We start from the raw sequence: 288,358 nt of genomic DNA, 5'->3' as shown, positions 1-288,358 counted from the left end.
CTTCCCTGAAGCCCCTTCCCCTTGCCCTCTCTCTGCTTCCTGGCTGCCATATCCTGAGCTGCTTTGTTCCACCATACCCTTCTACCATGATGCTCTGTCTCATCTCCCACCCAGAGCAGTGGAGCCCCCTGAAATCATGAGCCAGATAAACTTTCCAACTTCTAGGTTGTTCTTGTCAGGCATTTTGGTCACAGTGATGCAAATCTGACTTACACGGCTTGGATCTTTCCAAGTCAATTAAATGAGGATTAAATGAGGAAACATATGCAAACACAGCTAACACTGTTCCTGGCACAGAATTGGTTCCTAATAAATTGTTTCCCTTCTCTTTTCCAACAAGTATGGGACTTGATTCTCCTAAAGGAGTGGGTCAGGGGCTTCTTTCATGAGTCCTTCTTGTGACAGGGACAAATGTTTGGGACAACAGCAGCAGATGGCCTTGGCACCTATACCAGAGACTGCTCTCCTAGGCTTGTGGGTAAGCAATGACAAGGACATGTGGACATGATGGGAAGACAGCACCACAGAGGTAAGTTATAAATTTCTGGTCTCCTGCAACAACAGGCCATTTAAGTGTGTGTGTGTGTGTGTGTGTGTGTGTGTGTGTGTGTGTGTTGGTGTTGCTCACTGTTTTTTACTGTTGATGACCCCGGGCTTGCTCCTCAGTGTCTTCTGGCATTTTGTGTCAGAGTACTGTATCAGCATCAGAGGACCCAGGGTCAAGAAGCAGTAGTGTGTCTACCACCAGGTACTGGTGCAATGAGTTGCAGGTTGATGTGGTCTCCCAGCCCTGGGGACTTAGCTTTCCTGCAATGAAGTCACTTGGCAATGACTGTCTCTAGTGGAAGGAGACTTGCATCTCTTAAAGCAGAACCTGGGGAGATGACATTTGTTCCAATTCATGTTCTCTTTTCTTTCTACCTTATATTGAAATCATGCAAGATTTCATAAAATATTTCTCTTCACATCTTCCATTAAAATTCAGCTGTAATGTCAATAAGATACAGACAGTACCCAGAACTCCCTGAAAGAAGTATCCTGACAAAGCATTTGAAAATTTCCAGAGAAAGAGAGATTGCAAACGAGATTGCATCTTACTCTTATGTACACATTATCGCATAACCCTCTCAGGGCGTAGGTATTACCATTTTGTAGATGAGAAAACTATGGACTATATTGTTTAGAAAATGTCTCTAGGTCACTGTGTTACTTTCTTGGGGCCACCCTAACAAATTCCTACAAACATGGTGGCTTAAAATAACAGAAAAGTATCCTCTCACAGTTCTGGAAACCAAAAGGCTGAAATCAGGTCTCTGAAAAGATACATCCAAATCCTGACATCAGTTTTGTCTCAGCAGAATCATTCATTCATTCAACAAATATTTTCCTAGTGTCCTGTATGTGTTAGCAGGGTTGTTTGCTTCTGGAGACTCTCCTTGCCTGCATCTCCCCTAGTCTCTGGTGACTCCAGCAGTCCTTGGTGTTCCTTGGTGCTCCTTGGTGCATAGACACATCATTCCATCCTCTGTCTCCATCTTCACATGACCTTCAAATTATGTGTCTCTGTGTGTCATGTCTTCCTCTCCTTTCTCTTACAAAGGCAGTATTTACTGGATTTAGGTCCCATTCTAAGTTTAGGATAATCTCATCTCTAGAACCTTAACTTAATCACATCAGCCAAGACCCTATTGCCAAATTAGGTCACATTCACAGATACCTGGGATTAGGACTTGGACTTGTCATTTGGGGGCCATTCAGGACTCTGCAGTCACTAAGAAATAGGGAAGCCGTGGACTGGGGATATAGCTCAGTTGGTAGGGTGCTTGCCCCGCATGCATAAGGCCCTGGGTTCAATCCCCAGCACCACCAAAAAAAAAAAGAAAAGAAAAGAAAGGAATGGCGAAGCCAAAACTCAAACCCAATTCCATCTGGAAAATCCACACTGCTGCCTGGTGACCCCAAGGGAACCAGCACAAACCACACTGGACCAGTAGCTGATGTCAGGACCAACTCCTCTTCACTTCCTGAGAGAAAAGTTCTATTTCCAAGTTCTCTTACTTTATCTGAATTCACATGGAATGTAAGTCCTTCTGAGAGTTACTCGGGAAGTATGCGGTTTGCGGTTCTAATGCTAAGTATGATGTATTTGCACCATCCCCCTTCCCGTGAGGAGCTGGAGCTGTCCTGAGAGCATGCTGCAACGGAGCTGCTAGGAAGAGAACCCAGTCGGGCGCCGCATTTATAAAGGTGCTGCCAATGTCTGGGGTGGAGCTCTAGACCTGTCTATAATGTCTGAATATTATCTAATATAAGAATGCTCTTCTGGATACTGTGCAGTAAGAATCTCAGCAAGTTCCAACTCTGCATGTCTCAAAGAAAGTTTGCCCATGCTCAGATCCTGGGAGATAACCATAAAGCCCTTGGACCATCCTGCATAACAAGAGTGTTTTTGTTCACCTGAGACCCGCCCCAGGCCACACTTGATACTTAATGCTAACAATGTGACTTGCTATCTGATTCAACTTGATCCTTGAGCCATCTGATTCAACTTGATCTCTGGAAGGGTTAGAGTAGAGTGAACCATGTTGGGAGTCTGCCAAGCCCAAGTGACAACCTCCCCCAACCCCGAATACCAACTCTGGACACCAAGGCTCAAGTGAGCCTCTCCGTTGGCAATGCTTTGCATGTGTTACCCCATGATGTTGCTGGGAGCAGTGAATATTGTCCGTATGTCTCCTCCAGGAGAGAACAACTAGAGGTCCATGCCTGAGTCTCCCCTGGATTCCATCCTACACCCCCTTTTCTTTCATTGATGCTAATCTGTATTCATTCACTGTAATAGACCATAGCCATCGTCATGACAGCTTTGCTGAATTCTGTGATTCCTTATAGTAAACTGTTGAACCTGAGGGTCATCATGGTTCCTAAACACAAGAACAACTGTCTAATAAAAGTCCAAAGTTTATAACTGTGGTATATATATACTATGGAATATTACTCAGCCATAAAGAATGATAAAATTATGACATTTGCAGGCAAATGGATGAAATTGGAGAATATCATGCTAAGTGAGATAAGCCAATCTCAAAAAGCCAAAGGACGAATGATATCGCTAATAAGTGGAGGTTGACACATAATGGGGGGGAGGGAAGGGTTAGAGTTAGGGTTAGGGAGGGGGGCAAGTATGGAGGAAGGAACTACTGTATAGAGGGTAAAGAGGGGTGGGAGGGGTGGGGGGAAGGGAAAAAATAACAGAATGAATCAAACAACATAGCTCTATGTAAATTTATGATTACACAAATGGTATGCCTTTACGCCATGTACAAACAGAGAAACAACATGTATCCCATTTGTTTACAATAAAAAAAAAAAAAAGTCCAAAGTTTATTCTAACAATGCATGTTTTCTTCAATATTCAATTCTTGCAAAGTCTTGTTGAATCATAAAATTCATTACAATGAGCACTGTGCCTTTCTTTATTCATCTCCACATCTCCCTCCTCCTTACAGTTCATTTACAGAGCTTCATATGTACTTGGTGTTCAATGAAGATCAAATGGAAAAGAAATCCAAATTCTGAGACTGAAGTAAAACCAGAGCTGTCTTGCACGGTTCCCACAGGCCTTGGTGAGCCTCCCTCTAAATACTCCTCTGAACAGCCTTCTACCCTGGGGGTACATCAACCACACAATGCACACCACCTGAGGCTGAGTGATGTGCACCTCATCTGATGAATTTGGATGACAAAATCTTCCAAGGTCACTCTTCTTGAAGCCTCTGTGCTCAGCACTGCAGCATGGCCAAAGCTGGAGTATCCGAACTGACCTTGAGGGAATACACATTCCCTCTTCTCCATCAGTATGAAGTCCTGACTTTGCAATGGATAGCCTTTGTGTTACAGTTTCTGCAATTTAGGACACATGTAGTGCTGTTATGTTGTATTATAAATGGATGATCTCCCTGAATTGAGAAGTTTAATGAAACCCAAGGCTAAGCAGTTTCTTAAGTTGTGGCCTTGAAACGATACCATGATCCCACAAGAAAAACTACAACGTCCTCAACAGGTTAGTCATTTATGATTAGAATTTTAATAGACTCTTCTGGGTTTTTTGAAAGGCTTAGTGTTAAAAGAAATAAAGCTGGTGGTTGAGTTGTGGAAAATAGTAGGGCATCTCCAAATGGCTGGAAATCGTATATTTCTCAAGGGTCTTTCTTTTGTTTGCTTTGACATAGAACTAAACCTTTTCAGCAAACAATGGCAAGCAGTCACCTAACAGACCAATCAGCCAATAGGCAGAAAACAGCTTATAAACCCTGAACATGGGGTAGAGACTGTACTCTGCCATCCAGAAATAGTTGAATATGTTACACTGCTTGCTTTAGTTCAGTTAGTCTGTTCATTCATCTGTTTGTCTTTTTCTCGTGTCAATATCTTCACTGGCAAAGTTGGGATATCTAAACTGAACAAAATGAGTGAGTTGATTTTCAACAGAGTACTAAGACAATTAAATTGGGAAAGAATAATCTTCAACGGTGGTTCTGGGACAACTGGATATCCACAGGCGAGAATGAAATTGGATCCTTATTTCACATCATCACAAATAAAAATTAACTCGAAGGAGCAAAGGCCTAAACGTAAGACTTAAAACTATAAAACTCTTAAAGGAAAACATAGGAGTTTATCTTCATGGCTTGGATTAAGCAGCCATATGTTAAATATGACACTGTAAACGAAAGCAAGCAACAAAAGAAAAAAATCAATTTTAAAAAAAGGTATCATGAAAATTTTTAAATTTTGTGCATTAAAGGATACTAATCAAGAGAGTGAAAAAAATAAATCTCAGATGGGGGAAAATATTTGAAAATATGATAAGGGTCTCATATCTTAAAAATTCAAGAATAAAAAGACAAATAAGCCTATCTTTAAATGGGCAAAGTATCACATTTTTCCAAAGATATACAAACAGTCAATAAACACATCAAAAGATGCTCAACATCATTAGCCTCAGGGAAATGCAAACCAAACCATGTTCAGATATATCAAACCCACTTGGATGGCTAGAATCAAAACTCAGAGAGTAAGGGCTGGCAAGTGTGTGGAGAAATTGGAACCCCCACAAACCACTGATGGGAATGGAACTATACATATGCAGCCACTTTGGAGGAAAAACCTGGCCGTTCTTAAAGTGGTTAAATATAAAAATTACCATATGATCCAGGAATTTATTTCTAGATATATACCCAGGAGAAATAAAAGCACATGTCCACACAAAAATTTGTACGCAAGTGCTCATGACAGCATCATTGATAATGGCCAAACAGTGGAAACAACTCAAATGTCCCTTCTATGTATGGATAAATAAAATGTGATTTATCTGCCCAACAAAATATTATTTGGCAGAAAAAAAATATGAAGTCTAATGCTACATAACATGAATGAACCTTGAGGACATTATGCCAAGTGAAAGAAGTCATCACAGGGACTGGAGAAGTGGCTCAGTGGTAGAATGATTGCCTGGTATGTGTGAGGCCCTGGGTTCGATCCTCAGCACTGTAAATAAATAAAATATCAAAGATCCATTGACAACTAAAAATTATTTTTAAAAAAAAGTCAGCACAAAAGACTACATACTATAGGCTTCATTTATATGAAGTGCCCATAATAGACAAATCTATAGGTGAGAACATAAATTAGTGGCTGCCTTGGACGAGGGGAAAGACAGGTTAGATGTATATGGTGGCCACTGGGTTTGGGCTTCTTCCTAGGCTAATAAAAATGTTCTAATGTAAATGGTCATGTAACAATGTAACAATGGCCATGAAATTTGACTTTTTAAATAAATGAATGAAATGCTATGTATGGTTATATCTCAAGAATATTTTTTAAAAAAAGATGAGCAGGTTTCCGATTTTTTTTTTTTTTTTTTTTTCCCTTAAGAGACTAGGTCTCACTATGTTGCCTGGGCTGGTCCTAAATTCTTGAACTGAAGTGATCTTCCTGCCTGAGCTGTTGTTGTTAAGTACAAAAATTCAACAGATTTTCCTCCTCCTCTCCTTTGTCCAGGAGAAAAGAACCAGCATTAGTTGGACACTGTTATGATTTGTATATGAGATATCCCTCCAAAAGCTCATGTGGCAACACAAAAATATTCAGAGGTGAAATTACTAGGTTATGAGAGCCGTAATCTGATCAGTGGATTAATCTATTTGGTGGATTAATTTTTTTTTTTTTTTTTTTTTTTTTTTTTTTTTTTTTTTTTTTGCGGTACTGGGGATCAAACCCAGGGCCTTGTGCTTGCAAGGCAATCACTCTACCAACTGAGCTATCTCCCCAGCCCTGGATTAATAATTTGAATAGATTCCTGGGTGGTAACTAGGTAGGTATGGTGTGTCTGGAAGAAGTAAATCACCGGGGGAATGACCTTGGAGATTATATTTTCTCCCTGTGTAAGGAGCAAAATTAAATGTGTGACATTCTGTGTGCTGTGTAACTTGCAAAAAACAACTTGTTTACTCTGTGCTGTGTAACTTGCAAAAAACAACTTGCTTGTGCTGTAATGAGGTAATGATGTGGTGTTGCCCCAAGATAGGATTGACATTGCCCCCAAGTTGGAGACATGTGCAACTGACCCCGAGTAAGATAACTAACTTCTCCCAGACCAAGACTGGCTGGCAGGGTCTGATAAAAAGGATTTAAAAGGACTCATGTTGAGCCTAGCTCCAGTGCCCGTTTTACACCAATGACACCAGTGCTGCGCCAAGCCTGAAGGGGACTCACTGACTTGCTCGTTGCTTGCTGGAACTTCGTCATCCTGACGGTAACTGAAATGTTCCTGTGGAAGTGACCATGGAGCTGCTTTGTCTTCCATGACAGCGGAGCTGCCCGTGTGCATCCTGTCTGAGACGTCTCCACCCGGCCTGCCTGCAATGACCTCACCTCCTTCCTTCACCTTCCAACTGTCCTCGCCGATCAGGACTCCAGCAGGAGGGAGTTCCCAGCGATATCTCCTGAGCTGTCTTCCTGACTGCCCTCTGGGAGTTACTGCCCTTCGACTCAAGACACGTCACATAGGAGCGGACCTTAGGAACGGGTCTCAGTAAGGAGTGAGTCTTGTTTATTTGGGGTTTATAATAATTTAGTAAGTTACGTGTGATATTGTTGTGACTAAAGTTAGAAAACTATAATAATTGTGTGATCAGCATCAAATAAAAGCCAATTGATTTTGGACCAAATTTACTCTCATCAACTCCTCCTTGCCACTCGTGACACCCTGGTTCCTGCACATGTCCGTCTTTCTCTCTCTCTCTCTCTCTCTCTCTCTCTCTCTCTCTCTCTCTCTCTCTCTCTCTCTCTCTTTTTCCTCTCTCTTCTTCCTGGCTACCATGAGCTGAGCAGCTTTCCTCCACCACACCCTTCTGCCATGATGTTCTGCCTCACCTCTGGCCCAGAGCAATAGAGTCACCTGACCATGAGCTGATGAGAACCTTTGAAACATTGAGCCCAAAACAACCTTTTCCCAGGTTGTTCTTGTCAAGTATTTTGGTCACAGTGATGCAAAACTGATGAAGATATTTTATTGACACAGGAAATTCTCATGCTAACACTACTAAGATCACAACCAATAAAAGAGAGGCCTGGTCCCCATAAGGAAGGACATCTTTCTCCCAGACCTACAGCATTTTACCAGAGTGAACATGCACTAGGGACAAGGAAATAATCAGATTTTTCAGGGATTACTTGTCAACTGGCATGAAATGACACTAATTTTCAGAAGATCCAAAACATCACTGTGACCCAAGTAGGGGATTATAGAAATACGGTGATAAAATGTTTTATTTTTTGTGTCAATTTGGTTAGGCTACGGGGGGACCAGATTAAACATTGTTCTGGGGTGTGCCTGTGTGGCTATTCCCAGATGAGACTCGCATTTCCATCTGTGACCTCAAAGAAGATGTGCTTTCCCATGTGGGTGGGCATCCTTCAATCTGCTGAAGGCCTGTGTAGAACCAAAAGTAGAGGAAGGAGGCATTGGCCCCTTTTTTCTTCCCACAGCTTAGCTGGGCCATCTCATCTCTCTCACACACTAGGACTGAGATTTCTACCACACCCACCCTGGTCCTTAGGCCTCCATACTTGGACTGAATTACAGCACCAGCTTTCCTGGCCTCTAACTTTCAGACAGCAGATCATGGGATGTCTCAGGCTCCGTAATCACATTGGCCAATTTCTCATAATCTCTTTATCTCCTAATGGTTCTGTTTCTGGAAAACCCTGAGTAACATAGGAGATCAATGGAGTTTGAGCTGAGGTCCATCTCAACAGGTCCAGTGGGTTCCCATTTACAGAAGGCATGACTGATAGAGACATACTCAGCCGCCGGCAGAATCCCCTGACTGCTGGGATTCTGGGCTCAAATCCAAGTCTGACCCCAGAACCTGTGTGATTTCCATTATGCTGAATGTCTTGAGGGTAGATCCAAGGACCAGCAGCTCTGGAATCTATTCCTACTTTCTATGTAACAAAGCTATGCCTCTGTTTCCCGGCACAGAACAGATTAGAAGCAGCCAGTTAGAGGGAGATAAAAATTAGACTGCTAACAAACATGAGAAATAAACACTGAAGGCCACAGTGGAGTGAAATCTATAGAAAGGAGCCAGGAGGGAACTCAAGAGCAAAGCAGCCTGCTGAGATCAGCAAAGAAGCCCATTCCCCTGGTTCTCAAGGGTCTCCATCAGCCCTTCTCAAACTTGAATGGGACTCAGACTCTCCTAGAAGGCTTGATAAAGCACAAATTTCCAGGCCTCACCTCAAAGTTTCAGACTCCGAAATTGCATTTTGGACAAGTTTCAGGGGATGCTGATGCTGCTGGTGATGGTCCAGGGGTCACACTTTGAAAAACACTGGTGTTTATTATAGCCCAGGGAATTGGCAGGTGTTCCCAAAAGTGATTCAGCTCTTAAAGAAAAGATTGGATTATTCTGGGCTCCTATATTATAAGGCAGAGATGTACAAAGTGCTGAAAGTAATTTTAGTAAAAATTAGTTAACATAAAATTGGTTTTGGCATTTAAAGAGGCAAGTTGGGGAAATTGGAAAAATCCATTCATGAGGAACACTGCTCACATGTCACCTGGGGGGGCGGGAGGACTTCCCAGAGTCCCTTACCCAGTGTCCCCCAACAACATCTATTCCTTATCCCCTCACCTGGCTGCATTTCATTTCCTAACACCACAATTGGGTACTATATATTTATGTGCTTATTTGTTTATTGTCTTTCTTCCTACAGAAAGTAATTTTGATGAGGACATGGCTTATTTTCTTTTGTTCACCACAAAATTCCAAGAGAACAGGGTCTGGCCTTTAGTAGAGTCTTAATAAATAATTATTAAAGGAATAAGCAAAATATTTTACTTGCTGCAATTCTAGCAGAGGCCAGAGTACACAGAGAGTACCAACTGTCAGAAGGTCACGCTTCACAGGATCCCCACCCGAGTGCCTCCCTTTGAGGAAACGGAAATTAAAGGAAGCAGTTAATGAGAGCAGTGAAAACGCTGTTTATGAGGAGACTGTTTTCCTTCTCCCCACCCGGATGCTGTGATCCAGGTGCTAAGAGGCAATTCCAGCCTCAAGAAGGCAGCAGAAAAGCCCCACAGAGCACGGCACTCTCTGCTGCCCCAGGTTCAGTTCTGCCTGGGGTCCTCTGGCTGAGCTCAGGATTCTCCTCTGCCAGGGCCTTACACTATTCCATGAGCTCTGCATTGCTGGCAGAGGAGGCAGGCACTCCAAGACGCCCTCCCTGCACAGGGGCTTGCTTCTGCGGCTGGGAAAATATAGAAAAAGCACAATCACACGTCCTTCCTCGTCTCCCCTTCTCTGCCAAACTGCGTATTGTTTTTTTTCCTCACAGTCAAGCTCCCATGAGTCCCACCACATACCTTCCTGATGTGGAAATATTAAACCAGACAGCCACTTCCTCTAGTCCATTTTCCGACAGCAGCAGAGATTGTTAAGTCCACTCAAGTTAGTAGCAGACCCAGTACCAGAATTCAACTTGGTCCATCAATAGAGCTCGCCGCCATGTCCCCTTATCAGCTGTGTGCAAGTTCCTGAGGGAAATGGCTGCCACGTTCCTCTTATGGACATGGTATCTGACTTACAATAGGTCTCAAGAATATTTGAAGAATAAATATATGAATGGCTCACTTTTAACTGCTCTGCAAATGTATGATTGTGGATGATATAACAAATATCTCTGTTGAGCTTGAAAAAGAGAGGGACTTAATAGAGAAGTTATAGGATAATTCAGCTGGTATAGCTTAGGAAAATTATCTTCAGCACTTTCCAGGGTCTAGTTGAGTTGTTTGGGTCTGGAAACCCAATCTTCATAGTACGCTCGGAGTTGAGTGTTGGGAACTACCACGAACTAACCAATCTCACGAGAGATGATAACACAATTAATTAATCTACAATGTGCCAGCAGGACTGGGAATTCCAATTGGCAAATTAATCATTTTCTCCCAATGGAAAAGTCTAATTACGAAGTCACCTCTATTAGCTGTGCATCTCTAGAGGGCTAATCTTAGCACTTATTACTGTCACTCCAATCCCTGGCATGGTGTATAATCCCTCAAAAGGTTGCTGTTTTCATAGAAGATAGGTTCCATGAGGGCAGGTATCTTTGCCTGTCTTGCTCACTGCTGTATCCCAGGCCCCTAAGAGAGTTTGCTGAATGGATGCGTACATGGAGCATTCTTCAATCAGCATAATGTTGGGGAAAAGTAATTTTCCTATAACTCTTAAGAGAATGCACCTATGTGATTACACAATCGGTGTGACTCTACATCATGTACAACCAGAAGAATGAGAAGTTGTACTCCATTTATGTTTGATGCGTCAGAATGCATTCTACTGTCATGTATAACTAACTAGAACAAATAGAGAGACAGAGAGAGAGAGAGAAACACAGCTTCCAAGCAGATATACTTAGGGCACCCCCCACGGGCATCTTCTTCACCAGTTGTACTGAAGACACAGGCAACTTTTGCTCCATGGCCTCTACTTTACTCTGCAGATCTGCCCTGTGCTTGACACATTCTTTCTTCAGACAAGGTACAAGCCAGTTGTGACTGTCTCATGATGTTCACCTTTTAAATCACTGTTCTTAGTGACTCCATGTTAGCACCCTGGTCACCTTGCTTAAAGGGAGGTAAGCCAAAACCTTCTCAACTGTCCATTTGTGTTTCTTAAAGTCCTGTTGGCACATGTCCATTCATTCTCATGTCCTCCACAAAGTCAACTGAGTTTCCACATTCGAGGATCCCAATGGTCTAACCATGGTCAATAGCAAGGAAGGTTGTGGAAGGAGCAGGTAACCAGGACGTAGCAAACCATGCATTCTGCTTCCAAACACAGGGACCTCCTGAGCAACTCTAACCATGAAAGGTCCAATTCCAATGATGATGCCAATAACTCGAGAGACAGAGTGACAGGGGAAGAAAGACCTTTATTGACAACAAGCTGGCAAGGTGTAAGATGGAGAACTCTTGTCCCAAAAAAAGGTGGGGGATGTAGCACAATGTAGAGCACTTGCCTGCATGCATGAGGCTCTGAGTTTGATACCCAGAACTGGAATAAAAGAAAAAAGCCATCTTTCCTTAGGGTCACAGGTACAAGACTTACATAAAGACTATGGGGAAGGTTTTTGTTTTGAACATAGGAGTGCTTAACCACTGAGCTTAGGGTCTTGCTAAATTGCTGAGGCTGGCCTTGAATTTGCAATTGTCCTACCTCAGCCTCCTGAGCCTGAGAAACTATCTTTATAGTCTCAGACGTGGGCTAGGTGCTGGGGTAGTCATAAGTTCTACAGTAGTCTACTTTTCTGGTGCACATGTTGCTATTATCTGAAAGTCAACCCAATTTTCTGGGTTCCATGACTCAAAAGCAAAGTTATTAGTGGGTAATGGGTTGGGGTTATAGCTCAGTATAGCACTTGCCTAGCAGGTGCAAGGCCCTGGGTTCAAGTCGAAGCACTAAAAAAAATTACCAATTAGAAAGTTCCATTTTTTTTTTCAGGAATAGCTAACCTTGAAGTTGGTCATTAAGATACAGAATAAGGAAGGGGAGGGAAAAAAAACAAGTTTGACTGGAGAACAACTTTGTAAGAGGTATTATCTACAGCAAAGCTAGTAGGGGACTAATAACATATTGCTCAGCTAAGTGACTTCCAAATCAGTGCTTTTTAAAGTGAACTAAAAGCAAGTAAAGCTAGAGGGTTTGTTCAGGTTTTCCCTCAGTTACACAATCAGACCTCAGCTCTACCTATTCACCACTATGGGGTCTAATGAACATGTGCATAGTGTCTTACAGCTTACCAATAGCGACCCACTTGATCTGATGCTCATATAAGCACCTGCCATAGGTATAGCAGGAATAATAGAACCATTATGTCAAGGGGGACATGTTGGCACTAAGTGCCCTAAGCTGGCACTGATAATAAAGTACAGAGCTGGGGTTTGAGCTGACCTCACAGGACTCCAATCCAGAAATGATTCCATTAGTCCCTCTGTCAAGGTCAGCTTGAAGTGAGATTGGGACTGAACCCAAGAGTGTGTTCAGGCCCCTTGGGTTAAGATCAGTAACAAGGTGGGAACAAAACCTCTAGGGTGCCCCAATACTAGACCTTACCAATACGGCTCCTTCAAATCCTCTTCTGCCAACCCTCACCAAAAGTGATAACTGAGGAATTAAAAAGGTATAAACCACCAGAAAAAGCAAGGATAAACAAGTAATGTCAACACCATTTTAGCAGATGATAAAATTTTGTAGATTCAGGACCGTTTTATGTACAAAACTTGGAAGATAAAGCTAATCTATGACAGAAAGGAACACCGTAAGACAAGAAGATGGGGTAACTGGGAGGAGGGCAAGAAAAGTAGAAGATCTAATCAGGAGGTAGAAGTGGATTTAGAAAGGGATAATTGGGGGCTGGGGAGATAGCTCAGTTGGTAGAGTGCTTGCCTTCCACGCACAAGGCCCTGGGTTCGATCCCCAGCACCACAAAAAAAAAAAGAAATGAAAGAAAGGGATAATTGGGAGGAATATAGGGAAGGATGCTTTAAAGAGAGAGTACAAGAAATTTGAAAAGAATCCACCAAATGTCCAATACAATGAGTAAAAAAGACCTCATACCACAAATTACAGGATGCAGTTTAGGATGATAGAACATCCTAAAAGCTTCCCCAGAGGAAAACATAATCATATATACAACTAAAAATAAAATGACTTGGGACTTCTCAATGACACTGCAAAGCTAGAACACACTGGAAACATGCTTTAAAACAGGAATAGAATAAGGAAGCCAATCTATGGATTAGATGTGTAAAATCAAGACATTTTCAGAAACATAATGACTTGGAAAAAATTATTTCTCATGCACATTTTCTCAGGAAGCTATTAGAGTGTGAAATTTGTTGAAAGTATAAATATGAGAAAAGGGAGAAAATGAATCCAGAAAGAAAGGGCAAGAAGACAGATCAGGAAAAGAAGCCCAAGGAGAATGTTAGGGAGGAGTCCCAGGAGGCCAACGGTGGAGGCCATCCTCCAGCAGGAAGAATGTCCCAACAGAGGCTCAGAGGAATGAAGGGAACAGACTGGTTCTGATGGCTTTGATTGCATTTCACAGATCATGTGGATTGTTTAGAAAGAATTAAGGAGTGATTAAAAAAAAAAAAAAAAGAAAGCTAAATAAATATTGAAAGCAAGGCAAATATTAACTTCTGGACAACTGAAATTCTGTATAAGGAAGAGAACACAATTGTTAGTACTTGGTTCAGCAGTGAACATTTCTGAAATAAGCAAAAATCTGAATAAACACTCTAGTGGTTTTTATTATCAATTTTAGAGGTCAAGTAACTAAGTAGTATATTCCATCAGCTTTGCTACAGATAACATATCTGGTGTATGAGTCAGGATGGCAATCATTGACTGTCATTTTTAGAAACTTGGAGGTTGCTGAAATAGGCTAAAACCACTGGCCTTTCACTTGGGCCTGCCCAAGTGTCTGATGGGTGACCTTTTGATGAAAGAACTGAAAACTCCACCCTCGGAGCGTGTTAACACTTACATCTCCTGAGCACGCGTGCTGCGAAGAGCCACTGCAATGTCAGACCACCAATGACTTCACTTTTCCTTACCTTCAATCACCTTTTCCTATGCCTCAGACCACTCTATTTCTTTATCCCAGAAATACCACTAAATAAATGAGCAATGGAATTGAAATTAGAAACCACTTCATTTTGGAGTGTCTTCTTTTGTTTTTTTTTATAGTTTTATAAGATCAAGATGACAGATGTTTGCTTAGAGAGCTCCTACTGTGTAACAAATACTGTATTAGAACTGTGATTCTAAGTTCTCTTCCACCTCTAAATTAGAAAAATTTAAGCCTTAAACAAAACATTTTAGAATTGTCCTAAAGAGAATGATTATGTTAAGTGTTTGAACTTACTATGAGATTATTGTAAAATTCTCATGTCATATAAAATACAATAAAATTAGAAACTATTAAAAAAAAAAAAAAAGAAATACCCCTAAATGCTAACCTTTGTGGGGCCGAGGAGGGGTGCAAATTTGACACTTGGGGTTTCTGCTTCCCCACGTTTAACCACCTCATGAATAAACTCTGTCTTTTGCACAACTCTCGACTTCAATGATTGGGATACTACTTCGTGTGCAAAATGTGCCTGGTTCAGTAATATTCCCATAGCGCTAATACAAAATCTCTAAACACAGACTTAATTTTTTTAATTATAATGTAATTTTCCTGATAGCCACGTGAGGACAGCGAAATAAAGTGGGGGAGGTTAAAACAGATAAATCTTCATCTGCCATAAGAGGACAACAATAGTTACTGTCTAAAACTAACAAGTCAAGAAGTAGGAGTAGGTAGATATTCCTTAGAAATGCAGTGTTCATTATTTTTGGAAAAGTTAAATGAAAGAAAAAAAAAATAGGAGTTGGGAAAGTTGCAAGTGGTTGCCCTCAGGGATAAGAAATCAGGACACAGAAAAGCAAATCAAGGAACCACCATTATTCATGTAGGGGTGTGAAAAACAATTTCTCCTCTAACTTTTCTCAGTGTAACAGTGGCCACTCCTTTGGGAGTTGTCCTTGGTAGAGTTACTTATGCTTCTCCTCCCTTTGCCCAGCATTCTAAATTCTAAAGAAAAGCAGCACCTAATGATTAAGATGTTTACTGCTAAATCATCTTTCTTTAGATTTTCAGAACCCAGAACATCGGTTGAACTTCAGATAAATATCAGAATATGTAACACCTCTCCTTATTCTCCAATTCTGTGCATCAGCCAACACAAGGCATGTGAATTGCTGTGCTATTTAACTGGCAGAAAAGTAATACATGTGTAACTAGTCTCAGGAGGTCAAGGTTGATTGCAATATTCTAACCAGAGAGGAAAACAAGGAGTCACCACCCTTGATAATAAAGATACCGCTCACCATATAAACTTCCTGCCCATTTTCCCTCCGTTTCAAAATCTTCTGCACCCCTGAGTTCCTCACTGTGTCTTCTCAGGATCCTTTCTTTTCTAGATGCCAGTCCTTGAATGAAACCAATCTCCTCCCCACAAGTCTCAGCTCCCAAATATTGACCTTCCAGTGATGAGCAGTCCAACCTGGGTCTGGTAAGATGAGTTCTTACTTGGGACAGAAACCTGAGCCAAAAAAAAAAAAAAACAAGAGAAAACACAAACAGAAGTTCATTAACAAGCATACCTTATACATGTGCAGTTGGGAGATAGGCAAGGAATTAGTAATTCCAAAAGTAGACCAGGTGGGTCACTGTGGTACACACTTGTAATCCCAGTGACTCAGGAGGCTGAGGCAGGAGGATTAAAAATTTGAGGCCAGCCTCAGTAACTTAGTGAGGCCCTAAGCAACGTAGTAAGACCCTGGGGATGTGATTCACTGGTAATGTGCCCCTGGGTTCAATCCCCAGTATGAAAAGAAAAAAAAAAAAAGAGTATATCCTTAAGAGGAGGCTTTGACCTCAAGCTTAAGTATCACCATTTGTTGAATCAAAGAAAGAAAGGCGTGGGGAAAACCGATTATGGGGAGGTGACCAGGAAAAGCACCTTCACCAAGGGTAAGTTTTGTTACACCGATCCAGGTCCAGGCCTTCTCCAGTGATGTTAGTTTCCAGCAATTTAGAATAATCCTTCTCTTCTTGGTAAAGACAGAAAGACACCTTTGTACATGACTTCCTTTATAGATGTATATTTCCCTTAAAAAAGAGTAACTTGTACTTTTTGTTTTCAGAGCATCTCCTATCTCTATAGTTTCCCAACACAATCCTTATGCTAAAGAGGCATTTTGTGGGGGTAGCATGCTTCTGATCGCCTACTGTCATGTGGTGGCATGTCCTGAACCCCATAATTTATCTTAAGTCTTTTAGTACTATCTGACTTAAAAACGCATTACATATGTGTGTGTGTGTATACATGTGTACATCTACACATCCTTTGATAAAAGTTAACAATGCACACAGAAGGTTAGGGGTCACGATGCATTTTAGGGAAATTTTTAGAGTCGAATAAGTGGGTGATCCTTTTTCCTGCCCATCATAAAACGTGACAGTCAACGCCCCTATAATAAAAGTTAGGTTAACAAAAGAAAAGCATAACAAATGCTTTTGATCATGGTTTTACATAACATGAGACCTCTCAGAAGGAAGACCCAAAGACATGGGAAGTCTCTAGTTCTGTGCTTAGGTTTCATGAAGCAGAGACAGCTGTGCAGAAATGTGATTAGCCCAAAGGGGTGTGAGCTAACGGAAATATACTGAGTAAGAAAGCCCAGTAAGGCCTATCCAGATTCTTCTGGGTCTCTCAGGTGTAACATTTCTTCTTCTCAGGTATGGGCAGAACCCCATCGGAATAAGGGTCTTAATTTCATTATGGTTAGCTCCTAAACAGAAAGGCAGGGGAAGATTAGAGTAATAATTCTAGTTTTTAGGGTTGACTTTGGGGAAGAATAATTCTGGTTTCTATGTCTTGCCTTGGTAGAGAAGAGAGAGAAAGGAAGGAGAGGGTCAGAGAGAAATTTTGTTTCTCAACCTACTTATGAGGTCTTTATTTTACAATATCATTTCCCGAATCTCTACAGGAATTCAGGAGGAAGCTTCAGTTCTTTTTTAAAAAATGTCCTGAGCCAGGCATCATGGCGCACGCCTATAATCCTGTAATGCTTCTCTGAGGCAGGAGGAATGCAGGTTGGAGGCCAACCTGGGCAACTTAGCCAGATTCTATCTCAATAAAGGCCCTAATGTGATCACCCTCACCCTCACCTGCAGCTTGGCTCATCCCACTCACCACACCTGTCTTCCTCAGGCTGTACCTGTTCAGCTACCTGAGCAAACAGGGGCAAGCAACCACCCAGGCTGCCAACTTCACTCTTCAAAGTACATTCCAGAACCTACTGGGCCACATGATGACTTTCATGGATTCAAAAACACTTTGGTCTCCATGGCCCCTTCCTTGATAAAAATCAATCAGCCAATCAAAAAATATATATGACAACTGGGTTGGTATAAAGATTGATATGATATGGACTGGATTCCTCATTACGTATTCATTAATGTTGTAGGTTTTTTTTTTTTTCCTTCTGATTTTAAAAGAAATTGAAACACACTTATAGGACCACTAAGGGTCTCATGGGCCCCAGACCCTGTGCCATCTACACCTACCAGGGAAATTGACCCTGAGAACCTGAGGCAGAAAGGACAAGCAAGTGAAGCCCTCTGACACCCTCTACAGGCCCTGGTAGGAAAGTGTTCCAAGGCAAGAAATGATTAAACACAGATGGGATCAAGGCCTCTTTACAGTAGCAGCTGGGGTCAGTTAAGCAGTTGATGTGTGCAGCACTAAACAAGGAAACTCTTCTATCTCACTGAGCTCCCACAGGCTGTGGAAACTTAGGGGTTTCCTGTGTGGCCAGTATCATGTCCACTGACACTCAATAGCTCCAGAGGTAAGGTTTTGTGCCCCTGTTCCCCAACCTGTCAGTGGCAGACCAGAATGTATGACTTCCAAGCTTGGTTCTCCCCTCTGCCCCGATCCCCACCTGCCCCATCAATTTGGTCAGGCCTACAGCCACTTTGGGGTCGGCAGGGGCTGCACCTGCTTTGGTGACCCTCTGAATCCTTCCTTTCGCACCACACTCTGCCTTGTGTGGAAAATACACATCAGTGACCAATAGGTGAGAAGTCAGAATCTGATGTCCTTTGAAAAATTCGTAAATACATATTCTTTTTATCTACAAAGATCAGAGTGTCTGTGAGCCCCCGCCCTTTCTGTTTTAATTCCCTCAAGCTGCTGTAGTAAAATATCTTAAACTTTGTGGCCTATAAGCAGAAATTTCTTGCTCACAACTCTGGTAGTGAAAAGTCTCAGATCAAGGTGGCAGCAGACTCCATGTCTGCTGTGGGCTCACTTCCTCCTTCGTAGATGGTGCCTTCTTACTGGGTCACATGAGAGAGGGGCGAATGAGCAGTCTGTGGCCTCCTTTTACTATAAGTGTCCTAATTCCTGTTGTGAAGGATCTACCTTCGTTACCTAGTCACCTCCCAAAGGCTCCACCTCCAAATACTTATCACCTTGAGGGTTGGGATTTCAATAATGAATTTTAGGGGACACAAACATTGAGTTCATTGTAGCTTCAAATCCAAAAATTCCTGATAGGCATCCCTGTGGGATGTGCCTATCATTGTGCCTCAATGGCAGAGGCCAAGTCTCCACCTCAGGTGTTCCCATTTTGCAGGTGTTTGCTGTGAGGGTGGCATTCCCACAGCGGGGTCTTCCACCCCCACCCCCACCCCCAGAGTGTAAATTCAAAGGAAGCAATACCTGGTGGGGATTCCAGCTCCATCTCAGGAGTGGAGGAAGTTAATGATTTACATTTATGTAGACTCCCAGCTGTAAGTTAATTAATCAAAACATTAAGCTACCCTGACAAATCCTTCAGGGAAAGCCAGAAAGCTAAACCCTGGTGCACCTGTTTGAAATAATGATTTCCACGGAGGTAAAGCTCACTACAGGCCCTCTGAACCTCAGAACCTATTACCTGCAGTAAAGTTCTCTGCAGGAAAACTCCCTTTATTCCAATAAGATGATTTTCCTTTTCACTTTTTCAACCTGCCTACCCACCTTTATATCCCTTCCCCAAGCAAAAACGCTCCTTAAATAAAAGGAAGGTGGTCCTCATGAAAAACGAGAGATGCTTCCTAAACTGAATGAGAAAACTAAAACAATTCCCAAAGGATGGGCTGAAGGCCCACTCCACCAGCAGGCCGGGAAGTGCCTGCCCCCAGACAGTGGACAAGCTCTAAGTGGCCACTGTGACAGAAACCACACCTTTGGATTCCTCATGACACATGGTGGGAGACTATGAGGAAATCACCTGAGTGAAGGAAAAGCAGGCCTGAGGCAGAAATTGGATGAAAGAATCAAGAAATATTATATGCAATAATTAGTGTTGGGTCCTAAGTTGTCCACCAAGTACAATAGCTACCTCAGGGGGATAGGAAGGAGAGAGAGGGAGAGGGGTACAGACATTCTTCACTTTATAGCTTCTGGAGATATTTTGTTAAAGAGCATGGATTGAAATTACCACACATACACCAAAAAAAAAAAAAAAGATTATAAAAAGATTATTATTTCACTTGCCGCACAAAAGACACTGAATTATAACCATGGGAAATCCCCAAGGGGAATGATAAGGGCAGAGAAGTCAGACACGAGGACTTATTCCCCTCACTGGGCTTTCTGAGGCTTGGATTCTTGAAATGAAAAAACAGAGGACAGTTTGAATACTTACCTGCTGTGGCCACCCCTAGGAAGATTAAAAGAGATGACTTCTGATGGTCAAACACCCTAAATTTATACCACGATGGAAGTTTAAATGCTAGACTCCCCCCAAAAGAATGTTGCCAAGAAAATTACCATCAGGTTGTATCCTAGACAGCATGAGGACCACCAGCCATGAGGAGCTGCCCCAGATCTTGCCTGGGGACCTCAAAGCCAGGCGACCAGCGTGAAGTTCTCAAACACGAGGATATGTCACATAAACAGGTGTGAACACACACTCATAGGTAAAGACCAGCGTGAAAACAACATTCACCTGATGCCATCACCCAAAGTCTGAAATGAGGCCACACAGAAATTGTCCCCAAAAAGATGTTGCAAGGCACCGAAGGGGACAGCCAGACATGGGTCAGGGGAAAGGGGGCTGGCATTTGTCCCAAAGCAACATCCTGCTGAAGGATGGTCCTCTCTGATTTTCAGGAGCTAAGAACAGCCACTCAACTCTAGTTTGGGCTTTTCTTTCTTGACACATCTCTCACCTGCCCCACTCTGGTCCCCACACACAGACTAATAGACACCACAAACACCCACCACCTCGCTAAGATGGGGGTCAGGGAGAGGGCAAGGAAGAGAAATCTGCTGCGGACAACAAACATTTTTATCTCATCGTTTCGAAGCTGGAAGTCCAAGATCAGCGTGCCAGCAGGGTTGGATTCTCAGCGAGGACTCTCCTCCAGGTTTGTACCCAGTCACTTTCTTGTGAGCGCACATGGCAGAGAGGAAGCAAGACCTCTCCTATCTCTTCTTAGAAGGGCACTATTCCTTTTTTGAAGCCAGAATTGGGGACAGGCAGTTAGTGTAGAAATAGGGGATCAGGTCAAATCGAGGAAATGGAGGCCATGAAAGCCATCTGCCTCGTGAAGTTGGAGACTGCCCCTGGGAGAATGGAATGTCAAGGATCTCCAGAGCCCATTGATTATCAAATTTACCTGCGCTTATCAAGGACTGCAGGCAAGGAGCTGCTAATTAATGCCCCCTGGGCCCTTGCCTGGCTGAATCACTTTGGCCCTCCCCCTGCCCATTCACTCCTCACTTTATGCATCTCACCTGCAAAACCAGGCCTAGTCACCTAGGCAGGAAGGGGAGATAAGGGGGGAGAGAACTGGAGAACAAGAGACCTTAACCTATAAAAGATGTAGGGTGCGCTCACTTCTTGGGACTCTAGAACATCAGCCATGGCCCCCTTCTTCCTGCCAAGAGAAGTCTGCATTGTTACTACTTTTAAATAAAACCTGCTTAATATGCTTGCCTTGGCGTGCTTCTCTAGTGTTCAGACTTCAACATTAGAGGGAGCAGAACTCGTCACCGGTAAACGGCGGTATCATCTTGAGAGCTCTACCTGGAGACCTGATACCTCCACAGGCTCCATCCCCAGGTACCATCGCCTTCAGGATTAGGGTTTCAATATAGGAGTTGGGGGAGACACAAATATGCAGCCCACAACAGAACACTTCCCAGCTGAACTTAGAACTCTGCAGGAAACAGAAATTCGCTGTGGGGAAATAATTTATGCTATTCCTGGTGGAAATTATAATACTTACCATGGTCACTACAGAAAGATTAAATGGGGGAGAGTCAGCTTTTTTTTTCCCTACTGACTTGAAGCCCAGTGGGCAAAAGCCCACTGGCACCTTCCGGCTGACCAAAGTCATCAAGAAAGGACAAGGGGCAAATGAGATGAGGCCAGGGTGGGGGTTATGTAGATACAGCTGGAAAGGAAGGGGCTTTCCAATTAGAGGCAGGGGAGGAAATCATGAGGGGTGGTCTGGAGAGGCAAAGAGGCCATGCTGCCAAACTTGGTGGCCTGGCACAGTGGGAGAGGTCCCTGCACAGTCAGTTTCTGTGCCCCTGCACCTCCTGACCAACTCCACTCTTCAGGAAGTAAGAGGGACATAGGGACAATTTGGGGACACAAGGCTCAGGCCTGACCTTGGGGATTTCAGAAGTAGGAGTGGGTTGTCCAGGCTTGATCCTGCCAGAGGTCTCCTCTCCCGTGTCTGAGTCATGGGTCAGTTTGTAGGGTGGTTTGTATAACCTATGTCCTAGTCTTACAAGTTTCTAAACTGTTTCTCTGCCTAGCCTGCTTCCAGTATCTCCTGGATGATTCTGCCTCCTCATCCTTTATATTTAGGTCCCAATGTTTACCAATTTTCACTTCCTAAGTTGGTTTCTTGTGATTGTTTTTAAACTTTGTGTGTGACCAAGTTATTAGCACCTTATTGCATTAAAAAAAGTCAAAAATATGCTTACCTGCCTCACCCCGAATATGCTTATCTCTAACAGTACAAACACTCCCCTGTGATCAGACCTTCCTGTTGTGTCTCCCACACAGTTGAGCAGGAATACATTTATCTTTGGCAATTTCCCATCCTGGCGGCTCTATTTCCTCAGCATAATGAGTTTCCTGTTGCTTCCCTGAGCGTGGCACCATCTCGTCTTGGACCAAAAAGCCCACAATCCATCAGGAGGTTCTGACACAGACTCTGCTATAGACAGAGGCTGGACATTGGTCCAACTCCAAGAAGGGACCATAACTTTTTGGGGGGAGGAAGTATAAAGGAAGGAAATGGTTGCACAGCAAAGACAGAAGCCCCCAAAAGTGAGGGCTGAAGCCTCCAGGTGGTGCTGCAGTGCCCACACCCTGACCCAGTCCCCCTCCCAGACCACCATGTTAACTTGAAAACATTAAATAAGGTGCGTCCTCCAAAGAGATCACCTAAAACTTGAGGATCATCTTTAATTCATGAAAGTGATAGAGTAGGGAGAGGGTGACTATCCTGTTATTAGATTCAGAACTTGTGGGATTCCATAACCCCCAGAGCCAAAAGAATTTGGGAACAGTTGTTTTTCCTTCCCATGTGGTAACTGAAATAAAAGAGTGTTCTTTCTTTACTGAAGAAAGTGAGGCAAATGGCCACAAAGGAGGAAATGAAGAGGTAAAGACAGAAAGGCAAAAGCCGTAAGCACCACAATGAGAACAAACTTCAGGACCAGGACTGATGAAAAGCGCATCTGCTGTGTGTCACTGATAACTTTTTGCAGAGGAAGAGCACCTGTTCTTTTCAGAAGGGGAAGGTAGTTTCGGCTCCGTAGCAGTATTTCCTGAGAGAGGTATAAACGGAAGTCACGAGCACACCAGTGGGCACGAAAATCTGAACGTTTGAATCACTGTACAGAGCTGCCAGGTAAAACACAGGATGCACCACTAAACTTCAGTTTCAGATAATAGCAATGTTTTTAGCATAAGACCTGAGTATTGTTTAATTTTAATTATTCATTGTTTATCTGAAATTCAAATTTAACTGGACATCCTGAATTTTTATTTGTGGAATCTGCCAGTCCTGCGATTAAAGGAAAATTGGAAAACAAAAATTCACATAGAGTTGGGCGTCAGGACGGTGTTTAGAACCCAAGAGAAAGGTTGGTGGGAGGTCATCCAATGAACACCACAGAGAATTTTTATTGAGGATATTGGAACAGCACGCAGTGAGTGCCAGCGTCTTGCTCCTGTGAAAGGCTGGCTTTGTCCCCTAGGACGATGGAGGCTGCCCTCACTAACCCCAATTGACAGCCAGTGTGGAAATCCTTCTTGGGCAGAACTGGTTTCCATGGGAACACCTGGCTGCCACATACTCAGAGGCATTTTCCAGGCCCAGATGTGCAGAGGCTGTAGTAGGTGCCCAATGAAGACAGGCCAGTTGTATGAGACATTGGGTAGATGACTTTAGCACCTCTAGAACAGGGGATTCTTTTATTAACATGACTCACCAATCCAAAACGTTCCTACGTGAACTCATTGGCCCATGTTGAAGTGTTTAAGTATAAAAGGGACAGCTCTTCAGCCTGCCAATCAGCCAGTGAACAGAAGAGCTGGGACAAGAAGTTGACACGCTGCACCGTACACCTTGGCACATGTTTTCATTTGAGAATTTTCTTTCCCACTTGATAGCTAACACTTGCATTTTTAAAAGGTAGACTGCACATGTCACCTGGAGGCACATAGCCCCGTGTTTTCTCGATTCTTTGGTTTTGTTTTGTTTTGTTTTTTGGTGGGGGGAGTGAGCTACTCAACCACTGAGTTGAGCCCAAAATAGGGCTTAACCAGCCCTATTTTGTATTTTATTTAGAGACTGAGTTGCTTAGTGCCTCGCAGTTGCTGAGGCTGACTTTGAGCTCAAAATCCTCCCTTCTCAGCCTCCTGAGTCGCTGGGATTACAGAGCATGCGTCACCACACCTGACTGGTTTGACTGAGTTGATTTGCTTTGGAAAAACAACATCCTGCAGAATCATTCCAACTACTCTCTATTTGTTTGCAGATTTATGAATATCCGAATGATGTTGGTCCTGTCATCTTAGGTGTGATTTAGGTTGAACTTTTTTATCCCTCATCCTATTTTTTCATTTATCCTGTCCCCATCAAGTGATGAGACTTGACCCATCATTTACATATTTAGTTAGGAATTGTATGCTCTGGGAGTAATCATGAAGTTTGATTTCTGGTTATGTTAAACAAATTCTGTGTCTTTGGTAAAAATCTGGTGATGTTCCCAAAGACATTTGGGTACTTGATATGTTTTTTTAAATTGCAGGAATTAACAACTGGGTCTCTAGATAGGTATCTCCAACAATAGGAGAAGAGGCACAAACCCAGACTGGGCTTCCTGTTTTTCCTACGATGCACAATACCCCAAGGCCTTCACTGAACTTGGGCCCCCTGACCTGGAAGCACCAGGGAGTGCTTTCGAAATACCACACCAAGGTGCTCATCGCCCGTGACAAATTCCTTGAAATACTCAATGTCCCCTTACCCTCATGCCTGCCTTCTGCTGTAGCTCTGGAAGAAGTCATAGGTTTCAGAACTCACTCTGTTGCTCTTTGGATGTTTGGTGAGAAGTGCATGCTTGCATCTGTGGAAACAGGATAGCTATTAATTTGGAAAGTACAATCTATTAACTTGCATGGCAGCAGTATGGAATCAACTGGGACCTAAAACGTTTCTGGGAACCTGTCTGCTGCCAGATACTGAGCGAGGCAGCTGGGATATATAAAGATGAATTCAGCTCTCTCCTCCAAAGGTCATGAGACATACTGCATAGGTGATCATAACACAGGGCAAAATACAAGACGTGACCTTAAAAAGTACAGAAAGTTGTCGGAATTGAGAGGAAGGAGAGAGTAAGCAGGACACAGTAGTTCAACCTGGAAAGCATTCGCATTTTGACAAAGATGAGAGTCAAGGTGAGCCAGAGAGGGTGCGAGGGAAAGGATGTTCTATTCCCATGAGGTAGGACATCGGGCGGAAGCTGAGTCTGGAGAGGTGGGCTGGGTCAGGGCCTGCAGGACCCAGGGCTTCTTAGTTTGCTTTCAAGGTGCTCCTGCGGTAGACATTCAGTCATCTTCACATTCTCCCTCTTACCCTGATGTCGTTATCTACATTCTCCCTGGGCACTTTGTCCAGCTGCCCACCAGAAAGGAAACCTTTTGACCTGTCAGTAGGAGCAGATTGCTGCTAGAAGGTGGCTTTCACCTTTTACTAGATATCTTCTGGGACCAAAGATTATCTTCAAGGCCTCAGCAGAGATAGAGAAAGTTATTTTCCAGAGACCTCATCTTTAAAAAACTATGGCAGAGGCATGTCACAGTCATGCCCTCTAGGTAACCCTGAGAGAAAGTTGTTAAAGACAAAGCAGGAGTAAAGAGATAAGGGGAACTATCCAAAATACAAACAGCCTCTGCACTCTGGCCAGCCAAGAGCATGGCTCTTAGGTGACTGTGTCCCTTGGGTGTAGTCTAGGGAGATTGTTCTCCATATCCCCACCTTCTGTAGGTTCCCCTTCCTAACACTAACCACCTAAGAATGTTCCCAGGGTTCTCAGTGGGCTGTTCCCATCTCATTTGTACCTTCCCACCATCTCCCATCCCCCTCTCTACAAAACAGACATACACTTCCACTGTCCCAAAACTCACACCACGCATTGTCCCGGCGTGTAAAAACTTGCATCAAACACTGGCCCAGTAAGAAAACTCAGATTCAAGAGAGGAAAGTCGCCTCCCCCACAAAAAAAGTGAAGCCAGGAGAGTTTTCTCTGATGACTATTAACCTGCCTTGAAATTAGAACTCAAGAACACAGTGACAGTCACCAAAACAGTCAAGTAAACTTACTTTTCTTTGAAAACCATTTGAATTTGACTGGTGTGACATCAAAGTTGACTCTACTACCAGTTGACATGAGTTCAATCTGAAATCTTTGTCTTTCAGGGCACTGGAAATTTCTAGGATGTGCCTTAATGCAGGCACTGGGCCTTCCCTGTACAGTGCTCACAGCCAGGTGGATGTTGTACACAAGTTCACCGTCTGTCATCTTGATGTAACCAACAGCCATGACCAAACAGAGCACTTCTTCATCTGGAATTTGATGGTGGGCTTCACCTCATCCACTTTGGCCTGGATGTTTTGGATCTGGTCAGCCTTATTTCAACCTGAGCCCAGGATTCATGGGATCTGCATGATCAGAGACTCTGAGGCCAGAAAGACGTTGTACTTTTTAAAAATATTTTTTAGCTATAGATGAACACAAAACTTTTATTTTATTTGTCTATTTATTTATTTACTTTTATGCGGTACTAAGAATTGAACCCAGTGCCTCACACATGTGAGGCAAGTGCTCTGCCACTGAGCCACAACCCCAGCCCTGGCATCATACTTCTTGACCAGTGTCTTGTTATTGTCCATGTGGGGGTGTCCATGGCCTAGCTTCATCACATGCTGCTGGGCTCCAGAACACACATGGAGAACATGGGGCGGGAAGTGGACTTCAGCCATCTGGTGACCCAGAAGTGTTTGTCCTTCTGAGGGTCATAGTTCCTCAGGTTGGTCTGCAGCTCCGCCATTTCCAAAATCTTCTGGTACTTGTGCTGGTTCCTGAGCAGGACTGTCACACCACCTCCTGCAGGGTGCCCACAAAGACTCTGTTGCTCACGATGCCTCCTACTACAGCCAGAAAAGCACCGCAGTTCTTCAAAGCACAAGAAATCGGTGGAAAAGAAAATCCTTAACAACCTTTAAACTGATGATACAAATTTAGCTGTCAAGTTAAAAACATACAAGAGGGCACATGACTATTCACAATTATTTTAGGGATTATGGGCAAAGCATGAAGAACATTCTCTAAAAACTAACCAGCATTGGGAAGTTCGTCCAAACAGTTGGAGGTGAGATTCTAGTTCTGTACTGCAGAGGGCAGCATTGCTAAAATGTTATCGGACTGCAAAAAGGAATTTTTTTTTTTTTTTTTTTTTTAAGTTCATTCTAGGCTAACTTTCCTCTCCTGTCTTCAGGTCATTTTGGTTAGAATAAAAATGAACTTCAGCAATTGTGGCCTTGAAGAGAGAGTTGCTCTTTGACTGGAACAAAAACACTTTGCAGAAGGCACACTTGTCCCAAGCAGAAACTTATTTTTCACTTCTTTTTTTTTTAATTCCAATTTTTTCTTTCTAGATTCTAACAGTGCTCAGCACCAAATGAGTGCTCAAAAAATTGTTCAAGGGATGAAAAGCCGTGCTATTTCCAGCTCCAGAAAAGCTTTTGGTGACAAGTCTGCAAGACACCAAGACAGGACAGGCACTGAGCCATTGTCAGAAGTGGCGGGCACTGCCTGGGGCGGTGGTCACACCTCTGATCCCGAGGACTCTGGAGGCAGCGGCAGTGGGTTGCCAACTCAAGGCCAGCCTAGGCAACTTAGTGAGACCCTGTCCCAAAGTAAAAGAGCTGGGCATGTAGGTCAGTGGTAGAGCACTTACCTAGCAGGCTTGAGGCCCTGGATTTGAATTGAAAAGGACTTTGGCATTGACAGAGAGGAAACGCCCAACTCTGATTACCGCTGTTTACAAGGCTCATTGGGTCCAGGAAATTTTCTGATGCCATTTCATTAAGAAAATCATGTGGTTTCCTTATAGTTAGTTAATTATTGCCAGACCTTGAATAAATGGCTAAAAGTTTATATTTCAAGCACAGATATAAAGCACGTAGACAAATACTCCCTGGTTCACATTGAGCAGTGACAGGAACTGAAAGCCACTCTCAAAGCTGAGACGGGGCAGGGAGATCAGGTGAAAGGAAAAGAGCTGAGTTCTGAGTTGTCTTTGAGGCTCTCAGTTCTTCTTTTCCAATACTGCGCCCCTCCCTGCGGTGTCCCCCTCCCCCCCACCCCTGGCTAAGAGTCTGCACACTTCTCTTTCTGGCTACACAAGTCGTATTCAAGCGTGTTTTGACTTGTGGGTATTAGTTGCCTCCACCAGGGCATCAGAGTAGTTATTTAATTTGAACTGAAATATTAGGCTGTGCTTCCTGCAAAGGAATTCGAGCATGAACAGGTGTGGCAGGCAGCTTTGCCAGAGGGCAGGCTCTGCAGCTGTTGCTCAGCCCCGGGGCAGGCCTCCTCTCAGTTTCCCCACGTGGGGTGACCAAAGGCCCCACTGCTAATAAGCTCCCTTAGGACCCAATCTAGATCTGCTGATCTCGAACCAACTCTGCAACCCTGAATCCCTGCTCTGACCCCTGTGGCTCCCTGGGTGTTTACTGAGAAAGAGAGGGTCAAAAACAGAGAGAGGAAGGAAGGAAGGAAATAAGGATATTGAATCCATCCCATTGGTATCATTCTTATAAATAAAAATCACCAGTAAATATAATATCCATGGTTATAGTTAATGTATTCTTTCCATTTGTGTCTTAGAGGATGGGAAGGAAGAAGGAAAGGGGAGAGAAGACCCAAGGTAGAATGGCTTTGACATTTTTGACAGATGCCTCTCTTTCCTGCTAGGCAAATGGAGAACATGCTTTCTGGAAGAAAAAAAAAAAAATGAGCCAGTTGGAATCAAACTCCTCCCTGAAGAACAAGCAGCTTCTTCCTTGGGAGGGAGGCATGCCATCCCTGCCAGGTGTGGTGAGCGCCCAGCTGCAGAATTCAGAGGTGTCACCTGCCTCATTCTGAAAAGCCCCAGCAGGGCGGGCATATGATCCAGAGATCCCTGCTCTCTGGATTCTCAAACCCTGAGAATGGGATGGCTGGCCAGAATGACAGGGAAGAGCTTCCTGCTTTCCTGCCTACTCCTGGGGCTCCGGCAGGCATGTTTCCTGACCAGGTGTTCTCATCCACACCTGTGGATCTTAGGAAACAAAGAGTGACCTCAATGGATGTGGACTTGATTTCCTTCCACCACCAGCGAGATGGGAAATCTACACTAGGGCCACATGTTCAAGCAAGCAGTGCAGGTCAGGCCCTTCCTCATTTCATGGCTAGGTAGCAATGTGACAGCCCCCAAATCAGTCTGTGGTCTAGTCATTCTACTAGGTCTCTTCCCTGCCCTCACCAAACTCTGTAAAGGGAAGTGTCTTGTGCAGCAAGGAGTTACCTCTGCCCCAGAGAAGGGGCGGAACCCAAGAAGAGGCGAGGTTACGCTCCCTATTCTATAAACCCTTTCTTCCTTGTGAACTGGTTTACTCTCTGCCCCTAAGCAGGCCATATTCATTTATTCATTCTTTGTCGGCACTTTTGTAAGCACAAGAAGTACAATTTCCCTTCCCTCCCAGAGTTTCTAGCCCAGCAGGAAATGTGGAAATTAAATACATAATTGCAGTGAAGATGCTCAAAGAAGTCACAGAACAGGCGCACCTAATATTGATCAGGCTCTTCCCACTAGTTCCATAATTGAATATGACACTACTTTCAAATTAATAAGAACCTGTTACTGCTTCAGCCATGTTGTGAGGAGACATGAGACTCCTGGGTCAGAGACAAAGAGCTCTAGATCTTAGAGCCACCAAGCAGCATGAGCATCATGTTTAATTGCTCCCCTTGTTTCCAAGTCCCACGGGGGTAACATGGGGCCATTTGAAAGCTGTCAGGCAGGGACGGAAGCACAACAGAGGAACGACTTGGCGAGTCCGTCCCTTTTATAACAGGAGCAAGGACGCCTGATCTTTCTTTGGGAGACCCTCATCCCTCAGGGTCATTCACAGCAAATATAACCCTGAGAAAGTAAGGAACGGGGGCGTCAGGGCCTCGTAAGCTTAGACTCTGCAAGCAAAAAGTTCCACAGCCTCTCCCAATAGTTCTTCTCCCTCGATTCAAACACTGACTACCAACGCAAGCCAGTCTCCTCTGCTGAGAGCCTTCTCGGAGCTGCAGCTGTCTCCTCCATCCCTGATTCCTGTTCTTCCTCACTTTCCATCTTGATACTTAATCATGTGCTTTTTTCTGTTATCATCTCTTGCATTTCCACAGCATTTACCACAAATAATAAAGAATACTTCCGAGGGAAAGAAAGCCCTCTGTAGTACCTGCAGAGAGGTTTGTAAAAGTAAATCAGCAGGGACCTTTCACTTCTAGTAAGCACTCTGATGTGACCTTAAGTAAAAGGCTTAATTTCCTCCTTGTGGGATTCCTCTCCTGGAAATTGAGGATAATGATATTTGCCTCCCTTGCCTGCAGGATTAATTAACGGTTGTGTTGGACTTTAGTCTACAGATGAAAGGCTTTCATGGAAGATCGTGCATCATCGTCATCGTCATCATCTCCATCATTACCTCGTGCCCAGAGGGTAAAAGTTATGGGATTTCCACCCAAAGTTCACAAGAGACTTGGACTTTCTAACCTTTTCAACCTCTTCTCTGCTTTTTAAAGGAACTAATCCACTTTCCCCACTGACCTGTCAGGAACTGAGCTAGCTATAAGTTTTCAAGACCCATGTTTCATACACCCTAACTTGACTATGTTGTGAACCTGAATGTTTCAATCATACTTCAAATCCAAAACCCCATCGCCTCTTAAAAGTCACACCTGGTCCCACATCTTAATACCTCACAATGGAAATCAAATTTCAACATGTAGCCTCTTTAGTGGAGACAAAATCATAGTATCCTGGTGCTTAGAGTTAGTGTTCCTCATCTCATAGCAAGAACAGTAAAACAAAATGATAAAATGGTGACTTACTAAGCAGTCTTAGTCCTAGGACTAGTTGGTATTTTGGTTCTTCTGGAAAACCACTAAAAAGAATGGTTTGCTAGGTCTTTTCACTTCCCATGGATGCAGGTACCTCTCATCCTAAATTAGCAGTGAAGTGTGAAAGCAGGCAGGAGCCAGAAGAGCTAGCCTAACTCAGCTAATCCTGTGAGTCTAGCCCCAGCCTGTCTTTGAGTGAATGATGACAAGTTGCATCAGGGAACTGGAGTTTTGAGTTTGGGTTCTTGGTGACTCATGTGCTTAGTCAGGCAATATTGTTAATAGCTAACATATCTACCATTCATTGCTGGAAGGAATGCAAAAAAGGGTGTGGTGCAGTCACTTTGAAAGACAGTGGTAGTCTTTAAAACCAGCGGTTTCTTTAAAAACTAAACATAAGTAGCGTCCTACAGTGATGCAGCCACATCAATGTTCAGAGCAGCTCAATTCACAATAGCTAGATTGTGGAACCAACCGAGATGCCTTCAATTGATAATGGATAAAGAAACTGTGGTGTGTATACACAATGGAATATTACTCAGCCATAAAGAAGAATAAAATTATGGCATTTCTAGGTAAATGGATGGAGTTGGAGAATATCATGCTAAGTGAAATAAGCCAATCCAAAAAACCAAAGGTCAAATGTTTTCTCTGATAAGTGGTCGACTATATATGTGGAGGGGGGATGGCGGGGTGGCGGGGAGAGAAGAATAAAGGAACTTTGGATGATAGAGAGGAAAATGGGGCAGGAGGGGTTGGGGAAGGAAAGATAGTAGGCTGAGACAGTATTAGCCTATGCATATGTATGATTACATGAATGGTGTGAATCTACATCTTGTACAACCATAGAAATGAAAAGTTGTACCCCATTTGTGTACAATGAATCAAAATACAGTCTGTAAAAATTTTAAAAAATTAAAAAGAAAATACTAAACATAGTCTTACTACAGGATTCAGAAATCAAACTACTAGGTATTTACCCAAATGAGTTGAAAATTTATATCTACACAAAACCTGCATGTAAATGTTTATGTCAACTTTATTCATAATCATTATCTAAGCAGCTAAGATAGCCCTCAATAGGTGAAAGCATAAATAAACTGTGGTACATCAAGACAATTGAACATCATTTAGTGATAAAAAGAATGAGCTACCAAGCCATGAAAAGACACGGAGGGAACTTACATGCGTACTACTAAGTGAAAGAAGCCAATCTGCAAAGGCTGCACACTGTATTATTCCAAATACAGTGTTCTGGAAAAGGCAAAACTTTTGAAAGATTGAAAAATTTTGTGGTTGCCAAGGGCTTGTTGGAAGGAAGTGATAAGCCAAACAAAAGGGATTTTTAAGGCAAGGAAACTACTCTGTATTTTACTATAATGATAAGGACATGTTATTAGGTATTTGACAAAACCCATAGACCCACAGGCACAAAGAGTGAGTCCTAAAGGAAGCTATGGACTTTAATAATAGCAAATAGTTATTTGTTCACCAAATTGTTACATTTACCATATCAATGAGAGCTGTTACTCATAGGGGAAACTGAGGCAGGGGTGAACAGGAAAAGAAAACACAGAGAAACTCTTTGTATTACCTGCTCAATTTTTCTATAACAAACAAACAAAAAAAAAATTTAAAAATAAAGCCTATTCCCAAATAATCAACATGTCAGTTTAGGATCTGATTTCCTTAACATGACTCCTAATGTGCAAGAAGTAAAATCAGCTTTCAATAAATGGGATAGATTCAAACTAAAAAGTTTCTTCTCAGCAAAGGAAACAATAACATGAGGAAACAGCCTACAGAATGGGAGAAAAAAACTCTACTACACACACTCAGGGCACTAATCTCCAGGATACATAGAGAAATCAAAAAAACTTAACACACACACACAAAAAAAAACTCTAACCAATAAATGAGCTAAGGAAGTGAATAGACACTTCACAGAAGAAGAAATACAACTGACCAACAAACATAGGAAAACACGAATGACATCTCCAGTGATGAGACGATTGCAAATCAAAACTGCTCTAAAATTTCACCTCACTCCAGTCAGAATTATCAAGAATACAAGCAATAATAAGTGTTGGCGAGGATGTGGGGAAAAGGCTCGCTCATACATTGCTGGTGGGACTGCAGATTGGTGCAACCACTTTGGAAAGCAGTGTGGAGATTCCTCAAAAACTTGAAATGGAACCACAATGGACCCAGCTATCCCACTCCTTAGTCTATACCCAAAGGACCTTAAATCAGCTTACTACAGTGACACAGCCACATCAATGTTTATAGCAGCTCAATTCATAATAGCTAGATGTCCTTCAACAGATGAATGGATAAAGAAAATGTGATATATTACTCAGCTTTAAAGAATGAAATTTTGGCATTTTCAGGTAATTGAATGGAGCTGGAGAATATCATGCTAAGCGAAATAAGCCAAACCAAAAAAACCAAAGGCCAAATGTTTTCTCTGATAAGCAGATTCTGATCCATAATGGGGGAATGGGGCGGAGAAGAATGGAGAAATTTTGGATTGCACAGAAAGGAGTGAGGGGAGAGGAGGAGGTGTGAGGGTGGGAAGGAAGTTGGAATGAGACAGATGTTATTACCCTGTATACATGTATGATCACATTACTGGTGTGACTCAGCACCATGTTCAGCCAGGGGAATGAGAAGTTGTGTTCCATTTGTGTACAATGTGTCAAAATGCATTCTAGTGTCATGTAGAACTCACTAGAACAATTTTTTAAATGAAGTCTATTAATATTTTAAAAACTAATGAAAATAAATATGAAAGAAAAGATAAGCAAGAGGATCAATTCAGGAAGTCTAATTTTAACCCATTACTGTAAGAATGCATGTGTCACAAAAGCACAGATTGGGTTTCTTTAGTTCATTGATGTCCCAAAGGCCTAGAACTGTTCTTGGTATAAAATAAAGATCCTTACAGTATTTGTTGAGGCTTGGGTTGTAGCTCATCGGTAAAGAATGTATGCTTAGCATGTGGAGGCCCTGGGTTCCATCCCCAGCAAATTCACAAAAAGTATATGTATATATACCTACAACCATCTGCCCTTATCTATTTTTGAGAACTAAATCTTGAGAGGATGTTTCAAAGGGTCTCTTCGGACTCCAAACATTGCAAACCTTGTTTCTTTCATATTCTTTCACATATATGTATATATATGTCTATATCTCCATCATTTTCAGGTATATACGCCTGACAGGGAAAGAATTCATATTCTAACCAGGATTATTTATTATTTTCTCCTCCTTCTTCTTCTTCTTCATGTGCTGGGAATTGAACCCTGGGCCTCGTGCATGCTAAGCACATGCTCCACCTCTGAGTTATACCCAGCCCTGCAGGAGGCTTTTTTGAAACCTGAATCTGATAAGAATATTCCACATATTGTCTTCTGGCTCCTTTTACTTCCAGTGACAATGGCTCAACTCCTGTCTATGTCATAAAATGATCTCTGTTCCCTGCAACTTCCTGTCATTGAAAACAGGTCATGACTCAGGAGTCAGCATAGCTGGGCACCAGGCGTACTCCTAGAAATTGCTTAACTCCACGTGGAAGAGCCTGCAGTATGAATAAATGTATACCACTAAACCTTCATTAAATACATCTCCAATTCAACTCCCCCCCAAAAATCCTACGGACACATGCAGTGCCACCAACAAATGGGGACGAATAATAGAGGAGAAATAACAACCAGGAGGAACAGAACAGGATCTGAACTGATGGAGGTTGCAATATAAATTAGTTTTTAAAAACAAGAACATAAGAACCTATGTCTAGAGCTTAGCAGGGTCTATGCAGGTGAAGGTCCCTGCCACTTAAACTTCATTTCGTATGACTGGCAGCCAAATAAGAAACAGACCAGTGTGCAGCCCTTCCCCCACAATGGGAAACTGTTACTTCCCTCTGAACTGAGAGCTCAGGGAGGTTGGGAAGTACAAATGGGTAGGCTGGCACCTGCTAACCAGAACTGACCTTACTGATGTGGCTTGAGGGGAGTGAGTATAGGCAAGGAAGGAGCGTTTCCATCTGTATCACTCTGGAGAGATCTTCTTGCCAGCTGGTAAGGGACGAGAAGGAGGTAGGTGTTGTGTGTGTGCGCGCGTGCATTGGGGGAAAGCAGAAAAGAAAGGAAAACCTAGTTCTTCTGATCCCCAATAATTAAACACGGAAGAAGCTCTCTCTCCTCTGGCTTTGGCTGTTGGTTCACATCACGGGGATAATCAATCAATTTATTATGACCACATCTTCTGAGCACAGCCATCTCCCCCCATTTGCAGTATGCAGGCATCCTGTGACTTATAACCGTGGCTGGATTGCCACAAATTGTACTTTAGATCTCCTTCTCCAATTATCAGAGAAATAAAAATTTAACATTACTGGCAGGCCAAGCAAAATATAGAGCAATTGGGCAATTTAAGGCAGAAGGATAACAATGTATCCCAAAGCCAAATGAACTATTGTGGAAAATCTGTACAATGCTGGCTCATGAAGGAAGAAACATCTTCAGGCGCCTACTTTGTGCTAGTCATATAATGTTCTTCAATTCTCACAGTAATTCTGGGTGGGGGGCATTTTAATTCATATTTTGCAGTTGAAGACACAGACCATAGATGGCATAGAAGCACAGCCAGGGAAAGCAGAGGGACCCTGAACAAGATACCACAGCTAGCAACTGTTTCTCGCCCCCAAGCTGTGTGTTTTCCTGATCACAGGTTGAAAACTGAAAACTGCCCACAATGTCAAGTTCCCCATGGGTTCAACTTCCAGACATGAGCACTGAACCCTAATGTAAAGAAAAGAAAGGCTTTTCTTCAGTACCTAGTGCAATGCTTTGTGGAACTCCTCGGTGCTTGCTGAGTGATCCATACAACTCATCAACATATTATTTTCCGGAAGAATTGCCACTACCTTCGCAGGCCAACCCTAGAGCTGAAACAGAAAACTTATTTGAGAAATACTTTAAAACTCCATTTTGCAAACTACACATTAGGGGCGGAGGAAGTTAATACTGTTGAGTCTTGGGGAAGAAAATCTCATGTTTGAGCCACTGTAAATAAGTAGAGGTATAGTTTTCACTCTTAGACCCCTAGGAAATACTCAGGCAAACATTTGGTTTCCTCTCTGAGTTCTTGTATCTGAAAGCTGATATTTCTCACTTGCGTGCCTTGGAGTTGTTTCAAAATGAAACCAGAGCATTCCTAGCCTGCAGGCATCTCTGGTAGCCTCAGACAGCTGCAATTCTGCAAATGCAGTGAAGTAGGTTAAGGAGAATCTCTCAACACCTCCCACTCAAATACAGGTGTGAGCGTATTTTTTAAAATAAGGACCAAGAAAACCATAACCACAGTCATGGAGTGAAGGGTCCCCCCGGTCTTAACTTTGCTGTCTTCTAAGAAGGGGCTGAGGAGAGGTGGAGTGGGGGCCCTGAATCCTTTGGTTCTGTCAAAATTTCAGAGCTCTTTCTCAAAGAATAAGTGTGTTCTTTCTTTTTTTCAAAAACAAACAAACAACCTAAAACCCACAGCAGGGAATGGAGACTTGGATTTTCTCCCACAATTGCATATAGATATTGTGGTCCCTGTAGCAGAAAGAATATCCTTGACCTGTGTGTGCTGTTTAGCCATGCCTGCAGAATTGGGGTGACTTCTCAATGTCAAAAATAACCATCACATTTGGGTGACAGCTCTCTCACAGGAAGCACGAAGAATTAGGGTAGTGTCCTTAACTCTTGTCTTTTCCCTGTGAGACACTGAATTCGCTCTCCACGGAGCTCTGTGCATTGACCGTCTACGTCTCTCCCTTCCTTGGCACCTCCTCATCCTCTTCCCTCCAGGCTCTCCTGATTACAGGACTGCTCAGACCCCAGGGCAGGCTCAGGAACTGCACAGCCCTGCTGCCCCAGGCATCTCCTGGGAGCTGGTTCGAGTTGCCAGGTCCCAGATCCCAGCCAGCCCTACTGACTCGGAGCCCAGGTTCCGCTGAGACGCTGTCTTCATGAAACACTGGTCTACACTATACTCCCCGGGCACAGTTTGAGCTGTTACCAACCTGTGTGAGACCTGGGGCAGGTCAGAACACTTCTCTGGGCCTCTGTTTTCTCACATGTGAAATAAGGCAGTGAAGCCATTTCCAGGTGGCCATGTGGTAAAAAGAGCCAGCCCTGGGATCAGGTCACTGACTGCGCTCTGGGTGCAGTGACTCCACCTCCCCAAACCCTGTCCACTCATCTGCAAACTAGCAGCAACTCGGTGGTACCCACCCATCTGACAAGGCCGTCGCAGATGTGAGCTAAGACATCTGTATTTGTTTCCTATGGCTGCAGTAACCAATTACATAAAATTTAGTGACTTAAAACAACCCCATTTTTAAAAACGTGACAGTTCTAGAGGTCAGAAACCTGATTTTACTGGGCTAAAATCAAGGTGTTATCAGGGACAGAAGGCTCTAGAAGAGAATCTGTCTTTTCTTCTTTTTTGCAGGGGAGCAGTTACCCAACTTTTTGAAACTTTCCACTTTCTTTGACTCTTGACCCTCTTCCATCTCAAAATCAGCAAAGGTCCGTCACATCCTCAATCACATCACTCAACCTCTGCTTCTGTCATCATAACTCTGACTCTGACTCTTCTGCCTCCCACTTCTAAAGATCCTTGTGCTTACATTGGGCCTATCTGGATAATTTCCCCCCTGTCTTTTCTGTTTTGTGTTCCTATAACAGAATACCTGGTGTTGTGCACTTTGTAAAGAACAAAGGTTTATTTCAGCTCATATTTCTTGACACCATGAGTCCAGGATCCAGCAGCTGTGAGAGTTGTGTGCTGGGTCATAACATGGCAGAAGAGTGGAAGGGCAAGTGAGTGCCTGTGGAAGAAAGAAAATATGATGAATGGCCTTGATTTATAACAACTGGCTCTCACAGTAACAAATCCAGTTCCACGAAAAGGAGAAGTCCCACGAGAAGGCTGGTAATCCCTCTTAACCACCAAATCACCTCTCCAAGGCCCCACCTCCCACGCACCACCACAATGGCCGCCAAATTTCATCATGAGTTACAGAGGGGACAAGCCCATAGCACCCCTCTCTCCTAGTCAGCTGATCAACAACCTTAATCCCCCATGGTCACGTAACCCAACATATTCATACGTTCCGAGATTGGGACATAGACAGCTTTGGAGGGCCATTGTTCTGCCCACAATACCACATAAAGGGGTTGTTACTGTGCCTGGCAAAGAGCATCATCCAATAAATGTCAGATGTTTTTATTGTAGCCTGTGATTCTGAAGACAACCTGCTCCACGGCACAAGAGCAGAGCACTGGGCTAATTGTGTTTTTGATACAGTGAACAAGACCTTGTCAATGGAAGCTTCCTCTTGTTCTGGCTTGTCCTACCCTCTAAAATTTCAGCTCCACACTTCCATGAATAGAGAACTACCCCCCCCCCCCCACTCCATGATCAGAGAGCTCCTTGGCATACCAGCTGCCAGTCCATGGCTCAAGCTGGAGGAACCATTATCTATAAAAACCTGGCTGTTGCTAAGTTACAGTCTCTCTGTGTAGTTACAGAATCCACTGAACCCATTAATCTGGTCGAGCCTACAGACCACCTGCTCTACCTCCTGCATTTGCTCACTGATTCAGGGAATACAGAAACCCCTCCATGTGCTGGAAGATATACTGAGATGGAGTGGTCTTTTTGCCTATCAGCAGATCCCTGCTCCTTACAAAGCTGCTGTGGGGGGAAGCTGGGTGTAGTGGAGCCCACCTGTAATCCCAGCTGCTCAGGAGGCTGAGGCAGGAGGATTGAGAGTTCAAAGCCAGCCTCAGCAAAAGTGAGATGCTAAGCAACTCAGTGAGACCCTGTCTCTAAATAAAATGCAGAATAGATCTGGGGATGTGGTTCAGAGGTGTTCAATCCCTGGTAACCCCCTCCAAAAGCAAAAAATGATTCGGGGGAAAGCCATCAGCCCTGGGTTCCCCAAGCCTTGCTTCAGCAGGGCAGCTTCAATTTTTCTATTTTATACCTTGAGGAGGTTTTGTGCAAGACTTCATTTAAAAGTTGGTTTGAAAGCTGTAGGTACTCGCAGGAGCCCAACTGTCTCCAACTGTCTGAGGGCCATTGGTTTAGGACACCAGTCTTCTCCAGCTGATTCTCCAAGTTTGGCCTCCAGGGTTGCTGACACATGGCTTCCCACTCCAGGATCCTCTGCCCCTAAACCTGGAAACATCTCCTGCCCCCTCATTTTCCCCACATGGGCAGCCTGGATGGATGCCATCAGCTGCTGTCCCTCCACAACCCTTTATAAGTCTCTGCTGCCACTATTTGTCTTTCTGACTCCAGAACCTCCTCTTTTGCTACACTTGTGCTATTTCCAAAAGCATATTTGGCCTCTCCTACCATATTTCTATCTCCTGTTAGTTAAATCTCAGCTAGTCTATTGCAGTCTCCAAGCCACTGAGATATTTCCCACCTTGTCCAGGAAGCACTTCAACATGCCCCCTGTTAACCTAGGGGAGACCTCTTTCCCATCCCAGTCACCCTCTCTTCCCTTACCAAGGGGCAGGGAGTCCAATATCCCACAGTCTCACACAGCTCTGCTGAGGCATCTGAAATCGCTTAAACCAAGCTGTCTCATCACTTACTTTCAACTTCTAATGACACCTTATATTTATAGATCTTTAGAGTTCACAAAGCTCTTTGACATTATCGCGTTTAATTTGAGCCTCCAACGCCCTTATGAGGTAAGCATGGCAGTGACTCTTATTCTTGTTTTGCAAAGAAGAAGCGGGGCTCAGAGAGAGCCAGGGGCTTGCCCAAGGCCAGCAGCACTAAAGTAGCAAAACTGGCCCCAAAACCCAGATTTCCTCAAGTCAGGCACTGCGCTGGGTGGTCTGCTTCACCTTCAAGGATTACAAAGTTCTGGAACCTGTTTCAGTTTTGTTTCACAGATGGATTTGGCAAAGGAACAAGGCAGCACAGTTAATCCTGGCTGCAGCTGCTGGAAAATCTGCCACTCCCTTCTCAGTGTTAGTTACATGTTCAATTTTGAGCCTTAAACAAAGTTGGTGGGAGGGAAACAAAGAAAGCTTCCATCTGCATTTCATTTTGGTTTGCCTTTTGACTTCAAAGAAAGCAAAAGAGGAGGAAATTCAAGTTTTTGTCCTTGTTGTGGTCGCTCATAATTAAGCAATGCCACTTGAAAATCAAGATTACTTTGTTATGAAAAATAATTTTCTTTTGATCAAATAGGGCAGCCATTTGGAGCCATTGATGATACAAAGTTCAGCAAAATTCTACACTGCACACCGTTGACCTGCAAGAGGCTAGAAGGAGGCTGGGGACGTAGGTAAGTAATAGGTGTGTGCTTAGCATGCATGAGACTCTGGGTTCAATCCCCAGCAGAAATAAATAAATAAATAAATAAATAAATAAATAAATAAATAAATAAATAAATAAATAAATAAATAAATAAATAAATTGTCTCCTAATTATCTGGTAGCCAAATACAAAGTCTCGGTGATACCGCCGTTTACCGGTGACGAGTTCTGCTCCCTCTAATGTTGAAGTCTGAACACTAGAGAAGCACGCCAAGGCAAGCATATTAAGCAGGTTTTATTTAAAAGTAGTAATAATACAGACTTCTCCTGGCAGGGAGAAGGGGGCCATGGCTGATGTTCTAAAGTCCTAAGAAGTGAGCGCACCCTACATCTTTTACAGGTTAAATTCTCTTTTGTTCTCCAGTTCTCTCCCCCCTTATCTCCCCTTCCTGCCTAGGTGACTAGGCCTGGTTTTACAGGTGAGATGCATAAAGTGAGGAGCGAATGGACAGGGGGAGGGCCAAAGTGATTCAGCCAGGCAAGGGCCCAGGGGGCATTAATTAGCAGCTCCTTGCCTGCAGTCCTTGATAAGGGCAGGTAAATTTGGTGGACTCTGGAGATCCTTGACATTCCTTTCTCCCAGGGGCAGTCACCAACTTCCAGAGGCAGATGGCTTTCATGGCCTCCATTTCCTCTATTTGACCTGATCCCCTATTTCTACATTAACTGCCTGTCCCCAGTTCTGGCTTCATCAAGATCCATCAAAACCTTAGATACATGAAAGAAATCCTAGGTTTTGGAAAGTCTTTTGTTTTATTAAAGTACTAAAAGAAATAACAAGATTACTACTTCAGACGGAAAAAGGAATGGAACCTTCCCTGACGCTGCATAGTAAAAGAGATCACCATATAAGTTCAGCCTTCAGACCAGCTTTTCCTTACCGAGCTGCTCTGGGAGCAGAGGAAGAAGTAAACGGTTCCACAGTTGAATGTACAACAGGAAACACTCCGGAGCCAGTATCACTGAGTTGAGTTAAGTAATGTAAAATCCCTTTCCATTAAAGGAAGAACCCTATGGTTTTAGATTTGGAACAGAGGACATCATGTGGTCAACCATGACTTAAATAAATATATATTCTAGTTTTTTCTACTAAAGGGGCCTAGAAACTATGAATCTCAGCAAAAATGAACACACTGATACCAGATTTTGGTTTCTAAATACCATTGCACTGGGGTCCTTGGAGAACATGATTTATCTCAGGGTTGAGAGAAGAAAGTGCCAGGGAAATCTGTTCTATGTTGTTGTATTTGTGGAGGAAAGTATCTTTCTTCTTAGGAGGTACTGCTGGATTTAGGGTTGAAGTACCACAATGTCTGTACTTCACTTTCAAATGGTTAAAAAAAAAAAAATCCAATTTATTTCCATTGGTTGAAGTGGATGAGTTTTTCTCTCTGTTCCTCTTCCTACCCAGATGACTTGTTTATTATTCAAGCCTCTCTGGGTTTTCAGTGCCATAAACCCAACTCAGAGGCTTAAGCAAGAAGGGACAGAGTATCATCTGAAGTCTACATAAATGAAAATCTGTACCTCATTTGGGAAACATGTACACATGTGCACACACACACACACACACACACACACACACACACTCATGCTTTCACTAATGTACACATACATACACTTCCCTCCCTGCTCTGGCTGATGAAGTTGCTTGTGTACAGACTAATCGTTGGAACTACTATTTGTTATCTAGTCTGTTCCTTTGCTAACCTAAGAAGAGCTACGGTCAGTGTGTGGGTATGAGAAAGAGCTTGGAATCTTCTTCCAGGATGAACTAGTGATGCAGTAGTTCTTATACCCTCCCTAAGACAGGTGACATCCTTCAAAGATTCCCCTACTTGGGGACAGTTTGGTGGTCGCTGGTTATGCACATTGGATCAGCTACCTTAAATCATGACCTAATAGCTCCCTCCATCTTGGGGAGTTCCTTGAGCCCAGGACTGAGGATAGGAGGTCTGACCTATCTTTGATCAATCTTCAAACTCTCTAGGAACAGAGTTGGCCCTTGCCTACAGAAACACTGCATAAGTCATGAGGCTATACCCAGTTATCCTTATAATACCCATCAGGTTTCCTAACATCAGCACCGATGACATTTTGAGCTGGATAGCTCTTTGCTGGTGGAGTTGGGCTGTGCATTGTAAGACGTGTAGGCACATTCCTGACCACTGCCCAGTGGGTACCAATTGCAGTGGTTTGGATGTGTTAAAAGCTTGGCCCCCAGCCTGACACTACTGGGAGATGGTGGAGCCTTTAGGAGGTAGGACCTAGTAGAAGGTTTTAGGTCACTGGGGCATGCTCTCAAAGTGGATCATGGGACTCTGGTCTCTTCTTCCTCTTTCATTTTTGCTCCCATGCTTGAAATGAAAGGGGCTTCCTCTTCACATGCAGATTCCAGCATGAACTATTACCTCTCTACAGGCCCAAAGTAATGGGAGTAACTGACCGTGGACTGAATCCTCCAAAACTATGAACCAAATTAAAACCTTCCTTTTGCAATATTGATTCTCTCAGGTATTTCGTTATAGTAATGGAAAGCTGACTAACACACCAATAGAACTTCCCAAATTCCAACAATCACAAAGGTCTCCAGACATTGCCAAGTGTCTCCTGACGGATAAACTCTTCCTTAGGTGAGGTGTACTGATGTACATAAATAATAGGATACAAGTTGGGTAACCATCTTGGGTTACAACTGGCTAAAATTGTTGCAATTGTCTTATCATTTCATACTTAGCAATTACCTACATGATCAAAATGTAGGTATCAATTACATTTTAAAAAAACCTAGAAAATGTTCAGTGGCTTATAGCAATTTGAGCTATGACTGTCCTGCACCTTTAAAACTATGTTCCTACTTCCTCTAGTCAAGTATATCATGACTTTTTAGTTTCCCTTTTCCTCTCACAGTACCCTCTTCTAAGATAAATTGCATTGCACAATTTGTTTTCATTTTCTTTTGTCTAAATAAGGTGCCGGGGTAAAGTTACTGATAAATGCAAGTTGCAGAGTCAGTATTTATAAAACCTCTCCAAGTGCCTCTTATCGCTGTCATAATAGAACAGGTCAGCAGCCCAAGGAGGAAGTAAAACAAGACAAGGGAAGACGATCTTTCCAAAAGGGATAAACATCCTCCTTCATTTGCCCGTGGCCTCTCATTATCATCACTTTTTTCTTTGCTGCAATAGCATGAATAGTTTTTCATGAGTCATTATTGCCAATTACCCCAGAGAAAAGACAGCATTTATTTATCAATTTTTATTTGTACATAAAAAAGTAAGGACATGGAGTGTCTTCCTGCCTTTGTCGCTGCAACTTCATTTTCAATCTCCTTCCAAGACCCTGGTTGGCAACTGCATATCATATCTTCCCTTGGGCACTTTTATCAGCAAGTTGTCTAAAATGCTACCAGAATTGATTGCTCTCTTTTACTGGTGAGTCACACAGCATAGTAAGAGCATATCAAGACCATTGCAAGCTGGGGCAACTTGGTAGTTGATGAAACAAAGATGAGGAGTTTTTTTCTTCTATTTTTCTTTTCAATTAAATGGAGGCTCATGTGATTTAACATTAAGATTCCTTTGGACACAGTCCCTTAGAGTTCAAACACTTATATTTAAATGCAATGAATTACTCTTACACAATTAAAGCAATTCAGATTTGGTACAAAGCAACCAGAATAATCACTGGACACTGGACACTTCATAGAATAGGTAGGGGAAAGATTGCTTTCTTTCTGTCCTCTACAGAATTTCAGATTGTTAGAGCATGCAGGGACTTTAGGGTTACCTAGGCCAGTCCCTTTACTTTATAGATAAGGAAACCGGGAGCTAAGGAGGTCTGGTGACTCACCTAAGGTTAGCAGTTAACTGGGGACAAAAAAAAAAAAAGTTCCATCAATTTATATTATTAGACCATCAGTTATATTATTTTTGGACACTTGGACAATAAAAACATATTTGTTAATTAAATTGCGTCTTTATTATAGTTGTAGTGCTAGATATCATATAAGTCTCTTAGAGGTTTGCAGCACAGAAACCTGGACAAGGAGCATATGGCTGTAGCCCTGAAATACAGATTTCTGTCAACATTTAGCTATTGGGTTCATTTAAGTTCCATAAGGCACTCAGAAGAAAGCAAGTTCAACATTTTCTGATTTCAGTGAGAACGGATTGTATTTGAGACCTTTTGACCAGCAAAGGAGAGAGTTAAGCACTGCTGGGAATAAAATGTTCTCTGCCCATTGTTCTCGGTGGCAGCAATCCTGAGTAGAGATATCACTGAAAAAGAAATCTAAAGGGAAGAATTCAAGGCAAAGAAGTCTTGTGATTGAAGAGGCCCATCATTCTAGATAGAGCTGGAAGGTGACATTTCCTAACATCTCAGTTACTTTGGAGAATAGACATGGGACCCTCACCCTGCGTCCTCCATTCCCCAGTTTCAAGTCACCTTCTGTGGTATTTTAGCCTTGCCCACCTCGCCCCGTCTTACCCACCACCAAGTTCTCTCTCCCGCTAGGTAAGGAATCATTTGGAAAGATTTCCCCCCTGTATTTTGTCCCAAGCTTGGGCATATTATTTAGTTGGTCTGGAGAAAATGTTCTAAATTTGGGTCACCTGGAATCTTCCAGGCTACCAAATGCAATACCACACTTCTTGTGAATAGAAGCCCTGTGGATCTCACCAACTCTTCCAACTCCTCTCCCTCTCTCTCTCTCTCTCTCTCTCTCTCTCTCTCTCTGTCTCCCTCTCTTCCCTCTCTCCCTCTCCCTCTCCCTCTCCCTCTTCTTAGTGGTCTGAGGTGTCTTCCTCTAAGGACAGTGGTGATTTCCTGCAGATTAGGTACTAAATCTCTCAGTCAGTATAGATTGCTTTTCTGCAGAGATGATATTCAGCAAGAGGATGCTGGTCACATAAACTCTACTCGCGGTGGATTTCCTTTCTGAGTTACTCATCATCACAGACTTGTTTTCAACAGCAGATGTCTGGGTGCTTTTGATCTGTGAGTCCATTTCAATGAATACTCACTAGACACGTCCACCGAGGTCACTGTTCTGACAGCCCCTGTAGAACAACAGCATCCAGATTGTTTAATCTGTCATGCTATTGTAATTTAGATACATTTCCTGCAAATTCCTTAGATTCTTTTGTGTCTCTCAGTCACTTCTTTTTCAAAAATACCAGAGTAATAGATGGTGTAACTGCTGCTTAATTTTTGTGTGTGCACGTCATTCCCCTGCTTAAGAGTTTGTAAATTCACAGATTCTGATGCTTATCTGGTTATAGATCTGTATTGTGTAATAGCAAACCTGAAAGTAGTACAATCAATGTTTGATGGTCAAATGTCAAACTTACCGTGACTTTAAACAATAGCATGACCAAAAATAACTGACTGGGTTGGATTTTCAAAATCTTACAGGGGTGAGTAAATCAGGTAATCAGCATTAATCGTCCAAAAATCGAAGTGCTTGGAGAAGAACAAGTATTATAATGAGTTTGAAGCAAATTATCAAATCAATCCTGGTTGATGCAATAACTGTCCTAGCTTGTGAAGCCACCTACCTCCATTTGAAGATGTCAACATCAAAATTGGAACAGCACTTAGGGGGCGCCCACCGTGCTCCAGGCAGTGGAAAGAAAACCAAAATGAAAGAGCCTCACCCAGAGAGCTTCTAATTACAGGGATGTAACAGGCAGGGCATTTTAAGGGACAAATAAATAGAAATAATGAGATAACATTGAGCAAGAAGAAATTTCAGGATGAGCTCAGGAAAACAAGGCCTATCAGACTTCTCCGTATAATCACTGAGGCCATTATGCTGCATAATGTTGTTGGGACTATTAGCATTAATGATAGTAATCATCATTTATTACGGTGCAGCTTGGAGGACATTTCTGCAGCAGTAGAAAGATAGAACAGATAGACTTGAAAAGAATCGTCCCTTCAGCTCTGTGGTGCCATGCACAATATGAATTCTAAGAACAAAGGCCTTAACCACTTTGTTATCAAAAAAGTGCTGCCTGGCCACATCTAAGGCAGGTGTCTTCCTGGCAGTTCTATTCCTTTAATTAAAGATGATTCTTGATGTGACTAACTCAGCTGAAAAAACACCGGAACCAAGAACATTCTATTGACTGTTTCTTTCCTCTTTCAGCAGTAATCCACAAAATCAATTCATTTTGTCACTGCATGAAAGAAATCAAATAAAGGATGTAAAATAGAACATTAGGAGAAACGTTAATAATGTGTAGATTATTTAATAAAGCATTTTGCTTGAAATTTTACTGAGATAATTGTAGATCCACATGCAGTTCTCAGCAATAAAACAGAGAATTCTTTCTACCAATTTTTCCCATTTGTAGAATTTTTGCAAACAAAATATTGACATTGCTACAATCCACCTATTTTATTCCATAGTTCAACATGTAAATATTTGCACAGATGTAGTTAGTTATGGACAATTTTGTTCCAGTCAACATATGGAACATTCTATCACCAGAAGGACCCCTTGAGTTATCCTTTTATAAAAACACCCATTTCTCCCTTCCCCTGCATCTTTAATCCCTGCAACCACTGATCTCTCTGCACTTCTGAAATTTTATCATTTAAAAAAGTTACACATATGGAAACGTATAATATGTAAAATTAGATGGACTTTTTTCCACTCAGCATAATTCCCTGAAGATGCATCCCAATTGTTGCTTGTATCAATAGTTAATTCCTCGTAATTCCTGAGTAGTCGTGCATGGAATATACCTATCACAAGGTCACCCATTCACCCACCTGTTAAAAGACATCTGGGTTGCTTCCAGGTTTTTGTTGGTGGTGGTTGTTAGACGTTTCATCTTGTGCCATACACGCACTCAATTCTGTTGTTTTAAAGATTCAAGTGTGAAAAGCAAAACTTCAAGGCTTTCAGGTGATAATATATAAGAATATACTTATGACCACAGGGCAGAACTGATTCCTATACCAAAGTCAAGAAGCATAAATCATAAAATAAATACAATTAAATTGAAGTATTTTTCAATTGAAAATCTCTACTGAAAGACAAGTTAGGAATTCAGAGAAGATACTTGCAATGCATGTGTTTATCAATGATTTAATGATCTAACTACATGAAGAACTCCACACGTCAAAAAGAAAAAAAATAACCATTAGAACACTGGCAGTGATAAAAAGTAAATTTAAGGAAATGGAGACAAAAGGACAATTAATAAAAAAGAAAAAGATTTTCAAACTGGAGAAATGCAAATTAAAATAAGGAAATAGCTTCTCATGCCTATGAGATTGGCAGAATTTCTGATAATACCAAGTGTTAGCCGGGATGAAGAAATCCCCATACAATGCTGGCAAGAGTGGAAGTTAATACAAACACTTTGGGGAATCGTTTGGAATTACCTAATAAAATAGAAGTTGTGTATACTAAAGACCCAGAAATTCTGCTGTATTCTGTATAGAGTAAATATAATATAAATATAATGTAAATAAACTATAAACTTTTGCACTTGAATGAAACTTACATGTATTTAAAGAGACACATATTGGATTTTCATGACATCATTACTTGCAATAAGGAAATATTGAAAACAGCTTACAAGCTCATCAATTAGAAAATAAATCAGTGTGATATTTGTTGAACCACATGAAATTGCTGCTATTCGATCATTTTTATATGGCTCAAACTAATAAATTTATTAAACTGAATATCATAGAGAAGCTGAAACAAATGAACTAGGTTAATTTCAAAAGTAAAACTAGGGCTGGGGAGATAGCTCAGTTGGTAGAGTGCTTACCTTACAAGCTCAAGGCCCTAGGTTCGATCCCCCCAATATTGCCAAAAAAAAAAAGGAAAACTAGATTCAATTTCAAAAACATATTCAGTTAAGAATGTCCATGCTGTAATACATGTACTATGATCACAAGCACACTTGGGTAAAAATCAGCCTCCTTGAGACAGAGAATGTATACTAATAACTAGAAGGCTTTTAAAATTTGGAGCCATTTGAAGATACCAGAAGATTTTGTTGAGAACTGTATTAGCTTCCCTAGGAAAGAGAACCAATAGAATGAGTGACTAGATGATAGAGAATAGATAGACAGATAGATAGATAGACAGATATTAGCTTTCTCAATTACAGAGGCTGCCAAGTCCCATGAGCTGCCATCTGCAAGCTGGAGGCCTGGGCAAGTCTTTGGTGGAGGTCTAGTGCAAGCCTAAGGGCCTGAGAATAAGAGGAGTTGATTGTGTAAGTCCCAGTCTGAATCTGAAGACACAAGAGTCAGGAGCACTGATGTCCAAGGGCAAGAGAAGATGGACATTCCACCTCAAGTAGTGATGAGCAAATTTGCCATTCCTTTTTGTTCTTTTCAGATGCTCAACAAATTGGATGGGGCCCTTGGCCTTAGCAAAGGCAGATGGTCTTGGGTTTCTGAACGTGCAAGTGATGGAATCCAGCTGTCTCCTCCTCCTCTTTCAATTCCATCAAGAATCTACTGTACAAAACATTAAAGAACAATGTAAAATTTACAAGATGTTTCACAGAAGAGAAAAAAAGAGGTTGACATAGTATATCCACAGCACACCGCCTGCAGATCCCCAGAGACGTTTCTCATCTCTCTCTGTTCCCTGATTTTACTAGAGGTGGTTTTCTTTCTGATCCTTTCACCTCCTGGCTTCCAGTCCCTTTGGCTCCTTTTATCACGTAGAACAATTTAGCTACCATTGCATTTTCTTGAGGTTCTGACTTTGATTCCAATCACTTTTTTCTTTAAAATTAAAACCAAAATATTGATCTTATTTTAGGTCTCAACTGGCCTCAAGCCTATAATCTTTAAGGCATATCTGTCTGGTAAAATGGAAGGGAGCATTTCATTTACACTCCATGTATGTTCAAAGCAAGTCACCAGCCAACTGCTGCCAGGAGAGCAATAAAATACTTATAAATGAAAAGAAAGAAACCAGAGACAAAGATGCTTAGATTAGCCTTCAGACTGAGCCTTGACCAGTTTACCAATTCGGCTGTATGAAAGGAAGAAATGGAGTAGAGGATCCAAGAAGAGTTACATCTGGGCAACTACATATGAGGTCTTTAACAGTGCAGTGGCTCTGCCCAGGAATAATCATGACCAGTCATTATTCAGGGGTCAGACTGGTATTGCCTCCTTTGGTGAAGGAGAAAAGGAAAGGAAGGGGGTATGGCAGAAGTTATTGATTGTCCCACAGTATCAATTCTTCTCTTTGCAGGAGTAGAAGCCCTCAAACTTAGCTGGGTACTTGCTACCTAGAATAACAACCATATTTCTTACCTGCCCTTGAAGTGTGGCATGGCATATGGCCAAGTTATAGAAAACGGGACATACGCATGTGATGATGTATGCAGTTTCCTGAAAAGTACCCTCAGAGATGGGGAATATGCTTTTTCCTCCACTTTTTCTCCTTCTCCTTGGCCAGACTGTGGAGGTGATGGCCAGAAGCCTCTTGGACCACAAGATGATAGCCACACGTTGCGATGATATAGCAACAATTCAGAGCCTGGGTCTCTGACGATTGCGGAGTTGCCTTCTGTCTTCTTTAAGTCATTGTTTTTACAAGTTCCCTGCACCTCGTGGCTGAGCTCACTTTAGCTGATGCAAGTGGGGATACCACTTGAGGTGAAAATCAAGAAAAACTTGACCTCTAGGCTAAAAGGTTTAGGGCTTTTTGTATAGATCGTCAGAGCAAATAATAATATTTTAGATCTGAAGAGAAATAGTGGAGAAATAAAATTCATTCATTTTGTGGTACTATTGCATTTTCCCTTTAAATCATTGAGAATTAGAGCATAGTTTTTAAATCAAAGAAAGGGAAAAATGAAGTGAAATTGCCCATCTGAATCTTTACTTAATACAAGTCTAGTATTGATATGATATGTGATATGATATGCACAGTAATTCCTGTGAAATGAGTGGAAAATGTTGCAATGAACTTTTTCAATTAATGACATTGAAACTTTTCTACATAAAATTATTTATTTTGTTCACTTTCTTCTCTTTGGTTTAACAACCAGTAATGGGTTACCTGGTAAGAAATAAATTTAAGTAAATGCAATGAATGAGGGTGGGACACAGGACATTTGTAGTTTTGGTTGCCTACATCCTAATCGTAACTCCCAGTACAAGGGAAAGAATTGCTGGAGCCCTCTCCTGTAGCCCCTCCCCCGACCCTGGTTCTGTCAAGGAGCAGACCCAGATCCTAAGCTCTCCAAATAGGGCCTCTTATTCTGGAACACTGAGTCTTGAGCAGGGACAAAAAAGTGGGAATATTAGCTGGAGTTCTTGATAGCTTCTTGTGGAAAGGCTCAGGGGAAAATGTTCTTTTCAATCCTATATATGCAAGTTTGTATTATGAAAGCAAGTCTATGGTTCGTGTGATGGTGAGTTTTATGTGTCAACTTGACTGCGCTGAGATGTACCGAGAATAAAGTGTTGAGAACAGGGTGATATCTGTGCGCTAACTGTCTTAATTACCAGGATGCAGGCAGTTGCAACTGCACCCTCAAAAGCCAATACAGCGCAAACAGGACTGCTGGGCCCACGTGCTTATTGAGGTTGTTAAGAAGTATTTGTCTGAGGAATATGCAGCTGCCTAGAAACCTTATCTATCAAGGACAGGGGAGCCTAACCCCAACTCATCTCCTGCATAGTTCACCCCTTCCCTCCTCCCTTCTTCCTCTAGGACCGTTCAGTTCTGGTGGGACCCAATGAGAATCAAATAGATTGGCAGGACCCAACCAGAGGAGGACTAATGTTTAGCTGTTCAAATGTTAACCAATTAAAAAGAACACTGTAAAACTGTTTGCCTTTCATTATAAAAGCCTGCTGAACAAAGGCTCAGGGCCTCTTAGCATCACTGGTTAAGTGCGCGGAGGACCAGGCTCGAGCTTGCTAATAAATGACTCTTTGTTGCTTGCATTGATCGTGGTCTCTGGTGGTCTTTGTGGGGTCTCAAGCCGCTGGGCATAACAAAAGCACTATTTTTGGATATGTTTGTGTGGGTCTTTCCCTCCTCTAAGTTGTTCTTTAAGGGAAAAACAATGTGGAGTGCTTCATGAATTTGCATGTCATCCTTGCTCAGGGGCCATGCTAATCTTCTCTGTATCGTTCCAATTTTATTACATGTGCTGCCAAAGCGAGCACTCTAAAGTGTTCTTGTCAGATATTTTGGTCACAGAAATGAAAAATTGACTAACTAACACATAGGGTTAATATGTCAAAATATGTTCATATTAAATATTGATTGATTTTATACAAAATTACACCACAAAGTGGTTTCAACATATATCCTAACAAGAATGCCTGTCCCCCACACTGTTACCAAGACTTGATATTACAGATTCATTTAACCTCTGCCCTCCCAGTGGTGTCTATGGGAGGGCTATGCAGTGCAGGTCAGCTTACAGGGAGGATACCCTTTCCCCCACCAAGGCTTATTAAACTGAGAACAAATGCCTTCTTTTGTATACTTAATGATACATGGCTACAATAATCCAATTTGTTACCTTTTAAAATCAGAGAATTTTTAAAGTGGAGAAAGGAATATGCATTTACCCAATATAGAGAATGCATATGTGGTTTTTGAACCAATTTGATCAGTGAGGAGTGTGATTTCATTTCAGAGTTGAAATGAATAGTTGAGAAAAATTATGGGGGTGGGGGGTGCTGACTAAAAGGCCTGAGATATTTTTTAAAAAGTAAAGCTGGGCATGGTGGCACATGCCTATAATCCCAGTGGCTTGGGAGGCTGAGGCAGGATGATCTCAAATTCAAAGCCAGCCTCAGCAACTTAGCAAGGTCCTACCAACTTAGCAAGACTGTGTCTCAAAATGAAAAATAAAAAGGGTTGGGGAGGTGGCTCAGTGGTAAGGTGCACCTGTTTCAATCCCTGGTACTGGGAAAAAAAAAAAAAAAAAAAAAGAAGGAGGAGGAGGAGAAAAGAAAGAAAAGGTAAATAAAAAATAAATAAATTTTTATTTCTCTCACCCCAGTTTTCATGGGGGGAGAGAACAACCTTTGAAGAAAGAAGCTAGTTTAAATTAAAGAGCCTTTGTTCCTAAATTCATTGGCTTTACAAGGTACTGTTGGAGAGACGCTGGATGGTTTAAATCCTCCTACAAATAGCTTGCACGAGCCTGTACCCATGGACCCCCTAAATCTAAGGACAGAGGAAACACTTGGACTGAGTCTTAAACAACTAGTTAAAAGTGCTCTGAAACACAAAAGTTAATATGGCTAAGTTTATGCTTATTCTTTTTCTTTGTCAAAAGCAAATAATTTTTAAAATAAGAGACTATATATTTTGCCTATTAGATTTAAGAAGAAAATTTATGCTTAAAATTAAGACTAGTTATCTATTAAGATAAAATTAATCGTGTAACTCTTTTTTTGTAGCAAAACTAGAAATAGAATGAAAGAATGAAATGTATATATTCTTATGAAATGGTCTTCAAAGTTCCATTGAAATCTACATTCATAGCTAAATGTGGTGAAAAACTGAGATGAAAGGAATAATCTAGATCAAAACTTAATTTTGTAATCATTATCTGACTATATCAGGTCCAGTTTACGTCATATGACTCAGTTCCCCCATTTCTCTAATATACTATAAAAAAATGTGCTGGATTCAGACAAATCTGGATTCGAAATGCAGTTCATCTCAAGCAAGTTGCTTCATCTCTTTAAGCTTAAGTTCCTCATTTACAAAATGAGGACAGTAATAGAATGCTTATCTCATGCAGTTATTGTGAAGATTAAAATAGGTCACAAGTAAGGCTTAGCACAATGCCTGACAAACAATAGGCAGGCTATGAATATTATCATTATGATTAGTTGTGCCTGTGCCTCATATATAGTAGATACTCATAAATGTTAATTCCTTTCTCCTTAAAAGAAGTTTTTGCTGCCATGGTTCCACATATCCAATCATACTGTACACATGTCTTATCACTAATTTGTATTTTAAAGTCAAATCAGCTCAGGGTAAAGGAAATGCAGAGACGAGAGATTGGGGGTACGATGCTAAAAACATCAACCTTGGGTCTAAAAACTAGTTTTGACCTGTGATCACATACTTTGTGAACAGAAGGGAATTGCAAGACTCACTGGGTGTTAGTCTTCCAGAGTTATCACAAAGCACAATTCTCCATTCTATGGTGGGGGGACTCAGTCAAAGGGATCCACAGACCTGTATCCTCTGATGAGGGTTAGAAAGAGAATCCTTGGCATTAGAAACATCAGAATAATCATCTTCCAGTCCTAAGCACTAAAAACACAAAACAACCACCACAAAAAAAAAAGTAATGGGGTTGGAGAGTGGGCTGGGACCAGCAGGCCTTCTGAGGGGATTGTCTCTTGGGGCAGGAATTCCTCTGAACTTTTAGGTAGATGCAGGAAATCTGAGCCATGAACTAGTTCAAGTGACCCTCATTGGAGGAGGAAAGGGGGAAAGAAGATGAGGCCATGGGGACCAGGAAGACTGGTTAAACTGGGACTTGGACTTTGCAAGAAATTATGTAGATGGCAGGTGCTGGGTCATAGGCAGAGATTAGGAGAGGAAAGATATAATCGGAAATGTTGAGCTAGATGAAGAGAAAAGAATTCTAGGCCATGAAAGACCAACTGAAGAGAAGTCCCAAAGAAAACCCTGTCAATCCTGAAGGCAGAGACTGGAATCCCAAGTGGGTTGAGGCGAGGAGTGAGTGAAGAGAGCAGGCACCATGGCCACAAGGGCAGGAAGCATTTCGTCACATCTTCCTGGTTTCTTAATGATAGAAGTCCTGCCTATTTTGTATCCCTGTTGTAAAGCTTCAGCTGATACTTGATTCCTAATTTGCCTAGTCTTACTCTTCATTTCTCCTTGTATATATTGCTCTGGAGTAGGATCAACAGCCATTTGGGTGGTGAGGTTGGTACTGGAGCTCAGTCCATGGACTATACCCCGACTGGGTAATTCCAGGGGACAGGGCTAGGACTGCTAAGTAGATCTTTTCCTACTTTAATTTGGTAAACCTGAAGCTGGATTTACCTCAATGCTACCACGTGGGTAATATTTCAATGTCTAAAGAGAGTTAAAATTCCATTTGTTTCTCATTCACTATGATATATATGAGACCATCAGTTTCAGACTATACTACTGAGCTTTTAGAAACATTATACCAGCCGTGCAAATTGAAACCAGCATTGGTTTCCAAGGTTTCTCTGGTGACTTGGGTCTGAGGCACCAACCCTAGCATAACAGATAGGAATCTCAGAAGGAGAGAGGATCGTATGGACACTGGTACTGAATAATACAGTCTAAACAAAGTGTTTTTCTAAACATGGCTCTTAAACTTTCTCGGTGGCCTGTGTTGTGTGCTTCTACCAGCTGGGATGGCATTCTTAACCCAAAGCGGCTCTGAGACCCTCAGTCTGAATGGCTTGGTGGGGAAACAGTCCCAACCTCTCCTCCAGATTGCAGACATGCTTCAGTACTTTCTCCAGACCCGCAGTGGCTCAGGCTGGGCTGGCAAGGTCAGGTTTGAGTTCCTGCCACTTCCGAGAACACTTAGGAAGGCCTTGTCTTACCTCTGACTAGACTTTAAGATAGTCTGTTCCGTAAAAGACAATTTGGATGAAGAACTAGATGGCAGGAAGGCCCATCCCAGAAGTTGTTAAATGCACCAACATGAAAGCATGAGGAGCACCACCCCACTGAAGACCCCAAGGGAAGAACAGGGAGGGAATATCAGGCTACCATGAGGCCCTGGATTCATGGCCTACAGATTTTGCACTGGGGTCAGGGCCACATCTCTATCTGTATAGGGTGATGATTCCTACTGTCAATCATAGGTGAATGGGTGGATCTATCCAACTAAAACACAAACCTGCAGATGACCTGGTTCAGAGGTTCACTATGTCCGTGCCGGCTGTCAGGTGAGGCTATGCCTCCTGTAGAACTCTGACCCGAGGGTGTACAGAAATCACCCCGTCCTCAGTTTCCCCTGCTCCAGCTGAGTTAAGTTAAATCCTTCTGAAGACTCTACTGATGCTCAGAAAGAACAAGAGAGAAATGACGGCACAGACTAGACAATGTAAGTATTGATTAATCTCTGCCTTCTCCTTTCCTCTCCAATTCAAAATCATTGCAGAAATTCCTCTGGACTCCTGTGACCACTTGTCAATTTGTTTCCCTATGGGCCATCTGTTTCCCTCACAGTATCCTCTTGACCGTATCTGCTCTTTGTTTGAGTTTCTAAGTACCCCCTGGGAACTCCCTTTCCAGGGTTGTCTCCAGCCCTTGGTCCCCGTGTGTCTTGCTGGTCTTATCAATTTTAGATTCCAAGATCTCATAGAGAAAGGTTATCTTCTACATCAAATTAGCCATAGCAACCATCATAATGCAGGGGCAATCAGCACTGATTCTATTTTCCTTTGTCCGCTGTAATGGTCAGCCTAGCCTTGAATCTTCGTGCGATGACCTGGCAGGACCAGCCACGCAAAGGGTCATTAACTACAGAAATAATGGCCCCCTTTCCATTTTTACTCTAGAGACTGCCTTTTTAAAAAAATATATATATTTTTTTTTTTTTTTTGGTTTTAAGAATATTTAGTTTATTGGGAGAATTAAATGAACCAAAGATATCAAATTTCTTAAATGTAGTCCAAAAGAGTGGGGTGTGTTGGGGCTGGAGTTGTGGCTCAGTGGTAAAGTGCTTGCCTATCACGTGTGAGGCACTGGATTTGATTCTCAGCACCACATATGAATAAATGAATAAAAAGTAAAGGCCTATCAACATCTAAAAAAAATATTAAAAAAAGAAAAGAGTGGGGTGTGGTGGCATATACATTCAATCTAGCAACTTGGAAGATGGAGGCAGGAAGAGTCCAAGTTTAAGGTCAGTCTTAGCAACTTAGAAATACCCTTAGTAACTCAGACAGAGCCTATCTCGAAATAAAAAATAAAAGAGTGGGGGATGTAGCTCAGTGGTAGAGAGCCCCTAGGTTCAATTCTCAGTACTTCCCCCAACGTAGGCTAAGGGGAGATAGCTTATCATTTTTACCACTAACTGAAAATGTACCAGTTTTATTTTCTTAGTGAATAGAAAATGTCTCTCTAACAAAACACATGTTTTCTGAAAAGTATTTTCTCCAACAGGATGATTATTTTTAAGTGGGCTAGAGAGTACTGTAAATTATAACAAGAAGTTACACACACACACACACACACACACACACACACACGCACACACACACCACAAAAATGTTCGGATCAGGAAATGCTTCAATGTTTCCGAAAAATGTTTGTGAGGAAGTGTTATTCTAAAATAAAAACATTTCCTGCCTGACAGTCATGCCATGGAGAAAATCATGTGATGCCAATTATGAGGTCTTATAATTTTTATGATGGGATTGTATATTTGGAGGAAAATTCTTTATAAGTGACATGAGATAAGTAGAAATCATCCAGAATCATACCTTTTTTTTTTTTTTTCTCAGAATGATACTTCTTTTTACAAAAGTTTTTTATTCACACAAAAATTTAAATGTTGCAGAAAAATATAGGTGAAAATATAGGTGAAATATATAAATAATATAGTAAATAAAATAAATTAAAAATATAGGTGAAATATAGGTGAAAAGATAGAAATTAGTCAATATCTCACCACACAGAGATGACCACTCTTAGTATTTAAGTAAGTACATTTCTAAACTGGTCTCAGTGTAAACACTTCTGTTCAGTGTAAATCGAACTTGTGTTTAATTACATGTGTAGAGTTTAAAGATTTGTATTATATTAACAACATATCATGTATGTCTTTCCTTGTCAACAAGTCTAGGTGTGCAGTGTTAGTGTTCATAATTGTGCCTATTTGTCACATGTACCTACTGGGATAATCTGAGCTTCCGCAGTGGCTCTCCAAGGAATCCTCTTGTGAGGATAGGAAGAAAGCAGGAGGGAGACGTTGGTGGGTAAGTGGGTGGGGCCTCCTCCTGGAATTTCCTCATACCACATGTCTGTGACCAGAGTCAGTCACATGTCTACCCCAGACACTGCTAAATGAGAACGGCTTGGTGTGACAGGCTCAGACACGCCAGGATTTGTTCTCTGTGACTCATTATTACCTAAACAAAAATCAGGGTTCCATGAACAAGGAAGGGGGAGTGAAATACATGAAGTAAGTTTAAATTCATGCATTCACAATGATATAAACCAACAAACCTAGCTGGTGATGGTTGGAGAATGCTAGTGAATCAACTCAATCAACTCATCATTTTGAAAAGTATAAATTAAGAGAATTAAATGCTTACCCTGCATTTCCAGTATCAACTGAGAAGTCACATCATTCAGGGAGTTTCTCTTTATATAAGTATTCCAGCTGGTAAGTGAGGAAGAAATGATGGGATCAGGATATCACCTTGTCCAATGTCTATAGGATTTTAATGGATCTAGGGATTAATGACCATCAACATCACAGAAAGAAACTCCAAGGTTATATGTCCCTGATGGAAGGACACTATACTGTCAAAGAAGTCATCCTCTACAAAAATGTTTCTATTCGTGTATTATTGCTATACATTATAGTGGGGTTCATTTTACATGTTCATAAATGCATATAATGTGATTTGCTCCATTTTAATCCCTAGTACTTCCCCTTTTCCTCCCTCCTTTCTTCCCCTGATCCCCTTCTTCTACTGTTGGTCTTCCTTATTTTTATTTATTGTTTTTCGAATTGGTGCATTATAGTTATACATAAAAGCAGGATCATTGTGATATGTTCACACGTGGACCAAGCAGGGCTTGGTCATTTTCATTGGTTCCTTCCTTTTCCCATCCCTCCTCCCTCCCCTGCAGTCTCCTTCCTCTATTCCACTGTTCTCTCTTCTATTTTCATGAGAGTCCCCCTACTTTTTTAATTCCTTATTTCTGATTGACTTTTGCATAAGAGAGAAAACATCCTACCCTCGACTTTCTGAGTTTAGCTTATTTCACTTAGTATGATGTTCTCCTGTTCCTCTGTTCACCAGCAAGTGACATAATCTCATTCTTCTTTATGTCTGAGTAAAACTCCATTATGAATATACACCACATTACCACATTTTCTTTATCCATTCATCTGTTAACAGGTACTTAGGCCAGTTCCAGAACCTGCCTATTGTTAATTGAGCTGCGGTGAACATTGGTATGCATGTGTCACTATAGTATGCTGGATTTTTGTTCTTTTGGATAAACAGCAAGGAGTAGGATAGTTGGTTCCATACAGTGGTCCCATTCCTAGTGTTTTAAGGAACCTCCATACTCTTTCCAAAGTGGTTGTACTAATTTGCAGTCCCACCAACAATGCATGAGTGTAACTTTTACCCCACATCTTCACCAGATTTATTAATATTTGCATTCTTGATAATCACCATTCTAAGTGGATTTAGAGAAATCATATTTTGGAAAATCTGAGAATAAATATGCTGAGTTCTGCTGGGCACAGTGGTGAACATTTATAATCCCAAGTACTTGGGAGACTGAGGCAGGAGGATAGCAAGTTTGAGGCCGCCTTGGACTACTGATCAAGACCCTGTTTCAAAACAAAATTTTTAAAAAGCTGTAGATATAGTTCAGTGGTAGAGTACTTGCTTAGTATGCCTGAGGCCCTGAGTTCAATCCCCAATACCACAAGATAAAGAAATAATATGTTGCAAGGGAAAAAAATGGTTGGAGGGGAATAAATGGATTAAAAGAGACTTAAAGGCATATAAACCAATTGTCAAGTGTAGACTTCATTTGAATCTCAATTCGCCAATGTTAAAAAAAAATACGGCACTTATTAGGCATTTGAAAATTTGAACTCTGAAAGAATGTCCTAAAATAAAGGAATTAGTGTTAACTTTTATAGGTAAGATAACAGTACTTTGTTTAGTTTTTTTTTTTAAAGAGCTCTTATCTTTTAGAGACATTCACTGAAATATTCATAGATAAGATGCTTCAAAAGAAAATGGTGGTGGGGAGAATGAAAGTATTAATTAAACAAGTTTGGCCATGAGCTGCTAATTGTTGAAGCTGAATGATGGGTACATGGGGGTTTGTTAATTATTCCATTTTATATATGAATATCTATATATATATGTATGTTAGGGAAAATTACTCATTACAGACATATATTATATATAATATATATTTTAATCTAATATACATATATATAAAAATGGGGACAATTTCCCTACTATACAAATATATGCCTATATATATTCATATGTTAAAAATTACCCTCCAATTTTATATATACGCATATGTACATATATATAAAATTGGGGGGGGGGGTTAGTTTTACTAATTAAAAGAAAAAGGAAAAAGAAAGCATGGCTTTTAGGTAGATTACCAATGGCATTTGCCATACTGTAGTTTACCCAACTAGTTTGCCATAGAATATGTAGGCTATTTTTCCAAGTGAGTGTGAATGATGTTGGTGCTCCCCCTTCACCCCATTCATCAGGAACCTAATACCAATGTGATAATATTAAGAAGTGGAACCTGTGGGGAGCGATTAGGTCACGAGGGCCGCACCCTCACAAAGGGATTAATTTCCTATTAAAAGAGGCTTGCGGGAGTTTCCTTGTCTCTTTCACCATGTGCAGACAATGTTCACTCTCGGCACCATGTGAGACACAGCAGCAAGGGGCCATCTCTGAAGTGGAGAGCAAGTCCTCACCAGACACCAATCTCCTGGTGCCTTTACCTTGTGCTTCCCAGCCTCCAGAAGTGTGATCAGTAAATTTCTGCTGTTACTAATTACCCACTCTAAGGTATTTTGTTATGACAGCCTGAATGGACTAAGCCAGCATGTTTCCCAGTTATAAACAATGTTGCCATGACCATCCTTAAGCATCTTATGATACTAGTAAATTCCTAAAGGTGGGATTGTTAAGTCAATGATCAAATTTAATACATAAAGCAAATTGTCTTCCAGAAATTGTCTCCCTCTACCACACTATGCTTTCGCTTAGATTTTAACTTTTCAAAAAAAAAAAAAAAAAAAATTAAAATCACTGGGATTTTTATTGATAGTACACTAGATTTACAGATTAATTTTAGGAGAAGTGACTCCTTACATTGTTGGGTTCTCCTATCTAAAAATAGAATATGCCTTTTTATTTTGTCTTGTCTCTTAGTAGTTTCATGGTTTTATCACACTATTAAACTCCACTATTATTCTGAAGGTTTTCATTTATTTTCTTCAGTTTTTGAGTATATTTAGGTCATGCCAAAAGTAAGAGCAATTAAAGTGGTGTTTGGCCAAGAGATCCACGAAAACCCAAATCCTGCCCTTGACCTGCTTCTCTCTATGAGATAGATCCCCAGAAGAAGTCCATACACAGAAAAACAAAGCAAGGCAAATGATCCCTATTACTAGCTGAGGGTTTAGTCCAGGCTTTAATGTTGAACAAAATTAGGGAACACCATTATACTACATACGTCTGTGAGACTTAGAACCAAGGCAGGCTATGAAACCTGTCCTATTTATTTCTGCCTTAGAACCCCATCTTCATCCTGGCCCCAGTCCCTGCAATGCTGGGAAAGGCCAATTCAGAACAGATCACTGACTGCGAGAAGCAAGTGTAAATGCAAAGACATTTGCTCTGATGCCTGGGGCAAATGACCTATCACTGGGCTTGTCTTGCCTTTTCAGGAACAAGAAAAAGCCCAAAGTGGAGTTAAAGTGTCAGCTACCTTACAGGAAAGGGCCTCGACTATCTTCTCTCAAGTCTTATAGGAAAGAGACCCAAGAGTTCTTCCCAGGGCCTACCACTGGACAGCTATCACTGCCACTGGACAGTGTGTTGTCATAGCACAGTGACTGCTCCTTCTTCTGGGGCAGACACACATAAAATGCCTCTGAATTTGACCAGTCAGAAAATTGAAAAGGGGCTGCAATGCACACCTCAAAACACTAATCTAACTGCTTAGTGTAATGAAATTTTTGCATCCTTTCCAGTTTTCATTTCTTACATTAAGATCTTATCTAATTGCATAAGCCAGTACTTCCAGAATAGCATTACAGCATTAATAAGGGATAAGTAGGCACCATTGTTTTATTTCTGTAGTTATGGGATATGTTAGAATTTCACCATTAAGCATGAAACTAGTTTTCAGTGTGTGACTGTAGCCCTTTTCTGAAGATTTCTTTGATAAACTGGGAGTAGTTGTGCATGCCTGTAATCTCAGCTACTTGGGAGTGAGGCAAGAAGAACCTAAGTTTAAGGCCAGCTTGGGTTACTTAATAAAACCCTGTCTCAAAATAAAAAGTAAGACTGAGGATGAGTATTAAATTTTATGAAACATTTTCTCACCACAAATCAAAATATTCCTGTTCCTTTGACCTATTATGTATAAATATTAATTTCTTAGCACTATATCATATTAACATCCCTGAAACAAACTGAGACAGGACAGATCAGGACCCTTGTTCAGGGTCTCATCCCACCTTGATTGTTATCCAAGGAGCTAACTTCCCTGACGTCTAAAAGAGCGAGCAGTTTTTCAAAAAGATTGCCTGACCATCCCTAGGAGCATGAGTAGAGATAACTGATAAGGAAAAGCTTCTGTTCAAGGCCCCATATATGTTAATTGCAGCTCATACATTTAAGGTAAAACCTGGGAATGAGGTTTTAGAGCATGTGCAGTAAGCACTAAGGGCAAAGTACAGGAATCTGTCAATCACCTGTTGTTTAGCACAAGCCACTCCTAGCAAAAAAGCCCGCCAAAGGCCAACAAAGAACTCAGAAACATATATAGACCAGAGGCCCTTTGAGTGGGCCAGCAAATGTCTTTTATTCTTTGTCCCTGCTGTTGCTCTCTATAGGGCAGCAGCTTATCGCCAGCTAATAAATTCTTTGATTTCTTTTGTCTTGGTGAATTCTTCTCACCTCCTCTCTTGCTCACCAGTCTTTATCTTAAAGTCCCACCACATAAACTCCATCTTGGTACAATATACTTTTAAATTTTTTGCTAGATTGTATCTCTTGACGTTTTACTTAAGATTTTTTCTTTTCCTTTTTTTTTTTAAATCAACATACAAAAGGCTTTGTCTTTGCCAAGTTATGGTATCAGCCTAATGTTGCTTTTGTAAAATATTTAACATATACTCCAGTGTTCTGTTTTAAAGGTAAAGATTTTGAGGCCTAGAAAATATTAAATGACTGACTCACTTCACATTCTTCCCTATCATTTTGATGATTTCAACTCCTAAATTTTTCTCAAATCCTTTTTCTCCTCTCCCTTTAAGCCCACTCACTGTCACACTAAGTTTAAGGTCTGCTGGTGGGTGTGCTAGTGTCAGTCCAGACTAATGGAATAGTGTCTTAGCCGAGTCTCCCTTGCTCCAGACTCATTTCTACCCATTTGCACAACAGTGGGTGGGTTCAACTGGAGGGCACTGTGTCATCCTCCTGCTTAAAATCTTCTGTGGAATTCAGGGATACATCTTATTACATTGTCAAGGTTTTTCATTATTCGACCCATTTACTGTTATAATTCATTTTATATGGTTAAGTGAAGAAGAGTTCCAGACTGGAATCAGAGATGAATTTGAGTTCTGACCCCACTCTTACTATTTATGTGACTCTAGACAAGATACTTAAATCTCCATTGTCTCATCTTTAAAACAGAGCTAGGTTATGGTGAGGACTTAGAAAACGTACTATAAAGAGACCAAGCAGAGAAAATACTCAAAAATAATTGGTACTTGTGTGTGTGTGGAATTAAACCCAGAGGGGCGCTGTACCACCCAGATACGTACCCATAGCTTACTCTGAGACAGGTTTTCACTATATTGTTAAAGGTCTAAGTTGCAGAAGCTGAGTAGCTAGGATTACAGGTGTGTACCACCTGCCTGGCTGGTACTTTGCTCTTTTAAAAAAATTCTTTTAATTATTTTTAAATTGACAAATCAAAATTATACGTATTTATACAACGTGTTGTATACAAGGGTGCGGGCATAACTGTGGATTAAACCCAAAAGCTTTTGCCACTGAACTACATCCCCAACCTTTTTTTACTTTTGAGACAGGGTCTCGCTCAGTTTCTTGGGGCCTCGCTGAGTTGCTCACACTGACATAGAACTTGCCATCCTGACTCAGCCTCGGGAGTCACTGGGAGTACAGGCAAGTGCCAACATGCCTGGCTACATATTTTGATATATGTATTTATGAGTGACTAAATTAAACTAATATATGCATTACCTTACTTTTATTGTGATAAGAACACTTAAAACCTACTCAGCAATTTTAGTATACAAATACATCGTTATTATAGTACCATATTGTAAATGGATCTCTTGAACACGTTCCTCCTACCTGAAACTTTGTGTTCTTTTATCTCTCTCCCACCTGCCCCCTTGTAGCCCCGGTAACCACCAATCTCCTCCCTGCTTTGATGAATTCAACTTTTTTGATTCCTCATAAGTGAGATAACATGGTATCTGTCCTACTGTGCCTATTTCACTTAATATGTCCTCCAGGACCATCCACATTGTCAAAAGTGACAGAATTTCCTTTTTAAAGGCTGATTGACTTTTGACAAGGCTGCCAAGAACACACAATGAGCTGCAGTCTCTTGATAAGAGGAGTTGAGAACACTGGATCCGCATGCAGAATGAAAACAGGCCCTTTACTCAAACAGGAGTAAAGCTTTACGCATGAAACGACAAATTCCCCCAAATTTTGGGGCTACACCCCCGGAGCAGGTGAGGGTGTCCGCAGGGGGTTCCCCGGGAGCCGCGGAGGTGGACCCAGCGGCGTCCAGTCCCAGGGGTCCGCTCAGGGGAGGGGACTCTGCGAGAGGGGCGGGGGCGGCCGTGGGAAGCCGGGGAGCGGAGGAGGGGCGAGGCGCTGTCGCCGGCCCCCTCCCCTCGGCTGCGCTCCCCTTCCTTCCCCTCCCGGACGGGCACCGGAGCGCATCCCGCCGAGGCCCGGCCGCTTCAGGGGGAGGCGCCAACTCGTCGCGGCACTGGGCCCCCGACCGAGCAGTAACGGCGACCCAGGAGGCGGAGCGGACGCGGCTCCGGCCCGCGCTGAGGTATGGAGGTGCAAGGGTGGAGTAGGAAACCGAGGGGAGGCGCCGGACGGGAAGCGGGCGGCTCTCAGGTACCCCTGCAGCGGGCTACCTCTCCCCGCCCCCGCGGCCCGGCAGCTTCGACCGCTGGGGAGGGGCCCGGGGGCGAGAACTGCGCCCCAGCCAAGGGCCAAGGCGTCGCCGCGCATGCGCAGTCCCGCTGGTGGGGGGGGGCTGGGCGTGAGTCTCCGCGGCTATACCCCCGCCCAGGCCTCGGGCCGAGGCTGCCGTGCGCCTGCGCGAGTCCGCGCGCGAGCGTTCTGCGCGTGGTTCTGGGGCTACATCCCGCCCAAGACGTGGGCCAGTGCAGCACTGCGCACGCGTCAAATCCCGGTCCTGGTTTGCGTTTGGCGTCGCCCCAGCATAATCGCCTGCTCAGAGGCTCCTCAGCTTCTAAGTTTCCGCGTCCCAATGTACTTTGAGCTGATACCTAGGCCTTGGGAGGCTCCTGCCTTAGCGTCCGCCTTCCCTGTGCACTCCGCTCAGCTTAGGCTGCTGATGTTTTAATTTCTGTCGCCTCGACCCTTGGCTCCCGTCCCCCAAGCCTAAGCCTCTGGTATCCCGGCTCGAACTGGACGCTGACTTTCTCATAGTTTATGCTGTGGACATTTGGTCCCGATGTGGAGGGATCGCGCGGAAAGTTTGCTAGGCGAAGCTGTTTGGGACTTGCTGTGGAGGGATAGGGATCTGTCGCTGCACACCTTAAGCCGGAAGATACTGCTCTGCTCAGCCCCGGAAGTTGAGGTTCTCAGACGTTGAAAACTTTCCAAGTGTTCTGCCCTGGCCGAGAAAGAACTTCCTGCCTGAGCTGGAAGGCGAGTTGAGAGTGGACTTTTTGCTTCTGTTCTTTGCAAAATTGCAGAAAATGTTGTAACAGTTTGAGCCCAGGACTGTAACAAAATGCATGTAGCAGAGCCGCTTTGTACCGTGCCTGGCTGTTTATTCTTTCTCAGAGCTGAATAAAAGTGGTTGAGTTCACACACAGTGCTTTGGGACGATGCTCTTTCTACTAGACACCAAAGTGATTATCTTAAATAATGTGTTTTGAGGCTTCTGGCTTTGCACCTTTGTAGTATTGAGTTCCTGCTTGGTTTTACACCTTTCCGGACTTTGGTACTTGGTTAAACAGTTTCGTGACGCCTGGGGCCACTGTGAAGTGTTTTTAACAATGTCATTACTGTGTGCTTCACAATCTTATGTAATGTGCTGGACAGACATTTGGGAGCTAGAATAGAAAAGCCACTTAGGCTCGGAGAATCTGAGTACTCTCAGTGAAATGCAATCCCTTTATTTCCTATGTATTCGGCACATATATGTTATTAAGTAATAGGTAAGGCAACAAGAATGATACATTCTTGAACACCCCACTCCCACCAGATGAGGCCTATTGTTATTGTCACGCCAGGGCTTGTGCATTGCTATTTCCTCCATGCCCAGGGCTCACTTTCCTACTCCACCCAAATCATCCTGGCACCAGACTTGATTCAGTTCTTGAAACAGTCGTGATCACTTCAAAGAGGTGGCTGCCTCATTAGAATTAGCCACTGCTCTGGCTCTCCAACATCTTATCCTGTAGCTCTTAATCACTCTCTGATTTTATATTTCTATGGTTATGCAGTGTGTTCACCATAATTAGAGCACAGAAGGTATTTGTTAACTGTATAAATGAAATTGAAATCTAACTCCAGATTTTGTACTGAAGGTGAGTTCATTCAGCAAACTTTTTCTATCAGTAGCTCTCCTAGATGCTTGGGATTGATCAGTAAACAAAAGCAAAGATCTCTTGCCTCTGGAGCCTGCATTCTAGTGAAAAATGACGAACAACCAACATTTAGTTGTGAGTTCAGAAAATTCTGGATGCAATGAAAAACAAAGAAGAGCAGAGAAATGGAATTGGGAGTGTAGATGTGGGTTGCAGTTTATTTATTCGTGGGTCTTGGAGATTGAACCTAGGACCCTCTACTACAGAGTTATATTCCTTAGGCCTTTTGATTTTGAAACAGCATTTTCCTAAGTTGCCAGTGAACTTCTGATCCTTCTGTCTTATAATAGCTGGGATTGCAGGTGTGGGCTACCACGCCTGGCTGTGGGTTGCAATTTTAAATAGCATGGTGATAGTTAGTCTAAAGGATAATTTGAAGGTGGTGCTCAAGAGGGAGAACTGAGGTTTAAAATTAAATATCTTTCTGGGAGAAAATATTCATTAACATGCTTTAATATGTCTCATGGGGACCTGCAGAATGACCACTGTGACAGATGGTACCATCCTTTATAGGTTAAAAATCATTTTCTCCAAATAGAGTTCAAATTATTCAGAATTCTACAGTTACACTCATCACATCAAATGAAGAGGCTGGATTCTTACATGGAAGAGACACCAGCTACTACAGATGTGCTGAGGAAAATCATACAGTCTGCTCTCCATATCCTTATATTCCACGTCCCATTATTTAACCAACCTCAAATTGAAAATATTTTAAAAATACTGAGTGTATTGAACATGTAGACTTTTTCTCTTGTCATTATTCCCTAAAAATAGAGTATGTCGACTATTTACTTAGCATTTAAATTGTATTAGGTATTGTAAGTAATTTAGAGATGATTTAAAGTATAAGGGAAGATGAACATAGGTTATAGGCAAACAATACACTGTTTTACACAAGGGACCTGAGCATTCAAAGACTTTGTTATTCATAGGGTGGAGGGGTCCTGGATATCCTGTGGTATCCTGTGGATACCAAGAGATGCCTGTGTTTTCTTCACTGTTTGCTTCTTAGTGTCCCTGTGACATTAAGTCTTGCAAATGGCTAGTGAAGCTCTTTTCTAAGAGTGATCATTACTTTATTTGAAACTCTGTGGAGAGGAGCTTAAATCACCTGGTATGATGTCATGTTATGATACTAAGAGGTATCTCTTAGAAATACTTGAATGAACCTAACCAACTTTTTAAAAAAATATATATTTCTTAGTTGTAAATGGACATAATATCTTTATTTATTTAATCTTATGTGGTACTGGGGATCGAACCCAGTGCCTTGCATGTGGGAGGCAAGTGCTCTACCACGGAGCTACAACCCTAGCCCTAAACAACTTTTAATCATAATTAAAGGAGGCTTAGTGAAAGAGGCTGATAGGAATGATTTTAGGAAGTCAAGTGTGGGCCCCTGAAGCCCTTTGCTTAAGTAAAGTAGATTATGAACTCTGTTTAAAAATCGAAAAACTGTTTATCTAGATGTGTAAATGTAGGGAACCCAATGAATTTTCTTAATGCCCTTAGGAAATTGTTATCTTCAATTTCAGTTTTATCAGTAGATAAATGAAATTAAAATGATACTAAGATACTGCTACTTTTGAAGTTTATTTGGAGTTATTATAAACAAAAGCATTGGGACAGAAGTATTGGGGTTGCAGAGTGACATTAATGACTCCTGTTCCAGGCTAAAAATAGAGGTCCACATGGGAGTACCCACTTCAAAGGAACTGAGAGCTTGCCTCCCTGTAAGAGATATTCTTAATGTCCATCAGTGGAAGGCTAATATGATCCTTCTAGCTTTCATGATCTGTAAGGAACATGGGTTTCATTTACATGGTGACCCCATCCTAACTCTTGAAGAACCCCAGGAAATTTAACCTAAAATAGTTTTTTTTCCCAGTATTAATCTGACTTTTGAGTGTGTTTCTAAGTCTTCTGTCTTGTCATTCATCCTAAACTTGTGTCTAGTGTATATACTTTTCCATGGAAGACTTCTTGAGCTAACAAGTATCAGTGGGTGATAATATGTGACTATATCATGATTTGTGATCACTGTAAGATCATGTGTCATACAAAATCTATATTAAACTGAACAAAAGGAATGCCACGTGGGAATAAGCCAAAGTCAAGAGGACCTGCCATGTTGGAGGAATTATATCATGGGGCCAAGATCTTTAACAATTAGGATTCTATTTAGTAGGTATGTTAAGATCTATTTAAAAATTGGATTAGATCTATAAGGAACTAAATTTCAAGTGAATTTAAAAATGACTCTTTAAGTACCAACTCACCCATATAACACTTACAAATATTTGTGTAGTTTATCTTACTTTTTTCATATTTGAAAGTGACATTTGCTGTGTGGCTGAAAAGGCCAATGTTGACAGGTTTAGTAATCTCTTCAAACTAAAAACACTTTTGCTTTGGACCTCTGCCCCAGTACTATTGGTGAGATTTGAAAACCTTTTTAACAAACATACAATTAAAATAGCAACTATGTTTCTGTATTCTCCAAGTCAGGTTGTTGGTTTTCATAAGCATATGGCAATACCATTTCCTTTGAGGTTGTGCTCTAGTTTTCATTGTGCTTTTATATTTTTAGCTTTGTTCATCCTGTTTATAATTTTTCATTTTAATTAGCTGCTGTTGGTATCTATTATTTGTTGATTTCTAGCATCTCATTCTAAAGGAACTAAATAATAACACTGTCTTTTTTTTTTTTTTAAGCAAGTGACAGTGGGGATTACGTTTTATATTTTTTTATCTATTCATATTACCTGTAACTTTGGGATGACACTAAAAAAGCTGTTGTCAGTAGTGACTCAGCAAAGTATATACCTGGGAACTGTCATTATCCCATCGACTTCTACTTGGTCTGCAGCTCATCAACGCACTGATGCTGCAAACTACATGCTGATGTCGTAAAAGATATTTGTTCAGTTCACTTTTCTGTTACTTTGATTAGACAAGCATCATTTAATGTGTTGCCCAAGTGGGAGAATTTGTAAATGATTTTGAATTCTATATTGCAAGGAAACGGTTTTATGTTTCTTAAATGTGGTTTCAGAGTTGACCTCATATTATCAAGTTGAACTTAAAAATAACTAATACTGGGGTTTCTCTACAGAAATTTCTGTTTTTACTTTTTTCCCACTGGGATCACTTCTAAAGTACAGCTGCCAGCGTTTATAAGCTCCTGATTAACCACCAAATATTGGCTCTTAAGACCCACTGTTGGGTACGTCAGTGTGAACTCAGGCACCTAAGAATTGCAAATTCCTTTGCACCACATTATTGTGTTTCCTGTTTTACATATTTGCTTTTCACTCACTGTCTACTACAGGCAATAAACCAATATTTGTTGAATGAACCAGGCAAATGAATGTTATGACCTATAATCAGCTTAATTCATTATTTAGGTCAGAGGCATTACCAAGTACTATGGCATATTGTGTGGTAGACACATGAACTACTACTGATTACTTTGCCAAGAATAATATGTACAGACTGCCTATCTTATGCTTTGTACAGGGAAATGATTATTTGACTTGTTCTCTGTGTTTGGAATGGATACATTTGTCACATTTTCAAAAGACTATCTTGTCTGCTGATCTTCGGCTGTGCAGTTGTTAAGAGTATAGAGAAAAACTTTCTAAATACAGTATGTTCAAATAGGAGTTAATCTGTCCCAATTGGGGGTAATTTGGAAATATATTGTGAACTATTTAAGTTTAGGAAAAGAACTGGAATAAGAAATGCAGTAGATGACCTTACTTGTTATATATTTGGCCTTGAAAAATTAACTCTTTCAAAAACTCAAAACACTGACTCCTGAGTGTGCAGTTAGGATTCTGAAAAGGCAGAGATCAGTGGCTGGAGCTTTTGCCTGGAGAAGGTCCTTATTCTCCCATTTTCTGTATTACAAAGCAGTATCAGTCCATTACAAGTCTGTATCATTAGTTTTTTTTTTTTTTTTACATTTAAATAAGGAAATGTATAAGAAACCATTTGTAATACATAGAACACTTAATATGAATAATTAACTAGATACATAATGAATAATTAACTATATACATGAGTCAAGTCATATATCCCCAAATAAATGGAGAAAACCAATGACCTTACTGTCATCCAGTAAGTAAGTTTATGTGGGATAATCTTATGCTGTGACCCTGTCAATGTGAAGAATTTTCCCAATACAAATGCCAGTCTCTGCCCTGGGTCTACAAGAAACATTGCCTTCCTGTGCAGGAAAGGGGAAAGTTTGTGAGTAGACTTAGAAATAGAAAACATACTTTTGCCACTCTAATACACTGTTGTTAAACATATGTTTCTATTTTAGATTTTCCTTCCATGGCATTAAAAATGCTGTTCTTTATGTTATTATCTTCCTATGGTATTGATTAGATTTTATTTTAGGGATGCCAAAATAATTTACGGTTTATGGATTTTCATTATCAGTACTTTATTGAATTTCTGTGTCCATGTAAAGGAAAAATTAGAATAGTGGTATTCTAAGATTTTGTTTTCTTTAATATTGGGTAATCTTATCCTCCAGTACTTAGATGATTAAGCTTAAAATCTTGAAAACCATCTTGTCAATGGAAAAGCCATAGGATACAAATTCATTGATAGAATTATGTGGGACCATTTATTTTTGGCATTGCCTCCATCAAAATTTTCCTATGGGAGCAGGGTGTGGTGGCGTATGCCTATAATCCCAGCTCCTGAGGAGACTGATGCAGGAGGATCACAAGTTTGAGACCACCTCAGCAATTTAGCGAGACCCTATTTCAAAATAAAAAAAAGGACTGGAGGTATAGCTCAGTGGTAGAATGCCCCTGAGTAGTTCAGTCCCCTGTAACACACACACACACACACACACACACACCCCAAAGGAACAAAATTATCCTATGAAAAAAATTCCATCAAAAGTGCAGCCATTGCAAATTAGTGCAGCCACTCTGGAAAGCAGTGTGGAGATTCCTTAGAAAACTTGGCATGGACCCACCATTTGATCCAGCTATCCCACTCCTCGGCCTATACCCAAAGGACTTAAAATCAGCATACTACAGAGATACAGCCACATCAATGTTCATAGCTGCTCAATTCACAATAGCCAGACTGTGGAACCAACCTAGATGTCCTTCAGTTGATGAATGGATAAAGAAACTGTGGTATATATACACAATGAAATATCACTCAGCTATAAAGAATAATAAAATTATGGCATTTGCAGGCAAATGAATGAAATTGGAGAATATCATGCTAAGTGAGATAAGCCAATCTCAAAAATCCGAAAGAAGAATGATCTCACTGATAAGTGGATGATGACACATAATGGGCGGTGGGAGGGGGGCAAGAATGGAGGAAGGAGGGACTGTATAGAGGGAAAAGAAGGGGTGGGAGGGGTGGGGGGGAAGGAAAAAATAACAATGAATCAAACATCATTACCCTATGTAAGTGTATGAATATGCAAATGATATGCTGTTACTCCATGTACAAACAGAAACAACATGTATCCCATTTGTTTACAATAAAAATAAATTTAAAAAAATGTTATCTGTACTGAAAAAAAAGTGCAGCCATGCATATGTTCACATCCATAATACATTTAAGTGGTATTGTTCTCTGCATGTTTTTATACTTTATCAAATGGTATGCCATATATATCATTCTTTCACTTAGTGGTTTTGGTCAGCATTGGTTTTGGGGATGTATCTGTGTTGATTCTGGAAAATTTATTTTAATTCCTGTGTAATATGCATATGCCACAGTTTGTGAGTTCCACTGATAAACTGTTGGTCAACTCTGCTTGTTATTTCATGTTTGTTTGTTGTTTGTTTGCTATTGCACACAATTGTGTATTTACTCTACAGTTCATCTTGGTGAATTTTTCCAAACTATAGAATGTGATTTATTAGTGATGTTGGAATCATTTTACCATCTCTCTTGCTCTCTCTTTCTTTCTTTCTATTTATTTATTTATTGGCACCAGGGATTGAACTCAGGGGCACTTAACCACTGAGCCACATCCCCTGCTCCCTTGTATATTTCATTTTGAGGGAGGGTCTTGCTACATTGCTCAAGCTTCACCAAGTTGCTGAGGCTGGCTTTGAACTTGAAATTCTCCCACTTCCCAAGTCTCTGGGATTATAGGAATGTGCCATGTCCGCTCTTTTTCTTTTAAATTGAAACAGAATAGGATAAAATAGAATAGTGGGGGGTAGAATAGGAATAGACAAAATGTAAAAGAAGGTATCACCAAGCCTCTCATGTGGAAGGTGTAAGAATTATTTTGTGAAATTTTTGTTCAGTTACATGTATGTGTCAAAAAAGACGGAAAGATGCTGTAGTGATCCAGATGTGAAGTTATTCTCTAAAGTGATTGTACCAATTTATGTTTCTTTGGGCAGTGTATGAGAATGCCTTTTAATCTATATCCTCATCATCGTTAGGTGTTGTCTCTCTTTAAATTTAACAGATCTGATGGATAAGATCAATTTTATCATGGTTGCATTTCCATGATAAATTCAGTGGTGAATTGTAATATCTTATAATGCATTTATTAATTCTGCAAATAGTCTATATCCTTTGCCTGTTTCCTAATTGTGTTATTTTTTCTTATTGATTCGTAGACACTGTTTATATATTTTAGACACTAATCCTTTGCCAGTTGTCAGTTTTATGTGTTGCATGTATCTTTTCCTATAGTGTCATAGTTTTTCTCTTTGCTCAAAATTACTAGTCTTTTCTTTGTGGCTTATGCTTTTATGTCTTATTTAAGAAATTTTCCCCTGCCCTGAAGTCATAAAGATATTTCCTATACTTCTAAAAGCTTGAAAGCTTTTTTTTTTTTTTTTTAATATTCCATGTGGTTTTTCTTTCATTTTTCTATGTGGAAATACTGTAGTTTAATTTTTTTTAATTATGTGTTTTTACATATAGGTTAGTGTCCAAGTTGTTGAAATCCTGTCTCAAATTTATAAAATATAATATCCCAGTGATATATTATAATTTTAATATTTTTATAATTGAACACCTGCTGATTTTTTCATAAGAATTCATCCAATTAAATATAATTTTCCCAAATTAATAATGGATTGTTAAGTTTGCAAAGATAGTATGTTCTTTTCTTTGTTTTTTTTTCTCTAATAGAATTTATGTATTTGTATTTTCAGTCATAGTAACCTTATTTTAGAAGACTGCTTTACAAGGACAGCTTTAGAAGGCAACAGGATTGAAGATGACTGAATATTGGGCTCCAGAAATTTAAGACAATCAGGTACAAATGCATTTGAAGGGAATGTTCCTAGCCAGTTGCTATAAAATAAAACAATTTGGATTGTACATAGGAGAAACTTAAAATATCCGGCAGCACAGTAGGGGGTCTGAGAACAAGAGCTTTGGAACCAGTCCTGGGACTAACACTAGCTGTGATCCCGAGTGGTGGGTGACTGTTGGTCAAGTTATTGAAACATGTTCATCAAATGAGGCAGTGATCATACCTTATACTTACGATTGTTCATTTAGGTATTATACAGATTAAATGAGATACTGTGCCAGGCGCTTAATGCCTGGCACAGGATAACTGTTTATTTGAACCGTTAGTATACCATTGTTATTTAGAATACATGTTTATCTCACCTTGGATGTGGTTTTCTGTGTGTACATTGTGGATTTTTAAAATGTGTGTTGATATACTACTACAATATTGATGATAATAGCCTGGTGAAATCATGCAGATCTCAGGTAAGATAACTATAATTGCCACATATTTTCCAAAAACCGTATCCCTCAAATAGCTCAAATTGGGGAAATTAGTTTTCTTTATTATGTATGTATCACATTGGTATCATGAAAAACAAAAACAAACCAACCACTTTCTACAGAACCAGGGAATTCAACAAGAAATTTTTTTACATTAGCGTATGATAGTAATTAATCTTAAATCATTTCTAAATCTTGAAGGACTTTCTGATCAACAAACATAAAATTATGTTAATCTTATATTTAGTGGTAATTGAGTCTTATGAATGTCATTTCTTGGGAGCTGGTGATCTCCATGTGCCATCCATGCAATTATGTCTTAACCTGATCAGCCAATAAACAGAATGACCTGTTTCCCACCGTTCCTATTAAAGAGTTTATTATACTTGAATCAAAGACACTGAAAAGAGTCATTTATTTTCCTATTTGATAACCTGGTTCCCTGATCTTAGCACGTCAGCATGTTTCCCTTCCACCAGGAACAAGCAGCCTGAAGTTCAGAGAGGCGCAGTCGCCTAACTTCTTTTTCCTTCTCTCCATTATTTCCTTTCCTTTTCCTTCCTCCATTCTTTATTCCTTTTCCCCGTTCTTTCTCCCTCCCTCCCTTCTTCCCTCCTTTCTGTCACTCTGGGATTCTTTTCCTTTATTCTTCTCTTTTATTCCCCTCTCCCCCATTTCATGACACTGAAGATTGGACCCAGGACCTTGGGCATGCTAGGTAAGCACTCTACCACTGAGTCACATCCTCAGTCTTCCTCTCTTCTCTTTTTATTTTTTATTCCAGTAAATTTGAGGCAGACATGGAAAAGGTGTTTTCATTTAGATGAGACAGAAAAGGAAACCTTTAAGGGGCCGGGGTGTGGCCCAGTGGTAAGTGCTTGCCTGTCATACCCAAGGCTCTAGGTTTGATCCGCAGCACTGCAAGAGAAACAAGGAAAGAAAGAGAAGGGTGGAGGAGGAAGGAAAGAAGAAAGAAAGGACGAAAGGCAGGCAGGCAGGCAGGAAGGAAGGAAGGAAGGAAGAGAAGGGAAGGGAAGGGAAGGAAAAGGAAAGGAAAGGGAAGGAAAGACAAACAAACAACCTTGGTAGGCAGATTCCAGGAAGGAAAGAAGAGAGAGAGAGAGAGAGAGAGAGAGAGAGAGAGAGAGAGAGAGAGAGAGAGAGAGAGAGAGAGAGAGAAAGGAGAGAAAAGAAAAGAGAAGGAAGGACAAACAAAACAACCTTGGTAGGCACATTCCAGAACACAAGAGCTATACTCCAAAGATGCTTCCAACATATACATTGTACTCACTCTGAGCCATAATGCTATAGTGGTTACAACCACAAACGAATCATGGTCCCCTCTTAAGGAACTTGCAAATTAAGAGAGAAGATAAATCACATAGGAATAACTATGACATGAGGCAGAATATGAAAGGTGCCATTATGAAGTTTTAAAAGCATTGCTGTGGAAATACAGAGAGGAATGTATCTCTGCCTATTTGGATAATTAGGAAGCACACTGGTATGCGAAGTTCAGTGGCAGTCAGGCTGTGTTTTAGAGAATATTAGGATTTAACAGAGATGCTAAAATGGCATAGATGATGTATAGTATTAAATATGGCAAAATATATTTTCATATTGTTAACTAGATCAAGTTTTATAAATTTACAAGTGAGAAACTTCTAAGTGATCCTGTTTAAAGACAAATGTGTCTTTTTAAATTTGCTTTCTAGATATTAGATTTATATATTACTAATTGCTATGGTTTTGAATTATAGTTATTCTGAATATATTATTATTCCTCATATTCTGAGAGACCTATTTACAGCTGAGGGAAAAAGATTACTAAGATTCTCAAGGGCATGTAAAACATTGATAAAGAACACTATTAAAGAACTGACCTCATTTGGTTTTTGTTTTTATCTTTACTGTAAGGTTCAAATCTACTGTAGCAAATATCAGATAAAACCTTCTACTATTAGTAATTGATGGATCGTATGTAAGTGAATAGGACCCAACCTAATAAATTAGAAAACAAATCAACATTGTTAATTACAGTTTTATTAAATTGCTTTGGGGGGGAATGCTATTTTGCTTATATTCATGTTTAGTGGTGAGATAGTGAACCATGAGCCACAGCACACACATGCTGGTGTCTTTCAGTAGGCTGCTTCTGATGTCACTTCTGCATGATAGCCAGAAGCCATTGTGCAGAGGTTGTGAAGGCATATGTAACAATGTTGCTGTTACATATTTGCTGGCTCTCCTTTCAAACTTTTTTGTTAAAGTCCAGGAAAATAAAGCCATATTCACTCATTCAACCTTTTGTCCATTTCATTCATTTCTCCATTTTTCTTTTTTTTTTTTTTTCCAGTTTAGCAAACTACATATTCTTCAGTGGAGCTGAGAATTGATAAGTCTGCTCTTCACAGTGATTTGGAATTTTCCAATCCCAGAGAAAAGTTGACCAAGGTCTAAAATTTATTTTTTCTAACCTATAAGATGTCAACTCTGAAATGAAAATTTTCTACTCATTTCCTTGTAGACATAAGGACCTACATTTTATCCTGGGATTACTTTTCTAGAATTCAGCAGAACGATTCCCATGAGAGTCCCAGAACAGTTAAAACACCCCGTGGGTTTTATAGCGGTTAACTCCCATGCCTAGAGCTTAATTCCCTTCATCATATTTGAGCTCAGCTTATTATTTTCTCTGTTAATTAAAAATATCTTCTTATTTTTTTAAGAGGAGGTCTTGCTGTTTTGCCCAGGTTGGTCTTAAACACCTGAGCTCAAGCAGTCCTCTCTTCTCAGCCACCCAAATGCTGAAACTACAGGTGTGGAAACTGTCCCCGATTAGAACTAAAGTAATTTTATCCTGCCTCATTTCCTCTGACACATGGATCCTGATTTTACCACATACTTTTTCCTCAGGGACTACCCAGCATTGAGTCCATATGGAAGAAGAACTTCCTCTTTTCTATGGAGAAAGTGGCAAGGTTAGAAAAAATTGTGCCCTTGGAGCATGTGTGTTCCATTGCATGAAACATACTTCATCAAGTTGGTCAGTGATAGGAAGATCAGTCAGATGGCATCTGTCTTTGAGGTGCTCACAGTGTAGTGACTGAGATGTCAACAGATAACCATTGTGGGGGTGTAGAATGCTGAAGGGGCCAACAGAGAACTGATTACTACTTGAAGGATGGAGAAAAGGGCTCCCAGGATCAGGTGACCTTTGACCTGGATGAGGAGCACAGGCTTCCTGTCACAGATGACACTGTCCTGCAAAAGGCTCTGAGACCAACAATGTTTAGTCCTTTCTCAGAGATTTAAAATGATATTAGGGCTGGGGTTGTAGCTCGGTGGTAGAGCACTAGCCTAGCATGTGCGGGGCACTGGGTTCGGTTCTCAGCACCACATATAAAGAAGTAAAAATGAAGGTCCATCAACAACAACTAAAAACACATTTTAAAAAAATTATAAAATATGTAATCCTAGAAGACGAAATGAGAGCCTGGTAATGTCTGTATTTAAGATGGCATCCCTAGAATTCCCCAGTCCAAATTTGGCTCAGGCACCCTCCTGACTTCGCTGCCTGAGGTGATAATTAATTCCAGGCCAGCTTTCTTTTTACTGTTGGGTTCACTTTTTACTGTTGGGTTCCCTCCCCCACCTGTAGCTGGCATCTGTTTGAGGAATGTGAAGTGGTGAGATTTTAATATCAACTCAAGGAAAACATAATGGAGAAAATACATCTGTTGTAAAATTAGGAACCAGGATACATCTTATGAGTCCTTTGAAATGTGTGCTTCCGGTAGAGCCATTTCTGCATCTATATGAGGAATCAAGTGGGTGACAACATGCCCAACTTGTAATTTTGATTCTGTCTGCATAGGCTGTATTTTAAATTGAATCGTGACAACTTTGACAGTGAAGTATCATTAGGGTCAGCCTTAATCCCACATGACTGGTGTCTTCTTAAAACAAAACTTCGGACACAGAGGTACACATAGAGACCAAACAATGTGAACAGATGTAGGGAGAAGACAGCCATCCGGCAGCCAAGAATCCAGGCCTGGAGTGGATCTTCCCTGCACACCTCAGGAGGAATCAAACTAACTGACAACTTGACTTTGAACTTTAGTTTCCAGAACTGTCAGATGGCAAATCTCTGTTGTTTAAGCCACCTGGTTTGCCATCCTTTTTACAGCTGTCCTGACAAACTCTAGTACATACACTTTTGGGGTGTTTGTTCCTAACAATCCCAGACCTCAGTGGACAGTGAGGAAAGCCAGCTTCTCAAACTGAAGTTCAGGTAAAACTTGCCCAGGAACCAGAACATTTGGACCACTTCCCTGTTGTCACCTTCAGCATGATTCTTTTCCAAGGTTTTGTTTTGCTAAGGCTTAGGCAGCAGATGAAATGGCATTGCTCCCTCTCTCCCTCCCTCCCTCCCTCCCTCCCTCTCTCTTTTTTTCTTGCTTTTACAACCAACCTAGTTTCCACAGCTACATTTAAGACACAGCCAATATTTAAAGTACTTGTTAAACACTCAGCTCCCCAAAGTTCAGCCTGGATGATTCCTGTGTCCTTGAGGAAAATTAATAGGTGAGATCTGATGCCATCCGGGCCTCTGGCGCCCGGTTGCCATGAGAGCAGTACTGAAGCCATTGGGCTTGAAGGCAATTCCTGCCGCTGTGAGAGGCCTCTCAGAAACAGACAGGGCTTGTTCCTCCTTAAACTGGCTTTAACCCTCCTCTGCCAAACGGGCAAAGAAATTTTATTTATTTTATTAGTAGTCTCAAAATACACATTTTTTTTTCCTTTTCAGCCAGTACAGGCTACTTTGTCATCTTTGAAGATGTTAGATGTGGGAAAGTGGCCAATTTTTTCGCTTTGTTCTGAGGAAGAACTGCAGTTAATTCGTCAGGCTTGTGTCTTTGGCAGCGCTGGCAATGAAGTTTTATATACTACAGTAAATGATGAGGTAATTCTGAAGAAAAAAATTTACCCACCCATATTTTTAGTAATGGCTTTGTTAAATCGAAGCTCTCAGAGGAACTTAGCAATCAAGGTTAAAAAAAGCATGGAAAGTTGATTTATATTTATAAAGAAGCAGTTTGCTTTCAGAAGCCTGTGCCTATCTGAGCGAAATTTATGGACTCATCAGAAATAGAGCTGTTTGAACCAACAGTTGTTTTTCCCACAGATTTTTGTGCTTGGCACAAACTGCAGTGGCTGTCTGGGGTTAGGTGATGTCCAGAGCACCATTGAACCTCGGAGACTGGATTCTTTAAGTGGCAAAAAGATAGCCTGTCTCAGCTATGGGAGCGGCCCACACATTGTCCTGGCAACAACAGGTAACAGAAATTCAGTGGAGAGTTTTAGCCATTGCTTGATTTGTTGAGAAATACAGGACATATTTTCTGATTGGGTGAGAGTTGCTTACACTGCCCCGTGAACTTGACCATGCACTGGACAACATGAAATATGAGTATATCAGAATATCAGTGTAAGATGACCCAGCAGATAGGATCTGGCATTTACTGGCATGTTAGGTGAGCGAATGAGAATGCATCAGGCCCAGCGAACCCCTTCTGTTTATAGGTGTAACCCTGTAGGAGGTGCTGTACTCGCTGAGGACCTTGGGAAATCTCCTTTTGAGGAGAATCTATGAACTGAGAGACTCCAGCATTCCCTGTAACTCTTCATTCTGTGCTGCTTTTACACTGAATAGTGACTGATAGTTTTAACTGGCATTAGTAATAAAAGAAAATAAACATTCTCATTCTCAGCTCATGGAACCAAACTAATTAGATATTGGAATTAAATGACACTGGAGTTTTCTTTAAGTTTAGTATTCCTTTTATTTGTATTCTTCAAATTGAAAATAAATTTTATGAATATTCATTTATATGAATATTATAAAATATTCATATTAAATATAAATATTCATATAAAATAAAATATTTTATAATATGAATATTATAAAATAAATATTATTTATTTCACACTAAAAAGATATGTTCTAGGAATTTTTGGTTTCCAGTAATAGGTTAGATTACTCAGATTACCTCTTCACTGAAAAACCACTAAATTCTAGATAAGATATTTTTTTAAAAAAACTTTATAAAGCACTGACAAGGCAGAAAGGAACTCTCAGATGAGATTTAAGAGAAATCAACTAAGAGGTTGGAGGAGAACTTGAAGCCATTTTTCTTTCAAGGCCTCTGTTATTCTGCTGACACTGAGCTGTGATTTGGATGTACTCAGAATAAAGGGACCTAAGTTGAGGTCCTGCCTGATAGAAGTATGATACAAGACCTCCCATGCAGGCTGGGACCACAAAAGGTGCCCGCTCAGGAAAGGATTGGTTGCTTCCTGAGGTCTGAACAGAATCACTGACTGAGCAAAACAGGCAGGAAAAAAGAGTAATGAAATAAACCCTCCCCCTGAGAGTGTCTGACTATGGAGTTGTAGTTTCATTCACATTAGATGGATGGTTCAAGAAATCGCAAATGAAATTTATTAGAGGTCCTTGACTGGAAGTGCCTTAGGGCATGGTAGAAGTTAATGCCCACGGTCTCTGGAGGAGGAGCTTCATCTGAGACCTGAAGCAACCACCACCTTAAGGTCAATGGCAGTGAGCAGCTCACCGTCCAAGAGAGCCAGGCACACAGCAAACAAGGCACTGGGATGCTTTACAACTAGTTTAAAGATCTTAATTGGCTTTTCTTTGTGATTCTAGAATCAGGCAATAATTCTTCCCATGAATTAGCATGTGTGTCCTGATGAGCTGAGCAGAAGAGGTTGTTTAATACACAGAAAAGGGCTGAAGAAAGCAGAAACAAAGAACAGACTGATCATTTTAATAAGTATATACCATTATGATTCCATTTATTTAAAATTAAAAACCAGGAAGTCAGGTGTGCTGGCACCTGCCTTGTAATCTCAGCTACTGAGGAGGCCGAGGCAGGAGGATAGCAAGCTGGATATCAGCCTGGGCCACTTAGCAAGGCCCTATCTCAAGGTAAAATTTGAGAAATAGGGACTGGGGATGTAAATCAGTGGGAGAGTGGCCCTGGGTTAAATCCCCAGTAAAATAAATAAATAAGTAAGTAAATAAATAAATAAAGTTAAAAACCAGGAAAAGCTAAATTCTTTAGTGTAAGAGGGGTCTTTGTGGGTAATCATAATTTATATTTTTGACATGAGCAGTCCTACATGGATGTGTGCCTTATAATTATTTATAAAATTATAAAATCTATTTAATGAACTTTCCTGTGTATGTTGCACAATGAATAATGTAATAAAAATTTTTTTGAATGAACTTAGTGATCATTTTATAGCTAAGGAAATTAAGATCTAGGAGAGTTAAGTAGCCTTACAATCTTTTTGACTTTCAATCTAATATTTTGTCTATTTTGTTAAATTTTTTTTTTAGTTTAGATGGACACAATACCTTTATTTTATTTATCATGTGGTGCTGAGGATCAAACCCAATGCCTCGCACATGTGAGGCAAGTGCTCTACCACTGAGCTACAACCCCAGCCCTTGTCTATTATTTTTAGAAGCTTTTTCTCTGCTGATTCTTACAACCTATCTTACAGCTATTATAACTACATGAATTTAAATGTTATCTCATTTCTTTGAGGCAGTTTATGTTTTCCCAGATAGATTCTTTCATAGAATGAATTTGGTAGAATAAGGAAGTTGGTCAGCTCTTTGCAGCTGTTTTTACTTTTCATTTGTAGAAGTCATGCAGTCTATATTTTCATATAATGAAGCAGATGTTTTGAGGGCTGGTAATCCTTCCCTTTTATCTGCAGAAGGAGAAGTCTTCACCTGGGGTCACAATGCTTACAGCCAGCTGGGCAATGGGACAACAAATCATGGCTTAGTGCCCTGTCACATCTCTACGAATCTGTCAAACAAACAAGTCGTTGAAGTTGCCTGCGGGTCTTACCATTCTTTGGTCCTAACATCTGATGGAGAGGTGAGAAGAGTCAGCATAAAAGCTCTTTTTTTTTTTTTTTTTTTTTTTAATATATGGAATATTCTATAGATCCCTTTAGCAGTCTTGGAAATATGATCGTTTGATTAAAATAATTGTCCCCTTCAAATTCAGCCTTCCTTTTGGTAACAATTCATAGTCATGGCATTTATATTATGAAGTTTACCTGTATGTATGAAGGACTTCTGTCACTGCCAAATTTATTTTTTGTGGGGCTGCGGGTTGAACCCAGTGCCTGGCATACACTGGGCAAGCGCTGTAGCACTGAGCAAAGTCCTCAGCCCCACTGCAAAATTTAAAAGGAAGTGTTTTTTTTCCTTCTGTATAGTGAAGGGATTATTTATTTTAAAAAATAAATTCCAAAATGTTGAAAAATGTGGCTGGGGCAGAGTAGATATTTTTGTCTTATGTGACATTTGATTGTAATTATTACTTTTTGGGTAGATAACACCAATTACCTAACTGCATAAAATAATACTTGTGTAAGAATGGCTTTTCTAAGAACTTCTTGGCCTGGGTGTGTGAGAATTGCTGGTTCTGAAGCTCTTCGGGAGAAATGGAGAAGTGCTGTAAGTACCTGTCAGTGTTCTGTTGCGACCATAAATTAACGTGCTTCGTTTGTCCATCTTTTCTTTCGCATAGGTATTTGCCTGGGGTTATAATAACTCTGGCCAGGTAGGATCTGGGTCAACAGCGAATCAGCCGATCCCTCGAAGAGTCACCGGCTGTTTACAGAATAAAGTAGTCATGAACATAGCGTGTGGGCAGATGTGCTCAATGGCGGTAGTGGACAACGGGGAGGTAGGAAGGTTATTTCACATTTTGTTTAAAAAAGCTTTTTTCCATATCAGCATCGCAAGCGTGGCGCGTGTCTCCTCACAGCGTTGGGCTGGCATCTATCTTTGGTAAGCGCCGTGTTTCTCATCTCCTAGGTCTTTGTCTGGGGTTACAATGGCAATGGGCAGCTGGGACTTGGCAGCAGCGGCAACCAGCCAACCCCCTGCAGGGTGGCAGCTCTGCAAGGCATTCGTGTCCAGCGGGTACGTCCATTGTTGCTCTGAGTGTGCGCGGTTTGATCTTTGGTGGCAGAGATACTGGTGTATTAAAAATGCACTTTTCTTAGCAGAATGAAAAGATCAGTTGCTTGAATATCTTCACTGAAGTAAAAATTGAAGCTTTTTTTTCCCTGAATTAAGTTGTACCTGTCAGGAAATTTCTATCTATTTCTAGGGTGCTTGTCATGCACAGCTTTTAGAATATAAGTTACAGCTTTTCATGAAGAATCTTTGGCAGGATGTTTCAGGATCCTCAAAAATGTTCGGACCTCTTGACTTAACCCTGGGGAATTGTCCTAAGGAACCAAAGAAGAAAATCCATAGAATTAGTTAAGATAAAGCAAAAAATAAAAAAAAGAATTAATAGAACAATAAGTTGATTAGAGAGGTTATACCAAGTCTGTATTATGTTTACAAGGAATCCTAAATGATAGGGGAAGATGTATTTGTAATGATGAGTGAAAAGAATCAAGATACAGAACTGCATATGCAATATCATCATTAAAAATAACACATGCATATACCTATGTCTGTATGTCAATAGGGGAGAAAAAGCAACCCTGATCTTGAGAGTACTTTTTCATATTTATACTTTATTTTCTGCATTGAACATATTTCCTCTGATGATCAGAAAAAGGGATCAAAGTATCTCCTTCTTACATTCAGCCCACACCCCTTGGCTTCTGTGAGCATGAAGAAAGTCACCTGAAAACCGAGAACGGTGCTCGGGCCTCTGCAGCTCTGGCCTCCTACAGGGCCTAGGCTGGTATTGGGGGGATCGAGTATTGGTTAGCTTGATGTGTCCCTCATGGGCAGGCTGCCTGTTCCTTCTCTTCGTTTTTGATTCTTAACCTAGTGTGAGAGAGTAGTGAAACATTTCCTTCTGTTTGTGGGTCTGAGAGGAATTTTTTCCCCTTCCAGGTTGCCTGTGGCTACGCACACACATTAGTATTAACGGACGAAGGTCAAGTGTATGCCTGGGGAGCAAATTCTTATGGCCAGTTGGGCACTGGCAATAAAAGTAACCAGTCCTATCCTACCCCTGTCGTTGTGGAAAAGGACAGGTAATGTGTGCTTTTCAAAATAACCCCACTCGTCTGCAGCGATTAGATGGGACTGAGATGTGACTTAGAATTGTGTGCAGTTTGTAGTAGCCTTACAATATTAGTGGAAGAAGCCTTGCTTTTTTTTTTTTTTTTTCTTTTTTTTAAGTTGGCTTATGAATTGTTGGGAAGGTTGACTGTTAAATAGCCTATTTTCACTTTCCTGTATTTCATTTATACCTCCACTAGCTGCTCTGTGCAAACTAAAATGACTAAACCTACAACAGCTGTTCTCTCTCTCTCACAGACACCTCTTCTCCCTGCTTTGTTTTTGTTTTTTTGTTTGTTTTTCATGCTTCAAGGGAAGTTGGTGACATTTGAAGTCTGTCTTCTGTGACTCGGGGCAATGAGGACCCCGAATGGGCTGTGAGGTTACTTCTCAGCTGCTTATAATCTGCCAGCCAAAAAGGATGGGGCGGTTCATCACTTGAACTCCCAAGCTAAAGTTGTGAGGAAGAGCAAAATGGTTTAAAAATCTAGATTTTGTTTTGTGCACTTGTTTACAAGGTTGTGTTAAGTAGTTCATCCAAAAGCAGTTTCCATTATCATCCTGACATTTTTGCAAGCCACTGAATTTCTCAGTTGTGGTTGATCACCACTTTTTTTTTCTCTTCATTTCTTTTCTTTTTTTAAAAAAAATTATTTATGTATTTTTATTTATCTTTGTAGATATACATGACAATAGAGTGTATTCTGACAGTATACATACATGGAGTGCAACTTATTCTAATTAGCATCCCATTTTTTTTTAATAATTTTTTAGTTGTATATGGACACAGTTATTTATTTATTTTTATGTGGTGCTGAGGATCAAACCCAGTGCCTCACACATATAAAGCAGGCGCTCTACCACTGAGCTGCAGCCCTAGCCCTGATCCCATTCTTGTGGTCGAACATGATGTCGAGTTTCACTGCTGCTGTGTTCATATATGAACATAGAAAAGTTATGTCTAAATTCATTCTATTGTCTTTCCTATTCCCATCCCCGCTTCCTTCCTTTTATTCCCCTTTGTCTAATCCAGATAACTTCTGTTGCTGCCCCCTGACCCCCAACTATTGTGTGTTAGCATCTGCAAATTAGAGAGAACATTTGACCTTTTGGTTTTGGGGGAATTGACTTATTTCACTTAGCATGATAGTCTCCAGTTCCATCCATTTGCTGGCAAATGGTGTAGTAATTTCATTCTTCTTTATGGCTGAATAATATTCTATTGTGTATATATACCACATTTTCTTGACACTAGTGTGAAGCAAGAATATACTTCATTATCTTTTTTCTTTTAATCCAGGATTACAGTTATTGTAGAAATTTGTACTGTTGTTTTTTTAATTTCACATAATTTTATTAGACTTGCTTTTAAAATAGATGTATGGATAAATAGATTAGCTAGCACTTATATGCAATTCTCTTATATTTTTCTGTTGAAATACTTAACAAAAGTAACCAAACAGTGGTTTCTCAGCCACCTCACTTTTCATTTGTGTATTGTGAACTCAGTTGCTATTACTTAACCTAATTTGAATAGGTTTTTAAAAACAGTTTTCATCAAAGCAACTGAAGGTAGGAACTGCTTACCACAGTGTTATTTGCTTATCTTGTAAAGGAGACAGGAAGCTCTAAATAACCACAAAAATGCCTCAGGACCACCAGTCCAGTCAATGGGGACATTTAGCATTTAGCCTGAACAATGAAGTTATTCAAGAAAGGTAGCTCAAAACAAAAACAATGTTTTTATATGACTTTTACCACTTTTTCTTTCTTTTGGTACTGGGAATTGAACCCAGGGGCACCCTGTTATGAGCTACATCCTCATCCCTTTTTTATGATTTAAAAAATTTGGAAACAGGGTCTCTTAAGTTGTGGAGGCTGGCCCCAAAATTATGATTCTCTCACCCCAGCCTCCTTAGTAGCTGGGATTATAGGCGTGCCATGCTTGGCTGGCACTTTACCACTTTTTATGGTGTTTCCGCAACCAAAAACTTAACTCACCTACCCCTGGAATCTGCTGTCATCGTCCACCTGTGACTTGCTCACATTGTACTGCTTGTGCAGTGTGATGGCCCATCTGACTGGTTCACGCTGGGACAGACTGTGGGGCATCAAGGTGGAAGAAAGAAAAGGTAGCAGAGAAGCAGGGAATGGAAGTGATGTGAGAGCCAGGTTGCTTATCTGGACCTTGAGAGTTATCTGTTGCCTTTCTTTCTTTTTAAACTGCAATTATTTTTGAATTATAATTGTATAAAAAGGTAGAGCTAGCTCTGCCTTTGTGTATTTGCTGTTGTCTGCATAAACATAGTTTTTGCTTGTAAAAATCACAGATGAATGTTCTAAATCCCTAATTTTCTCAGTTTTCAAGTTTTGCATTTCAGGCTGTGATTTCTGAGCTGCACAGTGTCAGTGAGCCCTTGGTCACATGCAGACAGCAAGGGAGGATCCCAGTCCAGGCTGGATTTGTTCTCCACCTTTCTACCCTTTCCAGTGACTGAACTTCCGGGGCAGGTCATGACTCTTTTCCTAGGAACTCTCCTGACTCTCCTGGGGCCGGGCACAAGGAAGCTTGACTAACTGAGAATAGGAGTGAATTTGGGGTGGGGCCGGGTGGGTCTGTGGCTGTGAGGTGCCTATTCACCAAAGTGAGAAAAGAGTCATCCTTTCCTAGATAGGTCTATTTTTGAAGAAAAATATTAGCATTTGTCAGGACTTGATGCTTATCTAAAGTAATTTTAATCATTAAAATGATTATCTGCTTTCTAACGCAGTCATTCTCAGTCTTCCTCAAGTTTCAGTACATTAGTATTTGATTGATTGGTATCTGTGCCTTTGTTTTCAAAATAACATAAAAGCATATTTTTAATTAAATTGATGTAAAACTAGCTTGAGGTCTTCAGAATTCTGTAATGTCTTGAGGTAATCAGTAAAACTTTGGGCTCTTACAAAACTAAGACTAGAAATCACAGCTCTGGGTCTTTTAACAAGAATTATTGGTCATTATTCTCCATATTATTCTCCCTCACAAATTCCCTTTGCTCCTTCTTGTTTTCTGTTTTGACATTCTTTCTCACTCACTGGCTTTTCATTTCTAGTACTTCACAGCTATTAAGCTATGCAGTTGTTGCAGATTATTCTGTTAAGGTGACATACAACCTGTTTACTAAGAATATGTCGTCGCTTTTTTTTTAAGCTGTGTGTGGTGGTGTGCACCCTGTAATGCTAGCTGCTCAGGAAACTTGAGTCAGGAGGATCACAAATTGGAGGTCACCCTCTGCAACTTCTTGAAACACTGTCTTAAAATAAAATAAAAAGGCCCGAGGGTGTAGCTCAGTGTAGAGCACTTGCCTAGCACGGTTGAGGCCCTGGGCTCCATCCCCAGCACTGGAAAACAAAACAAAACAACAGTCATTTCTTTTCCATATTAAGGTTGGCTCCAAAATAAAACGAGAAGTATGTCAGATACCCTAACAGTAAATCGATCAGTTTGTAGTCGTTATCTTGTTTATAACTCTGGAAAATCTGAGCTTCAGAATTTTCTTCTGGGTATGAAATCATATTCACAAACCAACGACCCAAGGCAAAGGCCAGGTTCCTGGGTGGTTGCTTGGGCCCCGAGCCTCCACCTGAAAGCTCCCTCTAAACCTTCTCCACTCTCCTCCTGCTGTCAGCCCAGCCTTAGCCTCCCCCTCCCCTGAGGGACTCGGCAGGCCAGGCCAGACCTAGCACTGCCTAGCACGGTCCTCTGCCAACCCCCCCAACCCCCGCCTGTCCCAGCTCCTCCTGGGTCACCAGCTGCTATAGTGACCAAGGCCACACCCTTTTGAGGAGGCTCATAGACACTTCAGAAGGGAATGCAGGGACTAAACTATTTCCATTTTCTAGTGTTCCGTAGTTTTTCATGGAAGCATACTGTTGTGTTCCTCTTGGTGTCATTTCTCAGGAAGCATTGTCAGGGAAAAGGATATTTATCTTTCTCTTTGAAATAGAGATTGAACTCAGGGATACTCTACCATTGAGCTATATCATCAGCCCTTTTTATTTTTATTTTGAGACTAGGTTGCCCAGGTTGGCCTCAAACTTGCAATTCTACCTCAGCCTCCTGAGTCACAGGAATTCAGGCCTGCACCACTGTGCATGGCAGGAATCTATTATTTTATCATTTTAAGTGGTTTCCCAAAGTACACAGAAATTATTATTTTTTTTTTAAAGAAAAGCCTTTGCCTAGTAGGTTCTTGCAATAGTGCTCGTGTAGGAGGAGACAAGCACGGTTCATTAACGTTCATGGAAAGGCTCTCGGGCTGGCCCAACCTCCCTGCCCACCCAGAGACTCCCATGAGGTTTTACCATTGGGTTGGTTAAAATGCTCAAGGCCTTCTTTTTTTATCTTTTATTTACTGTTTAGCTATCAATATGTCAAGCCCACCCCTGCCTTTGGTCCGGTGCCTCCCTCAGCAGCACCAGGCAGGGATTTCTCAGACCCATGCTCTGGGGCCATCTTGGTTTCCTCTCCTTCCTCTGCCAGGCCACCCTGATTTCTCCTTGGCAGCCTGGCTTGGATGTCATGGTGCCCCGCCATGGCCTCCCCATACCAACCCTACAGGCTGTTCTCTCTCTCGTTCAGTCTTCCTTGCACACCATTGGCCAGAGTAATCCTCAGAACACCATTTTCCTCACTGCACGCCTTGTCACAAAGCTGATTCCCATTTTCCTGTCACGTTAGACCCAAACTGAACTTCCCCTTGGGTTTAGAGACGCTGGGTTCCCAGCAAACTCTGGGCCCGCTGCCCCCAGTGTCGCCCATCTGTCTCTTAGGGGTGCCCTCCCTCCAGTTTCCCAGTTCTGCCCTCTGCTCCCACGCAGGCTGCAGCATGTCTCCACGGTGCTCAGTCCCTGTGGACAGGCCGCGGGGCCCAGCAGGTGCCGGTTCCCTCCTCACTCCTGCAGCGCTGGGGCACACTTTCCTGTTCTTTGCCAGTTGTCTGTGCCGTGGAGCTGTGATTTCCTCCTTCGCTAAATTGCCAGCTCCAGGGCAGGCCCTGCAGTTCTGCACTAGCTGTTACCAACTTTTAATCATGGAAATAAGCCATTTTTCATGCCCAACTTTGCTGGGGACTTCATTTCCTCCCCACCACAAACCTATGAGATGGTGGCTACCTTGGATCCTGCTCCTTCCACATCTTTTTTTTTTTCTTTACAAAGATGATAAGACTGAGAACAAGAATTTAGTAACTTGCCCTCTTCAGACCAGTTACTTCAGAGCTCATTCCCCCCACCCCAGAGGACTGGTGTTGCTGCTCTCCCGTTGGGGGAGTGAGGGCTGGAGGTGCAGCTGGCTGGACGTGCAGGCGGGTGGAGAGCGTTTGCCTGACATCCAAGAGTGACCCAGGAGGCTTGCCTGTAAAATAGATGGGGGCAGTGGACCTGTTTTCCTTTGATTCGATGAATTTTTCTATTTCCTTCTCCCATTTTCTTTATTTGTTGAAAAGAGTGTGCCTATTGGGAAGCCAAGCCATATGGACCATTCTCCCAGGCCAGCATCTTTTGCAGAGTCCCAGATTAGAGTTGGAGCCAGTTGACTGACCTAACTGTGCAGATGTTAGGGAAGGATTCTTTTTTTGTTTCCTGTTTTGCAGTACTAGGGATTGAACCCAGGGACTTGCTAATACGAGGCAAGCACTCCACCACTGAGCCACATCTGCAAAAATTTTATTTTGCTAAATTGCCCAAGCTGACCTGGGATTTGTAATCTTTATGTCTCAGAATCTCAAGCAACTGGGATTACATGTGTGCACTACTGTTCAGGCTAGAAGAGGATTCTTCTAGGGAGGGTTTACTAATCTTAAGTGATCATCCAATATATATAGTCTCTACCTAAGAGAGGCACTGTCACTTAAAATGCTGAGTAGTAACAGTCTTCAGAAAAAATACAGGTAGCCATTGTTTTGGACTAAGTTCCTGCCTGGGACCCCAACAGCAGACTAAAAATCAAAATGGAGTATTCATGCTAACTTTCTGATTACTGAGCTGAAACGAAACTATTTATCTTTCTGAGAAATCAGAAATTAGAGACATAACAGCCAAATTTCCCAAACAGGCCCATTTCTTGGTAATGGCTCTGCTTAGTCCCTACACAGAAAAGGTAAGCTAAAGTAAGCCAACATTAACCAATCAGTTTTTCGCCCATTTTTCTGCCTCTCTGTCCCAACTTTACAAGGAAAGTAATTTTGAAATGATTGATCTGTTTTCTGCTTTCTTCAGCCTTCCCTGCCTGTAAAACCAGCCTCCTTTGCCCAGCTCATTGGAACACTTCGTGTATTTTGTGGAATGAAGTGTTATCTAATTCTAGAATTGATAATTCTAGAATTTTCTAGAATTCCATGAAGGTTGCTTCAACTAAATTGTTGTAGCCCTGCCCTTTGACAGTAGTAAGAGTATTTAAAAACTGCTTTAATTGTGCTCCCATTTGTATTCTGGACTTTGTGCTTGGCACATTGACCTTACTATGTAATTCTCACAGCAGTCCTGAATGTGATGAAACTGAGGCTCCCAGAGGCTGTGACAGTCCCTGAGTCCCACAGCCTAGTGAGCGCACTGGGGTCCAAACCTTGGTCTATGTGACTCTAAAGCCCTGGCTCCCCACGGTGGTGCTTCATGGCTTCTTTTCCTCTAGTATCTCTGGGTTCTCAAGAGCTGAGAGATGCCCTCAGAAAAATCAGTGTAATTGCTTGACCTTGTGAGGAAGCCAGCTCGACAGCCTCCAGGCTGCAGGATGAGCACCTTCCCTCTTGATCGGAAACATCTGCGTCAGGGAGGCACTGGAGGATTTCTCCACCCTTCCACTGCTAGCACTCGGCCTGCGGGGTCTTTCCCAACCCTCAGCTGCTTTGTATGGTTGTCTTTCTCAGTTAGCCAGTGAAGTGACCTGCAGACAGCATTTAGTAAGACACTGTTGAGAGAGAAAGAAGCCAGCAGTTTGGCCTGCCGGGAACTTGTGACCTAGCTGAACAGTGAATCTGACACATCTGGGCCAGGTGGACAGGAAGTGCTGCAAGAGCCCAGGTGAGAGAGGGGCCTCTCCTCCGGGGCTGTTCGCACTGGGCCTTACAAGAGGGGCGGTGTTTGTAAGGCAGAGACAAAGGCAGAGTTTCTGAACAAGCACTGCAACCAGGACCAGAGAGATCCAGGGGCAGTGAGATATTTGGAACTTACTGAGTGTCGACCAAGGTGACTTGGAAGGCCACACAGGGAGGTGGAAGCCTCAGTGTCCTGTGTCTGGATTTCATCCAGTGGGAAACCCCTGAAGGTCCAAAAATATTCATGAGAACAGTGTCTCAGGAGGATCGTCCCCCTGCCAGCACGATGGATCTGGGGCTGAGGAGAGAGAACGTATAAAGCCAGGGACCAGGGAGACTGTCAGATGGGGGCGGGCGAGGGTGCCTGGCCCACGTGGGACTAATGTGAGACATCACCAAGAAAGAATCCGCCTTGCCTGTTAACTGGCTATTTTGAAGAAAGTGGCAAGTGAAGAAGTCAAAGGTGACCTGAAGTCCCTCTCTGAGATTACTGGGGGCATGGCCTGCAGAGGGCAAAATCCAGACAGAGGCCTCACTTGAGGCAAAAGTTCTTCCTATCTTCTTCGAGTCTTTTTGGTAGATTATTCTTACGGAGAAGGAATGGAATTGTTTCCAGACTAACAGAGCAATATTTTCCATCAGGAAGTGTTCTATGAACTACATCCCCGTCAATCGTGAACTTACACTAGAACTAGAGTCTGTCTCAGGTGAGCCCAGGAAGCTGTTTTCAGGTTCCACATGATACAGCCTAGTGAGCAGAACTACCAAATCTGGGCTAGGGGTGTCATTTAGTAGTTGTGTACCTGCTTAGTAGCCCAAGGCCCTGGGTTTGATCCCTAGCACCTAATTTCCCCCCATCCCCAAAACAAAACTATCAAATTTATGATGTGCTGTAGGAATTGGGAGGATTCTCATCATGCTCCTTCTAGCCCTAAAATAGATGCATTTTGTTATTGTTTTTGTTTTTGTTGCTGGGATTGAACCCATGCTATCACTCCTGCTAAGTACATGCTATACCACTGAGCTACGCCCGCAGCCCAAATAGGGGAAGTTTTAATCAAAATATTTATTATTGAAGATAGTCTATATCTTTATTATCTCTTTCAGTTAGTAATGTTTTAAGAACAAAAAAATATTAAACCTTCTCTTTTTCTTTTTGATATTCACTTGACTTGGCAGTACTTGAATTTCAAAATAAGGCAGTATATATTTTTCCAGACCTACAGGCTAGAAGTGGTTACAAATAGATCCTTGTAAGTGCCACTGAAGAAATGAGGTATTTAAGTCCTGTTTTGTTTCTTTCTCTCCTTGGGCCACACTCTTCTGTCAATTAGGTGTATGATGCCCAAATCAATTAAACCTAGGGGCAGGAGAGACCAGCTCGTTTCTTCTCCTGTTTACTGTTTCTGTGGTGTGTGCTTGTGAACCTAGGATCATAGAGATTGCAGCCTGTCACTCTGCCCACACATCTGCCGCCAAGACCCAGGGAGGGCACGTGTACATGTGGGGCCAGTGCCGGGGCCAGTCAGTGATCCTGCCCCACCTCACCCACTTCTCCTGCACCGACGACGTGTTTGCTTGCTTTGCCACTCCTGCTGTCACCTGGCGCCTCCTCTCAGTGGGTAAGCTGGTCCCTGTCCATGTGGGACACGGCCTGAAAACTAGGAAGAGAGTTCAGGGCTTTTATTTTGACATAAGGACTCCATTAGGTGCAGGATCTTAGTTTATTTCCTTCTAATCAGCTCCTGTGAAAGGAACTAACCTGATTGATTAGTTTTCTTAAAAGTATGAGAAACCAACACCAGTACTGAGTTTCAAGTAATTTTATTTAAACACTTTTTAATTTTGCTGGGAAACTGCATCTTTTATTTTAGCTAATATATTTATACTCAGACACTCTAAAATTTCATTCAAAATTAACAAGGTAGTTGTTTTTAGTTTTTAGTTGTTTGGTCATCTCTAGGAGCAGGTTTGTGTAAGGTTTTTTGTCTTCATGAATTGCGGAGATGCAAATCTGTATTTGGGGGAAGGCATTGCTCAGTTGTCATTTCTTTTGGGGAGCTGATGTTTTCACCAGTGCTATCAGTAAGGCCTCATCTTGGCCTGTGTGCGTGGTTGTCACGTCTGCAGCTGAGTCTTGCAGCATGTGTTATTCTCTTAGAACCCGATGACCACCTCACCGTGGCTGAGTCACTGAAGAGGGAATTTGACAACCCAGATACTGCAGATCTGAAGTTTCTGGTTGATGGAAAATATATTTATGCACATAAAGTCCTTCTCAAAATTAGGTAAGGAATCATTTGTTTTGAGATTTGAGATCAGTCCCTTTCATTTGACAGTTAAGCTAGACATTTCATTGATATCGAAAAAGTGCAAGGTTCTTTTGGCCCTTCTGGGTTTGCACAGTGGGAAATATGTGATCAGGGAAACAAGAAATAACACAGGTTGGGTGCGGCAAGTGCTGGTGTGTGGTTTGGGGAATCAGTCTTGCAGGCATTCCTTAGAGCACCGGGGAAATGCTTTGTCCACTTCGTTAGAGAGCAGCCGGTGAGCTTTGCACATGGTAGATTCCCATCACAAGTTGCCTTCCCTGCCTGGGAACTGCGCTCAGCCGTGGCAATTGCTCTCCTCAATCAGCTATGGGACACTTCACTTTTAAATGCTTCAAAAAAAGAGAGGTCAGCTTTTCCAGATCAACAAGATCTGGAGTGACACCAACATAATGATTTTTAAAATTAAGTGTTTAATTTATGAGCCTGTGTGGCATCCGTTTCAGATGTGCTCTTTGATGAGTTTTGTCATATGTACATGCCTGTGAAACCACTACCCTACATCAAGATACAGAACATTTCTGTCGCCCCTCAGAGATTCCCTCAGGCCCCTGCCTGGGCAGCCAGGGACCACTCAGCCACCATAGATGAGCTAGCATTTTCTGGAAGTTTATACAAATGAAATGGTACAGTATGCATTCTTTTGTGCCTGACTCTTCCCTCTTACTGATTTTGAAATGCATCATGCTGTTGAGTAACATAATTTAAACCCCATTTCAGTGAATCATAGACCCAATGTGGTGTTTCAGTCTCAAGTTCCCCATTAGGAAGGTCAAGCTGTGCTGCATTTCTTCTCTCTGTAGCACAAAAATCTTCATTTTTAAAAAGGGAGTGAGTTAGTTTGCTGTAACAAAGTACTTGTACAAAGGTGGCTTTAACAACAAAATCTTACTCTCTCACAGCCCTGGAGGCTGGAAGTGTAAGGTCAAGGTCGAGGAAGAGGGCTGTGGGGACAATCGGTTCCAACCCTCTCTCCCAGCTTCTAGTGGTTGGCAACTGTCTTTGGCGTTCCTTGGCGTGTGGCAGCTTAACTCAGATCACCATCCGCCATTCTCCCTGTCAGCGTCAGTGTCCACATTCCCCACTCTCGTAGCGACACCAGTTATATTGTATCAGGGCCACACCGATGACCTCATCTTAACTCGATCACCTTTGTAAAGACCCTGTCTCCAAATAAGTTCACATTCTGTCATTCTGGATGTTAGGAGTTCAACATAAGAATGTTTAAGGGACACGATCCAAACCATAATGGAGTGAAGAAACAAATTTACTCAGATTTATAAAAATAAGCCTTACTGATTTCTATAAGTGCTGGTTGGTAGATGTGGTATGGGAATGATGCCGGGAGTCTGGCACCATCTTCACCAGCACTGCCAGAGGCAGTTGCCCGCCCCCGCCATGGCAGTGGGTTTGCATTTGCAGCCTTGTTGAACAGTTGATTGTTTGAAAATGTCAGGCCAGAAAAGAATGGAAGGATCTCAGGCAAGGATGCTGGAGCTCTAACAAAATACCTGAGATAGTTAGCTTATAAAACAAAAGATTTATTTGTTTGGGGCTAGGGATTGAACACAGGGCCTCACACATGCTAAGCATGTGATCTGCTAGTGAACTACACCTTTAACCAAAAAGGTTTATTTTGACTGAGAGTTTTGGGGGTTCCAATCTATGACTGATTGCTTTGGGCCTGTGGTGAGACAGCGTATTCTATCAAAAGTGTATGGAGGAGCAAAGCTGCTTGCATGGGGAGCCAGGAATGAAGGAGGAGGAAGGGACCTGGTTAGGCCCCTCCCCCGCCCAACGACCTGAGGCCTCCCACTAGGTCCCATCTATTAAGGTTTCTACCACCTCCCAATAATAGCAAGCTAGTTCCATACATGCGCCTTTGGGGGACATTCAGCATCCAAACTTACACAGAGGAAAGTGTCTAATTTAACGTAGTCCGGAAGCTGGAATCTGACCTGCTCCTTTCTTCCTTTAGATGTGAACATTTTCGTTCTTCATTGGAAGATAATGATGATGATATTGTAGAAATGAGTGAATTTTCATATCCTGTGTATCGAGCCTTCCTGGAATACCTCTACACAGACAGCATCAGCCTCTCCCCTGAGGAGGCAGTAGGTAATTGCCGAAGAATTTTCCACAAAATTGGCAAAATGTCGAGTAACTTCAAAGTGGTTTCCATAGAACCTAAAAGAAAGGCACTGTGAGGGTGACCACAAGGTTTCTTTTCTGTATGTTCAACCCAAATTTTTGCTTGTTGATGGGTGTGGGGATAGAAACCAGGGCCTTGTGCACGCTCAGCTCACACTCTGCCACCGAGCTGCATCCCTAGTCCCTGAACCCAAACTCTTTCCCCCTGTTACTGATTCACACAGAGCTTGACTAGATAGATAAATGAGGGGTTGATGGAATATCAGCCACTACTGGAGCATCACAGGCAATAGGGTGGAGGGAGGGACAGACACAGGTGCAAAGGACAAATCCTAGTGTCTGTAAAGGAAGGACCCTGGAGGGTCCACTCATTCAGACCATGGACCAGAGGGGATTGAGGCTGGGAAAGTGGGCATTTGCAGATGATCGTGGCTCAGCTAAACACTTATGATTCAGGCTGAGAGGAAGAGAGAGAGTGTGTGTTTGTGTGTGTGTGTGGGGAGGGGGTGAAGGGGAAAGGCAGGCAACAACTTTTGCACAGGGGAGATGTGTTTTGATTTTTAAGAGATTGGTAATTACTCTGGTTTGGTGTGAGATGGTGGTATTATGGGTTGGGGTGTAGCAGTGGAGGTGCTGAAAAGAGGTCAGGTTCTGGATTTCCTTAAAGCTGCAGCTGGCAGAGTTGCTTGATGGATGGGAAGTGAGGTGGGAGGTGAGGGAGGATGACCATGCTGAGGCTTTTGGCTTGAGCAGATGGGTTAAAGGAGGTGGATGAGCTGAGGGAGATGGAGAGCAACAGGTTTTGCTCTTGACTTTGAAAAGCCAGTGGAATTTCAGCTGCTTCATAAACACTGAGTGGCAGTTTCTTTCATAGGCTCACCCTTAACATTGGCAGGACCCAGGCAAGAGTTCAAATGGAGGCCTGTGTGCTATGTGTCTAAAATTTAAAGGGAACATATCAGGCTAACAAACTTCAGATAAAATACGTTCCATCCTCCTACCTTGAAAAATAGAAAAATACATCTTCATTAAGAACTGAAGGGCTAGGTTTGAGTTTTGGTTCTGGCTGGAACATGGTGGCAGGAGCGTTGGATCCCTGGCCTCCAGGTTGCAGCTCTGTTGCATTGTAAGGGGCATATGGGCACTGCAGCCTGCATGTCCAAGCTCCACCCAGCCCCAATCTGGGCCACCCTTTGGGGCCAGGGGTCTGCACATTGGTGGTATGGCTTGTCACGGGGAGGAAGTTCTCACACATGTGTGACTTCAGGACCAATGAGGCAGGGAATTCAGGTTCCCAGGGACCCAAAGTGTGATCTTGAAGTGGGCTGGGGCTCTTGAGCACCCCATGATGTGGGCGTGCCTGGAAAAGGTGCAGAGCCCAGGCTCAGGGCAGTGGCCCAGGACTTGTGTATGTGAGTTAAAGCTCAGGGAGCATTTGGGGCTGTTGATATGAATTTGAAAGTTTTGAGACCTGACCCAAAACAATCTGTTCATGACTCATGACTTTAGTATCTTCCTCTGGCCATGGGCCTTTTCTTCATTTTAACAGTATTTGCTGTGGCATGGGCTTTCCAGTCAGATTCTACCACATGATTAAGAACATATTAGTGAAGAAATATAGATACAAAACAATACATTAAGATTGATTAAGTCCCAGCTCTGTCCTTTAGGTGCTCTGCTAGTACCTTTGAATGAAATGTTAGCTTGAGGTGGATGTGACAGTATTCTAGTAGCAGAAGTCAGCTAACCTTCTGATCAGGTGGTAGCCCAGGACTAACTGACGTGTACCTCTGCCAAGGGGGTCAGATCATGAACTCACAATGCTGGAACCCCCTTTGTGCAAGGGCAGAAGGACTCAGGATATTTTAGCTAAGCTGCATATCCTCAACAGCACTCATTCACCAGTGACAAATTAATTCTGATATTCTTTATGCTAATTAAAAAGTCCTCTAATGAAGATTCAGATAGCAACATCTGAAAACAAATAGGATCTTTCAAATATGAATAGACCATTCCTAATTAGAGGATTTCAGGGTAGATTAAAATTAACTGGCGTGTATATCACTGAGTCTTCACTGGATGATTTGAAAGCAGATGACAAGTCACATAAGAGGAACTATCAGCATCTCTAGAAGTATTTAAAACCGTGGGGTTGGAGCTCACTTGGGGAAATAAATGAATAAGTGTCTGAGGGTTGAACCCTGGGGCATCTACACATTTGGAAGTCAGGAAAAATGGCCCACCAAGGGGACCCAAGAGTCCTAGGAAAAATCAAAACACAAGCGAAGAGTGGTTCAAGGGGCCCACATCATCAGCCACATCAGGTGCCATGTGAATGTTGAGTAAGAGGAAACCGGAGACTAGACCTGGGTTTGGCAGTGTGGAAGCCATTAGTAACAATGACTTCAGTGAGCAGTGGCAGTGGGATTCTTCTTGGGATGGCTTGAGGACAGACTGGGAGTAAGAAAGGAGCAAATACAGACGACTCTGTAGGAGTTCTGCAGGGAGGAGCAGAGAGATGCATGCCTGTGAAAGGTGTTTCTTTTAACTATTGAACCCAGGACCTGGTGCATGCTAAGCACACATCTACCACTGAGCTACACCTAAACCCCTCCTTTATCTTTAAAGCATGTGTGCTGACGGGCATGACCTGCAGAGGAAGATATAGCTAATGGGGTGACCAAGGGGGACCCACTCCTTTTTCTTTGTTTTTCCTAGGAAAATTCCTAAGGCCATTTTCATTTTGCTCCATCTGGCTACTGTGCTCGTTGAGTTCGGCTGCCTTCTCAGGGAGCCCACACCCTCCGAGGCACGTCTGGGTTTGCACAGGGCTTCACTGAGCGTGATGTTCAAAGTCATGTCAAAACCATCTGTGAATGGCTGAGTGAATTTAAATCAGGATGCTTGAAATGTGTTCCCTAATAAGTACGTCTTTCCACCAGGATTGCTAGATTTGGCTACATTTTATAGAGAAAATCGTTTGAAAAAACTCTGCCAACAAACCATCAAGCAAGGGATCTGTGAGGAGAACGCCATTGCTCTGCTCTCGGCTGCTGTGAAATACGACGCTCAGGTGAGAAGAGCACCTGAACTAAACTCCAGGTGGACTAAAATCTTAATGTAAAGAGCAAAAAACTAACAAAGGTACCAGAAAAAAGATAGGTGGCTATATGATGTCAGGGTGAACATCAAAGGAAAGGGTTGATAGACCTGATTTCAAAAGATAAAAATCGGGCTGGGGAGATAGCTCAGTTGGTAGAGTGCTTGCCTTGCAAGCACAAGGCCCTGGGTTCCATCCCCAGCACCGCCAAAAAAAAAAAAAAAAAAAAAAAGCTGTTCACACCAAAAATAGCACAAAGTCTGAAAGTAAATGATGCACTGGGGAAAATATTTGTCACATAAAATGAAACAAGTTTAAAGAAAGAGAAATATAAGCAGTTTGACAGAAAAAAAAATGAACCAAAGAACAAGTGGATCTATGAAAGAATGAAAAACATAAATTAAAAAATATAAGTGAAAACAAAATATAATTTTTCACCTGTCAAAGTGGGGAAGTATATTTTTTATAAATAATAAGGGCTTAGAATAATGAGGATTCTCCTAAAACAGTGACTGTTCAAATTGGTACAGTTATTCTGGGGCCAGTTAGGTATAATACGTATTAAAAGCCTTACAGATGTAATTCTCATACTAAGGAATTCACTTATTGGAATTTATCTCAAGGAAGTAATCATGAATTTGAACAAATAGTTAACTTCAAAAAGGGTCACGCAGCAGCTCATTATTTTGGAAAATTAGAAAAAGTCAATGTGAAGAGTAGAGAATTACTTATAAAATGTTAAAAGTATGCAATTATGCTACTACTGAAGATCTGTCATTCCATGAAAAAGCTGTGGTCCTATCATTATTATTATTTTAAGTATAAACAGCTGAGTAGAAAAAAAGATTGAAATTCATTATCTACCTAAGAAAAAAACTAAAGACTATGGGCTGTGGTTATCATTGGATGGTGGGATTGTGATTTTTATTTTCTTTGCTTGTTTTCATGAACTTTCTACAGTGACCATGTATTGTTATGATAATAAAGAAAGGAAAGAAAACTGATTTTAGGCTAAATCTTTAGGAAACAGGCCATAACTTCTTGGAATCAGTTTCCTTTTGGTATAAGGATATCCTCTCCTTTGGTCAAAAAACAGGGACATTTTAGTAGAAAAAAGGTTATAACTTATTTTTTTGCTTATGTAAACAATAATATACTTACTAAAGAAAATGTAAAAAATACAAAATCTGAGGAAGGAAATGACTCATTAACCAGAGAGGATTAGTTTTCATTGCAACTTTCAAATCAGGAACTTCTGATTTTTTTTTCTAGGTCACATTATGTATATATTTCTAAAAATTCAAAGATGAGATTTTTTTTCTCTGCCTAGATCTAAAAAAATCTTACCCACCTTGCATAGTGTGTGGGGGCCAGGAGAGTGGTCAGTAAGGAGGCTAAATGCTCTAGGAAGTGATGAGGGTGGGTTGGTCTGGGTCACTCACTGTGGGGATGATGAAAAATGGTTGGATTGCAGATGTATCTTAAAGGTAGAGACAATAAAATTTGTTGATGGATTGGTAAAGGAAAAAAAAAAAAAACAAGAAAATTTAAGAATAACTTCAAGGATTTTTGTCCTGAGCAACTTAAAGGATGAAATTATCATGTTGAGATAGGGAAGATGGGGAGCAGTGGCATTTGGGGGAAGGAATTTGGTCTGGAGTATGTTAAGGATGTGATGTCTCAAACCTCCAGATGAACGTGGGTTCGTAAACCTACAGGTGAACGTGTGTAATGAGCAAGTTGCATACCCACTCGAGTTCAGAGAAGTGTATTGCAAGCTGTGAGGTTGTCATGAGACAGGCATGTTTGAGGTTCAGTCACAAGCACTCTGTAGAGTCAAAGAAGATATGGAGACACCAGCCAAGGGCACACAAAGGACAAAGCAGCAGGGTAAGAGACAAACCAGGAGAAGCGTCCTAGGAAAGAGAATCAGGAAGTTGTCCTCAATCATGTCTGATGCTGCTAGTGGGTCAGGTGAACCCTGGAAGCTGACTAGTGGGTTTGGCAGTGAGATCTCCATAGGCGACCTGGACACTTGGTTTCAATTCAGTGAGTTGGGTGAAGCCTGAGTGGAAAATGGAAGCAGAGGAATTGGAGATGGGAATGGAGACACCTTTTTCTGATCATATTAGTTATAAAGAGAAACAGATTGGAGGGGGCATGTCAAGTAGGACATTTTTTTTACTTTTTTTGATGAAATTGAAGCATGTTTGTATAATGATGGGAATGATCCATTCAAAAAAGAATAAGTTAATGGTGCAGTCACTGGAGTGGGGCCCTGAGGAGGTGGGGTGGTGGGATCTAGTGAAAGAGATAGGGGACTGGCCTTCCATCCATCACCAGCTATTCAGCCATGGATGTCTACCAGGGAGGCCAAAATATAGGATGGCAAGAGCTTGCAGATCCTCCTGGAGAGTCATTTCCTCAGAAAAATGGGAAGTTATGTTATTGGGGTTTAACAGGAGAAAGTGTGAGTCATGTAGGAGAATGAATAAACTATGGAAATGTGGGTGAGTTGCCCAACAGAACTAAGGGTGCTGTTTTAAAAGATGAAGCTGTGTAAACTAGCAACATTTAAAATAAACTACATTTTTTACAATAATAATAATAATAATAATAATAATAGGTGGGAATTTATTTTACATGGATAGAATTCCCTTACAACCAGGGCCCCCTATGCCAGTTTCTTAAATTCTTAGAATTTCAGGAACTCTAAGTCCTGTCCTTATAATAATTATGGGAAATTCCCATTCTAGGATGTAAAGAAAGGTGGATCGAAGTGATAACTTCTTAGATCCTTTTGTTCTCTTACTTATTAGCAGTCTTACTGATGCTGTCCAGATCTCTTACGACTCCCAGCTGCCCAGCCACCTACCTCCATGTGTTTATGCTGCAGTGTGTGGGGTTGGGGGTGGGATCTCCCATTCCTCTGTAGAGTTCAGCCAAAGCTTTCAGGGCATTTCTGTCTCGGTTCCCTTTCATGTGCTGTAGGCAAAAAGGTTATTCCTTAAAGTTAATCAAGAGACATGATTTTAAGTGAATATTGGGATATTCAGTACATTTTTTAATTCAGCACATATTAGTAACATGTTATGATATCAAGAGTAGGTGTGAATTTTCCCTGTCTCATCACTGAGAGGTTGCCTAGAGCTGAACAATGTCTTAGTGCTGGTGTGACCAACCCAGCTGTGTTCAGGGATGAAATAATAGTTTTCTTCATGTAGTTTGTTTCTTACTTAAAGGGGAAATGTACTATAGGTATTGACATGGCTATCAATATTGTTAATTTTCTCTTTAATTGCTAATTTTAGTCCATTTTTGTCTTCTTCATTTGCTGTAGTTTTTGTGTGTCTAGAGAAGAAAAGACCATAGTTGCAATATGCATATATAATTACTTGGAAATTATTTTGGGCTTTATTTTTTATAAATTGACTTGAGCAACATTAGAGAAGAAACTTTAAAAATTGATCACCACTAGGTCACACCTTGACTGTGTGCCAGATGGCAGCAGCCCAGGGTATGTCCTAGGCTTCTAAGAGGTCCTAGCAGGCTGGCTTCACTTGTCCCCAGATCAGAGAAGCATCTGGAGGACTGGGGGTACAGCTTAGTGATAGAGCATTTGCCTGCCATATGCAAGGCCCTGGGTTCAATCCCCAGCACTGCAACAATAATAATGAAGCTGTTATTATTTTGGTGCTGCAGATTGAACCCAGGGTCCAGGCACACACTGGGCTACTGCCCTGTTACAATTACTGAAGGTAAGTGTAGTGTGACAAAACCCATCCATCTCATCCTTTTTTTCTTTTTGGTACCAGGGTTTGAACCCAGGGGCGCTTAACCACTGAGCCACATCCCCAGCCCTTTTTTATATTTTATTTAGAGACAGAGTCTTGCTGAGTTGCTTAGGTCCTTGCTAAGTTGCTGAGGCTGGCTTAAGATCCTCCTGCCTCAGCCTCCCAAGTCTCTGGGATTACAGGCATGTGCCACCACACCCAGCTGTCTTCTTGCAAAGGAAAAACTGTAGTGGCCTGTTAAGTATTTAACGGTTTAAGGGAAGCAACTTCCCATCATTACTAGTTTTAATGGCTTCACCCTTTTCTTTTAAAAACTTTGTAGATAGAAATATTTAAAGTGCCCAGGGAACATAAAACGGAAGTGTAGTGCTTTTAACAAATATTGAAGGTGGAATGAGTGATACAATTACTGTCGCTAGAAGGAGTACTGGAGAGTTCATACACTTCCATGTCTGTCTCTGGGAAGAAAAAGCCAGACCGCACCAGTTGTGAAGGAGTTAGGTTTTACTCTTATTTAAAAGTTTACAAGCGTGGATTCATGTTAGTTATATACTTTCTGTAACTGTTGTTTGGGTATTGCTCTATCGTTATCTCCTATTGGCTACCTAGCCCTTTTTTCTTATTTGAGGAATTCTGCCATGTTGCATTGCTTTGGGAAATACGAATTTGTTAAACCTTTGTTATCGTTGTTCCTAGGATTTAGAAGACTTCTGCTTCAGGTTTTGCATAAACCATCTGACTGTAGTAACACAAACTTCAGGCTTTGCAGAAATGGACCATGACCTCCTGAAGAACTTCATCAGCAAAGCCAGCAGAGTTGGAGCCTTTAAAAATTGATCCCATCTGTGGAAAAGAAGTTTTTGAACTTTTCCATTTCCCCCCGCAAAAAAGCCGGTGGTGAATGGCTTCACTTCAGCTAACAGTATTTAGGATGAGCTACTTTTGGCTGAATGCTTGTGTTCTTTTAGAAGGATGTGAGTCAGTCTTCTCCATATGCCTAAATCCAAAGTTTACATTGAATACTCTCATCAGATGCGACTGCACTCAAGGAAGACAATGCAAATGTCTTGTATTTACCATTTCCTATTTTGAAGCCCTTATGTTGGACAGCTTTGATTCATTGGAATTTTGGTGTATGCTCCTCTGACCAAGTATTCCATTATTCAGCAGGCTGATATCACTTCACTAGACAAAGAATGCTGTCACTACTACATTTTCAGCACCCAGCATAGTGCCTTGCATATAATAGGCACTCAATTAATTGATTATAAATCTTAAGGGTGATCTGAGAACAGCTTTATTTGTGGAATACTGGGTAAAGAAGTTATACAGGATAAATTCAAAATAGCTTGTTATTATTGAGGTTCTTAGTCTTCTGGTACATTGTTCTGAGAAATAGTGGCTAATTTAGAGCATTAATTAGAATTCACAAAAGGCCTTAGCAGTTGTCAAAGGCCCAAGGGCTAATTTTAATTTCTGTTTACTGAGTAATTAATTTATCATATGGGACTATTGGATATGAAGAATTACCTTTGAATGATTGTTATTTCTGGGTTCATCTGCCTTACATAAATGCATAAAGTCTTTTGCTTTTCTTTGTGTTAAGGATGATTTGCCTTTGTAAGTAAAAATGATTGAGTTTTTCTAATAGTTGATCATATGTCACTATAAAACAGGTTTCAAACTGACACTGGTATAATTTACTCGCTGAATACATAATAAGTGTGAGAGAAATTTATACTTTTTAGATCAAAACAAGCTACCCAATTGCAAAAGAGAAACTGGATCAGGACATAGTATCAGTTTCTTCTAATATATGTCTCACAGTATGATGTTATGTAAAGAAAACCCTTTTAGAATTGGAAATCTTGTTCTGATGATGAACTATTTGATAATAAAGTGCTTATTTGCAGATAATAGAATAAATGCATTTTTAATTCCTAGGCAGCAGTGAAATTATAAAATATCAACCTCATGTCTCAGAGTCTCAGATATATATAAAAATATGGGATACACACTTGTTTTTCATATGTCTCATAGCAAAGCCTACTTAAAACATAAATGTTACTATTCATATTATTGCTTTTGCTTATTATTGATTAGGTTACTTTTTTAAGACTTTATTTAAGAGGAGCTTTAAGTTCATAGCAAAACTGAGATGAAGGTACAAAGATTTCCTATTTGCCCTCTGCCCTCAGCATGCTGAGCCTCCCCCATCACCAGCGTCCCTTACCAGAGTAGTGTATTTGTTACAGTTGATGAGCTTTCATTGACACATTACCCCACCTTAGGCTGTTGCACATCCTATGGGTTTGGACAAATGTAGCCATCATTGTAGTACCATTCAGAATGGGTTCAGTGTTCTGTAAATCCTGTGCTCCACCTACTCTTCAGGGTCTTCTGAAGCTCCTCTGTGCCCCTTTCTTTCATAAATGCATTTCATGTAAAAATTGGAACACCCAAAGGGGAACAGAGAAATTTATTTAGTAATGATAAAGGGACAGCCCTTTACCAGGCTCCGTAACAGCCATAGTCCTAGGGTACAAGTTATTACTCTGGATTTGTATCCATATTTTCTCTCAAAGCTTTCTTCTATTGTAGGGGTACAATATTATCTCCGTGCTCCTTATCTCTGTGCACAACAGAGTAACTTCTGGGACTTCACAGAATATAGGTTTGAGGATTCTAATTCAGAGTATTTAAAAAGCTCCACAAGTGGTTTTGATGTTCAGCCTGGGATGAGAAAAACAAGTGGTTTAGCACTTAAAACTTGTGACTCCAAACAGTAAGGAAGAGCTAATTTTAGACCACTGAGAGAGATGACAAATGAGTCTTGGGTGTGGTAGAAATATATACTGGAAAAACATGTTTTCTTTCTGGTTTTGGAGGACTTGCCACTGACACTTCCAAAAGATTTCCTTCCTTTATTTCCTTCCGATAGATGAGTGTTTAGAAAGCCTCAGAAAATTCCATTTATTAGTGATAAGTGAGAGACAGGTACATTTTCAGAATGACTGCATCAGAAATGAATCAATCTTTTCTTTTATACAAGTTTAAGTATTTCCAGCCTTAAGTTTTGTTTCATCTCTTACTTCCACAATGAAGTTCAATGTCTTAATGTTTCCAGTATAATTTTACCCTAATGTACAGAGATTAAAATTTTATAGGAATGAATTAGTGTCCTCACTTGCTGAGAGACATTTTTGAAGATGCCATCTAATTTATTTTAAAAAGCAAAGGTTAAGAATATTAAATATATTCTTTGGTTTGCAGCTACTATAAATGAACCATAACATGTAGAATTTTATTTGGAGGCAGAATTCTTAACCAGTGAGAATTTAAAGAAGCAACATAAACTATGTAATCTTGCCTACCTTATTAGCCTCCCCATTATCACAGAAAATAGGTTGTGCAAACCGTGAAGCAAAAGGAAAAATCATATCTTGCTGTTATTTTAAATTCAGTCTTTGCTCAAACATTGAAATATAAGACTTACACAGATTTTTTTTCAGTAACTTCAACTAAAAATCTAACATTTTCTATTTAGGAATTAACTGATATTGGTCTGAACAATACATTTAATCTTTCATATTAAATTATCACAGAGACATGTTGAAATAACTTATCATTGTCACATGTCAATACATGTCAATATAAGTGTAGTCTCAAAACAATGGTCACAAAAGAGTTTATGAGAATAGATGACTCGCCTAGCTTCATATTAAAAGTGCTTGTTTTTATCTCATTTATACATTATATAGTGTTACCATGTGTGTTAGTCAGTATTGTGTTTCTATAATGAAATACTTGAGACAACTTACTTGTAAAGAGAAAAAGGTTTATTTTGGCTCATGGTTCTGGAGTTCCAGCCTAAGATCAGGAGGCTCCATAACTTTGGGGCTCTGGTGAGGGAAGCACATCATGGCAGGAGTACATGGTGGAGCACACTGCTTATATCATGAGCCAGGAAACAAAAGAGACAGAAGGAGTGGGACCCCATAATCTTTTTGGAGGACATGCCCCGAATGACCTTAGAACCTCCCATTATGATCTACCCCTCAAAAATTCTACTACCTCCCAACAGCGCCACCCTGGGAACCAGTCTTTAACACATGGACTTTGTGGTACATTTCACGTACAAACTATAGCACCATAATGTCTCTATTTAAGAAACTTCACTTGTGGTAGACTATTTTCTTTCTTTGGTGATGGTACTGGGGATTGAACCCAGAAGAGCTACACCACAGAGCTATACCACTAGCCCTTTTGATTTTTGAGACAGGAACTCACTAAATTGCTGAGGCTGACCTCAAACTTGTAATCCTCCTGCTTCAACCATCTGAGTAACTGGGATTTTAAAGTGTGCATTACCACACCTGGCATTGTGGTGTGGCAAAGTTGTTCTATAAAATACCTATTTAGTCCAGAGGAAAATTCTACTGAATCTTTACCCTGATATGTACACCATATTGGCCCCAAAATGAGTAACAAAGATATGCATCTAAAAGCAAGTTTCTATGAGATCATTCAGATAATAATAGAAGGCAGGATCTTCCCCTCCACCATTTGTGCCAGAAAACTGTAATAAAAAGTAAGTGAATACATGAATTTGAACTTGTTCCTTTTATTATAATGAACATTTAAATAATTGGGATGCTAAATTAATTTCTGGGAGTGATTAATTTTTCTGTCACTGAGACAAAAACGTTTAGTGTTGTTAAGACTGCTTGATTTTTACTTGATCTAAGACACCATTTCATTTAAGATCATCATACAACATGAGTGAAGCCTCTTGAGATACACCTGCTGCTTGTCCTGCTGTAGGCTCTTTATTTGCCTTTCTTTCTTCAGGAACAAACAAGCTGTTTCAGAAGGAAAGCACTGCATTTTCCACCCTGTTCTGAGAAACCACATAAATTAAAAATAAACCTGTGATGCCAGATGCATATTTTTTGGGGCTAATGATAATAATGACACATATCACATGATATGTAAGATCATGTAGGGCCTCAGTAAGCTCATAATAATAAAACATTAATATTTCTGTGGGGAAAGATGAATATTTCCCATGAGTGAGTTAAAGACTAGAAAGGTATATGGTAATTCAGATAAGATTCTGATGTCATATGATTTCTGGCACCAAACACAGGACCACTTGGGTTTTAGTTTTCTACATTTTTAACAATGAATAAATAAGTAGTGGTCCAGATAAGAGTTAATAGGTGACTCCTGAGTTTTTTGCTTGATAAGTGTTTAGTAAACTGGGAAAAAACTAGGCTAGAAACAAGATATTTTTGTTTGATTTTGATGTAAATTTTGAGAAATTGGAGTGGGGTAGGAATTGAGAGTTTGGTTGGCTATGATAGCTTAAATTTCTGTGAAGTGGTCAGGGCTGGAGAAACAAATTTGGGAATCAACAGTAGAAAGAGTCCACCACACACTGAATGGATGAGATAGTAGGAGAGAGTTTACACACAGAAGGAACATTCCTGTATCTAACACAAAGATCACACCATCAAACCACTAAGACTCTTGACAACTAATTTATTTTAAAATAGACAAACTATTAATTGTAGAAAATAGTAACAGCAATTTTAAATGTACAGTTTTAACCAGTACAAAAAAGCAATAAAGCAACATCTGAAGTCTTAAGAATCTCAATACACGATCTCTGAAATTCCTAAAATTCTGTCACTAATTCTAAATGTAAATTGATGAGCAAAAGACCCAGAATATGGTAAGCCCTTGACATAGATACTAACTGAACTGTATGCTACTCATGCAAAAATTAATGAAGGAATGGGGTAAAGCTTTCTAGTGCCTGTTATCAGGATAACTGTCAAAATAGTCAGTTTGGAAATTTAAACACAAAATTTTGTTTTCTAAGAAATAAAACCAGATTTCTTTTTAAAGAGAACTCTTGAGTTTAGACAAAATGATTTTCCTAAATGCTAGCTGATGCAATCTTAAATACCACCTATTTTAAATTAAACCATCTCTAAATAAGTTAATCACACAAGATAGTTTAAGTACACCTTTAGGTGCTGGGGAAGGGGGAAAGCGCTTCTTTCTAATGCAGCTATTTTAATTTGAAGCTTTTGCATAAAGTCAGAAACATTAATGCCTAACTTACAAGACCTTTGATTACTTGCAATGTTGGCCTAGAAATAATGTGGCTTTTAATGTGCCAGTGTTAGACCATACTGACTTAGAAAAAAACAGAGGATAAATAATTGCCAGTTCAAAAGATACATGGAAGACATGTACCATTCCAGAGAAAACACAAACCTTCCAAATTTAGGAGGGTAGAATAATTGTTGAGATGCAATTAGACAAATCCCTAAGGGAAACACACACACAAAAATAATCGCAAGGCTTCTATAGTTAACAGTCTGCTATGGAATAAAATTAATTCGTATCTTGATTCTTCAGGACCCAGAAACATTAGAAAGTGCACTTGGGATATACTGTATTAGGGTCCTCTGCAGCAAAGCTCTGATTGGACACTTTACTTTTTCAAGTACCAGATAGATACTTAAAAATTCAGTGATCTGAATGGTTTAAAAAAAAAAAAAAAAAAGTACTACCAATAATCTGCATTTTAAACCATGAGTTTGGATGAAAAAAAGAAATTCTTGTAAGTTCTGAGGTATGAAATCTGTGTCAGTAGTATGACAGTATCATGTCTGTACTTTGTTTTTTGCTTGTATGTAAAAGCTAAAATTTGTAAAACAAGCACACAATACATCAGATTCCAGTACTAAAATAAAATCTAATGTGTAAAGATTAGTTAATTTTTTTCCTAGTTTCTAATAATAATCTGTTTTAGCAGAAGAGTTCAGGATAATTTTGAGTGAATGGGCAAGCAGTCGAATTGCATTTGGAAGACAGGACACATTTTCTAAGGGTGTTTATGTTAAATTAAAAAAAATATACATATAAATTAATAAAACCAAGAGCAAACATCACACATATGCTACAAGGGAAGACAAAGTAGTCAGACAGGCATGGGTTGTTAGTACTCCCACTCCAGAGGCAGCCTCAATTCATTCATAAAGCAGAACAATTTTACTTTGGAAATGCAAATGATCTGCTATACCTTTTTAATGGCAGGATTACACAAGATTTCCAATCTTGTATAATAACAACATATATACCATTGAATACAACATTGAAAGTGGCTTAGGAATCACCCACACAAATATTCAACTTATATCTACACATTTTATATCTACAAAAAAGATATTAATGTGGCTGTAAACAGAACTTGGGAGAGTTATACAGTCACATCTGTGAGAGAATGAAGCCAGAGGTGTACACAGTATACAAGTGTCCACCAAGGTCCTGAGATCCTCACTGTTCTTCCTTGTTTGAGGTATCCATGCTATCATTCATTTTCTGTTTTTGCATTCGTGTTCGAGTAGATGCTGAAACAGAGATGAAGACCTGTTAATTGTGTTGATGGTACTGGGTATGTTGGCAAGGGGCTGCCATATATATTATGCTTATGTCAAACTGATGGAGCTCAGAAGCTTGCAGAGGCAGTGGTCTCCAAAGTTTTTAGTCATGTGAGTAAAACTGAATACAACATGTGAGTAAAATTTTTCAAAGCATGTACCAATAAAATTTGTCTGTATGTGTATATAAATTTTAAAATACAGACCTACCCTAAGCAAACATTAAAAAGAATTGAGAACTGGGCTTGGTCGCATATGCCTATAATCACAGATATTCTGGAGACAGAGGCAGGAGAATTCCAAGTGTTCCTGACCAGTCTCAGCAACTAACCAAAAAACTGTCTCAAAAAAAGAAAAAGAAAAAGAAGAGCGAGCGAGCTAGAGATACAACTCCAGATGGTAAAGTATCCTTGGGGTCAAAAATAAAAACTACAAAAAAATTAGATAAAAATAAATAGAATTTATACTATTTTCTTTATATATAAAATTGGTCTTGCACACTCCCAGGTATGCCCCACTTTGTAGAAGGTTGTTAAAATTGTCATTCCTCGGTCATAGGACATATCAGTGAGAACAATACCAATTAAAACATGAGAAGAGGCTTCCAACTGTCTTTGTAAATATGACTTCGAGACATAAAGTATTTAAAAGAATATTTTTGGTTGGTTTTTAAGCCATTTTTTTCAGCGTGTTATATATTACCATTATAACTAAATATAGCAAACATTTAATTTTTTTGGATTTTATATCAACTGGTATATTTCTATTTTAACTTTTAAATAGTTGTGGCTTTTCCTCCCAATATATGAAAATAAACTTTATGCTTAAAACCAAAATCAAACTGTAAAAACATTTGGAAGCATTTTGAAATGTACAGTATGCATTTAAAACAGAGCAAAAGGCTGTAAAACTTGTATATTTTCTTAAAGAAAAGTTCCATAGCTATAGTCAGTACATTTTAGTATTCCCCCACTCAAAAAAAAATTGGCTGGGGGCAGGGCTGATGATTGAACCCAGGGTTTCACACAAGCTAGGCAAGTGCTCTAACACTGAGTGATAGTCCCAGCCCAACATTCCAATTTTATTTCAAACTTGGAAAATGACCTGGTATTCTTTATCAAAATTCTCATTTCCAGTAATATAAAACTTTTGTTTGAAATTGTTTTAAAGCCGACAAGTAATTAAAATTCAACAATACAGAATAAAACAGTGTTCTTTAAATAAGGTGAGGATATGCTAGGTTTGTGAAGTCCTTTCCTGTTCCTCACACATAAAAGGGCTCCCCACTAGTTTTGCTGACCTAGAGTATTTTCTGACCATATATACTACACTGAAGATGTGGTCAGGCGACGTTTCACTTCTTAATCTTCCTGCAGTGAAGATGTTAGGGTGACAATGACCTGCATTCTGCAGTACACATTTAATAAAAAAATGTGCGAGGTAAATAATATACTCTTTTTTAAAGAAATTTCTTTTTTTTTAGTTGTAGGTGGACACAATACTTTTAATTTACTTATTTCTATGTGGTGCTGAGGACTGAACCCAAAGCCTCAACACGCTCAGCAAGTGCTCTGCCACTGAGCCACAATCCCACCCCTAAATAATATATATTCTTTTTTTTTTTTTGTGGTGCTGGGGATTGAACCCAGGGCCTTGTGCATGCCAGGCAAGCACTCTACCAACTGAGCTATCTCCCCAGCCCCAATAATATATACTCTTAAATGAGATATTTTAAATGCATGAACAAGTCTGCTACTTGAAGGAATTATGTATATTCTTTTATGAAGCAAAAAGGATTTTGCAATAAAAAATAATTGTTTCTTTCATTTATGTAAGGTAAAATAAGTACTTACTCATTTCTGCCAGTTTCTGTTGAAATTTGGACTCCCCTGGGAGATGTTTACTGCAAATTTTGAAAAAAGCAAAATATTTCATATGCATATGTATAAATGCAAAACTCAAATTCCTAAAAACTAGTGATTTCAGTGACATTTGACACTATTATTTTAGTGAGTAGCTTTTAATTTCCAAAACTCATTAACTAACCATCTAAAATAAAAATGCCACAAATATATGATCCCATATATTTTTCAGGGGTTCCTATAAAACAGAGAAATTATTGTTTTTCAAAGTAAGTATTTTTAAATCTAATGTTGAAGTCATCAAAATTTTATTTATAAATTCGTTAAAAAGAACAAAATATCTGATATCTTTATTGAATTTCAGCAAATGGTATCTGATTTTTATGGTGCTTTTAACTTTGGGTTACATTCATACCTATTATTCTGACCCATTCTTAACAATTGCCACATAAATTTGGCATGGAAAGGTCTGGTGGGAGTGGAGGGCAGCACTGAGACTCTGGGCTCAGCTCCAGGAAACATTCCAAAACATTCCTACCTGCCATCAGTTTCATCGGATCCTTCAATGTCAAAGCGTAGTTTTTTCAGTGGTTTAGGAGGATTGCTTCCTTCAGCACTTCTTTTGAGCACACGGTCACTGTTACATACCATCTGATTTATTTTCTGGAACTTCTCGGAAGTCTACAAATCACAGAATTCTTTATTGTAAATCACTGAATGTCACCATTTTGAAGTTAGCAACTGTAAATTGTAGTTTGATGTGTGTCAAAAATTAGAAGTAATTTTTTCATTGTAATTTTCTGCCTTATTGGACCAAATAAGAGAGTTCAAAGACTCAAAATCAGAATAAGTATACCAATTCTTGTCCATTAAGTACCCACCCCTTGTAAATCCTCGTACTTTGTTCCCATGAGGTTCCTATTGGTCCTCCAACAAATCTGAATACTAGTCTAAAAGCTCTGACTCTTCATTGTGAGAACTCATCTGCACATGGAGCCAGAGCTCCTTTTCAGACACAGCAAAGTTGGGTCAGCTTTCTGAAACTCTTTTTTGACAAAAAGGTTTTCTAGGGTATTATATAACAAGAGGGAAGATCACAAGAATTTGATAAGCAGTGACATGTCCAGTAAACAATAATTTTTTATTTACTTTATGGGCATTACACTGAGAAGTCATATAGTTTATATATTTTAAGTCACCACTGATATGATGTTCGTTGAAATACTGCTAATTCACAAAGTTTTAAAAATAGTCAAATATCCAGAATACTTTAGAATTTAAGTTCCATGAATATTACTGGAGATAATTTGAGATATCTCTGGAGGGAGAATACTGTCATGGTGAAGCAAAAGCAGCTTTGATAAAAAGTACCCAACTGGGAATACCACCTTATATTATTCAAGACAAATATGTGGAAAAATATATTTCTTAGCTAGCTATTTTAGAAACAAAATGAGGTGAATGTCTCAGAGATGTGTATTAACATGTTTACTTGAACTAAAAAAAAAAAAAAAAAAAAGATAAAGCCAGATTTTCTGATAGAAATTAAGTCTGGTTTGACTAGTAGATTTGACAGTAGGATTAGCTTTGCTGTTTATTTCCAAAAAACAAGTGCAAAAATAGGTTTTGATGGAAAATATACTTAGAACACTCAAGATGATGATGTAAATCTTATACCCCTCTTAGTAAGATTTTTAGTTACCAACTTTAAACCAGGTAACATATACAACATTTTCTCAGTGATTTTAGAGGTATGGTAAGCAAAGAAGTTTGAAGACTGCAATTTTATAGTCATCTAGCCCCAGCCGTAAAGTTTCTATATCTCCCTTGTAAATTCTGTCAACTACAGCCCATCTTAAACTAAATGACATAGCATTGAATATTTGCAACATATATTTAGTACTTGGTCATTTAATATACAAGCTTCTACCTATCTCTAGTTATTTCATTTGGGGAGTATGATCAGCAGCCTCTCAAGTGACTTGTAATGATTCCTACTTCATGGTATTCACATCCTTATGTGATCCTCCTCCCCGAGAGTGTGGGTTAGGTCTAGTATTGTCTTGCTTTTAACCAAAATAATATGGCAAAAGTGATGAGATGTCATTTTCAATATTAGGTTGCAAAAAGACTTCCATCTTGCTCTTAAAGTCCTTGCTCTAGGGCTCTGGGGCATATTTACAGCTGTTATGTGATATGGAGGAGCACTGTGGAAGAACACAAGTGGCAAGGAACTGATGACTTGAGCCAAGAGCCATCAATATCAGCCTACAACTTGAATGAGTTTGCCAGCGGATGCTCCTTCAGTTGAGTCTTGAACTGACTGCATCCCCAGCTGACAGCTAGATAAAATTATTTTGACAAAGTCCCACTATGGCCAGGTGCGGTGGCACATGCCTGTAATCCCAGTGGCTCAGAAGGCTGAGACAAGATTGCGAGTTCAAAGTCAGCCTCAGCAATGGCGAGGCGCTAAGCAACTCAGTGAGACCCTGTCTCTAAATAAAATACAAAATAGGGCTGGGGATGTGGATGTGTGTGGATGTGTTGTGGTTGAGTTCAATCCCTAGTTAAAAAAAAAAAAAAAAAAAAAAAAAGTCCCACTATGTACAGCCCAGATAAATGATTTGCAGAAATGAGACAAATGCTCCTTTAAGTCACTAATCTTTGGGGGATTTGCAGCAATAAATAATATTCCTATAGAATACAAGCTCCGTAGGGGATAGGACGGTGCAACACTGATAACACACTGACTGCTGAATTAGTGTTGTTAATGGAAGCCAACTAGAGTCAAGCAGGTTCTCAGCCTAGAATAACTGTTTCAAAGCTAAACTTTCAGTAGGACCACCATATAAGCCCTGCCAATTTCACTGGGGAAGGGTCTTATATTATCAAATCCTAATGAATATACTAGAGAAAGAATATCCTAGAAGTCTGAGAGGAAGGAGAAGCAGGAGTGAGTTTATGTGTATCTACATGTATAAGGAGATCAGGATTCTGACATCTGGATATGGTGCTTCCATTCTGAAGTATCTCATTTCAAACCATATCATTAACTTCCAAAACTGTTTTGTAACCACTCCTCTGAGACTATATACATACACATGTCGAATCACAAAACAATATTTTGTCTTTATCTTGCTTAGAAGCACAGAGTTCCTTCGAATTTCCTGAGTGACAAGGGAGATAGAATCATCTTTTGTTCTAATGAGGTGATACTTATTGGGTCCTTAGGTAGCTTCAGGATTGGAGTTGGTTAACAGAAAGACCAAGCCTTGATTAGTAGCTTAGAACTTTTAGTCACACCTTTTAACTTCCAGGAGGTGGGAAAGGAGCTGAAGATCGAATTAATCAACTAAGGCTATGCAGTAACCCCTCCCCCCATTGAAATCCTTCAACAGCAGGGTTGGCAGAGCTTTGGAGCTGACAATTGCGTAAGGACAGAAGGTTCTTGTACTCAGGACACTTCTGGACCTTGCTCTACGTACCTATTCATATGGCTGCTCAGTTGTATTCTTTATAATAAACTGGTAACAGTACATAAAGTATTTTTGAGAGTTTTGTGAACAATTCTAGCAAATGATAAAACCTGAAAGTGGGAAGTATGGTAGAAAAGCCCTGGTTTTTAGCCAAGTTGGAGAGAAATATGATGTAACCTGTGGACCTGACACTTGTGACTGGCACTTGAAGTGAGGGTAGTCCTATGGAAATGGGACTGAACTTTGAACCTATGGAGTCTGATGCAAATTTTAGATAATGAGCATCAAAACTGAATTGAGGCCCGGTACAGTGTGGTGGTGCACGCCTGTAATCCCAGTGGCTCGGGAGGCTGAGCCAGGAGGATCAAGAGTTGAAAGCTAGACTCAGCAATTTAACGAGGCCCTACACAACTTTGAGAGACCCTGTTTCTAAATATAATATAAAAAAGAGCTGGGGATGTAGCTCAGTGTTAAGTGCCCCTGGGTTTAATCCCCAGTATAAAACAAAACAAAACTGAATTGAATTGTAGGATGTTCGTTATATCTAGAGAGTGGGGGAATAGGTAGGTGTGAGAAAAAAAAAACACATTTGGTGTCAGAAGTATTATGAGTTAAAATAATTCACATATATATGTACATATGAATGTATCAATATTATATAATCTCAGAGGAATGCTTATAAAACTTTTGAGCCAGGCATGAGGCACACACCTGTATTTCAGCTATTCAGGAGGCTGAGGCAGGAGGATAAACAGGCCTCAGCAACTTAGACCCTGTCTGACAATAAAAAATAAAAAGGGCTTGGGATATAGCTCAGTGGTAGAGAATCCTTGGGTCTGATTCCCAGTCCTGGAAGGAAGGAAGGAAGGAAGGAAGGAAGGAAGGAAGGAAGGAAGGAAGGAAGGAAGGAAGGAAGGAAGGAAGGAAGGAAGGAAGGGTGGGCATAGGGAGCAGGGAAGGAAGAAATACATATGAAGAGAAGGAGGGAACAATTTTGAAGTTTACTTGAAATTTTGAGTATGATTTGAAATAAAAATCTGTGACGAATATCTTATAAATTCTATTTAATATGCTTGGATGAAGTACTTAAATAATATCATTTGTAAATCCAAATTAAATAAATCTTTAATTTCTTTTATAGTTATAAGTTGTAGATAGCAGTACACAATACCCAATGACAAGAACCCAAATAAAGGATGACAGGATGATGCAAGGGTACACTAGAGTACTTGTATCATACTGCCAATTATTTTTTACTTAATATTCTGTGGCATTATATTTTATAGAAAGCAAATACTCACCCCAAATGATTCACCAATTGACACTAAGATTCTGTCAAGTTAAGATGAAATATAAATTAGTAATGAAAATCATACCTGGATTCTGTAGATATGCAGAGATGAACATACACGTATCATTCTAAACTATCAGAAACAAAGGTTTTCTCTACTCTAGAACTGCTAACAAATCATTTGCATCAGAGGCTTATTCTAACAGTGCTTGTCTGAAACTAAGTCAGTCTTTTAAGTTTTGTGTTTTTTTTTTTTTTTTTTAGTGTGGTGCTCAGGATTGAAGTCGGGCCCCACGCAGGTACTCTACTGCTGAGACACATCCCTAGCCCTCTTAGATTTTTTGAAAGTAAGAATTCTAAAACACACTGTTCCATTGCCCACATTTAAAAGGGTAAAAAAAAGTTTTAAGTTTACCCATACTTAGTTCTACATAAAGCAATGGATAAGTTATCAAACTTCTTTCACATTTTCTCATTTAAAATTCAAGTAACATGGGCTGGGTTGTGGCTCAGTGGTAGAACACTTGCCTAGCATGTGTGAGACACTGAGTTCAAGTCTCAGCCTCACATATAAATAAATGAATAAAATAAAGGTTTATCGACATCTAAAAAATAAAAAAATAAATAAAAATATTCAAGGGACATTTGGCAAAACAGCTTTGGTCTATCATAAAAGATTTTAAAATATACACATGGAACTAGTAACTATGTAGATTTTATTGTTTTCCATTTCCTTGATAAGTGGTCATCATTTTATTTGATTAGCCAGAATACCTGATCAGGCTACACAATGTTAAGACACTTTCTTAAGGCCCAATCAATGATTTATCAGTTAGGATTATTTAGAATGCAACTTTTTTGCTAAAAAAAAACAACACAAAATATCAAGGTTGAAAACTACATAAGAATATATTTTCCCGTGGCAGCACGGGACTGTGTGAATTTACCTAAGTAGACATGGTATGGCATCTTCACAGTTTATAATGTAAGCTGAAGATATCAGTACATGGATATCCAACTATCAAGTGAATAAAAGAAAGATACAGGGGCATACAGAAGCACCTGAATCCTATTTCCAATTATTTTTTATTTCATGCTTTCTTTAGAGTTTGAAACTTTTATCACAGGTGTGTATTACTCATGTAATTAAATCCATCACAGTTATTTCCTAAAAGGCCAATATAGCCCCTTCTCCTTGTTTGTTTTTCTTGTGCACTAGGTACAACCATATTGTTTGACAATTTTTGAGATAAGACTACATTAATTATACTAGCTAATCTGCCTCCACTTTATAAAGTCAGTTTCAAATAGCCCACGATAACATATAATTATTAAATTAAAGAACTTCAAAGCCAGAAAGCACTTATGGTTTGATGTGGAAGATAATATAATGATTTGTAGTTGTACAGAAGCTTTCATCTGAGAATTTAAAACAACTTCATACTCATCACTTCCCTGATCCACAGCCCCTTTCTGAAGTAGAGAGAGACCTGCCCAAGGTAATGTAAAGAGGCCACAGGCAGAGTTAGGGATGGACCTCTAAAGACTTAATTGACAGTCATCTATCTCTAATAACTCATCTCCATTTTTATAACAAAGCAAAATGAAAAAGGGCTACAGAGTTACAGGAAATCCTATAAACCATACAATAAAAATTCTTAATCTGAAGTACTCTACTTTGTTTCACAGACTGGCTACTTACTTGCAGAAATACCTAAGTGTTTTGAAATGTACAAACTGGTTATCAGACTTTCACAAAAGAAGACACTCCAGGAAAGTTGATGACAAAGTTTGCAAACCTATCCAAGTACACAGATTTTTCCCTCCAAATTCTTATCATGTCACTTGATATAAAAAAGCAAATTAGAAACTCAAGAGTCTAGCTTATTTTAAGCAAAGAAAGCTTTACATTATGCTTGGGTCAAAATTATTCCTTTATTTCTTACCACTTCCTTAAGAGAAAATACCAACCTTGATCTTGGAGTCATTTTTGTTGGTGTTGGCAGACCTTCTGAAATTTTATATGGACTCTTAAGGGGTGATATATAGATATTTCCCCCAGGAATCCGTAAGGGTGAACTAGAAAACTTGTAAGGGCTTCGAGGAATATGAGGTATTGGTGACAAGGTAGGAGGCTAGAGCAAAAACAAGAAGCAGGTTATTTATTTAATGTTGTAATAGGATCCATTACTTTATAATTAGATTTCCCCAAAGGACACTTTTAACATACCCTTGTGGAAGCATACTGCAAAATATTTGTTTTCAGTCTCTGCATGAAAACTGAGTTATAGAATACTATAATGGAATCATACTCCTCTTCTCTGATCAAAACACGTTTGAATGTCTGAGGAAGAATAATGAAAACACTTGTTAAAAATGAAGTTAAGAATTTTTCTCTTCAGATTTTCTTCCTTAATAGTTTGTAATGCTTTTTAACTAGCAAGATGTATATATTATACAGGAAAAAAAAAAATAATCTGAAAAAGCCTTCTTGGATAAGTGGAATGTCACAGAATGATCCAGAGATGCAACTTGTAGTCAGCACATGGAACAAACAGCTGGCATCCCCAAATACAGAAATGGACAGGCTGGCAGTGTGGAAAGCATTGTGGGAAACAAAGGTCAGAGGTAAGCAAAAGACAATGTTACATCCACTGATATTTAGACTACATTCTCTGGCCTGTACCTTCCTGATCCCCACAATCTAAAGGGTTCAAGAAATGTATATTTTTCCATTGCAAAAAGTAGACATTTAGTAAAAGCACTATTTCTTTTTTGACAGCTAGATTTTACTTAAAATTTAGTTAAATAAAAGCGCAGGATTTTATAGAATGCCTCTGAAATATATAATCAAAATAACTGAGTTTTAAAAATAACTTCATAAAGGAGAATAAAATTATGGCATTTGCAGGTGAATGGATGAAGCTGGAAAATATCATGCTAAGCTGAATAAGCCAATCCCTGAAAGCCAAAGGCCAAATGTTTTCTCTGATATGTGGATGCTGATCCATAATGGGCAGGGGGTGGGGATGAATGGAGAAACTCTGGATTGGGCAAAGGGGAATGAGGGAAGGGAAGCGGGTAGGGGATGGGAAAGTACTTGTATGATTGCATGAATGGCAGGGACTCTACATCAGGTACAACCAGAGAAATAAATAGTTGTGCTCCCTTCATGGACAATGAATTGAAATGCATTCTACTGTCATGTATGACTAATTAGAACAAATAAAAATTAAAATATAGATGTAAAAATAACCTGATCTGCACTACCTCTGAAAACGCCAATGTTAAACTGGAAAAATAACCCACAACTCACCTATCACGAAAGGGTATGAAATGTGTGTCACAGCAAGTATATTTTCCTACTACTACTTCCCTACAGAGGAGATAAACTGGAAACACAAAATGTGTATACATTGAAAAATTTCATTATTTCTTTATAAGACTGACTCTTCCTATAGAGTAATAAAAATAACTTAAAGAACATCTAATGTCCTATTACATCAAATTTATTACAAATATCTTGCTTATTGCACATAGTATTTTTTATTAACTTAAACGATGAATTTAGATGATTTCAAAATCTGCCTTAGCTTTCCAATTCCATTTTAGTTATGGATAATTAACCAATAATATAAAATAAAAAAATTGATTTGTGAATTTATACAATGTCAGAATATATAATCTCATTAATGACTTTAACTATCTGTATTACAGATATGGATTTTTTTAAAAAAACTTACCATGAAAGATTACCTACCTCTTGAACAGCATGAGGAAGTTCCTTGTATGCTGTTACAATGATTTTGAATTTAAGGTCTATATTCTTCACTTTGCATATGCCATACATAGAACACATCATAATCTAATAAATAAATGAAATGTAAAAGTACAATTTAATTACATGATTTTCCTTGAAAAAGCAGTCTGATATCTTCCAGTAGCTTCAAAAGAGGAAATTTAATTTCTTACAGGCTTTTTTTTTTTTTTTTTCATCCTGAGCTCCATTTGAAAATCCATGTTAAGTGTTTAGCCCAAACTGTGTTTAAATAACAAAATGTAAATAGCCAACTCTTAATTATTCAGGACTGATTATCTGGTTTATAAATTACACTAACTTTGGCTCCAGTTCTCAGAAAGAGTATTGAAACTGGAATCAGTTAATTGTATAATTACCACTTAAAAAAAATGAGGTGTGAAAGTTTCAAATCATTGGATAAAATATTTAATACTCTTGGTGTTGGTATGGAGGATATAGTGACTGGAAGGAAACAAAAGAAAGACTTTTAAATTGTTGATCATGTTCTGTTTCTTGATGTGGATGCTGCTTATGTAGATGAGTTTTCAGATGTTTAATTTTCATTATGATGCATCCTTATGAAATACGAATTTTTTTCTGCATGGTATATTACATTTCAAAAAGATATTTTAAATGCAAAAGTAAGATTAGAAAATGATTTTCTGTGACTCTAAAACATCATACTTTCTCAATTTGCATGAGCTTTCTTGTCTAAGTATGTATCACTTCTGTAACATTTTGTTCACATCCACTATTGCCACTATTCAACTATCTCTTGCTCAGCAGTCTACCAAACCTGTACTATTCCTTTCACTTACAATGCCATCAATGTATCTTCTTTGTTCATTCACATTTTTCTTTTCCTTTTTTGATACTTAGCCTCAGCAACTTAGTGAGACCCTGTCTCAAAATAAATAATAAAAAGGGCTAGGGACATGGCTCAGTGGTAGATCACCTTGGATTCAATCCCCAGTACCACGAAAAAACAAAACAAAAAAGCAAAACAAAACCATAACAAAACTGTTCACAAACAAAAAGCCCAAGCCAAAATGGCTTTGCTAGTGAATTCTATCAATATTTAAAGAAAACTGAGATAGCTCAGTTGGTATAGTACTTGCCTCCCAAGCACAAGGCCCTGGGTTCAATCCCCAGCACCACAACAAACAAACAAACAAACAAACAAACAATAACAACTTAATAACAATTCCTCACAAACTTTTCTCTTAAATTAGAAGTGTTCGAAGTGTTCCCAAGTAATTCTATGAGGCTAGTATTTCTCTGATACAAAAACTAGATAATGGCATCATGTGAGCATCATGTGAAAACTATAACTGCATCTTCTGATTATACATGCAAAAGTCCTTAACAAAATAATTGCCCAGACAAACAGAATCCAGGAATATATAAAAAGGATTATATACTGTGACCAAGTGGGATTTATTCCAGAAATGTGAGGTGGGTCTAATATCTGATAACCAATTAATGTAATATACCATGTCAGTATAATAAAGAGAAAAAATACCACATGGTCATTCAATAGATATAGAGAAAGCACTTGACAAAATTCTATACCTTTTCAGGATAAGAGCATTCAAAAAATAGGAAGAGAAGGAAACTTCCTCAACCCATTGAAGGGCATATTAAAAAACACAGAGACACATACCCTTCCAGGGCACACCCCCAGTGACCTTTTCTCTAACCATGACCCACTGCCTACAGTTTCCAATACATCCCAGTAGTTTATTCAACTATCGATGGATTAATCTACTTGTGAGGTCAGAGCACTCATGAGTCAATCACTTTACCAAAGCACTAGAGATTGAACCCAGGGTTGCTGTACATTAGCTATATTCCCACCCCATCTCCCTATTTTTAATTTTGAGACAGGGATTGCTAAATTGCTGAAGCTGGCCAGGAACTTGTGATCCTCTTGTCTCAGCCTCCCAAGTAACTGGGATTACAGGTACGTGCCACCACATCTAGCAACAACATATTTAATGCTTCCTCTAATATCCCCTCTTAAGCCATTTCCTTCAACATTATCCTTTAGGTTCTAGACAGGGAAATTCAATAAGAAAATGAAAGGCATTCAGATTGAAAAGATGTAAAACTATCTCTAAGCACAGATCACATGATCTTATATGCAGAAAATGTTAAGGAATGTACCAGAAAATTATTAAAACAAATAAAGAAGTTTAGCAAGAATACAAAAATCAATGTACAAAAAAATCAATTATATTTCTATATACTTGCAAAGAATGACCCAAGAATGAAATTAAGAAAATAATTTCATTTGTAATATTATCACAAAATAATAGCTGGGTGTGGTAGCGCATGCCTGTAATCCCAGTGACTTGGAAGGCTGAGACAAGGAGGATCACGAGTTCAAAGCAAGTCTCAGAAAAGTGAATTGCTAAGCAACTCAGTGAGACCCTGTCTCTAAATAAAATACAAAATAGGCCTGTGGATGTGGCTCAGTGGTCAAGCGCCTCTGAGTTCAATCCCCAGTACCCAAAATAAATAAATAAATAAAATACTTAGGAATAAATTTAACAAGTACTCTAAAAATTACAAAACACGTTAAAAGAAATATAAAAACGTGCAAATGAATGGAAACATGTACATGGATTAGAAAACATGTCGTTCAAATGATAATGCTTGCCGGGTAAGGTGGTGCACACCTGTAAACCCAGCAGCTTGGGAGGATGAAGAAGGAGGATCATGAGTTCAAGGCAGCCTCAGCAACGCACTAAGCAACTCAGTGAGACCCTGTCTTTAAATAAAATACAAAAAAATAGGACTGGGAATGTGAATCAGTGGCTGAGTACCACTAAGTTCAATCCCCAGTACCTAAAAAGCAAAACAAAACAAAAACAACAATGCTCCCCAAATTGACTTAAATTCAATGCAAACTTCTTTTAAAACCTTTACAGAAACTAACAAGCCAATCCTAAAATTCATATGCAAATACAAGTTTTAGGAGAGCCCAGTCAATTTTGAAAAAGAACAAAGTATACTCATACTTCTTCGTTTCAAAATATTACTACAAAGCTACATTTGGTCAAGGCAGCATAAGCCAGGCATTGTGGCGCAGGCCTGAAATTCCAGAGACTTTGGGAGGCTGAGGCAGGAGGACTGCAGATTCAAAGCCAGCCTTAGCAACTTAGTGAGACCCTGTCTCAAAAACCAAACAAACAAAAAACCTAACTGATGGGGTGTAGTTCAGACATAGAATGCCCCGGGTTCAATCCCTAGTTCCAAAAAAAAAAAAAAAAAAAAAAAAAAAAGTGGAGTCCTGGCTCAAGAATAGCTACACAAATCAACAGAAAGAATACAAAGTCCAGACACAAACACTTGAACAGTTATAACCCATTGATTTTTGGAAGCTGTCAGTGGGGAAAGAACTTTTCAAGAAATGGTGTTGCTTGAGGACAGGGCTGGGGGTATATAGCTCATTAGAGCCCTTGTCTAACATACATGAGGTCCTTCGTTCAATTTCTAGACGGAAGGAAGGGGAAAAGGAAAGGAAAAGAAAGACGAAAGGATGCTGGAATAACTAGTGTTCTATAACAAAAAAATTAAATCGGGGGGCTGGGGTTGTGGTTCAGTGGTAGAGTGCTTGCCTAGCACGTGTGAGGCAATGGGTTCAAGCCTCAGCACCACATAAAAATAAATAAATAAAATGAAGTACTAAAAACGATTCAGTTGGACTTCATACTACCTGTTATCGTTTGGCTCTGGAATGTCCCCCAAAGCTCATATATCAAAGGCTTGGCTACCAATGCTGCAATGTTCAGAGGTGCGGCTTTTGGAAAGTGACTGGATTATGAGAGCTCTGACCTCACCAATGCATGAATCCATCGATTAATGGGGGTGTTGAAACTGTAGGCAATGGGGCATGGCTAGAGGGAGAAAGTCACTGGGGACATGCCCTGAACAGTTACTTCTTGTTCCCAGCCCCCTCCTACTCCTCTCCTCTCCCTCTCCTCCTTCTTTCTTTTTCCTCTTTCCTTCCTAGCTAACATGAGCTAAGAAGCTTTCCTTTTCTGTGCCCTTCTGCCATAATGTTCTGCCTCATTAAGGCCTTTCAAAGCAAGAGCTGGCCCACAATGAATTGAAACCTCTGCAACCATGAGCCAAATAAATCTTTCCTCCTTAAAGTTGTTTTTTGCAGGTACTTTTTACACAGGGACAAAAAGGTAACTAATATACCAACTACAAAAATTGGTTCAAAATAGATTAAGTGTAGGAGCTAAAAGTTTTTAAATTCTTAGAGGAAAATAGGGATAAGTGTTAATTACTTCAGATTTGGCAATAGTTTCTTAGATATAATACCAAAGACCCAGTAATGAAAGAGAAAAATAGAAAATCAGTTCAACTTCATCAAAATGAAAACTTCTGTGCTTCAAAGGACACCAACTCACAGAAAGAGAAAGTAAAATAACAACTCAGAGTGTGAGGAAAATATTTGCAAATCATACATCTCATTAGGGACATGTGTGTAGAAAATATAAAGAATTCTTGCAAGTCACTAAGAATAAGACAAATAATCTAATTTTAAAATGGACAAAGGCTCCCCTAAAAAAGATATACAAATGGCCAATGAAGACATGAAAAAATGCTCAACCACATCAAACCCACTGGGATGGTTATAATAAAAAAGTAAGTTGGTAAAGATGTAGAGAAACTGGAATCTCATACTTGATTGGTAGAATGTAAAATGGCACAGGCACTTGGGAAAACAATTAGCCATTCCTCAAAAGTTATATGTTATGATATGATTTAGCAATTTCACTTTTAGATACATACACAAGAGAAACTAAAGTATATGTCTACATAAAAATTTGTACATGAATATTCAAAGAAACATTAGTTATTACAGTCAAAAGTCATGTCCATCAATTAATGAATGATAAAACATGGTTCAGATTCATATACTAGAACATTATTTGGCAATAAAAAGGAATGAAGACTGATACAAATTATAACACATAAACCTTAAAAGCATGCTAGTAAAAGAAGTCAAACACAAAAGATCACATATTATTATATTATATTATATTATATTATTTCATTTATATGAAATATCCAGAATAGGCAAATCTAGAGGCAGAAAACTAGGTTAGTGTTGTTTAGGACTGAGGAGGTGGGGGTTTGGGACTGGCTTATTCCTGAAAGTTACAGGGTTCCTTTTTGGTGTGATAACAATGCTCTAAAAGCTCTTCTTCCTGGTTGTCATATCCTGAACTGCTTTGTTCAACCACACCCTTCTTCTGTGAGGTTCTGTTTCACCTCAGGCCCAGAGCTATGGAGTCAGCCAACCATAGGCTGAGAACCTCTGAAACTGTAAGCCAAAATACACTTTTCTTCCTCTACATTGTTCTTATTGGGTCTTTTGGTCATAGCAATGAAAAAAATAACTAAAACAGAAACTGGTAGAGAGAAGTGGAGTTAGTGCTGTGACTAATCTGACCATATGAATTAGAAGGATTCTGATTTACAGGGTCTGGTTTACAGGAATTTTGGAAAGTTTAGAGATGCAAGTTGGGAAAGCTTTAGAATGTTGTAAGTGGAGCTTAATGGGTGATTCTGGTGGAATCTCAGAAGACAGAATGCTGATATGACTGTGGACAATAAAGTCTAGGCTCATTAAGTTTAAAAGAAGGAGGAGTCTATTGGAAACTGGACTAGAGGCCATTCATGTTAAATTCTGGCAAAAAACATTGTCTACATTTTGACCACGTTCTGAGGCTTTTTGTGAGACTGAATTCAAAGGTGATGTGTTAATGAATCTGGTAAAGGAAATTTCAAGGCAGCATAGCATTCAGGTTGTGGCATGAATATTGCTGGTGTTATTTATCCAAGTTTACTGTGATAATCAGGAGAAGAAAAGCAGAAAGATTTGAAAAACTTGCAATTTGGCCAGGAAAGTCTGAGTAAAGTGAATTAAGGAAGGTGTGGTTGTTAAAGAGCCACTAAAGAAACGCTCAGTACTCAGAAACAACAGGAAAGATGGCTTGAGGTATCTCAAGAATTGGTAAGACCACACCCATCTCAGGCTCAAGGATATAAAAGAAAAATTTCCTTTGAGACAAAGCGTGCACCCTGCTTACACAGGCAGGCCTGGGAAGTTGTTTCACTGTGTTCAGCCACCCAGGCACTCAGAGGCTGCAGCTGTGGTCCCAGGAGGCTTGGCTCCTGGTCCAGATGGTGGCAGACCTTGCTGTCAACCATGTGGTGCTGATTTTGCAGAAATGAAGGATGCTGGAATTAGGTGGTCATAGGGGTTTCCACAGAGATTTCAAAGGAAAAGTCTAGGAGGTCAAAGTGTAGCAGGGTCAGAATCCCTATAGACTTCCCATGAGAGGAAGATCTGTGAAGATAGGAGAAGGAAGCTGAAACTGCAGAAGAGACTCCTGAGATTGAGAGATGCTAGCAATGTGGGTCAAGCTGAGGAAAACTGGAGTAATTGAGAAGAAACAAGCCAAGAAGAAAGACCATATGAACTGCAACCAGCAAGGCCACAGGGGCAGCAGAGCAACACATGCCTTTTGGAGACAACTTCATGATACCATGTGCCCCCAAAGTTGGACATGGGAGCTGCAGGACTTGTTTGCCTGGCTGGATTTTAGTATTGTTTGGACTCATCACTTCTTTCTATGCCCTATTTCTCCCTTTTGGAATGAAAATGGTATAAAGGATATCTATAACTTGCTTTTGATCTTTACTCTCACAGCTGAGTTTGCCTTGAGTTTCAAATGAGATATTGGACTTGGACTTTTGGTAATGCTGGAACTGTTAAGATTATGGGGACTCTTGGAAATGGACTAAATATATTTTGAATTGTGAGGTGGGCAAGAGATGGCAGGCCCAAGGGCAGGACGTTATGGTTTAAACATGAAGTATCCCCCCAAAACTCATGTGTGAGACAATGTAAGAGTTTTCACAGGTGAAATGATTAGGTTATGAGAGCTTTAACCTGATCAGTGGATCAATTCATAGATATGGATTAACTGGGTGGTACAGTAGGAAGGTAGGTGTGGCTGAAGGAAGTAGGATAATGGGGGTTGTGCCTTTTAGGTTTATATTTTGTCCCTGGTGAGTAGAGCTCTTTTTATTCTTGGTTGTCATGTCCTGAGCTTCTTTTCCTCCACCACACCTTTCTGCTATGATGTTCTATCTCACTTTGGGCCCAGAGCTTTAGAGTCAGCCAACCATGGACTGAGATTCTCTGAAACTGTGGGCTAAAATAAATTTTTCCTCCTCAATGTTGTTCTTGTTGGGTATTTTGGTCACAGCAATGAAAAAAGTTGACTAAAACACCTGAGTCACCATCCCCACAGTCCCTGACAAGCACTTATCTACCTTCTGTCTCTATGTATTTCCTTATTCTGCACATTTCATATAAATACAATTACATGGTAAAAAAAAGTTCTAAAATGAATTGTGATGGTTATATAACTCAGAACATACTAAAACCCACTGAATTGTGTACTTCAAATAGGTGATTTGTATATAAAAATTATATTGATAAGCTGTTATCCCCTTCCAAAATATTGTTCTTTCAACCCATTTTAAGAGATGAAAGCTGGGTATGGTGGCACATGCCTGTAATTCCAGTGGCTCAAGAGACTGAGGCAGGAGGATCGCAAGTTCAAAGCCAGCCTCAGCAACTTAGCGAGACCCTAAGCAACTCAGGGAGACCCTGTCTCTAAAAAAATTATTTAAAAGGGCTGGGGATGTGGCTCAGTGGTTAAGCACCTTGGGTAAGAGAGGTGGGGGGAGGGGAAGGGGGAGGGGAGGGGGAGGGGGGAGAGAGAGAGAGAAGAAAAAGGAGGATACAAGAAATAATTCTCAGTTTATAAACATCATTCATTCAATAGGCAATGAATCATTTGCTTTAGATCAAATGATTTTTAAGTTTCATGATTCTTCTACACTAAAATGAATCTGGCTTACTAAAACACAAAAAGCTGAAAATAAACAGGTTCTTCAGTGATTTTTTTTAATAGATAAGAATGTATCACTAAATAAATAGTTATTGAAATATACTCTTGATCTCTCTAAAGCTCTAATTGGTAAGAATTAGAGCAAAAATATAAATGGTAGCTAGCAAGCAAATATATAAAGTTTACTAAGTTAATCAAACTTCTCATTTGAATCCTATCTTGTTTTTTATTTATTTATTTTAAAGAAATCAGTACATAGTTAAAAAAAGTAGAGAGAAGAAAAAGCCAAGTGCTCAATTTTCTTACTTGATCCAAATGCCTGTCTCTCATGAGTTCATACTCATTTTGCAGTGTATGCTGGAAAAGGGTCCAGATGACGTGTTCTAGTTCTGGATGGTCAGACAGAAGGCTTGCACATAGGGTATTTAGTCGGAGATACGCTAGCCGGTACACTGCAAATGTAAGGGGAATGAACCATGTTTACTGTTCATTTTCTATCACAAGTAGACTTTTTAAAAATCATTAACTTGCTATACCATTATTGTTTTTAAATAGCACTTAACAGTAACCTTATCTTTACCACTATTTTCTTTTTGAAAAAGTAATTCCTAATAATACCACAGTGGAAGGCATAATACTTGGCAGGCATAATACTTGATAAATTAACTATTATATTATGAAACTGATGCAGAGGTAGAATGTAGAGGGGGACAGGCCATAAGATGTGAAATTAGAAAAACCAAATAGGGTTTGCTTCCATTCTGTTGGTAATCACTCATCACAGATGTTGGAAATTCCTACTATCAATATTCAAGAGGGATAATTACTTTTTAAAATATGGAATTGCCAGTGTTTATTAATTTTTCCAATCCTAAAAGAAAAAAATTGAACCACATTTCTCTGCGAAGTACCAACAAAGTATACTCTTTAAAGATGGTAGATATTATCTAAGTAGAGTGCAACTGTGATATTAAGTTTATTCAGAATCTGTTAAAATATTATTGGAAATTCAGATTTAGAGAAAAGAGAGTTGGCAAAACTGAATTTTTTGTCCATTTACTTTAAATACAAAAATCCTTGGTTTAAAATGGGTCTTTAAAGACTTGCATAGGCAAATGAAACTTTTTATAGCTAACAATTTATCCCACGTATTCTAAAACTTAAGCATACATCCTTCTTGCCTAGAGGATTGTTATAACAAAGGCTCTAGGGCTCTATCCTAGAATTTCTAATTAAATAGATATAGGTAGGTCCCCCAAATTCTCATTTCTACAACTTTCCAGGAGGTATGGCTTCTGCTGATTGGGGTCTACCATTTGAAAACCACTACCCTAATCTAGGGGCCAAGGCTTACAATGTTCTTATAAGGCTCAGTGTGTGTGTGTGTGTGTGTGTGTGTGTGTGTGTGTGTGTACACATATATATACATATATATACATTTTTTTTCTTTTTCTTATTTTTTTGGGGGTACCAGAGATTGAACTTAGAGGCACTGACCACGGAGCCCCATCTGAGCCCTACTTCGTATTTTATTTATAGACAGAATCTCACTGAGTTGCTTAGCACCTCACTTTTGCTGAGGCTAGCTTTGAACTCATGATCCTCCTGCCTTAGCCTCCCTCCCTAGCCACTGGGACTACAGGTGTGCACCACTGTGCCAGGTTCAATATAGTTTTCTTATCACAGAGGAATCTGGCATTTTACTCTCCTTCAGAGGGTTCCAAATTGGTATGGACTTACGTTTATATACATGTACAGGTATGCAAAATAAACCTCCCCACCCCACCAAGTATATATTCAATCAGATAATATTATACAAACTGGTTACTGGACTTGTTAATGTCCTGAAAATATCCAGGAAATGTGTTTGCACTGTCAATAACACACAGTATAATCTCAACACTACATATGTACCTGAATAGTAAAAGAGACATTGGGGCAAATATTTCTGAACATTAATTTGAAGGTATAACAACAGCAATGCAGCATTCCTAACACCTAATCTTTTCTGAGTGCTTACTTTGTGATAGGCACTGTTATAAGCATTTTGTATGTAATAATTTATTTAATTATGTTGAAAACCCTCTAAAGTAATTATTATTATTATTATAAGGTAAATTATTATAGTTTCATTTTACAGATGAGGAAACTAAGGCATAAAGATATTAAGTGACTTGCTCAAGGTCAAACCTTGTAAGTATTAGAGCCATGATTTGAACCTAGTCAGACTGGTTTTAGAGTCATGCTCTTGAAAGTAATCTTCTACTAACCTTTTTTGTAGAAGAGTGAAAGGGAAGTAGATTTCAATGGCTTCTGAGTCTGGAAGGCTGAAGTTGCTTGTGTCTCTGAATTTGCAGTAGAATTTACACGTGTACTTGAACCTTTTTTCTTTGGGGATCTTACAGGTGAAAGATACCTAGAGGTATTCAAAAGGAAAAAGTCCTCATTTGAAGTTTGCTAAGAATCATACACATACACACGTTATACACATATACCCAGACACATCTTACGTATTTAATCAGTTATTACCTGTCAATTTCTCCAAGCAAGCTATTTAAATAAAAGTTGGGAACAACAGCTTAATAGGAAAACTATGTTTGTTATAGGTATGTCTCTTTTAATAAGTGGCTTTTCCTGGGAATTACTGACTTATTAGGAAAACAATAACTTATTAGGAAAACAATGTACAATTTTTCATTTTAACAGCTGTAGTGGGATTTAGAACATAAAATAACTTAAGTTTAAAAAACAAGTTAATGGGGCTTGAGGTTGTAGCTCAGTGGTAGAGTGCTTGCCTAGCATGTGTGAAGCACTGGGTTCGATTCTCAGCACCACATATAAATAAAATAAAGGTCCTTTGACAATTAAAAAAAATTTTTTTAAATAAAAAATAAAAAAAACAAGTTACTAATATCAGTGTTGTCATGTGTCTCTGATTCTCTGACTAAAAATTTTTTTACTGAAAACTATGGTTCATATACAATGTTGACAAGTTCTACACCACACACTCTTAAATTATACAGCAGAGAATTCTATGACTTAGTACTTCAAATAACATGATCAAAGTAGATTTATACCTGTTTGCTAAATATGCCAGGAATAAATCAAGGCAGGAATATCAGCAAATATTCTCTCTCAATTTATAGCAATTCTTTTGTTTTATGGTGTCCTCTATTTACCAGAATAATCCAGGTATGTGTTTTGATTTTGTTTTAATAGCTCAGAAATAACTTTGAAGAGGAAGTAGGATTTGTACCCTATTATGGGCATTTCTACTACATGCAGTACCTTAACTAGTGCAGTAGGAAGAGAGACTCACCAGCACAATTTTATAAGTACCAGAGCCTGGTCTCTTATTCCCTTTGGTTTTCCCTTTGGTTTTCTAACTGACAATTAGAGATGACTTAACTTGGGCAAACTTAGTCTCCTTTGAGTTCTGATACAAATATCCAATTACCTAATAATGGGTGTCACTACTTGAATCTCAAGCTTAATAAGGTCAAAGTAGAATCTGGATTTCTTCTTCCCAGTTTTTTATTATCTTAAAAAATAGTCACATATTTTTTAGTATCTTAAATTTAAAAATCTAGAAGTAATTATTTTAATTTCACTGTTTCCCAAGTTCCTCAAACCTGATATAAAACTATTTAAAACCTATTAAATATAGCTCTAAATGTATCCCAGATCTTTCATTTCAACCTTTAATCTTAAATCTAAATCTTAGACTAAGTTACCCACATCCCTCACTTGAACTATTAAAATAGTCTTCAAACTGGTCTCCCCACTTTCTTTCCTGTCCTGACCCCTTTTCTCCCCCAAACCACCTGGTACTTCAAATAGCAACCAGACAGTGGTCCTTTAAAAATATATATTATAGCAAGCTGCATTCCTGCTAAATGGTTCCCCACTGCCCTTATAAAATCCAAATTGCTTACTATGGCCCGTGGGAACCTAAAAGTCTAGACCTGGTCTATGCCTCTCCAACCTCACTGTGCAACATTCTCATATTCACTATATACCCATTCATTCTGGATCTCATTCTAGTCCTCATGCCAGCCAGTTCCATCTGCCCTACAACATGAAGATTTTTGCCTGGTCAGCATCCACTTGTCCTTCAGGTCTCAGGTCAAAATATCACTTCATCAGAGAAAGGAAAATACCCCTAAATATTCCATTGCCCTCTTGTTTTCTCTTTTATATCACTGTATTCATTTCATTTATACCATTTATTATACTCTAAAATTGACTTATGTATTAGTTTACTTATTCATTGCTTCCTTCCTCCTGAACATAAAGCTATATGAAGGAAAAAGACCTAGACCATCTTACTTTTGTCTTTTCAGTGCTTACAATACTTCCTGGCATTTAACAGAACTATTTAAAGAAAAAAATAAAGCTTGACTATAAAACTACTGCCTAGCAAACAAATATATACATGAATGAAGAGTCTCTATATGCTAGGAATAGTCTGGATACAAGTCAGAATGAAAATGACATCTATGGAAAGTGGCTCCTTTACGTTGATTACAACACAGAACAGGACCATAACATGAAGCACATTTCTATGAAAGGCAGTGTAGCTAGAGAAAGTAAGAGCATGGGCTTTGGGGTCAAACTGGTTGAGCTGGATTTCTGTTGACCTTAGGCAAGTTACCTTATTTCTCTAATTCCTATTTTATAGACAAATAAGGCTGACAGCACTATCTACTACCTTATAGGACAGGTATAAAAATTAAATGAAAAACATGAACATGAAGTACTTAGGCAATTGTCCAGCACACACTGAGCCTTCTAAGTACATGTTGGCTATTGCTTTCTGCTCCCATCATCACCTTGCTCTCATCAACTGCTTTGGTCCATATCTCACATTACTCCCTAGACTTACTCCATGCTTCATCCAAAGGGACTGATCTGTGTGCTCTGAAAAATGTTTCCTGCTACCCTGGCTATTATTGGTTCGTGTCATTTCTGACTCTTAGAAAACTATTCTGTCTCCTCTCACTTCTCTAAATTTATGTTGAAATCCTATTCAGTACTTAAAAGCCTATCTAAACTGCCATCTGTGCAATGAAATCTGCTCTCATTATACCATTATTACCACAATTCAGTAGCACTTTGTATTCCTTCATATGACCTTATTTAGGTCATGTATGCTACATTCCTAATTCTTAAAAGCAATAACAATATCTTAAGCAAAAGTCTATTCTATACAACTTCTATATAGTGCCCTCATGCTCAAGATCTATCTGCAACTTCAATGGATAACATAACATGTTCTACTTACATATCTGCTGCAGTGTGATTATTCTGGAAAGGAAGGTTGGGAGAACAAGCAGATTCAAGGTGATCACCTGGTCCTTCTCGGTCCTTGGATTGTTTAATAAGGTCAAATAAAGGCGAGTCCTAATAAAGGTGAAACAAGATGACATTAAAACATTATTATTTAACTCTGCTTTTCTCAGGTATGTATCAAAATCATATTGTTTGACATGTGAAGAACTATGAATTTTAGGTACAACCAACAGTGGCAATTTAGAAGTTACAAGAGGACCATTGTCTCCACCCTTGAAATTCTCAATTACCAATTTTGTACTACACATATATATACAAAAGGAGTAGGAAATTGTATAACCCTCAAATGTTTATACAGGTTGAGTATTCCTTATTGAAATGTTTTGGACTAGAAGTATTATAGATTTTAAATTTTTTTATGATTTTAGAATATTTGCATATATATAATGAGCTACTTAGGGGTGAGACCCAGCTCTAAACACAAAAAGAATTTATGCTTCATATACACCTTATTTACACAGCCTGAAGTTAATTGTATACAATATGTTTAGTTGTTTTATCTGTGACCTATCACATGAAGTGCCATTATACTGGCACTCAAATATTTTTGAATCTTGGGATGGGGATGTAGTGCAGTGAAAGAATGCCTTCTTAGCATGTGCAAATCCTTAGATCTGATCCTCAGCACCAAAAGAATTTTTGAATTTTGAAGAATTTCAGGTTTGGGCTGTTCAAACTGCATTATAAGTTAGGGAAAATTTTTCATCACAGGAAAGACTCAAAGAAGGAAATAATACAGATATGAGCAAAATTTAATAAAACAGAAAACAAAGATAAAATAACATTGACCAATATAACTAGCAATCTGTTCTTTGAAATAATTTAAAAAATTAAACAAACTTCCAACTAGAATGATTCAGAAAAAGAGTAACAATAAAGATAAGTAGGATTAGAAATGACAAGTGGGACACAATCACAGGCAGACTAGATAGATAACAAGACTATTATGAATAAATTTATATCAAATTGAAAGTATGTGGAAAAATCCTACAAAACATAAGTTTACCAAATCCCAACAAAAAAGAAATAAAATAAGCTGAATAGTCCTAAAACTACTGAATCAGTTATTAAAAATTCCCCTACAATGAAAAAGCTGAGTCCTTTGGGTTTCGCCTAGAATTCTACCAAACACTCAGAGGACTGATAATCCCATTTTTACTCAAAATCATATAGAATGAAGTAGAGATATTCTTTGTCTTATTTTATGAAGTTAGCATAACATTGATACTAAAATCCATCAAAGACATTACAAGAAGGTAAATTATATACCATTTTCATTCATGAACAGAGATATAAAAATTCCAAATCAAGAAGTATTAGCAACTCAAATCAGCAGTGTTTAAAAGAAAATTCATTATCACCAAGTTGACTTTATCCATGTTGCAAAATTTGTTCAACATTAGAAAAATCTATAATGCAATGCACCTCACTAAGGTAAAATATATAATCAAAATCAATGAAGAGGCTGGGGCATGATGGCAAATGCCTATAATCCCAGTTACCTGGGAGGCTGAGGCAGGAGAATCTCAAGTTCCAGGCCAGCCTATGCAATTTAACCATACCTTGTCTCAAAACAAAAACAAAAAAAGTTCTGAGGATGTAAATCAGTAGTAGAATGCTCCTGAGTTCAATCTCCAGTGTAGGAAAAAAAAAAAAAATCAATACAAAAATATTCTCATTCAAGACCCTTTTGTAATATTTAAAATAGAAAAGAAAAAAAAAGTAGTAAACTGGGACAGAAGGGAATTTTCTAATTTGATAAATGACATTTACAAACAATAAACCCACAGCCAATGTTATGTGCAGTGGTGAAATATTAAAAGCACTCCCCTTAAAAAAAAAGTCACAAGAAACCTATGTTCCATTTCTACTTAGCATTGAATTTGGGGTCTCAACCAGTTCAATTAGGCAAGGAAGAAAAATAAAAGCTCAAAGGATTGCAAAGGAAGAAACAAGAAAAATACCACTGTTCACAGATATTTGTTAGTATAGAAACCAAGAATAATTTATAGAGACACTATTAGAATAATATTAGCAACATTGCTGTTACGATTTCATAATCAATAGAAATATTGTATTTCTATATAAGCAAAAAAGCTTCAAGGTATGATTTTAAAAATATCATTTACAAAAAAATAAGACCAGCAGTAAAAATCATTAAAAATACTGATTCAAAAACTGTAATTTCTTAGAGGTGACTACTTACAAGTATATAAGAGTAGATTCCATAAAAGAAGGGTTTTTAGTGCTTAATTAAGAAATATTTTTTATAAAAAAAACAGACTTATTTATGTCAAAAATGGAAGTAAAAATATAAAATAGTTTGGAACAAAGTTTTATTAAATATAAAGAACAGTCTAATCAGTAATGTGTTGGAAAAATCAGCTAACAATTTGAAAAAAAAGTTAAATCACTATATCTTTACAAAATATACAAAACCATTTTCATTAAGAAACAAAACTGAAGAACATTAGAAGTAAATACAGAAGATCATCCAAATTTCTTAGACTTGGGCCGAGGACTTTGCGGGTTTGATGAAAACCCATTAGATTACAATAAGAAATATGAACAGATCTGAATAGATGCAAATTGAAAACTTCTATATGTTTAAAACCACAATAAATTATGCTAAACTGAATCTTTAAAAGATAATGCCAGTTAAAGACAATAAACTAAATGTATACATTAACTCTCTCTTCTAAAATCCCACTAAAACGACAGTAAAAGGAATTTATTTTTAAAGATATAAACCTAACGAACAAAGAGAATGGAAGCGGAAATAGGAGGTACAAATATCTCAAACTGGAAAGCAGAGGAACAAGTAGTAATCTACTTGGTAGATGGGAAAAAGTTGGATGGACTCAGCAGTTTTTTACATAAAGCCACTGGACAAACCAAGTGAATATAAGCCTTCCCAAAGGGTTTGGAAATGGTGATACCAGATACTTAAAGCAGTAGGTCAAGTAGAGGGGCAATAACAGAAGAACTGGATGGAAACCCACCGAAGAACAAGTTAGACTTTGAGATATTCTCATCCTTTTCGCTTTTCTTTACTGATGAAAACAAACAAAAACCTAAAAGGTTTATTATTTGGAGGGTGTAAAACATCATTCTCTGGACTGGGAGAATCTAGGGAGGAGATACCATACTAAAAATGATGGAAACCATACTAAAAACATTAAGGAATGTTTATTTGATGAATATTGTATGTTCTATACTGCTTCCTGTCTCTAGATTCTAGAATATCTGCAGACACAATCATATCATATCCTCAGGCATGAAACCAGAAGAGTCAGAGCTGAGTAATATGATGAAACTAAGAGAAAAGACCTAAAGATATTAAATGTGGGTTCTTAAGGAATTGTCTTAGCTAGTTCCACACAATTAAATCCCCAAACCCCATCCAGGTACTCCTTCTGGCTAATTTTTAGTGATTTACTTGTTTTATATATAGCAGTCAAATATCTTAGGAAAGTGTCAAAACAAAACAAACAAAAAGCAACTTGAGAGACACACTTAAAGGGAGAAGAAATTGAAAAAGAGAGAAAAAGTAATGGTAAGTTACTCAAAGGTAATAGGAAATTGGATGCCCAAGCAAGACAATCTTCGACACCGTTTTTCTTACTCATCCTACTCTCAAAGCATGTCAACAAAAATAAAAAGCACAAAGAATTCTTTTTTTTTAAGGTCAATAATAGTAAAAACATAGGCTCTAGAATTAAAAAGATGCAAACTTAAATTCTATTTGCACAGCTTCCTAGTGAAGTTTCTCTCTGAGGCTCAGCTTCGTAATCTGAAAAACGGGAAAACAGCACCCACTTTGTATGATTAAATGACATAACACCTGATGTGCCTTCACTGTACCACTTGGACATTCAACACTTTTCAGAGATTTGATGGGATTATTTTATTTCAGTCATATATAGTCATATATGTACATATTAATGTGTTAAAAATACGCTCTCAACTCTTAACTTTCAAGGGAAAAAATATCTTTTTAAAATTTAAAGTCAGGTGCAGTGCACATCTGTAATTCCAGGATCTCGTGAGGCTAAGGTAGGAGGATCACAAATTTGAGGCCAGCCTGGGCAACTTAATGGACCCTGTCTGAAATTAAAAAATAAAAAGGGCTGGGAATAGCCCATGGGTAGAATGTCCCTGGGTTCAAAACCTAGTACTGCTAATAATAATAATAGTAATAATAATAGTAATAATAATAATAATAATAATAATTTACTTTTTCCTCTCTAGATAGCAAATAGACACTTGATAAATTTTGAATAAAAAGAGATGTGATAATCATACAGTTATTATTATATGTATCACTGCAAAAGTTGGATGGTTTTTAACCCTTTTTCAGTTCCAGTAGATTAATAAAGGTAGGCTACCATTTGTAATAGCAGCTACTACAAAAAGAAATCTCAAAGTGTAGGTGGTTGTAGGCATGGGTATTCTATGGCGGCATCAGAGGATAAGGGGGCATGTATGATTTGGAAAATGAAGGAGAGGAATCTAAAACCTTCATAACATAATTTTTATTATATAGTCATTCTTTCCACTATTCATTAGGGGTACTCTGAAGTGCAATCTAAATAATGGTTTTCATCTGAGTAAAGTGGTACTAACAATCAGCACCTAACAAATTCACTTTAGCTAATGGATGTATTTTTATACTCAGTGTTTCACATTTTCTAGAAACTGATGAACTGAATATATTTAACTGAAACAGTATGGGTGTACATGTATGTTCAGCATGAGTGGCCTACTCCCATTTTCCTCCCAAACAGATTATTTAGGAGATACTGAGAGCTCACAAAGATGTAACAGGACTTAAACATGCTACTAAACAGGCATTTACCATGCCTGGCTGGAGCTGAGGATGGCATGAGTTCCCTAGTTTAATGAGGTTGCCTGACATCAAGACTGTATGACAGTGGCCACAAAGCACACAAAAGAAATCTTGTGTGCCCTGTTTTATCAAAGGCAAAGAAATCAGATTTGTTTTTTGTTTGTATGACATGTTAACTTCCTGGGCTACAAAGACATCTGGACTGTGCAACTGTTAATTTCCTCATTGTAAAATACGAAATTATTAAGAAATGAATAAATTGGCATTTTGGATTCTTAAAAAAATAACTAGGCATTCAACTTGCTTTTTAAGTATATAAAACCTGGTTCATGTTTTAGAGTAGTACAACAGGATTATACTGAAGTAAAGTCTTCCTGTGAGAATTAAGGTAGAGTTTTTTGTTTGTTTTTACTAATAGTCTGTTTCATGCAAGTATCACTTTTTATCAGTTCATCCCTCCAACCCAAGTGATCACACAGATATGTAAATTTAGGTTTATGATAATGAGTATGTCATGAAAATGGGAATAAATATAGTGCAATGGAGAGGAACACAGACTGTAGCCATACTGAAAGGGTTCAAACCCTGGCTGCTTATGACCTCAGGCGAGTTGCTTAATCTCATTAAGATTCACTTTTCTTAACTACAGAGATACTAATGATAATAATGGTAACTTAAATCATAGTTTATGAGAATTATGTGAGTTAACACATATAATCATTTGGTACAGTACTTTCCACAGAGTATACTATACATTATTTGAGGGCTAGGAATGTAGTTCAGTGGGATGCTCTTGCCTAACATGTACAAGGCCCTAAATTTAATCCCCAGCACCACAAAATGAATGAATGAATGAATGAATAAATAAATAAATAAATAAATAAATAAATAAATATTTGGTAGCATGGTTGATTCTTATTTCTACCTATGAATGCCATTACAAAAAGGAGAATGTATTTGTTCAAATGTATAAATGTATGCCTCATTATCCATCCATCCACCCACCCAGTATGTGCTGAGTGTCTATTTTGTACCAGGTTCTATACATACAGTATTAGGAAGTAGGGACAAAAAAGTAAACAACCCTCCTTTTGGCATCTGCATTTGGCTGATAGCCTTGAAAGATTATTTTAGAAGTATCTGCCCTCTTGTACCTTACTCAACGTCTTCACTTGATGTCTATTTAAAAATGAACTAATCACCCTCTATACTAAAAAATATCCTGCGTCTCCCCAGGCTTTCAAATATCCTTAAGTCATTCCTCATATCCAGTTGCCCAAATAAAAAACAAACAAACAGAAACAAAACAAACAGGAAGTCGTGTTTAATTATTCTTTCTCTCACCCTCTACTAGACAATCTACCAGGCAAGGCATGTCGGTTCTAACTTCAAAATATATTCCAAATTTAACTACTTTACATTATCTATGACACTGCTAGAGTTTCAGCCACTATTATCTCTTTTCTCTACTACTGCAAAAGCATCCTATAAACCCATATTCACACTTCTATTCCCTCTGCCTCCCAGTTCTCTTCAACAGTTAAGAAGTTACTCCTTACTATCCACCGACTCCCAAAACCCTCCAATAGCTTCCAATCTCAGAATAAATCCAAACTCCTCACTTTGGTTTATAAAACACCACTGGGGGTCTGACCTCTTACTATTTCTCAGATCTCCCTCTTCACCACTCTCTTTACTTATTCCAGCCATACTGGTCGTCTTTCTATTCCATGAGTGTGACATGACACTTCCAGTTTCAGAGTTTCTGTATTTGCAGCTTCCTCTATCTGGAATGCTCTTTCGCCAGAGCCTCTCAGGACTCAATCCACTCCATTATTCACATATCCCCATAAATAGCACCTTCTAAACAAAGCTTTCTCTGAACATCTTGTCTAGGAGAACTTAATTCCCACTATTTGCTACCACTAACTCTGCTCTATTTTCCTCTCAGCATAGATCACTACTTTGAATTATATTATGTATTCATTTGTTTACTTGTTTATGAACTATCTCCCTTGCTAGAAATGCAAAAGACGGGAAAGCATAAGTTTTGTCTATTTTGTTCACATCAAAATCTCAATGTTTAAAACTGCCTGGCAAATAGTAGGGAATCAATAAGTACTTGTTGCATAAATGAATGAAGTGATAAGCTTAAAATGTTCCAAGTTCTCTGAAGTTAATTCTGCCTTAAAGTGAGGATAAGGTTAAAAGTGGAAATTTCTTAGCTATACATACATGAAGTCCTTTAAAATATTTTTTACCTACTCCTTTCCTTCAAGTATTTTTTCCCTAAAATATTAATCAAGCATAGTATATGCACCTTAGCCAGGAAGTACATGAACTGTTTCAGAATGCCTCTTACTTACAATTTTTAAAAAGTAAAGTGCAATGGAGTAGAGTACAGTAGAGTGTTCTGGAGTACAGTAGAGTGTACCTGGAGTAAAACTGAAAGTTATTACCAATATTATGATGATGATGATGATGATGATGATGATGATGATGATGATGTTTTGGTGGAATTGGGGATTGAATCTAAGGCCTCATGCAAGCTAGGCAAGTGCTCTACCACTAAGTTACACTTGGCCTTTTTTTTTACTTTTGAGACAGGATCTTGTTGACTAAGCCAGACTGGTCTCAATCTTGTGATCCCGTGCCTCAGTTTTCCAAGTAGTTGGGATTATCACCACACCTGGTTTGAAATTTATTTTTATCAGTCAGTCATTACCCACTAAAAATCAAATATTTACTGAACGCCTACCATGTACTAGGTAGAGAGTATAGTGCCGAGTAAAGGTGGTTCTTATCCACATGGTGGTTAGACCTGATGGGAAGAGGCAGATGAAAATGAGCAAGGAAGTTAAGCATGTGATGACAAATTCAGAAAAAGGCTATGAAAGAACAGTGAATATTTACAAAATGAATAAAAATTCATATTGTAGGAGGAATTAATACTATAAGGGGAACTAATACAGTGTGAGAAACAGACATTAAAAGGGGAACAGGGCATGAAAGTTCTTAAAAGGAAGCCAGCATTTCTGAATATGATGAAAGTCGAGGATGCTTTGCCAAATTTTGAAGGAAGAGAAGGTTATGACTGAATGGAGAAGCACATAAAGGGAGCTTATAGTTCAAAGGTCAGGAATAAATATGCTTACACTACAGAAGTGAGGAGACATTAAATTATCTATTAAGAATGCCCATGACTAAGATGTGAAAATAAGTTAAAAACAAACATCCTACAATTAAATGATCTCAATTAAAAGCAATTCTGTTTGAGTAACTTCTGCCTTTTATGAGGGTCTCTATACCAGAGAATCAAAATCACCAGATTTTTGCCTATGGGAATCTAATGGGTACGCTTTACTCACACATATTATTGCACAATGGCAAGTATCTTAGCAGGTTTAAACTATTCAGAGTGCCCAAGTTTTGTTTAAAAATTGTTTATTGATTGAATATAATATAGTGTTGTTTAAAAATAAAAACAAAGAAACTTCTGCCTAGCATGAACAAGGCCCTGGGTTTTTTCACCAGCACTGAAAGAAAAAAAAAAAAAAGGAAAAGAGAAATGTTAGTAAACATTACTACTATATTTCACAGGCTTTTGGCTTTCAACTGCATTGTTTCTACATTGTTTAGGTGCACCTTTTCTGATTTCACAAGATTTCATAATTCTTAAATTTTCTAATTCTGAAACTGAAATAAATCTAAGATAGTAGGAACATGCTCATTGGCAGGATTTGGGTTCCTAGCAAGTGATTTTTATTGATATGCATGTGTTACTATTTCTACATCTGTTCTGGCTTTGGAAACCTCTTGGCCATTCCTGCCCTGGAGGCTTACAGTCAAAGGTGGGATGGGTGCTATGGAGGTCTGACACATAAAGGTAACCAAGGCTTTCCAGGCACAACTGAGTTTCATCCCTCATGATTAGCATTCTCATAAAAGAGGCCCCAGACAGCTGCCTTGTCCCCTCCACCTCTGAGGACATAGTGAGAAGACACTAACTATAAAAAAGGAAATGGGATCTCAAAAGATATGCCTTGATCTTGGATTTCCCCTTCTAAACTGTGAGAAGTATATTCCTGTTGTTAATAAGCTATTCAGTCTATTGTATTTTCTTACAGCAGACCCAACAGACTAAAACAGTATTATAGGACTTCAGACAATTTAATCATTAATTTCAAGTTTAGACTGTCAACAGTCTATGTCATGCCTAGAATGTCTGCAGGAATTTTTTCTCTTTCCCACTTTTTAATTATAAACTTTGAATAATATAATATAGGGCATTTTTTTCTTGGCAATAAAGATGAAAATTCAAAAATTTGAGTTTACAATTGCTTTTTCTGATAATTAGGTGCTGAATTTACTTTCTAAGCTCCTTTCATTTTTCTATTTATTATGAATACATTAAATTTAGAAAAAATGACAAAAAGTCAACCAAGTCTGAGAGATGTCTTTTTTTTTCCCTTAACAAAGAAAACCCTGTTTCTATGAGTGTAATTATAATTTTAAATGATGGTTCTTATTAAAACAAATCACAGAACTAATACTGAATCTGTCCTTTGATCACAAACTGTTTTGACAGTAGAACAAAGGCAAAGCAGATCACCTTAACCCGGTCTCTACAGACATAAAACCATAATACTGAATATTAACCAAAAAATTTTAAACTTTGGGTCAAGTTCCTATCAGGCTATATGTATGAATAACCATGAACGTTTGCATATAAACTATAAAGAAGTATGTGTTAGCTATTTGTCCATAGGTAAATGAAAATTACTAGGGTCCGACCCAGGCAAAAGACTGTAAAAGAAAAATGTCTTCCTTATCTCCAGCTTCCCTCCTCTTTGCTCAGCAGAACATAGCTAAGATTACCTCCCAAATCCTAACCACTTCTATCCCAGGACTCCAGGAAAATAACTGACATTTTCTAGAACATCTGGTTTTAGTTTTCAAGTATATTTTGTAATGTAAACTCCTACTTTCTGACATGGCCTGTAATTTATTTGGAGGGCAATATATATCAGCATCCCCAAGGAAGCTTTATTAAATACACATGCCAGGTGTTCATTTACCCTATAAAATTTTTATATACTCAGGAAGGGAAGACAACTGCATTTTAGAAAAGCTCCTTAGTAATTCTACCTTCTATCTTCCTCCAAACCTGTCTCTACCACTTCTCTCAAATAGAGATGATGTGTTTTTAAGTAGTTCTCACCTACTTAAGAATTATAAATTCTATTTTTCTAATTCTGATGATATATATTTCTGAAAACTCACTAAATCGCAATATTGTAACAGCTCTGCTTTTTGTCTTCTTACATTTCAAATGGCCTACTTACAGTAAACGCTTTCTCAAATTCTGTTTTCAAGAATATTAATAACCCAGGCAAATTTGAGGTCAGATGTAAAAGTACAGTTTCTATTGTGAAACAGACATTCCCTAAATCATAACAGTTAATTGCTGGCAGAAAACTTCTGGTTCTTCATTTCCCAGTATTTTGGCTCAAGGAGTGACAGGGTAAGAAGGCAGAATATTAGAACTATCCTATTAACTTTAGTTTATGATAACTAATTTTTAACTTTGCATCTGACTCCTCAACAAAAATTTTCTATCAATCAGTGAGGGTACTGTGCTGTAAGGAAGAACAACCATGATCTTTCTAACATGCCTAATTTTGATAATTGTGATTAATGACTCAGTCATGAACACATACATTATAATCCTATTTTATTTCCCCCAATTCCAAAATTCTGCTATGATTTTCTCAGTTGAATCAGAGTATGTACTACATGTACTGTTTTATGCTAAATATTTTACATACATTATCTCATTTAATCCTCAGACATTTATAAAATAGATACTATTACTATCTGCATTTTACAAATAAAGAATCAGAGGCACAGAGATTAAGAAATCTGCCTATGTTACATAGGTAGCAAATGAGATTCAAACCCAAGTCTACCTGTTCCCAGAACTTGTGCTGTTAGCTACTATACTAGGATGTAGGGCATGTTGCTTTTTTTCTTTCATACTTTCTTTGCCTATTGTTATGTTTTCCATCATGTTTCCACACTGTTGTCTACCACTACAATTGGCTCCACCCTCACAATTCCATTTATCATTCATTCACTCACCCATTCATGCAGAGATGCTAAGAGGAATAACATATTAATGGTGGTACCTCCCATGTAGGCTTGTTGTGAAAATTAAATAAAATAACCCACATAAAAGGTTTGGTACTATTAGAGTTTGGATTTGGAATGTCCACCAAAGGTTCATGCGTTAAAGGCTTGATTACTAGCCTGAGGTACTATGGGGACGTGGTGGAACCTTTAGGAGATGAGACCTAGTAGAAGGAAGTAGCCTACGGAGGAATATCCTTGAAGAAGATATTGTGACCCTGGTCCTTTCTCTTCTCTCTCTGCTTCCTGGCTACCAGGAGGTAAGCAGCTTCAGTCCACAACAAGCTTCCCACAGTGTCTGCCTCACCACATGCAAAAAAAGATGGAATCAAATGACCATGGATGGAAACCTCTGAAACTGAGCCAAAACAAACCTTTCTTCCTTTTAAGTTAATTTTCTCAGGCATTTTGACACGGTGAACGAAAACAGTCTAAAGCAGTGATAGTACATGCACAAACTAAGCAATCGATAGTTCTGCCTTGAAGAGTTTACAGATAACATTAAATGCTAGGTATAGCACCAAATGTTTTACTTACATTATTTCACTTCCACAACAAACTCTAGCAGAAGGTACTCCTACTTCTTTTAATGATTTTATAAGAGAAGAAAATTAAGCAAAGTATAAACTGTCTAGTCAAGTAAGTGGTGAATCCAGAATCTGGTCCCAACATATTTCCTTCCAGAGTCCTTGTTTTTAACTCTTATGCTACAGTTTATAGCTAATGAATAAAACATACAGGTAAATAAAAAATAGCAATTCAGAATTGTAAGTACCATAATAAAAAGATGCACAGGATACATCAGAAATCAAGATAGAACACTTAATTTAAATAGGGTGCATTCAGGAAAACTTGGAAGAAGTTTTATATCCAAGATGAGTTCCTCTAAAGGAGGAATAAAAGTTAAAATAAAAAGGAGAGGATTAGGGGCTGAGGTTGTGGCTTAGTAGTAGAGTACTTGCCTGGCACGTGTAAGGCACTGGGTTCAATTCTCAGCACCACATTAAATAAATGAATAAAATAAAGGTCTATCAACATCTAATTTTTTTTTTTTTTTAAAGAAGAGGATTAGAGGGGTCAGAGCAAGAGAAGGAAAATCGTACCCCCAGAGAAGCTTCTTGTAGCTCATTTATAAAATAATTAAAAATAATATTTCCTCACAGACTTGCATTAGTTCATTTTTCATTACTAGAATGAAATATCTGAGGCTGGATAACTTAAAAAGAAAAGAGGCCTGTTTAGTTCACAGTTTTGAAGGCTGAAAGTACACACACACACACACAATGATGCTGACTCCAGTGGGGGCCTGCCTGGCTGCATTACCTCAGTTGCAGATGGCATCACATGAGAAAAGGAAAGATCACATGGCAAGACAGGAAGCCAGAACACTAGAAGGGTTCAGGATTGCTCTTTATAACAACCCTCTAATGAGAACTAAACTCAAGCTCCCATGAAAACTACATCAATTCTTTCCGAGGGTGATGCCCCCAATGACCTCCCTCTAGGTTCTACTACCTCTTAACATCACCACACTAAGAATGATGATTCCAACACACAAATCCTTGGGGACAAACCACATCCAACCATAACAGGAGTTTTTTTTTTTTTTTTGACAATTAAATGAGATAATAAGTGTAAAGTGCTTATATTGGCATCTGGCACCTAAGTCCTTAAGATATAAATTATTCATTCCATAAAGCTAAAATACGAACTGCTATCAAGGAATCAGCAAGAGATTAACTTGTTGAAGGATTCTTGAACAAGCGACTAACAGGGTCCAAAAAGAACTTTTAGAGAGTCCTTAAAATAAAACCCCAATGAGTATTGTATAAATGCTCCCAGTAAATATCTCTAGAATGTTTTAACATATGATATAGTCATATTGTGACTTAAATTAAATATAGCACAGCACAAATAAGAAAACTGATATATGATGCTTTCTAAGTGATTCTAAATGACAACTGTGGCAGTCAGTCTCCAGGGGGGCCTCAATAATCCCTGACCCTGGTTATTTACACCCACTGTAGACCACTCCCCAGCTGTATCAGGGTTAATCTCTAAGGCATATGGAAAAAATGATGGCACATCACTTCGGATATTAGCTCATAAAAAATCTATAGTTTCCATTTTAGGCACTCTTTTTCTCTAAGATCTCTTGCTCTTGGGGAAGAGGAGCAGCTACCATGAAATAAGCAACCCTATAAAGAGGCCCACATAGCAAAGAAATGAAGCCTCTGGCCATCAGTGGGTGAAGAACTAAGAACTGCCAACTACATGAGGAACTGCAGTTGGGGGACAATTTAATAACAAAACCTGAGCCAAAACCAACAGCAAGGTAACCCCTAGGCAGCTGACCTTCAGCAACTGTGTCAGCTAATAAACATTGTTTTAAGTTGCTAATAGATTCCTAATACAGCAATCGGTTTAAAAAAAAAAAAACTATAAATAAAAGACTTAAAACTATAAATAAAAGTACAGAGTTGAAGTTTACTTTTTACTTTTTTGAAAGTAAAATATATGAGTTTCCGTAGCACTGTTTCCATCCAAGACAGGCAGCAGTTTTCTCCTGGACTCAGGCAAGCTGCCTCATGTCATTACTTATCTACTCAAATTAACTGTGAGCATAATTGTTCTCTGTACAATACTTCACTCTGTTTTGCTACTTAATCTTGTGAAGGAAACCAGACTCTCACTGTCAGTAAGATTAGTTTTAAATTCCATCAAACAAATAATATTGACAGAAAAGAAGAAACTGTAAGTGTATTCTAAATGACCTTTGATAATTAGCATATAATTCTAAAGCAAGCTTAAACCTCTCTAGAGAGGCTATCAAGTCACGTGCTCCTAAAAGAGATGCTGATTATCCAAGTAAGTACAAGGTCTCCAGTGCTAGTAGAAAACTCAACAACAGGGGAAGTGGAAAGCAGGAATTGCTATTGTTTTCTTAGTATTTTAAGGAATATTATTGGACCTACATTACAGGAAATGTTTGTGCACTATCCTAAGCCAAATTCTAAGACTGTTTTGCCTTGCAAAAGGAAACTAGAATAAAAAATAGAAAAATTTGGCAGGCCTTGAGCTTTTTGATAGTTCTTTTCCATTTTACTTCACTGGTCTTTTATATTCCTCCATATCCTCTTGCCAATATTTATGCTGGCTAAGTCATTATCATGGTTTTAACCATAACTATATTACTTCTAAATCTACATTTCTTTTCCTCTTTTTTCTTTGAGATAATTGGGATTGTACTCCAGGGTATTCTACCACCAAGCTACATCCCCAGTCCCTTTTAATATTGAGGCAGGGTCTTGCTAAGTTGTTTGAGGATCTTACTGAGTTGTTGAGGCTAACCTTGAACTTGTGATCCTCCTGTCTCAGTCTTACAAGTCACTTGGATTGTAGGCATGTGCCACCACACCCAGCCTAAATCTATATTTCTGACTAAAATCACTCTTTTCAAGTTCCAGACTCACATTTCTAGTTGGAAACTAAATTGCCACATGGATATGTTGCAAACACCTCAAATAGAACATGTTCAAACATTAACATTACCTTACCTTACTCATTACCTTAGTTACCAGTCAGCTATGATTCCTTCAATATCCTCTTTAGTTAACTGTGCTATCAATCACCTCATCAGCACAAACCTTAGAATTATCCTTATTTATCCTCACTTTCATCCAGGCTTCTAATATTCTCATTAATCCTTTTAACATATTTGTGTCTTTATATATAAAATTGACTTCTTGTGGATAATATAGAGTTGAAGCTTATTTTTTATCCACTCTGATAATCTTATTTAATTCAGATGCTTAGATAATTTCCACTTAATGCAATTACTGATATTGTTAATTTAAATCCTGTATCTCGCTCATTTACTCTTTGTTCCCTTTTGGACAAAGGTACAGAAGCAAATCAGTGGACAAAGGACAGCCTTTATAGCAAATGGGGCTGGAACAAATGAACATCCATAGGCAAAAAAGAAAATATCCTCTCTCTCTTTCTTTCTCTCTCTCTCTATCTCTCTCTGTCTCACACACACACACAAACACACATACACACACACACACACAATGAGGGGGGATTAATTCAAAGATGATGAATGGAATAAAAGTGAATAAGTCAAAGCCAAATTACTTATTTTTCTAGTAAAGCCAAAAATTTCTCAGAAGATATCATTATCTCATAATTCAGTATACACTTACTGAGGGGAAAAATACATTTTTATTGACAGTAAAATGAAACGATGAAGAGGTTTTATCAAGTAAGACTTTTGCTCTTGGCCAAATTATGTTATTAAGCATGTACAAATATATCACAATGAAATCCACTATTTTGGGCTGGGGATATAGCTCAGTTGGTAGAGTGCTTGCCTCGCAAGCACAAGACCTTGGGTTCAATCCCCAGCACTGCAAAAAGGAAAAAAAAAAAAAAAAAAGAAATCCACTATTTGCCAGGCAGAGATACACGCCTGTAATTCCAATGGGCTTGAGAGGCTGCAGATGGAGGATCGAGAACTCAAAGTCAATTTCAGCAATTTAGTGAGGCCCCGAGGAACTCAGTGAGACCCTGTTTCTAAATAAAATACAAAAAGGGTTGGGGATGTGGCTCAGTGGTTAAGTGCCCCTGGGTTTAATCCCAGGTACGAAAAAACAAACCAAAACAAAACAAAACAAAAAAAGAAACCCACTATTTTGTATGATTATAATGCAACAATTTAAAAAAAAAAAAAAGAATTATGCTCATAGGATTTGACAGTGTTTCTCACTAGCAATTTAAAAGGGTTTATTTTAAATAAACTTACCCTATGTATCATACTTACTTAAGGCTTATTTAGCGACAGAAATTCTCTGAATAAAAACATTTTTTGGCAGATTTATCTCCAGGAGGTACTCTAATGGAATCTCTGAAAAAGCCCTTTCTATACAAACAAAGGCAATAAGTCTCTTAGATGAGACTTACCTTTCTGACCAAAGATTGTTTTAACATTTACATAGATGTAGATATGAATGATTTTAAATGTTTTAAGACACCAAAGTACATTTTCCTATTTTATAAATTTACTCTAAGTATACTTTTATAAACAGAAAAGCACTTAAAGCACTTTTTCAAAAAAAAGATTAGTCTTTAAGAAGTGATTGTATTACAAACAGGTTCACTCCAGATATGTCATAGAGTACTGAGGCTATGTAGTTTACATATATGTTCATGTCAGAAATTTAGTCATTCATTTCTCATATTCTTTAGAATAGAAATTGGCTAAAATAACTTTGAGAAATTTATGGTAAGGCATAATTTTAAAAGAAACAGTAGAAACTGTTCTTATCTAAGAGCACATAAAAAGAAAAAGCAACATTCCCTTCTAAATCTTAAAGATATTATTCTCTGATTTCAACTACACAAAGCATAATAGCAAAGACTAAAACTAAAAATGGAAAATAATAACTGATTTATAAGATTAATCTTTTTTCCTTATTTTATTGTTTCTCTTATTATTGATTTTTAAGAGTCTTAACAGTGAAATCTTTTTAAAAATTTTTCCAATTTTTTCCCACTGGGCAGTGGCACAGAGCTGTAATCCCAGCTACTCAGGAGGCTGAGGCAAAAGGATAGCAAGTTCAAGGCCAGCATTGCAACTTAGCAAAGCCAAAATAAAACATCAAAAGGGCTGGGCATGTGGCTTAGTGGTAAAACATCTCTGGGTTCAATCCCCAGTACCAAGAAAGAAAAAAAAAATTTGTTCCCAGGGAAACATTTTTTAAATCTCATGGAATGATGTCATACATGCTCAGAAAGCAATGGAGTGGGTCAGAGAAAAGGGTTCCAGGTGGCCCAATAGGATTGAGTAAAGATTATGTGTCAGAACACGAGAGTTAAGGCTAAGGGTTGTGTCTTTTAAGGACAGACACAGAATCCAAAGTCTGATCCAAAATTAGAATACCATGTTTCATAGAGAAAAGACAAGTTGGATATTATTTAAGACCATGGATGCTCACTGAAGGAAAGGTAGGACAGAATACAACTGATATAAGCTGTCTCAGATAGTAGGGAAACTGAATTCAGAGAAGAATGTTTTTGAAGTCTTAAGATAATGGGGTACTAGCCAAAGTATCAAAGGGTAAAACACAAGAGCCTAGTCATGAACAGGAAGAACAGAAGTCAGATCCCACCCTGACTTGAAATGAAGTCATTGACTTAAGGCTCCCTTTTAAAAAAGACAGCTACTTGCTGTACTTAGGTTTGAAGAATACTGTCAAGAAGCCCAAAACAAAACAAAGTAATTGTTCCTCCTTTATGAGGTGTCATGCAAAACAAAAATCATAAGGAGATGCAGAGAATTTTATCAACTGTAAATGCTATTTAAAACTTTCTAATTGCCATGAAAGTCCTGGGGACATGAATCTGAGTGAATTTATGGGAGATGAGGCTGGAAGTATTGACTGGGGAAGGCCTTTTAAAGATGTTTATCAGTTAAAGGCTAATTTCCTGAAATAGTCACTGATTCATTCCTTCGCTTCTTATTAGCAAGGTCGTCATCGTCTTCTTTTTTTTTTTTTTTGGTACCAGGGATTGATTGAACCCACGGGCAGTACTTAACCACTGATTCACATCCCCAGCCTTTTTATATTTTGAGACAGGGTCTTGCTAAGTTGCTTAGGGTCTCACTAATTTATGGGCTGGCTTTGAACTTGCAATCCTCCTGCTTGAGCCTCCTGAGCTGCTGGGATTATAGGAATGTGTCACTGCGCCTGGCAGTGAGGTTTTGTTTGACCTTCTATAAAAAACAGTAAAAGACCACACTCCTTTTCCTACATGTATTTTTCTTCAGAGAACTTATCACCACATGACCAACTGTATAACTGCTTATTTACTGACTGCTTGTCTTTCCCATGTTAAGATATATAAACTCTGGAATTTTGTTTTATTCACTGCTATATTCCCAGCATCTAGAAAAGCATCTGGCATGTAGTTGGCACTCAATAGGTATACACTATTGAATAAACTAATATCACTGCAAACAGAGATGAAGATAACATAAGCAGGAAAGATTTGTTTTGTTTTGTTTTGTGCAGTACTAGGAATCAAACCCAGGCCCCTGACCACTAGGGCTACAACACTATCACAGCTTGAAAAATTTTTAATGGGCCTATCCTACCTATATTACTAAGTATATGGCCAGGACAACAATCCAGCAACCATATTTTGGTCAGGTCAAAAGGTCCGCTTATGTTACTGAAGACAGTAATATCAATAAAAGGTTAGGCTTTAGAACAGGGCTAATTTGGGGTAGTGAAAAGTGCGTTTAAAGATAAAAAATGATAAACTTCTTCAGATTCTTTTCCCATTTTTTTTGGAATGGATTATTAATTTCTATTGGTTTGTTCTAACAGATTTCTTTCTATAAAATGCACCATTTAAACATTATATAAAGTACAGTGCAAAAGACTGACATTTTCTTCCCACTTTTTAAAAAAATAATTTAGTTGTAGATGAACACAATACTTTATTTTTACATTGTGCTGAGCATTGAACCCAGTGCTTTATGTGTGTGAGGCAAGTGCTCTACCACTGAACTACAATCCCAGCCCCTATTTTCTTTCTACTTTATGATACTGTTGTTAAAAAAAACAAACGGACTATTTAGTCAAACCTGTATCTTCTTTTTCCCCCCACATTTTTATTGGTGCATAATGATGGGATTAGTTGTTATTCATACATGTACACAATATAACAATTTGGCCAGTGTCACTTCTCAGACCTTACCCCTCCCTCCAATTCTCCCACCCGCTGATTCCTTTCCTCTACTGATCTCCCTTTGATTTTCATGAGATCCCTGCCCCTCTCCCAACCTTTCTTTTCCTCCTCCCTAACTTCCACAATGAGAGAAAATATATGACCCTTGACCTTCTGAGTTTGACTTATTTTGCTTAACATAATGGTCTCAAGTTCCATTCATTTTCCTGTAAATGTCATAATTTCATTTTTATTTGTGGTTGAATAAAACTCCATTGTGTATACAGGCCACATTTTCTGTTGATGGATACCTAGACTGGTTTCATAGATCGGCTATTGTGAACTGTGCTGCTTTAAATATGGGTACGCATGGATCACTGTAGTATGATGACTTTTAATTCTTTAGGATAAATACCAAGGAGTGGCATAGTTAGGTCATATGGTAGTTCCACCATACCTATGTAGTCTTTTGAGGAACCTCCATACTGATTTTCATACTGGTTGCACTAATTTACAATCCCACCAACAGTGTAAATGTGTTCCTTTTTCTCCACATCCTCTCCAGCATTTGTTTGTATTCTTGATGACTGTGCCATTCTGATTGATGTGAGATGAAATCTCAGTGTAATTTTGATTCGCATTTCCCTAACTGCTAATGATTTTGAACTTTTTTTTTGGTCTGCTATTTGTATTTTTTCTTTTGAGAAGTGTCTTTTTAATCCATTTGCCCCATTTATTCACTGGGTCATTTCATTTTTTGATGAAAGATTTTTTTTTGAGCTCTTTATATAGTCTAGATATTAATCCTTTGTCAGAAGAGTAGCTAGCAGAGATTTTTCTCTCACTGTGTCAGTTTTTTCTTCACATTCTTAATTGTCTCCTTTGCTCTGTAGAAGTCTTTTTAATTTGATGCCATTCCATTTAATAACAGCTGGCATTATTTTCTGAGCTTTAGATGTCCTATTGAGAAAGAAGTTGTTGCCTGTGCCTATGTGCTGCAACATTGACCCTGTTTTCGTCTATGAGTTGCATAGTTTCTGGTCTAATTCCTAGGTCTTTGATTCATTTTTAGTTGATTTTTGTTCGGTGTGAAAGATAAAGAAGTTAGTTTTATTCTTCTACATATGGATAATGTTTTCTCAGCAGCATTTGTTAAAAGGCTTTCTTTATCCAATGTATATTCTTGGCAGCTTTGTCAAGGATCAGATGACTGTAGATATGTGGATTTGACTCTGTGTCTTCTGTTCTTCACCATTCTATGTGTCTGTTTTCATACCAGTACCATGCTATTTTTGTTACTATAGAGTCCTGTACTATAATTTGTTAAGTCAGGTATTGTAATGCTTCCAACATTAATTTTTGGCTTAAAATTGCTTTGGCTATTGTGGGTCTCTTATTCTTCTAACTGAATTTTAGGACTTTTTTTCTAGTTCTGTGAAGAATGTCATTGGTATTTTGGTGGGAATTATATTGAATCTATATTGCTTTTGGTAATATGGTCATTTAAAAAATATTAATTCTGCCTACCTATGCACATGGGAAATCTTTCCACCTTCTGAGGTTTTCTTCAATATTCTATAGTGTTTATTGTAGAGGTCTTTCGCCTCCTGGTTTAGATTTATTCCTAGGGTGTTTTTGTTGTTTGTTGTTGTTTGAGCTACTGTGAACAGAATTGTTTCCTGATTTTTTTCTCAGATTCATTGCTGAAAACCTGTATCTTTCCTTAAAACTTCAGACCTTATGTAATCCTAAGAAAGCTTTTAGTACTCTGTTATTTTTCTTTTTTGAGGTGCTGGGCATTGAAGTCAGAACCTTGCCCACACTGAGCAAGTACTCTACCAGAGCTACATCCCCAGTCCTGTTGTTTTTCAAAACGCTCCTGTCTTTTGTTTGTGTGTGTGTGTGTGTGTTACTGGATATCAAACCCAGGAGCATTCTACAACTGAAGGACATCCTCAGTCCATTTTACTTTTTATTTTGAGAAAGGGTCTTGCTAAATTGCTCAGGCTGCCCTGGAACTTGTGATCTTCCTGCTTTACCTTCCTGAGTAGCAAGGATTACAGATATGTGCCATCAGAAGGGCCTTCCTAGAACTTTAAAGGAGTCACTTTTTCTCAAACCAGGTCTGGGAATTGAACTCAGAGCCTCAAGATCTCTACCACTGAAGTATATCCCAGCCCTGTTTTAAATTTTTTTTTTTTTTTTTTTTTTTTTTTTTTTTTTATTTGAGACAGGGTCTCACAAAATTGCTCATGCAGGTCTCAAATTTACAATTTTCCTGTTTCAGCCTTCCAAATAGTTAGGATTACAAGTGTGCACCACTGTGCCAGGTGGGAGTCCACTCTTTAAAATGGAGTAATTTTTATTGAAATTATTGATACAACTAGAGTTTATTTTAGAATAAGTTAGAATCTACCTCTCTCTTCCCCTGTCAAATTGCTATCCTAATGACCCATTAGCATTTATTGAATTATCCATATTTTTATTCACTAATTTGAAGTGCTAAAATTATTATATATTAAGTTCCCAGAGGTTCTAAATCTTTAGGGTTCATTTCTGGGTGCACACCATACATGTAAAAATGCAAATTAAATAAGATACTACCCATGGCCTACTAAAAGTCTGATAATTATCTGGTTTACATGAGGGTATGGGGAAATAGTTACTATTGATTGGAATGCAAATTAGGAGGGGAAGAATTTTTCTTAGAAATGAAATAACTAGGTTATATAACCTACATATACATTTCTATAGGCAAACAAAGTTAGAAAGGGCATTCATTAAAAATCTATTGGAATTTTTACTGGATTGGCATTAAATTTATAGATTTGTTCCAGGACAACTGCTTGTTACCTATTTGAGTGTGTCTTTATGGCCTTCTTTAAAAGTTTGTAGTCTTGCTTTATTTCCATCTAGACCCTGCGCTTTGCCTACTAAGTTTATTTCTAAAGTATTTTACTAATTATTGCTCTAGATTGAGTCCTTTTTCTTTCTCCTGTTATATTTTCCAGCTGGTTGTTGTTGATAAAGAAATCATCTTATCTGATTAGTACTAGTGAACAAAAAAGCTGAACAGGAAGTAATTTTTAATTGATACCCATAATTCCTCAAAACATTTTATTTGAATTTAAACATGTAAAATGTACTTACTTTAAAAAAAAAAAAAAAAAAAACAAAACCTCTATATGTAGGGTCAAGGTTTTTTTCTTTTCTTTTTTTAGCAGAGTTCCAAGTTTTTGTTCTCCTATAAATCACACCAATAATGCATGCTTAGAATTTTCACTATGTGTGGGATGAGGAAATAAAAACACTTGCTGCAAAGGAATCTGGGAACTAGAGAATCAATTTTTCTAGTTTATGCTATCCCCTCACATCTTTTACAGATGTACATATACATCTAACACAATGACAATATTTACTTGCCTCTGAGTCATTTCAAAGCACTGAACTTGGTTTTATTCATTTATTCTCTGTTTATTTTTGCATACTGGGGACTGAATCCAGTGGTGCAGCACCACTGGGGTACATCCCTGGCTCTTTTTATTTTTAAAGGCAAGTTTCCACTAAATTGCCCAGTCTGGCCTTGAACTTGTGATCCTCCTGCCTTGGCCTCTCAAGTAGCTGAGATTAAAGGCATACACCACAATGCCTGGTTGAACTTGGTTTTAATAAAAACAACTGTTTCTTGGCCCTATGTGTCATAACATTACACTAATATGTACAACTAGTAATATAAATCTAGACACAAACATGCTTGAACTTTTTATACATATATAATTTCATTACTGGGAGTGAAAAAATTGAGGTGTGTCAGAGAATAGCTTTCTAGACACTAATATTCATCTTTCATAAGCATTCTGAGAGCCATCCTACTCTACCTCCACCCCTCAGTAATGGGTTAAAAACAAGTCAATAAATGCTTATTGAAATAAACTAAAGAATAGCTAAATTTCTGATGATAAACTATGATGCAAGATGTTAAATTTAGCTGTGCACATGCCTGTAATCCCAGCTACATGGAGGGATGAGATAAGAGAATCACAAGTTATAGACCAGCCTTGGCAACTTAGTGAGATCCTGTCTCAAAAAAAAAGGGCTGGGAATGTAGCTCAGTGGTAGAGTGCTTGCCTAACATGTTTGAGACCCTGAATTCAATCCTAGCACTGCAAAAATAAATAATAAAAATAAAAAGATGTTAACTTTACAGTTCATAGGAGAACCACGTGCTAATGGTTTAAAAGAAACAAAGATATTTTCTTCCTCTGTATAAAATTTGGTACAATACTACTATGTACAAACAATTTTTAAATAAATGAAGATGAAGCTAAAAATTAAGAATGGTTGTCATACTATTTACATCTACAGATGAATGGAAATTCCTGAGATTAAACTGCTACCATAATGTTAAAATTTAATGTTTCAAAAACATTTATAGAACTTATGTATATAAAAAAAATCACCTATTTGTTATCATTCACCTAAGCTATGAACTAAATTTCTGATTTTTATGTCAGGAAAATTTTTAAAATGGTTGGAAGATACCTGTATAAAGTTGGAAAACTTGACTAACATAAAGAAACTAGAATTCTAGTTAGCTCTGGCAATAATCAACTATGGTTAAAAACCTTAGGAATGTGTTTCTCACCTCTTCAATTTCCCCAGTTGTACTTGGAGAAGTGGTGGAACTACTGAAGAAAATAAATAACACACTGTAATGGGTGCAAGGCTACTTGTGTTCTGAAATTTAAGATCCAGTGCTGCCTCCAACATTGGAGAGTACCAAGTCTAATGTGTTAACTGCTAAACAAACTCAGAAAGTCTGTGTGTATGTCTGAAGATTCAAGTCTGCTATGCATTTTCAGAGCTAAAAAAGTATGCAAAATGTGTCAAAATGGCCACTTCTTCATCTTGTATATATAAAAGCACAGGAACTCTGTTGATCAAGAAAACAAATCTTACTCTTCTGTCTTCCCAAGATCGTCTTTTATCTCTGTAACATTAAGATATTATAACCTATTTCATCTATGATAGTATTTTTTAGTTTTACAATCAAGATGTATTTTCACTTAATTTTGTTCTGAAAACCACCTAAAATGTCAGAAAGGCATGTTATATTTATTCTACAGTTCAGCAAGGTAAAGTCCAAATTTAGAAATCAAAGATTTTAGATTTTAAGATCAGAATACTTCCTACTTTCCCTTTAAAGGCATGCAGTTACTGAGTTGTATTTCTTCATCTGACAAACACACATAAGGAATTGGGTTGGGTACTTAAGTGTTTCTAGTTCTGGCTTCATTATTCACCATCATTTCACTCACTGTAATCCTAGGCAAGTCACAACTCTAAATTCAAGTTTCTTCATTATTTGTTCCGTCATTCAAAATTTGTGTGAATATTAAATTAGATAGAAAGTTAAGAACTGAAAAGAATTCCAGAGATCTAATTCAATTATCTCCTTTTACAAATGTATAATAGTTACTTATTTGCTCAAATTCACATTCACTTTTATCAGGTGGAAGTAGAATTCAGGTAATTTAACACCTATTTACTCTGGTTCTTTTTACTATATACTTCACTGTTTCTAAAGTAGTTGAAAACTGAAACCCATCTTGTCATTCTCAACTCTAGGAATTTAGAATAGGTGTGTATTATGCAGTTTTCTTGAGAGAATGGAGAAAATATTCACTCAAATGATTTTCTGTAATTTTCGATGAGAACAGCAACACAACTATACTTGATGGGACTGCACTAAGACATTGTTATCAGAATTGGTTCTAGCCTTCAAGACCTAAAATTTGAAATTTTCATTCAGTTGTAAAGCTCTGAAGCCCCTTTACTGTATTGGTAGACTTTCATCTCTATTTTGTGCAAAATTTTACTGATATGCTTTGTACTGCATTTCTTTGTTTTTTAACCTTAAGCAGACTGCATGGATATGTCTTAAAAGAAAGACAAAGTAGACTGTAGAAGTACAAAAAGGAATTGATGATACTGAGAAAACTGCACAGGATAATGCAACATGATTATAAGAGGTGTTGATGAGACAGAGGGAACAAGCAGAGATAGGAAAATAAAAAATGAATAAGGAAGAAGGAACAATTAAAGTATAGTAGAGTAAATATGCTTACTCAAGTTTTAAATCTTACACCATAATAACATTCCTGCTCTTCTTAATTTCCTTTACCTTCTTTGCTTGAACCTGCTTTAACCATCATTTCCAACCACTTTTACTTTGCTCATTAATCATCATTAATAATCCTTTAAATCTTTCCTCTTCTACTCCCACCCAACTCTACAAACAGGTTTAGTCCTTTGAACTTGGGTAGATGACTAATGCTCCAGTAAAAAGTAACAAGGTATTATCTGCAATAATAACAGGCAATTAAATCACTTCCAAAAGACATCAACAGACATATAGTAATACTAAATTTGTCTAGATGTAATAAGTTTTCCACTTGGTCTAAAAGATCTTTTCATAGAATATAAATATGTCAATAAATATATTCTGCCTACATAAATAAAAAATGTTCATTTATCAAATTGAAAATGCTTTGTTTCTAAAACTAAATAGAAATTGTATTGCAAATAAATTGGCTTCAAAAGAATCTAAATGAGAAAACTGCTTTTTTCATAAGTGTAAATGAGAAAAGAACTCAAAAGACATCTCACCATGGCAAACATTTACTTCGTTCAAAATTAGTAAACTTAGAACAATTTTTCTTACATTTAGTGTGTGTGTCACGTGTGTGTGTGTGTGTGTGTGTGTGTGTGTGTGTGTCTGTAGTAGTGGGAATCAAACCCAGGGCCTCATGCGTAGTGAGCAAGTGCTCTACCACTGTGTTATATCCCCAGTCGTCTCTTACATTTAAAAATACTGCTGTTCAACACTTTCTTGTGAACAGGAACAAAATTTATTTTTAGCTCACATACCCTCTCTTTATTTTTTTGAACATCCCATATTTTCTATGTTATTTTAGGTACAACTCCAATTATAGCCTTCAAAACTTTTAATGAGATAATACTTTAAGGTTTTGATCAATTTTATAGTAATTCCATCAATTTCACAGTAAAAAAAAAAAACAAATGGAAGATTACTAGAAAGGAGAGATCTTTTAAGGAAGAAAGCTATAGAAATATATGATATAACAGGATATACAGGAAAGGCTTTTTTTTTCCCCATTTAATCATTACAGTATTGAAAAATAGAAAACTCTTTTCTCATGAGACATTTAGCTTAAGCAAAAAATATTTCATATACATTTTCTTGTACAGCCTGGTTTCAAAATCAGAAATCCTTAAACACTAAGAATGAAAAATTATTCCTTGATGTGTTATATTTTAAAGTGAAAAAACCAATGTGGCAGCTCAAACAAAGTATTCAAAAAATCGGAATCAGATATGGAAGCAGTAAGGAGCCTTTATAGAATCCAACTCCCTTCTTTTTACAGTCAAGAAACCAGACTTCTAGAACGGTCAAATGATGGCCTATCTAGCTTCTCTAATTCTCTCCCTAGTACTCTTTAGACAACATTTCCACACTTTCCAATATGTATACATATACACATTATATATATGTACATATATACATATATAACATATACACACGTTTTTCCCACATTTTATTGCCTGTATGCACAGTTCTGTATTTCGTGAATCTGTATTAGCAACCCACAGTCTAGAGTCCTTCTAGTTTGTCCATAGTGAAAAACTTGCAAAATATTTCACAGATATTTCAAGATACTTCACAGGAATAGCCTGCAGGACTTGTAGAGCCTACATTTCTTCATATTTGACTTTCTTATCTGTTTTTAGTCACAGTGCTGGAGAATTTCATAAAGGTTATGAAACTAGTCCCCAACTGGGGCAGGGGTGGGGGTGAGCCTATACAAAAGGGTTTCAGAGAGTTCAAAGTCCCCTGGTACAGATCCTATGCACTAGGACTGTCGAACTTACTCCAGTATTAAACCACGTCACCACATATAATTAATCAGCTAACAAATAATGTTTCCCCAGAACCACAATTTGACATTTAGCATTTTTCCTAAAATAAAGAGTCAATAAGAAATGGTATTTTATAAGTAAATATTTCTGCCATTAGAAAATATTCTGCAGTGGTGCACATGCAAAGATTTACAATACATTTCTAAAATAAAGCAAAGTTTTCCCCTTGACACTCTGGAAAGATTTCTTTCATTAAATGAAGACAACATAATCTACCATATACATAATCTACCATATATATATATATATATATATATATGTGTGTAGAGAGAGAGAGAGAGAACACAAATGTGGCAGCTTCCCTTATTTTAGTTTTCTCTATTATTATTTCACATGCTTTCCCACCCTTCTTTCTCCCCACTAGCATATAACTTTAATTCTTTTACTAATATATGAATGTATTTAAGCATTTTTTTCTGCTATTTGCAATAATTTATTGTATTCAAGGTGAAAAAATTTTACAATAATGGATATGACATGTTTAGGAAAATTTCTCACATTTTTCTATTCTTTCACTCATTCATTCATTCATCTATCTATTTATTGGAATGCTGGGGATTGAACCCAGAACCTCACACATGCTAAGCAGTACTCTCTCACTTAGCTACATTCCCAGCCCTGACATTTTAAATTATGAACTCTTCTGCACTGACTTTTTTAAAAAAAAAAAACCTTCTAAAACTAAAGTATGATTTGCTCATCATAAAATACTAAAATCTTAAAAATTTAGTTCTATCAGTTTTGACAGTATATTCTTGGTATTGTGTTGTTTTGTTTTCTTTTTTTGGTACTGGAGATTGAACTCAGGGACACTCTAGCATGCAGACATATCCCCAGGCCTTTTTAATTTTGAGACTGTCTTGCTAAATTGTCAAGGCTTGCCTCAAACTTGCAATCCTCCTGCCTCAGTCTCCTGAATTGCTGGGATTATAGATGTACACCATCACACTCAAGCTCACAGGTTGTAACTAAATCTCTACAAGGGACAGGAAATTATGACCAAAATAAAGTGAATCCTTTTAATCCAAAATTATCCCAAATATGACCTAAATGAATTATTTCATCGTAGATGCAAAGGCCCTATTTCCAACAATTTGAAGAACGAGCATTCATTTTTCTCCTACCTGCCAACCACCATTTTGAACCCTAAAGCTTCCCTGAAATTCTGCCATGTTTTCCTTGGGAACCGGACCCTTTTCTGTTTTTCATTTAGGGGTTGAATCCATGAGGGGGTTATTTAGGGGTGCTCTAACACAAGCTATATCCCCAGCTCTTATTTATTTTTTCATTTGTGATAGGGTATTGTTAAATTGCTCAGACTGGTCTCAAACTCGCAATCCTCCTTCCTCAGCCTCCCTGAGTCCTTGGGATTATAGGCATGGGTCGCCATGCCTGGAGACAGTATATTCATTTTAAAAATTATAATTTTTAAGTTCTCTTTAGAAGAAGAGAATAAATGCATAATCAGTTTATTCATTCATGATCTGTGACAGTCTAGCAGGGACCAACTAGAAGACAGTAGGACTAGAAATAGGGAGATAAGATAACACATTACAATAATCATATAGATAAGAGTGACTGGGTTTATCTTTACAAAATGGCAATGAGAATGAAGAGGGGGCAAGATAAAACTGATGTTACTATCAAGGCCAGCCACAGCTGGAGAAAGAAAAGCCTGGTTGAGAAACCCACTTTATACTTTATTTATACTGGTGTTCAATAAAGTTTTACTCAACATAGTTTTGAGCCTAACTTTGAATCAGGCCTGGGCAAATCATAATCTCTGCCTTCTTAAAGCCACAGTCACAGTAAAATTTAGTCAAGAACTCAGAAGTTACCCAAATTTATAAACTGATAATAGTTAAAATTTTAACAGAATACTCTGTGATTTTTTAAAATTACATAACTAAAAGATTTAGATCACTACTGTACTGATACATATAACAGATCTATTTTACAGGCTAGGTTATTTACCCAGATTCTTAAGGTATTAAATTTTAAAAAGTCAGGAGTTGCATATTGAGATTTACTATATTTCAAATTGGTTGTTTATGAAAACCATATTTCAAATAAGTTGTACATGTATATTACTGTAACAGTTCTGAATAAAATTTGTCTTTATCATTTCAACTTCTGATTTTCTCATTTCACTTCCTTAAAAAATCCACACAACAACTGATTCCCAGACTTCTAGAAATGTACAGATCTCACATTAAAATAAGTTTGTCTGAGTCTATCAAATATAAAAGCAGCTATTAAATATATTTAATTCCCTGGATTTATTGAACTCTCCTTTAAGTAGTAGTTGTTTTAAAAAATCTTAACCTAAGGATTTTTCAAGGTATCAGATTTCACTGATTCCTTAAGTTAGAAGTCAAATAAGCTATCTCAAAAAAAAAAAAAAAAAAAAAAAGAAATCCAGCATTTAATTATCTTCGTCCTGTTGAGACAGCCCCTCTACTGCTGCTCTGTCAGTAAAAACAAGTTTCTACAAAATTCACATTTATTGATATGACTCATCAGCAAATGTGTGTCTACTAAGAGTCAAGAATTGTGCTCAGAATTAGAAACACAAACATATACTAATATATAGATAATAATGAAAAGCTTAATTCACAAATAGCGATATTCATTTTTAAGCATCAATAACTCAAACATGGAAAAACTACATATGAACATTTATATGAACATCAAGTAAAGTGAATAATGAAAATATGTAGAAGAATAATGCAGTATAGAATTAATTCTTTGAGAAAGTTCTAGATTCAAAATGAAAGTAAAAGTAGACAAGGTCAGGGCATATAACTGCATAAGTTGCATTACTTAAAGACGACTAAAAAGGAGACTATAAATTTGAAAGTTATTAAGTTTTTAATGTTTTTCTAAAACATTAACTGAAATTTTTTCTCCAGTGAGAATATGAGTTTATTAACTACTACTTCTTTCATTATTGCCAACTCAAAATTTCTATCAGCCTTCTAATATAAACACATACATGTTTTTCCCTACCAAAAGTAATATAAGGATAAAAAAAATTAATATAAGTCTATTGGTTATAAATAAGTCATGTTTTTGTGTTTCATATGATTATAGATGAATTTCCTAGTCAAAAACAATAAAAAGAGATTATAATTCATCAACAAAAGTTGCTGAGCATGAAAGTAGTTCAAATTAACAGGTACAAAACAATATAAAATTCATTACTGTAACTTTTTTAAAGTTAGCTAATTTATGAAGAAAAGATAAATTTCTCTTAAATTCCTAAAAGGAAGAGTTTTGGTCCGAACTGGACCAAATTAAAAAATACTAAAAGTAAAACAACTGGATATAGTCTTTTTTGAAAAAATTAGGGGATGGGGTATAGGTCAGGGGTAGAGCATGTGTTTAGCAGATTTAGACCACTACTGCGTTCAATCCCTAATACCAAAACAAAAGTTGTGTTAGTGTGTGAGAACTTCAGTCCTTTGGGGAAAGAACATTACATCCAATTACTGTAACCCTACCCATATGTTCTTCTGATTTGGTGGGTTTTAAGACATGAGTATACCAGACGGGTACAGTGGCACATGCTCCCAGCTACCCAGGAGATTGAGGCAAGAGGATGGTAACTTTTAGGCCAGCAAGACCTTGTCTTAAAATAAAAATAGGGCTAGGAATGTAGCTCAGTGGTAGAGCGCTTCTCTAGCATGCATGAGACCCTGGGTTCCTCCCTAGTATTGCAAAAAACAAATAAACAAATAAATAAATAAATAAATAAATAAATAAAAGAGCATATTCTAAATACAAATACATAGCAAAACCATTTATGGGAAAGTTTAAGTGAAAACAAGATGTAAAATATATGCCAACATACAGTTAATGTCATATTAAGGAGATTCGGGGAAGTGTTAGGCAAGAATGAACATAAAATTATGAACCTAATATTTAGCCAAGTAGCAAAATTCATTCTCCAAAAGTTATTTCAATCAACTTAGGGGAAAAAATTTTGTTAAAGAATGCACCTTCATTTGTGCTTAAATCATGGGTAAAATAAGATTAGTATACCAAAATCAAAGATAAGCTCTTTTTTTTTTTGGGGGGGGGGATGGTTTGCTGGGTATGAAACCAAGGCCTTAAGAAGCAAAGCACATGCTCTAAACACAGCTCTACAACTGAGCTATGACTCTCACAAAAATAAACATTCTTAAATTTGTTTGTCGGTGAAAGGGGTAATTTAAAAATTGAAATAACTCTAACACATTAATGCAGTTTCATAGGAAAGAGAAATGTTAGCAAATTATTTATTAAAAACTAAAGAGACACAGGATTAAAGCTACTCACAATCATATCAATTAAAATAAATCTTAAAAAGTAATTAGAAAAAAACAGAAGCCAAGAGTGGAAGAATGGCCATTGGTTTCCCAGTTAATTCCTTTATACATAAAGGTTAAAGGTCTCTCTTTCACAGTCATTAAACAGTTGTTTAAAATGTCATGTTAAGATATTACTAAAAATTTGAATTTGACCCACCCATATAATTGTTTCTAAAAAAAAAACATATCCCAAATACAAAAGCAATAGAATAAGACAAATAGGCTTAAACTGTTCTCTCTCTCTCTCTCTCTTTCTCTATCTCAGTTATTACCACCCAAGCAAAACAAAACAAAAACAACTCTTGAGAGGCTGCCAGAACCCCAGAAGGCATTTCCGCATAAAAGAGTTAATGAGCAGCCGGCTCAACTAAACTAGCCAGTGACCATTTGCAAGCCTCCTAGGTATATTCCCAGCAGAAACATTATCAGATTAAAGGAACTGCAAACAAACTGGGCTGAAACCTTTCTTTGTCCAAACCCAGCCTCTTCTTCTTGTGATGTCATATTACAAATCTAGCAAGCCTTTCTTTTTCACTTCAGAGAAAGCCCATCTCACAATACAGCTGGCAACTGTGGAAAAGGCCTCAATTCAGCAAGAGCTAACTTGCTTAGGAATTTACTTCAGAACTTTCAAAAGATTCTTCTACTTGCCGCCATCTGGAATCCACTGCAGGAATACCAGCAAGGAAAACATCATTTAAAAGAAGCAAGAAAGAAAAAGGACGAATTGGGAATGTTTAAGTCTCTGAAACTCTGCACTGAAAAGCAAAATAAGATTAATAATTTAATCTTAAACATCCTGGAGTGTAAAGGAACTCTGATTTTGGAATATTCATCCTGACTACTGAAATACAAGTTGATACGACGAGCAGTTGCATACCCGTCTTAGAACACAGCTTTTCTTTTCATTTGCAATCCTATGGGTTGGTTTCACTGACTGCATTTTCCCATCAATAAATTAAAGCCTGGATTCATGGATTTTCTGGAGTCTAGAAAATGAGAATATTTTCCTGTTGAAAAATCTACTGGAAATTTTACAGCAACAAGTTTCATGTTTCTTTCAGAGATTTCAGAGAAAAAAGAAATATTTATAAAACCACCCAAAGATCCAAATAATTTGCAAATAAATTGGATGTTATAGTGGTCGCAATCTGAATACCAAAGGAGACTGCATCCAACGGACGGACTGAAGGACTTTCTTCCTGTAAGTTGGAAGTGCTTTTATAATGGTAAGCGCTAACAGCTCTCAATGCCCCTATGATGACTCCTTTAAGTACACTTTGTATGGGTGCATGTTCAGCATGGTGTTTGTGCTTGGCTTAATATCCAATTGTGTTGCCATATACATTTTCATCTGTACCCTCAAAGTGCGAAATGAAACTACCACATACATGATTAACTTGGCAATGTCAGACTTGCTTTTCGTTTTCACTTTACCCTTCAGGATTTTCTACTTTGCAACCCGGAATTGGCCATTTGGAGACTTACTTTGTAAGATTTCTGTGATGCTGTTTTATACCAACATGTATGGAAGCATTTTGTTCTTAACCTGCATTAGTGTAGATCGATTTCTGGCAATTGTCTACCCATTTAAGTCAAAGACTCTAAGAACCAAACGAAATGCAAAGATTGTTTGCATTGCTGTGTGGTTAACTGTGATGGGAGGAAGTGCACCAGCAGTTTTTTTTCAGTCTACCCACTCTCGGGGTAACAATGCCTCAGAAGCCTGCTTTGAAAACTTTCCAGAAGCTACTTGGAAAACATATCTCTCAAGGATTGTAATTTTCATTGAAATAGTGGGATTTTTTATTCCTCTAATTTTGAACGTAACTTGTTCTAGTATGGTGCTAAGAACTTTAAATAAACCTGTTACATTAAGTAGAAGCAAAATAAACAAAACTAAGATTTTAAAAATGATTTTTGTTCATTTGGTCATATTCTGTTTCTGTTTTGTGCCTTACAATATCAATCTTATTTTATATTCTCTTATGAGAACACATACACTTGTTAATTGCTCAGTAGTGGCAGCTGTAAGGACAATGTACCCGATCACTCTCTGCATTGCTGTTTCTAACTGTTGTTTTGACCCTATAGTTTACTACTTTACATCGGACACCATTCAGAATTCAATAAAAATGAAAAACTGGTCTGTTAGGAGAAGTGACTACAGATTCTCTGAAGTTCAAGGCACAGAGAATTTTATTCAACATAACTTACAGACCTTAAAAAGTAAGATATTTGACAATGAATCTACAATATAAGCTGCCTGAAATAAAACCACTGGAACTTCACTGGGACAGCACCTCCAAGTTCCTTCAACTGTGAAAAGTGTTCTCTTGGAAAAACTATTTCTCCTGACCTCCAAAAGACAACACATGGACATTTTAATGTTTTTAAAGAAAATTTGTACTCAATGTGTTAAGCATTAAAATATACTCTATTCTTGTATACTACACTTAATTTTTCTGAGCCACTTTAACTTGTTCCTTCTTCATTAAAAAAAAAACTCTAAAAAAGGTATTCAAAGTCTAAAAGTGACTGATTTAAGGCATGTGGTGACCATCTGTACATTGATTTTTTATACTAAATGATTTACTCATTCTAGAAGTTTTAAGTATTTCACATAAAACATTTCATTCCTATTTCATTTTGAATCAAAACTACTAATCATGTATCTTAAATTATAAATAAGAGAGTAATATAGAATAATGTTTTTAGAGGATTTCCTCAAAAACAGTTAAAAATGTAGTCTTTTGTAGAATGACATATTAATGTTACTTGAAGATACTTAAACAGTGACATTTATAGATGGTATTTAAGGGTTTTTTCTTTGAAGGTAATCTGTTAAAAGATGCTAACAGTATACTTTGAAATTACTACTTTGATCCATTTTTCTGGATATAAAATCTAATTTCAAAATGACATGTCACAAAAATTGAGAAAAAAACTAATAAAATATTATTTTGCAAAGTAAATTTTTAAAAAAAAAGTAAAATGCTTTTAGAGGTATATTTTAAAAGTTCATTTATGTCACAATAAAGAGCTTGGGTTTTGAGTATGTTAGATCAGAGAAACACCAGAGGTAGTGAAATAACAGTACTTGCACTTAGTGATATGTATTCAAGATTTTTTTTTTAATTTCCCTTCCCTATTCTGAGTATTTGAAGTCAAACACTGAATTGTAGAAAATGTTTCAAGTAGCAAAATGTTAAGGTATGCCAAAATAGTATATGTCAAAATATAAGGACACAGTTCCTTATATTAAAAGCAACAAAACAACAAGTCCACATAACAAAACATAATCACATTTTCATTATAAAACAAAAAAGGCAAGGCTTTGAGCTATAATTTAGAAAACAACAACCAACTACACAAAAACTCTTAACGAGTTTTCAACATGTCCTTTGTCTCTTTTTTCCCCCCAAATTCAATTCAAAGTTAATCACGACAGAATGTCTTCTACATGAGAAAAAGGACACATAACTGAATGCACGTAACTGAATCCATCATTTAGCCTACCTAGTTTTTACTCTTTTGAAACCTGGACATAACCTAGACAAATTTTAAAAGATGTATATTTGATTTTTACTGCTTTCTGGGTTTGGGCTATAATAATTTCTGACAAACCACAATGATTTGCTAGATTAGTAAATTCAGTAAACTAATTGTAGGGGGTTTTTTTTAGAGACCTGGTTTCCTTTAGGTAAACCTAAAGCCAAACAAAAACTTAAAACTAATGAAGAAATTAAGCATGGTTCTTTATAACCTAGCAGAAGTGTGTATGTATGTGTGTGTATATTTAAGGTTCTTTAATTTCATATCACACTCCAGAAAAGAAATACATTAAACACTCTTAAATGTATTTTTTACTTGAAAAGCAACAGCCTACTGATGTAGAAGCAGGGAGTTACATAACTTTTGAGACTTCTCAGAACTTTCCTCTGCTTAAAAATCTGTGATCAAAACCTAAGGTAAGATCACAAAGCACGAATATTACTTTAAAATACTAGCACAATAGTAACCAGAGAGTTGCTAATACTATGATCATTAGAGAAATTTTTGTCGCCCTCTTGTCAATGGGCGGGTACACGAATCAAGGTCATAGATTCTTCATAATTTAATACATAGTTGATAACAAATACTAGTTTTCTCATTAAGAACCTCAAATAGGGAATAAATCTTACGTACTTATATGGACAGAAAGAGTACTAGAACAAAATTAAAGTTATTTTCCTTTGTTAGTATCATACTTTAAGGTAAACTATATATTCCAAGGGTTTTCTCTTTCCCCTTTATTCAGAAAAATCTATAGTAATATTAGAACTGAGGATTTTTACTCCTACCTTAAAAAATTATAGTACTGAGCCCCTTGCCTTTCCCTGAAAAAACTGTCATTGCTTTTAATATCTTCATAAAAGTATATGATTAGCTAATCTTCGTTCCTACATCAACTTCCTTCAGAGGAACAGAAAAGAGGAGAAAGTTTTTCAGGTTTTGAAAAGAGCCTTATAGCATCCTAATAATTAGTTATGAGCCTAAAAATTATTTTTTCTTAGAAAATACCAACCAAGTGAGTAGTTTACAAAATAAATATCCTGTGCATAACATAGCCGTAGAAAATTAAAGAAAGAAGAAACTGAGTTATCAGCAAACCTTAATATTTTACATTCAAAATACTGAAAATAAATTTGAAATATAAAATCATAATTATAGGTACTGGTAATTAAAAAAATTAGCCATTCAGTTGAGGAACAGAAAACAGAAAATGGTGCCAACTTCATCTTTCCAACTGAGAAACATTTGATTTATGAATGGAGATAGTTATTAAGAGTTAATATATTAAATATATTAATTTAAATAATATATTAAATAGTATATTAAATAATTTAAATAATATATTAAATTACTATTGCCTACAAGAATTTTTACTAACTCTAACACTCAAACTTTTAATGCCTATATGCCAATCCAACTCCAGATGTCACAAATGAGGGAAGATGTAACCTGGTATTCTTAGTTGTGAATGGAGTTTTGCATAGAAACAATTTTATAAACAGTGCTTAGATGTAAACAAAATCTCGTAACCCTAAAGTAAACTGTTTTTAAAAAACTCAAATTGACATGAAAACTGAATTTCCCATGACTTCTAAGGAATAAATTCCAAACTGAAAAGGACTAATGAGAACTGGGTTTGTGGCTCAGCTGTAGAGTGCTTGTCTTGCAAGTGTAGGGCACTGGGTTTGATCCTCAGCACCACATAAATAAATAAAATTAAAGGTATCATGTCTATCTACAATTAAAAATTTTTAAAAAGAAGAAAAAAGGACTATGAACAAACATGGATATTTAAGACAACCAGATTATTTAATAATTAATGATATTTCTTAATTAATAACATTTTCCAGAGATGGACATGTACATAATCTTAAAATCACTAATTCTAAAATTTCTATTTTATCTCATCATTTTTTCTTGATGCCTGATCACTTTATAAAAGAACAAAGAATATCAATTAAACAGGGCAATGGGTCAGATAGTAAAAATAAATAGGAAATTAACTTAAAGGCAAAATTCTCCATCAAGTCCTTCTCCCTCCCTCCCTTTCCCAAAAAGATTTACTCCATTATTTTCTTAAAATAAGGATATGAAATTATCTCTTTCACCTGAAAAGCAGTGATAAAATCAATACAAGAGACAGGACCCCAGAAGTAGGGATAATTCAAAAACTTATAAATCAATTTTCAAACTCAAGATTTGCTTTACTCATATAGATCCAATCAAGTGATTTTTTTTTTTTTTAAATGTGTTGCTTAAGATTGAACCCAGGGCCTTGGGCATGCTAAGCACATGCTTTACCACTGAGTACATATATCCCCAGTCCTGATTTTTTAAAATAATTAAAGTTTAGGAAGATGTTAAGAGTAAGAAACAAATACATACTATATACTTAACAGTTGAGTATAGTTAATAACCATAGGCTGAATGTGCTGACTTCCATTATCTTCCTATCAAAATGGCTTCTGGAAAATTTACAATTTAGAACTGAAAGGAGGTCATCTGTACCTTAAGTTCAAGAAACTTAAACTAAAAAGCTATGTAACTTGCAGAGTCACTTAAGAATTGAAAGTAGAGACTGGGTAGGAACTCAGCTGTTCCCTGACTGATCTAGGTCTTTAATGGTGGTCAGAGTAGAATAGTAACACATGCAAAGAAAGAGAACAGGATTACAGCAAAGTCAAAGCATCTAGAGTTACAGGACTGAGTGGAGAAACTGATGCCTTCATATATCACTGGTGGGAATATAAAATGGTACAACACTTATGAGTGGAAATCTGGAAATACCTTAACACATAACACATATGTACCCTTTGACCCAATACTTCTAGGTATTTACTGTAAAGACACAATTTCAATAAAAGTATAATATGGCATTAGGTCCTGGGTTCAATCTTCAGCATCAAATGTGCATGTGCACACTCTCACACAAACCCTAAGATAGGGGTTTTGTTGCAATAACTGGAAATACAGTTGCAATACACTGGAAACTACCTAGATGTTCAGGCATTAAAGATCAGTTGAATAAACCACAGTACACACACACACACACACACACACACACACACACACACACACACACAAATGTAGTACTATATAGTTACAATGAGAAAGATCTCCACAAATTGATATGGAATGACTTCCACAAAGTGTCATTAAATGAAAAAAGGAAAACTCAAAAGAATGTATAAAGTACACTGTCTTTTATGTAAGAAAAAATTAAAATAAGAAAACATGTAAACTTTAACTTAAAAAAAGGGGGGAAGGACAAACCAAAAATCAAGTTATGGGGTGGGGAAGAGAGTTCATGGATATCAAAGAGTATGATACTTTTCTGATTAAACTTTTTACATAATTTTGACTTTGGGGAAATGTTAATGCTGTACATCAGCAATCAGCAAATTTTGTTCCCAAGAATCAGTAAATAGTTTTGGTTTGCTGTCTACACATTCTTTTTATAACTTCTCAACTGCATTACACTGCAAAAGCTGTCACAGTCAGTGAGATGGCCATATTCTAATAAAACTTTATGTACAAAGAAAGGTGGTTGCCCTGCAGGAGGTATGGGTCATCTCCTGTTCTAGACAATCAAAGCCAACCAAGATGAGAAAGAGAGAAAAACATAATAAATAAATAAATAACATAGACTTTCATGTATATTAAGTGTCTGGCATATATAATGATTATCTATTGAATAATGAACCCTAAAGTTCCTTGGTTGTCATTTAATCTATGTTGACCTCTCATTGTTAGGTAAGGGTTTTGGACTAGATAAGATGTAACGCACATTGACCAGCTAGGATTCTCAATCTACTCACCTATGCCTTTCAACCCTTTTTTCCTTTTACTAACCACTGTCAGCACTGTTCTTGTGTCATATTGGAACTACTGTAATTACTCCTTCATTCAACCAATTCCTACTTTCTTCCCTTCAATCCCAGTAAGACAGTTTAACCAGATTCATTCAATCACCATTTCACACTTGTCATTTAATGTCCAGTTTTAAAAGCTGTCAGATTTCCCACTGAAGATGAAGGGGGAAAGCCCACTTTAAAAATTTTTCAAAATATGGCCCTGACCTACTCAATATTTTGATTTGTTTTCTGTCTCTCAAATAAGACTCTTTCACTGTTTGGTCTACCACTTCTCCTGTGTTCCTAACTCTGACCTTCTTGACTCTAGACGTTTATATACGCCATGAAGAGGTGAGATCTTGCTACGTTGACTAGGCTGTTCTCAAACTCCTAGGCTTAAGCGATTCCTCTGTGTCAACTTCAAATATCTGGGACTACAGGTGCACACCACTGTGCCAACTTGGTAGTTAGTTTCTTATATGTTTGTGTCTTAACTGCCTAACTATAAACATCAAGACTCTTGAAAGGGATTATGTTTTATACTTCTTTATATTCTCTACAGGGTCTAGCAAAAGACTAAAATGAAAAGAAATAGGGATTGGAAGGAAGGGGTCTAGAGTAAAGAACAAATTAGACATCATCTGCCTGCCAGGTTAATTTTAAATTACTAATACCTATTTATTTACATAGTACCTATTCTAGTATAAAAATATAGTTTTAACAAAATTTCTATATCTACATACACAAAAAAATGTAAATAAATAAAAGACTGCCTTTTCTTTACCAAACTGATGGCTCATTTAATTCTTCAAAAGCACCCCACCACACACAAAAGATGCCAAGAATTCAACTCTTACAGTTATCACCCTTTCATTTATCAACTTTAAACTTTATCTGTTGAAACCTTGATATTTAAATGAGGTCCAAAAAATTGCTAAAAGAAACCACTTTGCCAGATGCCTGCACACCTGTAATCACCCGTCTCAGGAGGATGAGGCAGAAGGACCGAAAGTTCCAGGACAAACCCAGCAACTTAACAGGGCTCTAAGTAGTTTAGTGAAATTCTGTTTCAAAATAAAAAGGACTGGGGATGTAGCTCAGAGGTGAAGCAACTCTGGGTTCAATACCCAGAACCAAAAAGAAAGAAACCACTTTATTCATGATGACATTCTTCATGGGATTATCTTATTTCTTATTTGGAACAACTATTTTCCTAGATTTGTTGCATCCTGAGATTTTTTTCCTATTGATTTCTCTCTGCACTGTTATGACAGTTTTACTTTTTCTTAGATTTCATGACTTCCCTTTTCTTGGACCCCTTTTTCATTTTACTAAAGTGGATTCTCTAATTATTTTATTTCAAAAAGAATAGTAAAAAATTTTATTTCATTTTGTCCTCAAATATTTATCCAGTATACAAATGAGAATGGCAATGTTGATCTGAATCTTATTCCCCCCAAAATAATTTATTTTTTCTCTCTGGAAGTTTTCACAACTTTCTCATTATCTTCAGAATTCTGAATTTTCACCAAAATATATTCATTCATATTCATTCATCATGCTTGGCATGTTGAATGGGCCTTTCCCATCTGAAAACTTCTGACTTTCCTTAGCTCTGAAAATTTTTGTTGCTATTTATTATTATTTCAACTTATCCATTTTTTCTGACTTTTATTATGAACAGAAAGATACTAAACCAAAGTGCTCCAAAATGTCAAAATAAGGAACATATAACCTAATAGCACAATAGTTTGTTATATTTTCCAACTAGGAAAAACTACCTTTCCTCTTTAAAAAAATTTTTTTTTCCAAATTTGGATTTACCTCAGTTTCTGTTCTTCTCTCTATGGTACCATCAGGAAACCCTGTGTTGTTTACGTATATACAAAATTTGGGGCAGGGTTAGGGTTAGACATATACAGAAGGGCTCCAATGATTCAAATTGCTTTTTCTTTACAATGCGTAGAAGTAATACATATTCAATAGAAATCATACTTCCCACTTTGACTTTTGATCTTTTCCCAGACTAGTGAATGCCCTGTGATACTCTTTTAATGCCAGATAACAGCATCAAGTCACAGCTCCCTGACAGCCATGTGATCACCGGGGCAAACAAGTAGCACTCTACCACATACTGTGTTGATAAGCTATCACGTTCAGTAGGGTAAGGTATTAAAAGGACTGGCATTTTCAACTTGCAAGGGGTTTACTAGGACCTAACCCATCATAAATTGAGGATCGTCTTTATCTGCATAGGTTGTGCATTGCACAACACTACAGGGCTTTAGGTCAAATTCCACATTCAAAGCTTAGGACTGCTGAGTCTGTAGAAGCATCATTTTCTAATTCATTAGTATAGGGGGAGGTGCATTTTCCTGATTCTTGTTGGCTGTCATGGCCCTTGGTGAGGCATGGGTCCAGGTGTTTCATGTTCTCAAAATGTGATTTTCAGTGTGTAGCACCCAGAACAGCAGCATCAGTTATCTCCTGGAAACATACTGGAAACACAAATTCTTTGGTCCTGCCCTGGAAACTTGAGGGTCGAACCCAGCAATCTGTAATCTGGGTGTTTATAAGGCCTCCAAATGATTGTGATACATGCTCAAGTTTGAGGATCACTACCAAGTAGTACTTTGGAAAACTCCTGATTATTGGCCACACAACATATTTACTACTTGGATCTTGGAGTGTAAACTGTGCTGTGGTCTACTCTACTTTGTCATATCCACTAATGCAACCCTCATTTACTTATTATCCTAAAAAATGAATCAACATCTCCACTTCCCTACATAATTTTTCTAGGACACAGTCTGGGCACCCCTGGGTTTCACCTGAGGGCACACATGTGTTCCTTTTCTGTCACATCTGTAGGATTCCAGGGAAAAGCGGGTAAAGGTGTGTGGTCAGTACTCTGATATTTTGAACCAGAACAATTCTAATTTTTAAAAGTAATTCTTATACAAGAAAAGTTCTATTTTAAAATCCCTTTACTGCAGCTAAAACCTTCCAGGGTTTTTTCATCAAAACAAAGCAAATTTTTGTACTATGACCAACATAGCCTTCTGTTTAATTTTCCTTTAAAATATGACACTTTTAAAAAAAAATTTACCAATTATTAATCATTATTTCATATTTTAACAGACATAAAACCTAAAAATCATATAATCATTTTAAAATAAAAAATTCCTTAATTACATGAGTATAAAATATTCACAAGACTAAAATTTAGACTTTTCAAGGAAAGAGGTTTTATGTAGAGTACTTGATGAACACAAGGAACAGTTTATTTAAATAAAAATGACTACTTAAGACTTAGCACTAAAAATTATCCCATTTGGCTTATATGTCACATATATAATTTTTGCTGATGGCCAAAATAACTGGTTTCAGAATTGTTGGGCAAAAAATGCTATATTTTACGTTGCGGTCTCAAGACTTCTTCAGATCAAAAAGACTAAAACACACATAATTCAATATAATCTAGTCACTGAAAAGAAGGAAAAAAAATATATGAACATGTGTTAAAAAAAGAAAAAAGACATATATATTTTCTCACAAAAGATTACAGAGTTGTTCCTAGAGAAATAATTACAAAGGTCAGGGATATAATTTTTGCATTATTATGGCAATTTTTATCATTCTCCATCCCCTACACACCATTCATTCTTCTGTGGAACACTGTTTTTATGTGTGGTACTGGGGAATCAAACCCAGGGCTTCACACATGCCAGGTAAGCTACACATCCCCAATCCTTTAATTTTATTTTTGAGACAGGACCTTGTTAAGTTGTCCAGGCTGGCCTTGAGCTTGCCACCCCCTTGCCTGAGCCTTCCAAGTAGCTGGGATTACAGACAAGAGACACCATCCATACCCAGCTCTTCACTGAAACTACTGTGGAAAACTATTTTCAGAAGACTGTTTAAATATGTGTTCAAATAAATTAGTGGTATAAAACAGACAGTATTCAAAGTGTTTAATATTTCTATTAGAAAGATAATGTAAAAGATTATTTTTTCAAGAGCAAATTAAGAAGACAGTGTTGGCATACTACAGTGATGCAGCCACATCAATGTTTACAATAGCTCAACTCAAAATAGCTAAACTATGGAACAAACCTAGGTGCCCTTCAACAGATGAATGGATATATATACGCACATACATACACACACAATGGAATACTACTCAGCTTAAAAGAAGAATGAAATTATGGCATTTGCTGGTAAATGGATGGAGCTGGAGAATATCATGGTAAGTGAAATAAGCCAAAACCATAAACCAAAGGTCAAATGTTTTCTCTGATATGTGGATACTAATTCACCATAAGGGGAGCAGGCTAGGGAAGAACAGAGTTACTTTAGTAGAGTGAAGTGAAGGGAGGGGAAGGAACACAGGTGTGGGATAATAGAGTGAAGCAGACATTGTAGCCTCACTACATGTATGACTGCATGACCAATGTGATCCTGTTATACGTACAAACATAGAGTGAGAAATTATACTCCATTTGTGTATGATCTATCAAAATGTATAAATGCATTCTATTGTCATGTACAACTAATTAGGACAAATAAAAAATTCATAAAAAGTACAGCACTGGGAATCCTGGATTCATTTTGTTTATGAATACTAATATATGCACATATATTAGTAAAAGACAAGTCATTTCACTTCTCCACCTTTCTCATTTCAATGCTTAGAAGAAATAAACATATAAATAACAAAACAATTCTAAAAACTAGCATTACTTAATTGTAAAAGGAAAGACTTTTAGGCAAATCATCTTAAAATATAAAAAGGGTATAATAAGAATGACTATACACTGCAATTTCAAAAAGGAAAATGAACTCAAAAGATAGTAAAATTTATATTAGTTGTTTAATTCTTAAAGAGTATAATAAAAATCTTAAAGAAAAATTATCTTTTATCTTTTAACAAAAGCAAGAAACATTAAAGCTCAGCAAGGATAAGAAACAAACCCAGCTGTTTCCCAGTCTATATTGCTTTATCATGTTTTAAATTTAGCATTTACAGGAAGACACCAAAATACTTTTGACATTTGGTCATTTCTGACAAAAGCAGAAAATATTAAAAGACAGTAAATTAATAAACCCATACATGCAAGGGCCACAAACATGCATGTTGAAATGACTGGGTTGTGATAGCTCAGAGTTTTAAAACTACACCATAAATATTTAGCAAGGAGAAATGCAAAAAAGTTGTTTTACTTTAAAATTAAGGGTAGGTGAACTCAGATGATTTAAGAAGAACTGCCTTAGAATGGGTCTAAAATTTTACTAAACTTACTAATTAATAACAGTCTCTACTGTGCTACAGAATTTCTGATAGAGAGTTCTTGTTTTTTCTGTTTTTTACACATCCAGAATTCCAGAGCCCATCCACACTACCCCAGTTAAGAAATAAGTTTAGAAAGTGAAAATTTTAAGATTAATTCAAGTAATTCTCTAACATCATGACTGTGTACTAGGACTAAGAGTATATGTGCTTCCATGCCCACAAGTTAAGCCCAGAATATATTTCCTAGCTGTTCTACAGCTGCTGTCTCTCTTCGTTTGTACTTGAATAGTGAACTTAACATTACCCTCAATGTTATGCACTGACATGAATCATAACTAAAGCAAATGTCAACTGCAATGTAACAGCTAACACTGCTTACACTTTGACAACACGGGAATTCAGTAACACCTTTTTCCCCCTGAACATTTTCCACTTTGAGAAGGCAATGGGGTGGAAGAGCAAGGAGGAAAGTTCTCCATACATTTAGTAGCCAGGTTAAACAGGTCTAATACCATTTGCCTGTATTCTCAGTTCTTAAGATATCACTGTATCCTAGAGGAAAGGAAATGAAGTAAAGGGAAATAAGAATTCTGATATTTCTGATTACTGTTCTCATAAATGCTCATCTATTTCTCACAAGAACTCTGAATGGTAAATGTTATTGTTCCCATTTTACAGATAAGGAAATGTGAGACAACTTGCTCAAAAGCACACCAAAACAAATTATATGACATCTCTGAACCTCAGGTTTCTTTCTCTATAAAAGAGCATTTACCCTTCTAGGCTTCTGAGAAGATTAAATGCGATCTGGTAATCCAAATCCCAGGCTCCTTCTGCTACAGCACAGTAGTACTCACACAGATAAAGACACAAACACAGATAAAACATGAAAGAAATTATTTGTGACAATGCAAATTTCAAACAGTAAACTAATATATACCAAGAGGCAGCACAGAGGCTGAGTACAGACTTGGGAACCAGACAGCCTGAGTTAAAATTCTGGCTTTGCCAACAATTAGTTTCCTTGACAAGGAAAGGTTTCCCAAGTTTTTTGTGCTTCAATTTCTTCATCTGTGAAATGGTTATAATGAGAGTATTTCACAAAGTTTTAAGAAACAAATGAGTTAACACATGTAAGCACCTTTTTTAGCATTACCTATTATTATTATTTCTACACTGAATGCCATATGCCTAAGTGGGGGTCATTTTGATGCTGGTCTATGACAATCAGGAAAGATTTCTAAGAAGTAAGCAAGTGATGAGCTTTTTCTAAGCATTGATTCTGTGAGCTAGGTAAAGGATGTTTCTGAGTTGCTGAATTTTTTTTTTTTTTTGACATGTCTGAATTTCTTTAGTTCTTTGTGCCAATTCATGAACAGAGATTGGATAACCTACATAGCATAGACGACGTGGTGAGGAAGGGCAACATGAAAGGACAAGTCATGAATACTTTTCAACAGTGAACTCCAGCAATTTCTCCTGTGTGTCATAGTGTTTTAAACATTAAACAAGGGGACAAATCCATAGAGAAAAGGGTAGACGTAGGGTCAAACACAGGGTGTAAGTACTGAAAGTGCCTTGAGCAAAGGTTTAAACATGGAAAAGATTTTATTTTTAAAACCATAAACTTATCTGAATCATGAACTTGGGTTTATATAAGCATTAATACAGAAGACCTACATTGATTTATTACAGTCATCTTTGTTTCTTTCAGTTTTCTAGGGTTTTATTTTTTTTACAACACCAGGAACCACATAAAAACACATTTAACGCCTTACTGATCCTTAAGAATTATAAAGACAAAAGTGATTTTATTAATTTGAGTTTTTATCCTTAGACCTTTTTAAAGCAATTATCTACTTACATCTCAGTGGATAACTAGTCAAAGAAAAATGAGAATTATTCACATGAACTAAGTGACTTTCCTCATTTTGTTCATACTTGTACTGCATGTCTGTATTTTAAAACTCTCCTTAGAATTTTCTTTAGATTTTAGAACTTATTCTTTATATTCCTCCCTGCTGTGCTACCTCATAGACCCAAGTACATATTATAGTGGTAATAAAAACAGTGTGTGAATGGTTTAACAGAAATAATGTGGCAGAGCAACAGAGTGCTTTGCTAGAAACCAATATGGAATTTGGAATCAAATCAAGCTGAGTTCAAATGCCAACTGGGTAACCTGACATAAATTACTTAACCTTCCTTAACCAGTTTCTACTTTTGGAAAATGAAAATAATATCAAATTCATAAATTATGAAAATTAAACAGATACTTTTAAAGCACAGCACACTGCAGCTACTCAATAAATGTTAGATTTCCCCTTCCATCCATTACTAATTAGTTCCTGGGTAGGGCACAGATATTCAGTGACTCTCTCTCCTCATGTGCAAACTGAAGTCACACTACTCTTTCTCCTTTCCAGTTAGTGTAAAGAACGAACAGAGAATTTCACTTGAAAGTCCTGTAAAAATACATGTTAATCTAGAATCATTTAGAATTCTGTTACTCTGAAGAGTGACCCACAGACTAGCAACATCAGAATCATCTAGGAACTTATTGGAAATGCTGAATATCAAGCCCCAACCCAGACCTATTTGACAAGAAACAGTATTTTCACAAGCTCTATAGATGATTCCAATATACATTAAAGTCTGAAAAGCATCACAGAAAAAACAAACAAAAAAAACCCTCAACTTGGAAGAAAAAAATTGTCTATATAGTTGGGCCAAAACCCTCAAGGGACAAAGGCCATCTACTGTAGTGCATATTGATTTAATTAGTTTAGGAGAGCAAGCTAGAGGCAACAGATGTTGTAAAGCCATAGACACTCAAACATTGAGAAATGATAAACCAACAGAAAAGAGGGAGGAACAGTAGAGAAATCACTAGACAAAGAGCATAACGTTCTCCAGAGGTAAATGAGGAGTCCAGTTCACTAAAGTTTATGATGGGGTCCCTAGTTCAAAAAATACTTTAAATATGTCCTCTGTAGCACATCCTCTATTTCAAGATTTCCCTCAAAAAAAAGTATGTGAGTGCATACACACACTCTTAAAAACAATTAGTGCATAAATATTATCAGGTGCAGTCTCTTGTAGAATATCTCTTCCACCAATACAGCTAGTTATTCATTTTTAACAAAGTTAAAAACTCTAATACTTTAAAAATTCATCTATCATTGCACATTTCCAAACCTGTTGCAAATCTTTTGTCAACCACATATGACGACTCCTTTCAATTTTCATGGCTTATCCATTTTCACAGTATAGCACAGTGATTCACCTACTAAATTACAAGCTCCTTTAGGCTAGGCGCTGTTTCCCACATCAAATATACCTCATAGGGACAAGTATGGTTTCTTTAAAATACATGATGCACAGAACATCAAGTATGACTTATGGAGAACTGGAGAGAACTGAGCTAAAGGAGAACAAGAAAATGAGACCTCTGCATTGTATTTTTGGGAAATAATTTTTCTTGATTATTTTACAAACCATGAAGCAATCCAGTGGAATATGGATTCACATCAGTAATGATAAACAATTCTGAATATTTAAATAGTTTTGTACAAAATATACTCAAGCTAGAAGGACTAGAATCTTTTGGTCTGTCTTAATCTACAGGGCTGGAGGTGTAGCTCAGTGGTAGAACACATGTTAAAATGCATGATATTCTGGATTCAATTCCTAGTACCATCATCACCAACTACAACAAAAGTAAATGTCTCAATTTATGAAGTAAGAAATTGAGACATAAAGATATTAACTTGTACATGGTAGGGTTAGAACCTAAAATCACGTCTTCTGATTCCATGTCCCATGTTAGGCCATGCTGCCTCTCTGAATAAATGTGGCCTGCTCCAGAGATGAAGGAACCCTCAGCCTATATTGTCAGGAGCATGGAGGAAGGGCTGGAACGTAACGCTGTGATAACAAGGCAGGGCCACATTATCACAGACACAGTTAATAGACTGAGTTTTTCCTATATGGCAATGGAAGTTACTAGTTTCTTGAACAGGAATCTGCATAAAAAAATTGGTATCAACGTATAAAATGAAGGTTAGTGTGCTACAGGTGGGATCAGACAGAAAAAGGCAGTGATCTGATTTAAGGAAATGTAAATGAAAACAGATTTTAAAAATAATAATGAAACAAATCTGAGAGGCATGGTAAAGGGTTTCTGATGTTTTTTCATATAGTACTAGGGATTAAACCCAGAGGCTCTCTACCACGAGCTACATCCTAGCCTTTTTTATATTTTTTTATTTTGAGACAGGGTCTTGCTGAATTTCTGAGGCTCACCTTGAATTTATGATTCTCTTGCCTCAGCCTCCCCAGTAGCTGAGATTGTAGGCAAGCACCACTGCAACCAGCTTAAAATATTTCTAAAAATTCACAGACTCTATACCAAACTAGACAAAGAAAAAGAGCATGCTCAGCATTTGAACCTTGGAAACTTGAAAAGTAATGGAAAAACAGACACATTGGGAATCACAGAAAATAGTATGACAGAAACAAACTAAACAAGTAAGCTACATATGATAACATTTAAAGGGGATTCAACTTTTTTGACTTATGGAAATTGAATATAAAGAAACAGTTAATAACTAGTTGTATTTTGAACAAAATAAAAAAATTTCAGTTTTGAACAGAGAAACCAAGTCTTGTACATCATTTGAGAAGCTATTAATTACCTGTGGAAGTTAAGGGTACAATATTAGGAGTAAACTGAGTCAGAGAAAGGCTTTATAAAGAGTCTTTGCCATGATTTCAGAAAGAATAAATTTTTTTAAATTAAAATATGTTCTTGCTGGAAAAATGTAAATACATGATTATTTTAAATAACTCATGAGAAGTTTTTAAAACACAACATAATTAATTTTTCATTGTAGTATCACAGCTGCTGTATAACTTTAAATATGGCATCATGCTACTTCATTGTCCTTACCCATATTATTAAAAAAGTATTAAATGTGGCTTAATCATTATCTTACAAATTCACTTGCCTTCCTGAGAAATAGCTCTCTGTAAAATATAACTTGGGAAAAAAAAAAAAAACAAAAAAAAAAAACAATGTCTCATGGTAAATACTAAAACCTTTGTGCAAAGTGCACCAAAGGTTAATGATCTACCATACAAACAGACAACAGATATCCTTTCAGGCTTTTTCAGAGCCACAGGCTTTTCTCCCTTTTGTGTTCACTTCCTGTCAAGTTTGACATTTCAAAGGAATACCAAAGAAGCTTTAAAAATCTGTTAGGACTCCAAAAATATAAGCTATTCATCACAACAGTACTCATCTAAAATAGACTTTCATTTACATTTTGGAAAAATAACCTGAAAGAAATATTTTCAATCTTCTCTTACGTAAAAGTGTGCTGTACAAAATTTATGTAACTACATGAAGAAACTTGCTAACGTGTGGTGATCACAGAAAATAGTAAGACAGAAACAAACTGAACAAGTAAGCTACATCTGATAACATTTAAAGGAGATTCAACTTTTTTGACTTATGGAAATTGAATATAAGGAAACAGTTAATAACTAGTACTTCAATGTTCTCCACCTAGTGTAATAACCCCTCCAAAACACAGTAATCTGAAGGCCCAATGCATTTAATGCAAAAAAAAAAAAAAAAAAAAAAAAAAAAATAATTGAAGGTTAAAACAAAAATAATATCTATGTATTATAGGGTTTATGACTTACATTGAAGTAACATGTATCATAAAGAATACTGTTCTAAGAGCTCTTTTTTGGTTGGTTGGTTGGCTTTTTTTGGTATCAAGGATTGAAGCCAGGAGCACTTAACCCTGACCCACATTCCCAGCCCTTTTTATTTATTACTTTGAGACAGGGCCTTGCTAAGTTGCTTTGAACTCACAATTCTCCTAACTCAGCCTCCTAAATTGCTGGGATTAAAGACTTGTGCCACCTCTGCAGTAGTTGGTTGGTTTTTTATTTTCTTTTGAGATGGGCTTTATTATGCTGCCCAGGCTGGCTTTGAACTCTTGAGCTCAAGCGATCCTCTTGTCTAGTCTCCCAAAGCATGTGCCATTGCACCCTGCTCTAAGGTTCTTAGAGCAACAGCATTTAAGAACAGCATTTAAATGCTGGTGCAACAGCATTTAAAGGTTGACTAGAAGTTACAGATACATATTATAAATCATAAAGCAACAAAATACAAAACAATAAAAGAAGTATATAGGTATATATACTAAAAAAGAAGTATATAGCTTACAAAGATGAAACAGAATAAAAAATATATAGTGCCAAAGAATGCAGCAAAGGGGGAACAAAGACAGAGGACAAATAGGAAACAAGATGGAAAATTTAAATTCAACCACATCAATACTCATGGTAAATATAAATTAAAAGGCAAAGATTGTTAGACTGGATTTAAAAAAAAATGAGACTAAACTATATGCTACCTGTAAGAAACTGCTTTAAGCATAAAGACACTAATAAGTTAAACATAAAACAATGGGGGAAATGACATGCTAATACTAATGAAAAGAAAGCTGGAGTGGCCTGAACTGGCTTTATTAACATCAGACAAAGTCATTTTCAGAACAAAGCAGATAACCAGTGATAAAAAGAGGGTTATTTCATAATGATTAAGAGGTAAATCCACCCCAAAAGTGACAATTCCAATTGCTTATGTTCCTAAATTTTATATGTAAGACACTGAACTAGGCATTGTGAGAGGTTTTTTGGAAGTGAGATAGAAATTTTACTTTTCAGGTCCTCTTGAGCCCTCTGCCCTCCTGCACTAAAGATGTTAGTTCCTAGTTCACAATCCTCCTTGCTACCATATCCTGGGTTTCTGACTCTTTCTTAGCCTCTTGGTTCCTTGACCTCCCCATTCCCAACAATCTTTATCTCCATTCCAGTTCAGTCATGCACTCTTAAGGACCTTTCTTAGAATATAGTCAACTTTACAAAAACACTGTGTCCAGACACTTAGTTGAAATATCTATAACTAACCCGGCCCTTTCAACCTCATTGTCACTTCATCTGCACCTATTAAACTTCACTAAATGTTCCTGTTTCTTGAAACCTCTATTTTAACAGTTTCTTATCATCTCTATGCAGCTGAAAACTCCAAACCTTAACTGTCTAATGACTCTAACATCCTCAACTTCCTTGCCCCATTACCATTCTGCTGTATCTGCTTAACCATAATTCAATGGCCTAGTTCTATCAACCTGGTCACTTTTCTAATCTTACACCTGGTTGCTAGGTGATGCTGGGAAAAAAATACCATCACACAAAGCTATAGTGGCTCTATGCTTCTACCCTCAAAATCGCCTTTACTGCTAAATGGCAACACTTTTATCTTTTACCAGTCAGATCATTCTATTAGTCTCCACAACAATTCCAAATCACATCTGAGCTTCTCAAATTTCCAACTATACCACTGCACTCCCCACCTACCAACACTCAGCAAATTACTGCAGGTCTGTTTCATAAAATAAACAAAATGGACAAAAAATCTTAAAAACCATTAAATGTAAACATCTTCAATTTCCTGACATGGCAAGCACAAATCTTACTTGCAACTGCTCTCCTTTCAGTTTTTGACACAGAAGTATTTCCCACCCCACATGCGCTTTTAAAATATGACCTTGCCTTTCCTCAGACAAGCAATGGTATCTATTTCCCCATCCCCTGAATCTGTGACTGCTCTAACCAACAAAATATGGCTTCCAGCTATGATTCTTCTACCTTTTTAGAAGCCAGGAGCTATGTAAGAAATGTAATTACCCTAAAACCAAAAGTGCCATGACAGGCACAGCTTCTCATGTGAAAGGGCCAGGTGGATAAGATGCTACACAGAAGAGGGAAAGAGAGGCAGAGGATAGGAGGAAGGGAGAGGCAAGCATACAAAGGAGAAGCAAGCTGTCAGGGTTGAGAGAGAAAAAGAACCTTGGAAGTGGATCCTCTGGCTTCAACCATCTGCTGACACCACACAGCCAGAGATGAACTGTTTTAACAAGGAAGTCACTGCTGACAGTAGCAAGGATCACTGGATGAACTGATAATAGGTTGAGATGTGACTGAGAGATTAAGAAGTGGAGGCAATGACTATAGGTGACTTTTCTAGTCAGGCTCTTCAAAAATTCTCAACGATCACAATCAGGAGCAAAATAAAATGGTTGTTTTAAGTCAGTAAATTATTTCCTAGCAAGAGAACACTTCGAATGGCTCTTTTCATCAACATTTAATCCCTATCTTTTACATTAAGAAAAAAAAAATCTTCCCTCCACCTCTCCCCAAGCTATATCTTTTCCTATGCTATATCTGGATTTCCCTTCACAGGCAAAATTCTGGTTTAAAAAACAAAAAGTCACTTATAGTCATAGTTGTTTTAAGCCATTACATTGTTTTCTAGCAAAAGAACACTCCTAGTAGCTCTTTACTATCAACATTTAATCCTCATCTCTTCCAAAAAAAACCGCTTCCCTCCACTTCACATATCTGACTGCCACCTGACACCTCTATTTAATTGACCAATAATTACTTCAAACTCAACATAATTGAATGGAACTTGTCTTCCCAAGAATACCTCATCTTATTTTCATGAATGACACTACTATCCACTTAGTTATTTAAGCCAGAAAGCTGGATGTTATTTATAAACTGACCCCTCTTGGTCTCTTATTCATACTTATGTAATTAACTGCTGCATCTAATAATATAATACCAGATACTGTTTTAAGTGCTTTATATACATGAATTAATCTAAGGAATCTAATGTAATATAATATAAGGCTTATAAATGACTAGTAGGTACTACAGAAAATAAACATAGACTATTCAAAGGAGGAAAGAATGACTATAGACTAGAATAACAAAGGCAAACTGAAGTAGACCTCAAAATGTAGTAAACAAAAAGGCAGGAAATGTATTTCAAAACTCAAGGACTGGAAGAAAGAAATACAATTTCATGAGTGATAGTTGAACAGACAAGACAGAAAGGAGAATATAGGCAGAGGTTCTCATACTTCTTGGACTCACAACCTTTTTACATTATTAAAATTACTGAGGACATCCAAAAGCCTTTGATCATGTGGGTTATATCTCTCAATATTTACTGCATTAATAATTAAACCTTAAATTTAATTAAAGTCAAGAAGTTTTAGAATTATTTTATTTAAACCAACAACAAACCCATTATATGTTAACATAAATAACATGTTTATGAAAAATAACCATATTCTTCAAAACAAAAAACAAAACACTGGCACTGTTTTACAGTCTTACTCATGACTTTAATGTCTGGCTTAACAGAAGAGACTTGAATTCTCAAATCTGATTTTACATTTATTTTGCTGTGGTATGTTGCTTTGGTTGAAAAGACAAGAGAATTTGACCTCAGATGGAAAAAAAAAAAATAAAAAGTATTTTATAGACTTTTGAATTGTGGTAATTCTTTTTTGATATTATAACAAAACTCAGTAAGTGGCAGTTTCTTAGTTGCAGTGTGGAATCAGCATCAATGAACAGAAATAAGCTTTTCAAGTTCTAATAATTTAAAATCCACTGGTATATCTTGAACTTTGGTATATCTTGAACTTTTAAGGAATCTCTTACCCATGTATGATTTTACTTAGTAATTTGGAAACATTGGTTCACCAAATTACATAGATCTTCCAAATGTTAACAAATCTCTTTATGTAACAGCAAATCACATTCACTGATAAAACCAATGATTTCATCAGAAAAGTCTTTGAGTATTGGGAAGTTGTCAAGATTACAGTGGTGGATACAAGCTTTCCAAAATTCTAATTTTTACTTGAAAACACAAAATTTATCATTGGCAACTATCTCTGTCAGTTGTTTTCCTTCAGGTGACATGCACGGTTTGTTCATTTTCAAGAAAATGTCTACCAAATATCCAAGACTGAACAAACAATTCCTCATCATCTTACAAATAAAAGATGTGTTTCATGAGAGTGTCTAGTTCAGTTCACAACTCAACCAATACATAAGATTTATAAGATTTACCTCAAGACAACTTTTATACTTTGGTATGCAGCTAGAAAAAAGCTAAAAAGCTAAAAACAAAAAACAAAAAAAAAAAAACTCCAGTGGAGATTTAATAAAATACTTTTCAAACGCTTCATCAAGGATATTCTACGAGATGGGCTATATAGACTGCATAGCTTGGAATGGAACCACCATTTGACCCAGCTATCCCACTCCTTGGCCTATACCCAAAGGACTTAAAATCAGCATACTACAGAGATACAGCCACATCAATGTTCATAGCTGCTCAATTTACCATAGCGAGATTGTGGAACCAACCTAGATGCCCTTCAGTTGATGAATGGATAAAGAAACAGTGGCATATATATACAATGGAATATTACTCTGCCACGAAGAATGATAAAATTATGGCATTTGCAGGCAAATGGATGAAATTGGAGGATATCATGCTAAGTGAGATAAGCCAATCTCAAAAAACTAAAGGACGAATGATCTCGCTGATAAGCGGATGAGGACATATAATGGGGGGTAGGAGGGGTTAGCGTTAGGGTTAGGGTTAGGTTTAGGGTTACGGATAAGGAGGGTGGTAAGAATGGAGGAAGGAAGGGCTGTATACAGGGAAAAGAAGGGTGGGAGGGGTGGGGAAAGGGAAAAAATAACAATGAATCAAACAACATTGCCCTTTGTAACTTTATGATTTTTAATAAAAAAAAAGGATATTCTAAATTAAAACTGACACTTATTTTTGTTTTTTAGCTGCAAGTGTTTAATAGTGAATGCAATGATTACTAGACATTTAGGAGCCACTGCTTTATCTCAGGCAAAGGTGCCAACAGTTTTACATCAGTTTAAATGTCAATAGACTAGAAAAAATAAATAACATCATAATAGTAATAATAAAACAGTTTTTACTGTGCAGAGTCCCTGAATTGGTTTCAGGAATCACCAGGGAATCCTAATCCATGCTTTGAACAGCTGACATCATCATCATCATCATCATCATCATAATGGAGACAATACTTCTAACAGAGTCTTTGAGTCAGGCTCAGTAGTACACACCTGTAATCCTAGTCACTCAGGAGGCTGAGGCAGGAGGATCACAAGTTCAAGGCGAGCCTCAGCAACTGAGCAAGGCCCTATGCAACTGAATGAGACCCTGTCTCAAAGTTAAAAATAAAAAGGGCTAGGGATGTGGCTTAGTAGTTAAGCAATTCCCAGTATCCACCCCCCCCCCACACACAAAAGTCTTTGATCCATCAAAAAGTTGACCTAAAGCTCTTGTTCTAAAACCACGTACTACATTCCTTGACCTTCTTAATATAAGGAATGATTTTAGAATTATATCCTTTACACTGTTTTATTGTAAAGATTCTGGATTCTGTTATTTTTCTCAAATGAGAATTTTTTTTGTTGTCATTTGTTGCTGAGGCTGACCTCGAACTTGTGATCCTTCTGCCTCAGTCTCCTGACCTGCTGGGATTACAGGTGTGTGCCACTGTGCCTGGCTGTTGCCGATTTCAACAGGGAATTGCCTTTGCTGAAGTTGAACTGTACACATAATTTATTGAGCAGCAACTCCAGTCTCAGTTCAGAACTTCTGTCTTTCATTAATCTGCTTTGAGTCTGATTCAGGTTTCAGTCAGAGATGTAGGTGGACAGAATTTGGTCACCCTCTCTTGCAAAAACTCTTCCACATTCTTCAATAGCCAAGGTTTCTTCAGCTTCAGTTTTCTAGTTTCCCTCATCAAAAGGCCCTCTCCCCATACTCTACTGTCCTTCTGGCACACATACTGCACTCAGTACCAAACTAAAAGCCTCGTTCCTCCACAAGCTCATAGCTGCCCTCCTTTCCCTTCTCAGCTAGTCTGTCTGTTCTTCCTGTCCAGTGATTTCAAAGTGTTGTTTTTGGTAGTCTGAACAGGTATAGGGTCTTTTTTTGTAGGGAGTCATATGGTAGGATCTTTTTCCATCATCACCTGACAAATATTTCTCATATTTTCAAAGAATGGGATTTTACTAGATTTTTCAACAGAGTGCCCCATCATTATACACTTACATATTGCTTGCTAACCCTCCTGGGATAAAAAGACACAAAAAGGTGCTCTTTCCTTCTTGATTCCTTATTTCTTAAGACTGTCAAGCAAAGATGCTAAAACTGTTTCCCCATAGGATCATTAAAAATACAACCATGTTTTTCCTTAAATAATCAGGGGCAGGGACTGAGGGTTTAGCTCAGTGCTAGAACACTTACACATGGGAGGCCCTGAGTCCAATCCCCAAGACATACACACACACATACACACACACACACACACATGCATGCACACACACAAATTATTGTGGGAAAAAAGTAAGTAGCACCTCACTTGATGTTTCCCCTAAGTCAACAAAACTGTATGAATATGTCCTCAAGGATTTACAGCATTGATAAGAAATTTTTATTATGATGCAGAATCAAAAGACTATGAAAACTTGCTATGAGTCTTAATCTGGGTGTTTGTTGGAGGGGTGTGTTCAATTTGTGAAAATTTTATCCAACTGTCACTTGAAATATAACTTTTCTATATATGATTCTGTTTAATATTTTGTTCCAAGGCTCGAACCCGGGGGGCACTTAACCATTAAGCCATATCCCCAGCCCTTTTTATTTTTTCTTTTGTGACAGGGTCTCACTAAATTGCTTAGGACCTCAATAGATTGCTAAGGCTGGCTTTGAACTCACAATCCTCCTGCCTCAGCCTCCTGAGCCACTGGGATGACAGGCATGCACCACCACATCTGTAGCTTTTATATATATATATATATATATATATATATATATATATATATATTTCAATTTAAAAAAATGTCTGTGAAAGCTTTGTCATATCCTTTCTCAATAATGCCAATTATTCCCAGAGGAAATATGCACAGTATCCTGCTGGTATGACTGACTTATTTTCACAAAGTTATCCACTACCACTCTAGTTTTTTTATAATTAAAAAGTAATATAAAATTCAAACATTTGCAATATATGACTAAAAGTCCTCTAATTTTACCTCCTAGAGAGATCACAATTAGAATTAAAATTCAGAGGCTTATGGCTTCTACATCATCCCATCATAAATTATACTCTTTTCCAAACTTTGGGCAACTTGTTTTTTCTTCAAAATTAAAGTAATACATTCAGAATCTTTGAAAGCCAGTAACTGGGCTGAGAAGACTTGAATACAAGCAAATTTTGAAAAGATAAATTTCTGTTACAGATTCCAAAAGTTTTAACTATTCCTTTTCTTATAAAATGAAAATTTGTTTCTATAAGTAGTTACCAAATCTAATATTAGCAATGTAATATTTTTCTACCAATTTTCTTTACCTCTCTCTCTATCCAATATCTATATGATAATACAAGAAAACACTAAGAAACAGGCTCTCAGTAATTTAATACCCAGAACATTCAAAAATTAAAACTAAATTTACATTTACAGATTAGAATTCTAATGTAAGTAAAGTCTTAATTTTCTATTCTCATTTCTATACATGGGTATAAGTTAAAAAGATATATGCAGCTGAAGTCTTGTCTTAAATGCTTCATTTGAAAAGTGTTTCAAAGTTTAGAGTCTTTCAGATTTTGGAATATTGGCATAGACTTAATTGTTGAGCATCCCCAATCTGAAAATTTAAAGTCTGAAAATGCTCCAAAACTTGAAACTTTTTGAGTTGTTGAGCTCAACTTGTATATGCTTAGCATGTAACACAGTTTCAAAAGAAATTAGTTATTAGTCTACAAATCTGATGATTCACAAAGTATGATCCAATTATGTACATTTAAAGGACATAACAGAACTTCAAATAAATATTTTAAAAATTAGTGAATAGAAAATGTCACCTTTATTAAAACAAAATCTTTACCAATAGCTTGAATGCTATAAATAGAATAGAGAATATGATTTGTGTTGCTATAATGCCTTAAATAATACCTATAATTGAATAATAATGTAGATTTTTTTGTACTATCTTAAATATGAGACAAAAATGACTCCTACCAAATTGAACAGGAAAAATGTTCTTTTTAATCATCTAAATAGCATAATTTCAAATTTTAATTTTTTTCAAATTTAAGAGCAGACATTTACATTGTCAATAATAACACATGTATTTTAATAAATTACCTAACTACTTTAAAAACTTCTTTTTTACTTTAAAGTGTCATGTTTTAAAAGAAACTACTCCTAAATAAATCACTATATTAGATGGTCTGGGGAGCTCAAGTAAAACTCCATTCTAATATTCCACTTGATTCCTGGGCTATATACACTGAAATAACATTATTCATGAAATTGCATATTTGCTTTTAAGGTAGATGTTAAGAAATATGTCTCACTAACAGATAATTTTGTTATCCATAAACATATGAAGATTTTTAATTATTTTAGCTAGTTACTTACTGAGAGCCATGCAAGGGATTCCATGATTCGATGTTCACATCGTTCTAAATGTTTTATCATTTCTCTTGTCAAGTTGGCTTCTGCTTTGATAAAACTTTCAATCACTTTGTAAAAATCAAAGGCTTTTAAATTAAGTACATTCAGAATCCATGGGAAGGACAAATCTGTTCCAGAATCAAGATTCTGAGATGTACTTCCTAAAAATGAAAGAAAAAATGTATAGATATGAAATGTTAAGACCTGAACTAAGTATTTTTGTTTGGAAGGTCTTATCAAACAAAGAATTAAATAATTTTTATTTAGAGCAGAATTTTTTATTCTGGAGTCTATAGGCTCCCAAGAAATAGGCTCCCAAATTTTTTAGTGTATGTGTATGTATGTTTTTTCTTGAGAAATGGCTCATAGCTTACATTAAATTTTCAAAGGTTTAAATACTCTAAACTCCTATCAGGGACAGGTTTAATATTTTATCAGCAGTTCATTAGCAGTTATGTTTCAATTCTCTTATGAATCCTTGGTGGATAATAGGAAAGATGCTCTAAGATATTGCTAATTTCATTAGTTAGAAAATGGAATCTCTTTAAAATGTGCATTTGGTGTTATTAATGAGGATTCACTGTTTTCCATATGTGTTTATTAATTCAAGTTCCTCCTTTATTAACTGTGTATTTGTATCCTTAAATAAATGTTCCTCTTCTGTTTCTGCAAGCAAAATTTTTTTAGCATTTTCAACACTATCTATAAAATATTTATATTTTAAAAACACTTACTGGCCTTTGTTCTGTTTATTAATAAATTACTGAATTTTCATAGTTTACTTAAAAGCAGGTACCAGTTAAGAAGTGTTCAAGTTCTGGTGGATCCCAACTCTAATCTTTGGTCTGGAGACCACAGAGGTCATAACAGTGCTTTCGTTTAGTACTGTCTGCTCTTTAAAAACTCCTTTGGCACTTTATAATCGTACAGGATTTTGAAGGAATTTTTTCAGTATGTTCAGAATAGGCTAGTGAAATCCACCCCCAAGATGGCCCGAAATGATTCAGATAACTACTTAAATAGCTTATGACAACCAATTACATTCTTCAGTATATACTGATCTTAAAATATGCTTTTCTTTTCCTTAACGTGTACCCTCTCCAAAAACAACAAAACATAACACATCTGAAGTGTTTTTTTTAACTTTAAATTCAACTAAAACATGTATTTACTAAAACTTAACTTACTGCTATAGGTAGCCATTACAACTTCAAGAGCACACGCCAACAAAGACATATGAAAGATGTTGTCATTCAGAAGTTTGCTAAAAGAGAAAAGGAGAATGACTTTTAAATATTTACCTTAATAAAAAGAAACTGTTGACTAAAACTAAAGAAAAATTACCTAAAATTTTGAATGGATAATCGTTCTTCTTCCTAAAACAGATAATTTTTTAAAAAGTTTAACTGAAATTTTATTTGTGTCAGAAGTGAAATTTTTTTTCTATTTTTTTTTAAACTTACAGATTTAAGCATGGATTCCATTACTCGGTAATATAATCGAACTCCAAGTTTATATCGCTGCAACAAAGAAAAAGAAAAATTAGACATTGCTATTTTTAGAACATCATAACAATCACTAATTTTTTGTAACAATCTTTTCTTGAAACATACTTCTGACTCTTTTTAGAATATGGCTACCAAAACAAAAAAAGTCATAAAAGCTAAACCACCTAAAACTCAAGACTTAAGAATAAAGTAATGGTTCACATTCTCAGTAAACTATCAAAAGGGTAGGTTCATTAACTGATTTTTCATCAGTCCCTTTCAGTCTACATCATTTATACTAAGGGTAGGTTATGTGGCCAGTACTATTTTAAGCACTTACATACCTGTTTATTATACCCTAGAACATTCATTTACAAAACAGCTATTTAGGGTTAGAGAATAGTTTCTGATCAAAAAACTTGGTAAACCTGCCACAGCTAAAAGTCAGAGAAAACTAAACTCATCAGCAAAATGTTTTAACCAAATAACTAGTTCCTTTCAGTTAAAAGACTAACCAAATGTTTTTAGTTACATGTACATATATACATACACAAACCATAGTTCTTCATTCCGAATTAAGAGCACATATGTCATACACGAAAAAGAAATTTTAAGTATAGTTGTTTAAAGCACTATGGCATAAAACTATAATCTCATGACACTGGAATAAATGTGTACAGTGGATTACAATTTTCAAACTTATCTCTACATAATTGCTCTCATTAATGCCACACAACAAAGCAGAACAAAAATATAACCTGAATCTCAGAGAAATTAAACAAGATCACATAGCTCACAAAGCTATACGGAAGAAATCCCTTCAAAAGAGCAGAACCAAATATAAACCCAGGATGTAATTCCATCATCCATACTCTTACCCAATATATCAGTTTTAGATTGAATAATATGACTATCACTGAGAACTGTCATATATATTACAATCCCATTCACATAAGTACACAAACACACACACACACACACACACATATATGTGTATATATACACACACATATATGTGTATATATATATACATGTGAGTATTCACACATGTAGAGGTCAAAGCATATACACCAAAAATTTAACATCACAGATTTTAATTTTTTGCTTATTTATATTTTGTAAATTTTCCACAATTGGTATGTGCACTTTTGTTTTTGTAATGGGATAGGGAGTGATTTCTCCTAAGGTTTCTCATAAATAGCAACATACACAGGCAACTAGGATATATAATCTGCCAGTATTTTATATTATGAGACAAATACTGTGTTTGTACAATCTGGACAGATGCTGCCTTTAGAATGATTTCTACAGAGAGGCACTGATGAAAAATGAACTCAAATTACCTGTGATCCAATTTCAACACATCCTGGTCCCACAGCTTTAGCAAATTTCTCTTTGAAGATGTGTCCAATATCTTTTACTCTTTTCAGAATATTTTCTTTTGGATTCACCGTGCAGTTCTTTAAGAAATATAACAGAAATCAATATTAAGACTAGCATTTAACCAGAATTAAAATTTTCTGTGGCATAACAAATGACTGAATTTTTGAGTGTTTATGAAAACACTTCTACAATAGCTATGTAAACACAACCACAGAAAATAAGCAGAATTTCATTGGATGTTAGTGTCCAAGAAACTTTCAAGCACAACCCTATTACAAAAACCCTATCATGTACATTTTATGTTGCAAGGTTAGGTGACCTCAGATTCGTTAGTTTTTTCCATTCATTGCATGTTCTCATAAAATATATACAATTAAGAGTTGTATTCTGATGTATGTCACCCCCTTCATAGAAAAAGTCAATGAAAAAAATCAAACCAAGATTTAAACTCAGTATAATTTCCTAATTTAAAACTATGCTTTAGAAGAGTTAAAAATGAGCCAAATATTTAACAACATTTTCAGAAACTAGTATGGGGAAATAGTTATAAAAGAAGTCTAGTGCTCACTTAAATAGCATATATATTAAAAACCAGAACAATTTTAAAAAGCTCCAATATATGTATCATTTGAGGTGAGGCTGTATCAACTTTAATAATTAAAACACATCACAAGATGATATATTAAAAGAAGGAGTGTGATGCACTATTCTATAATTCATATTGTATTACAGTAAAAATATATCCCTGGGTATAAAAATATACTCGCTGGGTACAGAAGCATAGGCCTGTAATCCCAGTTACTCATGATGTTAAAGCAGGAGGATGAGGCTGGGGATATAGCTCAATTGGTAGAGTGCTTGCCTCACAAGCACAGGCCCTGGGTTCAATTCCTAGCACCACAAAAAAAAAAAAAAAAAAAAAAAGCAGGAGGATCACAAGTTCAAGGTCAACCTTGGCCACTTAGCAGTATCCTGTCTCAAAATTAAAAGTAAAAAGGGCTGGAGATGTAGTTCAGTTGTAGAGCACCCCTGGGTTCAGTTCCCAGTATGCAAAAATGAATGAATAAATGGATAGATGAAAAAAAGAAATATATACAACCAAGCTCAAGGCTTTGGAAATTTTGGATAAGTAACAAAGAGGCATTTCCTGTTATAAAATTACTGCTGTCCAATGATGATTAAAATATACACAGCTTCTAAGATTTTACTCACAAAGATACCATTGATTTTAAAAACAAAAAAAACCTGAACTTATAATAAAGAAGTAAAATCAAGGAAAAACGTAATGATTTTCAAGACATGCTCACTCTGAGGCAAGATGTTATCTATATACAACTGAGAAGTTATAAAGTTTCATTAAAAGTTAAACTTTACACAGGAGCTGTTCTTATGTGCACAGACCTGAGAGCTAGCTGAAGGATCCAGGAGAAGTATTTTCTTCTTGGTAGACCCAGAACAAAGCCAAAAATTGTGGAAACTAGAGAGTTGTTCTCATCTATGACTGCTGTCTTCTGACTGCCTTCCTTCTTGCAGAAAGTCTTAGCTTTTGGCCTTTTTCCCTGTCATCAGGGTCAGCTGCTGTTCCCCTCACAGATGTTCAACCCTACAGAAGGAGCTTGGACTCTAATGCCTCTGTATAGGCTGGATGGAGAGGGTCTCAACATTCCCTGGTACGTTAGGCAAATTCTTACAGAGGGTCAGATGGACTTCCCAAATGAGCTCTGGAGAATGTCTTTGAGGCAGAACTTTCTGCCCGACTGAAGTACTTCCAAATAAAAAAGAGCTCCAACATGCTTCCAAATGTTGGAAGAAGTATTTAAAATGGCATTTGAAAAGAGATTATTGGTCTTTTAACTTCTATCATTATCTCTTGCTAAAAGTTCTAGGTAACTAGGTCAATATGTTTTGGAAAATAATTCTTGTACTACAGATAACCCATAAATAAAAGTAACTTTATACAAGTTGGACAAACAAAATCAGTTCTACACCAACACAATTATGAATAAAAGAAATTACTCTGCAATTCCTGGACAGGACATAGCAAAAAAGGGTGACACAATATGACAAAGTCACATTTAACAACTATACAAAGTAATGATCAGAATAACACAAATTTTTAATAAGTATCCTGGCCTTGTACAATTTCCACAGATGAGTCCCAACCCTCATTAAATAAGGAGTGATGGAGCAAGCCAGTAATACAGATGATAGTTTTCACTCTTTCTTATTCTCTCCCTTTTTTGAGGTGGGGGGGGGGGGCGCGGTCAGCAAGGATTCACATAGTACCAAACTCAGAGTCTATCAGGAATTGCAAAGTGCAATGCACATAGAGGCAGGCAAGAATAGTATAAGAAAATGGGTTGAAAGTAGGATTTTAAAAATGACTGTACAGCTACGATGAATTAAGTCCTACCTAACATCATGTTCAAAGAAAAGATTTAAGATCTTTTTAGGTAGAGAGAAAAGACAGATTAACTATAAAGGAACAATAGTAAATCTACAGAAGACTTCTTAACTATCCACCTTGGGCACTAAGAAACAGTAAAATAATAACTTCAAAATAGTAAAGTAGCTATTTAAATTTCTGAAAGTACATGTCAACTTAGAATTGAAGATCCAGGTAAATCATCTTACAAAAAAATAAGAGTAAACACATTTTTAGACAAAATCAAAAAAACCCCGTACTTTTATCCAAAACTAACCTCACTAAAGGAATTATTAAAGAATATATCTGAAGAAAGAAGAAAATGATCTCAGAAGTGAGGTCTAAGTTGCAAGAAAGAATAATGAGCAAGGCAAATTGTAAACGTAAGAAAATCAAAACATAACACTTTAAATAAAATGATACTAATAACATCTAATTAGTAGGGTTTAAAAAGCAAGAAATAAGATAATGGGTAAATACATATTGAATGAATATAAATGTTTTTAAAAATATTTAGTTCCTTTCTAATTTCACTTTACCAAGATATCACAAAAAAATAATGTTTTATATGTGGCTTACATTGAAATAGGAAATCAGATTTTCTGATGGCTGATCACTTGCTGAATTTAATATCATCATTAATTGTTGGATAGTATTCATAACAGTCCTAGAGGGGGATAAAAGGAAAAAGCATTAAGCAAAGAAGAAAAAGAACAAATGAAATGTATCTATCTCAAGTTCTTTTAACATCCTGTCTCTCCCAATTATCTCAACAAAATTCCCTAAAATAAGACTTTATGAGAAAAAAAACCCTTAGTGTACTGTGATTTATAAGAAATTATATTTTGCTTAGATCTTTAACAGATATTCATAATAAGTTTATGATTAGAGAACTGATACACTTACTAATAAAACTAAGTATCAATAAAATATTAATTGGTCCAATTAATGACATTATTCTTAGGAAAAAATATGGAATAATTTTTATATCATATGGAGAAACACTGACATCAAAATAGCATTCTTTCAAGAAAACATCATTACAATTAAAATTTTTTTGCATATGAAAAACATACACAAACCTTTAAAAAGAGACACAATTAGACAATATCTTCAAACTCAATTTTTAAGGTTTTACAAAACATGTAGAAATATTCTTTATAACCATTTTAAACACCATCTAAAGACCTGATTGTATAGCATATTCTAATTTTTGGTAAGCCTATACAGCAGTGAGTGAGGTTAAGTGTTTATTTTTTAATAAAGTATTGGTGGATCAGTTTTGAAAATACTATTACCTTAAAAGTTTGTATATTAATAAACTACAAAAGATGCAAATAAGATGCATATTTATATAAATATTTGTTGTAAATGTTATTTTGGTTTTTTTATAGTGTACAGTTAGAACAGAATTTGAATCTCTTGATAACAGACATTATAACCCAATATTTTGCTTATACAATTAAACACTAAACTCTCAAAGACAATAAGATATTTAGTAATTCAAGAATCAAATGATTCTTCTTCACAGAGAATGTCAAAGAATACATTAAAGGTCTTGAGTAATTTTAAGTCACCAGTTAAAGTATAAAATTAGATCAATCTCTTAAAGATTCTTTAATTCTCTAACATGCACATGACGTATATGTGTGTGGTGTACAGTAAAGATTAATATCCCAATTTTGAAGCAACAGTACATTTGAGACATTGTTTAATCATGCAAAGAACTGTAGAATGTTTAGGGTTTAAAAGTTTCTCAAGTATTATTTAGTAAAACAGGTGCAGTATTCTTAGCCAGACCTCTCTAAACTGGTATCTATACTTTACCTTTCAAACATTGCCATGTGGCTTCTATGCTCATTAATCCATTTAAGCAATAATGAATAAAACCACAAACAACCAATTACTAAACCCCAAAGTCTACTCTGACAATTGACTTCCTTGAAGCATTTCACTTCAAGTTTTTGTGTCATGTCTCCCTCTAGACTCCCAAACCACCCACCCTCACATTCTCTACAATCTAATTTCTACCTAGTCCTTAAATTCTTTACGTTTCAGCCCCTCCCACTCATTCTTGCCATTATATCACTTCAGGTAATCACATCTATTTTTTATGGTTTTAACTTTCTCTGATCATTCCCAAACCTTATATCCTACTGCTTATTAGAAAGTATCTTCATAAATGCCTCAATAATATTCTCAGTATGAATTCATCAAAATTGTTCCTCCTCCTTCATTCCCACCACTACTCTATTCAGATCTTCTGCATCTCTCAACTGAACTACTGCAATGGGTCAGTCCAGAGATTTTCACTCACCATCTGAAGTAGTAAGGTCTAGGCAAGTGCACTCCAAAATAATTCCTCAGGTTATTTTAATCTGCACTCTGGGTTAAGAAGTTCTGAGACAGGTTTAGTTCTCACTTTGTTCTGTCCTCTTCAGTACATTCTCTCACAAACTACTAACACGTAAACTTGTAAAAATCAAGAGTCTTACTTCATTCTTACCCCTGCTTATCACCCACTTACAGCACAGGTGACATCATGCACAAGGTAAAGTCTGTACTTGAAAATGGTATACAAGGCCCTTCATGCCTAGTACCAACTCTCCACTCCTGCTGTTTCATCCCCTCATTTCACAATCAATACAGATCTGCTAACAGTTCCTCAGATATACTGTGTTGCTTCACAATACCATGCCTTTGTACATGCTATTCCAACTTCCTCAATGCCTGTCCTGTGAGACGAATGTTTCAAAATTCAGTTCAGACATTGCTTCATAAAATCTCTTCTGCAGGGGCTGGGGAGATAGCTCAGCTGGTAGAGTGCTTGACTCACAAGCACAAGGCCGAGTTCGATCCCCAGTACCGCGCCAAAAAAAAAACAAAAACAAACAAAAAAAAACTTCTGCATCATTTCATTAACTTGTCCATAAGTCTATTAAGTCTATTACAAAGCTTATATTAAAATGTTTGTTTATATGCCTATACAGTCATTCAAAACATGATTGCCTACTATATACCAAGTATTTTGCTAGGCCTTAATTATTAAATGATGAACAAAAAATGGAGCAGTCCATATGGCATGGAATTTAAAGGATATTGTGAATATTGGTGAAAAACAAGCACATACACAAATTAGTTTATAAGTTGTGACACAGGCTTTGAAGGAATAGAACAGGATACTATGACAAATAACAATAGAGAAAAATACTACAAAGAAATATACATCCTTAAAAAAGCAACATTTGTGCTGAACATGAAGAAAAGCAATTGGAAATTCATGCAAAAGAAAAAACAAAAAAAACAGGAGGTTTCAAGAAAAGAGAGTATTAAGAATAAAGGTCTTCCATAAAAAAGAACTCGAAGAATCCAAGAGAATGAAAGAAGACCAACATATGGCTAATGCATGTGAGCAAAGAAAATAAGATGAGGCTGGAGAGGCAATAGAAACCAGGTGAGATAAGGTCTTGTGGGCATTATTAAAGAAAGTGAACTGTATTCCAATTGCAAAGGGAAGCAATGAGGGGATTTTTTTAAAAAATATCTTTATTTATTTATTTTTATGTGGTGCTGAGGATCAAACCCAGTGCCTCACATGTGCCAAGCAAGTGCTCTACCACGGAGCTACAACCCTAGCCAGAGAGGATTTTTTTTATTGGTTCTTTTTGCTTACACATGACAGCAAAATCCATTTTGACATTATACAAGCAATGAGAGGGTTTTAACAGGAAGGTGAACACACAAGATCTTACTGACATTTCTAGAGGACAGTTCTTGTTTGGGGTGCTGTGAAGATTTGATTTGATGGTGGGAAAGAGGATTAGTGATAAGAGCAGAAGCAACAGGATCAGTTAGGAATCTACTGCAAAGACCCCAAGATAAAGATGTCTTGAACACGGGTGGTTAGAGCAGAAATGGAGAAAAGCAGATGGACTCAAGAAATACTTTGGAAGCAGATTCAACAGTACTTGATAATAGGTTTAGGCATGTGAAGTGATTGAGGAAAAAGACATAAAAAATAGTGTTAATCCTTCAAGGTTATACACAGATCAAATGATGCTACATTTTTTTTTCTTTTTTCTTTTCTAAGATGGAACACATACACAATTTACATTGTGTTCCTTAAAGACAGACATAACCAGGTTTAATGATTGTAACCTAAGCAAATCTTAAATACTTGGGATATAATGAGCACTCAATACATATTTGCTACGTGTATGTACAAATATAAAAAGAAACAAATGAACAAAACTGAAGCACTATAAAGCACTAACAAATAGTTATAATGAATATTAAAAGAAGGAAAATCCCATACCGAACTGGAGTGTGCGGAGGAATCACATTCACCTCTTCATCGGTGTTACTTTTTCGAGGTGTTCTTTGTGTGTCAAAACTAAACAATAAGCAAAGTCATTCACACTATAAGTTTGTAATCTGTGTTCTAAGTGTCAAATAAACAATAAAGTACTTCTTGTGGCTTCAAAATATCAAAGTGCTAAGTCAATAACACAAGTGATAGGAAATAGATAACCCAACTGCTGCCTAAATGAATTATTTTCTTCAGCACCATTTTAAAGTGTAGGTCTCTTTCCACTAGGTTTATGACAAAGAGATATACCCACCTTTAAACACCTTCTCAAAAGTATAAGTTAGATGTTTTCTTGCTGGTAACATTAATAACCAAGCAGTTCAAGTATTTTAAAATAGCAAAGCTCAAGTTTTATACTGCACTATGCCTTCAAAAAATTTGTCTACTTAATAGTAAAATATTTTACCTACTTAATTTCCAAATTACATGTAATATTATAATTACCCTTGATCGTTCCTCTTTGAGGGTCCTTCCTAACAATTCAAGAAAATAAACTTGGCCATTAACGTTTTAAGTGAATAAAACAGGCAATCATAGATAAAAAAGATGGAAAAAAAGGAGACCACCACTTGAGTTAACTAATTAGTTTAACCATTTTCTTTTGGTGCACATTTTAAAAATCACATTCAACTAACTGAAAAAAGGTAATTGTTATAGAACACAATTCATATTAAATCTCTACATTATTAACAAATTACATGCTTAGGATACTGTTGCTTTTTTCTTAAAGGCATTTAAATTAATTTGTTATAAAATGATGTTTAAAGGTCACTAAGTTAATAAAAACCTATCTGATATACCTATAATAACATCAATCTATATCAAAAGCATACCAAAAATAAAAATACACCATGAGAAATACCTGTCTGTAGGATCAGTCTGAAGAGTTTTATCATGATCCAAAAACAATCTTGCATCTAGATCTTTGTTTTTAAGATAAATTTCCTCATATCGCTTAGAGAGACTTTCAACCTCAAAAGAAAAAATAATTATTCTTTTAGTTATTATCTTTCAACAGAGATCTCATTGAAGAATTTTTATGCAATATACATTTAATTTTACAGTATATATTAAGTTCACATGCACTATAATTAAGACCTATCTAAAAGTGGTCTAGAAAACCGCTAGTATTTTAAAATTTAATTTTATGCATTTGCCCCATTTATTAGAATTTTATGTAGACAAAGGATCACCAATGCCACAAAACAGAACTTAAATAATACAGGTATTATAAGTTGAATATCTCTTATCCAAAACGTTTGGAATCAAAAGTGTTTCATATTTCAGGGTTTTTTTGAATTTTGGAATGTTTACAGATGTAAAATATGATATCTTGGGGATGAAATTCAACTTTAAATATGAAATTTATGTATTTTAATATACATAAATTACATGCCTGACCTGAAGGTAATTTTATACAATATTTTAAATTTGTGCATGAACAAAATTTCATGGTATAGAATCTTGTGGTAATATCAGCACTCAAAAAGTTTCAGATCTTAGAGCATCTCAGATTTCAGATTAGGAATTCTCAACCTATATTATAACCAGTTAATTGCTAAGAGTCTTCAAACATCTCATATATTCTTAACTTTTAATTTTCTACTATATTTATCAATATAAAATAAAAGGTTTGATTTTTTTTTCAAACTGCATATAGCAAATCCTCTTGATTATATGTTTAATCCATCTTTTCTAAACCCTCTGGTTCACTCTACATGCTTCTAGTTAAGTATCTTGGGCTCGATTAATAAACCCAATTAATATACTTGTACCATATAATAAGCTCAATTAATAAATATAACATACTTGTACAAATTATTCTCAATGTTAGATATTTTTTAATTGCTATAACCTATAAATTGCTTATCAGCTCTGATCCATAATTTTATAATCATAATTTAAAAATCAATGCCCAATAAACAACTATTGGTATGTCCTCTATTATGACTTTTTTTCCCCCTCTTTTGGGGGGTAAACTCAGGACCTTGCACATGCTAAGTAAAAACATTACATACCACTGAAAACACAACCCCCAGTCCCTGCTTTAGCTTTTAAAGCTGAAGTGCTCCCAATCTTTGAGAACTAAAACTGCATTCTAAAAGGAGTGGTATGAAGAAACTCAGTTAGATGTAAACTTCATGTTTGTCTATAAAAGTGTATCAGGCAGAGCAATCATTCACACTTGATTAACTTGTTCCTGCCATATCTTAGTGAGGCATTAATTATCAATCGTTTATCTACTGACTGGCAGTTGTATGTGAAATACTGAGGAAAATATCAATTTTCTCAAGATTTCTACTGAAACTAAAATCCTTTCAAAGGATTTTATGAGTACAATCCTTTCAAAGGATAAAATGAGTAGAATTGTCTAAGATTCTTCAGAGTTATGAACAGCATATTTTCTGGTACCTAAGGTAGTAAAAATATTCATTAGTACACCTGGTTCCTTTTGCCTCTCCAGAACTGTATCTCATCACTCTTCTGTCCTCTATCACAATCTTAAGAATTACTTGGGAGTTTACTGAACAGGTAATACTTTCACATACAACTGTGTCTCTGACTCTACAAAGTCCAACCCCTGAAAATGCCATCTCTCATGTTTTCTTAGCTCAGAAATCATAGCACCTCCAAACAATTTCCCAAGAAACTTATCTGCCCCAGTTTGGATTAGGTAGTTCTCCTCTAAGATACCGTACTTCAAACACACTCTTGTAAAAACTACTGTAATGATCTCTCTTTTTGCTTCTCCTACTAGCACCTTAAGGATAGTGACTGAGAGTTAAAATTTCTGTATCGACAATAACTCTAGCAAAATGCTTGGCACATACTAAGCATTCAACAAACACTTGATAGATTAATAATAAACTCAAGAACTAGCTTCCAGTTCAGGTCACAGAATCAGCAGCCCAGCTATCTAATTCCATGCCTTTTGGCCTTAAACAAATACTAGGTACTTCTAAAGCACTATAAAGAATTTTATAACTCTCAGCAAATAAAAAAAAATATAATTCCTTGCATTTTATCAGATCATAATGGAATGAAATAAGAAATCAACATGACAAAACCCTACAGAAATTACATAAACACATGGAGATTGAACAATATACTTTTGAATGGTGAATGGGTCATAGAAGAAATCAGGGGAGAAGTTAAAAAATTCTTAGACTTAAATGAAAATAGTGATACAACATACCTGAATCTCTGGGACACTATGAAGGCAATTCTAAGAGGAAAGTTCATAGCTATGAGTATCTACATAAGAATATCAGACAGAGCCTCAATTAAATACCTAATGATGCACCTCAAGGACCTTGGAAAAAAAGAACATACCAACTGTAAAACTAGTTGAAGGAAGAAAATAAATAATATTTGAGCTCAAATCAATAAACTTGAGAATAAAAAAAACAGTATGAAGGATCAATGAAATAAAGACTTAGTCCTTTGAAAAGATAAACAAGGCTGATAAATGCTTAGTCAAATGAACCAAAAGAAAAAGAAATAAGATCCAAATTAATAAAAGGGATGAAAAAGTAGAAATCACCACAGACATCACACAAAATTTAGATCATTACAGAATGTTTTGAAAATTAATACTCCAAATTGGAAAACCTAGAAGAAATGGATACATTTCTAGTCATATAATCTGCCAAAATTAAATCAAGAGGACACACAAAACCTAAACAGACTGATAACCATCAATCAGACAGAAGCAGTAGCAAAAATTCTTTCAAAAAAGAAAAGCCCAGGACCAGATGCATTCTCAGCTAAATTCTACCAGAAATTTAAGGAAGAACTAATGCCAATACTCCTCAAATTATTCCATGAAATAGAAAGGGATGGAACACTTTCAAATTCATTCTATGAAGCCAGTATCATACTCATACCAAAACCAAACAAGAACACATTTGAAAAGGAAACTACAGACCAATATCACTGATAAACTTAGATGTAAAATCCTTAATAAAATATTAGCAAACCATGTTCAACAACATATTAATAAGATCATACATCAAGACCAAGTTGGTTTTAATCCAGAGATACAAGAATGGTTTAACATATGCAAATCAATAAATATATTCAGCACATAAATAGAATTAAGAACAAAAATCAGTCATCTCAATAGATGCAGAGAATGCCTTTGACAAAATTCAGCACCAAGTCACAATAAAAACACTGAAGAAACTAGGAACATAAGGAACCTACCTCAACATCATAGAGGCTATATATGAAAAACCCAAAGTCAGCCTCATGTAAATGGGGAAAAACTGAAAGCATTTCCTTTGAAATCTTGGACAAGGATGTCCATTCTTACCACTATTTAATATAATGCTAGAAATTATAGCCAGAGTAATTAGGCAAGATGTGGGGAGATGTAAAAAGGTTAAAAATAGGAAAGGAAGAAGTCATATTATCACTGTTTGCAGATGATATGATCCTATATTTAGAAGATCCAAAAAACTCCACCAAAAGCTGGAGCTAATAAATCTGGCAAAGTAACAGGTTACAAATTCAACATACAAAAATCAATACCTTTACTATATACCAACAATTAATCTGCTGAGAAAGAAATCAGGAAAACAATTCCATTCACAACAGCCTAAAAAAAAATTAGAAATAAATCTAACCAAGGAGGTGAAAGATCTCTACAACAAACACTATAGAATAGTAAAGGAAGAAACTGAAGAAGACCTTAGAGGATGGAAAGACTTCCCATGTTCACGGATAGGCAGAATTAATTTTTTAGAATGGTCATACTACCAAAAGCAATATACAGAATCAATCTAATTACCACCAAAATACTACAGAACTAGGAAAAAACAGTCCTAAAATTCATTTAGAAGAATAAGAGACTCACAATAGACAAAGCAATTCTAAGTCAAAAAAACAATGCTGAAGCATCATAATACCTAACTTTAAATTATAGTATACAACTAAAATAACAAAAACAGCATGGTACTAACATAAAAACAGACACATAGACCAATGGTATAGAACAGAAGACACAGAGACAAATCCACACATCTATAGTCATCTGATCCTTGACAAAGCTGCCAAGAACATTTGGAGAAAAAAAGTCTTAACAAATGCTGCTGAGAAAACTGGTTATCCATATATAGAAGAATAAAACTAGCCCATCTTTCACCTTGAACAAAAATCAACTCAAAATGGATCAAAGAGCTGGGTACAGTGGCATATGCTTGTAGTCCCAGTAGCTTGGGAGGCTGAGACAGGAGGATCACAGGTTCAAAGCCAGCCTCAGCAATGGCAAGGTGCTAAGCAACTCAGTGAGACTGTCTCTAAATAAAATACAAAAAAGGGATGGGGATTCAGCTCAGTGGTTGTGTGTCCCTGAGTTCAATCCCAGGTACCAAAAAAGAAAAAAAAAAAAAAAAAAAAAAAAAAAGAAAGGAAAGGAAAGGAAAAAAGAAAAAAAAAAAAAAAAATCAAAGACATAGGAAATAGATCAGATACTAGGCAACTCCTAGAAGAAAACAGGTTGAACATTCTGGCATATAGGCACAGGCAATAACTTTCTCAATAAGACATCTAAAGCTCATGAAATAATGCCAATGTTAATAAATGGGATGGCGTTAAAATAAAAAGCTTCTGTACAGCAAAGGAAACCATTAGATCAGGAATGTGAAGAAAGAACTGACGGAGTAGGAGAAAAATCTGTGCCAGCTACTCTTCTAATAAAGGACTAATATCTTATATAAAAAGCTCAAAAAACTTCACATCAACAAACCAAATAAACCAATAAATAAATGGGCAAATGAATTAAACAGACACTTCTCAAAAGAAGAAATACAAACAGCCAACAAATATATGAAAAAATGCTTAACGTCATTAGCAATTAGGGAAATGAAAATCAAAACAACGCTGAGATTCCATCTCACACCAGTCAAAAAGACAATCAAGAATACAAATAATAATAAATACTGGAGAGGATGTGGAGGAAAAGGACCACTATAACACTGTTGGTAGGATTTCCACTAGATGAAAATCAGTATGGAGGTTCCCCATGACCCAATTATCCCACTCCTTGGTATTTATCCTAAAGAATTAAAAGTCACCATACTACAGTGATACATGCATACCCATGTTCATAACAGCACAATTCCACAAAACTTAAACTACAAAACCAGCCTGGGTGTCCACCAATGGATGACTGGATTAAAACAATGTGGTACGTATACACAATGGAGTTTTATTCAGCCACAAATGAAAATGAAATTATGTTCTTTGCAGGAAAATCTGTGGAACTTAGGACTTATGTTAGGTGAAATAAGTCACTCAGAAGGTCAAGGTCATATATTTTCTCTCATTTGTGGAAGTTAGAAAGAAAAGAGGAAAAGAAAGGTAAGCAGAAAGTGGATCTCATGAAAATCAAAGAGAGATCAGTAGGGGAGTAGCGGGGGTGGAGGGGAGTGCTTGGGAGTTATACTGGCCAAATTATATTGTTAATATTATGTGCATGTATGAAAAACTGTAATGCACCAATTAAAAAAGGTAGCAAGAGGGAAAAAATAAAAATTAAACACTGCTTTATTTCTGAGGATTTATCATTTAACAAAGCTGCCTTTTTATCACATAGTTTACCTTAGCATCCATAGTTCTCAACTGTTCTATTCTCAGGGAGAAGACATTAGTGGCAAATGTAAAAAGAAACACAGATGAATGGTTCACCAGTAAGGTAAAATATTTCTGCAATATAATCAGTCATTTCAACCATATTTATTTTAAAGCAGCTTTTAAAGATGCTCAAAGCAGATGTTCCATGTTACAGTAATGCCAATAATGTTTGAATTGTGGATCCTATGTTTAAGAATGTCTAGCAAAGCAAACAATTAAATTTGTGCACATTTAGATATTTAATGGCATTTAGAAATTGAAAAGCTAGACTCTGATTTTCAAAAAATTTCAGTATAGATCAATTTCTAGTATAAACCATGAAATGATGCTTACTTACATATTTGAATAGGTTTTCAAAAGTATTTTTTTATCACCACAAAAAAAATTGCACAATTCTACTTAGATGCCTTTCTTTGGGCAAAAAAACATCTGAATTGATCATAAGAAACTTACAGACACTATCCTCCCTCCCTCCCAAAAGACTCAAAACATACTAATTTTCTATTAAATTTTCCTTCAGATTACCTCTGGAAGTCCATTAGAAGCTACAATTCCAAGAGAATTCATAAAAGGTATAAAATTTTTGAAATAAACATTTTTCACCTGAAAAAGATAGTTATGATATAACATTAAAATATAAAAGTTAAATTCAATTTGTCACTATTAACACTAGAATGAAAGTATTTACTCACATTTAATAAATGATATACATTCAAGCTAATGATATTTATTTATAATTAATTCATTTATTTACTTTTTAATGTATGTGAACCAGGTTCTAGGTCCTAAAATGGAGGTAAGTAGAAAACTGTTATTGTAATGGGAACTATTGGAAAAGAAGGCATTAAAAAGAATTTTAATATTTCACATTTAACATATGATAAAAAAGATGGCATTCAAACAAACTAAACAACTTGACCAAAGCTGCACAACTGTAAAGTGGCAGAGCCAGAATTAAAATCTAATCTATCATCAAAGGCACCCCTCTTCACTTCTTTATATTGCTTCTGATTTTTTCCCAAAGTATGTTTTGGGTCATTTCACACTAGGGTCATTTGATGTCTGCTAAGAAAATAGCAAGGCAATTTTTAAGTATAAATCTAAGAAAATAATTAATTTCACACACAAAAATAATACCCAATAATTCATTTCAAAATCAAATAAAAATATTTTTTGGAAATATGCATTGTTTCATGAAAAAGAACCCTACAGTTAACATGGATTTAAAAAAACTGCACTCAAAAAACCTGGAATTATATTCTAAACCTGAAATATGTTCTAACTTTAAACAACTTGCTTTTCTTTATTTAACTTCCTTTTCCAAACTTGGAATCTACATTTAATATCATAATTTAAGAACATAATTTAATATCAGTTCCTACCTTATACTTCACAAATAAGATTTAAGGATTAACTCTCTATTTATCAGCTTTGTTTCTAATTAATTTCCACTTACCTAGAATGTTTACAATATAAGAATAATTAACCAATTAGTATGAATAACCAATAGTTACATAGCCATATATGCTACATTTAAATAATCACATTTAGATAATCCAGTACTGGGTCAGTCATGGTAGCACACGCTTATAATCCCAATGACTAAAGAGGCTGAGGCAGGAGGACCATGAGTTCAAAGCTAGCCTCGGCAAAAAGTGAGGCACTAAGCAACTCAGTGAGACCCTGTCTCTAAACAAAATACAAAATAGGGTTGGGTTTGTGGCTCAGTGGTCAAGTGCCCCTGAGTTCAATACCCAGTACCAAAAAAAAAAAAAAAGATAATCCAGTATCAATTTATTAAAACACCACAAAGCTTTTAGTTAACTATATTTCCATCATAACTATGAAGATTTTAAATTCTAAGAAAAAGTTCTTCAGAATGTAAAGTTAAAAAATGATTTAATCCTAATTCTAAAAATGAAATTTTACAAGTAGTTATGAAATCCAGATAATTAACAATGTGGAATTAGAAAACTACATTTACCATCATTCGTTATCTCATGAATAAGCAACAGAACTAGAGGAAAAAGAAATATTTCAAACTGTACACTACACTTGTCAGCTTTTGCAAAGATAAACTGAGATTCTAGAAAAGTATAGATACATATATTTTTTTTACAAAGTTGATATGTCTACATACACATATATATCTGTTGAAGTTAATAAGAACTACAATGCTAAAACTCAGATATCTTGAGAAATCATTCTAATGCTTAAACTAGATTTTGGGAGCATAATATCCTATTCCTTTCCAGTGTTGTAGGAGAAATTTTTAAAATGCAACATATTTCACATTACTCTCTGGTAGTATTGAATTGTGGGCAATGTAACAGAGAGAAATAGGTCAGTAAAGTTAAAGTAGTCCTGGTTCCAGGTGCCCCAAACTCTAATGTAGATTCTATTAATAATGAACTATTAGTCTCTGGAAGTCATTCCACGATGAATATATATTCTATACCAACCATTAAGAGCCGGCATAATGTTTGGAAAGAGACTAGTTATGTAAGGCTGAAGAGAAATTTAATGTTAGTATCACTTATCACTAAACTAAAACACCAAGGTTTTCTTAGCAAGGCATTTTAAACCATCAGGAGTACTAGTAACCTCAGTGGAATCAAAGAAAAAATACATTTGAAAACTATTATCTTGATGATATACATTTCAGTGATTCCAGAGTGGAGGAGCTACTCTTTTTAAAAGCAAAGTTACTATACAGGAAAAATAATTTTTTTCTAAAATATGTTGCTACTGGAAAAAAGAGTTGGCACTTATCAAAAAAAGCATGCTCACCACAAAAGTATATGCTGTTAGGAAGAACTTATATCTAAATCTACTTTAACTGTTTAACAAAAGCATGAAGTGAAATTACCTCATCTATATTACATTCATGTTCTTTACAGAGAACTTCAATAATTCTTGTATCATTTTCTAGTTGTTTTGCTATCCGTGCACTCCTGTTTTGACCTCGTCTGGGTGTTCGAGGTGAACCATTAATGGGTATTACAGCTGTTTCTGTAAAAATGATAAGTTAGGTAAGAAAAATTACACATTCCATTGAATAAAACAGTGAAGTGTTCTTATTTTAACTAGGAAAGTCAGAAGTAATCTTGTTAACATTCTATTTATTAGCCTGCATTGTAAGAATAACAATTTCATCTTATTTATTAGATACCTTTTAAGTTATATACTGACAGGAGTTTTTGCCATCCCTATTTTTCCCCAAACATCCCCCCAAAAAACTGGAAAACATCTATGGTCCCATAAACAGAGAAGGCCAGAGAAACTCCAATTTATAAAGTAATTCTAAGTATATCCTAGCCAGTATGCAAGAGTAAAAAGTGTTTTATATCTTACAGTCCTAAAAATAATGAGCAAATATTTACAGATTCAATTTCTAATACAAAAAGAAATTTTAAAAGTTTTAGTAAATTATGATACTTTTAAAAAACAAATTTCATAAATTAAATTGTATGATAATAAACTGTGATTTTTCAAAAACTCCCCTGGATTATTCTGGGCACTACTGATTGAAACTGAATATAGGTTCAGCTACTAAAAAGATTTCAGATGATTAAGTATAAAAAGTACTTACTGCTTCTAGACAACTGACAAGAAACTGAGAACACACAAGAACATGTACCATAGGATAAGATCAGCAAAAACTAGACTGTGGGAAACTCAACAGGATTCCAACATGATTGATTATTTGTTTGTTTATTTATGTTGGTGCTGGGAGTGAACGTGAGGCTTTGTGAATGCTAAGCACACATTCTGTCACTCTGGTTTAATAAATAAATTATGAGGAAAAAATAAGAGAAAAATGGAGAAATTTTTTCATTTGTTGTCATAGATTGAACTCAGGCCTTCATGCTCTCTACCACTAAACCACATCTCCAGCCTGGAAGAAGAAATTTTCAAAGGAATATCAACCAATCACAAAGTATAGATCTTACTTATATTCTGATTCAGCCAATCTACAAAAAAGTTTAAATTACAGTTATGAGATAAAAAGTATGTATATTTAACAGATACTTGGTGATATTAAAAAATCATTACTAGTTTTTAGATATGATAATGGTAATTATCATTATGCATTATGCATTTTAAAAACCAATTACCTTTTAAAGATTCACACTGAAATGATAAGGTATTCAAAGATATGCTTCAAAATAAAGCTGGGGGAACTGGGCAGGGGAAGGGACAAAAGATGGTTCCAGGATCTGTTGAAGCTATTAACTAATAAGTATATGGAAAACACTACTGTCTACTTTTGTATTCATCTGAAATTCTCCATAACAAAATGAATTAAAAATTTACCAAACTCAGTCAATTCAATATCTTATCCTGGTTTCTAATAAACACAGCACTTAAGAGAATTAAATGTAGCTTTGAATTATCCAAAAGAACAAAGATGTCAACCTAAGGTAACACATGACATCAACTTACTAAAGTTATAACATTGAAAAATAAGTGAAGACAACTAAAGGAAGTTTAAAAAGTTGGGGGAAATTTGAAGTATATTTGTTGTTTTCTGTACATAATTTTTGAAACTTTCTCCCTTTGTTTACTCCCATTGTTTCAATTCTGCTAAATTAAGTTTCCTGTCTCCTCTACCAAATCATGTTCAAAACATATTGAACATATTCTACTCCACACTTCATTTTTCCATTGTTATTATTAACAAAGATTAATTAAGGCTCAGTCTTTCAGCCACTTCAACAAAACTTTGAGACTTAAATGTTTTGATCTGTCATCTATTATTTTTAGTATTAACACTTTCATCATTTCAGGAGCAAGGAATCAGTCCAGACCTAGTTAAGTTTATATTTTCCTATAGTAAATACATGATTCTAGAATCCCATAGATAATAGTCTCTTGCTCTTCTTTACTGAGAATACCCTTCCCTAACTTATTCAACCTAATCTTAACTACTTATTCTTCAACACTCATTTCAAATATCACCTCTTCTATATTTTTTGGTCTTTCAGAGGAAAGCTTTCATTATCTCCTGAGCTACTACAGCACTTACTTTATTTTCTCCCAGATCATTTCTACCACGTTCTCTGATTAGGTGCTTAACATCTCTTATCTTTCCTTCTATTATTTATACCACCTGAGAGCTGCGTATAGTTCAGATATGGAACGTCCTCCAAAGACCCAGATGTCAAAGGCCTGGCCCCAGCTTGTTGCTATTGGGAGATGATGAAAACCTGTGTAACTATGATCAGCAAAAACTAGACTGTGGAAAACGCAACAGGACTCAAAAGGTGGGACATAGTCAGAGATCTTAAGATCAATGGGGCATACCCTTGAAGAGAAGAGTAGGATTCCACCCTTTATCTCTCAGTCTCCCACCATGAAGTGAACAGTTTTGCTCCACAATGAGTCTCTGCCATGATATGCCACCTTGCCACAGGTTCAAAGCAATAGGGCCAAGTGATCATGGACTAGAACCTCCAAAATTGTAAGCTAAAATAAACTTTTCTTCTCTATTAAGTTGATTATCTTGAGTATTTGTTAGAGTAATAGAAAGTTGACTAACATAAGGACAGAGTCCACGGCTGATTTATTTTTTATCACCCTTTCAGTTTAGAACCACACTAAACCTACTAGACATTCAATAAACAACCGCTGAAGATAAAGGAGGAGTTTAAATTACTTAAGAAACTTACTATATGGTTCTTTGAGCAGTGCAGGAGGTGAGAGTTTGATAAAATAGTCAAGCACACATAGCATTAACTGAAATGAGATCACCAGATCATCTTCCATTTGTAATACTTCTCCTGAAAATAAAAAAGATTCACATTTTTAAGGAAAGTTAGAAATTGATAGCTTAAGTAACAGAATTGTGGGTAAAGGTATATTCATATATTTATTCATTTTATAATCACGAGAAACATGATAAAAACTATTTTTCTTTTCAAAAAAATCAGTCATTTAATGGACATATATATATATATAATTATGAAATTATGAATTAGTATTATCTACCTTGAGAATTTTACACTTAAGTATTATTACTATAATTAATTCCTTACATTTAAAATAATTTTGCATTTTGCTTTTATAAAACTTATTGTTACAAGCTATAGTATTACTTCTGAAAATAATTTTGAAGTATGGTATATGCTAATTTTTAATCTTAATGATTTTTGAAACCTCATATATTTTCAATTCTATCCCCCTCCAAAATATTGCAAAGGCTATTAAGAAATAACAAAATTAATATATAACTGTAAGGTTATCTATACATAATTACCCAGCACAAAATCCTTAAAATTTAATATACTACATATATAGTAGAAGGATACGAGGAAATAACTACATATAATAGATGCCTGAGAAAAACAGTGTAGCTAAATATGATTTGCATACTTTCTTATGACTCTAATATTCTAAAAGAGCACTTTCTTTCTTCTGGGTATATGCTAAACTAGGAGTAATCCCAACAAATATTGATAGAACAGAAAATATGTGAGAAAATTGGTAATCCAGAATTAGGTAAGTTTTCTAGAAATAGAGGTATGATGTGAAAAGGTTCACAATAACACTAAGAAGTTATTCAGAAATATCACAGAGGTGAAGACTGTTATCAAGCACTTCTAGGTAAAAATAGTAGAATGAAGTCAGATCAGAGAATCTTTCTTCTCCAATATCTAATAAAAATGAAAGGGTAAAAATGTATTGGTTAAGTGCAAGTACCAATATAAAATCTGACAGTAACTCAGAGGGAATCTTCATCTTTTTCTTCTTCTGACTTGAAAGGACTAGAAATTGTTAAGAGAAGGGTAAAATGGAAGAAACAAACGACTATAGTCAGTTGATAAAGATTCCTGTATGCTGGACTCAAGTAGGATCAATATGAATCCCAACACAATCCTGTTTTAGAAAAAGGAATTATATATATTCTAACAAAAACTCAAAAAAACAAAGTCTCACATCACTCCAGATGAATTCTCTACTGTCTTCCTTCCCTTCTAAATAAAAGTAGGTATAATAAAAATACCTGCTGGCATACTATAATTCTTTGGGGAACACAAACATGTCACAGATAAAATGCAAGGTGACTGAAGGAAAATTCACTCATTCTATATCAGAGGAAACAATATCAAGTCAGGGTTGCCCCAGCAAGATAAGGGACAAAAACACAGTTATTATGCAAACATATTCTAGAAAAGAAAAAAAGTAAAATCACATTACAAAAATAGAAAAAAATCAGAAAATCCAATGTGGAAGAGAATCTAAAAGAATAAAATGACCTATGAGTTCTTGCACTAATAACCTAATGAATTCAAATTATATAAAAATAAGGGACTGGACAAGTTAAGAAAAAAAACTAAAAGTCAATAACACCGTTACAAAAACAGTTTAGCTGAAAACAGAAGAAAAACTTGAGATTAAAAACAGTCAACACACAAGAAAAAGACATAAGATTAGAATAAAATGGGAGAAGACAGTAAACATGGAAGACAAAAAAAATCCAATGCAAGACAGTAAATGTATCTGAAACAAAAGAGAATAATTTGGAATATTCTAAAATACAGTTTAGTAAGGTTTCTCTGAAAAGAACAGAATCTCTAATTTAAAAAGGAACTTGGTGTTCTGAGAAAAATTAATGCAGAATAATAAAAATCAAGAGACATCCTAGTAAAAATATTAACCCTAAAGTTAAAAAACAAAGAGAGTAAAAACGAAAAATAAACAATTCTTCAAGTATTCAGGAACTAATAGAGAGGGAAATTAAGCTAACCTCAAATTTGACAACAACAATGTTTATTTAATGCCAAAAAACAGGGTCTGAGAGAAAAAAAAAAGGCCTACTTAAAAAAAATATCCTCAATGGTATAATCTAACCAGCTAAGAAATGAATCAGAATAAAGAATAGAAATTGAAAAGCTATAATAAAGGAATTATGGTAAACTTAGGATCCATGTAAACACAAAACTGAGACAAACCAAGTGTAACAATTATAATTATAGGCAGAATACAAATGTTACAATCTTTGATAATGAAATAACAATAAAATTAGCTAATCTGAAAGTGGGGAGACAGAAGGTTGGCAGGACAAGTGAGAATATTAACAATCTTCTTCAAAATGCATTAATATATATTGCTTCAAACCAAAATACAAAGAAAATAAAAATTCCAACCTTACTTTTTTTCATGACACTTTTTCATAAATTTCAGAGAAATATTTTAAGAAATAACACCAAAGTAACAAAACACCTAATTTAGGCAACACTTTCCATTTATCTTTTCTTCTGTATAATTTGAATAAAATTAGATTTTCTATTTTAAAGACTGCACTATAGTGTGATCCCATTTTTAGAAAATTGTATGTTTGTGAATGCACTAATCTACTCATTTTTTAATCAAAATATATACAAAGATATACCTGGAATAATAATCATAATTTTAATGATGGTTATTCTTGAGATTTTTGATGATTTTTCTTTGTACCTTACTGTATTGTTTAAATTATTTATCATAAGCGAATATCATTTTTATAAGACAGTAAATCCTTACTATAAAAAAGAAGAGAGGGCTGGAGTGTAGCTCAGAGTGCTTGTCTAGCATGCATAAGAGCCCTGGGTTCAATCCCTAGCACAGGAGGAAAAAAAAAGGAAGGAAAGAAGGAAGGAATGTTACAAAAAATCTCAAAGGTGTTTCCATTACTATTATTACAAGAAGTTGTAGCAGTTAATAATCTATGCTAAGAATGGAGTAGGGAGTATATTATGTGAATAAAAGTTTTTGCACTTTATCCAAAAGAACACCAATTTCATTACTGCATTTGAAACATCAGCATGTAATAAACAGTGAATTTACCTTTTGCTAGTAAAAATGTGATCCAAGAAACTTTTAGCACCAACACAGAACTTATTTCAGTAGATATCCTAGTAAATAAATAGAAAGCAGGAAAAAAATTTTAACACTAAGTTTTTCAACTATACCTTTGGAGTGGTTTGTTTTGTTTTGCTTTAAATTACAGACCTGAATTAAATGCATAAAAGAATACGGATCCATTTTCAGTGCATAACTGATACCTGAACTCTTATTTATCTCAATTCATTTGTTGTCTCTACCAAGATATTATATTTAGCCCATAAAATAGCATATGCTTTGTAAAGAAACTACTGAATATCTGAATTGTAATTTAAAAATATACAAAGGTGGGCTGGGATTGTGGTTCAGTGGTTCAGTGCTTGCCTGGCATGTTCAGTGAGGCAATGGGTTCAGTCCTCAGCCACACATTAAAAAAAAAAAAAAAAAAATTAATTACATAAAGGTATTGTGTCCATCTACAACTAAAAAATATTTTATATATATAGTATATATATTTTATATATATGATATAATATACTTGGTTTATTTTAATACTTGTTTGCTCTTTGTTTTCTAATTAAAATCAACACTGTAAGCAGAAAAATGAAGGTTTTACATGACTTCAATTTGCCAATTTAAAACTTAGCCTTGATAATTTTTCCAAAGACATTCTCTTGTAATTATTAGACACTTATCAATTAATTAATAGATATACAATTTCCCTTTATATCAGTCATCTTCAATACTTTACTTCAGTGGGATAGGATACCTTCTATCCTACTCATTCGCTTCCAAAGAAAATCTCTGGAGTTTCACATGGATATACTGTTAGGGCATGCATTATAAATTTAAAAAATAAATTGGGAATTTTAATACAAATCTTCATATTTATTCATATGCAAAAAATTATGCTGTCTTGTTAATAAAGTATCTGTGAGAGACCATCAATAAAGATTTAATCAATGAACTGGATTTTTTCCTCAAAGTTGGCAACATGTTGCACTGAATCAATTTCTACCTTATTAGTTCTCCTTTGTAGCACAAGGCATGTATTTCTTTATAGGATAAAATATCTACATAGGACTTTGTGTCCTTAACTTATATGCTATTAAGATAGGAACTTGAGGATAAAGGGAGAGATTCTGAGTCTCAGAGAAAGTGCCCATAAACCACTGACATGACAACTGCAACTCCTGAGCAACATGCCCTTGGCCAGATGCCCCTAATCCATGTCCTTGTAACATGAGGGCAATGCATAAGTACAGGGAAAACTAGCCTGAAATTATGTAATTCTACCCTAGTTCCACATCTAATCCAGCCCCCAGAAAATGTTCCTTTATAAATATTAATATCCATCCTTCAAGGAATTGCCTCTAGAGATAACCCGCATCCTCCCTTAAATACATACTTCTTGCTTTACCCCAAAGGCATCTTTCTTGCAACTCTCACATTCTCCCTTGAATACGTTTTTGAGTATCTTCCTAAATAAACCTCTGTGTATGCCTTTGACTGACACATGCTGACATTCTTTTCAGGCATGTATGCCATGAACCCCACTGGTGCTGAGTCAAGTTCCCCCTTCTCTCTAGGAACTCCTTAGACCTTTTTCAGAGACTTCTTCTCCCATGACACTATCATCAATCAAAATAATCTTAATTTTGTCAATATGTCTGAGACTATTCCAGGAAAAAAAAAAAAAAAAAAAAACATGCTCTAAACTACTTACGAACTGCTGGGTTGTTTCAAGTATATATGTTCACATGTCCTAAAAGGAAGAAATAATTTTGTTAACATTGTGGTATTTTTTAAAAAGTTATTTTAAAAATATTTTCATAATGCAGAAATCATAGCAATGCTATCATACTTTATTCACCTTACTTTAAGTAGTACACATTTTGAAAACAAAAATATGTATAGCATTATGAAACAAAGCCATTTTCCTAATTTGTGACATTTCATATCATAGTAATATCTAATTAGAAAAAGACTGGATCCAATATGCTTTTTTTTTTAAACTCAAAATGTATTTTATAATTGATGATCTGGTTAGAATCTCAGATTGGATCATAAGTAAAGACTATTTAACTAATAGTCACATATATAGTCTACCCTGTAATAAACAGGCTTTGGTATCACAGTTTATCTTCCCAATTACTCTTCAGAAAAAGGTACAAATAAGACAGGAAAAAAAAAAAAAATCCCTGTTGACCCAAGGCCAGTAAAGTTAAGGCTAAATTATCTCATATGAAAAGAAAATAAAAATTTTAAATCTGTATTACATACAAAGGCCTGAGTGGTCTTTTAAGACCAAATCTGACTATGCCACGTGGCAGTTTAAAAAATCACTGAACGATTTTCCATTACCTGTGGCGCAAAGTCCGAACTCCCTACCAAAGTAGTGATCCCTTCCTAACTTTCAGGCATGAGCAACATCAAAGTACCTCCTGCTACTACTTGGGCTTTGTATACATGCTAACTCTGCCTAGCATGTTCAGTACCATTCCCCATCCTCACCTGCCATTTTGCCTGGCAAATTTCTATTTATCCTTTAAACACAATTTAACATTGTCTTCTTCAATGCTTTTCCCCCTACAAAATCTGCACTACAATTATCCTTCTGACTAGCTTAAGGTATATAATTTAATACTTTGTCCACTGCACAATTTGTTGGCAAGATAAAAGATGTCTTTAAAATTTCCAGCATACACTTTTGCCTAGCTTGAGAGCTGCAAAGCCAATCAGGATTATGTTTAGGATTATTAAATGTGTTTTCATAAGCAGTTGATATAGGAAACAGTTCAAAATTGCTTTCTTCTTGGGTCTGATTCATTAAAACAAACAGTTCCCATGAGTTAAAACTCTAATTAACATAGGTAATTCTATATGCAAGCTTTTAAGCTGTGTTTTGATTTTAAAACTATAGAAAACATAAAGCATATTGTCACATTAAGGAGCAATTTGTCTAAATTCAGAGCTTTTGTAAAACTGCTTTAAAATGTTAAAGCAGAAGGAAACCAGTGCATAAAAAGAAATACAAGAAAGTTATAGGTATGGAGATGTATTTTTGGTAAGGAAGGTTAAAAGGAAAAGGGAATGCTTTCAGATGAACAAGGATTTAGTATGATAAAGCAAAAATTCTGTCCTAAAATAAAGTGACTAGACTCTTCCAAGATGGGAAAAAGAAAGAAAGGACAGGAGCTAAAGATGCAAACAAGTTGTACAGGGTCTAGGTGGACTGCAGAGAGTTTGTGAAAAGGCAGGTGTGGTAGAAGGAGGTTTACATGCGACTGAATAGGCTATAACTTGAAAGTTATTGAAAGGATTTTCTAGGATCAGAATTTGGTGCACTGATGTGAGGTCAGAATCTATTTCTCTACATTAGAATCAACAGGGTTTTCTTGAAGTATTGATCTGCTTTAGATAACATTTTCAGGGAGCTGGCTTAAAGAGCAGAGATTTTTGTACTTTATCAAGATAATTTCATGTGTTTTTTGCTGACTTCTAGGTTTTCATTACTTTCTAAGACTTCAGAGGATTAAGGTTTATTCAAGAATTTGTTTTAAAATCTTAATCACTTTATAGATCTGGTTAAATGAACCAGATTATTAAATTACTAGAATATATTTGACACCCTATGTGTTTAAAGATATGCACACAACTGTATTTGAGGTTTGTCTAAATGTTACGCAAAGTTTGTATAGTTAAAGTTGTACAGGTCTAATATATGCAAGGTAACTGATCAGTGCTCTTTAATACAATATGCAGCATATCTGGGCCTTCAACATACAAAATGTCAATAAAACTTTTGGCATTTCTGCCACTGTATGCATTGACCGAATAAGTGTTTTGTTATTGTATACACGAGCGGCCATGTCAGGTAGGAAATATACTTGTGATTATTAGTACTGTTTCCTAAACTTATAAGAAGTATAAAGCTATTTGACTTTTGACAGCACTCTTAACCTAAGAAGATGTGCTAAAGGCAAAGTCATATAATTATAGCTATCCCTATTGAGCTATGAATTCTAAATTTTACTTCAAAAGTAAAGGCTAGATTAATACATAAAAAGGACTTCCATGTAGCTGTGATACTTACTACTGTCTTCTTTGTATGTTAAAAGTACTTTCCCAAGTATACCAGTCTTCTAAAATGCAAAGGTTTAGGAGAATATTTTACCAAGCTGGTGTATTCCAAACTAAAACTGTTTATAGGGACAGTCTTCTTCAAGTTTATGTTTGCACGCATTATAATATTATAATGATCATCTTTAAACAAAGATAATTAGATATGCCCAAACACTGCACTCCAAGCAGCATCACTATGATAATCACAAGATTGGACACTTCACTCAGGCAGTACATCTGCAAAGTAGTATATTCTACTTCTTTTTTTTTTTTTTTGCAGTGCTGGGGATCGAACCCAGGGCTTTGTGCTTGCAAGGCAAGCACTCTACCAACTAAGCTATCTCCCCAGTCCTCTACTTCAATTTTTAAAATAATTTTTTAGTTGTCAATGAACCTTTATTTTATTTATGTATATGTGGTGCTGAGAATTGAAGCCAGTGCCTTACACTAGCTAGGCAAGTGCTCTACCACTGAGCCACAACCTCAACCCTCTACTTCATTTTCTCAACATTTCATTCATTCTAAAAGACATAATTGGATGGGGATTTATTTATATCATTTAATATTATGTAATGGGATAAAAGTAACTGGCCTTGTGGGTGTTCAGCAAACTGAGACTTTGAGGCCAAAATCAAGAAAATAACAAGGGCAGTCAATACTTTGGCCCTCCAAGGTCAGCCAGGACCCAGGGGACAACAAAAGTCCTCTAAAGTGCCCTGGAACTCTGGTAAGTCACCCAAATTCCCTCTCAGGGTGATCTCAAAGACCCTAGAGACCAGGAGCCAACCAATGTAAAGTCTGTGAAGAGAAGGATAATTAGAGAGGAAAATGTCCCTAACATTTCCAAAGGGAAGTCACATGGCTAGTAAGACCCTCACCCATCCAGGCAGACAGTACAACTGGTAGAGCAAAAAACAAAGGGAGACAAGAGACTCCTCCCAAGCCCTAAAATATAATCCCTAAGGAGCCTCAATTGACCTTAATAGTAAGAACGGAAAAGGCTGATTTTGGGCAAATGTAAGGGCTATTTATTTTAAATGACCAGTGGCGGAAGTATAATCAAAAGCAAATGTGTTATTACAGGGATAAAAGTCATACATAAAAGGCTGGATTTGACTTTAGGGATCTTAATTCCAAAGTTGGGACCCATCTCAGAACCAGTAGCCTATTTCTACAAATAGATAACATGCTGTGACTCAAAAATGACCAAGCAGCTTGAGAACAATAGCAGCACAGTTAATGAGGCCTCTAAACTGATTTGGGAATACCTACATAGATAATAAGCTATAACAAAATCCAGAATCCCAGAATATATTTAAATATGCTATAAGACAGATTCTTGCAGAGACTATAGAGGAAGTAGCATTGCTTACTCCCTGAAACAGCTTATTTACTATGAAATAACACTAAAAGCTTAACCAGGCTAAACTAGGCCCTATAGAGAGACAGAGAGAGAGAGAGAGGGAGGGAGAGGGAGAGGGAGGGGGAGAAGGAAAGAGCAGGTAGAGAGAGAGAGAAAAAAAAAGAGAAGAGAAGAGAAGACAAGACATGACACACTGACTAGCCCATAGCTCACTAAATTCCTCCGCCATTACTGTGATCAAAAATAGGAAAGCATTAGATTTTTTCTTAACAGAAGGGGAAAGGATTTGTGCACTCTTAAACTCTACCTGTTAGATTTGGGTTAACACTTCATGGACAAGCAAGAGTTTAACATTAGGAAAATATAAAAGGTTTGAAACCTTATAGCCATAAAAATATAATAAGGATCTATGGAAGGCAAACAACAAATACTACCTAATCTTACCTACCTTCTACCACTTTTAGAGCCATTAGTCCCCATTATCCTATTTCTGATTTTGGGGCCTTGCCTTTTTAACATGCTTATAAGATTTGTGTCTTCCAGGCTTCACTGGTTTCCAAGATAAGCTGGTGATCTCTCTGTTTTCAACACATCCCAGACAGCGTTTGCACCTCCAGTCTTATCCCCTTTAGCTCAAGCAGGCAGAGATTTTATAACCTTTAGGGATAAGTAGGATCAATATCCATATATAGGCAGCTATAAGAAGACTGAGAAGACTTTGTCATTTTCCCCTTAGGAAGAGGGAGAAAAAAACGTCTCAGGGGGAAATGAGACAGACAGGGACCATTAAGGGACAAGAAAACAGATATGCTCTGAGGGTAAAAACATGTTATTAAAAGTCTTTTCCTACTCTACAACTCCTACAACGTACAGAATTTGCCTTATCTTTCTCTCCTATTCTTTTTTTTTTTAATTCAATTTTATTTATTTATTTTTTTTATTGTAAACAAATGGGATACATGTTGTTTCTCTGTTTGTACATGGCGTAAAGGCATACCATTTGTGTAACCATAAATTTACATAGAGTAATATTGTTTCATTGTTATTTTTTTCCCTTCCCCCCACCCCTCCCACCCCTCTTTACCCTCTATACAGTACTTCCTTCCTCCATACTTGCCGCCCTCCCTAACCCTAACTGTAACCCTAACACTAACCCTTCCCTCCCCCCCATTATGTGTCATCCTCCACTTATTAGCGATATCATTCTTCCTTTGGCTTTTTGAGATTGGCTTATCTCACTTAGCATAATATTCTCCAATTTCATCCATTTGCCTGCAAATGCCATAATTTTATCATTCTTTATGGCTGAGTAATATTCCATTGTATATATATACCACAGTTTCTTTATCCACTCATCAATTGAAGGGCATCTAGGTTGGTTCCACAGTCTGGCTATTGTGAATTGAGCAGCTATGAACATTGATGTGGCTGTATCTCTGTAGTATGCTGATTTTAAGTCCTTTGGGTATAGGCCAAGGAGTGGGATAGCTGGGTCAAATGGAGGGTCCATTCCAAGTTTTCTAAGGAATCTCCACACTGCTTTCCAGAGTGGCTGCACTAATTTGCAGCCCCACCAGCAATGTATGAGTGTACCTTTCTCCCCACATCCTCGCCAACACCTGTTGTTGCTCGTATTCTTGATAATCGCCATTCTAATTGGGGTGAGATGGAATCTTAGGGTGGTTTTGATTTGCATTTCTCTTATTACTAGAGATGTTGAACATTTTTCCATATGTTTGTTGATTGCTTGTAGATCTTCTTCTGTGAAGTGTCTATTCATTTCCTTAGCCCATTTGTCGACTGGATTATTTGAATTCTTGGAGTAGAGTTTTTTGAGTTCTTTATAAATTCTGGAGATTAGTGCTCTATCTGAAGTATGATTGCAAAGATATTCTCCCCCTCTGTAGGCTCTTTCTTCGCATTGCTGATAGTTTCCTTTGCTGAGAGAAAGCTTTTTAGTTTGAATCTATCCCAGTGGTTGATTCTAGCTTTTATTTCTTGTGCTACGGGAGTCCTGTTAAGGAAGTCTGATCCTAGACCAACAAGGTGAAGATTTGGACCTACTTTTTCTTCTATAATCTGCAGGGTCTCTGGTCTGATTCCGAGGTCCTTAATCCATTTTGAGTTTAGTTTCGTGCATGGTGAGAGATATGGGTTTAGTTTCATTCTGTTGCATATGGATTTCCAGTTTTCCCAGCACCATTTGTTGAAGAGGCTATCTTTTCTCCATTGCATATTTTTGGCACCTTTGTCTAGTATGAGAAAATTGTATTTATTTGGGTTTGTGTCCGTGTCCTCTATTCTATACCATTGATCTACCTTTCTATTTTGGTACCAATACCATGCCGTTTTTGTTACTATTGCTTTGTAGTAGAGTTGAAGATCTGGTATTGCAATACCCCCTGTTTCACTCTTCCTGCTAAGGATTGCTTTAGCTATTCTGGGTTTCTTATTCTTCCAGATGAATTTCATAATTGCTTGCTCTATTTCTGAAAGGTACGTCATTGGGATTTTAATTGGAATTGCATTGAATTTGTATAGCACTTTAGGTAGTATGGCCATTTTGACAATATTAATTCTTTCTATCCAAGAACATGGAAGATCTTTCCATCTTCTAAGGTGTTCTTTAATTTCTTTCTTTAGTGTTGTATAGTTCTCTTGTAGAGGTCTTTCAACTCTTTTGTGAGATTGATTCCCAAGTATTTTATTTTTTTCGAGGCTATTGTGAATGGGGTAGTTTTCCTAATTTCTCTTTCTGAAGATTCATCATTTATGTATAAAAATGCGTTGGATTTATGGGCATTGATCTTGTAACCTGCTACTTTACTGAATTCACTTATGAGTTCTAAGAGTTTTCTGGTGGAATTTCCAGGTTCCTCCAAATATATAATCATGTCAACAGCAAACAGGGATAGTTTGAGTTCTTCTTTTCCAATTCGTATCCCTTTAATTTCTTTGGTTTGTCTAATTGCTCTGGCCAGAGTCTCAAGGACAATGTTGAATAGAAGTGGTGAAAGAGGGCATCCCTGCCTTGTTCCAGTTTTTAGGGGGAATGCTTTCAGTTTTTCACCATTTAGAATGATATTAGCCATGGGCTTAGCATAAATGGCCTTTACAATGTTAAGGAATGTTCCCACTATCCCTATTTTTTCTAGTGTTTTGAGCATGAAGGGGTGCTGTATTTTATCAAATGCTTTTTCTGCATCTATTGAAATAATCATCTGATTCTTGACTTTAAGTCTATTAATATGGTGAATTACGTTTATTGATTTCCTGATGTTGAACAAACCTTGCATCCCTGGGATGAAACCCACTTGATCATGGTGCACTATCTTTTTAATATGTTTTTGTATGCGATTTGCTAAAATTTTGTTGAGAATTTTTGCGTCGATGTTCATTAAGGATATTGGTCTGAAATTTTCTTTCCTCGATGTGTCTCTGTCTGGTTTAGGTATCAGTGTGATATTGGCTTCATAGAATGAGTTTGGGAGGGTTCCCTCCTCTTCTATTTTATGGAATACTTTAAGAAGTATTGGAATGAGCTCTTCTTTAAAGGTTTTGTAGAACTCGGCTGAGAACCCATCTGGTCCCGGACTTTTCTTTGTTGGTAGGCTTTTATGACTTCTTCTATTTCAGTACTTGAAATTGGTCTATTTAAATTGTGTATGTCCTCCTCATTCAGTTTAGGCAATTCATATGTCTCTAGAAACCTGATGATGTCTTCGAAATTTTCTATTTTGTTGGAGTATAGATTTTCAAAATAGCTTCTAATTATGTTTTGTATTTCAATCCTGTCTGTTGTGATATTTCCTTGTTCATTCCGAATTTTAGTGATTTGGGTTTTCTCTCGTCTTCTCTTTGTTAGTGTGGCTAAAGGTTTATCAATTTTGTTTATTTTTTCGAAGAACCAACTATTTATTTTGTCAATTTTTTGTATTGTTTCTTTTGTTTCAATTTCATTGATTTCAGCTCTGAGTTTAACTATTTCCTGTCTTCTACTACTTTTGGTGCTGTTCTGTTCTTCTTTTTCTAGGGCTTTGAGCTGTAGTGTTAGGTCGTTGATTTGTTGAGTTTTATTTCTTTTATTAAATGCACTCCATGAAATAAATTTCCCTCTAAGTACTGCTTTCATAGTGTCCCAGAGATTTTGATATGATGTTTCTTTGTTCTCATTTACCTCTAAGAATTTTTTAATTTCCTTCCTAATATCTTCTGTTATCCATTCATCATACAATAGCATATTGTTTAATCTCCAGATGTTGGAATAGTTTCTGTGTTTTACTCTTTCATTTATTTCTAACTTCAATCCATTATGATCTGATAGAATACATGCTAGTGTCTCTATCTTCTTGTATTTGCTAACATTAGCTTTGTGGCATAATATATGGTCTATTTTAGAGAAGGATCCATGTGCTGCTGAGAAGAAAGTGTATTCGCTCTTGGTTGGATGGTATATTCTATAAATGTCCGTTAAGTCTAAATTATTGATTGTGTTATTGAGATCTATGGTTTCTTTGTTCAATTTTTGTCTGGAAGATCTGTCCAGTGGTGAGAGAGGCGTGTTAAAATCACCTAGTATTATTGTGTTATGGTCTATTTGGTTTCTGAAATTGAGAAGGATTTGTTTGACATACATGGATGAGCCACTGTTTGGGGCATAGATGTTTATGATTGTTATATCTTGCTGATTTATGCTTCCCTTAAGCAGTATGAAATGACCTTCTTTATCCCTTCTGACTAACTTTGGCTTGAAGTCCACATTATCGGAAATGAGGATGGATACTCCAGCCTTTTTGCTGAGTCCATGTGCATGGTATGTTTTTCCCCATCCTTTCACCTTTAGTCTATGGGTATCTTTTTCTATGAGGTGAGTCTCTTGCAGGCAACATATTGTTGGATCTTTCTTTTTAATCCAATCTGCCAGTCTATGTCTTTTGATTGATGAATTTAGGCCATTAACATTCAGGGTTATTATAGAGATATGATTTGGTTTCCCGGTCATTTGGTTCATTTTTTAAATTTTATTTATTTATTTGTTTGACACAACTTGTTTCCTCCTTTATTTGACAATTCCTTTAGGATAATTCCTCCCTTTGCTGATTTGCTTCTTTGTTTTTCATCTCTTCCTCATGGAATATTTTGCTGAGAATGTTCTGTAATGCTGGCTTTCTTTTTGTAAATTCTTTTAGCTTTTGTTTATCATGGAAGGATTTTATTTCATCGTCAAATTTGAAGGTAAGTTTTGCTGGGTATAAGATTCTTGGTTGGCATCCATTTTCTTTCAGGGCTTGAAAAATGTTGTTCCAGGCCCTTCTAGCTTTTAGGGTCTGGATTGAAAAATCTGCTGATATCCGTATTGGTTTCCCCCTGAATGTAATTTGGTTCTTTTCTCTCACAGCCTTTAAAATTCTGTCTTTATTTTGTATGTTAGGTATTTTCATTATAATGTGCCTTGGTGTGTGTCTGTTGTAATTTTGTGTATTTGGAGTCCTATAAGCCTCTTGAACTTGATTTTCCATTTCATTCTTCAGATTTGGGAAATTTTCTGATATTATTTCATTGAATAAATTGTTCATTCCTTTGGCTTGTTTCTCTAGGCCTTCCTCAATCCCAATAATTCTTAAATTTGGCCTTTTCATGATATCCCATAGTTCTTGTAGATTCTGTTCATGATTTCTTACCATCTTCTCTGTTTGTTCAACTTTGTTTTCAAGGTTAAATATTTTGTCTTCAATATCTGAGGTTCTGTCTTCCAGGTGTTCTATCCTATTGGATATGCTTTCTGTGGAGTTCTTAATTTGGTTTATTGTTTCCTTCATGTCAAGGATTTCTGTTTGTTTTTTTTCAATATCTCTAACTCTTTATTGAAATGATCTTTTGCTTCCTGTATTTGCTCTTTTAATTGTCGATTGGTGCGATCAATCAATGCTTGCATTTGCTCTTTCATCTCATCATTCAGTGCCTGCATTTGCTCTTTCATCTCATCGTTTGCTTCTCTGATCATTTTAATTATGTACATTCTGAACTCCTTTTCTGTCATTTCTTCTGCCATGCTGTCATTGGGTTTTATTGATGTAACATCTAGATTTGTTTGCAGCATTTTCTTTCCTTGTTTTCTCATATTGTTCAGGTATCAGTGGACCGCTGAGATATTGCAGATTTCCTCTATTGATTACAATGTCCCTGAAGATTTCTATATATATCCCCCCTTAGCCTTCAGTAGGCTGAAGTCTTGGAGGAAGTTGATAATGCGGTGCTCCACAAGGAAGCTGCCTCTCTAGGAATGGTGGCCTTCAGGTGGGGTATAATCCCTGCTAGTGGGCAGAGGTGTCTCCACTTGTTGACCAATGGTCATTCAAAGGGGACCTAGGCTGCGTGCTGACGCAAGGCCTGTTTGGGCCTGAGTCTCTGGTTTTACCGTCCTTGTGGGGAAACCTCACCCGGCAGGGAAGACTCACCCGGTGGGGAGGTCTCGCTGGTCAGTTCCCTCCTAGAGGTTCCCCTCAATTTACAGCTACCGCCTGGGCTGGGCTGCCTTCCTCTGCAAAGTTCCCAGGGGCCCGGCCCTACCTCCTGGGCCTGGGAGCCTCACCCTTCGCAGATGAATCTCCTTAGGCTGCCCCTCCTCAGAGAATCTGCCCACAGGCCTGGAACCTTCGCTCCGCCCTAAGCCTGTCTCTGTGCGGCTCTTCCACCAAGAAGCCTCCTAGATCCTGGGACCCTGCTCTGCACCTAATCGCCTGGCTATGCGGCCCCTCCTCTGAGCAGCCACCTGGGGCCCTGTACAATCGCTCTGAGTCCCAGAGACCCGCCACACGCCTCTCCCTCCAGACAGCCGCCCAGTATTCCGGTGCAGTCACTAGGAGTCCAAGAAACTCACTACATGCCTCCTCCTCCCACCAACCACCCGTAGCCCTGGGTAATTAATCACTCCGAGTCGAAGTGACCCTCCCCGTTCCTCCTCCTTCTCCAGATAACCCCCGGGTGTTCAGGAGCAGTCGCTCTGAGTGGCTCTGAATCCACGTGACCCGCTACACGCGTCCTCTGGGCAACCGCCCGGAGCTCTGGTGCGGCCACTCGAGACCAAGCGACCCACCATGCTTCTCCTCCAGGAAGCCCCCCTGTGTTCAGGAGCTGTCACTTTAAGTCCAAACAACTCACCACTCGCCTTCTCCTCTGAGCAGCCGCTTGGAGCGCTAATGCAGTCACTGCGAGTCCAAACCACCCGCCACACTCCTCCTCCTCCTCCTCCTAGTCCTCCGGGCAGGCCCCGGTGTTCAGAAGTGGTCTGAGTCCAAACAGCTCGCCACGCAGCCCCTCCTCTGGCAACCGCCTGTAGCTCTGGTGTGGTCACTCCGAATCCAAGCGGCCGCGCTCCTCTTCCTCCTCGTCGTCCTCAGGGCAGGCCCCCATGTTCAGAAGCGGTTGCTTAAGAGTCCAAACAGCTCGCCTCGTGGCTTCTCCTCTGGCAACCGCCTGTAGCTCTGGTGCAGTCACTCCGAATCCAAGCGGCCGCGCTCCTCTTCCTCCACCTCGTCCTCAGGGCAGGCCCCGGTGTTCAGAAGCAGTCGTTCTGAGTCCAAACAGCTCGCCATGGAGCTTCTCCTCTGGCAACCGCCTGTAGCTCCGGTGCAGTCACTCCAAATCCAAGCGGCCACGTTCCTCCTCCTTCTCCTCAGGGCAGGCCCCGGTGTTCTGAGTCCACACAGCTCTTGTTGCCACTCCTCCCCTGGGCAGCCGCCGGAGCCCCAGTGGTTGCTCCGAGTCCCAACGCTGTGCGGAGCGGCCTCCCTTACCTCTCTCCTATTCTTAATCAAATCAACCAGAGACCAGATGTAGGATTGGCACCTAGATGCCTCCAAAAATTTTGCCCATCTCAGCTACTTGATAAAAAGTTGGCCTCTTCTATTGATTTTTCTGTCCCTCAATGCAGTCTCCCCTTCTCCTTAAGGTAAAACTCCCTAAATAGTCTTGCTTGTGTGTTTATACTCTTTGCCTAATTTCATTTCTATTGTTGTTGGATCAAAAGTTCCCATTTCCAGTTTCATAAATACATATAAGTAGTCTACTAAGTTCAGGAAATGCTGGACTCAGTAACTTAGAATCCTGGGTTGTCAATGTACACTGTAACTGTGTAAAGAAGGCATAGACTATGAGGAGTTTCTTATGTTGGGCAGAAACTTTTTATTTAGATAATATTCATGGCAAGTTTATTATTATATTTACACCAGGCACCGGACTCAGAACTGTCTATGCATTATCTCACTAAATATATTAAAACAGGTAAGCACTATCATCAGCATAATATATAGTTAGAAAACTAAGCACTAAAGTTAGACAACTCACTTGTTCAAGGTCATATATGACAAGTTGGGAGTCTAAATTGGAATTCAAATCTGTCTGGTTCAAAAGACTCCATTCTTCTCCACTAAGCTCAACTACAGCTTTCCTTTTCTGGTAGAACATCATACTAGACTACTACTTTTTTTTTACGTACTAAACTTTTCTATAGAAAAGTTTTTTGGGAATTTTAATCTTGAGTACTATTCACCAAGTTGGAAATACTGCTGTTACTAACTGGCCTTCAGGAAAAACACAAGGAGTAGGATGTAGGAAGATCCTGAGCACTCCAGAAATATCCATATAATATTTTAAAGCTTTCACATTTAATGTAATAGTTGCAGGATTCAACTTTAGCTTTTCTTCTTACTTTTATCATCTGAATTTTCTATCACCTGAACAATTCTCTTTTTCCCTATCATTTCGCACTAACTAAACTCCTCAAAATAAAGACAAGAAATAAATACACATTTTTAATAGAATCTTAACATAAATCTGAATGTAAAAAGAAAGAATGCCAGCTTACTTGATTTACTTATTGATCATTACCCCTTATTTATAGAAAAAGATAGGAAACCACCTAAACAAAGTAAACTGTAAAATGTGGAATATTTATTAGGTCATTCCACTTTCTAATACCCTTTTTAACTCTCCCTAAGCCTCCAGCAGAATCAAATACAAATTTATCAGTAGAAGATGTTGAAAAAAGCAAAACAGAAACTAACATCAAAGCAGATTCCTAATCTCAAGACAACAGAGTAAAACAACTAGAAGTATCCAATTAAAATTAGTATGGCTAGAAAAAAAAAATAGGGACTGTACCCTCAACCACTCCTAGCCCCAAAACTGTCTATGTAGAAATAATGTGATGATTATACATTTTTAAAATACTAATCTGTATAGAGCAGATTTTTTTCACAACTGGCTTAAGTCCTTGCTTACTTTTTCTATTACAGAGGTAATAATACATCTCCCTTACCAAGGAAAACATAGATTGCAATTTTAGTCAACTTCTTTTCAATCATCTCATTCTATGCATTAATGGTCTGGGTTTCTTCCTTACACACAGTCACAGTATGTGACTATGACTTTATATACATTTACTTACTTACACATGATCATAGTATGTACTGCTTTATTTGCTTAACATAAGAAGCATGTTGGTTCTCATCAAAGTTAATTTTATAATTATACTTTTTTTTCTTTTTTGTAATGTTGGGGAATAAACCTAGGACTTCATGCATGCTAGGCAAGCACTCTACCACTGAGTTACATTCCCAGTCCTTAATTGGGATAATAGTACAATTAACAGTAATTGTACTATTTTATGTTTAGATTATATTTTAAATGTTTTATTGTTTAACCTCAGTTGTAAATAAATTACATTGTTTCTAATTTTTCATTACTCTAAATAATATTGTGACAAAAATCTCTACAGCTTGGGATCATATTTGGGATCATATTCTTATGATAAGCTCCCAGATATGAATTAAATGGTTATAAACAAATTTAAAGGACAGAAACAAAATTAAAAGTCATTATTAAATGACAAAAGAATTATATACAAGTCTATATGATCAATTTAACATAAAAAGATATCCTAAGAAGTATAAAAAGTGATTATATCTAACACTGAAATTTGGGTTGATTGACATTTTCTTACTAATGCTTTTCTATGCTTTTCTAAGTATTCTATAATTAGTTCAAATTTCTTATGCAATTACTTAAGTCATTTCTTTAATAATAAAAAGTTCCTTAAGCATAAAGCTTCTACTTCAAGAAAGGGCTTAAAAAAAAAAAAAAGAGGGATAGTCAATTGCTATTATATTTAAAACACAGGAAGAAATGCTCCAAGTCCCAAGCCAATTTTTGTTTGTTTTTGTTTTTTCTATTTTTCTTATCCTCATATCATTTCTGAAGTTCTAGTATCATACCAATTAAGAAAAAAGGGGAAAAAAATAGATGCATGCTTCTAAGATGTTTCTTTCCAGCCTTGTCTCCATCATTATTCTCCCCAGAATATTTAAGGACACAGAGCTCTTTTTCTTTTTTCCCTTCTCCCTTACATGCCATATTAAGGGCTACAATGCTTGGATTAGGAGACTATAGTTTATATGAAAAGGCTATCAAAACTTAAATCAAGCTTATTTCTTATTCTCCAAGTTGAACAGTAATGGTGAAATCTCTTCTAGATCACCAACAGTACACAAATCACAACTTAGTAATATAGGTCACATACACCTTCCATGGACATTGTTTTTCCCCTTTCTAAACTAACATCTTGGGAAGAAATTAAAATTTTGGTCACTATTCAGAACCAGGTCTCCTTGCAGATAAGGTTAAAATGAGAATTAAGTTTAAAGTTTGAGAAAATAAATGAGTCATGAAGGGATAATGAAACAACCTTGGAAGAAACATTCAGAATACACATACATAAAGAAGTCAGCTAAGAATAAGAAATTAAGATCAAAAGAGACATGTCTAAGGGGCAATACTTAATAATTTTACTAAATATGTTATTGTTATCAGACAGAATCTAACTATGAACAGAGACATAAAAAATCAGGGTACAATAACCCTAATGAAATTCTTAATTTACCTTTCTAATTTACTGTAGAGTGCACACAGTACATCATACTTCTTCAACAGTCTTGACACGGCATTATCAACTTTCGTACTGGTATCAATTTCTTTTAGTAAGTCAAAGAATTTATAGACACTACAAAGCAAAGAATAGAAAAAAATCAATCTGTCAAAATTTGTTTTATTTCATTTTCAAAGTAGAGACATACCAATGCAAAGGATGATTAGCTCTATTCCAAATTACTATCATGTGCTTTAGAACGAATTATTTTTTCCATTTTACTAGAATTTAAAGAGGAAAAATTAGTCTTCAAATCACATCTACCTATCTATATTTAAATAAACCTATGGTTGAGAATATAGAACAACAAAAAAAAGAAGAGTCATAAAGGGACACATACAATTTATATTTATTTCTAAATCTATCTCTATGTATTTTAAAATTAAAGTTATCTTTTTAGCTATAAACACAAAATTGCACATATTAACAGGTACCATGTGATGTTTCAATACATATACACATTGTATAACGAGGTTAAATATAGCTATCTCCTTAAACATTTATCACTTCTTTATGGTGAAAACATTCAAAATTCTTTCTTCTAGCTTTAAGATATACTGTACACATGTAATCACTATCTATAGTCACCGTACATTTGTACAATTTAAACATCATGAGTTTCTAGAATGTGTATGGCCTTAGATTCATATCAATTTAGCCAACTCCAACACAAAATCATATGGTTCATTCTAGTGTTTCTCTTTCCATATTTCTAACTCATCTCTGACAGTGGAAACATAGAATCCTTTTTACTTAACCATTTAATCAATCTACGTACAAGTAAACCAACATCCATCTCTAAGGTCACCTACTCCCCCATGTGGACACTCTCCTCTCCTGCTCAGACTGACTCCCTTTTCTGGACTGCCCACCCCTTCAGGAGGACATGTACCTCAGCCTGATACTCTGACTCCCCACACCAGGTTGCCCTCATCTGCCTTGTATGTAACTCTTATACTAGCTGCCCATCCACTCTGCTTGGTATCTGACACTGCACACCAAGCAGCCCACATCAGGTTGCCCCTCACACACCCATGTGGACACCACTCCCCAGTGTGGATCCCTCCTCACCCCACTTGGGCTCTGACATCTTCTCCAGACCCCTCAGTATTCCCCTGGCACAAATGCACACATTGACATTCTTTGTCCTGCCAATGGTTTTAGAACTGAATTGTTGGGGAAGGGAAAAGGAAAGCTGATTAACAATTTTAAGTTGATAAATTATGACTTTAGGTCATTCATTATTGTTCATCAGTAAATATATTTTCAATAGGGCACTCGAGATAGCAATCATCAACTACATCTCATACACTAATTTCTAATCAAGTTTGTGTAAGGAATTAAGCCAAAGCAGTTAAATGAACCAAAGAATTGTCACTGGATCTATTTATAGGATGCCCAGCAACCAATGAAAGCTTCAGTTAAACCAGGTGCAATGGCATGCACCTTAAGCCCCAGCACTTTGGAGACTGAAATGGGAGAACTATTTGAGTCCAAGAGTTTGAGATAAGTCTGGTCAAAACAGTGAGACTTCATTTCAAAAATGGAGGGGATAAAAAGCTTAGTTAATCAACAGGGGACACAGAACCCCCAAAAGGTTATTAAAAGTTCCCATCCTATAAAAGGAATGGGAGCAGCCTCACAAGTATTATGGAAAAGCAAATAAAGATGAAGTAGAAATGATAGATGAAAGAGAAGATCAGGATGTTGATTAGAAGATAAAAGAGAATGGAGTAAATATGCAGTGTCTAGAGAAAAAGAAATCAGTCTTAGAATAGCATTTATTTTGAGATGGTCTCACTAAGTTGCCCAGGCTGGCCTCAAATTTACAATCCTCCTGCCTCAGCATCCTGAGTTGTTGAGATCACAGGTGTGGACCACCATTGCTGGCCCTAGAATAGAATTTATTAAAGAACCACTCTCAGTTTCTGTTTTTATGAGGTGCACACCTGTATCTGTCCTTGGACTACCATGAAAACTGAGTTGTTGTAACAAAGTCTTTTTCTAGGGTAACTTAAGAGAAGGAAAAAAGGAAGGAAGAGAGAGAAGAGGGTGTTAGTGCCTACAGTTCTTGCATTAAATCTATGAACTTCTTATATTATTTTGTATATTTATGAATATACAAAGCCTTTGTTTCCACATTTTATTTAAAGATGTAAAAAAGTGTCATAATGTGTAACAATTTAACTCATTTAAATAAAACACCAATCATGTTTAATTCAAGAAGAAACATACAACCATCCAACTGGTCAAATTACTTACTGTTGTATTCTGTAAATATGCTGCAAAAGAAGGACTCAAAGTCCTGAATGATTTCTCAACACAAAGTTTGTGAATCACTGGAAACAAATTAATATACTCTTCTAAATTCACAGTAGTGTGAATACATAGTTGTCTAAAAAATGTAATTATAGTAACTACTATGTTAAAATCTTAAATCTTTAATAAATTTTCTTTATATTCCTTTAAAAAAGACTCATACCACTTTTATAAAGGTTTTAATATATAATAAACCTATTTTATAGATCCTTGCTTTTTCTGTCCAATTTATCAACAACTATAATTATGTCTACAGATGAACAATGAGAGACAAAAATTTTCCCAGTACACAAACTACAAAATTTTTAAGACATGCAAAATGAATAAACTTTCACTAAGGGCTCCAGGAGGGAATGACAATTCACTATTTGACCTAATCCTTTATGCTTTAGTTAATTTTAGAATTTCTTACTACTTTCCTAAGTCTATTAAGAGTCTGAAGTAGTTTTCTTTAACAGTAGAGGCCTAAATTTATGTAAGAAATTTTACCTTGTTTCTATGTTTTTCTGCAGCTCAGTGAAAGTGAATGGCATCTCATCTAGGTCAACTGCTGCAATAAAGATACAGATTCCCCACAGTTCTTTTTTCTTTTGAATATAACCTTCCTAGGAACAACAACAAAAAAAGTTCAAATATTTCATTAACTCATTCACATATTAGATGATCTGTCAAAAAGGTATTATATGTGGATTTCTTTCTTATTCAGCTAACAAATGTGTTTTTAAATCCTTATAATGGCATATACTTGAAAATATTTCATTTTACTTAATAAAACATTCATATTTTAGATTATAAGGCAAAAAAAGTTACAAGAAAGATCAGAATATGAATTGTTGGCCTCTATGATAGAAATTCCAACATATATTTATATTATTCTTCATATAATATATAGCTTCATTCATAATAGCCCCAAATTTAAAAAAGTAAATCAATAAATTATAATATATCCATACAATAGTGTTATTGGACAGTAGGAAAAGTCCTAATAAATTTAACAACACAAATAAGCCTCAATAATATTATAAAGAAAAAAATCCAGATACAAAAATACATTGTAAGATTCCTTTCATATGAAATTCTAGAAAAGGCAAAACTAATCTTTAAGTCAGAAAGTAGATCAGTGTCTGCCCCACAATGAGAGGGGAGGTGTGAGGGAATGACTGAAAAAGAGAACAAGAAAATTTTCTGGTGTGATCAAAAACTTCCATATGTTAATGTGGTGACTACATGGGTAAATATATGTCAAAATTTATTGAACTGTACACTTAAAATTGACACATGTTAGTTAAGTGCTGTGGTGAATGACTGTGATTCCAGCTACTTGGGAGGCTTAGGCAGGAGGATAGTAAACTTTCAAGGCTAGCAACTTAGCCACTCTATCTCAAAATTTTTTCAAAACCACATTTTTAAAAAAGGGCTCACGACATAGCTCAGCAGTACCAGATAAAAAGTACAGCTGCTAAAACCCAGTATGTTTCTTATTCATTTTTTTCAAAACATCAAAATTATATTATTTAATGTACACAAGTTATCTGGATTTTATTTTATTCTGGAAATACGTTACAAACTTTCTGAAACTGAACATAAAAGGAATACTGACTGCTTCATTGTTATGATGATTGTTAAATATCTATTTTAATAAAATGAATGAACATCAACTTATGTGTGCATTTATGTTAGTATAGTAGATTTCTCTGGATCTACTAACATGTGAAAAGTTGCCTCTATGATAGAAACTCCCAATGTCCAGGCTTTTTGAATTTTCATGCTTCTTTCTTACCAGTGTTTGTTTTGCTGCTTCTCCCTCAGGTACCATGTGTTGAACATAACTGTTCTCAATGTGTCTGTGTGTTACAACTCCAGTCTTATTTCTTTCTTTCTCCCCCTCTGTTAAAGGCTGGGAAATGAAGTAACTATAGTTGCTAAAATTTAGTATGTTGCTTATTCATTTTTTTCAAAACATCAAATTTTATTAGGACATAGTTCCCAAAATCCAATACATGATAATTTGATATGTAAAATGCCTAAATGATATGTTCTATCTGATTTTTAAGGACCTGAAGAATTTTCCTAAGAGGAAAATGTGATCTTTATTTCAGATATGGTTTCTTTTCATTTTCTTAAATAACATGTTTCAAAGAACAGAAGCTTTAATCTTGATTAACCTCAACTTAGTTTTTCTTCCATGGATCATGCTTTTTCAGTGTAGTATCTATGAAATCTTTGTGTAGCACAATCTGTTACACCCTAGATCTAGAGGTCTGACTCGCTGAGTTAATTTTTTTAAATGGTGCAACATAGAAAATAAACTTTTTACATATAGCTATCTTGAATTACCTTTGTACCTTTCTTGAATTACCTTTGTTACCTCTGTAGGAAATAATTGATTGTATACATGTAGGTCTCCTTCTGGATTCTCGTGTGTGTGTGTGTGTGTGTGTGTGTGTGTGTGTGTGTGTGTGTGTGTGGGGACTGGAACCAGGGGCACTCTACCACATCCTCACCAGCATTTATTATTATTTGTGCTCTTGATAACTGCCATTCTGAGTGGAGTGAAATGAAATCTTAGACTAGTTTTGATTTGCACTCCCCTAACTGCTAGAGATGTTGAAGATTTTTTTCATATATATGTAGGTAATTTGCATTTCTTCTTTTGAGAAATGTATGTTTAGTTCTGCCAGTTTATTGATTGGGTTATATGTTTTTTATTTTATTTATTTATTTTATGTTAAGCTTTTTGAGTTCTTTATATATTCTGTATATCAATCCCTGGTCAAAGGAGTAACTGGCAAAGATTTTCTCCCATTATGTGGTTCTCTCTTCATAGTCTTAATAATTTCCATTACTGTGCAGAAGTTTTTAAATTTGATGGCATTCCACTTATCGATTTTTGGTTTTATTTCTTGAGCTTTAGGAATCTTGTTAAGGAAGTAGGTGCCCACAAAAATATGATGCAGTGTTGACCCTGTTTTCTTAGAGCAGTTGCAGGATTTCTGGTCTAATTCCTAAGTCTTTGATTTACTTTGATTGTCCTTCTCTGGAAGGAGACAGGAATCTTGTTTCATTCTTCTACATTTGGGTACCAGTTTTCCCGGCATCACTTGTTACTCAGGCTTTTACTCCAACATATATTCTTGACACCTTTGTCAAGTATCAGATCACTGGAAGTACGTGGGTTTGTCTGTTTTCCATTCTGTTCCACTGATCGTCACGTCCATTTTTGTGCCAATACCATGCTGGTTTTGTTACTATAACTCTATAGAATAATTGGAGATCAGCTATTGTGATGACCCCTGCATCATTCTTGCTGAAGACTGCTTTGGCTATTGTGAGTCTTAATTCTTCCAAATGAATTTAAGGACTGATTTTTCTAGTTCTGTGAAGAATGTCACTAGATATTGATGAGGACTGCATTAAATCTGTATATTGCTTTTGGTAGTAGGGCCATTTTGACAATATTAATTCTGCCTATCCAAGAACATGGGAGGTCTTTCCATCTTCTGAGATCATCCCATCTTCTGAGGTCTTCTTCAATTTCTTTCTTCAGTATTCTATAATTTTCACTGTAGACACCTTTTACTTCCTGGGTTAGATGAATTCCCAGGTTTTTATTGTTGTTGATGTTTTTAGAGGTTATTGTGAAAGAGATGGATTTCCTGGTTTCTTTCTCAGCTGAATCACTGTTGAAGTATGGGAAAGCTATTGATTCATAAGTGTTGATCTTGTATCCTGCTACCTCGCCAAATTCACTTATCAGTTCTAGAAGTTTTCTGGTAGAAATTTTTTGGGTCTTCTAGACATAGGATCACATCAGCAACAGAAATAGCTCAACTTTTCCTTTTCCTATTTGTATCCCTTTATCTTCCTTCTCCTGCCTGGTTGCTCTGACTGGTGTTTCAAGAACTATATTGAATAGAAGTGGTGAGAGTGAACATCCTTGTCTTGTTCCTGATTTTAGAGGAAATGTTTTTAGTTTTTCTCCATTCAATGATGTTGTCTTTGAATTTTTCATATATAGCCTTCATAATATTGAGGTAAATTTCATCTATCCCTAATTTCTCCAGTGTTTTTAACATAAATGGGTGCTGTATTTCACCAAAGGCCTTTTCTGCATCTACTGAGATGATGTATGATTCTTGTCCTTAATTCTATTTATGTGGTGAATTATATTTATTGATTTTTGTATGTTGAACCAATCTTGAATTCCTGGGATAAAACCACACAACCATGGCATATTATCTCCTTGATGTGTTTTTGAATGCAGTGTGATAATATTTTCTTAAGGATTTTACATTTATGTTCATTAGGGATATTAGTTCTGTAGTTTCCAGGTCTTGCTAAGTTGCCAAGGCTGGCCTTGAACTCATAATCCTACTGCCTCAATTTCCCTAGTCACTGAATTTAACAAAAGTGTGCCACCTTCCATACCCTCTTTCTGGATTCTCTGTTCTGTTCCGTGGATCTACCTGTCTTCCTTTTCACCAGTAACCACTAATGTCTTGATTATTGTAGGTTTGTATATTTCTGTCCATTTTTAAGTGAGTTTAATTCAAGATTTTTCTATCTCAAAGCTGATCACAACTTCTATTCTTCTTATTGTATGAATTAAAAGACTAAAGACTAGAGAGTTAACAGTTGCTCAACATAGACAACCAAGGTCACAAACGTTTGAGTTCTTCTTTTCCAATTCATATCCCTTAAATTTCTTTGGTTTGTCTAATTGCTCTGGCTAGAGTCTCAAGGACGATGTTGAATAGAAGTGGTGAAAGAGGGCATCCCTGCCTTGTTCCAGTTTTTAGGGGGAATGCTTTCAGTTTTTCACCATTTAGAATATATTGGCCATGGGCTTAGTGTAGATGGCCTTTACAATGTTAAGGAATGTTCCCACTATCCCAATTTTTTCTAGTGTTCTGAGCATGAAGGGATGCTGTATTTTATCGAATGCTTTTTCTGCATCTATTGAAATAATCATGTGATTCTTAACTTTAAGTCTGTTAATATGGTGAATGACACTTACTGATTTTCGGATATTGAACCAACCTTGCATCCCTGGGATAAAACCCACTTGATCATGGTGCACCATCTTTTTAATATATTTTTGGAAGCGATTTGCTAAAATTTTGTTGAGAATTTTTGTGTCGATGTTCATTAAGGATATTGGTCTGAAATTTTCTTTCCTTGATGTGTCTCTGTCTGGTTTAGGTTTCAGGGTGATATTGGCTTCATAGAATGAGTTTGGGAGGGTTCCTTCCTCTTCTATTTCATGGAATACTTTGAGGAATATTGGAATGAGCTCTTCTTTAAAGGTTTTGTAGAACTCAGCTGAGAACCCATCTGGTCCCGGACTTTTCTTTGTTGGTAGGCTTTTGATGACCTCTTCTATTTCATTGCTTGAAATTGATTTATTTAAGATGTGTATGTCCTCCTCGTTCAGTTTAGGTGAGAAGAACTCAAACTATCCCTGTTCGCTGATGACATGATTATATATTTAGAGGAACCTGGAAATTCCACCAGAAAACTTTTAGAACTTACAAGTGAATTCAGTAAAGTAGCAGGTTACAAAATCAATGCTCATAAATCCAATGCATTTTTATACATAAGTGATGAATCTTCAGAAAGAGAAATTAGGAAAACTACCCCATTCACAATAGCATCAAAAAAAAAAAAATACTTTGGAATCAGTCTCACAAAGAGGTGAAAGACCTCTACAATTTGAACAACAGAACACTAAAGAAAGAAATTAAAGAAAACCTTAGAAGATGGAAAGATCTCCCATGTTCTTGGATAGGCAGAATTAATATTGTCAAAATGGCCATACTACCTAAAGTGCTACACAGATTCAATGCAATTCCAATTAAAATCCCAATGATGTACCTTACAGAATAGAGCAAGCAATTATGAAATTCATCTGGAAAAATAAAAAACCCAGAATAGCTAAAGCAATCCTCAGTAGAAAGAGTGAAGCAGGGGGTATCGCAATACCAGATCTTCAACTCTATTACAAAGCAATAGTAACCAAAACGGTGTGGTATTGGTACCAAAATAGACAGGTAGATCAATGGTACAGAATAGAGGATACGGACACAAACCCAAATAAATACAATTTTCTCATACTAGACAAAGGGGCCAAAAATATGCAATGGAGAAAAGATAGCCTCTTCAACAAATGGTGCTGGGAAAACTGGTAATCCATATGCAACAGAATGAAATTAAACCCTTATCTCTCACCCTGCACAAAACTCAACTCAAAATGGATCAAGGACCTCGGAATTAGACCAGAGACCCTGCATCTTATAGAAGAAAAAGTAGGTCCAAACCTTCAACTTGTTGGCTTAGGATCAGACTTCCTTAACAGGACTCCCATAGCACAAGAAATATAAGCAAGAATCAACAACGGATAGATTCAAACTAAAAAGCTTTCTCTCAGCAAAGGAAACTATCAGTAATGTGAAGAGAGAGCCTACACAGTGGGAGAATATCTTTGCCACTCATACTTCAGATAGAGTGTTAATTTCCAGAATCTATAAAGAACTCAAAAAACTCTACACCAAGAATACAAATAAGCCAGTCAACAAATGGGCTAAGGAAATGAACAGACACTTCACAGAAGAAGATGTACAAGCAATCAACAAACATATGGAAAAATGTTCACCATCTTTAGTAATAAGAGAAATGCAAATTAAAACTACCCTAAGATTTCATCTCACCCCAATTAGAAGGGCGATTATCAAGAACACAAGCAACAATAGGTGTTGGAGAGGATGTGGGGAAAAAGACACTCATACATTGCTGGTGGGGTTGCAAATTAGAGCAGCCACTCTGGAAAGCAGTATGGAGATTCCTCAGAAAGCTTGGAATGGAACCACCATTTGACCCAGCTATCCCACTCCTTGGCCTATACCCAAAGGACTTAAAATCAGCATACTACAGAGATACAGCCACATCAATGTTCATTGCTGCTCAATTCACCATAGCCAGATTGAGGAACCAACCTAGATGCCCTTCAGTTGATGAATGGATAAAGAAACTGTGATATACATATATAATGGAATATTACTCCACCATGAAGAATGATAAAATTATGGCATTTGCAGGCAAATGGATGAAACTGGAGAATATCATGCTAAGTGAGATAAGCCACTCTCAAAAAACTAAAGGATGAATGATCTCGCTGATAAGCGGATGAGGACATATAATGGGGGGTGGGAGGTGTTAGCGTTAGGGTTAGGGTTAGGTTTAGGGTTAGGGAAAAGGAGGGTGGTAAGACTGGAGGAAGGAAGGACTGTATAGAGGGAAAAGAGGGGTGGGAGGGGTGGGGGGGAAGGGAAAAAAATAACAGAATGAATCAAACAACATTGCCCTATGTAAATTTATGATTACACAAATGGTATGCCTTGACTCCATGTACAAATAGAGAAACAACATGTATCCCATTTGTTTATAATAAAAAAAAAATCCAAATGAAAAAAAAATAAGGTGAAATTCTGACTTTTGCAACAAATGGATGAACCTAGAATGCATTAGATTAAGTGAAATAAGCCAGATACAAAGTATCTCATGATCTTACTCATTGTGAAAGGTAAAAAAGATGATCTCATAGAGTAGTGGTTACCAGGGACTGGGTATGGGCAAAGGCTTGGAAGTTGTAATGGATATTAAATTGTAATTTATAGAAGAAATAAGTTATAGTTTCTTATACAGTCAGGTGACTAAAGTTAACAATAACATATTTCAAATTAGCTAGAAGAATTTTGAATATTTCACCACAAAGAAATGATAAATGTTTGAGTTTATACTTATGCTAATTAATCTGATTTATTCATAGCACAATGTCTGTATGTATTGGAATATCATATTGTACCTCATATATTTTTACAATTATTGTGTCAATTATAAAAGAATGTCACAAAGAAAAAAAAAAGGTCACAAACGTAAAAACCAAATTTCCTAACACTCAATTTAACATTCTCCCATTTCTTTAAGTATTCTCCTTATTACAATTCTACACTGATGCTCTTACTATTTTCATTATTGAAATCTCTAACCTCATCATCATCATCACCAAGAGTTCTACATTCTTAACTTGTGAGCTTTATTTCTATTTTATTGAGAAGATTGAAGAATCACAATACTTAAAACCTCAACATTCTTCTCCACAACAAATTATTTTTAATTTCATTTACTTTCTAGTTTTCCCAAAAATGACTCTGCATTTTATCTCTAGAAATTCATATACAAATTTCTTCTCTCCTAATTTTGACAAATGGACATTATTTTCCATTCTCAAATTAAAACTCTAAATTCCTTCTACTTTAGATCACATTGCTTCTCATCCCCCTCAAGTTTATTAATTCTTCCTGTCTTTTTAAATTTCTTTAACAGTTCTCTCTTGGTTTCTTTCTCTGCTTTCAAATAAATTTACATCACCCTTTAAAATAAACAAACAAACAAACAGGCTGGGGATGTAGCTCAGTGGTAGAGTACTAGCCTAGCATGCATGAGGCCCTGGGTTCAATTCCCAGACCCACCAAAAAGAAAGAAAAATTAAAAAAATAAACGAACATAACATCCTTCCACCTCTGGACCATATTTGGCCGCTGTCCTTACTTCACATACAAACTCCCCCTCACTAAACACACTCACCTCTTACTGTTCTTACTATTCATATACAAACCATATACATTCTCATAGGGCACACACAATGAACCTCCTAATACACACCTCTCTCACTATATAAGTATTATTTTATAGGAGTTCTTCTCTAGGTCTTCAAAGACATCAATGCAATATTTAACACCGTTAACAATTTTCTCCTTCAATCCCTGTCAATCCCTATAAAACTTTTTTCCTTAGCTGTAACATCCTTATTCCCATTCTATTTCACAATATTTTCCGTGCTTCTCAACTTTGAAAGCTGTTTTCTTCATTCTTTTTCTCAAGCACTTTAGACACTCCCCTATCATCTCCATCATCCCCATTACAGGTGGTTCACATGTCTTATTCTGCTTTATCAACTGATTATTCTTTTAAGTTTCAGGTCTTATTTTCCAAAGCCAATTTATAATCTGAAATCTGTAACTGATATATTTTCTTGAAGATTTAGATCGAAGGCAGTTCAGAACATTACTGTAAAAATTCTTAAAACAAAAGTAATTTTTATTCATCCAAAACAATCACCAAAACAGTAAAACTTAGAAGAAAATATGGACAGAGAACAAGCACTTTGCAAATTAAAAAAAACTATTTTTCAACAAACATACTTTTGTATGTTTGTATTATATTGTATTGTATTTTGTTTGTATCTGAAAATGTTGAAACTCAGAATAGTGTCATTTGAAGGATATTTTGTTAATATGAATCAAAATCCTTAAGAGTTCAGCTTTATATCAAAGAACTTATGGAGTTCAAATAACTGAAAAGTCAAGATTTAGCATAATAATCATTTAAATAATATAAATGGTGAGAAATGCTTAATCTCTTAAAATATAATGAAGAAATAAATGTTGGAGCCATATAATAGAATAACATAAAACTCCTAAAACACTTTCAAAGAATATTATAAGGACATGGAAAAATACCCAACACATAATTTTAAGGAGAAAAAGGCAACAGAACTCAATATTATTTGTATAATTTTATTCCGATTTTGTAGGGGAAAAAGAGGTAAGAAGGGGCACGCAAAAAACATCAAAATGTTAATGATTAGCTTTAGATAATGTGCAGTTTTCATTTTCCTCATTAATCCTAGATATATTTTCTAAATTGCCTAAAATTGTAAACAGGAGGAAAAAAAGCTAAATTCATATAAAGTAGGAGAGAAAAATAAGGAATATACTCCCTCAAAATCTTTAAAATATCAAGTATATATACATTAAAATTTAAATAAAAAACTACAATCAATCCTTGAAGAGGTTACCTGTTATCATTTAGTTGAGTTCATTTGAACCACCCTAATGATAACCCCTAATTAGTGACAATTTATACATACTTGCCTTTTTGTAACACACTTACTTATAAAATAGCTCCACCAAGTGGTGACAAAAATCATCACAGTAACAGAAAATTTAGGCCTCAGAAAGTACTACTTAAGCTATCATAATAGGAAATTAATTGAATTGACAAGTTAAAAATAATATTTCCTCCAGTCTTTACTTTTTAAAATAAAACATGAAGACATGCCACTAGAAACATGTCCTCTATGTCAGGATCAAAAGGACATATCTTTACACTTACATGAGATTAATGAGTGATTAGCAAATAAGGTTCAATGTGTTATAAGATGGTAGTACTGCAAAACAGGAAAAAAAATTGCCTTTATCTTCTATGCCTAGATTTCCTTCTCACGTAGGTTTCATGTATAAACGAGTGGATATGCCAGGAAATGTCCCCATGCTCATACAGCATCATCTGACAACAGTCTAGAGTTGGTCACAGAAACAAAATGCAGACATGAAAAGGAATGCATAAGCTAACCCTGTTTGAACTCAATCACATTTTTAATAGGACATGCTGGGGTAAAACACCAGCTGAATCAACCATATAGTTACATAATACCTTTGTAGGGAGAGTGATTCTATTCCCATAAAAAATATACCGGGCAAGTTCAGATTTACTTGGACATCTGCCCAAAAGATGAGCACCTGAGACTTTCCTCTGAGAACACTTAAACAACTAGATGCACAGGACTATTTAAGCTCTTAACTGAACTGTTATTGACTTGTTTGCTCATTTGGCCCTACTCAACTAGTCTACAAGCATTTTGAAGGCAGAAAATTATATTTAACTTACTATTGTACTCTAAGAGCCTAGTACAGTGAGTGTCCAGAACTAAATGGTGTTGAATGCATATTTTTTAAAAGTTTTGGCAAATGACCATATTCTAAAGTAGGATAGAGTGGCTTTTGACTTTGTTTTTCTTTTTTTCTTAGTGTGGTCGAAGAAACTAGTAGTAATTGAAATAACAAAGTATAAAATAAGATTTTTGGTTCTACTAATTTCTTCAGCTCCCATTCCCACACTGATAGAAAACTCATAATATCAGCAAGGGTAACTCACACAAAGAAATAACATCACAGACCTCATTTTCTGTACAGATGATATGTAACTAACCTTGAAATTAGGAATTTTACTTTTTCAGGTAATGTATTTAAGTCTTTAATCCATTTTGAGTTGATTTTTGTGTGCGGGTCAGATAAGAATCTAATTTTATTTCTTTCCCATGTGAGTATCCACTTTCCCTAGTACCATTTATTAAAGATACTATCCTCCTCCCACATCCCGTTTTATATTCTTGAGCCTCTGTCAAAAATTAGTTGACCATGTATGTTTGGGTCTATTTCTGGGCTTTATATTCTATAATGTTGGTCTATGTGTCTGTTTTCATGCCAGTACCATACTCTTCTGATTACAGTAAGTTGTTAATTGATTTGAAATCAGGAAGTATGATGCCTCCAACTTTTTCTATTTTTTAAAAATTTTTTTAGTTGTTGATAGACTTTTATTCATTTACATGCTAGGCAAGTGCTCCACCATGGAGCCACAACCCAGCTCAACTCTGTTTCGGACTCAGTTTTGCTTTTGCAGTTTCTGTACAGCAAAGGAAACAATCAATAGAGTGAAAAGACAGCCTACGAAATGGGAAGAAATCTATGTTAGCTATTCATCTGACAGAGGAGTAATATTCAGAGTAGTTGAAGAACTCAAAAAAATTTAACACCAGCTGGGCATGGTGGCACATGCCTGTAATCCCAGCATCTAGGGAGGCTAAGGCAGGAGAACTGCGAGTTCAAAGCCAGCCTCAGCAACAGCAAGGTGCTAAGCAACTCAGTGAAACCCTGTCTCTAAATAAAATACAAAATAGGGCTGGGGATGTGGCTCAGTGGTCTAACGCTTCTGACTTCAATCCCCAGTACAAATAATAATAATAATAATAATAATTCAACACCAAAAGAACAAATAATCCATTCAATAAATGGGCAGTGAAGTGAGCTCAGCACTTTTCAAATGAAAAAGTATGTGACCAAAAATTATATGCTCAACATCTTTAGCCATCAAGGAAATGCAAATCAATTACACTGAAATTCTAACTCACTCCAGTCAGAATGACCATTGTCAAAAAAAGAAAAATTAACAAATTCTGGCAAAGATATGGGAGATACGGGGAAAAGGAATCCTTAAGCGACTGTGGGAATGTAAACTGGTATAGTCATTAAGGGAATAAAAATAGAACTACCATATGATCCAGCTATACCACTCCTGGATATATACCCAAAGGAATCAAAGTCAGCATACAAGAGATACCTGCATACCCATGTTTATGACAGCACTATTTACAATAGCCAAGTTAAGGAATCACCCAAATGCTGAATGGATAAAGAATGAATGAAGAAAATGTGGTATATATAAACAATGAAATATTAGTAAGTCATAAGTAAGAACAAAATCATGTCATTCTCAGGAAAATGGATGGAAGTGGAGATCATTATGTTAAGTGAAATAAGCGAGACTGAGAAAGTATCACGTTTTCTCTCAGATGAGGAATCTAGAAAAAATTATGACAACAAAGTAGAACAGAGACTATTAAGAAAGGAGAAGGGGAATGGAGGAGGGAGCGGCAACAAAGGATAAAGAGGGTAAACACAAAGCAGTGTGGAGATTCTTCGGAAAACCTGGAATGGAACCACCATTTGACCCAGTTATCCCACTCCCAAGTATATACCCAAAGGACTTAAAATCTACATACTACAGTGACGCAGCCACATCAATGTTTATAGTAGCTCAATTCACAATAGCTCCGCTATGGAACAGATGAATGGACAAAGAAAATGTGGTATACGTTCACAATTACTCAGCCATAAAGAAGAATGAAATTATGGCAATTTCAGGTAAATGGATGGAACTAAAGACTATCATACTAAATGAAATAAGCCAATCTCCCCCCAACCCAAAACAAAACAAAAAACCAAAGGCCTAATGTCTCTCTGCTATGTGGATGCTAACACATAGTTAGAGGTGGGGGAAGGAAACATAGAAGTTCATTGGATTAGACAAAGGGAAATGAGGGAAGAGAAGGGGGATGGGAATAGGAAAGACAGTAGAATGAATCAGATATAACTTTCCTATGTTCATATATGATTACACAACCAGTGTAACTCCATATCATGTACAACCACAAGAATGGCAAGTTATAGTCCACATATGTATAATGTCAAAATACATTCTACTCTCATGTGTAACTAAAAAGAACAATTTTTTAAAAATAATAATAATTAAAAAGAGGATGAATACAAAGTGAGTTATATGCATGCATGAAAATGTCACAAAGAAACCAATGAATTTGTATAATTAATGTGCTAATAATTACAATTAAAACCAATATTTAGAAAAAGAAAAAATATGGCATTTTTACGAGGGTCTTTTGTGGTTCCATAGTAATTTTAAGGGTTTTTTTCTATTTCTTTGAGAAATGCTATTGGAATTCTGCTAGATATTACACTGATTCTGTTTCTTGCTTTTGGTAGTATGAACATTTTAACAATGTTAAAATGATTCATGAATACAGGATATCTTTTTATTTATTTGTCTTCTTCAATTTCTTTCATCAATGTTTTACAGTTTTCAGAGTACAAATCTTTTACCACCTTGATTAAATTTATTCCTAAGTATTTTATTCTGTTTGTTTTTATGGTAAATGGGATTGTATTCTTAATTTCTTTTTGGGATAGGTCATTGTTAGTGTGTAGAAACACAATTGATTTTTGTATGTTGACACTGAATCCCATGATTTTATTGAATTTATTTATTCTAACAGGTTTTTACTGGAGTCTTTAGAGTGTTATATACTATATTACATAAAGTCTTTAGGGTATTATATATATTATATAAAGACTCCTACATATACAAATATGTATATAATCATATATATTATATATAAATACTTTATATATTACAAAGACTCCTATATATATGTAACATATATATAATCATGTCATTTACTAAAAGAAACAATTTTATTTCTTCCTTTTCTATGTGGATGGCTTTTTTTTTTCTTTTATCGTAAACAAATGGGATACATGTTGTTTCTCTGTTGTGGATGGCTTTTATTTCTTTCTATTGCCCAATTGCTCTAAGACTTCAAGTACCATACTCAATAGAAGTGGCAAGAGTCAGCATCCTTCTGGGCGTGATGGTGCATACCAATGATCACACAGACCCTGGAGGTTAAAGCAGGAAGATCAGAAGTTCTAGGCAAGCCTCAGCAACTCAGTGAGACCCTCAGCAACACAGTGAGACCGTTACTCAAAATAAAAAGAACTTGGAGTGTAGTTCATCTCTCTTTCTCTCTCTCTCTCTCACACACACACACACACACACACACACACACACACAAATTGCACATGTATATTTTTACTGCTTTATTCATACCTGCTAAAAACATGGAAGAAGACAAAATACTCTTCAGTAGTAGAAGGAATAAACTGGAATATGCAGGCAATACAATATTACTCAGAACTAAAAAGAAATGAGCCACCAAGGCATGAGAAATCATGAAGAAACTTAAATATATACTATTAAGTGAAAGAAGTCAATTTGAAAAGGCCATATACTGTTTGGTTACTGTATTACCTTCTGGAAAAGGCAAAATTATAGAGATAGTAAAATGATCAGGGATTAGACTGAGGACAAGACGAACAGGCAAAGCAGAGAGAATTTTTAGAGCAGTGACACTATTCTATATGATACTACAATGGCAGATATATATAATTATATGTGTGTCAAAATCCATAGAATATATATTACCAAGAGTGGACCATGATGTAAACTATGGACACAGGAATAATAAGGATATTTAATGAATGTTCATCAACTGCAACAAATGTACCTCTCTGGTGGAGAATATGATAAGGGGAAGGAACAAAAAATTATGAAAAAATATGTAACTGAGAATTTCTGCTTCAAGTTACAATAGAGTAACATAGAACATACTTATTGTTTGGCTTGAAAGAACTAAAAATCCAGAAAATAAAGGAAATAAGAAACTAGACATTAGGCAATGAAGGACAGTGATCCCTAAAAGACAAGAATCATATAATGTGAGTTCCACAAACACTCCAGTTTACGGGGAAATGATTCTAGGAAACAGTGCAAGGAGGAAGGACCAAGGAAAACACAGTGGTCTCTGAGTTGCCTAGTAAGAGTTGGGAGTCCAAGGAAGTTGCTGTGATTTAAATTTGATTTGTCCCCTCTAAAACTCTTGTTGAAATTTGATTGCCATTATGGGCAATGTTGAAAGGTGGGGCCTTTGAGGAAATTAGGGCTTACAAAGGGATTAATGTTATTTCTTGGGACTGGGTTAATTCTCAAGGGACTCAGTTCTTCCTCTGAAGGGACTGGATTAGTTACCAGAAGGGCAGGCTGCTATAAAGGGAGAGACCATTCTCATAATTTTTTCTTCTGCACGTTCCCACTTGCCCTTCTGCTTTTTCAGCATGTTAAGAAGCACTACATGAGACCATCACCAGATGTGGATCTTGGGTTTTCAGTCTCCAGAACTATGAGCTGAAATTAAGCCTCTATAGGCATACCTCATTTTATTGTGCTTTGTTTCAAGGCACTTCACAGATATTGAGAATTTTATAAATTGAAAGCTTGTGAGAAGCCTGCATAAAAGTCTATTGGTTCCATTTTTCCAACAGCATGTGCTTACTTTAAGTCTCTTTTGTCACATTTTGGTAATTCACACAATATTTCAAACTTTCTTATTATCATTATGTCTATTATGGTGCTCTGTATTAAGTACTCTTTGATGTTACTATTATAAATGTTTTGGGAACCATGAACTACACCCACCACATAAGACAACTTAATTGATAAACAAGTGCTCTCACTGTTCCACTGACTATTCCCTCGTTCCCTCTTCCCTGAGACACAATATTGAAATTAGGTCAATTAATAACCTTGCAATGGCCTCCAAGTGTTCAAATAAAAGGACAGAGTTGTACATTTCCCACTTTAAACCCAAAACTAGAAATGAACAAGTTTAGTTAAGAAGACACATCAAAAGTCCAGGTAAACTATCTTGTTAAGCAGTCAGCCCTGCTGTTAATGCAAAGAAAAAGTTTCTAATGGAAATTAAAAGTGCTAATTCAGCAGAGATACAAATAATAAGAAAGAGCAGCCTTGTTTCTGATATGTAGAGACAGTTTTGGTAAAACTGATAGTTTATCAGACCAGGAACAACACAACCCTGAACAAGGTCCTAACTCTTTCAATTATATCAAATCTGAGAGAGGTAAGGAAACTGCAAAAGAAAAGTATAAAGAGAGCAGAGGTTGGGTCATGAAGTTTGAGAAAAGAAGCCATCTCCACAACTTAAAAGTGCAAGATGAAACAGCAAGGGCTGATGTAGGAGCTGCAGTAGGTTATCCACAAGATCTAGCTAAGATAACTGATGAAACCGACCACATTAAATACCATACTTATAATGTAGACAAAACAGCCTTGTTATGATTTGGATGTGGAATGTCCTCCAAAAGCTCATGTGTTTGAAATCAGGATCCCCCTGCGTAGAAAGGTTCGGAGGTGGACCCAGTTGGAAGAAATAAGTCACTGGAGATGGGCCCTAGAAGGGTTTATCTTCTACCCAGTCCCTTTCTCTCTCTCCCTGTCTCACAGTTTCCCTACCGACTGGAGCTAAACAGTCTTCCTCCACCACACCCTTCCTCCATGATGCTCTGCTTCACCTCAAGACAAGAGCTGGCCAACCATGGACTGAATCCTCTCAAAACATGAGTCAAAATAAATCTTCCCTCCTCCAAATTGTTCTTACCAGGTACTTCAGTCACAATGAAGAAAAGCTAACACAAGCTTTATATTAGAAGAAAAAAATACCATCTAGGGCTTTCACAGTTAAGAGAGTAATAGTCAAGGCATAGCTTCAAAGCTTCTAAAGACAGAATGACTCTTCTGTTAAGGACTAATACAGTTGATGACTTTAAGTCAAAGTCAATGTTCATTTACCATTCTGAAAATCTAAGACCCTTAATAATTATTTTAAAAATATACGCTACCTGTGCTTTCTTTAAGGGAAACAGAAAAGCCCACATGATAGCACATCTGCTTACAACAGGGCTTACTGAATATTTGAAGCCCACAGTTGAGAACTACTGCTCAGAAAAAAAAAAGAAAAAAGGATTCCTTTCAAAATATTATTGCTGACTGACAATGTACCAAGAGCTCTACTCAAGAGCTCTGATGGAGATGTACAAGACTAACTTTTTTTTTTTCCCATGCTTGCTAAAACAAAATCCATTTAGCAGTCCATGGGTTAAGGAATAATTTTGACTTCCAAGTCTTATTATTTAAGAAAAACATTTCATGAGGCTTGCCATAAATTCCTCTGAAGGATCTGAGCAAAGAAAACTGAAAACCTTCTGGAAAGGATTTACAATTCTAGATGTCATAAAAAAAATTATAGTGGCCTGAAACCAAACTTACAATATCTCTGAGGTATGCCTATACATATATATCTATAATAAACTTTTATCTTTTCATTTAAAGAAACCATTTTATGGCCTCTCTCCGTCATGTCCAAATTGCCAGCACAGCTACCCTTACACTTTGGGGCTATTATTAAGTAAAATAAGAGTAATCTGAACACAAGCACCATGATACTATGATAGTCAATCTGATAGCCAAGAAGGATACCAAGTGACTGATAAGCAAGCAGCAGATATAGCACTAGACAAAGAAATGATTCACATCTCAGGAAAATGAAGTAGGGCAATCAGAGGTTTTATCAGAACAGCATGTAACTTGAAACTCGGAATTGTTTATTTCTGGAATTTTCCATCTAATATTTTCAAACCCTGGCTGACCACAGGTAACAGACACTGCAAAGCAGAACCTCAGATAGGGGAGGACTAATGTACAACTAGTTTTCTGCCTTGAAGTCCAAGGCCTTTTCCATTTTACCATACTGACATTCAAGATGCAGAAAGAACTGATCCACCTTAAGTAACAATAAGAACAGCACTCCTAGTCAATTTATTAATGAAAAGTTCCTTATTTGCATGCTATAAGACACATGAACAAAATCTAATTTTATGACAGTAATCATACATTATACCTTATTAAAATGTTTTTATAAGTTTTCTAGATAAGATATCATAAAATTTTTATTAAAAGGATCAACATAACCCTTTAGTATATGCTTCCATGTATGCATAAACATTTTTTCTCACTCTAACTTGAAATTAGAATTTCAATAAAAGTACATCAGAATAACTAAACATGCATTGAAAAATTCAACCATTTAAGGGCTGGGATGTAACTCAGTGGTAGGGTGATTGCCTCTTATGTGCAAAGATCTGTTTTCAATCCCTAATACTGTCAAAAAAAAAAAAAAAAAAAACAACTATTTTAAATGATTCTTAAGTTCTCCTAAATATTAAATTAGTAATAAAATTTCCCAGTGTAGTTCTTAAGTGAAATGTTCTGCCTGCATGACCTAATATAATCACTCCCTGACACTAATAAGTATTTAATTTGCATTAATTTATTTAATCTGTATAAAGATTACAAAATTTAGAAATCATTATGAGCCTCTTTTACTGATAAGAAAACTGAAGCTTGGAAATTCGGGGTAATTTGTTCAAGATTATAGAGATAATAAATGATATAGCTGAGATCTGAATCAGTTTAGTTTGACTCCAAATCTTAACACATCCTCTATTCCAATAAGCATCATTCACTTTGAAATGTCAAAAGATTCCCCCAAGTTATTACATTACTCTTCTTGTTTCAAAGAAAATGGGCCATTGGCTGGGCACAGTGGTACACACCTGTAATCCCAGTGGCTCAGGAAGCTGAGGCAGGAGGATTACAAGTTCAAAACCAGCCTCAGCAATTTAGGAAGGCCCTAAGCAACACAGTAAGACCCTGTCTCAAAATAAAAAATGAAAAGGGCTGGGGATATGGCTCAGTGGCTAAGCATCCCTAGATTCAACTCCAAAGAAAGAAAAAGAAAGAAAGAAAAGAACAATTGTCACTAGAATAGCTGCACTGGAAATTAATTCATCCTGTCATAACATTTGCTTCTCAGAACACATTCTCCCTTAGAAATTATTGTATAAATAGAGATTTAATTCTCAGGCCAATCCTTGAAAACTTCACTATCATTCAAGGAAAGGGTTTGTTGAATTACAATAGGACAAAAGAACATCAACTTCTGTCATAACCTGTAAAAATATTTCCCAAGTCCCAAAAGTAACACGAAATTGCTTTGTTGTCTTCTTTAGGACACAACCAGGAATGATTTCCCAAGCTCTAGCTCCCCACCATGAGTTCCATTAGGAAATGAGATTTAAAGGTTGCCAATTCTCAGGGAAGGAAGGGATACATCCAGGGAGAGAAAAGGGTAGGGTAAGAAAGTCACATTTACTTGTACATGTGTTCAAGTTTGAAGTCCAAAAGGGCCTCTACTATTAAAACTATTTCTGTTACAATTCAATATTTTTAAAAAGTTGTACAAATTAGGATGGAAACCACTTGCAAACAGATTTGGAACACAATACACTTATAAATTGGAAGCTAGCAATATTCATTGATATTCTCTATTAAGTAGCTAGCTCTTTCAAATTCTCTGAAAATTGAAATAGGGAATGGTGACAGGGCTATCACTCCCTTTAGCTGCATAAACACAAAAACAGCTTTGTACATGAAGTACTCAAGTCAGTGGAAATATATACTAAATGCTCTGGAGTGATAATACCCAAGTCATATATCTAAAACACTTCAGTATTATTCTCCTTTTAGATAAAGACTTTGAGATTATGTTTAGATCTTTGGAACTGTGGAACTTCTTTTTTACTGACAGAGCTTGTTTGGTTTTGTTTTTAATCCTAGGGATGGAACCCAGAATGAAGCTATACTTTCAGCTCTTTTTATATTTTATTTTGAGACAGGGTCTTGCTATGTTGTCAGGCTAGCCTCAAACTTTCAATCCTCCTGCCTCAGCCTCCCAAATTCTGGTCACAGACATGAATCACCATATTCAGTTTTGAGAGAATTTTTAAAAAATTTGTTATAATTAGTTATAGAGAGAATGTTTAAAGTAGCTTTTAATAGGATTTTAAAAACTGGAATATTGAAATATTTTGCTGGGTTGATCTGATCAGTAAAAACAGATACACATGTACTTTTATACTATGATGATAAAGTAAATTCAAAGTGTTTATCAAGAGTACAATTTAGCAATAATTATCAAGTCACAAAAATATTCATAGTTTTTGACTCAGTAATCTAACTTGTAAGAAAAAATGCCAGAGATCCATCAATTAATTTATTTCACAAATTTAAAAAATAATTTCAACATTATTCTCAAATTACTTTGTGCCTATATACCAAAAGTTGGGGGAAAAAATAAATATCCAGTAATACTAAGAACCAAACTAAAATACATCTATAAGATAAAATATTATACTACCATTAGAAACTATATTATTGTGGGCTGGGGATATAGCTCAGTTGGTAGGTTGCTTGCCTTCCAAGCACAAGGCCTTAGAAACTATATTATTTTTTAAAAAAAAGTTAATAACAAAACAAAATGCTCATGATACATTAAGCAAAAAAAGCAAGATAAAAAATGTGTGAGGCTGGTGTTGTGGCTCAGTGGTAGAGTGCTTTCCTAGCATGTGTGAGGCACTGGATTCAATCCTCAGTACCACATATAAATAAAAGAATAAAATAAAGATCCATTAACATCTAAAAAAATTTTTTTAAACAATTTTTTAAAAATTATGTATGACTACATATAACTATATGTATGATTCTAAATTTGTATTTTGAGATCTTTTTCTAGGGATCTTGGTCTAGTTACTTCTCTGTATAATACTTTCATCTATATAATGAAAATTTCACATTTAAATATAAAATACAAAGATTTTATATTTCATATTCAGTGAAATGTTAAATGACTTATCTGCAAAGTTCTTGGAATGTTCTCCTGGTATTTATAAAAATAAGAATTATTTTCTGGTGTTATTATTATACATACACATATATACATATGCAAAGAAAAACTGGATGAAATATATTAATATATTATCAAAGATCCTGAATTCTAACAAAATTAATTTTAAGACTGATTTTAAGCACTGATAGCATATTAGAAGATATTAAGAATTATTTTATAAGATATGGTTGTGTTTTTTAAAATCTTTACATCATGGTAAGATATTTATGAATATAATACAACACCTAAGATTTGCTTTAAAATATTTCAGTGGAAGGCTTATTTGTTTTTTCCAAACGCTTTAATGTTATCAGAGGTAGGTAACCCCTGAGTAATGGAATTACCAGTTTTTATTTCCTTTATGTTTTTATATTTTCCAAATATTCTACAGAGATTTGAAATTATTTTTTAAATGAGAAATTTTTTTTTTTTCAAAAAGCTTTAAGAAAATCCTTACCAATACTCCATCCACAGATGAAACTTTCTCCCAAGTTAACCAAGCTCTTTCTCTGACATGATCCGGTATCTTCAGTTTCTGACATAAGGCAGTAAAATCAGGTTCTTCGGTTTCTTCAAATTCAAGCCTACCAAATGAAAATAATCATATAACAGGCACACACAAACATTTGTTTCAACAGTCTGCACATAACAGCACTATTCTAAAAGAGAACATCACTTAACTACTTTAAGATCCCATTTTATCTCTGAAAAATATTACACTTAGAATTTAAACATATGTTTATCTTTTACATGGTCTTTCCAAAATAAAGATACTACACAGTGAAAAATATTTGCTGACATGGTGAATCAAATCTACTCAAGCACCAAAACAGTTTTGTGTAAGAAATTATGTACAATAGTTAATGCTGTTTGGGAAATAGGATAATACAACAATACAACAACAGAAAGAAAAGCCCACAGGTAATATTAAACAGTCAATTCAAAGCTGGTGACTTTGTAAAATTGTAGTATAAAGTTACCAATGTTTCATATAATTCTGGTAAGTTATTACATCACTTATTTCAGCTCTTTCTCCTTGACCTTTTTTAACCAAGGTAGGCATTCGATAAATTCTTATTATCTAACTCCTTTTCATTCATTTAATAAATGTTTGACATCTAATAATAATAGCGACAGTCTGAGGAATAACTTAATTTTTAAGTATTTACTATGATCCTATACAAAATACCTTACAGGCGCAGTGGTTTCACTGAATCCCCACATTAAGGAAAGTACTCCCATTATCCTTGTTTTACAGATATCTACAAAATGAGAGAAATCAAAGCACTCACCTGAGATCACAAAAATTAAGAAATAACCACGTTATGAATCCAGGCCCTTGACCACTATTCTAGACTGTCAACTCCTCGAAAGCATAATGAACTTTTGATTATTTCAGTAACAAAGGTGGCAAGCTGTTCTCAGTTTTCCTCCCAACTACATCACTTAGGCCAGAGATAATGCAACAGAAATAACATCTCAACTCTCAAAGTAGCTTCACTGGAAGTATAGTCAGACTGGATCCTGAATCTAACCCTAAACAAGTTTCTCAGCTTCAGATCGCCAGGTGGTGGTTCTAATCTCTTAAATACAAGCATGTGCTATATAACGACATTTTAGTCAATGACAACTGAGTATATTAATAATAGTACCATATGATTATAATGGAACTGAAAAATTCCTATTGCTTAGTGACATCCTAGTCATCATAATGCCACTGCACAACACTTTACTACTGTGTTTTTGGTGGTGCTGGCATAAACAAACTACTGTGCTGCCATTTGTAAATAAAACATGCAATTAGATACAGACTATACTATTTAAACAACTACATTACTGATTTATATATTTACTATACTTTTTATCATTAGAGTTTACTCCTACTTAATAAAAAAAAAAAGCTGGCATATACTTTCATCTATATAATGAAAATTCCACATTTAAATATAAAATACAAAGATTTTATATTTCATATTCAGTGAAATGTTAAATGACTTATCTGCAAAGTTATGCCAGCAGCACCCTCATACATCTCACCTTTACCTCTTCTGACTGCATCAAGCCACATCCACTGATTGACCTGTACCACATAGGTATATAAGTGCATCCTACAATGTTCATACAAGCTTTTCCTAACCATGCAATTCTCAGAATGTATCCCTGTCCCTGTCCCTAAACACACGTGACTAGTTTATCCAGAGACCAACTGTGCTGATGAAAACTATTGTGGGTTTTCATTAGTGTAGTTAAGCAAAAGCAGACTGCATCTTATATGGTTTTGACTTACAGAATTTTTTATAGTTCCATCATTTAAAGGTATATAAAATAATGTGATGGGCAGGAAAGTGAAAGAAACTTCCAAGGTGATGGCTAGACTTAATATTTCTGCTTACTTTACAATATAAAAACTACTTACAAAGCTGTGTGGATGACATGGAATTCTTTAGATATTACTATTCTTTCAAAAGGTAAACTTTCAAGTTTGGATTCATCAGAATTTAATCAGAAACGAAAGCGATATTATTCTCCTGGAACATTCCCCCAGACCTGTCTTTTTTGTTTTGTTTTGTTCTTACCACTGAGTATGATTTTAATTGACCTATAAGACAGTTCATTTAAATAGATGAATTTTAAATAGGTTTGCATGGTCCATTTTCAAAATCTAATTTCAATCTTTGACAGTTTGACCTGAATTGTGTTAGAATTTGGGGAGTGGAAAGAAAAGTACTATTCAGAGTGAGAATAAAATGGGGCTTGGTGATGGACTAGAACGGGAAGGGAGTGGAAGGGACAGAAGCGAGACCCATCCCGCTGCGATGGATCTGCAGTCTCAAAGTAAACCCAATGTTGACAATAATAATGACAATATATTCTTTAAATTTTTGTTACCTAATCGTAAAGTAACACACTTGGGAAAACGTTGAAATGCAATAAATATCTCCCTGTCATGTTTTACTGCATCCACACGGACTTATTTAAATTTAGATTTCATTTAGTAAAAGGCGGGGGGAGGGGTGTCGAGAAAGTTCCTTGTGAGCACAAGACCACCACTGATTTTGTACCAAATACAAACAAAACCAAAGAGAGGGGACACAAGGATTCCTTCTGATTTAAAGTCAAAAGGCAAAATGGAAGAAATAATGAGGCATGCTGAGGCCGACTAACATGCAAGAGGAGCCCTATTCAATAGGAAAAAAAAAGTTTAGCAACTTTCAAGCATGTACTCTCACGAAACTTTTGCCTCTATATCAGTTCCTCTAAAAAGAGTTATGCTCCACCAGTCACCACAGATGATTTTAAATCCCCACGGCCTCAAAGCATTGTTCTTAGGAAACCCCACAAAACCCTTCAGTCGAGTATCCCGTGGGCAACTGACACCCACGACCCTGCACTTCACGTCCAAGACGTTTTTTGGCCTCTCCCAGGACTGGGCTGTAGATGCAGCGCACGCCCAGAGGAAAGGACTTCCAACTGTTGCATCGCAGGAGATCAAAACAGAAAGTCAAACGACCCCCGTAGCGCTCGGGATCTCGACGAGAGAAAAACTCTCTAACAGACATCAGTCGTTTATTATTATTATTATTATTTTTTTTTTTTTCGTGTGAGAGGGGCGCGCAACGACCCGCCGCCTTGGAGCCTCCGTCTCGCTGGCGGAAAGACTGCACCTGTCACTTCGCTCAGGAACCCGAGCCCCACCCGCCCGACACCTGTCAAGCTGGAGCCGAGACCCCTCCGGGATGCCCTCCCCTCGCTCGCGAGCCCAGAACCCTGTCACCGCCATGCCGACGCTCCGCCGGGGTGGGGGGCGAAAGGGACCGTCCTCCCGCCGCGACCGGCCCCAGCGAAGATGCGCCCGGGTCTAGCCGCGGCGCCCACCCGCCGCACTCTCTGGGCGCCCTTCCCGCCGGCGGCCGCGGCGGCGGTGGCTCTGCTCGCTCACCTGGCCAGAGGCAGGTCCTCCGGGCCACTGTCCTGCTCCGGGTCCTCCTCAGGAGGGGGCGGCGGCGGCGGCGCCGGGGGTTCCACAGCGGCGGCGGCGGCAGCCGCAGCTCTTCGGGGGGTTTTGGGCGGCATGACGCGCTCCCAAGGCAGGCGCCAGGGAGCTATGAAGGAGCGCGGAGAAGCCGGCGCGCGCGCGCGCACGTCGGGGCACGCCCCGTCCTCTCTCGACTCCCGTTACAAAAATAATTTGAACGTCCCCTGAGAAAAACCGGACGCGCCCTCCCCCGCCCGGCAACCGAGCGCCGCGTCCAACCGCGGGAAAACGTCACTTCCGCCCGCGGCGTCACGTCCGCGAGGCTCCCGGGCTCGCCGGCGTCTGGGGGGAACCGGGGCGCCGGCGGTGCGCGGGCCGCGGCGCGAGGGCGCGCCGGCTGGGCGGGAAGGCCGGGCCTCCCCGGAAGCCGGCATTGCTGCCTGGACATGTTTCTATCCGAAGCGCGCCGCTCGAGGGCGGCGTACCTATACAGCGGCTTTACTGAGAGGCTGGTGGGTGACTTTGCGCCCCCGCTCTCCGTACACGGGGCTCTTCTGGGCTGACCAGCGGCTCGGCAGGGGATATCTGGCGAGCGCACCCTGGGCGGGCACGCCCCTCTTTCGCGGGACGCGCCTTCCCTTTCCACCCGGCTCCTCCCGCCCAATCCGTTAAGCACTGAGGCCAAAACAAAAACAAACACAAACGTGAAACTCGGAGTACGAGCTGAACTTTGCCTGTCTCTGGGGGTTAGAAAGCGGAGAGCAGTTACCAGTCTTTTGAAGATCCCGGGTTAGGGAAAGAGGAACGGTGGGCAATGTACAGATTGCAGTGTAATAAACGATCTTAGTAATGTAAAAACAGGAGTCACCATTGAAACGTCTTAAGGGAGATCGTCAGAGGAGCAGTGGCAATTAAATACAAATTTTCAAGACTGACCTAATGTTTTTGGTGAATTTATTATGTTCCAGGCAACTTCCTGGCTGCCTTATATAATTTTTATTTAATCCTCAGAAATAGCCCATCAAAAATCATAACATCAGCACTCTGTGACGCAGATTGGAAAACGGGCTCAAAGGAGGTAATTAATTTGCCCAAATCATAGCAGATGAATGGCAGAAGAATTGAACCCAGGTGTATTTGACTCCACGTATCCATTACATTATATTGCAGAAACACAAAGACATCAGAAAAAAGTTTACTGGAACTAGCACCATCGAACATTGACTTCGAAGCTGTATCTCTTCTGTCTCTTCATATTTATTTATATTAAGAGACATCTCACTTGAGCACATAATTTTCTCTTTGGCATGCTGCTATGTGTGTGCAAACACCGTTGCACTCAGATGCTGTGAGTAAAATACAGTTGTGTTCTGATATAAATTTCCTCATCCTGGAACAGTTGAGCAAGGACAGAGGCAGCAGGAACCTTCAGGTAGGTTTATGCCAGCAAGTTGTACAATGGACTATCATTTTCTCCATATACTGACATGCCAGGATGTGTAAAGGCTTGGCAGGTACTGTCTGGTCCTACAGTCCTTTCTAAATTGAAAAACCCTCATATTTGGGTTCATATATTTTCCAGGAATTGGGAGCCAGTCCCAGGTCCTGCCACAGAGAATGAATGTGATTAAAGTGGTAATTCCAGATTTAGGCAAGAGTTCAGGATGCAGTTTTGACCTTTGGAAGTTGGAGAATAATCTTCTGGGGACCCCATAAAATGGGATACAGGAATGACACAGTTCTACCCCTTAGCTATAGTCTTGAGAATATGACTTACTGGTTGCTGCAGCTGTTGTAACCTGAAGTAGGCCAACCTAAGGGATAAGGCAGAAATGCTAAGGTTAGTGCAGAAAGAATATTAAAAGAACTGGGTCCTCAGTGACATAATGGAGTTTCTGATTTGACCAACCCTGAAGCCAACCTTAAACTGAGCTAGTGTTTTCAGTTGTATGTATCAGAAAACATCATAACTGATATTTCTCCTGTGAACCCCATTAGGCTAGAGACCAAATAATAGGTGTCATTGTAGCCTTAGTACCTAGCACAGTATTGGGCACACAGTAAATGTTTGCTTGCTAACAGCAGGGAGAGCAGAAGATCTAGGGAAAGTTCTGGGAACTTTCTTCATATGTAGATATAACTTGCTTTTTTAAAACCTATTTTATCAACATCAGTTTTACCAAAATTATGATAAATCAGAGATATTTCTTAGTTTACAAAAACATATGTATCTTTACCATGGTTTAATTCAACAATATTCCACAGTGCATTTAAAATATATTTTCCTTCCGCACAACTCAGGGGCAGCTGACTCAAAGTCCTTAAACTTCTCTACCATAGCTTTCTGTGGTACTACTAAAGAAGTATTTAGAAATACTGCAGATTCTTAAGTTGCCCCACATGGCCCCCACCTTTGTAATAATCTTAAGAAAATTTCTGTAAGGAGAGGGGGAAAAAAAGCAACCTTTCTCAGATTTTCTGTCTGTCTGAAAAGGAGCTCTCTTCAGCTGAAGACCCCTTCAGTGACATTAGACCTATATACACATATAGTGAAGATGTATATATAGTATATAATGTACAATATATAATACACATATATGTAATATACATATATACTATATACACAAGTATATGTACATTTATGTAATATGTGTGTATTACATATAAAATATGTATACACATATATAGTCCATTGTATATGTATATATATGTATATATGAGATATGAAAGGTTAATGTCACTGAAGAGGGCTCCAGCTGAAGAGAGTTCCTTTTCAGATAGAAAATCTAAGAATTAAATATAATATATATGTATATCTCCACTAAATACGTATCCGTTTCCAGTATATAATGTCTTCCTTCCATGCGCTTACACCACCAAGCTTCCACACTGTTTTCTTTTTTCTTTCTTTTTTTTTTTTTTTACCATTTTGCTGCTTAAGAGCATAGTTCCCATTGATTCACGCTACTTCCCCAATTCCTAAGCCTACTAGTGCCTAGCTTTCTTCCACTACCATCATCAGCACTCTGCTGAAATCATTCTTTCAAAGGTCACCAATGTCCTTTGTCCAATGTCACCAATGTTGTCAATTTGATGACTTCTTTTTGGTCCTTAACCTCCTTGACCTTTCTTGCAGTTAACACAGTGAACTGCTTCCCCTTTCTTGAAAATTCCCCAGTCTTCCACAAATCCATGGTCTCGCCCTCCCTTCTGTTACTTCACAAACTCCTTCACTAATTCTTTTTCTGCCAGTCTCTTCAGTGTAGGTGTTCCCTTGAGCAATGCTAAGCAGAGTGGTCCTTGACCAGTGTGAGTCTGCAAACTGCTTGTGTTTAGTCACAAGGAGTTAAGTACAGAAATTAAAAATGCTTAGTATTCATAGCAGTTTGACATGTCAGCAATATCTGAAAACATGATCACTGGACACCTCTTGCTGAACAGAATGGAACACTTCAACTTGTGTGGTGAGTTGCAGGGGGCATGGCTGTGTCTTTGTCACATTGAGTAGTTCCGCATTACAATGAGTGAAATTTTAAGGTTAGTTTTTTCTCCTGCAACTCAAAACTAAGTAAAAGTCTCTGAAAATATAAATATTTATTTTTTATTGTTCTAATTTTAATTTTAATTGGGTCTTTTTTGGCAATTCAAAGGAGTAAAATTTGTGTCATTTAAGTCCTATATTGTAAATGCTGAAAACAAAAGAAACATATCTTTACTGTGTTAGTAACAGTCGTAGTAAACTAAATGATCATAGAAGTGATTCTAATGAATTAAAGAGGGGGCTGGGGAGATAACTCAGTCAGTAGAGTGCTTGCCTTGTAAGCACAAGGCCCTGGATTTGATCCCCAGCACCCGGAAAAAAAAAAAAAAAAAGAATTAAAGAACCAAGAGTTTTTACTAGTTTTACTTAAAAATGTAATCCCCTGCTTACTGAGTTCATAGCCATAACTCATAGTAAAGTTCTAAAATCATGTACTGACCAATAAATAAAGCCATCAAACAAATGAAAGTTATGTGTATACAAAAAATAATTATTAATTGATAAACTATTTTGAATATTTGTTTTCCACCAAAATAATTTCACTCATACACACACAAATTCATTAATCCAAAGTTCTTTCTTCTGTTGAAAGATAATTTAAATGTAGCTATAATTTTATAAGTCAATTTTTGAAACTTGCTGCTGAAAAAATTTAAAAAGTAAAGCATTGCTCCTTCATCATGGATAAAAGTTAAAAGTGAAGAGAATTGAGCTTACTAAAATTGCTTTCTTCCATTCTCGTCATACCTTTGAAAGACTTGTTTCTATAGTATTCATGTTATTAAAATAAAATATATAAACATTATCTCCTGCAAGTAGCGTATCATCAATTCAATCAACCTAGATTAGGCAATTTCACAAGCAAACAACATACTCACCTATCACATTAAAGTTTTAAAAATTGATATTGTGTAGTGTTTAGTATGAAGAATTGCTACTTAATTCACAACTTCATATTAGTTGTTATGACTGTGGGATGCCAAAAATTAAGAGCGTAATAGCAGTTCTCCATATTAATCATATATAGGGACACTTTCAATGAACAACTGCATTTTTGTAAATTCTTTTCTTTCATACCATGTGTTTGTCTTGTTATATTTATTGAAATGTAATTTTTCTGTTCAATGTGGAAAATGAGAGTTTGTACTTAGTGTGCCTTTATTGTTCATTTTCATTTGATTCTTCTAGAACTTTGTTTTTATTTTATATTTCAAAAGTATCACTTCATTACAAATAGGAAATATTAAAGAGTGAAAAGTCCCTTCATAGATAAAATTGGAAACAACTGACCTTTCAAGGTCTTCAATTCTCTTCTTACTCAATTTTGATCCCATGATTTAAATCATTTCCCATATGTGCTATTGGAGTCTTTCAGGTTTCAAGAAACAGAAACACGCTCAGTTAATCTGAATTACACAATGTTAATGATAATATTAAAGGAAAAAAAGGAAGAAAACAAAATGTATCTTGTCATCCCCAGTCAGCGGGCACCTCTCCTTCCTACCATTGTGAATGTTCTTCTTCTTAACCTCTCTATGCTACTTCTCCTACCACACTGACCTCTCTAACCGCCAATTCACACTCCTCAGTAGAGAGACTGTGGTTGATTGTCCTTCTAAGTTGCAATTTCTGTGAGCAGGACCAATTACATAATTTGTAGGACCCAGAGCAAAATGAAAATACAGAGCCTCTGCTTCAAAACTAAGAATTTAAAGATGGTAACATGAAAGTATTAAATAAACAGCTGAGGCCCTTCTTAGCTCATATGTCCACAAAGCCAGCCAGTTTATGAGGGAAGGTCTGTGTCACTTTAGTTAACCAGTGTGTATCTATACCTATCCTGTCCCTGACATGTAGTGGACACTTAATAAATACCAGTTAGGTGAATGACCCTAACAACCTCATTTTAACTCTATTACCTCTGTAAAGACTTACCTCCAAATATAGTCACATTCAAGGTACTGGGAGTTAGGAATTCAATATTATGAAGTTGGGGGGAACAAAGAATATTGGTAGTACTCTGAACTCTCCTCTAATAAAGAGGTTAAATATTGCTCAAAACATTAAGTTTTCAACAAATCTAGTTATCACATAAACTCTAGGTCCTTTCTCAGGAACAAAGATATAAATATGGCAGGCAGGATTTTTAAAAAAGAAAACAATGAAAGAATTTCTTATAATGTTTGTATTGATATCATAATCCAATCCCCTCACTGCAGGCTCAACTCTCCCTGGCAATGGCAAGGGCCAGGTAGAGTGCCCAATGCAGCAAGCTGATAGATGATTACAATTCAAATCAATTAACAGAACATTAAAAACTCTTCTACGTTCAAGTGTATGGGTTTCTTTCTCCCCATGAGGAAAACTGCTGATCTCGTTTGAATGTATTCCCCAAAGTTCATGCGTTAGAAACTTAATCCCAAAGCAACAAGACCTTGAAGGTGAGACCTCGAAGAGTTGGTGAAGGCATGAGGTCTCTGCTCTCATCAATGTATTGATATTGTTACCACAGGAGTGGATTTGTTATAAAAGCTAATTTATCCATCTCTTGCTCTCTGTCACTATGCATTGCCGTCTGTCATATTATGACAAGGCAAGAAAGCCCTTGCCAGATGTGGTTCCCTCAAAATTGGACTGCCTAGCTTCCGGAACTGTAAGAAATAAATCTCTGTTCTTTATACACTACTTGGTCTGTGGTTCTATCATAGCAACACAAAACAAAGACATCAGCTAAAGCAGTGTGTTGACATTTTCTATAACCAAGCCATCAGGGGTTACACAGGTGTGCAACACCTAAGAACTTGCTGTGACTGAAGGTGCAACCCCAATAATTGTTAAAACCCCAATAATTCCAAACATTATCTAATGAGAAAACCTTCCCTAGTTCTCCCCACTGCCAACTACCTCCAAGATGAATGGGAGACAACCTAATAATTTCATTTTCATGTGTTTTTCTCAGTAATAGTGTTAGCATGAGGTGTCCCCGAACCAAAGAAACAAAAAGTAAGGAGTTGCAGTTTGGTCTTATTAAGAGTTTTTCCCACTTCACCAGATACCACCACTGTTTTAGATTTGTCTCTTTGGTTTTACAGAAATGCAAATATTTTATAGTTTCCTATATTTTATCTTATTTTCTTAATGACTTGATGATCTATACATGTTTCTCTTCATTCACTGATTTAAATTTACACAATTTCTACCTGATACATTGCCCTCCTTTTCTGATGAATAAGAGGTATGAGTATCAAATACCTCTTCAAGGTGCCACCTCTCAATACTACTGCATTTGGGATTAAGTGTCCAACACACAAATTTTGGGGACACATTCAAACTAGAGCAGCAGGTTTCTCCTCATGAGGAGAAAACCATGCACTTGGAAATGGAAGAGTTTCTTCTGGTGCAGTGACTTTATTCATTGGCTTGAATTGTAATAATCTAGCAACTTGCTATTTTGATCTCTTTGGGGTAAGGTGAGTAAAAGGTAAGGAATCACATTATCAAGTGTAGTATGTATCGAAAGATACACAGAGACTATATTTTAATAGTTGGGACAGTTCACTAGAAAGATTAGCTCTCAATAGCAGAATCCAAAATAACAACAGACTAAACAAAACAGAAGGTTATTTTTATCCCAGGTGAAAGTCTAGAGCTGGAAATTCCAGAACTGAGTAAAGGTATTGCTCAACAAAGTCCTCAGGGCACAGACACCTTCAGCTCCCAACTCCACCGTCCCTGGACAGTGCGTAAGATCCAAGATTGCAGTCGAAAGTCATGTGCGCTTTCTAAACAGCAGGATGCGGAAAAAGTTGAAGAAAAAGTCGGAGCACATGTCATTTCTTATTTAATAGGAGTTCCTGGAAACCGCCACAATACATTTTCACTTACATCCCACTGATCAAAACTTGGATGCAAAGCCACATCCTGTTGTGGGGATGCAGGAAAATAAAATTTTGAGAGGCCATGTGTGTGGTTAAAATTCAGGAATTATATTAATGTGAACACAAGGGAGATGTAGTGGGGGACAACCAGAAGTCTCTGCCATAAGTAGTAATATAAATACCCATCGGTTGGACACTTTGACTACACATTCCCCACAGTTGACTGAAACACTGAGGGCCTCCAGTGGATCACATCTACTGATATGCATGCCTGATTGTGGTCCCCTTCTACATTGATGCTGAGCTTGGCCTTGTGACTTGTTTGCTCAATGGGATCCCAGCAAGCATAAAGCATATAGTACCTTGATAAGAGCTTGTGGTCTCCTGGATCCAACATACTATATGGGAAGCATCAATGAGACCCTATAAGCATGACAGACTACATGGAGAAAGATCTAGTATCCCAGCTAAGCTGAGACTCCACCCATTCACCAGGTGAGAACAGCAGAAGAACCACTTAGCCAATTAATCACCATTGCTTTTTACTCATTAATTTTTGGGACGGGTTGTTAATAAGTGGCACAATCCCCAGAAAGCATTCTGCAGTTCATCAAGCATTTACTGAGCATGGAACATGTACACAGTAGTGTTTAGAACATTAAGGAGGTTATGGCATATTGCTTAAAATTGTTTCATTAAACTCATGAAAAAGAAATAGGCTATGGCTAACCTAAGCAAAAATTGAGAATTCATTGGAAGAATGTACATGGAATGAAAAGAGATGCTAAAAATTAGGATGAGGAAAGTCAATGTGTCAGACACAAGCAGTGTGTAAGTCACCTATAAGCCCAACTGCCTCACTTAAATCCAGGCCCACTGAACATTTGCTTTCCCCAGTTGCCTCCACAGCAATCAACTCTGCATGTGCTCTGCCCAGCCACCACTGTAGCAACAGACTTGACATGAGCACAAGCAGGCAGTTCCCCACCCTCAATCCCAAGCCAAGTACAGCTCACCTTCTGGCCCAGCAGGAATGAGACATTGCTTAATCCTTGGGCCTCCAGTGTATGAGCAGTCTGGAAATGCAGAGGTGTTAACGCCCATGGGATAAACCCTTAATCAACAGAGATGATCCCACCAGATAAATTCCTATGTCTCCCTCCATCAAGACAGAATATTCTGAAACATAGTAGTTCAAATGATCTCTCAAAATATACTCCCATGGTACTGAGCAATCAGTTGGACTTGACACCAAGCATTAGTTAGGTTATTAATACACTATTATATAGTCATGTATTGCTTACTGACAGGGACACAGTTCTGAAAAATATATCATTAGGTTATTTTGTCATTGTGCAAACATCATGCAGTGTTCTTAGACAAACTAAGACAGCTTTAATGTCACTTGGCAATATAATCTTATGTAACCTCCATCACATTTGCATTCCATCATTGACCAGAACATTATATAGTGCATGACTGGATTAATTTCTCCTCCTTTCCTGCCTATCCCCTTTATCTTCATTCTTGTTTTTCCTCAAACTGCACTCAAGCTGTATTTTCTAGAGGTCCCAAGCTAAGAGACTTGGCACCAGGAGTATTCTATAGACACGCAATTTGGGAAACTTGAGTTGGATTACTTACTTACTTTATGACAATAAAAATCCCAGACATGGTAAGTAGTTAGTAATTAGGGCCATACAGCATTATCATAAGGTCTCCCACCTGTGGCTACTTGGGATGCAGTGCAAGTAGAGGGTGGGATAAGTGGTGGCTGTGATGTTTGGACAGTATGGGAATGATGATTTTAAGAATTGTGGAGTGGACCGGATTCTGTTGATGGAATTGTATGCCTTGCAAAAACAAATGATGTCTCAGAACAGTCACCTGTCACTCTAAGGCATAGAGGAGCTCTACTGGCAATTTTTAATAAGACTGCGATTACCCATAGTCTAAAGCAAGCTATACTAAAAAGCAGGCCTAATATCTGATTTTAAGGGAAAAAGAGTTTAAAAGGCATAGATCTGCAGGGTCACTTCCGTCCACATCTTGTTCTTGAAAGAGAAATGAGTATTGCCCCAAGACCTAGGCTGGGACATTTGGATGGACAAGCCTGAGAATATTGAATCCCCTAATCTCTCCTTGTATATTTGCTGGAAAAAATTAACCAGTTTCAGGGGAAAATCATGTGGGGAGAGACATTTTAGCATTGATCAGTTTCTGTGATGTAACATTCCTACCTTGGTCAATTTCAAGCTACCAATACAATGTCACTAAATGGAGAGTTCAGACGAGATCTACACAATTGGCTCCTATGAGCTATGAGAAGCACCAATCCACCAGTGACCTGAACCCTCTGGCTGACAGAAGCTGCACCTCCAGCTTGTTGTCTTCTATTGCCTGCAAATCATACAAGAACTGCTTTTGGCAGGTAGTTTCTGAAAAGGATTTGTGGCCATTAACCAAGTTAACCATGCACTGGAAAAAGAGAACGGTTAGACACAAGGTCTGAACAGACATTGTTACCATCATAATTCTCCAGTTAGAACGGGGCCCTGTGGGATTTTGGCTCCACTCTAACTTACAGTGGATCCAATGGGCTCATGAATGGGTTCTATAGTTAAGTTACTGTATATATTCTTAGGAGTAGATAATCTTTGCTGACAAAACTGTCACAGTGGTTCCCTGATCTGTGCAGTAATAGCCATTATGTAAGAGGATCAGGTAGAGGTCTCTGAAACTGCCACTGTCATCCCTGGCCACAATAGCAAATCTGAAGCAAGACAGCATTTTACAAGAATTGCAAAGACAGACCACTATCAAAGACTTAAAGGACTGTGTGGGTTATAGTTTTCACTATATTCCCATTTGATTCTCCTATCACCTTCAAAAATGAGATCATGGCAGATGACAGTGTACAACTATATATTTAACTAGATGGTAGTTCCAGCAGAAGCTGCCATGCAGCATGCAATAGCTCTCAACAGGTATGCAGTATGTAGTTATATGCCCTGCAGCATGTAGTACCTTCCTGGAGCAGATTATCATAGACTTTGGCATTTTGTAAGTAGTTATTGATTGGATAAATGTGTTTTTTCTCATTACCATCATTAGGAAGGATTTATATACATGAAGGATAGGATAGGAGCACATGGTTACTAGATGGCCCCAGGGCTATTTTCATTCTTCATTCTTCTGCCCTGTTTCCTAGTGAGCATGCTGGGTATTGAACCCAGGGCCTTGTGCTTGCAAGGCAAGCACTCTACCAACTGAGCTATATCCCCAGCCCTCTTTTTCTCCTTTTTTCCCTTTCTCTCTCTCCCTCCCCACATCTCTCTCTCTCTCTCTCTCTCTCTCTCTCTCTCTCTCTCTCTCTCTCTCTGCCTCTCTCTCTCTCTTTCTCCAAACTTTCATAGAACAATATTATGGAAATTACTGAACTTGACTAGTATATAACCTACTGCACATGCAAATCACCACAAGTTTGAGGACAAACAAAATGACTTATATCCTTCTCATTGAGTCCTTTGATAATGTACTTAGAAATCACAGCAAAATCAAACTGCTCTAAAATTTCTAAACACAAAATTTTCAATTCCTGAATTTACCTTGCCATGTAAACAGCCAAGTCTTCACTGTCTGTAGGCTGTAGGCCACTTGTAGACAGTGTAGACACCTGTCTGTACAGTACACTTTGAGCAGCATGGTCTCAATGACTTAGTAAAACACATGCATACCATAGAACAGGAGATAACATTGGAGATAATAAAGGACTTGCCACGTTGATGAAGCTTTTAGGTTTTTAGGTTTCTTATAACATTAAACATAAACCCACCATATGACCCAGCAATTCCATACTCAAGAGAAATGGAAAGCAGGTCTCCCAACATGACCCATATAAGAACATTCACAAAAACTTTATAATAACTAAAAATCTGCAAAAACAAATGTCCGTCAATATAAGAATGAATGAAAAATTGTGGTGCATTATTACAATACAAAGAATGCTACTCAGAGGTAAAATGGAATGAACTTTTGATACTCAGAAAACATGAATGAGTCTCAAAAACATGCTAAGTTAAGAAAACCAGATACAAAAGAATATTAACTGTACAGATCCATTTAGATGAAGTTTTAGGACAGGTAAACCTAATCTGTGATAAAAGAAATTGGACAGTGGATGCTGCAGAGGTTGAGGCAGGTATTGACTTGGAAGGGGTATGAGATAACTTTTTACAATGATTGACATGTTCTGTGTCTTAGGGTGTTGGCCATACGGTGTATTCATTTGTCAAAACTTCTTAACTATACCTCAAGAGCCATATTTATCACTATAGGTAAATTCCATCTTGATTTTTAAAAATAAGAAACAAAAAATGAAGTACAAAGTACTACCTGTTTGTGAAAGGATAGCAGTCTCTCTTGAGCCAAATTACTCTAAGAAAAACAGACTACTTATTGCCATGTAGATCTGTAAGAGTATGTTTCCAGAGGAAAAGCACCTTCTGATCTGTTCTGCCCCCTCAGTCAGTCTTTTTGCCTTGAGTTTCATTGATTGAATCCACCCAAAGAAAATCATTTCATCAACAAATGCTATGAATTCCTATCCCATCTATAACCAATTAGTAAACACAGTGTGACCTAAACACAACCAAGCCTGCTCAAAGAAGTTTCAATGATAACTTTGTCAATCTTACCACAATACTACACACAGGATTGGTTTTCACTAGAGGTATTGCATACATCAAAATAAAATATGCTGTGGTGCTCTGCTAAACAATGTGCACAAGTTGAATTATTGAATGACCTATGAGCTCAAAACTATAAAGGGCATCAAAATCAAGTCTGAGAAACTATCACTTAGGAGCCTTAGGAAAAGGATAATTAATTAAATGTAATTTGATATCCTGAATGAGATCTTAGAACAGAAAAAGGACATTAGGTAAAACTAAGGAAATCAGAATGAAATGTGGGCTTTTTAAGTTAATAATAGTGAATCCGTATTGGTTCATTACCATACTAACATAAGATGTTAATAACAGGGGAAAGTATTTGGGGCAGGAGGTGGGAAGGTATATTTTCTCAACTTTTTCTGCAAATTTAAAACTGCTCTAAAAATAAAGTACCTTTCAAAAAAAAAGACCTATGAGAGCAAGTTGTTTATATTAATAGTAAGATCTGGGATAAAAAGCACCATAAGAAACTTATCATATACAAAAGACCAAGAGAGGGCAGAATTAAAAGATGAGGTTAGAGGAAAAGGCTAGCATCCCAAGTACAAAATAGATGCATTGCTTCAAATGTAATCAGTGTCAACAGGCTCCCTACTGCTAGATTCTGTTATTTCTATTTTATCCTCTACCAATCTGGATGTGGGACTTGTGCAAGTTCCCCCAAAGAAATTACTGGCATAAAAGTGTTAATGGGAAATATAGCTGGTTTTGAGGATTTTGTAGGGAAAAAAATGGAGAAGGTGTTTATGTTGAACATGGGAAATATGTTTTAATCTTTTTAAACTTGGAGGTATATAAGAATCTTACTGGGGCAATGGGGAAATTTGAATAAGAACTGAATATTAGATAGCATGTTGTATCAAATTTAAGTTCCTGAGTGGAAGGATTATATTGTAGTCATATAGGAGAATGGCCTTGCTCTTAGGAAGTACATGCTGATGTATTTGGTAGTGTTGTGTCATGATATCTATAAAGAAACTCTCCAATGGTTCAAAAATTATATACCGGTGCACATTTCTCCCTGTAGCTATTTATCTTTCTATCTATACAGAAGAGGTATATATGCACATATTCAAACAAATTTATACTCTCATTCTCTCTATATGTATACACATGCATAAGGGGCATGTGAATATTTATAATACTATTCTTGTGATTTTTCTAAAGATTTGAAATTTCTCAAAATAAAATATTTGTGGGAATTTCCTCAATGTATCTCTTCTTCAAAATCTGTGCTTGGAAGCCTGGTGCAGTGGTACATGACTATAATCCCTGCTACTCGGGAGGCTGAGGCAGAAGGATCACAAGTTCAAGGTCAACCTCAGTAGCTTAGTGAGACCATGTTTCAGATTTTAAAAGGGGTCAGTGGTCAAGCATCCCAGGTTCAATCCCAAGTACCACAACAAAGCAAAAACAAACAATGAACTCCCAAACGAATTCCAAATCCACTCTTGGCTCCCCAGTCCCAGGAGTCTCTTTTTAATACCCTTTCCCCAATAATGCCCCAGTTTTGATGACTCTGGAGTCCTTCACAAGATTTTTTTGGTCTCCCACTTCAAATATATTTCCTCTCTGTTGCACGAAATGTTAACCTCTTGGCATCTACTCCCAAACCCACAATCCTAAACCAGTCAAAATTTTCAGTGAAACTGCTAGGGCTCCAGTGAGTAAGGGCATTACCCTCCTGAGAGGGTGGTTTTATGGCCATCGTGTGCAACCCGAACATGTGATTTTGAGATATCATCCCTACCCCAGGTAATACAGCAAAATGTTCTTACCAAACACTACTTCACAAAAACTCTGAGGGAGGGAATTTTCTTCATCTCACTTAACAACTACAAGACTCCACCACTGTACTAAATTTAGAAGACTGCTATTGTTTCTAAACTTAGTACATGTCACCTGAAGCTTCACCTGGGGTGAAGCCTGCTTCCTAATTCTCAGTTTTCAAAGAGTAGTGACAAAGAATTTCTCATAGGAGTGTCGAACTTCCAGAGATGTCATAAAGCAAGAAATGCGAGTTGAACCAATAGCAGAGAGTTTTCACAGTAAGGGTAATAACTAAGAAGGATATCTAGAAGTTGAAAAAATATTAATTTCTAAAGCCCCCATTCCCGTTAATTTCTCATATGGAGGGCATTTGGTGACTATCCTCTTCTGAAACTGTAAGTACAGAACGATGTAACCTATACTAGTTCCAAATAGATCTCTAAGGCAAAGGAGTTAAAGATAGAAGGTGAAGTGTAAGTAGATAGAGTTCAATGTTGCAGGTACTAGACTTCAAGGCAGATTATCTGGGTTTACTTCCTGTGTCCAGATTTTCTTTGCCTCCCTTTCTTATTCTGAATGACAGTTCCGAAAGAGGCATTTTTTTAAAGGCACTTTTCCTCAGCATGTCTAATGTCCTTGTGTTGAGCAGTCTGTTTTACAACATTTAAAAACATTTAAATTATCTCTTACTCCATTGCCTCCTCCACCACAAAATGATACCTCATATGGTGCAGTTTTTTTTTTTTTTTTTTTTTTTTTAACCACTTACAAAGCTCTTTCAGGATACAGTTCAATTCTATCAATAATTCAATGGGACATGTATATAGATCCTTTTTATAATTGAAGAAATTGAGATTCGAAGGACTTAAGAGATTGTTCAAGGTCATACATCTATTAACTGACAAAGCCATAAATTTAACCTGAGTTGTGGTTTTAAATCTAGTATTCTCTTTTCCATACCTCAAATAAAGTTCCAGCTTCAAACCTGGTCCAGAGTGAAGGCAGCAGCAGTTAACACACAGCCGTGCACTTGACTCAAGCCTTCACTCTTTCTGTCAAGATGAGTGATGAACCAGACCTGTGTGGGGCACTGGGTTCAATCCTCAGCACCACACATATAAATAAAATAAAGAAATTAAAGGTATTGTGTCCACCTATGACTAAAAAGTTTTTAAAAACCTGAAGAAATCTAAACTGAAGAAAAAAAAAATACTCTTCCCTCAAAGGAACAGGAAAAAGCATGTGTCTAAACACCATAAAATGAGGATCTCCTCCCAAGAACAGATTTCAGTATTGCTGGAGAGTCTTGGTTTTAGGCTTGTTTTTTGTAAACCTGTGTGTTTGTAGAAATTTTAGGCACTTATGGCTTCTCACCTGTCCTCCCTGGCTAAAAGGTTAATACTAGTCAATGTTCCCTTAAATTTATTTTTAAATTTCTCATTGGTACATAAGTAAATTCCAGATGACAGATGCTGTTCGTAATTTCACCATTGACGATTTTTGTGTGTGTAGTCTTTGCAACCACTATGAGGCAAGCCAATTTTAACTTAGAATGGATACCTTCATCTCCTCCTCCTCCTCCTCCTCCTCCTCCTCCTCCTCCTCCTCTTCTCTTCTTTTCTTCTCTCTTCTTCTTCTTCTTCTTCTTCTTCTTCTTCTTCTTCTTCTTCTTCTTCTTCTTCTCGGCATGTACTTCTAAATTTTTTTTAATTTTTTATTTGTTCCAATTATTTATACATGACATCAGAATGCATTTTGATTCATCTATACCCAAAAGACTTAAAATCTGCATACTATAGTGATGCAGTCACATCAATGTTTATAGCAGCTCAATTCACAATAGCTAAGCTGTAGAACCAACCTAGAAGCCCTTCAATAGATGAATGGATCAATAAACTGTGGCATATATACACAATGGAATATTACTCAACCTTAAAGGAGAATAAAATTATGGCATTTGCAGGTAAATAAAGTGAGTTGGAGAATATCATGCTTAGTCAAATAACCAATCCCTCAAAACAAAAGGCCAAATGTTTTCTCTGATATGTGGATGCTGATCCATAATGGGGGAAGGGGATGAATAGAGGCACTTTGGATGGGTCAGAGGAGAGTGAGGGGAAGGAAGTGGGCAGGGGAGTGGGAAAGATGGTGGAGTGAGATTGACATCATTACCCGAGGTACTTGTATGATCTCACGAATGGTATGACTCTACATCCATTGCTTCTTAATCTTCATGAAGTTACATGCCTTTGTAGATTCTCACAGTTTATTTTCATTTCTAATATATCAATAAAATAATAAATACAAAAATATTTCAGCTTCAGTGGTTTAAAGTATTTTCCAAGAATGTGCTAGGAAAACAGGAAATCCCATGAATTCTGTATAAGAATCATAATGTAAACAAAAGCAATATTGAACATTCATTTGGTTCTTTCCTTCTTTTTTTCTCTTAACTGTCTTTTCTCTTTCAGTTAGAAAGAGGACTCTTTCCAAATCCCTGTCTTCTTTCCCCTGAAACCCACTATTTTTTTGCTGGGTCACTTGGTAACCATGTCCCACTCAGCTTTGCTTTTCAACAATAGTAGAACTAGATTAGGGGATGTGTTTATAAAAGAAGTACTTTGTCCACAAAAATATGTTTCACATATATAAATGAGGGACATTAGTTCTAAAAGAGGTTTTTGGAATGGTTCCAAATTTTACCCCACAAACCCAACTATGTAAGGAATAGTAATATTATTTTTCTTTGATTTTTAAAAATGATTTCAAGCCTTTAACTTCAAAGTGGTAATAACTTACATTTAGTCAATACATACCAGACAGATAGATCCAATTTGTGGAGTGTCAAAGCATTGGAAGATGGGCCCTCTGGTCTTCAAGGACCTGTTACCACCCCGGCTGTCATTTAACCATCTATTATCCATTTAATACTTGTTTACTGACAGGCAGGTGATTGCTGCATGGTCCCCATGATCCCACTAGAGTCCCCTGAAGTTTGAAACTATCCTTCAACTTCCATACCACTGGGAGTAAGATAAGGATTCATTACACTGAGTCAGGGAAACTGAGGTGCGACCTAAGATCCCTCCATGTGCTTCCAGGTCACACTGTGACACATAGCACTTTGTAAGCGGTTCCACATTCATATCTACCACACAGTCCTTCTTCTGTGAGATCTGGAACTTCTTTGGGTCTCAACCTGAGAAAATTCTAGATAGCCTCTCCTCTCAGTTCCACAGACAAGTAGTGTGTGTGTCATGTTCCTCTTCCTCATAGGGCAAGCTCAGGGCTCCTCTCAGTGACTCATCAGGGTAAATTCCTCAATCCATTTGCCATTTGGACTTTCCTTTCCCCTCAGCTCTGAGAATTTTTAGTCCGAAGTCAAAAAACTTTTCACTGATTCATATTACAATGAATTCTACGTGATTATTTATGCTCCGAGTTCTCCTTATGGGGTTTATGGGAATTAATGAGATGTGAAAAAAGGTATTGCTTGTATATAAAACAAAGTTGCCCATCATAGAATTTTTACACCATAAGGACTATTTAATCTAGAGTAGTTTTTGAAAAAAAATTTTTCCATTAAAAAGGTAATTCCTGAATCTATCAACTTTCTGGTATGAAAGATAACTTTTCATAGTTAACATGCTTTTATTTCAAGTGGGTAGAGTACAGGATTATCTTCGTGTCTACAGTCATCATTTTCATGTGTCATAAGATCTGAAATTATCGAATGTAAATTGTGGAACAACTTCTAAGAGTTAGCTCATTTTCTTTTCCTTTTCAATTTAATTTCTCTTTCTGAAAAACTATCACGAAAATTTTGATAGGCTCTTTTTGTGCACAGGTGTGTAGGGAACATAAAACCAAAGATTCACACCCTTTCCTCAAGCAGCTTAGAATCTTTTTAGAAAACAAACTCTAGACATTACGTGAAGTTAAACGAGAAGACTGAAGTGTGGGTGAGAAACATGGTGTTGGAAAAATTATTCCAAGTGATGTGAAGCCTTTTTGATTTTTTTTTTTTTTTTCGATTCTGGGAATTGAATCTAGGGCCTCAAACATGCTAGGTAAAGCCCAATGTGAAGTTTCTATTGAGATTTCTAGGAAGATAGACTTTCAGGAGATGTATAAATCTTAAAGAAGGATTATATTATTTTCTGATTGATATTGTTTTCTATATTTAGTTATTTATTTATTTAGATACCGGGGCCTGAACCCAGGGGTGTTTACTCTCTGACTCACATCCCCAACCCTTTTTATATTTTATTTAGAGACAGGGTCTCTCGCTAAGTTGCTTAGGATCTCAATAAGTGACTGAGGCTGGCTTTGAACTCACCATCCTCCCGCTTTAGCCTCCCCAGCTGCTGGGATTACAGGCATGCGCCACCACACCCAGCCTGATATTGTTTTTTAAAACAGAATGAGGCCAATCAACAGATCTCACTACTAAATAAATACAGAAAAAAGAATTTTATGTTAAATTCAAGAAACCAGAGTGCCAAACCTGTTTTTGTGAGTTCAAGTTTTATACAAGCTCTGTGTGTGTGTGTGTGTGTGTGTGTGTACTTGAATGTGTGTCTATTTGGGGCGGGTCAGAGGAAAGGAGAGAAACTGAGGTGAAGGAACTGGAGAAGTCAGCCACCCACTTCTGCAGCTGTCTAATATCTGCACGTCACATAGAAGGAAAAAAATGTCTAGCTGTCACGAATGTGACAGGGCTGCTGAAAGTGCATGAAGTTATAGAAATACATCTGTACCCACCAGCTGGTGCAGCCTACAATAGTTACTTTCCCAGATTCAGTTTTGTTGATTTATCCATCTAATAAATATTTATCAAACCTTTACATGTGGGTACTTAGGACCCAGAGAGAGTTTTGTTTTTCCTTTTTATTTAAAAAAATTTTTTTGTAGTTGCAGGTGGGCACAATACTTTTATTTGATTTATTTATTTTTATGTGGTGCTGAGAATCAAACCCAGTGCCTCACACATGCTAGGTGAGCACTCTACCACTGAGCTACAACTCCAGTCCATTGTTTTTCTTTCTTCTTCTTTATTTATTTATTTTTTTTGGCAGTGCTGGGAATTGAACCCAGGGCCCTGTGCTTGCGAGGCAAGTACTCTACCAACTGAGCTACATCCCCAGCCCGTGTTCTTCCTTTTTAATGTGGAACCAGGGATGGAACCCAGGGACTCTTGCATGCTGACATTCTATCACTGAGGCACATCCCCAGCCTCTCTAGGTGAAACCTATATAGACATAGATCCTGCCTTTATGAAGCATGAAAGCTGACAGGGGAGGCAGACAAGAAAATTACTCAAATTTGTCATTATGAACTGTAAAGGAATGGGATACAGAGCTAGAAAAGGTGTCATGGGGAGTGCTTTGCTCTGGGAACTCAAGGGCAGCCTCCCTGAGGAAGTAACATTGAAGCTAAACTCAGCAAGTATGGGAGTTAATGAGCTGAATCGTCAAAGGGACTGACTGTGGAAAAGACCTTGAGCCTTTTGATTGTGGGGCAGGAATACAGCAAGGAAGGAAGAAGGCTACATGAAATAAGACTGGAGAGTGTGGCAAGGGCACGGGTCCCGTAGGCCACAGTGTGGGACACAGGAAAGGGCTTTAAGTCAAGAAGGCCACAATCAGATTTCCTGAGTGCTGTGTAGAAAACTGAGAAAAGGAAAGGAATGGACAGGAGGGGACCAGTTAGTAGGCCTTTGCATCGCTGCCTGATGTGATAGAAACACCTTCGTCGTCTCCTGTCTGGACCTCCAAGCCAAGCGTCTTCTGTAGGACAAGTCTCACCAGGAGGAGGAGCCCTTCACAAAATCTCTGTGACACCAGGTCAGTCCTTGGACTGACTGGCTGCCAGTCTTGCAGGACTGAAGTCCTTCTGTACACTCAAATTTCTGATGGCCTGTGTAGGATGCCAAGGTTCTACATCTGTATCTACATCTACATCTAAAACGGATCTACAGAAACAGTGTCGAAGAACAAAGGGCTAAAGTAAGAGACAGGGACCTCTTCAGGTAGAAACAAGACCATTCAATAGACACAGAGCTGGGCCTCCTCTGGACAATGGTGCTGGATTGTACTGATTCAAGGATGGGGGACAGAATTCGTGGATATGGAGGGGTAAGGATGTTGGTCTTGAGTACTTGAGGCCCCCGGCTAAAGGAACCTGGAATTGATGTCAACGTTCACTCCAGCTGTTTTTTATTGCCTGTTAAGTTGGGGGCTTGCTGTGATTCCTGAAAAAGGGTGAGTGAATGACTTCTGAGCTTAGTCACACAGTAAAGTTTGTCTGGGTTCAGGAGATGAAGGGTATAGAATACTGGTGAATGAAGCTGCAGACTGTTTACTAGATCTGGTAGATCACCAGACACCTACAAAAACCTACGAAAAGGTTATGTATAGGACTCCTTCAGGAGAGCTGCTTATGTTCATAGGAAGCTGATGATTTTCCTCCCAGTCCAACAGAGGATTGATTCTACGTTAGACTTTGGGCCTTAGTTAAAAATAGAATATGGGATTATCAAACTGCTCAGGGCAAAATATAGGGCTTGACTGTTGACAGTTTGGGTACTAAGCCTTGTTTCAGAACAACAGACCTAAGGACAAGTCTTTTTTTATGCCAACACAGAACATTTTCTGCATGTAGGGTGACTAGATATGTAAGATTATCCACCTTTAACCCAGGAGAGACCTAGAAATTGGAAAATAACATAAGTCCTTACAAGAAGTAGGGCTGGTAGCACAAAAGACAGATACAGACAGAAGCAAGTGGCAAGTTCAGCCTGTTGTCCAAGAAGAAACATACTACAGAATGCTTCTGTACCAAGGTAGGAATTGACATAAAAGGATTCCAGTTCTCCGTATTTCACTCATTAGGTTCTATCAAATTAAGCACATGAACAATGGGAATTTTGAAAATAAAAGAGATGGCCGCCGCCGCTGCTGGGAGCTGAGGTGCCGCCGCCGCCGCCGGGCAGCCGGGGGGAATCCGCCCGCATCGCCGCCCTCGCCAGCCGGGCGGCAGCGGGGCCCAGAGCACCGGAGGCCGAGGCTGGGGCGGCACCGCGTGGCGGCCACGGGGTCCCGTTAGAGCAGCCCCGGCGGCTATGCCGAGGGCCCGGAGCGGCCGGCGGAGCAGGGGGGCCGGCGGGAGGGAGGAAGTAGACCTTCCTGCGAGTGCGAGCCAACCGGCAGACCCGACTGAATGCTCGGATTGGGAAAATGAAACGGAGGAAGCAAGATGAAGGGCAGAGGGAAGGCTCCTGCATGGCTGAGGATGATGCCGTGGACATTGAGCATGAAAACAGCAACCGCTTTGAGGAGTATGAGTGGTGTGGGCAGAAGAGGATACGGGCTACCACTCTCCTGGAAGGTGGCTTCCGAGGCTCTGGCTTCGTCATGTGCAGCGGCAAAGAGAACCCGGACAGTGATGCTGACTTGGATGTGGAAGGGGATGACACTCTGGAGTATGGGAAGCCACAATACACGGAGGCTGATGTCATCCCCTGCACAGGCGAAGAGCCTGGTGAAGCCAAGGAGAGAGAGGCACTCCGGGGTGCAGTCCTAAATGGTGGCCCTCCTAGCACCCGCATCACACCTGAGTTCTCTAAGTGGGCCAGTGATGAGATGCCATCCACCAGCAATGGTGAAAGCAGCAAGCAGGAGGCCATGCAGAAGACATGCAAGAACAGCGACATTGAGAAAATCACTGAAGATTCAGCTGTGACCACGTTTGAGGCCCTGAAGGCTCGGGTCAGGGAGCTTGAACGGCAGCTATCTTGGGGGGACAGATACAAATGCCTCATCTGCATGGACTCATACTCAATGCCCCTAACGTCAATCCAGTGTTGGCATGTGCACTGTGAGGAATGCTGGCTGCGAACCCTGGGTGCCAAGAAGCTGTGCCCTCAGTGCAACACCATCACAGCGCCTGGAGACCTTCGGAGGATCTACTTGTGAGCTAGCCACCCAGGCAGGCCTTGCCTCAAGCAGCCTCACGTGCCCCCAGCCTCTGTGACAGTGACCCTCTCCCCTTGTACATACTTGCACACAGATTCCCCATGTACATACATTCACATGCGCACACACAAGCATACACACACACACAGGACTCTGAAGCCAGAGTGGAGGCTGAGGCCCAGGCCCTGCCTGCTAGCTCCCACCAAGCCTGGGGACCGTACCTATTCTGGCCTCTGTTCCCAGAGTGGGGCAGGGAGGTGGGGGTAGGAGTCGAGGGGCAAGGCTCCTGAGATACAGCTCCCAGATGACAGACAGACATGCAAACACCAGACTGAAGCACATGTAATATAGACCGTGTATGTTTACAATGTTGTGTATAAATGGGACAACTCCTTTGCCCTCCATGCCCCCACCTTCGGTTGTATGATTTTCTTCTTTTTTTAAGAACCTCGGGAAGCAGTGCCTCCTTCAGGGCTGGCTGGGGGCTCGGCCCATCCACCTCTTAGAGTACCTGCCTCTCTCCCGTGGCGTCCCTTCCCTCTCCCATGTGCTCAGTGTTCAGTGGTGTATATTTCTTCTCCCAGACATGGGGTACATGCCCTGAGGGACATGACCCTCTCCTTAGTCTTAGCTCATGGGGCTCTTCATAAGAGTTGAGAGTGGGGCAGGAAGAAGGTCCCGAGCTGAAGCAGAAGCTGAGGTTGGAGCTGACTGAGATGCCCCTGGCTGTAGCCTTCTGCTGAGAACCTTCCTGGGAGTAGAGATGCTGTTCCCAGGGAAAATTTGTCTCCCTGCCCCTCCTGTGGGCCCCATGGTGTGATGCTGTGTCTGTATATTCTATACAAAGGTACTTGTCCTTTCCCTTTGTAAACTACATTTGACATGGATTAAAGCAATATAAACAGCAAAAAAAAAAAAAAAAAAAAAAAAAAAAAAAAAAATAAAAGAAATAAAGAAATACTAGCAAGTGGGTATTTGGATAAAACCCAAAACTGAGAAAAAAAAACAAACAAACTGCTTTTTAATATGCCACTTCTGGTGGCAGGTGCTCATAACATGGATGTTCCTCTTCAGGATGGCCATGGTTGCTGGCTGAGGCACTGGGCCCCATTTTTGATGGCTTGGCCTGTTATAAGGGTTTCAAAGCATCATGTGTACAAGCCAGATGTGAAACTCAGGAACCCCGCTCTAACAATGCTCTGTCCAGATGTGCCCATCACCTCAAAGTCAACTTCCTTTTGATTCTTCTAGCCCAAGGCCACCACCACAACTGTGGATGCTCCTCAGACTTAGGAAAACAAGGTTGGACAACCAACTATGAGAAATCAAAACCCTTTTCTGGCAAGATTGAACTGACCAGTAACCCATTATCTCTCATCCACTGTACCTTTTCAAACAAACGTTTACTAGCCTTTAAGATGTCTCCTATTTCTTTTTCAAGGATGTTAAACAGGCTAACATTCACTTTACTTTTTCTTTTTAATCATTATACTTAGGTCATCACATGGAACTTTTAAAAAGTCTGTCCATTACAAATAATATTTGATTTGTGGTTTCTCCTTTAATTCTCACAAACTTGTAAGCTAATGACTTCCTTGCACCCCTTTAATAGGTGAGAAATCTGAGACTTTTAAGGGACAAAGTGAATTGATCAATTACAAACCCAATAATTGGCCAAGAAGGTTGATGAGTGGATGACTGGAGATAAATTACATGTGCCCCAGAGAGGCTTAAACAATCCAAGGGTGGTAGTTCCTAAACATTTTGGTCTCAGAATCTTTCTCTATTCATAAATGTTATTGAGGGCTCCATACAGTTAATGCTTAATATAGGTTATATGCATCGATCTTTACTATCTTAGAAATTAAAAATAAGGAAAGTTAAAATATGCATTTGTTAACTTAATTGAAATAATAATAATAAGCCCATTACATGTTAACAAAAAAGCATAATTTTATGATTACTTTCTAAAACAAGAAAATGAGGAGAGTGGCATTATATTTTAGGAAATCTCTCAGTATAAGACAGTTGGATTCTTATATCTGCTTCTGTGCTCAGTAAGTTGCAATAACACCTGTCACAAGGTCTCTGGAAAATTCCACTGTATTCTTGACAGAATAAGAGTGAATAGGGGAAATGTCTTAGCATGATCAAGAAAGAGTCCTCAAGGACTCCTTAAGGATCTCAGAGGATCTCAGGTAATCTCAGGAACCTTCAGTTCACACTTTGAGAACCACCATCCTAGACTTACAGTGGAAATGATGGAGAACAGATGATCTTCATCAGATTGTTGGTAGGCTTGGGGGACGTGGGAATTGACTAGCACTGGAGGTGCTGCCTAGTCAGACAGCTTAAGGGTCAAGAGAGGCGGGCCGGTCTCCACACTCTCCTCAGAATAAACTGGAAATCAAGGTAGGACTGAGTCGCTTTTTTGGTTGCCATTTCTAGTCATGCTTCTTAAAAAGACCAGTGATAAAGCTTTACCACTTGGAAAGGAAAATGCTATGACCATGTTCAGCCTGCCACGTGTTCCCCATCCAACCCTGACAGTTTAAGATACACCGTGTAGCATATATTTAAATAAAGAAGGGGTACCTAATATTGTCAGGTTGAGTATGCAATTGAATTTAAATTAAGAGATGGCATCAATGGGACAAAGAACGCTTCTTTCCAATCTTTTTCCCCCTTGCTTCTCTTCAGGGTTCTTTACTACCTCCCAAATGTACATTTGAATCACTATATTTATGTATTATTTAAATGGCCCTTCATTCAGCTTTCTACCTAGTAAGTCAATGCTAAATTTTAAGAATCTATCTAATTACTTTTTTGGGCAAGTGTCCAGCATGCAAAATTTGAATTAGAGGCTAGAGGGAGATAAAGCACCTTTAAATATTTTCCTTCCTGAAAGATCATAAGTTGATTTGCAGCTTCCTGCCTCCTGATTTCAAAGGTTGTTGGACAAAGAACATAACTACGTCTACTATAGTTAAAAAAAAAAAAGTCTGTTAAGTTTACACTGTTGTTTGCTTTTTTGTTTACATATGCTATTTTAAATAAAACTCAATAGAATGGAAATCATATCATAGGCTCTATTGCTTTGTTTTGTTTGTTTTTTTGATTTGAAGTGATGTGAACTGAACTAGGGCCTCATGCATGCTAGGCAAGCACTCCACCACCAAAATACATCCCCAGCCTTCCATTTGTTTTTGAGGAAACCTAGCCAACATTTTCTAAATTTTCAAAGCTATATGGCAATGGTTTTTAAAGTACAGTCCTGAACCACTAGCAGCAGCAGCACCTGGGAATTGTTAGAAATGCCAATGCTCAGGCCTCACCAATGACCTGCTGAGTTAGAAACTCTGGGAGTAGTATGTATTTTAACAAACCTTCTAGGTAATTTTGATTCACTGGCTTAAATGAATTATAAATCATACAATGATTAGAACTCAATATCATAAACATGTTAATTCTCCCAGATGTCTGTTGACAGATAAATGAATAAGCAAAATGTGGTATATACACACAATGGAATATTATTCAGCCTTAAATAAAGAAGAAATCCTGACACAGGCTACACATGGATAAACCTTGAGAACACTATGCTAAGTGCAATAAGTCAGTCACAAGACAAATATTGTATGATTATATTTACATAAGGTACCTAGAGTAGTCTAATTCCTACAAACAGGAAGTAGAATGGAGGTTACCAGGGACTTCAGGAATGGAGGGTTGTTTCTTGATGGATATGGAGTTTCAGTTTTGCAAGATGTAAAGAATTCTGGAGATGATTAGTTATGCAACAAGTAAATGTACTGAACACTACTGAACTGTATAGTTAAAAATGCTTAAGAGCTCAATTTTAAGTTTCATTTAATCTACTATAATTAAAATTTTAAATTTAAATCACATTATCAGTCAATTGCAATGTGTGGATCTTATTTAGAAACTGATTCAAATATACATTCTTGAAAAAGAAAACTTGTGAGACTCTTCAGGAAGTTTTAATAATAGCTATATATTTAATGACATTAAATTATTGTTTTCTATTTTTTGGTTTGATGTGGTATTGTATTTTTAAGATCCTTGTTGTTTAGAGATAAATAATAAAACATTTATAGGTAATATAATTTGATGTCTGAAATTTCTTTAACATAGGCTGGAGGAGGGTGGGGACAGATGAAATTAGTCTGACTAGAAGTTGATAATTGTTGAAGTTGGTGAATGGTTCCATCTAACTTCTTTCTTCATATACCCCATATAAAAGGGTATATTTAAAAAATACCCTTTTTATAATTTTAGATGGACAGCATGCCTTTATTATATTTGTTTCATTTTTATGGGGTGCTAAGGACTGAATCCAGTGCCTCACACATGCTAGGCAAGTGCTCTGCCTCTGAGCTACAGACCAGCCTCTAAAAGGATATATTTTAAATACCTTTTTGCTTGAATATGAATGATATCTTATATTATTCTTTACTATTGGAAATGTATAGGGAGAAGATACCATATTTATGTCTATTTATTCTCAGTCCACAATAACGTGCTTGTTTTCAACCTTGTCTAGTAAATCTGCTCCCTTCTGTCAAATGCCATGAAACCGAGTCGTTCCCTGCATTTCAATTGCCCGGAAGCCAGAATAAATAGCTATGTACCACATGGCACCATCAGTCCCTGTACACAGTCCAGAAATAACATTAGAAAATGGGTAGCTAATGCACGTGTCTGCTGAAAGATATCCTGTGGCCACAAGTGTCAAAAACCTGTGTGCTGATGATTGCCCTACAAACAGGACAGCACTGGAGACACTGAGACTGATTTTAAGGTTAAATTTATCCATGAAGGAAACAGAGAGGCAATGTTTATATGAAATGGTAGGAAACTGGATACCAACCACAGCATCGAGCTACTTCAAACCATTGTCCCAAGAGCTTGTTGCTGAATGACCGATTAGCTGTTTCCTGCCATTTATTTCTAAACTTCATGGTTGCATTTTGAAGTACAGCATGATGAAAGAATTTGTTTTAGTTATTTCCCTAATGAGTTTTACACATTTGTACTTTTCTATAGTCAAGCATTTCTGTTAAGAAAAAAAAAAAAAGTACAATCAGTAACATTACAAACAAGTTTATTCCATTTCTACCTTTCTTTTGGAACTAAAGGTTGATTTTTTTCTCTTTCTCTTTCAGTGTGTGTGTGTGTGTGTGTGTGTGTGTGTGTGTGTGATATTGGAGATTGAAGGGTGCTCTACCACTGAGCTACACCCCTAGCCCTTCTTTATTGTTTTTGCGAGGCTGGATCTCAGTAAATTGCCTAGTTCAGCCTCAAATTTGTAATCCTTCTGCCTCAGCCTTTTGAGTCACTGGGATTTCAGGAGTATCCAACACACCTGGCTGAATGATTCTTAGAAGGTGCATTTAATTTTTTCTATGTAGACAATTACATTGAAACAAAGAACTCAAGAAAAAAATATAACCATAGCTTTATTTAAAATTTTTTTCTCTCCCTGGCTAACATCCTTCTTTGTA

The 288,358-nt window shown here is 37.4% G+C and overlaps 4 protein-coding genes across 16 annotated transcripts; 3 read left to right on the top strand and 1 right to left on the bottom strand.

Annotated features, from left to right (window-relative positions):
* Nucleotides 1-55,281: 55,281 nt before the first annotated feature.
* RCBTB2 (RCC1 and BTB domain containing protein 2) lies at nt 55,282-109,168 on the top strand. Of its 11 annotated transcripts, none has more exons than XM_079137654.1 (16): nt 55,282-55,433; nt 73,376-73,479; nt 74,655-74,682; nt 76,321-76,418; nt 76,881-76,945; nt 78,778-78,933; nt 79,156-79,306; nt 81,777-81,943; nt 82,604-82,762; nt 82,894-83,001; nt 83,938-84,080; nt 92,616-92,806; nt 93,346-93,472; nt 95,493-95,632; nt 98,608-98,738; nt 103,256-109,168. In XM_079137654.1, the coding sequence occupies exons 5-16, from the start codon at nt 76,904-76,906 to the stop codon at nt 103,394-103,396; spliced, it is 1,656 nt and encodes a 551-aa protein (XP_078993780.1). In that variant the 5' UTR covers nt 55,282-55,433; nt 73,376-73,479; nt 74,655-74,682; nt 76,321-76,418; nt 76,881-76,903; the 3' UTR covers nt 103,397-109,168. The 11 variants fall into 11 exon arrangements, with proteins under 11 accessions (XP_078993780.1, XP_078993776.1, XP_078993778.1 ...); XM_079137652.1 differs by lacking the exon at nt 55,282-55,433 and adding an exon at nt 63,719-64,073; XM_079137648.1 differs by lacking the exon at nt 55,282-55,433 and adding an exon at nt 64,111-64,405.
* RB1 (RB transcriptional corepressor 1) lies at nt 108,087-261,179 on the bottom strand. Of its 3 annotated transcripts, none has more exons than XM_079137639.1 (27): nt 260,900-261,179; nt 257,417-257,543; nt 236,436-236,551; nt 233,583-233,702; nt 218,882-218,920; nt 217,159-217,226; nt 214,002-214,112; nt 211,199-211,341; nt 208,855-208,932; nt 202,556-202,665; nt 201,640-201,717; nt 197,904-197,991; nt 194,860-194,976; nt 193,493-193,549; nt 193,374-193,405; nt 193,217-193,293; nt 191,994-192,190; nt 133,678-133,796; nt 130,664-130,809; nt 128,700-128,845; nt 120,406-120,510; nt 118,876-118,989; nt 118,617-118,780; nt 116,656-116,686; nt 112,417-112,559; nt 111,870-111,919; nt 108,087-110,005 (listed from the first exon to the last, which is right to left on the bottom strand). In XM_079137639.1, the coding sequence occupies exons 1-27, from the start codon at nt 261,031-261,033 to the stop codon at nt 109,947-109,949; spliced, it is 2,769 nt and encodes a 922-aa protein (XP_078993765.1). In that variant the 5' UTR covers nt 261,034-261,179; the 3' UTR covers nt 108,087-109,946. The 3 variants fall into 3 exon arrangements, with proteins under 3 accessions (XP_078993765.1, XP_078993763.1, XP_078993764.1); XM_079137637.1 differs by having other exon boundaries at nt 108,087-109,986; XM_079137638.1 differs by lacking the exons at nt 233,583-233,702; nt 236,436-236,551 and having other exon boundaries at nt 108,087-109,986; nt 260,900-260,921.
* Nucleotides 164,370-185,113, top strand: LPAR6 (lysophosphatidic acid receptor 6). Its single transcript, XM_079137675.1, has one exon. It carries the CDS (start codon nt 166,097-166,099, stop codon nt 167,129-167,131), a length of 1,035 nt encoding a protein of 344 aa, XP_078993801.1. The 5' UTR covers nt 164,370-166,096; the 3' UTR covers nt 167,132-185,113.
* Nucleotides 261,180-281,806: 20,627 nt separating the features above from the next.
* LOC306660496 (E3 ubiquitin-protein ligase RNF220-like) lies at nt 281,807-283,092 on the top strand. The gene has a single exon (XM_079138768.1). It carries the CDS (start codon nt 282,096-282,098, stop codon nt 282,831-282,833), a length of 738 nt encoding a protein of 245 aa, XP_078994894.1. The 5' UTR covers nt 281,807-282,095; the 3' UTR covers nt 282,834-283,092.
* The last annotated feature ends 5,266 nt before the right edge of the window (nt 283,093-288,358 follow it).

The sequence above is a fragment of the Sciurus vulgaris genome, assembly GCF_902686455.1.
Source record: "Sciurus vulgaris genome assembly, chromosome: 4".
In the NCBI taxonomy this organism is placed as follows: domain Eukaryota; kingdom Metazoa; phylum Chordata; class Mammalia; order Rodentia; family Sciuridae; genus Sciurus; species Sciurus vulgaris.
This window is presented reverse-complemented; position numbering and strand designations above follow the sequence as displayed.

What these genes read in the sequence shown, in the direction of transcription:
- RB1 (XM_079137637.1), bottom strand. Translation starts at nt 261,033, where the DNA reads ATGCCGCCCAAAACCCCCCGAAGAGCTGCGGCTGCCGCCGCCGCCGCT. An exon ending in CAGAAAAACATAGAAACAAG is followed by an intron (nt 233,703 to 236,435) that starts GTAAAATTTCTT and finishes TTTGCTTTGTAG; the next exon opens with TGTCTATAAATTCTTTGACT. An exon ending in TGCAGTATGCTTCCACAAGG is followed by an intron (nt 118,781 to 118,875) that starts GTATGTTAAAAG and finishes TTTTTGCTCTAG; the next exon opens with CCTCCTACCTTGTCACCAAT.
- LPAR6 (XM_079137675.1), top strand. Translation starts at nt 166,097, where the DNA reads ATGGTAAGCGCTAACAGCTCTCAATGCCCCTATGATGACTCCTTTAAG.
- RCBTB2 (XM_079137654.1), top strand. Translation starts at nt 76,904, where the DNA reads ATGGAAGAAGAACTTCCTCTTTTCTATGGAGAAAGTGGCAAG. An exon ending in AAAGTCCTTCTCAAAATTAG is followed by an intron (nt 93,473 to 95,492) that starts GTAAGGAATCAT and finishes TTCTTCCTTTAG; the next exon opens with ATGTGAACATTTTCGTTCTT. An exon ending in CTCCCCTGAGGAGGCAGTAG is followed by an intron (nt 95,633 to 98,607) that starts GTAATTGCCGAA and finishes TCTTTCCACCAG; the next exon opens with GATTGCTAGATTTGGCTACA.
- LOC306660496 (XM_079138768.1), top strand. Translation starts at nt 282,096, where the DNA reads ATGAAACGGAGGAAGCAAGATGAAGGGCAGAGGGAAGGCTCCTGCATG.